The sequence below is a fragment of the Notolabrus celidotus genome, chromosome 7 (genome assembly GCF_009762535.1).
Source record: "Notolabrus celidotus isolate fNotCel1 chromosome 7, fNotCel1.pri, whole genome shotgun sequence".
NCBI classification, from domain to species: domain Eukaryota; kingdom Metazoa; phylum Chordata; class Actinopteri; order Labriformes; family Labridae; genus Notolabrus; species Notolabrus celidotus.
Window position 1 is genome coordinate 17,157,942 of NC_048278.1, and position 261,003 is coordinate 17,418,944.

The following is a 261,003-nucleotide window of genomic DNA, read 5'->3' on the forward strand; positions in this document are numbered from 1 at the left end:
GCCTCTCCATCCTCACTTTATCCCATTTTATTTATTTATTTATTTATTTTTTGTTTAGAGCCTTTCTTAGATCGAAAAACATGGTACGCTTTGAAGGACTGATAGATGCCAGAGATTTGTTGTGTGTGACACATTTGTTAAACATGTAGAGGTGGAAAATATGGTAACCTATGACCTGTATTCTGTTTTTAAAGGGCTGTAAAAAAGGAAAGAAAAAGATATAGGACTTTAAGATGGTGACGAGAGTCAGTTTGATGTTCAGTTCAGCCTCTGATATGTGATGATGTCCATGCAACACCACAGAACAAAGTGTCCTAACAATAGATCGGTGTAAAGGAGGAGGAAATAAATTTTCTCTCCATTTAGATTTTCACAAGTTGTTTTCTTCAGCAATTTAACTCTTAAAGCTGAATTTATAAAATGAAGACAATGCACATTAATCAAAAATTTTGCAATATGCTCCAATGTAGATATGCCTTAATGAGCTCTGTTGCTAAATATCCCTTAGCAGGTTCTTGCACAAAACAGAAATACATTTAGTTCATGTTTTCGGGGATATTCCATTCCATGTTTTTTCTAGTTTGCGAGACGTGAAGCCACTTGATAAAGGTTTTGAATTTGCTTTTTAGAGAATGAACAAAGTAGTAAAAAGAAAAAGAAACATTGATGGAAAAATTAGATATGGATATTTTCTACAAGATACTTGCATTATAACAAGGCACATGCCCCTGACAGTTAAAGCCAAAACAAGACGGACATTTCATTTCTTGAAAAGCATTTAATCAAATGTTATTCTTTAAAATGTTGAAATTTGGAGAGTGGAGTTACTGCACATATAACTCCAACATAAGTGAATTCTACTGAAACTACAAGCCTATTTTTCATGATTTTTGATATATAGTTTTGAAGCTGAGCTTTCCACTGTGTCATCAGCACAGGGTAGTTAGATATTTTTGCATTCTTATTGCACTCAGGCCGGAAATCCATTATCTTAGTTCCACCAGAGATGAGTTCTTCAGACAAGTTCCACTAAAAATAACCATCCCTTTACTCTGAATGTTGAAGTAGCCTGTACAGAGTCAGTAATTTGGTTCAAGTACCTTTTTTTGAGCAAGTAAGACTTCACAGGGCCACAGCTCAGCACCAAGGAATACAAAGTCCTGCCCTGACCCTAACCTCTAATGCTAAAAGCATTGCTATTACTTCACTAGTTTTGGAAGCAAAAGTATGCAGAGGAAAATCAAGTAGCCTAGCAAAAAGAACATAGACCCCTAAAGTAAAGGTCCCTTTTCCAGTCAATCCTTGGTCCCCCTTGCTATAAGGAAACAGTGCTGCTCTAACATTTTGGTTCTCTCAACCAAATCACCCTGTAGGGCTGTATGTAATAACATAAAACATTGTGTCTTTAAGTTTTGATGAAAGATGCTTGTGATTACTCACATAAAATGTAAGGAAGGACCTCAAGGCCCTGCAGCAAAGCTGTTAGCTGGTGACAAGTGGTGAGCTTCAGTCATTCATATCTGGCTAGCTGTCAAAAACCAAAGCCAGCTCCCCGTACAGATAACAGTTTGCCTGCCTTCTTTCATCCATCTCCCTCTTCTTCTGGACGGATGGACAGCAGATTAGGCCTGCCTCCACAGCAGCATGGTATACCCCATCCTGCGCTAAGTGACCTATGATTAATTGCACATTATTAACTTAACTGAGATTGTTCTCCAGATACGTAGGCGTCGATAATGTCTCAATCCTCTTTAATAGACCACTTCTGACAGTATTCATAATGTGCCATTTGCACAGATACCTCCCTAATGTATCCTCGCTTTGTGAAAATTTCACTAATTTAGGGGTTGGAGGGAATGGGAATGGGCTTATTCTACTATTGGTTAGTTAACCCACAGGCATGAGTGGATGCCTTTGAGGATGGGAGGAAAAATGCAAAGTTTGTCCATGTGGGAAATCCCCACTTTTTGCTTTTTCAAGGGAGAACGTTAACCACGTCTAGTCATCCTTTAAGATGCATTGGACCAGCCTCACCAGGTATTTCAAACAATACATATAGAGATGTGTTCATAAAGTAATGGTATACATATTCACCTGTTCTGCACTGTTTACTTTTCTGAATGAAGGCTTTTATTTCTCAATGACTTTGGGTAAGTATCACGAATCCAGTGGCTACAACAGGAAGCTGTAATTTTAACGGAGCACATCCAGCATGATACCCTCAATTAAAGCAACAATAAACGTTGAGCAGCATTTCTTTTTACTACAGTACATGCTGATGAGCATTTAGTGTGTACTTGTAGGTTTTGTTCTTAATGTCCAATGTTTAATTTGAATCACCCTTGTGTGTAGCTGACACATTTTTCACTTCCTGACTCTTTCAACTTTTCAGTACCCAACTTTTCCCTTTTTCAACTTCTAATCCCTGCAAAAGCCACACAAACCCTTCCGTGCTTTTAATACTCTCTTCCTCTCCACTTTTGTTAATCATCCACTTTCCAGTCTGCTGTGGTCAAAAATCTGTACAATGTTTGTCTCAAAATGAAGTGTCCACAGAAGACTGAGTTCACCTGACGTGTGGTAGAACACCCAAGTCCCTGCATACACCAACAAACCATCAGCTAACCCCCTATGCACTGACACATATTTGCTCTCCCGTCTGTCCACGGGTGGCTCCCTAATCCTTCTTCCCTCTCTGTCAGGTGTGTTTGAGTTTGTGTTTCTCTTTGTGTGTATATGTGTGATGTGAAAAGCAGCAGGGTTTATCGTCTGTCTCTGTGTGATGTGGCACAAACAAAGGCAGCGTCCACACGTCCCCAGCTTGCGCTGCTGCAGCAGGACTGTAAACAGTGTGCCACTACAAAGGGAAAACCCTCGCAGCCTGCCTGCCTGCCTGCCTTGGTAAATCCCTCTACTTTCACCAATTATCACCAGGGAGGGAACTCACTTACTGTCTACCTTCTGCCGGTGTTTACCAATAGAGACAGTTAGAGAGAGAAAGAGAGAGAGGGGAAAACATATTGCCTCCTCATAGAGCAACTGTGGCACAATATGCCTAAGCTGACGTTTATGACTGTTTAGATAGCCATAACCACAGCAGGCGGCCATGATAATAATGCTGTGTAGACATTAGCCCAGGTGGGAATATGTCAGCATTGCGACGCCACCGCACAAATTGCCACGTCTATTGTTGTGTAATTAATGCTTAATTAGCACACTTGCTTCAATCAGCGGTGGGGTCGTTAAGCAAGGTGTCGCACACGCTATAAACAAATGTTACCTTTACGAATGCAAATCATGCTGCTGTGTTTTTTTTTCTGGTGCCCTCTTTTTGTCCTTGTTCCGCCAAGCATATGGAGCCTGCACGCCAAAGCATCCATCTTGAGCTGGATGTGGGTGCAAAAGGACTGAACGAGGACAGGGGTTCTTGTGCTGCTGAGTTGCTATTTTGTCTTTTTGTTTCTCTTTCTTCTTCCTCTCGAAGCATCTCCGATCTGCTTTATTATTTCTCTAGGTTGTTATTTGGAGATGGATCCCCTCTGCTACCAGGCTGTCACACTCCAACCTATAGGAAGGACGCTGGGAGGGGTAAGAAGGGATTGGAAGGGAGGGGGGTTTGGTTATAGGAGAAAGGGGTGTGTGTGTGTGTGTGTATGTGTGTGTGTATGTGTGTGTGTGTGTGTGTGTGTGTGTGTGTGTAAGGAGGTGGTTGGGGGAGGAGAGGCAGAGAGGAGAGGAGGGCATGCAGCGTGCAGCTGGAGGAGGCAAAGATGAGCGGAGGCGTGAAATTGGCACTGCACCGTCCACCACCCACAGCCCCCCTCCCCACCACCTTCCTTCTCCACCCAGCACCCACTTGCCCTGTCTGCTCTGTTCCACTGAGGTAAGGATCCTGTCCACACTATGTGTTTGTGTGTGTGTGTGAGTATCCCGAAATCCTACAACTCTCCTCTGATGTGTTTTGGGTGTTCAAGTGATACATAGTCTCTCACCCTCCCCTTATATGTATCTCTTCGTTAGCACACATACCCACCCACTCACACAAGCACACTTCACCCCACCCTCCCCCCTGTACCCTCCTATGGAGTGGTCATAACTCACCTTAATTGTATTTAGTAGGTGGTGCTCAGACGTAGAGTGCATAGTGAATTGTGGCTGAGACTGTGAGGGAGCAGTAATGGGAGTGAGGGCAAGGTGCTGCAAAGAGGGAAACAGTCGACCTATTGGCCCCTTTAAAACACACATTATGCATTTCAGGTGGACACACACACTTACATAAACATGCTCACCTTCAGCAAGCATGAACACACACTTGTGAATATCATTAATGCAGATATGTGAGTGTCTAAAGTGGCATAAACACTGTATGGAAACAGGAACACAGAAACAGACTTAAAGAGAAGCTGGACATTTAGATGTACACAAATTAAAAGCTGTTCATGAATGCACACAAAAGTGATGCATGAAGAAGTTATCATTTCTCCTTTAACTTTTTCCTGCATTGGGGACCTTGATATATCCTAAAATACAAATGCACAAGGTAAATGGATCAAACATTTCCTCCTTATATGTATTTTTACTGCAAATATATGATTTCAGACACATCCGCAGTCATACTCTCAAACATGTCTGCACACACTCTCACCTTCCCTTCCAGTCTTGCTAATCAGTGTCATAGTAAATCAGAGGCCTGGGGTGTGAGTATGTGAGGTTGGGGGGGGCATAATAAGCTCATCTGGCCAGTGTGAAGGTTTTTTTTTCTGCTGCTGTGTTGATTGCTCTCTGGTAATTAAAGCTGCAGCCTCCACTGTGCTGTCTTGCGCCCTGCAACTCCTCCATTGTCACTCCATTAGAAGCTAACCTGGACAACCTGCATTCGGTCTGACATACACCAAAGAGAGCCAGTATGACACTAATCAACTGTGCTGGGAGTCTATTGGGAGAGCTATTATGTGGCATTTATCTGAGGGAGGAGGATGAAAAGAGACGACATACAACAAGAAATCTCCTCCTTTACATGCAGAGATTGTTAGAGAGAATTTGAAGAACAAAATACTTGAACTTTCTGTCACTCGTTCATGCAAACACTTACACTGCTGTAATTAAATGCAGAAGTGAAAAACACTTTTAGCCATGTTCTCCTTATTTTTTTTGTCCAAACTTTTATTTTAAGTTAGTGTCTTACAATTCTCATAAATCTTACTTGATGGTATTTTTAGAGGACCGAATAGAGTGAAAGGGCAGGAAATGGGGATGCTTTCACTTCTACAACTGTATATGGTGACAATATGTCAGGAATTAATATTTCTGTGTTTTGGAGTTAAGTTCCTCATTAACTTTTTGCCAGTTGAGGATTTTTTAAGCAGACCTTACCTCAGGGGGATAAACTGAAGTTTAAGATGAGGGGTAATATTGCACAGCAACATAAATTCAACGTGACTTTTATTTCAAACTATGACTCCTTGGAGGAGATGGTCTTTGGTGCACATCTCCAGTCAGGTCTTTATCACCATTTCCATCCAATGTTTCTTCAAACCCAAGCAAACTCCAGATTTACTTAATTTGAAAAAAAAATGTCAGCTTTTCTTTTATGAGTCTTCTTTCTGTTGATTTTTTTTTTTGCCCATCAGCCAATAATTTGTTTATACTAATACTATATATATATATATTTTTTAGAAAGTTTGAGACTCTTATAACTTTAGTTCCATACTCACATTAAAAATCACTGGAGATTTCCTCCAATTATGCATTGATAAATTAAATTAAGTTAAATTTCATCCCACCTCAAAACTGTTAATCCCTGTTATATAGGTGTACATCATTGTAAATGTCATCACATGTATAGTACATCATTGTATACATCATGTGCGTGTGCGTCCAGAGGGCAGTTAAAAGGATGAGGAAGAACAAAGTGTTAAGTATGTTGCTATCATACATGGACTGCTCAATAGAAGCCATTTGACTCCCCAATGCAGCCTTCAGAGGACGAATACAATAGGAGCAAACCTCTCCATTGTTATCTCTTCTACCTCCTCTTTTATCCTTCTCTCAGTGGTCAAAAGAAGGAAGCAATTCCAGCCAGGTCCTACTTCACACCTTCAATTTGTCTTTTGCTGCTCCCACTCCTGCCCTCCCTCCTCTCCTCCTCTCCATTCTCCACTGCCTCCCCCTCCTTCCCTCTGCATGTCTCCTTTTCTCCATCCATCTTTCTGTCTGTACGTGTCACTTGCCCTCTCTCTCTCTCTCTCTCTCTCTCTCTCTCTCTCTCTCTCTCTCTCTCTCTCTCTCTCTCTCTCTTTCTCTCTCTCTCTCTCTCTCTCTCCCTCTCTCCTGGTGCAAGGTGATGGAGGCAGGGTGTGTGTGGGTCTCGGAGAGCACGCCTCAGGGATTATACAGCCTGCTCGCATGAAAGATTCATGATGCTCTGTAGAGTGTGTGTGTGTGTGTGTGTGTGTGTGTGTGTGTGTGTGTGTGTGTGTGTGTGTGTGTGTGTGTGTGTGTGTGTGTGTGTGTGTGTGTGTGTGTGTGTTCCTCATGCTCAGGCACTGACTGGAAAAAAGGAACAGAGAGAGACAGAGAAAAAAAGGAAAGGGGGTGGGGGGTGTGGAGGGTACAGAGTGTGAGACAAATTGATGGTGCACAGCACGGCTAACTCTCCAGGCTGCGATTATTACTGACTTCTTTGCACATACTTTCAAACACCATCTTGGTGCAGAATGGCCTCCAGTAATGATCAGAGACAAAAGCTTGAAACTGAGATGTCCCATAACTTTGGTTCCAGATTTTGCAATTTTGAATTTCTGGGGTTTTCTAAAGAGACCCACTGTTTGACTTCAAACAATTGACCGTATGAAGCTGGACTGACCATGTGGGACCTTTTGAATGTGTAGAAAACAGATTGAATTGATTCACTTTATATCCGGACTGATCCTGTCATCATGTGTCGAGATGAACATTATCTGTGAATATACAGTGCTTTGCTTTGTGTGTAAATGCACACTGCACCTGTCTTAATGGGGAGGCGCACTTATCGTTTCTGCTGCAGTGGGATCACTGCAGGTGTCTAATAAACTCAAAAAAAAAACCTGCAGCCTATCCACTTTAATTAGAATTTTAACTAACCAAACATCACAGAGTACCTCCACAGTAGTTGAGGCACTTCAGAGGCTCATGTAACTGTTAGCTAGCAGCTGGCCAACAGTAACTAGTGCTTCTCAATTAACTTTTTGGATGCATCCTGGACAGACGTCCATGAAAGTTTGAAGTTTGCTCTGACTGTTCCTTGATGTTTAGATTTTACATATTCCACACGTTGCTCTGCTCTTGTTGCAATTGTAATAAATAATGTATAAAGCAAAATGCGCGATTTGTCGCACCTCTTCAGGCTTCCTAGCAGGAACTCTTGATGTGCAAGACAGCAAGTGAATGTGCATGCAGGGAAACAAACCTGCTTGCCCTTCTCCAGACTAAATAAAACAGTGTTAACCAATGAATGAGTCAGAGTCCTCCTCTCCAACTTCATACGGCCAAATTCCACCAGATCAGTGTCCAGTCTGTCTCCATTCCAACACGGCACCTGATCTGATTTCGGTTTCTATTCTAGTCAATGTGTTAACATCTACTGGCTCCACTCCATTGCGTTCCAGCTGCATTTCTGGTCTGGCACACTGGAACCCTCCGCAGCTGATACCCAAGACTTCTATTTTAGACGGATGACAGAGTGCAACGTGTAAATCTGCACAAAGCAGATTGAGTGAGACAGGAAATCAGGCACTGACACAAAATTAAAACACTGGTTGATTTTCAGAATAAAACACTCAAGTGTTATCACTAGATCACATTTCACTTAACTACAACAACAAACTGTCATTGTGAGCCTAGCCAGGCCTGGAGTCAACAGGCCAGAGGTTTTCAGTGGCCAATAAAGACAACATGGATGAGAGAGGAGTTGGATAATCTTTGATTCAGTAATTACCGCGGGAAAACCTCAGTCTTGTGACTCTAGCTGTTCGGTGGTCCTGCTACATGCCATGCTTTGAGAAACACTGCCGGTAGGTGATCTGGTGGAAGTCCATCATTAGTTTGAATGCAGTCAATGCATGATTCCAAGTCCAAGGCACCAGCGCTCAGGTCTATGTTGAGTCATGAGTCCTGAAAATTAGGACTTGAGTAGTACTCCTAGACTCAAGTTCCAACACTGTCCTTTAGCTTGTTGAATACTTTTCCTTTGCGCAATGAATATGGTATAAGAAAGGGTAGGTAGATACCTAGACAGATCGACCATTAAAGATCCATTTACCTCCACTTAGGTATTTGATATATTGGATAAACAACCCTGACATACAGTACAGTAAAAAAGATCCAACCTAACTGAATTAGAAATATATCATTCAGACCCAGTATGACTTAGGTCCAGGCCTTGTGTCAGCTCAACAGAACAGGTTAGCCTTATGATTACATGTTTTACGTTGTTTTATGCCAGTCAGCAACGATACAGCTGCCATGGCTACATATATACAAATATGCTGACCTGTGCATATCCAGCCTTGAGTTACTTTTTATAGTACTAAGTGGGTGTTAAGACTGAAAATAGCATTGGATAAAAATTGCAAGAGGTTGTGCTGGTGTGGGCGTATTGCTATGGGCACTGGCGAGAGAAAACACGAAACAGGAGTTCAGTTTGACATCCATGAGTTTCAATAATTATCACACAACCAAAAACTACACAGTGTTTCAGTTCCCTTAAACATAGAGTAATAAGCAGAAAACACCTGCCAGAGCTCTGTGCTTCGATCCCAATACTGTGCCAACTAACTAATGAGGAGGAGCAGGCTGTGTTTTCTGAAGTTGGTCACAATTGGAAACAGCTTCACAACTACATATGCTCTTTGTCTCTCTCCGTAAACGGCCTCTTTGCCTTGTCAATTATTGTTCCTAAACTTGCTTCTATATGGACATTCAATTGTTGGCCATGTGCAGAAGATAGCAGTTGTCAGTGTCATCACATATTGCCAGAAAGTACATCCAGTATGATGACAGAGCCAAGTTAATCTGGTTTTACAGTTTTCTAAAAAGTTTTGTGGTCAAGGAAGGCTATAAAAATCAATACAGAGAGGCTGGCACACTTCATAACAAATCACTTTCTTTTTGTCCTCATTTACTCTCTGTCTCTCTGTCTGTCTATGTGTCTCTCTCTCTTTCTCTCCCTCTGTATTTGACTTCCCTCATGCCAGCTCCATGCCAGGAAAAGACTGGCTGGCACGATAAGTAGCATTTGCCACAAGCTTCTCAGCCAGAGGAAGTGTGTCATTGCCAAGTGTCTCTTGGTGTAGGACAACTCTATTCATGTGCCTTCACCTTGGCAGTGTGTCTGTGAACAGAGGGGGGAGGAGAGGCAGAGTGGTGGCGGTGGTTGCATGCGTGTGTGATGTGTATGTGTTTATCTGAACCTCGCTGGGTGCTCTATAATAGCCCCTTGAAGGCCTGTTCCCCCTTTTCTCTTTTCAGCATCTTCAAACACATTACATTATTGCAGCTTTTGATTGCATTTCAGATTAGAGAGCGCTGGTGGAAAGAGAGCAAAAGTCAGATAGACAGGGATAGAGAGACTGAGAAATGGTGGCAGGGAGAAAGAGATGGATGAGGATGAGGGATAAAGAATGGAGAAAGAGAGGAAGGGCAGATCAAGGGGAGACACAAACAGACAGACAGAGGATGAGAGAGAGTTTAAAGAAAGACAGAAAAAGGGAAAAACAGAAAAATACAGAGAGAAAAAGCCTCTGGGGGAGCATATTATACGGCCGTTACCCCCCTTCGGTGCGGCAGCGAATGGGAGAGGCTGAGTACCCACTATTCCAGTGACCTTGGAGGTCAGTTGGAGGAAAGCAGCATTAATCAAACTGACGCCCAGGCTGAGGTGGATGATAGCAGGCAGCAATGCTCAAAACAACCCCCCTGCTCCCACCAACACACGTCCACCTATCAACACCTCCCCATAACACCCCCTCCTACCCTCCTCACATCTAATCTACCTCCACATTTATATGCATTCTCCTTGCTCTTCTAATTTTTGTCTCTCTATTCTCTTACGTTTCAACTATCACCCCCTCTTTTTCTTTCGGCCCCCACTTCTTTGAATGCCCTTAAACCTCTCTAGATCTCTTGCTACAAACAGTGAATTAACCCATTTTCACCCTGTGTTAATGGACTCCTAAATACCAGCTCTAGCCTGTGGATATGCCACCAACATTTACATTAGATGTGGGATTGAGTTAGTTGCCCTCTGGCCACTTGCAGATGGGTTGACATCGATTTGCTTGTTTTTGCTCTGCGTTGGTGCATACTTTTGTGGAAATGGCTGATGGGGAGTCAGATTTGGATGTTTGTTTGAATGCATGTGCAGAGATACATGATGAATAACATGCAGCGGCAGACCTGCCCTATTCGCATGCCCTTTTCTCAAAATTGCAAAAAAAAATGTAAATGCAGAAGCAATCATTTTTTGACATTATGCAGTTTTACCGTCACTCAGATATAAAAAGCGATTTGTTTTATTTCAAGTCATTTTGAAAGTTTTTTAAACAATCACAAAATATCATGCTATTTTCTGCCCTTTTTCTGCTCACATGCTGCTAAAAAAAAGCTGCTAATTAATCTGTTTCTACAGTTTGGAATCCATGCAGTTATACAGTTAGACTTCCCCACCATGCAATGCCAGCCAGCCAGTGAAAAATAAAGTCAACAAGCAAGTGTGTACATGCGGTACCTCTGTGTGTCAGTCAATAAGAGCCAATCAATACACCCAGGGCCCTCACTGAATAAGATGAGTTTCAGTGTGTGTGTGTGTGTGTGTGTGTGTGTGTGTGTGTGTGTGTGTGTGTGTGTGACAGGGAGAGAGAAAGTGTGTGTGTTTGGGTTGGGGGTTGTTAAAGGAGGCTGGGTTAATCTGTGACCGCTCGTCTGCGCTGATGATAGTATTGATCTGCTGAAGATCATGTGAAGGTCAGGATATGTTGTCTCTGTTTGGACCGCCTTGCTCTTAATACACTGTGTGTCCTCTCACTACTACAACTGAACAGTTTATATTGCTTAATTCATCATAGAAACATCAAATAAAACAGCCAAGAGCCTTTACAAGAGCAAAACAGCTGACAAATAAAAAAAGATCTGACTTTTGTTTGTGAGGAAAGAGTTTAAAGATGAGGTGGAACATGTGTTTTTGCAAGTGTTTAAGTGATATGAAGTAGAACAATCCACATGTGGCATTTTTATAATCAGTTTTTGAATCAAACAGAGCACCAAGGCAGAAAATGCATCCTGTGGTGATGGCATTTCTGATTGACACCTCTACTACCTTCCCTCTCAGTGGGTCACTATAATCATTTCCGAATGATGAAACAGAAACTAGGCTTGTTAGCACTTAATTATTCATTTGAATCCATAAAGGCAATCAATTAAGCTTAAGTGTGCAATAAATCTGATTAACCAGTCAGTTCCCAAAACACCATAAAATCCACGCAGGTCTTATACCCTGGTAATGAGTTTGTGAGTGCAGAGGGGGGAGGGGGGGCTAATAAGTGAGGGTGCTTTCCCACAAACACACACATGCACATATGCACGCTACACAAGCCACTGTTGTGGTTTATTCAGTTTTTTTGGAGGGGTGGGGGATGGGGAGGGGGGGCATAATTTAAGGTATTAGCTATTGGGGATGAAAGATAAGCAGGGCTTAATGTATGCTAATATTAAGGTCTGCAGCGTGTAGCAAAATAAAGCAAGGTCATCAGGAAAAGGCGAGCTTGTAATTAATAGATGAATTCATTACAAAAACAATGACTCCGTTCAGAAACACTCATTTACAAGATAAGGCATTTGAAATGAAAATAGAAACATTAATGTGTTGACAATGAGAGCCACTACCAGTATATTCAATCTTTAGTTGCTGTTAATGCAGTCTGTGTGCATATGTGTTTATTGGACGAATCTGCCGGCCTCTTTTCCACCACCACTGTATCATTCCTCATTATTCTCTGACACACACACTGGCTGCCTCTCTGCCTTCCTCCCAGCCCTACTCTGTCCTTCTCTCCCTCCCTCCCGCCCTCCCTCTCTCGCTGGCCTTTACCTGCTCGCTGGCCTCAGGGGAAATTACCACAGCTCAGAAATGCTGTCCTACTGCAACGCTCCACTCTGCCCTGCCTCTTTCCACACATACAGCACACACACATACACACAGAAGGATGCATGCACACAAAACACCCCCATATACAGACAGAGGCTACATAACCCCTTCCCCATCCCTAACAGTGGCCCTTTACCAGCCTCTGCAAATGCTGTTTCTTCCTGCTAAAGTCTGCCTCTACATAATATATTATGTACCATATAGAGGCACAGCAGAACATGGAGGAAAGAAGCATTATGTGCCCAAGGTCTGCACTGTATTAGTGTCCTAAATAGGCTAATAGTTAATATGCATGTTTGTATGGAAATAATCTCTATAAGTCACTTCCCTCATGTTTGTTATGTGCACCTTTGTGTTTATGTGAAATAGAATGCAAGTGTGCATATATTACCCTACCTAACAGCTTTTATGTGTTGAACCTCCTCCGTTCAGGGTAATTCACCCTTTAGTCTTAATGAAAGTTAATGAAAAGGATCCCTCCTCCTCTTATGGACTACCATGCTTTCAGCTTTGCGGTCTGTCTTATCTTTTCATTGCAAGGCTGCAGACCTTGGAGATGAGCAATTCAGCTGGGTTTTTACCACTCTTCACTGTTATTTAATAGATAAGCTCTTCAATCACATAGCTAATCAGAGTAAGAAAAACTCAAAATGAATGTCTCAACCCAATCGCACAGCTACTACTTGCACATTTTGCCTTGAAGCAGCAGGACTCAGGGACTTGCTGTGTAACATTCGTCTTTTATGTGCAGTTAGAAGATGGTTTCATTTGGCTCCTCTGTCAGAATTATCATCATGAAGGTCCCTTTGCATATGTCAAGTCATGCCTTTGGAAATGTCACTTTGAGCGAAGCAGCAGTAGCTCCCCGTCTGCATTTTGATTACTCACATGCATAAAGTCCAGACTGTGGAGGAGGATTGAGTATTCGTAATCAATACAAAAAAAAAAAGACAGAACCTTACTCATTAGTCATTTCACATCACAGCAAATAATGAATGTCTTATTCTCTATGGTGAGTCTGGGGATTGATGATATAAAATCAAGATCTGCATTTTGCCTCACAGCTGTCATGAAATATCTGGCTTCCCCTCAGATCTTATTTGTTCGGTTGATTCCACATGATTAAATGTTAAGATGATGCACTTGGAGAGGGGCTCTGTGTTTAAGAGTGAGGCAAAACATTGATTTTGAGAAGAAGGAATCATTTGATGATCCTATAAATTCAGCTGGTGTGTCATAAACTGTCGAATATATTATGACTGCAGGATCAAAAATATAGCCTGTTGGGATTTTTTCTGTAATTTGTCTAGTGATGTGTCTGCCTTTTATGAATGTGTGCGATTATTAATGTTTCTGGATGGAGATACATGCTCTCATGGGAACCATGTTTAAACGATAAAATGTAGCCACAGAGCACACGCATAAAATATGCACGTAGCGTTGTAACACAGAACAGTGTGTATTTGTGATGTGAGAGAATGAAGTGAGTGTGTGCATGGTATGAATAAGGATCTGCGGTTCAGTGTATGCATATGCATTCTTGTGTGAATTTGTGCATGCAAGTCTCTGAGCAGACTCCGGCGGCAAGCTTGAAATTAAAACCTTATGCGGAACGCGTCTCATGATTGGACTGGAATTAAAACAAAAGGCAGAAGAGCAGACTGAAAAAATGAAGAGAGGAGGAAAAAGGGGTTGAGAGAACAGGAGAGGGGGAGAACAAGAGGGGAAGGAGAGAGCGATTCCCTCTGCTGCAGTCCTACAGCTTGTGTCTGGGCTGTTTTTTATCAGAATGTCAGGCGGACCTCTCCCATTGGCTCTCCTCTGTCAGCAGTCTGCCGAAAAGTTAAAGCAGTTGGGGAAACTGTTAGTCAAGGAAACATCTCAGAGGCACAGAAGAATAGCTATGATGAGTTGGAGAAGCCTAGATGTGCATAGATTTTGGCTCTCATTGTCGATAGCTTACATGAGTCTGCATTATAAAGAGATTAAAACTACAAGTCATTTGGGCAGTTATGTTTGCATGATGTATAATTCACTCAGTTGATGGTACAAATAGACACTTAAACTCTGAAACACAGGGTTTACACACAACAAAATTTGTTCATGTGGCATGAATGAACAGATTAATAGTCTGTGATCCTTGTTGAACTACATTTCCCTCAAGGCGTTCCTGAAGGCATTCCTCCCTGCTCTCACCTCTCTTAACCCTGAGTGTGGAACATCTGCTTTCTCCATTCAGTTGGAGCTAGCTATTTTAATAGCTCTGGGCATCTTGCCTTGAAAAGGAGAAAAAAAAATTGGCTGGGGCCCCTGGCTTTTTCATCAGCAGTCTCCCCCAGTAATGTATAGGAGGCCAGAGCTTTGCTGAGAGAGTTCTCACTGGTCAGCCTTCCCCTTTGTGGTCTGCAGCCTTGACCTGTTCTCACCTCACAGTGTGTGTGCGTGTGTGTAAGCATTCGTGCTTTTCTGTGCATGCGCAGTCATTTCCATAAGAAAAGAGTGCAGAGAATGGACAGGGGCTGCTCCCTCTTTCTCTGAGACGGCTGCAGACGCAGTTCAGAGGGCACAAGGGCGACCTCATCCATCATGTTGAGAATAGTCTGGAATTATCGCCCCATGTCTCCGGAATCATGTGATCAAGAGATTCTTGACAAAGGTCATCTTGGGTAGAGAAACTTTGGGTGGGCTCTTAAAGTTCATGATGCAAGACTAACAAAAGTATTTTTTTATTGAATTCATCTATGTGCTATTTACCACAGTTTTGGCAATGAGTCACATCAAGCATGGTAGGTCATTTGGTTATATCAGCATAATATTTACTTGTTATAAAGTAGTTTTTCTTCAAGGCAATGTTAACATTGCTTTGTGGTATTCAAAAGCTGTAACAGTCTTTTTTCTGTTTTATGACCAATGGGGGGCAGCGTAGCAAGCTTTAATCACAGCAATATCTGACAGTGATGCTGATGGGAATGACAACAGCATCTTGAAATGTTTGCACCTCTGTACAACTGAATGAAACTTCATAGCTTGGGACCACTAGTTCACACCACCAAAAGTTTGATGCCCCGTGGCACCTTGAGTATTCAAAATGTTACAGGGCATCAAGCTTTGATAAAATACAGAAATACTGGTAGAGAGCAGAGGCTTTACATAAACACACACTATTGCACACACTCACTTGTGGGTTCTATTGAGAGGGATTCTCTTTAAAGAGTCACACATATATTAATGATTAAACATCTCAATGCTTTTCAGGACTAAGAAGAGCATTATACATACTGTATTTTATACTTATGAAAAAACAACAGTGACATTTTGGGTGCTGTACACCTTCTTGTTTGCTGCTGTAACTCCATGAATTTCCCCGTTGTGGGACGAATAAAGGAGTATCTTATCTTATCTTATCTTATCTTATCTTATCTTATCTTATCTTATCTTATCTTATTTCGTGACAATATATCCCTTTCAAAATCTTTGACAGTATAACATCTGTTTCCTTTCTAATCCACAGCATTAGCTGCATGCTTCAGCAATTACCTTAGAAATATGAGCTTTGAGGCTGTGTCCACCCTCTGTCCGCTCGGAGGTCTGGAGTACGGGGGAGTGGAGAAGAGAGGGGCGGGGTGGGGCGACCGGTGGAGGGCGGAGTTGGCAGCTGGTGTTTTGGTTGGTCGGGAGTGACGTATCTGGAGCCACTTCCTGGTCTGGTGTGCTCTCGGGGATGAGGTGAGAGAGACTGCAGTGTTGTTAGTTTGAACAAAATGGCTGCGAGACCACTGTCAACGAGAGCTCACTGAACGCCTACCATGACTGTCTGGATCCTCTCAGAATGTATTTCCCCGGAGTCGTTTCTCTCTCTGCATTCGCGGTGGCCAGCCCGTCGCTAGTCGTCCAGCTGGCGACCTAAACAAACACATTTCTTTTTTGCACTTTAAAACAAGTTGGCTGGCTCCTTGACGGCCGTCGGCTTGCTCCTTGTACGCGAGAAGTCATCGGTGATATTTTTTTTTTTTTAACGAAAACTGCCTGATTTCTCCGGTTCACAAAACCTCCCAGTGGTCGACGACGTGCACCGCCAACCTGCGTGAACGTCACCCAACATATTTCTGCTGCTTTTGAAAGTCGTTTTTATTCGTGTTCGTTTTTGTTTTTGTTGTGCACCCTTCCCCGCCCCCCCAGTACATCGTGACGTTTTAACAAACAGTTTTTCGGCTTGTGCATTTCACGGCATATTTTTCTATTGTTTTTTGCTGAAAGCATTAATAACCGTACATGCTGTGTATATCTGGCTGAGTAGCCGCTGTTTACCTCGGTATCTTGTCACCAAGTCGGCTTATCTGCCAAGTCTGACTTCAACTGCGACTGAATCTTTGCTCCATCTCTTTACGGGTAACTTCAGAAAAGACATAGGAGAATGCGTTTTTGCATATGTTTTTCTGCCATGCACCGACTCTTCTCTGAAAGCTGCCAAAGCTCTGGTTGACGCAAGGTGAGTTTCAAAGGAGCAACGCTTCTCTCATGTGCAAAAATAAATGCCATTGCTGATGCATGATTGGGGAAAGTGGACAGTAGCTGTCTGTGAAAAAAATGGTAAATTAACTAATTATGTCGCAGCAGTATATTAACTCACGTTTCTGTGATGTATCCTAAAAAATCTTCCCTAATTTCAACAAAATATAAACACTACAGTAAGAAATGTGGTGAGGTTAATTGTTGATGCAGATAATGGAAGGTCTTAAATGGTTTGGTTGCTTCATTGTAGATGTTCCTTATTTTATTATTATAAAAAGAAAAAGAAAAGCCTTACTTACTTTTGTGCATTGCCTTTACACTGCTTGGCAGTACCTGCACCCAAATGGACTTGAAGCACTTTGTCACTCTTACTGATCTTGTTTCCTCTTGTCTAGATCTTTGCTTATGTTGTTCTTATTCTATGTAAGTCGTTTTGGATAAAGGCGTCTGCCAAATGACATTGTAACATTGTAAATGTCAAGTGCCACGTTCACCATCATTAGCAATCTGTGATGCTTAATTTTGCTACCACCATGCGCAGTTTCTAACACAGTTTTTTTTGTGTATCTACAAATATTAACTGTGTTTTACATTGAAGTGAAAGAGTCTGTTAAGTGAGCAGCACCAACATTTTTAAGGGCTCCCCCTGCAAAACTGGAATGATTATTTCATGAGACTTGGCACTTGACCTATCAGAGGGATTTGCAGTTATTGTGCATTCATTGAGAGGTTCATTACTAGATGTGTAAGTGAATGGGCTTGACATGAAAATGTTAGGAACTTTTGTGTTATATCATCGCTCTTTCATGATTGGCTGAGTGGACTGGAACACACTCTGTACATGTGAGCGTGTAATGTGATGGTTTCTTTCACAGACTGAGAGGACTTGCTCTGCGTTTTAATGCTGAAGTCTTCTAGTGGTTTAGAAAATGTGTTATTTATGACATAGTACTAGTAAAGGATGATAATTGTAGAGAGCTATGTTTTGAGTGCAGGATGACATATTTTAGACAGATGTTTTTTGTTATGGCTGCTCATTTTAGCTTCGATGTTTTTCAGTATGACCAGGTTCTGTTCGGAGGGTGCCATTGTTGCCCCTTTGGCTCATTCAGTATCTGTATCACATGATGTATCTTGCATACTTTTGTTCATTCCACTACACTAATTCCACGTACATTATTAAACATAGCCGTCCTGTCTCTCTTCCCTCCTTTTCATCCACCCTGGGTGAAAAAAAAAACGGGGATTCTGATTGAACTGTCGCCTTCCATTGCTTCCCCCCTTCCTGCATTCTGTCCCCAGGCACTGGAGTATAGCTTTTAATATCTCCTCCGCGTGTCTTAATTGAAGTACATAATTTCCCGTTCAATTTCAAACCCCCTTTTTCCTTCCCCCCCTCTGACATCTCTGTCACCGCTGTCTTATCTCTATCGTCACACGCCAGTGAGGTGATGAAATGAAAAATGCGCGTGAGCATTGGTGGCACACGTACATGTGTACATTTGCAGTACCATTGGTGTGTATTCATAAACATTTGTGTGCATGTCTCTGTCATTCTCGGGAACGTGAGCGTGTTGCTGTTTTTGCAGATGTTTTGTGTTTGGCTCCAAATCAGCCTGTGAATACGCACGTGGAATTCCTGTCCTTTTTGCCGTCGGAGTGTGTGACCATTAATGTCAAACTCAAAGCCCTGGCAGTCCGTTAATGCTCTGCAGTTGTTAATCAGGTCGTGAGCTGCCTCCTGCATGCCTTAGACACCCAGCTGACTCACAGACACACACACAGAGCGCTGTTTTTACCCAGGGTCAAGGGTCTTCCCGTCTGCACGCCCCTCTTTCCAAAAGGCTGAAGGGCACGTACTGTGGGGGTGGTTGTGAGAAGATGTTGCAGGGGCCCTGGTGCATATGTGAAACCAGTGAATAGGGAGAAAAGAAAGACGTAAAGCACAGTAAGAGGAGGTAGGTAGTCTGCTAGATGTGATGAATGCCTAGGTTTTCCCCCTCACAGACAATTGCTTTTTGCGCCGTTGCCTCCACCACAGCCACAGCAGGTGGCTCATCTGCTGGGCACACGGGTGCATTGTGAATACATATAGGCAGTAAGTCTGCACTGGGGTTCCCTGACAGACAAGTGAGACTTTTCCTCAGCTTTGTTATTTTGGGTGCTAAGGGAATGCATAATTTAGCATTTGGGAGCACTAGAAGTCAATTAAGAAGCTGATAGCCAATGAATGAACGCCAACATCTACAAATCTAGACCCAAGACTTACGGACTTGTATCAAAAGTATCTCAATCTTACTGAATAATTGGTTCTTTCTCGGTCTCAAAAGAACGTGTGAAATTCAGTCCTTCATCTCTCTCTGGGACCCAGACTCAATAAATGATATTGCTACGTTTTCCATTTTGACTGCAAACCAGCAGGAAGCCCATAACTTATTTTTACTCTGGATCCTACCAGGCTAGGCTGTTGGCTTCTAGACATTTTTTTGATTGGTGTCAATTACAAAGCTACAAGCAGTTTGTCCATCTGTAGCGTTTTATCACTTAAGGGGCAGGGTAATTTGTTTAAAAGGAAACCCAAAGCTGGCTTCCCCTTGTCTGACCCTCCACAGACAAAACATGAACATTAGTCTTGTCCTCTGGTGGCTATCGTTTGCATGGTTTCTGCTTCAAGGCCAAATGGAACAGGATTGATGTTGTATTTTAGTATCTTTTCAGTTTGGCGGTCTAGGAAATTGAAAACAAAAAAAAGTCATTTCCATCTCTTGTCAGTCATCTTGTCCTTTTCCTTTGTTCACATTTGATAGCCAAACTTTGGAAAAGTGGCTCGTTTTGTTCCTCCTTTTTCGGACTGTCATTGACCATAGTCGAGGCCTGAATCTGGTTGTCACTGAGCCTATGATTATGAGGCTTTCGAAACAACTAGCATTATCCTGATAGATAACATGCTTAACACTGCCACAGGGTGCTGCCCCAGTAGGGAGGCATCATCAGAAGAAACAGCTGGATTCAGTGGGAGGCTGCCAAAAAGAATTAGCCTCTTCTCCTTGTTTATCAGAGTCTGTTCTAAAGTTAAAGGGTCAGTATATCTAGTGCTAGGGTTTTGCGTTTGGTGTGGCCATTACACTAAATGAAGCATGTTGGTGTTGTATTTTTTTTGGATGGAAATCAGCATAAAAAGAAACTCTTGATCGCACCAAGAATGACTTAACCATTGAAGGTTTTCTGTGAGGAGTTAATGCAAACTGGGTCAAAGTGGTCTCGCTCAGAGTTCACTGCACGTCTGAAACTGATCTGCTTTGGTATGAGTATGATCCTATGTTATGATTAGTCATAATCCTTTTCAGGGGTAGGTTCAATTTCAGTCTTGACAGGCATGTGGTGTTTGCATATGACAGTCCGTCTTATATACAATGAAAATGAGCTGTTTAAACTCTTGTCCACTACCATAGATACCTAGGGGTTTTTGTGATAGAGGTGAACCGTGGAGTCCTGTAGGTGCTGGGGGAGGTTGGGAGTTGGGGTTATGTGTAACCCCCCCCTCCTTTTTGTCCAACTTATGTGCCAGTGGTTGTGGCAGGGGCTTAGGGGGCCCACCAGGGGTAAGCCAGGCCGGGATGGAAGCAGGGGGGATGTGGGGGAGGCGAAGCTGAAACCTGCGAGCTGCTTGCCTGTGAGTCTTGGCAGGGGTCCAGGGGAATGTTCAATGTGCCGAGCCTTGGTGGGGGCCTCCTCCTCCCCCCCCCCCCCCTTGTGCTCCATGTCGGCTAATTGGGGAGACGTGGAGAGAGGGAGAGGCATCACATGGTAGCTGACAGGGAATATGTAGGAACCTACAGTGTTCCCTTTCTTTCCTGCTCTGAGACAACATTAGACAGCATTACTCATTATGTAAAAGGACTTAGGCCCTGCAGCACTTCCAAAGCCCTCAGTTAAAGCTATGTAAATAGCACTAGCATGTGCCGCCTACCCCTGTACTGGGGCCATGGCTTAGGCTGGTAAGCTCCGATCATTTGTTTGCAGTCTGGACGGTTTTATCTTCTTCAGGTGTTACTTTGCATACTTTTGATTGTTAGAACACATTTTGAAGATGTTGATTTGATTAATCGGAAGTTCTGGATATCATCACCAAAAAAAATCTTGGGATGTTTGAATTGTGACCCAGTTGAATTACAAACTAGAATTTCTTGTGCACAGATTAAGTTATAATATCAGCCTATTTCCTATTCATTAAGGATCTGGGTATCTGAGGATACTGAAGAAATGGAGCAAGACAGCTTTTAGCCCTGCACATCCTTTCGTAGCGTCTTTACTACTGTTATTAAACTTGGAGACTGCATTAATTTGTACTGTTCTCAGTGATATGAACTGTAGAGCTGTCATGAACTGTAATGCATATCTGCAGGATATGACTGAACGAGGAGAAAAGTGAAGATCTTAGGAAGATACGTGCTCATTCTTAATAGTTCAATGAAACAAAACCAACATATATCTATCTAAGACAGGAAGTTGTCGGGTCTATCTTTTAAGTTTTTACTTCACTCTTGTTAGAGACAGTCGGTGTTTCTATATCTCCACGATCATCCCTACAGCTTTACAGGGGGGCTGTCACTTTAATCTCTCTGTTGCTTGGCTTTTTTTTGTCTTTCTCTCTTCTTACATCAGTACAGGCTTTTCCTCATAACTGAGCACGGCAATTATTTTTCTCTTTCTTTTCGGGGTCTATGTTATTGCTTACACTGATGACAGCAAGGGAGAAGTTGTCTGACATCTTTTGTGTGGGTGTGTGTGAATGTATAGGGAGGACAATGTGACAATGTAACCTTAAGGCATGAGGAGAGTATAGCCCAGTCGATTAGCCAATTTGTCTTAACATGCATTCAAGCATGTGTGTAAGTGTGTTCCTGTATTTAGTCTGGCTGTTCTGGTTCCAACAGCAGTAAAGACAGGCTGTGCAGCATGTGTGTAAGAGTAATATAAGTGCATGTAAAAATGGCTTGCTGGCTCTTATTACTTGGACTCAAAATAGGGAATTGTATTGTCTCATCCTCACTTTCCTGGAAAATGTCATGAGTATTTTTCAACTCTGTTTAATAACTATTAGGGATGCACCGAAAATTCGGCCACCGAAAAAAGCCAAAAAGTGCATTTTTGGTTTTCAGCCGAAATACTTTAATCACCGAAACAACACAGCTATTCGGATCCTCTGAACTTAATCGCAACTGTACTTGATCCGCGTTATAGAGATCATTACTTGGATGTGGGAATAAAGCAGCGCGCACGAGAAATGATCCAGACCGCGATGGATGCGGAGAACCCGCTTGAAGACGGAGAAGTGCACAGCGCAGGAGAAGGAGAACAGAGTGCAGAAAAAAGGACTCGTCTCTATGAACCAGTTGAGGGGCATGCACCTTCGTTGTCTGATATGTTCAATGAGATCCTTGATTTTAGTGAGGTTAGTACACAGTCATAGCCATAAATTCAATGGTAGGGGAGACTGGGGACAGTTGTAACATTTTTGAAATTTCTGTCTACAACTTTGATCTCTTTAAACCAAGTGTGTTCAAACTGCTATACAAACTAGCTTCAAGTGTATGCTAATAAATGGCCTAGAACATTACTGTGCAACACAAACAGAAAGTGCATGGCTTAATCTCAAATCCAAGGAGTGAAATGTTACAATTTACCCCGGTCTCCCAACTAGTAATTGGCATAATCATTTTTTCTTTCTGTTCCTCATTTTCGGTTTTTGGCCTTGGTTTCCTCATTTTCGGTTTTCGGTTTCAGCCAAGAATTTTCATTTTGGTGCATTCCTAATAACTATGAGTAAACCTAAAAAGTAACATAAATTTAAGCATAAGTGTTCAACATTTTACTGATGATACCATTCTCTATTGGAGATGTTGCACTGGTAAAAGTTTCTCCTGCTGAAGGTTAATCCAGAGAGGTCAGTGGGGTTTGGCCATAAAATGGTGATGATGTAACACCACAAACCTTTTCCATCGTTTGAAACAATATAACCCATTAGAATACACGAAATAACCTAAACTCTCATATAATGACTAAAAAATGAAGAGACACAAGGACATAATACTGACTGAATAATGAGTGACATGAAAAAATGTGTCGTGATAACATTTTTGGCCATATTGCCCAGCACAGAGGTCAACCTCTGTATTAATGTTAATAGCAGCTTAAATTATCCAGCCCTTCAGACAAGGACTCACCTCACATCCTCTAAGCTACCAGCTATGTACACTGATAAAAAACTAACATGCAAAATATGCAGACAATGCACAACCACAAATTGTCATAAACACAAAGCAGTCCCAAGCAAAGACATACACCAACACACTCAGCCTGACAGCTTCTTCTCGAATTCAATAAACTTTAGCTGTGGTGCTGGCAGGGATCAGGCCTGCTTGGTCTTGTGCATTGTGCTGTTTTCCTTTTTAATGAGCTGCCATCGTGTTAAAGTTTCATATCGACTTGGCAGAGGAAGCCGCCAAGACACTGCAAGCTAATTTTCTGGAGGCAAACCTCAAAGCTGTTATTTATAGCACAGGTTTGAGTCTCTCACTATCTGATTCTTTGACTTCCTTTCTCCAGCTTGCATCCTCCTTTCTCATCGCTCTCCACCCAGCCGTTAACCCTCAGTCAGTCCCCTGTCTACAACCCAAAATATTTCTGCCACAACTCATTGAACAAGTCCCGTCCAGTAGCAGTTAAGTGTATTTTCACAAGGCACTCTCTCCACCTGCTGAAAGCAAATCAGGTATGCACAGAATGCTCGCAAACCAACCAGCCAGTTTGTGTCTTAGTGTGACTGAGGGATGGAAACACCAACCAACAACATTGTTGTTATCAATTCTGGCATTTACAGGCTTGTTTTCCCCGAGCCATTCAGGTCGAGTGAACACAAATGCACACCCACATGGGTTTGTGGAGAATGGTTGAGGGTCTGTAGAAACAGAGGCAGGTTTTGAGGAATTGTATCCCCAGGTAAGGGCTGTCCATGATAATGTTCGTGTAATAAGGCTCAGGAGAGCCCTGTGGCTTCTCTGCTGCCACAGGAATGGATGTTTGGCTGAATGGTAATGCTGGTGGAGAGTTGATTTGCCACGTTATTTTTTTTACCACAACATGACCATATTACTTGTTTTTGCTGAGAGTATAGTTTTTCCTACCCTTCCTTTTTCTCCTACCATCTCTCCATCTCTCGTGATTGGTGCAGAAAGCCGTTCGGAACACGCTTTCTTTGCAGCTCTTTCCCCTTTCATGTTTTCCTTGATCTCGCCCCCTTTGTCTTTACCTTCTTTCTTAATTTCCTTTCTTCTAAGTCTCGCTTCTCCTCATTCTCCTCCCTCCATCTCTTAATTCTTGCAGTCAAGGTGCATGGGTATTTTAGTTCCTCTCCCCTCCCCATCTTGTCTCCCTGTCTCCCCACGTCTGCCTGCCTCAATAGAGCCCCGTTCATTTTTTTTTCGACTCCTCTATATCTCCAGTGAGGATTCTTTCTCTCTTTTCCCTCTTCCAGCGTAGTCTCTCTTCTTTCACTCCGTGCCCCTGTCTGCATCTGCGGCGGCTGTCGTTCTTAATTGGTGTTGCTCCGCTTCTGCTTTCATCCTCTGCCTGTTTTTTTTCCCTTTCCTCTCATCCCCTCTCCGAAACCTCATCGCTCCTTCTCCTCCCACCTCCCTCTCCTCTGCATCCCTGGCAGAAAAAGACAGGCATCAAACAGACTGCCTCCCGCCTGTGTACATCAAGCTTCCCTGTGTGTGTCTGTGTGTTTTTAGTGTGCCATAGTCTGTGTGTTGGGAGTTTTTTCATCCCCTTCATTCCCGTACAGTGTGTTCCTGTCGTCATGCCTCCTTCTATAGCACTATTTTCCATGGATGTGGGGCTGTTTATCACTGCACAGGAAGAGAGGATATGCAACTCACTATGCAACTCTTTACAGTTCTCCAGCAGCCCCAGTTTGCTGAGATTTTCAACTCAAACTTTGTATTTTTAAGAAAAGCTACTAAGTCAATGTTCAATCCCTGGATAGGAGGGCTTAAGATGTAGGCTTGACACAAAGTCAGGTCCTCTTATGTCGAATTGCTGGGATGAATGGTGGCCTGACTTTGTGCAAAACCCTAGCATCAGATCCCTTTGGTATTTGCATCAATATTGTACAACAAAGAATATAAATGTATTGGGGTTTTTTGTTCAAATGAGGCCATTACACACAATGCTTTGTTTCAAAGCAAAAACGTAGCCTGGCCCATTCAGCAGCTCAAATAAATGTTCAGTAAAGACTGACATGTGGAAGCATCTGGCAGCACAGCACATATTTGTAACTTTGGACGGTACACGGCTAACTCTTGAACATGCGGTTAAACAGTGTGCTAGCTTCCACAAAACAATATGCTAATCAAACAGTTTTGAAGGAGCTGGGAAACACTTAATTTAATCTTTTCTTTGGGAGTAGCTGTTGGCTTGCTTTTAGTGTTTGTCCTCATTTCACAGAGCTACATTTTGAATGAATATTAAACCTACAAGGTAACGAAGAAGGGCTGTCATTTATTTTAATTGAGCCTTTAATGTATTATTTTTAAAGGTGAGGAACAAGGAATTAATGGTTTAGTCACTCGCTACGTTTTTTTTAATGAGGGAGTCTAAACCCCATTCAATGTAAGAGAAGCCTGTATTAGTCAGGTTACCTCAAAACAAGACATGATTTGCCTAATTGCAGTGTCATTCTGTCAGCAAAGGGTAAACTTGATAGCTGAAAGGCAGCGCAGTGACACCCCAGGGTCAGTTCTGAGGATGTGCTGGTGTCAGCAGTACTGAGTGCAAGGGAAAGAGATGGGGAGAGGCAGGTAAGAATATATGTCAGGGCAGCGGAGGTCAGGAGGGAAGCTAATTTTGGCAGTGACTATGTCAGCTCAAAACACAACTGTCTGCTCTCACATTTCTCCCAAAAACTGTTCTTTTACCAGGCTACCTCCATCATCACAGTTAATTGAAAACCAGCCATTCTACTGAAAGCTTTGGTAGTGCATTGAAACACTTCCAAAAATATAAAAGATGTACTGCATAACAAAAGATTAATATGCAGGTGTGGTGTTCTAGTATTTCCACCATCTGTCTGGGTTACCCTAACATTAATTTGCCGTTGTCATAGAAGAATCTGACAGGGTATATCCTGGCTCTGATTACCAAAATGGCACAATAAGCTTTTCTAGGGAGGCTGTTAGCAGCAACTTTCAGTGAAAGAACATTATAGCGTGCAAATTTGGTGGCAAAAGCCATTTTTCCTCTCATAAGAATCTATTGTGGTGAATAGATTTGTGCAAGGGATTGTTGCGTTTAGTGGCCATGTGATACTATCATGCTGGATGGCTTAGCAGGGCTTGATTAGCTCAAATACTGGAAGAGATTGACCTTAATAAACTACTGCGTATGTTGTATATAACTATCTGAACACACACACATAATTTGAGCACCTATTTATTACCTTAGGGCTGCTTTCTCCTAGCTGCTGAGGTAGCACAATGACACACACAGACTCCTCTGTATGAAAAATTGCACTATGTATATGTATGTGTGAATGTAGAAGAGAGAGCAAGCAAATTCAGATGTGGAGGAGAGTAAAATTAATGTCAAGGTATCATTTTTGTTTTATTTTACTCCGCTGTCAATGCCATTCGTCTGGCAGCTTCTCTGCCCATCCGTATGCCTGTGGAACCTTTGTCTACCTCCTCTCTTTTCCTTTACTGCCACCGAGATATTAACAAACCATCAGACATTCACCGTGAGGCCTCTCCTGTCTCTGTGATTGACAGCTCCCTCCTCCTGCCAGTGGGAGGCATAGTGGGAGGTAGTCCTTTCATTAATCTTCGGTTATGAGCATTATGATTCATTCACACATTCAGATTTTGATTCATATCTGGCTCAGTGTAACCACATTTATTATTGTATCTTTAGTGTTCGTGTCAAGGACAGTACAAGTTAATCTACATTAGGGCTCGAATTGATGATCTTTATTATCCATCTGTCAATGAATCGTATTAAACATGTTCATATGTCAGAAAATAGTGAAGAATGACGATGACATCTCAGAGCCAAAAGTGTTGCTTGCTTTATCTGATCAATATAATGTAGAATCCAAGTTTTTCTATCGACTCTCAGATTTGTAAAACTTTAACAAGCAAAGTTTTGATGTTTCAGCTCAAATAACTTATGAAGGCTTATTTTAGAGTGCTTCAGTCATTTAGCCATTAACACAACCCAGCATCATGCGGCAAGAAAAGCTAACTAACAACTGGTTAGCAAGCTGAAACTAGAAAAGTAGTGCATGAAATCAAATAACATTTTCATATTTTTGATTGTACCTTTTGCTGTGAGATAAAACTGAAGTTTATTTTGTTAAACTTCTGTAAAGTTTGTAGCAAATTCAGCATTTGACTGTGAGAGTCATACCACTCTATTTCACCAGCGTAGAGCACAATGGCTTATTGTTGAAGGCAGGCGCGTGTGTCTGTGTGTGCTCTTGTACATGTTCTCTCCTTGGATGATAGCCAACAAATGGGAAGAGACCATTACTTCAGACTGACATGGACATGATTGATTGTATTTGCACATATTAGAGAGTTGTATCATTGATTTGATATGACACCGAGCTGCATTATAGATTGGTATCCATTGCACTTAGTGAAGACTAAACACACATTTAGCCCCTATGGTCGGGCTCATGCTTCTAATAGTTTCCAGGAGCCGTCACTAAAGCTGAGCCAAAAGAAATACAGGGTGAAATCAAGCACTTGCTTTTCCTGGCCCTGGGGCCAGCTATCTTGCTAGTTTGACTCCCGCCCACTAGAACCCGATCTTTGTTAAAAGGCCTTGTGTCTTGTTCTATAACTCTTTTTGGTCTTTATGTTGTCTTCCTTTTAGTTCTTTTAATCCCTCGCCATTTCCTGTTGGCTACTTTGAACCGGCTCTTCTACACTGGCCTTCACTCTTTCTGCTCACACTCTTCCTTTGTCTTCTCAAATACGTGCCTCTTTTCCTCTGCATTTTCTTTCTTTTTCTTTTTGTCCCCTTTTCTCTTACCTTTCTTATCCTCTCCTTTTTCAGTTTTGTCCATCAATTTAACGGCTTCCCTCAAAAGTGCCAAACTTGATTTTTGCAGATGGTGACTATAGTTGATGGAGATGTTTTTCTGCACACCAAGTGCACATTAGTTTAGACAGACACTGATGAAAAGGAGGAGGCTTAAAGTGTATATTCATAGTTTTGCTTGTGTGTTTGTGAAAGTAATTCAACATCAAACAAGGACAATGTGTTTGGGCCTGAATCCCATACATGTGCAAAGAGTCTTAAGCGCATGTTACATTTGTATGTAAAGGATACTGAGCATGTATGTCAGCTTTTGTCCATATTGTTTCACTCATAGCTCTTTCTTTCTCTGTTCAACAGCTGAGAAAAAACTAGCAACAGAAGGAAGAGAACCATTTGATGGAAGAAAAGAAAAAGAAAAAACAAGAAGAAAAGACTAAGACGGAAATCGCTCAGAAAAAGGTAAAGACGGGAATCATGCACATGCTTGCACAACAAACCTATTCAAGTTAGCAATGCTTATTCATTTTGCCTCATATAGCAGCCATTTCATCTCCCTTGAGTTTGAATAGAACAGAAAGGTCTTTTTCAAACCTCTTGTTTTTTAAAATGCCAAAGAAACCAATCCATTTCGGTGATTTTTAAGCAGCCAACTTCTTCTGACTTGTTTAGCTGAGTGGAAAACGTGATGAGTGGTTTGTGTTGGTGAATCATCCTACTCAGTCACACTATCCCATCCTCATTAAATGAAGATCTAGGTTTTGTCATAACACTCTTGATTTATCTGCAGTTATAAATGACTGTTGAATGTCACCTTCAGTGTATTAAAATCATCCCTCTCTTTTGCCTGCAGGCTGCTGATCAGAAACCCAAAGGTGAGTGTCATGTTCAAGTAAAAGACAACCACACTTTCACCTAATTATTTAAAACCACATTCCAGCTGCTGATGTACATGTATAAGCTCTGATTAAAACAATCTGACCCATTTAAGGACCAACTCACACACATACACATTACACATGCATTATACACACCCAGAATCAAGCGTTTATGTCCACAGATGGACACACAGTTTGCACATGCATGCACAATTGTGCCATTTGACTCTCTGCTTCACAGACACAGACACACACATGCACACACACGCACACACATGCGCACACACACACACACACACACACACACACACACACACACACACACACACACACACACACACACACACACACACACACACACACACACACACACACACACACACACACACACACAGACAGAGCAGAGCAAATACAGTGGAGTCTAATACAGGGTGATGCAAAGTGACGCCTAGTATGCCCGCAGCAGCAGGCAGTGAAGCGTGAGGGCACCCAGACAGCGCAGTGAGTGTGTGGAGGGTGGGGGGAGGGGAGATTGGGGTAAAGAAGGCAGGGAGATGAGGAGTGAAATAAAAGGAAGGCATGAACTTCAGTTGTAATGCAGGGAGAGTGCGACTGAAAGAATATTGTCCTCATGTGCCCTTGGTGTTCTTCTTGCTGGATGATAAAATAGTCTTTATCTGTGTAAAGCCTCAACATTACCTTTAGATTAATTACAAGTGTTTGCAGAATCCCTAGTGCTGCCTCTGTTGCTCCCAGTGACTGCTTGTGCTAGAAATTCTTTGGTTTGTGTGCTAATGATGCAAGACATGCAAGCTGGCCAGTGCTAATTATCAAGCCTTGCATCCTGCTTTGCTGTCTTTTCAGTGAGGGCAGCTCAGGATCTGCTCTGTTGTTTACATTTTGAGATGATGAAATCAATGCAAAATGTTTGAAATAGGTGTTTCATATGTACTGAATGCTGTAGGTGGCTTCTTCTAAACCCTCAGCGCCTGTGTCTGTGCCCTCCCCCCAGTTTGAGCAGCCGCTTGACCATCTGGGTGTTACTGTTAGGCTTTAACAAAGGTCACCACAGCTTGCCTTGAACTCTAACCTGTCTATTTAATTACCCTGCCTGTTCCTCGCTGTTCCACAACCCTCACTGGGAGCTTGGCCTATTAACTAGGTTTCAAAGCCTCTGCACAAGCTAGCTGCTTCTGATTTAAATAATTGTTTGTGTGCCTTAGATGGGCACACCTCCCCAGACTTATTACTCTTCATTCAAAGTTTGTATACATCTTAAGTCCTTTTTACAAATAGACATTCACACATGGAGGGTGTCTTTACAACCACAGACTAATGATGCAGGTGCTGAACAGTTTAATATGAGAATTTGAGAATAATTTTTTGCTCAACAGTGTGTCAGTGTTAAGTAAGATGCAGGAGTTACTGATGCTCTGTATTTGTCAAAAGTAGAATTTAATCTAATAGACTGTAACATATCAAATCCAATGTGGTAGATTACAGGCAAAACAATGGAAAGTGTATCACAGAACACAGTGCTTAATGTCTGTGTTGGCTGTACCTACTGTTATTGGCAAGAAAATATCATGAAAAATGACAGTCAGACTGAAAATGGAAAACTCTTCATGTAAAAGAGGCCCGTGGGCAGGGGCCCAACTAAGAAGGAAAAGGAGGGGTAGAAGGAGGAAATGGAACAGGGCGTTTGCAGGCCAGATTACAGCAAAAATGAAGACAGGAATAGGAGAAAAAAAAAGTAATGAAGCAGCGGGTTCTGGTAGACGAGTGCCAAAAATGATCGTGGAAGTCAATGAAGGTGCTAATATAAAAGAGGACTAATGACATGGACATTTATTTTATGGTATGTTTAATGAGAGATAGAGATAGAAAGACACATAGAACGAGGTTCTGATTGTGTAAGTAGTGGGTTGTCATGCAGAAAGAAAGTATGGAGAAAGCGGTCTGTTGGAAGACTAATCGTTCAGTGAGCCATCCGGACCTCTGTGAGTTTGCTCATAACCTCCCATCTGCAATATCGTTTAAAAGGAAGGTGGCACCCACTGGAATGAGCTGGGTTTTAATGTGTGACACTAAATAATAGAGGTCTGTGTATATGCGCGAGGGAGAAAATCAGTATGCAGTAGTGATTTGTGTCTTTCCATCCATATCAGTGAATTCTGCCTTCCTTATACACTATCAGAAATTGGTAGACACATACACATTCACACCACCTCCCCCATCCTCATCGTCTTTTCCCTCTCTGCATCTCTGCAGGCCTCCTAGGTCCCAGGCATTTCAATTTGTTTGTGGTAATCGATCTCGGCCTGGCGCGTTCATATGTATGAAAATGAGATAAAGCTGCGGTGCAGTAGAATTAACTTCTCTGCCCCCCATTAGGCATGGAGCTTCAATGAACGCAGGGTTCCAGGAGGCATTGTCCCTCTGCCCCCCTCCCCCCACACAAACATACAGGCTGGACCTCTGATGCAGGGCCCTCCCTCCCTGCCTCCTGGTCCCCATTACCTCAGAGGGATGCTGATTATTCACCCGAGCACACATGCAGCTTCATCACAATCTCTGCCACCACTGCAATCACAATCAGTCAGCAGGACAAGTTCACATACATAGCTACCTCTACAAAAGCATGCACATGCCAAGATACACACATACACACACACACACACACATGGACCAGTGCACAGCTAGTGAACATATCTGTTACCTGCAGTGTTTCAAGATGAAGTAAAAGACGAACACATTCCTCACAGATAGTCATACCTGGAGATACTCAATGTATTCTCTGTGAGTAGATTAAAAGCCTACTTTGTGAAATTGTAAAACAATAAAGACAATACTATACTCAGCTTAGCATGGACACACAAACACACACTCAAACACAAGTTATGAGAAAACAATGCCTGAGCAATTCATGAAACAGGTGATGGCACACAGACACAGAGAGCCATAAGTAATACAACATTGCTCCCGCCGTGTTCTGACACCCCAGGAATAAAAAAATAATCTACTATCTCCAGTTTTGCTGCTTTTGCACTTTTTACCGCTGAGAGGTTTGAGAATAAATGTACGCCTGTCACTGCCCCGTCCCTCACTCTCCTCCTCACCCACGCATTTTCTCCTGCCTTATTTCATTTCACCCTAGATACGCTCATCACCGCCGACCACATCTGAGGATAAAACATATTAACACGGAGTCACCACGCTTATAACAGCATTATATTTTTCAAAGTGGCAAGCAACGAACATAAACATAAGTGCGTCGTATAATTCTGTATTGGATTAATTTGCAATTTCACATGCTATTAATTGCGTCAACACTTTTGAAAGGGAATTTCATGAATCACAATCTAATTAGTGGCTAATTTACTTTAGCATTCAGGCTGCTTTTCTCTTCTCTGAACCACGTTTATAAACACTCAGTGAATTAATAGTGAATAGCTTGTGAATTACGTACTGTGGATTTATGACTGCCAAGCATAATTGTTTTCCCTCTACCCCTCCATGTGCTCACCCCACATGCATATCAAGTATTGGAGCAGGGGGAGACGGGCAGAGAGAAAGGAAACATGGGGTGCACAAACTCAAACAATGCTTTCCTCTCTGTGTATTCTTGTTGCAAGATCACTCGCAAGCTGCTGACAAGCGAGCCTGTTCTGTGCCTTTTGCCCCTCCCCCATCATCTCCTCCCCCTCCAACAGCGAGCTGCTTCATGTCACATATCAGGCAGATTAATAGGATGTAGCTGAACTGATATGAATGACAGCTCAGCCTGTGCTTTGAGGACACGGTGTTCACATATATACGTGTGTCTGTAAGGTTCAAAGGCTGTCTTTATGCACGCATGAGGGGCTCCTTTCGCTCTCCCTTCAGGCCATTATCAAATCAAGCAGATAGACCACAGTAGACTTTTCAAGATTAGCATAGCAGTCTGTTTGTTAAATATGGCTTGATGAGATTATTTTTCTCTTATTTTTTTTTAAAGTTCAAGGACACGCAAAACCTCGGCAAGAGAACGTCACATTGAGGTTGTGACTCCTTTTCCTATTTCATAGTATGGACGTTTTTCAACCGCAGGAACTTTACCCCAGAACTAGGGACTTTACCCCTGAACTACATTCATTTGGACCGGAGGAACCAGGGTCTAAATTTTGTTCAGGGGTAGTTAATCTCCCCCTGAAAAGCCCATACTGGGGGTAGTACTTTTCAAAGGTCCTGGGACTTTCAGCTGAACGTAACGGTATTTGTGGAGTTTACACAGTTGTTGAAACACAAAGGGAGTTCCTGGGAATGCATGCTAGTTTAGTTATTTATTAAGATTTCAAAATATTATTTAATATAATTTTTTCCTTCATATGTCACTGGCCTGATTTGCACAATCTACCTGGGACTTCAGCCCGCAGTCGAAACGCAGACAACAATGGGGGCAGAGGAACCTTTTTGTTCAGGGTAAAGTAGTTCTGGGAGCTAAAAGACACCGGAACTCTTGGATTGAAATGCAACTTATGTCCTTTGCTCCAATGACCCAGCAGCTTTGAGTAGGATGAGACTACTTTTCTTATTTGGATTCAATCCAAAAAAGTTTAGATACCCTCAACCAAGCTGTGCATCCATCAGATTTGAAATATATTAGTCCTCAGGTGTTTGCCACCCTCAGGCACTGACCTCAGTTGTGGTTGGGGTGATCCTGTGAATTATCTGCTTCAAGGGCTAAAACGCCAAGAGGGGTTTCTCTGAAGGACTCTGTCATAACCCTGACTGCCAGGAGAGACACAGCTAAGCCTGCAGAGTGAGAGAAAGGAGCCCTGGCATTGAGAGGGGGTGAGGGGCACTGATTTAGGAGAGAGAGGTTAGAGGAGGCGTGGTATGGGAAGAGGTCACAAGAGGCACAGGGGTCACAAGAGGCAAAAGGTGGTGCATTAGGCAACTGTCGGTCTCTATAGTAACAGTCCATATAGGAAGGGTGAGGGGTGAGAATTTCTGCCTTTATATTGTGAACGTGTGAGGGGTTTTCTGTGTTTCTCCACTTATACTGGCAGATGGGACCTTTACGAGACACACCCACTTGACCTTCCCTTTTGTGCATAAACATATGCACATACATCTGCCTTCTGTGACGTTAAGGTCCTCTTGGTGTGTAACACAACTAGTTCTTATTTATCTGTGCCCATGCTGATCCAGCATCAGGAATATAACATGTTTAGCACAATTGCAAAATACCTCGCTAGCATTTTTTATTTAAAGGCTTAATATCAAGAATTATTTTACTAAATGTATTAAGCCTCTATTAATATCACTATCTCCCTTCACAGTAAACTTATATTTAGAATATCTAGCCACAAGGATTTCCTGTAATTTCAACAGGTGAAAGAGTTCTTTTCACCTGTTCTGATGTTGGTTTTGTGGAATGTAGATCAAAAGTGTCGAGCAGTGTAGTGACTAACTTCTCCCACGAAAAGGGAAGCAGTCTGAGTGCTCATTGAATGAGTAAGGAGCCAAAATCTGCTAAGGCAGGGAGTTTGCGGAAGGAACTGAGAGATGTGAAACAGAAGAGGTCATGAACTCAGTTCACACTCTTATTTTCAGCATGTGCACTTCATCCATCCATCTAACCACTCGATTTCATATTGTTTTCATAAGGGAAAAAAAAAGATACACACCATAGTACCCCTATTAACAAAAGCACAAGGAGCATGTGTTAAATTGCTTAACACAGATGTAACTCACTTAAACACAAGCTTTATTCCTTACCTTACGTACCTCTCTGCTCTTATTGGATTAAGACGTGCAGCATTGTGTTTAGCAGATGCCCGTGTGTTGTGTCTGTCCCTCCCCCTTCTGTAGACACATGCATAATAAAGTGGCTCTGCAGACAATATACAGAAGGGATGCGGGAACCTGCTCTGCCTGGCATTAAGCTCAGGGAACCAATCACAGTTCTTTACAATGATCCCCTACCCTTTGCCTATTTTATGGCTTTCTTACTCCATATCTGATTCCTTTGTGTATTCCCCTTTGCCATCCTTTTTTTCCCCTTTATCTATGCTGACTTGCTGCCTTTTCTTAAGCAGTCGCTCAGTCTCTCGCTCTCTTTCATTGTGTGTGTAATTAACCATTTAGTGTGTAGAAGTGCTGTAATTAAAAGTTTGGTGCGAGGTTACAGAGCGCGCCTCAGCTGGAGGGTTTAATGGAATTTACAGTGCACTTGATACAAATGCTTATTTAATTGGCTATCCCTTTCAGCATCAATTACAGGCACTAAGGTCACCAACACATGACACAACTCTCACTTGTACTGGTGTTTCTGTAGTATTTGCTACCAAATGTAGATGATTATACATGTTGATTTTTAAATGTCTCACTTTCCTATCTTTTTCCCGTCTGTGTTATGTTTTAGTTTCTCCTTATTTCTAGAAAGTTATGTCAAATGCAGTTGGTCATCTTCTCTGGTGCTTAGGGTACAAAATATCCCTCCTGATTCATCCATTTAAAAAGCAGCTGTATCAGGTCATCAAGAAATACAGTCAGTAATCTACTTTAAAAAATCATGGCCTACAGATTTGACAGCATATGATACATTTCTCAAGCTGCCAATTAGAAGTCATATACCAAAATATCATCTGCTTAATAAGCATCTAAACCCTGTTTCTGCAAAGCTGCTATTCATTCCGTTTAGTTCAATAAACTTGAAACCTCACTGATTTAATGAGTGGAGTTCATTGCCTTTCACTGGAAGAAAGTGTAACCAGCATGCTTTTCACTTTCCTCATTTAATCTTTTACAGACACACTCGCATCATAGGGATTTCCCCACTTTTTTTCCTTTTTCCCCTCAGAGTCTTCTCTATTAAGCTCACCCCCCACCTCTCCTAAATCTCTTACTCATTCACCATGGATTAAGGAAAGATTGCTCCTCCCCCAAATAAAAGATATGTCTCAGTGAAAGTATTTAATTTTTCTCAGATCAGAGGGGAGCTGTGTCTCTTACACATGCTGTTCTTTTCGCCTTTTGGTGCTCTTGCTGTCTCATGTGTGCGGTTACGTCTGTGTGTACACATCCCTTCTTTCTAAGGAGAACATAAATTCTCACTATAATACTCAGATTACACTGTAGATGGTTGCATTCCCAGCTGGAGGGTGTTATAAAAGCATTCTCATAAGAAATAACTCAACACTACCTCCTTCGCAACCATAGCATGATGTTATTGGAACAGGTGTGTGACAAAGTGATTTGAATTTGCCATGGTTATTTAAGACAGATATGTCATTGTTAGTGTGGAAGAAATAAGACATGTTCATCTGCAACAAAAAGGAGTTGCAGCTTGTATACACCCTTGTTACTACAGCAACACAAACACAGGCTGTACAAGGCAGGGTGTGTATCAGGCATGAGCTAAGGGACTCATGTGTCTGTCTCCTGGGCTCATCTGCTCCCTGTGCCAGACTGACAGCAGATATAAACAGTGAGCTGGCTGAGTAACATCCATATGTGTCTTTTGATCAAATTTTTCTGGGAACTAAGATGTCCCAGAAACTCAGGAAGTTCCTTCAGCGCGTGCGTGTATGTGTGTGTGAGATGCCAGTCTAGATGAGTAACACATAATAAAAATGTCTTTGTAGAAAACTTTTGTGCAACTGTGATGGTTGTCAGAATCACAGAAGTGGGGGAGATTAAAAGAGGCAGAAGGCCAGAAACCCTGGAATAAGCAGGTCCACTGCTAAATATTTCCTCCCTATGGGTGTTATTGCAGGAAAATGGTTAGGTAATACAGCCAACTTTCTCTTCTGTTTTCCAAGACATGGCTGCATAAGCCATCATTTAAGCCCCCCCCCAAAAAAAGAAGTTGCTCGGGGTCCAGCAACTGTTAGCATGTGCTTATAGCTGAATAAATTCTGCACACAAATATTCCTGCTTGCAAAAAAATTGCTCTCTGGTACATACCTTTAGTTTTAAAAGGTTACAGGGTGTCTTAATAAATTATTTCATAACAGTCTTTAGGTAAACCATATAGCAGGTGGAAAGTATAGTAGATAGGAGCCAAAAACTATATGCATCAGCTAAGACTGGTTGCAGTTGAAAGATGTGGAAGAAATGAAAGCATATGTAGGTTGGTTGATGGCAGGGATTTGGAGTGGGGAGATGAAGGGCTAAGAACAGGGAAATAAAAACAAGGGAGGGTAGAAATGAGTCAAAAACACAAGATGAGTAAAGGCCTTGGGGGTGAATAACATGTTGAGTACCAGGCTAAGAGACAGGTAGACACAGAATAAGAGAGTGAGCAAAAGAGAAAGGAAGAGAGAGAGTAGTGGGGTTTGGGAGCAACCCACTGATGGGGAGCCTGGAGAAGAAAGGGGGCAGGGCAGCATGTTTTCGCCATCCTGCTGTCTGATTGGTCAGGACAGTGTGAAGCGGGCTGAGCTGAATTTAATCAGAAATGTGCGTCACCAGCTGCAGTTCAAAGCCAACAGCCAGCCAGATACTGCTGGAGGGGGCAGGCCCACTCTCTCTCTCTCTTTCTCCATCTCCCTCCATCGGTCTCCCTCTCTGCATAAGTTTTGGGGCGAAATTTAATTTGTGAAAGGGAATCAAACAACTATAAAAGGTTTTTTTTTATCTTGTACATGAGTATTGTATTAATTATGTTTCTTAGAAACTTGTCAATCTTTTGTGTGATGGACATAGTTAGATATACAGAAACTATGAATTCAATTTTTCCTTCATGCTACTGCTGTGTCTTTGTGTCAGCAGGTAGGCAGTCATCTAGATTAGTGTTGGGCTCACTGAGAGAGCCTCTGTTTTTAGCTGTGCTTTCAGACCAGCTCTTGGCAGGCACAGTGAATACCTCTGTGCTCTGAATTTACTTTAACCTCCGGTGCAGCAGCTTTGCCCCCCCATGTATGTGTGTTTGTGTGTGAGAAAGTGTGTGTCACTGTGTGTTTGATTTCCAGCACTGCAGTCCAGGAAAAGTTCAGATTCTCACACTGGTCAGTTGGAAGCTTTAAGATCCAATTACTTCTGTGCCATCTTTTACCCATTAATTCTCTCTCTCTCTCTCTCTCTCTCTCTCTCTCTCTCTCTCTCTCTCTCTCTCTCTCTCTCTCTCTCTCTCTCTCTCTCTCTCTCTCTCTCTCCCTCTCTCCCTCTCTCCCTCTCTCCCTCTCTCTCAGTCTCAGTCTCAGCTGTTGTGTAGTTTGGCCATATGCATCAAGGGACTGTAAAGAAAAACAACATCAACTCTGTTCATCGTGTTTTTCCCGTGCCACAAGAAACTGTCATTTATGGCAGCTCTGAGGCCATTAGCTATTGGCAACCAGTATGTGAGCAGCTATTTTTGTGCACCAGGTTGAGTATTACTATACCAGTGAGGTTTGGCTCCAATCTCTACTGAATTCACAGCCATAAGTGCATACAGCTACACAATCACACCAGCAGCCTATTTACCTTCCCGAAGAGTATTATTCAGTGTTTTGGGTCAGTATTTTTTTATTACCGGCTTTGAGCACCCTGGAGAGAAAACTTTAGCCAAGCCAATCTGTCGGGTCGCTAGCTGTCCAGGTCCTGCTAATAAACCTTTCAGGCTAACACTCAATTAGACGGCTGGCTGGTCACTGCAACCATAGGGAAAGGGTCAGGCTGAGGCCAAAAACAGCAGGGAAAGGTGTTTGTGCATGTGCGTGCGTGCGTGCGTGCGTGCGTGCGTGCGTGCGTGCGTGCGTGCGTGCGTACGTGCGTGTGTGTGTGGATGCGTTTGTGGAATGGAGTGTAATGAAGAGGAAAGGAGTTGTCTCCATGTGTTTGTGTGTGTCCATGTTCAGTCAGCAGAAAAAAATATGACCTTTTCGTAGAGTACATCTGGGCCAGTAACATATGTTCAACAAAAGGTTGCATGAGGCAATTAAGTTAAAGGGATACCACACTGCGACATACTATGCAGACGGATAGACATGCAATTATTAACACCTTCTGAGAACTGCTCATACAATAAAGTACATCAATTTAAATGGACGGGGGCTGCATGATGGTGTTTACTGCTCATTCTTTAAAGATTTCTGCCCCAGTTATTTGAGTTTTTATTTCATTTACTATTCTCCTGTTGATTCCAAAGCGTTTTTTTAATGTGCCGTTACACACAATAGTTATATTATAACAATCAGAAAGGGGTTTAACTACACCAATGCTTCTCTAAACCTTTCGTTTAGAGGCTTCTCGACCCACATCCCAGAAGAAATTCTGCTATATGAAGGACGAATAATAAGCTAACCCAGTCATTAATACCTTGCTCCCTGCATGTGTCTTTCTATGTGGGTGTGCCTGTGTGTCCATCCAGTGCCAGAGCCTGCTCCCACTAAGCCCAGTCTCGGCCCACCCCACCACCTTCACCCCGCCAGCCCTACGCTGCCCCTATACTCCTCCTCCTCCTCCTCCTTCTCCTCTTCTTCTGGCAATGGCAAGCGTGCCTCCTCCAGTAGCCAACTCCCGACTCAGACTCCCCCTCAGCAGCAGTGCCAGTTGTCCTCTGCCAGTGCTCGCTACCCGCCCAGAGAGGTGCCCCCGCGCTTCCGCCAGCAGGAGCACAAGCAGCTACTGAAGAGAGGCCAGCCACTGCCTGCAGGAGCCCTCTGCGCTCTCACCCTCTCCTCCTCCACCTCTTCCTTCTCCTCCTCGCCCTCATCATCTTCCTCTTCTTCTTCTTCTACAACTACCAGAACCTCCCCAAATTCTGCTGCGTCCACTGCAGGCAAACGCCACCAAGGTTTGTTTCCAAACAGTTGAAAAATTAATTCTTTTTGGTGGCTACGTGCAAAAAATTTCATCCTTACTCTTTTTATTTTGCATGTTGGCTGTATTTTGGCTGCATGTTCTGCAGTTTGCTTGATTAGCTGAGAAACTTAATCCTTCAATTCTAGTCTACTGATATTCCAAAATTTGTGAGTGACTTGTAACATGCTTAGAATTCTAAATAGGTTCCTCAGGACTTCATTTAGTTTCATGTTTGGTTTGTATTCAGATGGCTTGGCACTGATAGAGTGGTATGCAAAGAGGCATTGACAGATTCACTGCTTTGTGGATGCCCTAAATTACAGTGATTAAAATTGTAGTTCAACAGCACACCTTCTATTCCTGTCAGTGTAAAAATGATGAGTTACAGCTTCAAAACTATGCGGATGGGCAAATTAGCAACAACAATGAAACAATTAAAATTTTAGACGTGTTTCCAAACTGCTGGGAGATGGCTTCCCCGTGGCTTTCCCCTCTTTTGCTCTGGCTTTCCAAAAGCCTTCTGATTGCTAAAAGCTGGTTTCCAAAGTAAGCTTATGTCGCATTTAACGCTGGCAATATTAACCCAAAAAATCCTCCTCAACCTTGGAAATATCTTGTGTTGTTCTTTTAGCTTAAGCTAGAAGAACATTGTGCAGTTGTTGAAGAGTCTCTATGCTCTTTACTCAGCTCACAGGACCTCACACATGTACTCACACATGTACTCATGTACTCACACACACACACTCTCTCAGACCACTGTAGCCAGAGGTAGCTTTTTAATGAACTCACTGGTGGCCCTCAAGATCACTTATACAGAAAATGCCTCGGGGTACTCATTGCACAGCAGCTTCTATTTGTATTTCTATGCAAGGAATCTGTTGATTAATATAGCCGTATTTCTTGGTTCATGGATATTTATTCTCTTCACATGTGTACTCAACATATTATAGTTTAGCAGTATTTCCGCTTTGTGCTTCCCTAAACAATTCGTTTTGCTTATCCTTTGGTATTTGTCTTTTTCCTGCACATAGAACAATCAGAACCACAGAAACAGATCTTGTTAAAAATACTATAGTTGGAAGAAATACTGTATGAGATGCAGGATATTCTCTCTGCAACATAGGACACGATATTAAGCAGAACTAGCACAAGTGTGTTTTCATCTTTGTTTGGTTCCTCTCCGCTGTCTCTCTCTTCTTCCTTCACATTTCATCATCGCTCTGTTGCTGCTCAGTGCTGCCTTTTATTACCAACTCAACATTAGCTTGGAGAGCACCGGGCATGCAGTAAACAAATTTGCAGCAGTTGAGGTGTATGGCTAGCTAGGCAGCAAAGTTAAAGACCTGCATCACAGTGGCAACTGGTCCTAGTCTGTCTGTACTTGAGCCACATCGACCCATCAGAACATCAAACAAAAATGCAAAGCCATCACAGCCTGTCAGTAAGATCATATCTTTTGTGATTTTTGCTCATTTACCAATCATAGGCTTGCACTGTATTTTTTTGGGGCTGTTCAAGACGCACCCCTGAGCATTTTGTAAATAATATTTGCAGATAATTAATCAAATCAAGAATGATATCACTTCCACTTTCTTATGTGTAATTTCCTCTGTGAGCAGCTGTTTGGTGCAGAGTTTCTTCAGCTGTGGGATGATATCTAAATTTGGCTGCAGGCTTAACTCACCCAAGAGAAGCAATACCTCTAAGCTGTTAGGTTTAAAAGAATATATTTCTTCTTTTGGCTTGAGACATGATAAGCTCCTCGGGTTGAGTGTATTAACCTATAATGTCCTTATTATTGTCCCAGTGCTGCATTGGTTTTCATGTTTGGCCTTTTACCCCTCCTGGTTTTCCCAGGGGCCTCCTGGTACAACACAGCCTGTGGCAAAGTTAGCTGTTGGCTGGCTTTCTATCCCCTTCTCCTCTCATTCTTTTTCAGAGGACTTCCCTTTCACAACCTGTTTTTTCCTCACTGCTCAGCCAGTTGCCTCAAGCTAGTAGCCCTGTGTTTGCAATGACTGTGGAATACATAATTTGGAGTGTGGGCATTAAAGGTAAATTAACTCTGACAGACATATGCTTTATTTATATAAAAACTCACATTTTTTTCTAGTGGAAGACCTTGAGAAGAACTAATTTTTAAATTTACTCAGATCACTATTGAACCATATTCTTCTTCAGTGGTCTTATTTTTTTTAAGAACACCTCGGTTATGCATTATTTATATATTTGGCAGACGGCACATCTGTAGCTCAAGCAAGTTTTGTAGTGAACTCAACCACATAAAAACAGTACATGCATTTATGTTTGTAATCCAGGAAGGAACTAAACATCATTATCATAGGCAGAAATATTTTATAGCTTATTTTACTTTGTCTGTGTGTTTTGTTTCCTTCTTGCAAGTACAAAGCAAAGTATTATTCCTCCTAGTAACTGTAAGTAAGAGATGAACTCTGTTTTGAGGACACATTCCTGACCTCACTGGTAAGGTTATGGTGGCCTAGAGGGATGTGATGATGTGATTGTTCCTTCGGTTAGATACTGAAACACTTTAGTGCACATGCAAACATATGCACATAGATGTGCTGTGCAGCAGTAAAAACACACAAGTCTGACCTAGTTGTGTCCCCTCAGATCTGTGTCTGCCTTGCAGGCCATCTGGCTCAGAGTTTAAAGGGGAAAAAAAAACCCACGCGCGCACACACACATTTTAGTTTATAAGCCAGCAGTGCTGGGTAGATTTCCTCATGAGGTTAAATGCAAATTACATACTTTTTTGCTTTCCATTGCACACATTTGGCTCAAAAATGAATGCTGATTTCATTTAGAGGCCATATTAAAAATTCCAACAGACCGTCTACACTCACGCAACCCTAAAGTCTGAAAGGCAACCCCCTCTTAGTTCAAGTGCATTCACACCACTCCTATGTAGCCTCTGCTCACAAGACCCCATTACATTGTCCCCAAAACCAGACAGAGACCCCCCCGTATCCCCCTCCCTCCCTCTGTTGCACCCACCATCCACGTCTTTCCAGCTGACTGGGGACCATTAAGTGGTCCAGAGCAGCCAGCAGCCCTCCAGACAATCTTCCCAGTAGCAGGTGCTGAAGTAAGGGTCTCTTAAGACTGTGGGAACTGCAGCCCAACAGCTGTTTGCTAGACACCCAGACAGAGCATGTAGCCAGAAGGCACTCTGCTGGGTGCTGTCCGAACACTTGGCCCTTTCATTTAGGCTCGTTTGATATGCAGGTATGGCAATCACATCTTTAAAGTGGATCTCACTAAAGTTAAATGCTTAGTTTGTAAAGGAAACAGAGATTAATTATTTAAAATAAATAGAGCAAAAACTGTTGTGTTTAAGATCTGTTTCTAAATAAGCATTGCATGGAAGTCTATAAAAACAGTATGAAGAACGTGAAAATAAATACTACTTAGATCATAGGAATTTGTGTTATTTAAACCATATTATCACAGCACTTCTTGGTTTTAATGAAGCCAAGAAGGTGTAGATTGCCCCATGTGTTCAGGCTGTGTCACACTCATACACACAGAAGTGAGAGAACCCCCTAGTGGCTTCATTAATCCGGTCTCTGTCAGGGAAACTGAAGAAGTCACCATGGCCTCGCTCTTCTATTTTCTCTCCTCTCAGCAGAGGTAAACAGACATGAATGATGAGCTTTTTAAAACCTCCTGTGACCATTCCCGTAGACTTTCTTTTCTTCTGTGCTTCCGGAAAAACAAGTACATGCCATCTTTGATCCGAGTGGGCTTAAAGCCCCCCTCAAAGAGAGATGGAGAGGCTCTATTTGGGGACAAAAGACTACTAAATGCTCCCTCCTGCTCTGGTTCTGGTCTTATGTCGCCCTACAGTGAGCTGTGAAAACTACGCACAGTCTTCAGCTCGCTGTCAAACCAAAGAGTCCATTTATTGCTATGCCATCTTTCTTAGTCTGGCAATGCTCCCTCTTTCACCATCTCCCTTTCTCTTCCCTAGACACTGCAAGTACCAACCCCTCCCCCAAGTCTTTCCTCCACTCTCCCTCCCTCTCCCTTTCGATCACCCTGCCTTTCATTCAGAGGGGAGGTGTCGCATTTAATTCTTGGCTACCTGCCCATTTCTATGATGGCAGTTAGTCTTATTATCAAAAGCTCATCTCTTGCTTATTTCTGCTTCAACTCTAGCAAGCTGGCATCACAGTCTCAGGTTGTTGGTGCTGTTGTTTAATGTTATTATGTGTAGCTCAGGCACTATTGGTGTGCACATCAATAGAGAATCTTCTGTTATGTTTTCCTGTACTCCAGCTTTATTTCCTCTCAAAGACTTGCACATACATGCAATCAAAAGGCAGCCTTGCCCCCGGTTGGAGGCATGAGGAGCCAAAGAGGGGCCTCATATTTTTTTATTTTTTTGACCCTTTTCATTCACAGAGCGTAATCAGTGACTGCCCTCCTAATTGCTACCAGAATGAAAGCAGCCCCACATTACTGACACATGATTGCAAATGGTGGATAGAAATAATTGTCCCCTTTTCATTGTTTTGCATATTCAGCTTGCCTCCGTCTCCCTCCTGCCAAATCTTGTCTTTGCCAAGAACCAGTGAGACCTTTCTGTTGGAATGCCTGGTGGGGGAGTTGAAAGGGGAACAATGGGTACATGTCGAGGTGAAAGAAAAGAAGAGGCTGTTTGGCACTCGTCTACAAATTCACACACAAACATTATATAGAAGTGGACAAAACAGAATAAGACCTATGCTGTATAACCCCATCTAGTCAATTAAAACTCTTATTGTTGAGCTCATTATGTTACATTTTGGCCCACTCTTGTTTTTTCAAATGTGCACAGTAAGACAAACTAAGGGACATATTGCATTAACAGAAGGTCCAAAATGTGACTTAATTTCCCTGTAGATTCAGTGAATTGGTGGTGTGAAGATTGTATGATATGATTGGGCAGCTGGCCATATAATATGTGCAGCATCTTATCCCTGCATGGATGTTTAGACACTCTGGTGCACCTCAAGTCAGGTCATTTTGTTTTAATGTTCTTATTATAATGTACCCTACTTCTCGTCTCACCAGCATTTTGCTACTTAGTTCTCTGAAAGCAGTAGACTGATACAAGAAGCATGTTCTCAACAACATGCCTTGACAACAGTCTGTTTACTCATACATGGCATACAGATTGTGAAGCTGGCGGTTATTTAAAATAACAAAAAATAAAAAAAAAAAAGTCTCTGTTTTTTGGATAAAGTGGCTCCTCCTTGGTCTGGCAACTAACTTAGCAGATGCGTGCTGTTTGGTTAGGTGCTTTTTTGGGATTAGAATTACTAGTCCTAGCAGTGGACAAAGACCACAGCTCACTATCATTCTTGTCTTTTACCTTGAGGAGTAAAAGATAGTCCTTGTATTTACAGTAGGGGAGGCTATAGCCCTGATGATCAGCTATTGTGTGTGATGACATTACTGCAAGCAATATCCTCTCTCACAGGATGCTACTGTGCTGACGCAGGTGCAACCACTGAGCTAACGAGTTGCAGGATCTCATGTGGTTGTCAACTATTTGACCCACAGTAACAAGTAACAAGTCATTTTAGATACCTGTAACTAGATACTCTACTAGTTACAGCAAATAGTAGTGACACATTACCAATAAATCTGGTTGTAAGTGATCTCTTTACTATGCAGTTGTTATATTTGTATTTATTTTTCTAATTCAACTGATTGCAAAAAGAATTGTGTGTGTGTCTGTGTGTGTCTGTGTGTGTGAGTGTGTCATCAGTCTGTCGACCCTGTGTGATAAGAGTGCCTGGAGAGTTGAGATAAGTGTGTTTAGGCGAAAATTGCATCCACAGCCACTCTGTGGTGTGTTGCAAAGTATCTTGAAGCCACATATCATTCAGTATTTGTGCCTGTGGGTTTGTATCTACACACTTAAGAAAAATTGACTTTTCCCCCATCTTTATGGGATTGTTTTGACCACTTGATGTCTATCTTGTAATTGATTACTAATATCGGTCTCTGAAACAATCTAATCGAAACTAAAGGCAGAGTAATAGAGGGTAAGTAGCTCAATTAACAAACAAATTAAATATTTTACTAATACAGCCTGAGTGTTAGAATTAGAGGTCATTGAGCCATATTTACAGCAGCTGAGTAGGTTTGACAGAATATTATTTTCATCTTGGGCATCTAATGTGTATAGAAAATGACTGCCTAATCTGCTATTGATATTTAATGCACTAAATCCACTTTTCAAAGTTATCCAGCATGTGTTTTCATTAAAAATGCCATGTACCCATTAAAATACATAGTACTGCACCTGCTTTAACATTATTTCCTCTTTTGTCATTTTAACATCAACTTTTACTGAATGTTAGAGAAATTCAGATTTCTGTCTTTAATTTACACATTTAGCTGTTTCAAAATGGCAATTTCTTTTTGTAATCTCTTCCACAAGTTACTTGATTTATTTCTCACACATTCTCCTTCCCCCTTGTGAGATCAGATGCAGTTCCCATTGGCTTTTAGCCTATTACATGAGGCTGGGCTAGTGGTTAGGATGTTTGCATGCTGGATCGATAGCCTCCCTGCATTCACCCACTAGCATTAATAAGATCATCGATTAGCTGCCTCCCACTGATTGATTACCCCTTTACAGCATCAAATCAGTCTATTATTAGTTCCCCCTCTGAAGGGATGCTTTTGCGACTAATGAAATTGCTTGTCTGCAGTACACTGCTGATTAGAGAGTTGTTGGGGATGGACTTTTTTTTGTAATGTGGTGCTGAATTTTTAGATTACGTTTATAGGCCCGTAAATAGCAAGAAAAGGGTAACATTCAGTCCTTTATACACAGATTTTTATAAAAATAGATCTGGATGAACAATCAAATGCATACTCAGGTGTCCAGAATTAAATATATGCAGGTAGGGAAAAGTCAGCGCACACACATTACCACAAGCCAGGAGGAAGTGTTTTGTGGTTCTTAGTGCAGTGCAGTTGGAGGAGGAGTAAGGCTGGCGGAGCGTAGGGAGTGATGGATGAGAAGCAGTCCTGGTTTCATTCCAATAAATGAGCGGCGTTCCACTTGGGTTTCCCTTCACAGCCCCGGCTAGTGAAGCCACGATGGAGACTGATGGGCCTCTCACTGCTGGGTATTAGAGGAGAGCAGAGGGAAGAGAGGGAGGAATTACAGGGTGTGAGGGAATGAGGAGAGGGGCAGAAAGGGAGAGATGGGACATGGGCAAAAGAGAAAGGGGCAAGAGGAGGGGTTATAAATAATGGTAGATGGAGAGCAAGAAGGAACTAAGTGCCAGGACAAGACAACAAAGTAAGAGGAACAAGTCTTAAAAAAAGTGAGAAAAGGAAGTCAAGGAAAAAAGTGAGGAAAAAAAGCGGATGAAAGTAAAGTGGATAAAGGAAGGGAAGCAAGGGCTCCATCTCCCCATGTCTGTTTGGCTGACTGCACCAGGGCAAGAATGTATGGATGTGCAATAGCTGATATGACATGTAGCACGCTTGACTGTGCATTCTGATTATGTGTTGGACTGTGGTACATGCAAGTGTGTGACCGGCTCATCCTTCCAAGTCTGATAGCTAGCATTAACCAACCAAGAAGATAGAATGGGTCCAGGGGACTAACAAGGGTTTTTATACATGATGTCTTTTAGTCTAACCTAATAGGGTTCTTTTCTCTCCACCCCATCCCTTGTTTCCTCCCATTAATCAAGATGTGAATCATGTGTTCCTACGTTCCCCTTTGTCTCAACTTTTCTTTTCTCTCTCTATTTTTCTCTTTAGACATATCCCTCCAGAGTGGCCCTATTGCCCAGTATGAAACCTCTCTTTGGAGCACCTCTTTGCCAGTTGACAGCCCCTCCAGTGCCAATAGCTGGGACAAAGTGATTATTGACGGAAGTGACACAGAATCTTGGCCTTCAATCAGTCGCAGTAGTGACCCCAGCCACCCTGCAGCACCAGAATGCCCCTTGGGCTCAGCTCTCTCTAACCAAGACACCAGTGCTGTCACTACCACCAGTTGTAGTAGTTATATGAGTATGGCCACAGGTGCAGCAGGCCAGCAGGCCCACTATCCCTCCCTCAAAGCTAACAATAATATGATGACGGGACCTGGGTCAGTCAACGCATTAGCTGGTAATAGAGGCTGGGGCACAGATGGGAAACAAGATGGTGTAAATGGCGGCCGAGTTGGAGGGTCCAATAGTTGGGGCTCTCCCAATTTTAACTTGAACCTCAATCCCAATGCCAATCCATCAGCTTGGCCTGTCCTGGGCCATGAGGGTGGTGGTGGTGTTGGATCCAATGGGATGTCAAACTCCCAATCCCTCCCACCAGGTATTAATGGCAATGGAAACATGAGCCTTGGAAGTGCAGATAATGGGGGGGGGCGGTTGGGTCAGTATGATAAGTGCTAATGAAAATGATCAACAGCACCCTTCTACCAATACAAGCTTGTCCTTCAATATGGAACCTGCTAACCTTAACACTGATGGGCCAAACCACACTAAACAACAGCAGCAAGCTCAGGAGCCTATGAGCCCTATCCATGGGATGACTGGCTGGGGAGGCCAATCACCCACTGAAACATCCCAGCTTAATGGGGACACAACAGGCAGCTCTGTATGGGGAAGTGGAGAAACTAAGGCAGCTGACTCCCCCAAGGACTCAGGCTGGGAGTCAACCCCCTCTGGAGGCCATTCAGCCTGGGGCCGCCAAGGCAGTGGTGGTGGGAGTAGTGGAAGCGGTGGCTGGGGTGATTGGGGGAAATCCTCTGCTGGCGGAGATACATCCAAAGGCTGGGACTCAGTTGATGCTGGTAGTTCTGGGTCAGGCCAAGAGCAGCAGCATAGCTCTTGGGGCATGCAGACTGGAACAGCCCCCGCAAGTGAGGGTAGTGGGGACAGCAGTGAAGGTCAATCTCACCACAAAGATAGGTCCTCCAGCATGGATTATTCCCCTGTTGTACCACGGCAAGACTTGGATCCTAAGGTGCTAAGTAATTCAGGTTGGGGACAAACCCCCATCCGCCAGCACACTGTATGGGAGATGGAAGAAGCCAAGTCTAATAATGGAAAGAGCAACAGCAGTTCAGACACCTTAGGAGGCTCCAGCTCTAATGGTGGGCCCGTATCTACCAATGGAGGCAGCATCAATCCTAACATTGGTCCCAATCAAAGGCCGGGGTCTGGAGGAAGAAATGACAGTGAAGGATCATCATCTTCCAACTGGGGACCCCCTCCCCCTCAGCAAGTCCAGTCTGGATCAGGGTGGGCCCCCCCCCAATCTGTCAGCAAAGCCCAGAATGGCACTGGGAGTGGATGGGGAGATGCTATGCCTGCCAATGGTTCTAGAGGTGGAGGCACACCAAACTGGGGTTCTGAGGATAAATCCCCCAACTGGGATGATGGCCAGACAAAAAGTCAGCCTACTAACTGGGGAGAGGCCCCCAAAAGTTCCCATGGTTGGGGCAACAGTAAAGGTGGATCCAATGGTTCTAGCACAGGGGAGTGGGGAGAGGCAGAGGTCAAGAACAATGGGTCCTCCAGCAGCATGTGGGAAGGAGAAGGAGGGAATGGAGGAAATAGCAGAGGGAATGGAGGAAATAGCGGATGGAAGGATAGCCCCAGAGAAGGAAATAGAAGTGGCACCTGGGGTAAACCTTCTCCTACGGTGAATAATTGCAGCTGGGGGGAAAGCACACGTGCCAACGGCCCAGTACAAGGAGGCTGGGGCTCTAACAAGCCTCAAGAAAGCAGCAGCAGCAGTACTGGCAGTGGAGGAGGTGGCAGCATTGGTTCATGGGGTGGTCCTGGTTCTGTAAAGCAGAGCACATCTAGCTGGGGCAATAACAGTAAAGCGGACCAGAGCATGGAGCCCACTGGCTGGGAAGAGCCCTCCCCTCCCTCCATCCGTAGAAAGATGGAGATTGACGATGGAACATCCACCTGGGGTGATCCCAATGCCGGCAAGTCTGTCAACATGTGGGATCGCAACAATCCTAACAATAACCCAGGCAATGGCGGCCCACCTGCCACTAAGAATGGTGGAGTGATTATCCCTAACAATAACAACAACAATCACTCAGTCGGCCCTGGCAACAACAATCACCATCACACTCACCACATGCACCACCATCCCCATCATGGTCAACCTCCAACTCACTTGCAACACCATGGAAACAACAATGGGTCACCAAACAATGGCACCTCACATCCAGGTGTGGGTCCCCAGGCAAGACCTCCCCACGCCAACCCAGGTAACACATTAACAAAAATCTTTATTTATAAAGTGCCAAATCACAACAAATGTTATCTGAAGATACATTATACTTGTTCAGTTGTGTTGAAAACACCAAATTCTATTTTTCACTAAAATGTTGTAAAATTTGAGTAAAGCATAAGTATGTTTTTTTTTAAATAGTTTTAAGCATAGGAGCCACTCATAATAATGATTATGGTGATAGAAAATGCTCCTTTTTTTCTCACTCATACACACACAAAAATACCTCATCTATTGAAATATGCTTTGCAGGAAACTAATACTTCATTCCAAAATTGATCACTTAAAAACTTTCGTTACTTTAATTATCAGGAAGATAGTCTCAGAGATATTGAGGGTCTCCTCTTAGTCATGCATTAAAAAAAGCCCTACACAGTAAGCCAAAAGTAGTTCAACAGTCAGTTCAAATAAGTCTTAGTGGAGACAAAGGCCAGCCATATATACATAGTGTGCAGTGTTAATACCTAACATTCTACTCTCCCTTCGATTGTAAATGAGAACATTGCCCCCTGCTGTTGTCCATTTGCATTTTGCTGACCACAAAGCATGACTACCGTTTTACAGTGACATGTCTTTTCGTCAAATTCTTCATAGCTTGAAGTATTTCTCTATTGTTAAGTACTACAAATAACTAAAGTAACCAGTGGGTGAACATTTTACTGCTGTGCACTTTTTTATTTTTCCACTTCACCTCTTTCTTCAAGGTTGGGGAGAGCTTCCTAGTGTTCAACCCAAGTCAGAGCCTGCTTGGGGAGAGCCAGCAGCTCCAACATCAGCTGTAGACAATGGTACCTCTGCCTGGGGCAAGCCCTCTGGAGGAATGGGAGGATGGGCAGAGGGTGGCCATGAGCCCTCTGGACCCTATGGAAGGCACAATGGACCACCAGGTTCTGCACCCTGCAAGCCAGGTAACACCCAGACATGATTGATATTTGTATGGCTGCATGATCATAACAACGGGGAAACACTATGCAAAGTCAGGTCAATTTTTACTAATGTAGCTTGATATCACAAATTTGCCTTAAGGGGCATTAGCAAGGTGCTGGACAATGGTTATCTTTTGTTGATCACATACACTCATGCACCCACTTTGACTGCCTTGCAACCACAGCAAACTGACAAAGTGTTGGTAGGTAGTCTCTGTGTGCAGGACAAGTCCATACAATACCAAATACTATACAATCTCCTGGAATCTCAGTTTCCTGATGCTGATTAGTGGTCTTTTGTGAGATAAGTGCCCTGTAAATCCACTTCCCCACCTAACCCTGTGAGCACCATTATCACCTTGACCTTTAACGCATTTGAGATTCTGGTGTCCAGTGGGACTGCACCTACTGTAAAACACTGATTGTTAGCAACTCCCTATATTTGTGCTTAACCTCACTTAAGTTAGGGAAAGAGAAAAAGGAAGTTTCTTTCTGAATTCTGCAGGGTTTTTTGTGCTTCTGGAGTATAGCCCAGATTAAAGCAATTCCACGCCTCAGTACTCCTTGGTTATTTGGGCTGTTGGTTTGAAATATCGAAAATGATAGAGGGAGGTTTAGGTGAAATGCAGCAAATGGCAACAGTGGCACCAAGTGGTCAGATCAGGAATTACCCATGCTCATCCTCTTAAATGGCTTGTCTTGTGTATTCTCATTGTGCATGTAAACTATTGAACTGATACTAAAATACAGTGACAGGAACACAACCAAAAATGTGTCTTGTTGTCATGATCTTTCAGCATTTTACTTATTTTCAATTTTTGTTTCTCAGGCCCCAAACCTATGCAAGATGGCTGGGGAAATGGCGGCGAGGATATGGGAATGTCTACTAGCCAGTGGGACCCTGAGGATGGTGACATGTGGAACAGCCCCACCTCCCAGGAAAGCAGCTCTTCTTGCAACTCCTGGGGCAATGGACCCAAGAAGGCCCCAATCAAGGTCAGAAAACAAACTCAACTTTCATGTTAATATACAAGCAGAAGTCAATGGAGTGATCATTTTAATTAAAAATAAAATCAAATGTTTTTTTTTTTATTTTGCTTTTTCTTCAGCAGGGGAAAATTGTCAACAAGCCAGATGAGATGTGGATCATGAATCGACTCATCAAACAGCTCACCGACATGGGCTTTCCGGTATGGAGGCATTATATTTAGAGAATAGTTGTGACAGTGACACGTAGCACTAACAAACTGTCTATCTGGTAAATCTTTTAATTAAAACTTTGGAATCTAGGGTGTTTATATACCTCTCTTTCAATATTTTTAATTAGAAAAGAAAAATGAGTGTAAAATCTCCTGCGCAGTGTTCTACACATGAAAATGTACATCGTATCATGTCTTATCATTGGAGAAATGACATTAACCATCTAATAATTAATACAGCCCCTTAAAAAGGTTTGAAAGAGAGTAATTTGGCCTTTGTCTGCAATAATATTTAACTTAATGGTCACTGATTGGCTTGTGTTATCCTCATGTTACAGAGAGACCCTGCTGAGGAGGCCTTGAAGAGCAACAACATGAATCTCGACCAAGCCATGAGTAAGTAAACTACTAACATTTGTGTACAAAATATGTCATTGTGTTTGTGTTGTCTCTTTTTAGTCCAAAGTGAGATAAAATACTGTAAACATGTTAAACCATTTAAAGGAATTAACCTCACTCATCTCTGCTCACAGGTGCACTGTTGGAGAAGAAGACAGACCTGGACAAGAGGGGTATGGGCATGACTGATTACAGCAACGGCATGAACAAGCCCCTGTTGTGCCGTCCCTCAGCACTCTCCAAAGACCCCTCCGACCGCAACACGTTCCTTGACAAGGTAAGACAGAATGAAACCAACTCACCTTCTGGGCCTTTTCCAAACATCTGTCGTGCCGCAAAGGTTATACAACAGTCAGAATTTTTATGGTTCAGTACTTCCTGCTCTGCTGTCTATACAGATTTACAGATACAGATTTTGACTTAGGTGTGTTTTGTTATAAATACTGGATAATGATTTTTTTTTTTTTTTTTTTTATTTCTTTGTCAACCATTTATTTTTGTTCCCATCCAGGATGGTGTTATGTCAGATGATGCCCCCCCATCACCATTTCTGCCTTCCCCCGGCCTGAAGCTCCCAATGACCAACAGTAGCCTTTCTGGGCAAGGTCTGGGACAAGGCAACCCGGGGCTGGCCATGCAAAACTTGAACAACAGACAGGTAACACACACACTCTCTCAACATTGACCTTAATTATTATTAAAGACTTCCAGAAACACTTTTTACATTTCGCTCTCAGCTAGGACAAAAAATGTGATTAGTTCAAGACTTGGGTAGATTTGAACTGCTGAGGTGCTCTAAGATTTGATCCACATTATCAACAACAAAGTACCCAGTAAGATTTTCAAACAAACCTCAGAGTGAATTGTATTTTGTATCAACAGTATCTGTTTATCATACAGAAAATTCAAAACCATCATTTTAAAACTGAACAGGTCAAATGGGATTTAAGCGTATGATGTGATAGTAACAATAGATAAAATAAATTTGTTTTGCACACGCCTCTTTACCCACATGCTGTCTCAAAAATCCACTTTTCTATTGTGTGCTTATGTGTGTGTGACCTTGCCAAAGTGCCCATTGAAATCAGATAGTTATGCTCTATCAAATATCACCCCCTGAGGCAGACCTGGCCCAGAAAAATCTGCAGTATGTCCTTGAATCCCCAAACAAAGGCACTGGGAGTTGGTCTTTTTTTGCGCTAAATGAAACACCTCTCTAAAAACATTAGATAGAGATGTGGATGAATCCGCTTTTGTTTTTGGCCATTTGCTAAATCAAAGCCATTCAAATTTCGCTATGTAACAGCCAGCTCCTTTCGGTGCTGTAGTTCAGTATGTGCACAGGGTTTAGTGTGAAGTTAGACGTTGAGAGTAAACGCTTTCAAAAATGTTTTTAGAAATTCCTTTGTGGGTTGGAAGGGAGATATTATGTGCACTTACAAGGCTTTTGAAAGCTTTTAAAGTGTTCCTCCTCATTCAATTCAAGTGCACTTATTCAAGTATTGATTGAGCCAGTCAAATAGATAAAAGACTTCACATTTCGAGTTTTAACTCGTAGCTTTAAATTTGAAATGTTTGCATTCTCTACCACAAGAGTAAATAATTGTCACTTTTTTTTTGATCCAACGGGTCAGCTCTTTAGTATTTAAATGCTCTAAATGGCTTCAGTAAATTTTGTGATTCCTGCTTATAGATACCCAGTGGAATGTTTGGCAGTAGTGGAGTAGCACAAACCCGGGCCATGCAGCAGCAGCCTCCTCAGCCACCAGTGCCACCTCTCAGCTCCTCCCAGCCTAGTCTACGTGCTCAAGTGCCTCAGTTTCTCTCCCCTCAGGTAGATATGCTCACATTATGATGTACTAATAATTTGGATTTATAACATATAGCGAAGGTAAAACCTAGTTTCCAAATTGTAGGAACACTATATGACATCCAATATTTGTAAATATTTGGATTTCTCTTCCATTTTTATCAGTACTATAGTCTATAAAAAGCTGTGCTCCACCCTTGTGAATGAGAAGGTAATTTAATTTATTTTTGCAGCAAGTAGTGAGGATTATGTTTCACAAAATGTTTAACGAAAATTATAATTTTAATCTATCGAAAAATCTCAAATTCTAAAAGAAAAACAGAAATGTATCTTCTGAAGCTGTAACTGGAATTGTATTGTTCCCAGAAAGTATCCAAACTCCTTTGTTAGACCCTTTTCCTCTTTGCACATATGAGTAGTGACTTATTTTACCTTGCCAGAAGCTGCTCTTGCGCAGTTGTTGTGATTTGCAGTGACTAACTTGTCATCTCTCCGCTCTGCCTCCCCATTCTCCCCTAACCCCCTCAGGTCCAAGCACAGCTCTTGCAGTTTGCAGCAAAAAACATTGGTCTGAATCCTGCACTTTTAACCTCACCAATAAACCCTCAACAAATGACTCTCTTGTACCAACTTCAGCAGCTGCAAATGGTGAGTCCAAGCACACAATCCACACACAAGGCTGCCTTTTGAAATTGTCTTTATGTAGGTTTTTAATTTAGTCTTGAATATTGACTGACAATATTAATGGTTCATAATAACAAGAATGTATCACATATGCACAATGTACCCATCTATCCTAATCTCTTGTCTCAGCTTCTATGCATTTGACATAACTGTGCTATTCTCACTGTTTTTTTTTTCTTTCAGGCGTACCAGCGTTTACAAATCCAGCAGCAGATGATGCAGGCGCAACGCAATGTTTCCGGCCCCATTAGACAACAAGAGCAGCAAGTGAGTCAACAAATTTATCAATAAAACCACAAAATGTGTGACCATAGAGGGCGTCTTTTTAGACTTGTGACCCCATGTGAGCACTGACTCAAATCACTAACACAAATATCTTGTGTTCCACATAATGTCATGTGTACCATAACAACAAAAATGGGGACAATATATGCATGGTTATGACAGGACTCACTCACACTTGAATAATTCAACCTTGGAACAGGTTACTTCATGTCTGACATGAGCCAATAACTTCTGTTATTGCGAAAAGAGTTTGTTCTGCTTTTTAAAAGAAATGTGGTTCCTTATTGATATCAGTGTCCTGCTGTAATGTATGGGCCAGCTGCAGAGGGGGATGTTTTCACAAAGAAGTGCTTGCTTCTCTCAGATGTATTTCCTTACCTTTATTTCCACACTACATATTTTTGTCCTCTTTTTCTCATCTGTTTCTGACTGTAACAGTTTTTCTGCTTTGAATTCTTCTCTCTCTTCCAAAAAGCCCTAATGATATTAATGATATATCGTTGTGACACTGCTTCCCTTCTCTCCCAGGTTGCACGTACAATCACCAACATGCAGCAGCAGATCCAGCAGCACCAGCGTCAGCTGTACCAGGCGCTGCTGATGAAGCAGCAGCAACTTCCCTCTCATTCCTCCTCCTCTTCCTCCTCCGCTGGTCTACATCCCCCCGGTGGCCCCACCGGAGGCCCTGGCTCCGGCAAATCAACCCTGGACCCCTTCACAGGCCCACACCAGGCCCAGGGCCTTACCGACACACTGCACACCAAAGAGCCGCCGTCTTCGCCCAACGCCTACAGCACCTACCCTCTCTGTGAGTCTAGGACAGGAACTAAACAAAGTTTTGAATAATACGATACAAATAGTGCTTCTGCTTGACAGGACAGCTGTAGATAGACAGGAAATGTAGGGAAAGACAAGCAGCAAATGGTCGCGGCCGGGAATCGAACAGGCAACCTCTGCGACGAGGACTATAGCCTCTGTATGTGGGGCGCTTAGACTGTTAGGCCACTAGCGCCCCCTTCCCAGCAATTTTAACTAGATTTATTTTACAAAGTTGAAAAAGAGAAATCCTTCAAAGTGTATTAATTAGCACTTGTGCGTTTGTCCCCCTAACAGCCGGACTAAATCCAAACATGAATGTAAACTGCATGGAGGTTGGGGGTCTGTCCCTGAAGGAGCACCCTCAACCCCAATCCCGCCTGTCCCAGTGGACACACTCCAACTCCATGGACAGCCTCTCTGGCAACTCCTCAAACATGGAGAACCTCAATAAGCACGGTACGTTGAACACAAACACAGGTATACATACATTAAGTAGATACACACAATTTCTCAGTTAAAGAAACATCCCACTTGAAGAAGCCTGATGAAAAACATAATGGATTCCACCCTTTCACTTTGGAGCTTCTGGGAAACTCAGTTGAAACCAGCCGGTGGTCAGCTGCAACTTAAATTGCAACACTTAAGGTGTCAACAGCCATTTCTCAGTGCAACTTTTTTTTTCACCATCTGACTGCACACTCATTCACAGCCAAGAATCTCACTGCTGACAAGAAACTTATTCGGAGGTGTTAGGAAACTAAGACTCAGTAATATGTCTGTCAGAATTCAGTCTTACTCTGTTAGTTTATAGTCACCTAGCTTAAGTACACAACCTGATTAATCTCATACCTGGAAGCAAGCCCTGACATTACATTTGTTTGTTAGCAGCAAGGAAATGTACTAGTGTCTAGCCTATTTTCACACTTGAGATATCATCAGTCCAGGTTGGAGGCCTTTGTTCTGCACATTCTGTCATCAAACTGAAACTAGGATAAGAATCTAACAGCCAGAAACATTCATTTTCACTTCCATGTAGTGTGAAAAGATGCAGTGATGTCTTTATGAACAATGAGCATCAGTTGTTTAACTCATAATAGATGATCAAGAGTCTGTTTCTGTAGTTTGTATGTTGTTTTCAAATGTTTTTAATACGTATTGTTCCCTCATCATAAATTCACCTGAATAACTTCTCTCCCTTTGTGTACACTAGGTGCCATATCTGCTGCCTCTACCCTGGGCCCGCCTGGGAAGCCCCCCCAGATGGAGGACTCCTACAGCCCTTACAATCTAATGTCCAGCTCTGAATCCCCGACCAGTCCCCTGGTGCCTCCTGACAGCTGGGGCCAGGGCAAGAGCCCCAATGAAAAGATTACCAATGGGACCAACATTAACTGGCCCCCAGGTGAAAAAAAAAATGCAAAAATAGAGCTGCATTACACATCCTTCATCACAACCTTGTTTCACCAAATAAGATTATTTCAGTGGTTGCATTAATCTTAGAGTAGAAATGAAGAAATGTGTGGCTCTATGTTCCTTGAGCTCTGGTCTTGTCATTTTAAAACCCTTTCATCAAGTGCTTTTTTGTGGCCACACAGAGTTCTGCCCAGGGGTGCCATGGAAGGGCCTTCAGAACATTGACCCTGAGAACGACCCCAACATGACCCCTGGCAGTGTCCCCAGCGGTCCCACCATAAACACCAACATCCACGACGTCAACCGCTACCTGCTGAGGGACAGGAACGGAGGTAAGAGGAAGGTCCCACCTATCACTTAAACACAGCTCGTACCTTTAATCCAGGGGTGTCCAAACTTTTTTCACTGAGGGCCACATAAAGAAAAATATAAGGAAGGCTGGGCCACTGTAGGTATTGTACTTGAATAAACATAAAGAAAAAACAGCATACGTCACGGCTTTCCAGCTGTATTTTTCATTTATTTTTTACAAAAAGGGAACATCTTAGAAAGACAAAAGTAAAAGACACAGGTTAGTTTGGTGGTCCATGGCTTCAAAATTATAGCCTCAAGTTGTAACTTGAACCCCTTTGTAGTATTCTGGCAGCTCATTCTTATAACAGCAGTCATCAGAATACTTCTTTATCAGAATAGAACCATGCTGATCCCCTTTTACAGCACTGTATAGAGGGGGGAAATAAAGAAAGGGGGGAGGGGTGTGTTACAAGCCTGTAATGCAGTCTATGCAAATAAAAACAGCTGATTCATAATTTAAATTGGCTCTTAATATTTTTCAGAAAATGTTAACAAGTTTAATTGATTTAATTTACTATATTCAATATTCAGCCTTATTAACACATAAATACTGTGTCACAATTTTTTAACTCACCGATGATGGGAGTATTATTGCACTTAGTGGGAGCAGTGATGTTGTGCTTTGGACTGTAGGATGGCTGGCAGGTCTGGAGTAAGATTGGTGGTTGAGATGCGAAGCACATCACCGAGATGGCTGTTTGTCATCTTCATTCTCAGTCTGCTTTGATTCAGCGTTACCAGAGAAAATGTTTGCTCACATATGTACGTTGAGCCAAACAGACTCATCATTCTTTTTACGTGGCGCCTCATCAGAGGAAACTTTGCCTTTTCCAAGCTGCGGTAGAAGTCGGTTACAGAGAGAAGCTGATGTTGATTCTTCAGAGAATCTTCACGCTATCAGTTCTAATTGCAGACTTTCCTCCACTTCTTCTGCATCCACCAAGAAGGGGGCTGAGAACAGTTTGATATCTTTCTCAATAGCAGAAAAATCTTGAAAGCGCTGGCTGAATTCTGTCTGAAGAGATGTGATAACAGACGCATGTTTTACCTTTTCAGCAGACAGGTTGGCTTTGGGAAAAGCAGAATTGACTTTGGACAGCGTGGGGAAGTGCGCAACATTGAAGTTACGTAGCTGTGTCTCAAAGAGACGGAGTTTCACACAGAATGCTTTCATGTGCGCGTAAAGCTGTGGCACAAGCTGGTCCTTGCAGGCTCTTGTTCAGTGCGTTAAGATGACCAGTAATATCAACCAAAAAGGCCAGGTCTGCCAACCAGAGAGGGTCACTCAGTTCATGCAGAGGTCAGTCCTTATCTTTCAAAAACTGATCAATTTCTGACCGCAGGGGAAAAAAGCGCTGCAATACGGAGCCGCGGCTCACCCAGCGCACATCAGAGTGGTAGAGGAGGTCCCCATATTCTGCATCAGTTTCAGATAGGAAAGCCTGAAATTCTCTGTGATACAGCCCTTGTGCTCGAATTACATTAACCGTTTTTACAACAGTGTTCATCACATCGCCAAGCTGGACTGCTTTGGCACAGAGGGCTTCTTGGTGGATGATACAGTGCATTTTAGCAGCCTGACCTCCACTCGCCTGCACCTTTGCGCACACCAGTGACGCCATTCCTTTGCGCTCACCTTTCATTGCTGGTGCCCCGTCTGTTTTAACACCACACAGCTTGTCCCATGGAAGTTTCATCTTGTCGATCGCAGCTGATACTGCTTCAAAAATATCATTTCCTGTCGTTGTGCCTGTTAGACTCCTAAGGTCGAGCAGCTCCTCCGTAATGCAAAAGTTGTCGTCAACTCCCCGCAAAAAAATTAACAGCTGTGCGGTGTCTGTGGCATCTGTGCTTTCATCACATGCAATCGAGTAAAAATCAAAAGTACAAGCCTTATCTGATAGTTGATTTTTTAAGTTAGCTGATAGGTCCTCGATTTGCCGGGCAACTGTATTTCTAGACATGCTTAGATTGTTGAAGTCCTGTATTTTCTCCGGGCACATAATACCTGCAAGTAGATATCATGTGCTTGAACTGATGCATACATGATTTTTTTTTTCTCTCTGTCTCTGGTCAACACACTGTCATGTTAGCTACCTCCCCAGCTCCACCACTTCAGAATGTTTCTCTACCTCCAACCAGCAGCGACTGGCCAGTCAGTGGCTACTCTAGCTCTTTCAGTCTGTCGTCCTCTGATGGAGACAGCTCAGGTACACATCCATAGACCTCCCCTTTATGTGTGGACCTGCTCAACATCCCCTCCTCCAAATAAGATAAGATAAGAGATAAGATAAGATATTACTTTATTGAGCCCTGATAAACACTGTCTTTTCTCCTTACTTATCCTAAACCTTATCCTAAACCTTACCTGACCCCCTGACCTATGTTTATCACCCTTCTTCCCACAAGTCACGTGTCCCCTAAGTGCCTTTTAGACAACACCTCTAATACTTCAAAGACAGTAACCCCACCTAAATGTGATTTTTTTTTCTATCTTCTGTGACATTTAAATCAAACCACTGAAAAATGCCCCACCCAGCTGCTTATGACATTGAGTGAGTGTGTATGTGCGTACTGTAAAATAACAGCTTGCAAGAATTCAGTTTACTTTGTGATATGTAGTTTGACATATATATATATATGTAGTTTGACATATATATATATATATATATATATATATATATATATATATATATATATATATATATATATATATATATATATATATAGTTTGTGGACACTTTTTTTCTTGCTTTTTCACAGCAATGACAAGTTAATCCAGAACAGTGGAATCTAAACAGTTAACATTTAAATAATAGTGATTGTCGATCTCATAAGAAGACTTCACATGGTTTACTGCTAGTATCTGTGTTTTTTTTTACCTTTCATTAGGATTCTCATTTAAGCCACTTTTAGACCTGAAAAGTTTCATGGTAACATTTCAGTCCACTGAAGCAATAATGACTTTTGTGAGCCAGGACTAAAAGAGGAATTCCTTGTTTTGAGTCAACAACTGTTATTAAAAAAACATCATTCTGAATTTGTCAATTTTCTCTCTCCCAACCCCTCTCTCCTTGAAAAGGTAAACTTTCTGACATGAAGTCCACCTGGTCCCAAGGGCCTATCTCACAGAGCCAAGCTTCTCTGTCCCATGAGCTGTGGAAAGTCCCTCAGGGTCCCCGCAGCTCAGCAGCCCCATCCCGACCCCCACCAGGCCTCACCAACAGCAAGCCTGCATCCACCTGGGGCGGGAACTCGCTGGGTCTGGGTCAAGGCTGGAGCGGCTCTTATTCCTCTGGTGAGCATTCTGCTCTGTACCACAATGTACTCTGCTATTGTCTGTCAGCTTCTAATTACACTGACCTGAATTTATCTCAGTGAAATTCATGCTCTTTTCTTAAGAAGTGAAAGATAAAAACTACAAACAACAACACTAACAAGACAATTGCACATCTTTTAATTTTGGTTATCTTTGCTGAGTGTATGGACACTGATGACTCTCCGGGTTCACTCTCAGGTGGTCCTTAGGAGGACTAGAACTCTTAAACTAAAACAACATCATTACATCATTACATGAGGAGGAATAATCATTTGTACTTCTAAAAATATGCCTCAAGCGATGAAAAGGTTAAATGTACAACTCTTGATACTTATAATCAGAGTTCCTAAAGACATTTCACATTGCCTGGAGTTGCAGACAACTTTCACGAAAATAAGAACAATCGATATTATAATGTAATCATCTCAAAATCAGGCACTTCACACCAAGCAAACACAGACCTGACTAAAGATGCATAGGTGTGATGGAGTTCACAGCTGTGACTGTGTGCTCAGCCCTCGTAGTGTGTATGATGAGTGAACACATCCTGCCTAACTGACATCCTGAGGTTTACCAGTTCAGAGCCTCATTTAAACGCTGTACATATAACCTTGTTTTCACAAGTTTGAGTTAAAGCCACAACTCTGCTTATTAAGGTACACGCAGAAATCTTTGTGTGAAAATAGATTGCAGTTGGTGTATACTTCCATCCAGAGCTGATGCAGGGGAGGGCTGAGAGGAAACTGAAAATATCCAATTTTTCTTTGAGTATTTTATGACAAAGGCACTTGCTTTTACACATTTTCTCCAGACATATTTTCAGACATAAAGGGCTTAAAACTTAAAAAATATAATATATTTGACGATGTCCATATTTCTGTTACAGAGGGAACCACCTGGAGTACTGACTCCAACAGGACCAGCAGCTGGCTGGTGCTGAGGAATCTGACCCCACAAGTATGTACTCTGTACTGCTAATTTGTGATTGATTGATTAATGTTGCAGGTTATTATGGTTAGAGTAGTGTCAGATGCTTTTTCCCCAAGCTTTTGGGTTTTCTGTCACTTAGTGTGGACAGGACACATGTTCATTCATTTACTTAGAAAGAGGAGGAATTTAATTGAAATGTAAAAGTAAAAAAAGAAAAGAAAAGCTTTAGAAAAATTAGATATTAGCATTAGTTATAAAGGCAATTTTTTTTCTCTCCTTCCTATAGATCGATGGCTCAACTCTGCGGACTCTGTGCTTGCAACACGGCCCCCTGATCACATTCCACCTCAACCTGACCCAGGGGAACGCTGTGGTGCGCTACAGCTCCAGGGACGAGGCCGCAAAGGCCCAAAAGTCTCTGCACATGTAAGCCTCAGAAAATCTGTTATCAGCCAAAATAAAGATGCAAAAATGAAAATGTTTCCTGTTATGTAAAAAAAAATGTATAATTCAGGAAATGGGTAAAACTTTGGGGAAACACAGTTTCTTACAATGTAATCGTTGTTTTCCCATGCTGAAAACAGTTCAGCTTTTAGCCGGAGTGCAGTTGATGTTATTTTTGTATTTGGGAAGTCACATGGGAGAGGAGGTGGGGGGTCATGCTGAAGTCAGCTGCATTCTTATTTTTCCGTTGTTGTAATAATCAAAATGAAACGGGAGGAAAACAAAGAGTTTGGGGCATCCTGGGGGCTCATCGGCTGTTTATCTTTGAGTGTTTTAGATTTGTCCTAAATTTTGTTTTACTAATAGTGGCAGCCCCTGCAGCTGGTTGTCATGGAAACTAAATACAAGATGTGTGACCTACTTTTCATTTTCACAGACTGTGGTTATGGCAGTGCACAAAGAGGGAAATTAGCGCGATAGAGCCATGTAAAACAGTCTTCTTTGTTAAGCATGTGTCAGATGTCCACTGCTTTTTCTGCTTAAAAACCAAAACAAGTATCAGTTCCTCATTCCTGATTAAATCCTCACTGATTTCTTCTTTTGCCTTCTGAAAGGTGTGTGCTTGGAAACACCACCATCCTGGCAGAGTTTGCTGGCGAGGAGGAGGTGAACCGCTTCTTTGCACAAGGCCAGTCACTAGGGGCAAACACCACTAGCTGGCAGGCCAACCAGGGAACCAATCAGAACCGGATGGTCGGGACAGCGCAGACCCACTCTATGGGCCAGTGGAGCAGTGGTGGCGGTGGAAGCAAAGCCAGCGGAGGCGACCTGCTGTGGGGCGGAGTGCCCCAGTACTCCAGCTTGTGGGGACCACCCAACGGAGAAGACGCCCGCGTGATTGGTAGCCCCACCTCCATTAACACCCTGCTGCCTGGAGACCTGCTGAGTGGGGAGTCAATGTAGGGCGATGCCACAATACACTAACCATCCAAACCACCACCACCACCATGTCATGTAAGCCATTGGTGGAGGTTGGGGGTCGGAAAAATACAAAATAAAAAACAGTTCAATATGAACAGGAGCAAAACCCAAGCAAATCATGTGGCGATAATCAGTATCAATTTAAACTTTTTTGAACTGTGAATTGTAAATCAGAAAGTGGAGGTCAAACCCACACAGACTACAGACCTCCTCTCCTTCTGATTTACATTTGTCTCTTTTTGATTAGTTTACTTTTTTTGGAAAAATACAAAAACAAAAAAAACTTTTTCCTTTGGTATTTTTGAAAATGCATCATATAGAACTGAAACTGAAACGAGATACAACACAAAGAAACCTTTTAAGTGTTTTTAGTTTTTCCATGAGTATACATGACATCCTGTGTGAAGTGTTTTTAGGAGAAGCAATCAAAGCTGCCATCTGAGACTTTCCTTTTCCCTCCAAAAAAAAAGAAGAAAGAAAATCATCCTAAAATAAGACTCAAAACAACCATTCCCAGCATGTCCATGACGTGGTTCAAAGACCTTTACTAGTTCTTTTAATGTTTGTTTCTCAGCACTAATATTAGCCTTAAGTGCTCTCTGGCCCAGGTCCTTCCCAAGCCGCCTTTTTTAGTTTGTTTTGTAACTGAAGAAATAGCTGAAATCTTGCACAGTTTCACCTCTGAGCCAGCAAGTGGTACAGGACATGACTGGTGACCCACTCTGTCACCGAGCAGTAAGAAGGCCTTGCCACCTGCCTGGCCCACCAATCATCAGCTTGATTATTTTATCTCGTCTTCTCAAAGGGATCGACACAGCTCTCAAACGCCCTTTTTTTGTAGGTCTAGAACCAAGCGCTTTTTTTAATATCTATCGCAACATATAAGCTGAGAGAAGATTATTTGTCAACCTCTGTGTGTCTCCGCACATGGCAACGTATGTTCGGTGGCACCTAATCATTGACGTCTGCAAGCCTACATCCTTATGGTCACCTTCAATTGGAACCCAGTCGCTAACTGGTGCTTTGTTGATTTTTTTTATTGTCTTATTTGTTGTGAAGCCCAGCGGGCAGCCAGTTTTCGGTGGAAAATAAAACGGAACACAATTTCACCTTCATGTGACAGTAACATTGTGCAATATACACCATAGACCTTTCTTCCGTCCATACTCTGTGTCCTGGAGCTGGTTTCTCTTATGTGTTTTGATTGTTGCTGAATGCAGCAAAAGACTTTGGAACTTAAAAAAAAACCTTCACCCCTTTTTTCAAAAACTTGGATTCCCCCCAGGCCGCTGATCCCTCTGAAGCTGTTGGGGAAAACTCTGCAAAGAGGAAGCAGCAGCTGTTGAACTGTGCATGCAGCAAGCTGTACTTAAGAGTGACACTGGGTACACAATAATGCACACTTCCTCTCTGCATGCCACAGCCACACCCAACAGAGACTGAATCCACAGCGGGGTTGGAAGGTTCTGGGTATCTGGCACAATACCAAATAAGAGGGGTTTCCTCCTAATGCAGTAGACCTACGAGTGTTCCTTGCGTTTGGTACTGTACAAACAGAAGAGACTAAGACTTTTATAAATTCAAAGGGTTTTATCATAGCACTTATGAAGAGCAAATTGCTTCACCTGCAATCCAATAAATCAAGAAAAGAGCAGCAGAAACCTTGAAAACAACAAAAAATATATACTGCTCTTTTATGTACTATATCTTTTCCTTGGAAATGTGTCTGACATTGTTCCTCTGGTAGCAGGATGAAGGGAAAAAAAACTGAAATGCACCATTGGACTTTTGGGAAAAAACTGCAGTCTCTGATTTTTTTTTGAACAATATCAAAGTGAATATCACTGTTACTCCAAATGTTTCGCCTTGTTCTGTTCAGAGGCACTTGACTTGCAATGTCGGCTGTCTCTGACATCACTGGCCAGCCAGTGGGATTGGGGCGGGGGAGGGGGAGTGTCCACTGAGTGCCTCTCTGCTGTGGTCCTCTGGGTGTCAAGTGGTAGCCTCCCCACAGCGCAGCACTTCCTCCCGGGCTCCACTTGACCCCTCCCTCAGTCTCACGCGAAAAAAAAAAAAGCGGCACCTCTAAGACTGGCCAATCACGGCTCTTCGCCACAGGAAGCATCTCCAATGGAGAGGGGGGCTGCCACCGCTCGACTCTGCTGTCGATCCCCGACCTCCTCCCCATCTCTCAGTTCTTTGACACAAAGATCACTTTAGCTGGAAGATGTTATAGTCATATTTCTGGAATTTTTGCCAGTTTACTTTTTATTTTTTTGAAAAGATCATTTGACTTTATTTTTTCGATGTGTTATTTGTTATTTTGTCTACATGCAGTGGTCTATAAAATACTGGCTGCTGAACTAGCCCTTCACTGTTCATATGCAGAAACACTTTGGTCGAGGTGCCTCTGTATGTTCATCCTGTGTATTGAATGCAAAACGAAGATCAATACTACAGAGAGAAATTGATTGTCTATTTGTTTTGAACTGATCATGCTTTTGTGTTTGACAGTATTCTGTAGTACTTCCAGGTTGTATCTTGAGATGTGTAAAAAAATAGGGTGTCTCAGACAGGGGGGTGTGGGTGTTTGCTGTCCAAGCTGCTCCGCCTGCCTGCAGGCTGTCCCCCCTAACCCTTTGCCTAGCTGCTAAGCTATGCTACGTCCTCCCCTACTACTCCTCATCCTCTTCCTCCTCCACCTCAAACTAGACCCAGTAGCCCTCCCCTGACCAGGCACCAACAGGCCCTCCTATCTGTTTCTATGCAAAAGACTAGAGGCTGGGGCCCTTTGCAGCATGCCAAACCTGACCTGGGAACAAGCACTTCCTCTCAGAGCATGGCGAGCCCAAACACTTGTCCCCTGTGCTCCTCTGTCAGCACTTCAGAACGGCTGCCATGTTTGTCTCACTGGGCTAAGCCGGCAGAACACTGTCATATATACTCAAGTTTAACACTTTACCTGAAGTCAGCCTCTCTGCGCTGAAGAAGCTTCTGTCCAGCTCGATCTCAGGGTAGGAGAGTTGATGATACCTAGTACAAGATGCAGCTCTCCGTATCTGTCCTTTTACTGTGAGAGCAAAGTCTTAAATTAAAAGGCAACAATATGTTCAGACCTCACGCCTCCAACTGAATCCTAATTGGACAGGAAACGGCTTGTATTGATTCCCTTTTGAAAGGTGGCCTGTCGTAACTGTTTGGGGGCCTCTTAACGTGTAAAAGACGCCATCGTGTTGTGCCAATATAAATTCACTGAGTCATACTGTATCTTTATAGAGAGTACTTCTGTTCCCTGATTGGAGGAGCTTTGATAACCTTTGCAGAGGGTGCACCGGGGGACAGGAGGGATCAAACACATGGGCAGCAGCATCACACCCTTCAATTGCTGAGGGTTTTTTTATGCTTTTGTGGGGAGTGCCCCATGCTAAGGAGAAAATCTTTACTCAGTTGGGGGTTCCAGTTTGCTACAGTGCACAGTTGATGATGGGTAATCCCGGGTACATATTTTTTTAAAACCAAAAATGAAATCGCATTTTAACATCATTTTTATGAAGTTTGACATAAAAATCTTGAAAATGCTTAAAAAATCTAAATGGAAAAAAAATCTATAATATGTTAAAGCTCTGCACTTCTAGCTGAAACGTCTCCGGTCATCAGCTTCTACTACCACCATCTGAAGGAGTAGACTGGTGGCCGGGGTGCCTTTTTGTGGATGCTGTATTTATCTTTATGTTGTTTGTGTCCTGCTCAAAGCGGGCCCACTGAACTGTACATTTCCACAGACCCAGATGGCTTGGGCCCACTGTATCAGCCTCGCTCTCCTCGCTCTGCATCAGCAGGAGGGGAGGGGCACATTTCAAGAGGTACAAAGTCTTAAAACATTTTACAAAAAGATTTAAAAATTAAAAAAAAAAAAAAAAAAGAACAAGAAAACGGGAAAAGGCTACCTTTCAGGACTCGCAGTCCTGCAGCACACAAGCAAAAATCACTATTGCCTGTTTCTGTAACTGCCTTGATCCAAGCTCAGACAGACCCAATAGCCGAGGACCTCCCAGCATCCTGTACTAACTGGAGAACCCTGACAGTGAAGGGGGTTTCCCATGCTGCACCAGCATCGAGAGGCTCTCCTCTCTACAGCTCTGTTCTAGATAGCAGTATATATGTATTCACTACATATGTATATACTGTGAGTATGGTGTGTGGTATCACCTCTTCAGACTTCTTGGATCGTAACCTCCGACACTTTTCATTTTTGTTTGAAAGTTCATTCAACTGAAAAATGAGCAATATGTATTTTCCCCGCAAATAAGTGATAGGAAGGAAAGAATTGGGGTCGGGTGTAAACTGATACTTGATTGACTGAAAGCGTCGTCTTTCTTATACGGAGATGGATATGCACGTTCTGGTTTTGATGACATATTACAGTACTTTGAAGTGCTTGTACTGTGCATATGTGTATTTGTTTGTTGATTAGCCTGTCTAAAAGCCCAACCCAAGCAGTTGACAAAAAGAATCACAAACATATCAAAACAAAACTAAATATTGAACACAAATACTTGAATCATGGAACGCCAATAACATAATGTGAAGTCAGATATTTTTTTTTTTTTATCTCTCTCCATCTGACAGGTACATTTAGGGGCTTTTAGAGAATATTAAGAATTAAAGATTAAGTTACAAAAACAAAATCTTAGAGAAAATATTAGGAAAAAAATGCAAAAGTCATCTTAGATGTGTGCTTGAAAGTCAGATGTTTGTATGAATGTGTGTGCAAGAAACTGTTTGTGAAGCGGGCACATGGCCTGCTCTTGTGTTCCACTCGGTATGTTGTTTTTTATTGTTTTTTATCTTTTATTATTTTTGTTGTTGTTCTGTCAAAAACTATTCTGATAGACATTGTTATTATTTTCTAACGTTGCACTGAGTGTCTTCTACCCCTCGCTCAGCTAATCGTAAAGAAACGAGTCTAAGTACGGAGGGGAGATGGTGACAATTCATGTGTACATGTTTACTCAAGGACTTAATGGATTTTGTTTTCATTCTATCTGTAAAAAGTTTATCTACCTTATAGTGGCTTTTATTGTGGAATAATCCAATACAAGGATTATCATTGAGTATTGCACCATTTTGTTCCAATGATAGAAAAAATGAAGAAAAAAAACTAAAAATGAAGAAAAAAAAAGAACAAAAAAAGAAAAAAAGAAAAAATGGCTAAAAAAACAAACAAAGAACTGTGGCCATAGCTAGCTGTAGAAGGACTAGTAATCCCTCTGTTAACTTCATGGACAAATGGAAAGGGATAAAGTGTGGGAGGTGAGTTTGTTACAGGACTCATTCCAGAGGTGCCTATCTTTTCTGTTTTTGTTCTTTTGCGAAAAGCCACCTGTCGTTTACAAGCATTTAATTTGTCTGAAGTTCAAGGAAATAGGATAGAAATTTATAACAGGAATGTTGTAAAAAGAAAAGAAAGGACAAATTTCATCTTCCATCAACTATGGACATGAAAATCTTCCAAATGAAGATTTATGCTACTTAAAGAACTCTGGGATTGATCAGTGTTGTGTCATATTTCCAATTTTGATTTCTCTTTCAGTGTCGACAGACTATCTCTGTATGTGTTTAGTCGTGATTTTGTGTTTTCTGTAAGCGACGCAGTTTGCTCACAATCTTGCACACTGATAAAAAGATGTGGATTTTGTCTCAGGAAGGCCAGGGTTCCAGATACCAACTCCATCATTTCTAGACTTAATGTTTTTGTGAATAAATAAAAGCTGAAAACAATTAAACTCCAAGCAAGCACTGAAGGTTCTGAGTTTAACAGAATATAGAGTACCTTTGTTTCTTTAAAACAACTACAAAAATGTTCGTAGCAAGTTATATATTTACCAAATAAGACTGAGAATCAACTTTGAAAGAAGTGGAGTGCTTTACATGTGAAATCTAAGTAGAAATTGCTTTACATTTAAACAACCATCAATGGTTTTGATTGTCGAGAAGACAGTGACATTAAATGCATTTGTATGTTTTGACTGTGTGTCTTTAAGTTTCCATCCTGAAGTCCAGGAGCATTGTGCAACAAGTTTGTTTTTAATCCTCTCTTCTGTCTGTGAACGCGTCTGTTCCCCTGAACAGGTTTTCAAACGTTGAGAGATTTGTTTATTAACATGTAACAGATGGTTTTCAGAGGCAGGTTGAAGAGGAGGAATAAAGCTGGTTTTTAAAAGGATCATGATCTATGCACAAGTGGGAGGGAAGAGTCCAAACCCAGCTGCTGTACTGCAGGCGTTTGTTGACTCACACTCTGGGGTTCAGGGTTCGATGTAGGGTTGTTCTTTTGTCTCTTGCTCAATTTTTCTCCACTCTCTTACTTCCCTCTCCCCCAATCCACCCAACCCCTCCCTATTTTCAGCATTATCTAATGTTTTAGCAAAACTTTACATTGCATCGCCATGCTGTGTAATCCTTAACCAATGAGCGCTTATCCTTATGCTAAAACACTGTGGGTTGTACTGAAGAAAAAAAAAGCCCATGACTTTTATGGCTGTCTGTTTTTTAAAGGGAGGAGGGTGGGTGGGGGAATGGGGGTACTTTGCCTTTGCCTTTCTCTTTACTTTGAAAAAAACATAAAGGAAAAATGTCTGTAACTGAATACAAAGTTGTGGCTTTTAATGTTGTTCTTTTTTTCTCCTCATAGAATGTGATTGTTAAGGACATGCACCGTAAAAAATGTTTCCATTAATTATGGAGCTTCTTTCGGACTATATTAATAAATTACAAATTTTCTTGGCTGTTGCTTTGTGTCCTGTCTCTTTTGTGTTTTGTTCATCATTCATTTCAGTAAAAACTCAAAAAGATTTGAGTCTTTTCATTATTTCAACTGTCTATTTTATTTTAGTAAGGCGTGCTGAAATAGGAACAATAGAGAGGCAAAAGTAAACACTTAACATACACCCTTCATAATGCAGGGCCACTTCAATGCCTTAATACAGCTCCTCTGCCTTTGGTGAAATACTGGTGACTCAGTGTGTCATATAACCTTGCGGAATGCTGTTGCAGAAGCACGAGAAGTAACAGCAAGAGCTACACACAAACGCACACAGTGTAGTACCGCCCTTCCTGCACTGCTGGAGCATACTGATCACCTCTCACTTCTGTAACACCTGTGTAACAGCCACTTAGTCCCACCATCACGCCTCAAAGACATTCATATTGAAGGTGAGACATTTATATGGGTGCAAATATCACACCTCTAACTGACTGTGGAAAAGGCTAGAAAGTATATTAACCCTCCTGTTATGTTGCAGGTCAAATTGACCCATCACAAGTACAAAAATCTAAAAAATTCGCATTTCTAATGTCACAGTGGATGAAAGGCCAGTGGCATTCAGAGGTTCCTTTCATCTTTGGTAATATTTGCCTTCGAAAACAGCTAAATACAGCATAAAAATCTGGGCTGCATGTGACAGAAGAGGTGTCTCTTTGTTAATTCATCAACATCACTACTTGTCCTCACTGAACCATGATCTGTGAGAATTAAAAAAACCACCATTGCACTAAATATTGATTTAAATGGTTAATAATGGAGTTAATGAGAAAAAAAAAAGATTTAAGAAATGTTTATTGAGATTTTTTGGGGTTCGGACACTTTTGGATCATTAAATATGCCCCGGGTCAAGCTGACCCAGGAACATTATTGCTGTCCCTAAGAAACGAACATGACAGGAGGGTTAAGGTTGGTTTTACATTTCTCAATTTGAAATGTTTGAAATAAAAAACTGGAAGGCTCTTTATACAAATATATGATATACTTGTATGATTCAGTGGGATGCAAGATTTATCAGATTTTGAAGAGACAGTATAGAGCATTTACGCACCATTAGCACGCTGCAACACCTTTAAGAGTGGGTTCCTGTTTTAGTAGAATTTTGTGACCAAATATGCTTTTGACAGGAGTTTTATCTTTTACTGAATCACATCAATAAGTGACAGTCAAGTAATCTGCAATAGTTACATAATCATTAACAATGTTGATTTTAACTCTACAAAAATGTGCATTGGAGACGTTTTATAAGAAAATAATATTTTCAAAAATAGTTCAGAGTAAGTAAAGCTAAGACTTCAAGTGATGAGAAATTATGTACCAACCTAAACTTTCTAAAGAAGCAACCTTTCTTTCTAATCAACTTTAACTGTTTCACAAATAACCTTAAAAATATACATAACACCTTTATATACAGCACTGTGATAAACATTCTAAATACCATGAATGAATGTTTTTTTTCACCCAATTCACTTGCTCACATTTGTTTAAGGTTTCAAAGGAGTTGCTTAAATGTAAACTATCTTTCTAAATATCTGCTATCCATTAATGAGAGCTTCAAAGACACATTTGAAGATGCACTACAGCTCGGCCAGAAGTCCAGTCAATTTTTGACAGCTTAGTTGATCTTTCTTTTGTGTTGGTGAGGAGGTCTAATATTTCATTATGGTGACCCACTCCTGGGGTAGAGGCTTCCACTGGGGCGTTCATAGTGGTTTTCAGGGCAGGATTTCTTCACGTGACAGTTTTTGTACTCAGAAGAATCCATTTCCTCCAGATGACAAGGGGCCAGCTTTCGGCTTTCAGTCTTCACTCCGGACATCTCCTCGTAGATGGGGGCATGAGGGCGTGCCTTGACATTGCGGCGTGCTTTACCCTGAAAGTCACAGAGACAGGATGACATGAAATCAGTAAAGGAAATACACTATATTTCCTGTGCTAAAATCAAAGTGTGTCCTTTTTCGAGCCACATCCTGAACAGGAAGTGCTCACCATATAATCCTAATCAAATTTTGGCTTTGGCTTTTAAAAAAATAGTACGTCAGTGTTTGCATAAACTTCTTGAACATAAATGTTACAAAATTTTCACTGTTTGCCTCATTGGTCTTCAAGAAAAGCATGCTGACAGCTGACAGTTGTGAAACTGGTGTGGTTTTTGTGGTGAGCTGAAGAAGATATATCAGCACGCTCTCAAAGTAGGAGGTGCTTGTGGTAATACACCAGTTTAATTTCCCCTAAACTGTAGTAGAGCCAGAGCAGCATATTATCAACCTACTCACTTTATGAAACAGCAAACATCCGATGAAGAGGAAGAGGACGAGGATGGTCACAGCTGCAGACAGCGTGTAAAGTAGAGAGGAGTAGCCAGAGCAGCCGCACTGACCTGCAGATGAGCAGAAAGAGAAACACCAAATATGAAACACCGAGCTGCCATAATGCTCTGAATTCCTGTCCCTGATGTCTTAAAACAATGCTCGGAAATACAGAAGTATAAATAACTGAACTTGAAAACAAAAGTAACACCTCAGGTGATGTTTTAAGAGGAATTAGCGTCAGAAATCACTGAGGCAAAGTTCCTTCCTTGATCAGGCCTGCTGTTTGATCTTATTATTTAGAGGGAAAAAATGAGTCATTATGTGATGATTATAGATCATCAGACATACAGTCAAAAGTGATCATAAATAGGTAGATCATAAATGTCTGCTAACATCAAACTCTGAGGTCTGATAATATCCGGAGGTTCAGTCTGGTTTGCTCAGTGAAAGCTAAAAATAAATTAATCAACCGCTTTCAGAAATTATGTACATGTTTTCGTTTCAATGGTTATACATCGTTCCTTTTTTTTTTCAAAGTCTAATTCCAAAAACCAATGCCTGATTTTGTTTGATGATCAGTGACTTTCACCGAAAAACAAACAGCAGATTTAGTTATCTACTAGTTTTGGCCTAATGTATTTTCAAGTTCAAACACATTTGATGGAATTTGTTGACAATACAGAGTCGTCAGAAAAGCACCAGTCACATATGTATGACTGCAAATGGAAGTTCTGCATCTGTAACTTGAGGTTTATTAAGTTATTTTTCTAATCAAAAAATGTTTGTTTTTCTGACTTTGTATGTCCAATAATATAGTTACAATTGTTTGACATTGATTTGGTATCAATAAGCCTACATCACACAACACTGTGTAGTCCTTTTTAAGACTGCACTACATCTATCAGAAATCAGAGTGATTACAGAAAAAGCTAACTGAAGATATACATTTCATTTTTTATTGATATCTCTTCTTGTCTACTATCTTTAGTGCACAAACTCACAGACACACAAGACAAAGGGGAAACATGTTAGTGTTAAACTGACAGAAGTCATTACAAAACATGTTTTGCACAGGTTACAGATAAGAACAATATATTTCATTAGTAGTGATTGTCACAGAAGAACTTCTGAAGAAATTAGAGCTGAAATAAGAGATCATGATAAAACACAGGAGAAAACAGAAGGAGGAGAAACACAATTAATAAACTGAACATCGGTTAGTATAAAAGGACAAATGTGTTTGGAATCCAAAGCCAGAAAATATGAGTTAGTCTGATTCTCCCGGCCCTGCAGTGAGGTGACCCACCTTGCACAGACACAAAGAACACGTTTCTGCCTAGGTCGGTGCTTCTGTCAGGCGAGCCACGCAGGAGCAGTGTGCAGCTGTATAGGCCGCTGTCCTCTGGCTGCAGCTGCAGCAGGGTCAGATTGTAGGTGATGCCTCCGGGGCTGGGGGCCAATGACAACTGGAACCTCTCATCAGGGAACCGGGAGGAAGAGGATGAAGGCATGTTGCTGCTGTGACGCTTTGAGTGATACAATAGCTCCACTGGTGCCCAGCGATTCCTCTGTCGCTTCAGACACACTCCCTCCACGGCCAGGGCCTCCCCTTGAGGGGGGAGACAGGGGAGTACAGCAGAGCCCCCTGCACAGGTTTCTACTGAACCTATGTCCATGGACCCAGGGGCGTCTCCAGTGGGGAGAGGGAGTGACACTTAGAATATCACCTATGTCATGTTGTTATGTTTGAGCTTTAGCAGTCACAGTTAGGACACAATCTCATTAGGACTTTTGTTTTATGAATCTCTAAATCTGATTTCCTCTCATTGATACAGTATTTTCAGGGGTGAGCTGCTCTAAATTGATTAAGGAGAAATTTCCTTGTAGATGAGTGCATCTTTGAGTGTGTACCATAACATACAGTGGATAGCAAAAGTCTTCACACCCCTGTTAAAATGCCAGGTTTTCTGATGTTAAGAAATGAGACCAAGATAAATCATGGCGGAACTTTTTCCCACCTTTAATGTGACCTATAACATGAAACAGTTCAATTGAAAAAAAATGTTGAGGGGGAAGAATAAAAATAAGAAAATAAAACAATTTGGTTGCATAAGTGTACACACCCCCTTATAACTGGGGATGTGGCTGTGTTTAGAATAAACAATCACATTCAAACTCATGACAAATAGTTGTCAGTATACACCTGTCATAATTTAAAGTGACTTTGATTAATCCCAATAAAGATCAGCTGTTCTTGGAGGATTTTCCTGACATTTCCTCAGTTGCATCTTATAACAAAAGCCATGGTCCACAGAGAGCTTCCAAAGCGGCAGAGGGATCTCATTGTTTAAAGGTATCAGTCAGGAGAATGGAACAAAACAAACACTTCCAAAGCATTAGATATACCATGGACTACAGTGAAGACAGTCATCATCAAGTGGAGAAAATATGGAACAACAGTGACATTACCAAGAACTGGACATCCCTCCAAAACTGATGACAAGACGAGAAGAAAACTGGTCAGGGAAGCTTCCAAGAGGTCTACAGCAACATTAAAGGAGCTGCAGGGATATCTGACTAGTACTGGCTGTGTACTACATGTGACAACATCTCTCCTATTCTTCATATGTTTCTGCTATGGGTAGGGTGGCAAGACGAAACCGTTTCTTATGAAGAAAAACATCCAAGCCCTGCAAAATGTTTCAAAAACATACATGAAGTCTCCCAAAAGCATGTGGCAAATGTTTTATAGTCTGATGAAACCAAGGTTGAACTTTTTGGGCATAATTCCAAAAGATATGTTCGGCATAAAAACAACACTGCACATAAAGAACACCATACCCACAGAGAAGCATGGTGGGGGCAGGGTCGTGGAACCAGGGCCTTAGTCAAGGTGAAGGGAAGTATGAATGGTTACAAAAAACAGTCAATTTTAACACAAAACCTCCAGGCCTCCGTTAGAAAGCTGAAGATGAAGAGGAAAAAAAAAAGGAGTGCTGCAATAAAATCAAAAGGTGCTTCAAACAGTTATTAGTAAAAGGGTGTGCACACTTATGCAACCACAATATTTTAGTTTCTTACTTCTTATTCTTCCCCCTAAAAAAATCTTTTTTTTTTCAATTGAATTGTTCATGTTATAGGTCACATTAAAGGTGGGAAAAGTTCCGCCATGATTTATCTTGGTCTCATTTTTTTACATCACAAAACCTGGCATTTTAACAGGGGTGTTCATATAAATGAACAGTATCCTGAAATATAATAATTGTATTATTTACTAATAACTCATCCACCTCTAAAAGCATATTCAGAGTGCTGTTTGGAATTTGTATTTCAGGGGTATAATGTAGTATATAAATTCTATATGACTCATTTGTTTTATGATGCACTGGAAGCATTATTTTTTAGGTCTTTTAAAATTTAAACCAGTTTACTCATGGCCGGGAAGTTCTGAAAGTCTGCAGTGCTTAAAAACAAAACTACAGAAAAGAGTGAGTCATGCTGTAAAAAAAGCTGAATGTGTCTGAAATCAGGAAAGGAGAAAAATGCAAATATTTGTAGATCAGGTGATTAGAGCAGTGTTTCCCTTAAATAAGGTTTCAGAAACTGCTAAAAGGCCAAGTTTGATGCTACACCACAGAAGCAATGATTCTGATAAAAACAGGTTCTTTATATAGGCTGTCAAATTTTGTGTTAATTGTTTTATTAGATTTATTTGTATATAAGTATAGTTATGTGAGCATTTTTTAGGTTTATAAAAAAATCCAATAATAAGGAAACTTTGGGTAGCCAAGTTTTAAAAAATCCTTCATGCTGGCCATCCTCATACATTGTAACAATGTTTTAATTTTGATTTAGCACTTTAATTCAAAAGGACGACCCCCTGATAAAACCTCACAATTATCTCAATAACTTCCGCATGTATTGTCTCTTGGGTCTTCTGGGCACCTTAGGAAGTGGTAGGTAGTGGTGCTCGAAGCAAACAAACTGTAAATGTTCACCTCACACTCCTCCCCCACCTTTGCTTTGATATGTGGCATTTTTTAGACTACTTTCTGTGGTGGTGTGGGTCGTAGTGTTGGAAATTTTAAGTGGAAAAACACCTGCAAAATGTTTGGGTTAAGATAGAGAAAAACTTTAACTCACCAGAAGTAACCAGGAGGAAGAACTCAGTGTTTCCCTGCAGTCTCAGGTCTTCAGAGACAGGATTATCCACAACAAACTCACAGAAATAACGATCCGTGTCACTGGCTCTCAGCTGAGAGATGGTCACATTCAGAGAGTGGCTGCTCGGGTCTCCACTGACACTGGTGCGGTTCTTATCATCGTCGCCCACGGTGGGCATAGTCTTGGTGTACATAAATAGCATCTCCCCAGGATGCAGCCACTTGCGCATCAAGTAGACACCGTAGGGTGGGGGGTCTCTTTGATTCAACACACAGGGGAGAACCACTGACCCCCCCTCATTCCTCTCCAAGAACTGAATTTCACAGCCGACTTCAGAAAAACAAAGACAGAAAGGATTGAAATGTAATGGAATAATACTTGTTGGTCATATTTTTGGGCATTCATATAAAAACATAAAAGTAACTGCAATGACCTATTTACATTATTAGGTAGAGGGTAACAAATACTTTAAAAGACATTATGTAAGTTTTGCTATTATCTTCATTATTGAGAAAATTACAAACACACTATACTAAAAAAAAGAAATATAAAACAGACAGATGTGTATTCATCCTTTGATTATCCTATTTAGTATTTATGAGAGCAAACATTTATCACACATATGCTTGATCAAATAACAGCAGAGTTTAATCTAGCGTGATACCACTAAAAGAAGCAGTCTAAATAATCAAAAATTGGATTCATCCCAGATCCTAAAGTTAATGATTTCTAAAAAGTGACTTCAAAAAATGGAATGGTTCAACCTGACCAACAGAACTAAACTCACCCCATCCAGTCTGCATGAAGAACAGAGTCCACAGAGAGGCAAGGTACCTGATCCCAGTCATCTTAAACACTCAGCAGACACAAGATCTAGAGATAAGTCAGAGATGTGCTCTATGACAGCTCAGACACAAACTTCTCCAAACTGATCAACACAAGTTTGGTTAACAGTAAATGAAACTAAGAGGAACCCCATGAAGCTCCACCTTCAAACCTCAAGATATGCTCAAGAGGAAGCAAACACTAACTAACATAGTCTGAAAAAATGGCTCCCACAGAGCCAACATGCTGATGAAATAATGTATCAGTAGAAATTAAAAGACCAGATAATGAAGTAATGATCAGTAGAATTGTAATAACCCAGAAACACCCAAGCCCTTTTTTCAACAGACTAGCTTGACTGTCAAAGTTTCTTTTTAATCACACTTGCATGAACTGTCTTTCTCCCCGTTTGAGCCCCCCAAACTTATTTTACTCATCCAAGAGGAAGTTACATTGACTGCCTTGTTGTTAACAGGATGTGTCTGCTTCTTGATGATAAGTTTTGTCAGTTGACAGACAACTCAGGCAACTCTTAAAGTGTGCAGACTGGGTATGAAAGACAGAGCTGTACACCTGAGACTCTGGTCTGAAATATTCCCCCCCAAAAAAAGGCTTGACCGTCCAAAGTCCAATCCTTGAAACTTGAAAATGTTAGATTATTATGGATCTGGGAGAAAACAATGTCTAGTTCCTATTCAACAAATGGACAAGATAAATGATTGTTCTCATGTGTGAACGATATCAGCCAACTACTATTTGAGAGCCGGTTTTCTTTTTTTCTTTTTTTCCTTTTTGTGATTACAATTGATATTTTTTTTGCACTTTTGCTGCTTAACTCCTATTTCATTGCAAAGGTAGCTGTGTACCAAGTGGCAACCTCCAATCCTGAGGCAAGGCAAGGCAACTTTATTTGTATCGCGCAATTCAACTCAATGTGCTTTACATTAAAACATTAAAAGCATTGGAAACATTCAGACAAGCATAAAAGAGCACAATTAAAATGACAAATATAATAAAGCAGAAAAGAAAAGTATAATTAGAAATATATTAAAAGTAAATTTAAAATTTGCATTTAAAGCAAGTTAAAATAAGCTAAAATTGGAAGGTAAAAAAGTCTTAATCTTTGATTTAAAAGAGCTGAAAGTTGGAGTGGACCTACAGCTTTAAGGGAGTTTGATCCATATATGTGGTGCATAATGACTAAACGCTGCTTCACCATGTTTTTGACTCTTGGGACTGAAAGCAGACCAGTACCTGATGACTCAGAGGTCTCTGACAGACAGGAAGCCAGTATACGGATCTAAGAACTGGAGTTATGTGATCTACTTTTTTGGTCATGTTAGGACTCCAGCATGTATGAGCTGCAGGACTCCAGCATGTATGAGCTGCAGGACTCCAGCATGTATGAGCTGCAGGACTCCAGCATGTATGAGCTGCAGGACTCCAGCATGTATGAGCTGCAGGACTCCAGCATGTATGAGCTGCAGTCATCTGATGGACTTTTAAGGGAGTCCTGTAAAGACACCGTTACAGTAGTCTAGTCTGCTTAAGATAAATGCATGGATGAGTTTTTCTACATCCTTACTTACTCTTAAGGTGATAGTATGCTGACTTTGTAATTGTCTTAATCTGGCTGCTGAAATTAAGGTATGAGTCTATGGCTACACCACTGTTTCTGGGTTGGTTTGAACATTTCATCATTGAAGATTGGAGCTGAGCAGTAACCTTTAACCTTTCTTTCTTGGATCCAAAAACAATCATTTCAGTTTTTTCTTTGTTTAACTGAAGACAATTCAGGCTTGTCCAGTCATTGATTTGTTCAGTGCATTTACTCAGTGTTTGTATGGGACTGTAATCCCCTGGTGATATGGTGATGTAAATGTGTGTGTCATCTGCAGAGCTATGGTATTTTATTTTGTTGTTTCTTATTATCTGACCTTAGGGGAGCATGTAGATGTTGAGTAGCAGAGGCCCCAGAATGAATCCCTGAGATACTCCACAGGGAGAAATTAAGCCACATTGGAATGGTTTGGGCCAGTGTTTCTTTGTAGATGGAGCATTTGAGAGCATTGGAGACAGTGAAGTTAGCGAAAACTGGACAATCACACGTCTGGGGTTTCCACAATGCTCGTCGTTCATTATTAACTACACGTCGACCTTTCAAAGCCCGGTTGTACGACCACTATTTTATCATACATGAACAAACAGCAGTTACACAGACCTTGACGTTACTGTTGAGTTGAGCGGCAAAAGTAACAGGAGCTTGGATATACTGTAGGTATACATCCACAGCATAAGTGCAACTCAAACTGACTTCACCTACATGAGCTGTCTCTGATAGGCTTCAAAACTCAGCTTCAGAAACCAATGGGTGATGTCACTGAGACTATGTCCATGTTGTATCCAGTCTATGCTACATACCAGCAGGAGGTAAACCTACAGTCAACCAGTGTGCACATGTAGCTAAAGACATGGCAGAGCAGCCAGTGTTTCATTCATGGAAATATTACCATGATTTTGAGTTTTTGAGGCAAAAAGAGTGATATCCCAAACTAAATGTAAGCTGTGCCTCGAACAGGAGCTTGTCAGCTGCTAGGACCTCAAATCTGAAGAAGCGTCTGCAAGCATAACATAGCTCGACAATGCTTGTGGCAAGGCCCAATAGGGAGGAGATGCCAGTAGTGCTACACTCTGAAACATGAGTGAGTAGCTTTTAGTTCAACTTTAACTGTCACTCAAAAGGACATTCATGACCTTATAATACATTGTGTTATGGAAGAGATGCTACAGATATCAATGGTAGAGCCTCTATCTTTCACACCATCTGGACAATAAAACTCAGCAATATGAAAGGAGTAGGAGGTTGAAGGGTTTTCATTTTTGGAAAGGTACAATTTATAGAAATGGAAATATTTCGTGGTTAAAGTCTTGATTGAAACGCTCCTTGGCTCATCCTTTCCATCTGTGACAGTGGCCTTTGAAGACAAGATTCTCTTGTGATGCATGATAATTACGATCCACTATTAGTCAAGTATTATTATCAAAATATCTATCAATACAAATTATTTTGTGCGTTTGTGCTTCTTCGTCTTCCAACCACTGCATTGCTGATGGCCACTCACTAAATATAAAACCAAGTATGTTACTAGTTTGTACATTCAAACACAAATTAATAGGGGAATGCATCGATAAATAGAGTTTGAGCAGGTTATTTGTTGAAGGTTACATTTCTCCTACTTTCCCATGCTCTAAAGATAAACTCTGAAAGAGCAAACACGTTATCAAAGAGATATTAAATTAAATGACAAGGGACACTTTCCGTATGAATCAAATCTAAGTCAGGTGCATTCACTTTTTTAACCAGACTGTCTCATAAATCGTGATAAAGTATAAAATCAAAGGATTTGCATTTTCCACTTCATTAAACTCTTCAAGTCTACCTTCTTGTAATAAATCAAATATTTCTGATGTCCATTCACAAGTCCCTAATGTAATATCTTACTGGCACCCCTGCTGGGTGTTAACCCCTGGAGCATTGCACCCCATTTCTCCATGATATCTTTTGTAACCCCATATTCCTGACACATAGCCTAAAATCGGACATAGGCATGATTGATATAGTTTGAAATAAGTGAAGTAGCCCAGATCTCTAAGTATTCTATAGTTTTTCCTATAACACCACCTAATGCTGTACTTGCTAAATAAGCTAAAACTGAAGTGCCATGTAGGAAGGACACATTTTCCCCTACATAAACAGAAAAATATTCCTTTCTCAAACAGGGTTACAAACATCTATAATTTGCGTTGTCCCCTCCTACATGTCGAGTACAAGATGCTGCCATCTGGTCGCAGATATAGCCTACCCAGGTGTAGAACTAGCAGAATAAAAAACTAATTTGTCCATGGTTCCTTTTTCTGCACCATTCAGCAACAGATGTCAGCATTGTTTGTAAATCTCCATTTTCTGAAAGCAGAACAATATCATCTGTGTAAAAAATGATGCTTACAAGTAAACCACCACATATAACTCCTTTATCTAACTGCTTTACCTCTCCTGATAAATCACCAATTAAGACCGCAAACAATGTCAGTGATAAAATATCACCTTGCTTAACATCTGAGGGGGTGGGAAACCATTCTGTAAAATAGCCACTCACTTTTTAAATGTTCTCCTTGTGGAAATCAATAACATTAGAGAATGTGGGGATATTCTCTTCCAGTCTGTTGGCTCTTACTCTAGCCATTTTGTTCCTCTCCTAAGAAGCTGTTTCGCTCTAAAATGGTGGCCCCTGTGGAAGGGCACCCACTCCTTAAGTAGACATAAACGGTGCACTCTAAGTTAACAAAAACAAAATGATTTTGAGGTTCAGGTGATTATAAACTCACATGCTTATAAAAAATTGTAATTTCTATGAAGAGACTTGATCATCTATGCTGTACCTTAAAGTTCGTTTGTCCAGTGGTTTGCTATCTAGCAGGATCAATCTACAGAAGTGTTATGACACACACTTTAGAGAGACCTTTGTGTTGTTCTGTTCACCAGGCAGGAAACCACAAGCACATTTGAATTCTGAGCAAAACTGTTTATGGACGGCTGTAGTCTGAGAGGCTAAAGCTCAACAGTAGTCTTTATTTATCAATCGATCTTTTGTAGCCACTTCTTGCCCCTTATTTCTAAAACATGTGTACATATGAAAACTGGATGTACAGTAATTTCCATGCAAAGAGCAGTGTTTCTCAATCTGGTCTTGGGCAGAGGGTATGCTGAAATCCACACCAGGTCTCAGCTTGTGTGCAAGTTTTCAAGTTAGCGTAGAGCTTGGTGCAGCAAAGTAAATTTGTCTGTGCAGGAAAATTAGATCGTACTAGTGCAATACATTTTCAGACTGACATAGAGGTTCAAGGATTGATATTTAAATAGTTAAATTAGATATGACATCTAAATTGTATTTTACATTTCACTCTACATCTACCAATCACTGTAAAATACATTGCTTTTGGAATAATGTTGAAACGCACAAGCTTTCAGCTTTCAGACACAAGTAAAAAATGTATGTCTGAAAACCTCAACATTTTGCTAATGACACTAAAAACATAAACAAGTAAATTTTGCTTCTTTCAATGATGTTTGCATATATTCTTGAGAAACACTTTCTGTAATTTGATTTGTGTATATCCAAGATGAAATGATACGTACTGCCCTCTGTGTCTGCCTATCTTCATGATAATTTGCTTCAGTAGATAAAGTTTGCTCTTGAAAGGGTGCAGACTTCTCAAGTTTTTACTAAACTCTTTGCAACAAAACAATCAAAGGAGGAAAAATATCAGGTAAGTTTAGTCTCTAAGCCTGAATATTGGATTGAGGCCTCAGAAAGAAACTCCTAAAGTAAGTTTAACTCCTTTAGGGAGTTTTCTGTTACAATTTTTGCAGAAAGAATGGATAATGGAATACGCAGCGACTGAAATATTTTCTTTTGTAATGTGTGGACATGATTTCAGTTATCCAATTTGAGATTGGATCTGAATATAATCCCTTTCAGACATGCGCAAAGGGTTAGGTGAGCTCCATGTGAGTACGAAGCATTTTAATTAAATATGAGGATTAAATTATTTACAAATCATCAGATTTGTTTACAATTTAAACGGCATCCCAACTTTCTTGAGACAAGACTGAATCAATGAAATCCACATTTTGATTAATGCAGTAATCTCAAGGTCATTTCTATTTCTAATCGTCTTTCTTCAACTGATGACCATTTATGTGAACACCTAATTTAGGACCCTTAATACTATTTTCTCAATGGTTGCCATGGTGGCTCCTGCACTGAAGCACAACTTCTTATAGAGACCAATAGTTATTTTTGGTTAATTTATAATGTGGGTGCTCTATTGAGATGTCATGCTCTCATTTTACAGTTTACACTAAGATAAACGTATCGGTCTAGAACACAGGTTTCTCTGCCTATATCATTGGAAGTGGTGGGTCTAATGTGGATCAGTTAAGGGGGTTGTAATGCCCCCATACGACACAAGGTGGTGCACTGGTTCTTCAATGTTGTTAGAGCCTCAGAAAAAATGACTTAATTTAAAATGTCATTACATTGAACAGATGAAAACACGGGTGTCATCTGAGTAAATTCATTTTATTAACAGACAAAAGCTTTTTCAATGAAAGCCCCCCCACCCCCCAAAAATAATGAATTAATTAATTAATAATGAAAAATAAAACTTTCGGGAAAAGTTGTGGCAGTTTATCATTTCAAAATTTCAAAAGAGATCAGCACAAAAGACAGGTTACAGAGGAGGTTACTGATGACATTTTGGTAAGACCATGTCTCAAGGACTACTTAATGTTTCGAAAACTGATGGAAAATGTATGATGAAAGATACAAATAACACCTGATGAAGATTACTGGGCTGGAATGTGGGGATTCTTAAACTTATGCAACACTTGTAACTTGTCTTGCGGTTTTATTGCCCTTAATTGACATGACATGCATATAACAACCATCCTACATTTGAAAACATGGGTGAACTAACAAGTCATCATCTTTTAGCATTACTTGATAAACTCACCAAGTCTGGAGTCCGATGTATTTCACAAGATAAAATGTTGACCTTTTTACCACATAACTTTTTCAACTAGCTCTATATCGTCATGTGGAATGCCCATTTAAAGGGTCAGATGGCCCATAAGTTGAGAACTACCATACTAGATACAACAAGAGAACAAGGATTTTTATTTTACAATACAAATATTTCTAAAAAATCACGACACTTTATAAAATGTTAAAACATTTGGTGTTTTGCAAATCATTTAAATCCTATGTTTAATTGAAAATAGCACAAGAACAACATATTGCATTGAAACTGAAAAAAAAAGTTTTGATTTAACTTTAAATTTGATGTCAGCTACATTTCTTAAATGGGACAGGGACAATACAACACGGAAAAGGCAGTGAAATGCTAGGGATAAAAAAGACAAAAAACAAAACAACAGGTGGTACCTCTTCCAACTAATCAGGTTATTTTGCAACAGGTTAGTAACATGAGTGGAAAAGAAGGGCATCCTAGAGAGGCCAGTCCTCTCAGAAGTAAAGATGAGAAGATGGTTGCCTTTTTGTGATATTGCATGAGCAAAGATTTCAATTTCTCAATAACATTCCAAATTCTTAGCAACACAGTATTCAGTTTGCCGCTGTATCCACAAATGCAGGTAAAAACTGTACCATACAGAAAACCATAAAATAAACATGATCCAGAGGTGCCTGCAATTTGGGGACGAGGCCCATTTAAGATAGACTGTGTTGAAGTGGAAAATTGTACTGTCTGAAAAATTAAAATGTGACACTCTGCTCTGCATGTCCTCTGCTCTGCTCATCAGTGGATGGGTAGCTTACACATCTCAGAAGGCAATATTCATTATTATGGCAAGACAATGCCAAACTTTGATTTTGCACGTAATACAACTTCTACTTTGTAGTAGCAGAGCATTCTAGAATTAGCCCATCATATCATGAAAAATACATTTACAGTGTTGTTACAAGAGGTAATGCTACACAGTGGTAAACCTGCCTGTGTCCCAACTCCAATGTTTTGCTGGCATCCAATTTTAAATTAGCATCTCTTTCATAAAACAATACAAATATTATTTTCAACATTTTAAGTTGTCTTAGTGCTAATTTAAAAGGAATAGTTTTTAAATGATTTGCAAACCAGCAAAATTAGTTTTCATTAAAAATTGTCATGGTGTCCCAACTTCTTTTGGATCGGGGTTGTAGGCTGAGGTGACCTTCAACTTATACACAAACTCCAAGGCGGTCTCTGATTTCTTATCATCTGAGCTTACTTGCAACCAAAACACACCCCATATATTTTAATATTCACATTTTGATTCCTTTTAACATACATTCTTTTAATACCTCTCAGTGACAATCAATTATCTTTTTCAATTCAAAATACAGTAAAATAACACATCATGTAAAACAAGGCCTTACATCCAGTTCTACAGGACAGACCCACACTAAAATAAACATTGGGTACTTACTGGGTTTAACTGACCTGTCATGCCAGCTGAGGGGGTTTTAAGGCTGATATGGATGGGGCTACAGACAACAAAAACAAATACAAAGCAGTAAGTGCAATGGATCAGAGGAAAAAATGTGCCACACTCAATATTTCTAAATATGTGTGTTCCATGTAGGCACAAAAGATTCAATTAATCAAACCAGTTGTCTTTTCTGGCATTATCCATCATGTTCATTTTCTCAGGTCAGTTTGTTAATCTACATCTCAGACTCTGATGGCAATGACATATTCAAATTTTAAGAATAAAAAGTGTGAATAGAATTCAGAACCAGTCAGCAAAACAAACTAGCACTGCAGTAAGCACCAACTGAGTAAAGCATTTAATTTGAATCTTTGTGTATGTTGATTTTCTGACATTTTTTGCATGTTCAAAAAAAGTTGGTGTTTTACACCAGCAATAAATTGCTTCTGTCCTTAATGTTCTTACAATGAGAAGCAAAAATCGTCTGCATACTGTGTAATTTTGCAACATTACTTTTGTGTTATATGAAATGACTAGCAATATAGAGAAGTCTACATTTAAATCAGAAATAACTACATTTTCTAAAAGTAATTTACCATTTCAACGTATCTGTAAACTTCTTACAAAAATCAATTAATTTAATCAACAATAAACTGTTAAGTCCTAAAGGGACAATGCTCAAATAAAATATCAATATTCTCCTTTCAAGAAGGATAAGTAACATTTTAAATCCAAACCTGAGGAAAGAGCTTTACTTGGCTGGACTTTAACACAAAGCTAATGTATTGCTGAGGCTCTTAATACTTGTCCCCTAATAATATAAGATATAACAGTATCACATTCATGCATGTCTCAGTGTGTTCACAAGAAAAGTCAAAGTTAATGAATCAGGGTACAATTTAGATTACCGTTTACTGTTATGCAAGTATTCCAGTATTGTTTAATCTCCAGATATTTCCATCATTATTATGAGGTAACATGCAGTACTTGAACTACAAGTTGGCCACATCTTTGATTTGGGATGGTGGTAGTTAATTTCAGCACACTACATTATAATTCTGAAGTGATGTAAAGCATCTTTTGATTCATTTAATATGTTTTTTTTTTTTTTTAACACCATGGACGGTGGACCAAAAAAAATCGATGATGGCAAACTTGTTTTATAAATACCTGATGAGATAATCCTGTAATTACGCAGAGAACACCTGTACAAACCTTCATCACTCACCTCAACGTAGGTCAGGACAAACCAGCATTGGATTTCAAGATGAATTTTATTACAACAGATTCATAAAACATTACAAAGGATTCATACAGGTACCCCTTTTGAGCAGGAAATATTAAAAACAAACCTGAAATAAGAATAAAGCTAGAGACTGTTGAAGCATAAATTTGTTAACACTACTTAGTTGGAATCATATTCATCACTGAGACCCTCACCAACCAAGGTTGGGGACGCAAGTCCAACAGCACCCTAAGCATGCTGTGAGGGCCTCAATCAAACTACAAAAATAAACAAAATAAAATTACTCAAATGTTCACAAGAGAAACTTGCCTTTGTGAGGGGTTGGTACGTTCATGTTACTCCAGCAGCTTCAAAAGAAATATGAATCATTTTAACACACTTCACTTATATAACCTGAGTGAAACCTATGGGGAAAAGAATATATCCTCAAATGTAATCAAATACAACAAAATAGCTTTCAGGAACTTGTGTGGTGTTTTCCAATAAAGATGTTACATTAAATGTCCACGAGTTCTAACAAATAATGTTTGTCTTCACCACCACTGGTCTCATAGCTTTTTGCTTGCAGCTAGGTTTGAAAAAGCACAAGGATGAGAGAAAGGTGTTAACCTCAAACCTAATGTGGTGGCTGCTTTGCTGCTTCAGTAGCGTCCAGCCGGAGACATGACAGGCGGCCTCATGCCCATGGGAGGGCCTCCCTGGTAGGGCACCATAGGAGGACCCTGCCCATATGGAGGCATCCCTCCCGGCATGTAGGTTGGCATGCCCTGAGGGGGGGCACCATACTGACCTACAGAGAGCACAGAGAGAGGACAATGCATTAAAACTGGTAAATAAATTAAACTTTTATAGCTTGTATAAACTCATTCCAATGTGCGGGTTAGTCTTTCAAATCAAATATATTTATATATTTTTAAAAAAGCAGTTTTAACTTAACAAACATTCACATTAGCAAGTAATTATGTCATTTAATAAATATGTCAGAGTTGAGATGAACAGTAAATATTAAGTTAACCCCAATAAGTATGCAGTTTTTTTAAAGCTAACACAACGGCTCACTATCACTGGATGTCATTATCCAATTTTCAACAGGCTTTTGGCTTCGTCTTCAAAGGATTGTCAGACTCCAAGCCAAATTCCACCAGATCCGTGTCTGGTCCATCTCCGATCAGTCACGGTACCGGGTCTGATAGGATTCTATTCTAGTAAATTTGTTAACCCCCCACTGAATCCGCTCCGTTGCGTTCCGGCTGCGTCTCTGATCCGGCATGTCGGAACGCAACGGATCAGATACCAAGACTTCTATTTTTACCGCACGACGCATCAATTCAGCACAGAGCAGATTGAGCGGGACAGGAAGTCAGGCACCAAAACAAAATAAAACCCTGGTTAATTTTCAGAATAAAACCACTCTGTTATCATTAGATCGTTTTTAACTTAACTATGACAAAAAAATGTCATTTAGAGCGGAGGCAGGCCTGGAATCATCAAGTCAGAGGTTTTCAGAGGCTGATAAAGACAACATGGGCGAGGAGAGGAGGAGGAGATTGCCACGGGAAAACCTTGGTCAAATGACTTCAGATGTCCAGCAATCCTGCTCTGTGCTGCGTTCTGAAAACGCAATCGGTGGGTCTTGACGGACGATAGAGCACGGAGCTGTACCGGACACGGATCTGGTGGAGGTCCCGTGTAAACTGTCTTTTACTCTACCTTGGCTATCAGCTTTAAAAACTCATGATAGGGATCACATTATATAAGTAAAAGTGATAAACAAATGGCTGTAAATACATCTGCAACTTTGCTTCAAGCATATTTTGCATAGAACTTCTCTCACCATGCATGGGATGCCTCATGCCAGGCTGCTGTGGTGGCATGCCTTGCTGTGGCTGCATTATGCTGCCTACAGCTGCCACAGGGGGAGCAGCCACATGGGCCTGACCCGGCCGCGGTGTGAGGCGCTGGTAACGAGGCAACTGGGCCTTCATCTCCTCCTGTTGGCAGGGACAACAGAAGAGGCAAATGTTCAGGCTAAAGAAACACTGTCATGCCCCGCAGACACTCACAAAAATTGTTGATGAATTGGGTACCAATGTTGGCGTGCCCTGACTTCACACTGAGAAAATTCAAGTTTAATATCATACTTCAATGTTACCACAACAGGGAAACTACTAAGAAAGAGGAAGGATATGATGTCTGTATGCTTCCTTTGACATTATGCAACTATTCTGTTTATGTTAGAGTAAAATCAAATGTTGCTCATATCCATTTATCTTAAAACATTCTATTGTATATATCAGTCATTACTTACTGTGAAAAGGGCAACATAGAAAGCTCAAGCAACTTACCAGTGAAATATCCTCATCAGGGTGGATCAACTTACTAGTTGCACTCGTGGTGGTGAGGGTAGCGGGCTTAGTGGGCACTGTGGCAGGGGGTTTGGCCACAGAGCTGCTAGAGGGGTTAGAAGAAGGAAAAGCGGAAGAGGAAGAGACAGAGGGTTGGGTGTAGGCAGGGAATGTTGCTTTCGGGGGCTCGATGGAGGCGGATGTACTGTGCGAGTTTGAAGCTGCAGCTCCTGAGGTGCTCTGCTGGGCCTGTGCAAAGACATGATACAGGTAACTTAGAGGTAGAGTCAAAACTGCTGTCAGGTGCAAACGCAAAAATCTTTGGACAAACTTAATGTATCATTTAGTTATGTAGTTATTTAAGAATAAGAAATCATCAACATCAGTTTATCAACACTTTAAGTTGCATTTTTGTTCAGGATTTCATTTTGTATTACCACCATTCAACTTTATCCCAATGTTTTCATATTGCACCTCTGTCATATAATAAACAAAACAACTTCACACTTACTACTAGAATGCGTTTGTTTGCTTGAAATGACTTCAATTCTTATATTCAGAGCAACAGATTAATTTACAATGAAACTCTAATCCTCAGAAGTGTACTGTGTGTTACGTAACGCTTCAATGAACAAAGTCATTTCAAAGCATGATGAGTAGTCATTGCAGAATTCATGCTTCAGAGGTTGGGGAGGTGGGGTGGGGTGGAGGATGCAAAATAATAGCCATGTTAACTAATTTGTATGCCTCGTTGTTAATTAATTAAAGCACATGCACCGTAAGACAGCTCACAGAGAAAAGTATGTCAGTCATCATCAGGCATCATGTTATCCTCCGACACTGACATTTAAGTTCACTGTGCCGAGTTTGACGCACAGGACACAAGGCTTCCAAGGCAAATGGAGTTAGTAATCAGCCCATGTAGGAATTTTGAGGCAGAGGTTAAAGATAAGCAACATGCAGCTGCCACAGCCCAAGTCAAAGTCCTGTCTGTGAGCATACTTGTGGCGTGTTAGGAAAGGGAGGCTGGGAGGAGACAGACTGTAGGTCTGAAGGTGGAGAGGAAACAGCTGCTGTGTTGCTATGAACACCAGAGCCCATCTGCAGCATGGTGGAAAGGAGATCACAGCATTGGCATTGAACATGTCCACATAATCTAGCCAAATCTGTTTATAAGAACAAAATGTACTACATCATTGTGACACTGTTTTAAGAAATGAAATGGTGGTGAGAAAGACAGAAAACAGGAAAAGAGAGATCAGAAGTGTTGGGAACTGTACATTATCCCTTGTGAGTAATATACAACACCAATAAGAAGGTTTAATGACCCCAAAAGAGACGATGTATACCTTTAATGAGACAGGTTTATAGAAACATCTGATTCATCCAAATGGCAGTTTGTGTATAAGAGTGTGATTTTAAGGAGATAACACGGTGCTGACCTGTGCTGCACTGGGAAAGAGAGGTTTGGTGACTGCTGGCTGGGCTGTTGGAGCTGTGGGTCGACCAGGCATCTCTCCTGCAGTAGGGACTGGGGCCATGAGAGGCATCCCCGGCCTTGGAGCCATGTGAGGGGGCATTCCTGAAAAATCAACCAGAATTATCAAAGCATTGAAGAAATATGAAGTTCAGAATCAGAACATGCAGTCCAGAAGAATGACTGCTTCTCTAGACTGCCTTGCTGCAAATCTAATATCATTCATTGAAAAGTACGGTGACCCTGAAGGACAAAACAAATTTACAAAAAGATGAAACACTTTTACCATTTCTGAAGCAAATTAACATTTCATTTTTACGGAAAGGGAATGTACCAAATACCGGAGGTGATCAGGAAGTGAATAAGTGAGGGGTCTGTCATATCTCCGCAAAACCTTCATCATGTGTTAGAATTCAGAGGAAACGGCCTCAGACCACATAGCCTTAGGCTAAACAGAGTCAGGCTAAAAGGAGCTAGACTTAACGGTAAAAGTGTTCCGTCGTTTGTAAAATTGTCTCCAACTTTGTAAAAGTGTTTCACCTTTTTAAATTTGTTTCCTTAAATGTAAATTTGTTTTGGCCTTGGTAAAAGTATTTTTCTGATGTAATTTTGTTTTATAAAATGTAAAAATGTTTTCCAAAATGTAAAAATGTTTTCCAAAATGTAAATTTATCTCCAACTTTGTAAAAGTGTTTCATCTTTTGTAAAAAAAATTTGTCCTTTAGGGCCACCATAGAAAAGAAATACTATTATGTATCAAGCTACACAATTGTATGAAAAGCAGGGACGCACTGATCAAATCCTAGTATAGGTCATAAACTGACTCAAGAAGCTACATTTTGTATCGGTGACAAAGCACTGTTGATTGGGCCAACCCACAAGTTGGATCTATTTAACTAAGTTCTTGCCATTCAGTGTTGTGTGTATAACAAACATGAGCATGTACTACGCAAGCAGCAACCTCCGGTCTCAAAATATGAAGCCCATGCGGAAGTGTTATACACTGCAGTTCATTTAGCGCCTGCTTGAGGCTGGCTGCAGAGAGACTGGAAACCACATACACACCCATTAAAAAATGACAATCTTTGCAGCAATAATAAACATTTTTGCAGCCTGGTTGAAAAAACGCCTTTGGTCTGAATAGCTAATTTCTCTAATCGGCACACACTGTACAGGGTGTGAATTTCAGTTCAGCAGATATTAAGGTTATGAGTTTTGCCCATTTAAGGACATGACTGACTTGACTGACAGGCGAGAACACATGGCTGTTAGCTAGGAGGCTCAGAGCCAGCCTCTTCACCTCACACTAGCTCAACAGAAGTTAGGCTCAGTTCAGCATTTCCAACATGGCTCCCGCCTACGATTGGCTTCAAAACAGGGCTTCAGAAAGAGATGGGTGGTGTCACGGATACTTCGTACATTAATTATATAGTCTGTGGTACTACTTCATCAGTGCCTATAAGTCCAAAAACAGAGGCCAAAACAAAACAGTCAATGTGGTCAGATGCAGAGGCAAGAAACTTCACAGGGAAGGTTGAACAGTGTGAAAAATAACAGATGTTTTTTGGATAATTGTTGAGAATGAGAAAAGCCTGCAACTTGTTGGGATTCCATCACCTTGTTGAACACTTGGAACCCAGGAACAGTTTCCCATTACATTACTATTTTTCCAACACCTCTCTGCTGAACCTTACAAGAAAGTGTGCAGACACTTGTAAGCCAAGTTAAACAATTTTACAGCACTGAGCTTCACCACAGATATCTAAAGCCCTGATATTTGCCTGCTGTCATTCTTACTATTAACAGTACACTGGTTGCACGCCACACAGTGCAGTGATATAAGCTAAAAACTTCCACAGATCACACACTGATTCAATTTCAACTGCTATCAAGTAAATGCTTGACCAGCAGAATATTCCATTAAATAAAGTGCATGTCAGTTTGTTTGACATTTCTTTGCTATAATTTTGATTTTTTAATATTAATGTTTTCATGTCACTAATATTGTTTTGGGGGAAAAATGACGTTTTAATATCAGTAAACTATTTATTTAAAAAATATGTGGAAATTACTTAAAATCGCTCTTGTAACCTAATAAAACCATAACTCACCGTGGGGGATACCAGGCATCCCTGGCATCATGGGTGGCATCATTCCACCCATTTGCATCATGCTGCAAAAGGAAATTTACATATTTTAAAACGAAATCAAATTGAAACAGCATGGTTAAACTTAAATCATAACATTGCTCTTACCCTGGTGGCATTCCATGCATTGCAGGAGGCATGCCATGCATCATGGGAGGAACCCCTTGCATAATTGGAGGCATTCCTGTAATATTGAGTCAGAGAGCATCTCTGTTTAAAATGTACTCAGTAGTCACCCCACACAGTTAAGATACACTACCTCTTTGACTTGTACTACATTTGTATTTTAATGTTTATATGCAGTGATGGAGTTTAAAAATGTATTTCAGGTCACACATAAGGGCTCTGTCTGTAAAACTATAAATAGACTGCTTAATAAAAAATCATGTAAAACACATTGTATGTAGTACACGGAATAGTGGGTGAGGTATAACACTGACATCTTGGAAAAAATATGAATTCCATCACAGGCTACATTTTGTGTCATCTCCAATAAATAGGCATGAATACAACTCTTTCAGGTCACAAGGTCCACATGAGTTAACTTACACTTAACTTCAGAAAAAAGCATAATTTAAAAAATAATGACTATTTTTATTGTCCACATCCTGCTGTTTAAAGTGAGGTCCTTGCCTTGATATCCTCCAGGGTGCATTCCAGGTGCACCTGCCACAGGGGGCATGCCAAGCTGAGCCATTGGAGCTGTGTAGCCTGGCTGGGGCTGGACGACAGCAACCTGCTGCACTGATGGTCCTGCTTCATCATCATCGTCATCATCGTCATCAGAGTCATCCTGGTTGTTTGACTTTTTCTTTTGGCTCTCTGAAAGAAGACAGGTGTGGGTCATTCTAAAACTTTGATTACAATTACCAAAATGTATTAACAAATTACCAAACACTGTGCTAATAGTGCTGAATACCAGAAATCACATTCAACTTACACAAATCCAAATACACCACACCATTTCAAAACATTTCCATCAGTCATTGAGGCTTGGTGTACAAAGATGCATTCAATATATCAATAAGCTCTTTAATAATGGTGATAAAAGTTAATGTAAGAGTACCAACCTTGGGATTTCTGTTCAAGCGTGCGTCTTCTTTCCTGCATGTCTTTCTCTGGAATGCCCTCCATACCATAGATCTCCAGTTCGATGTCAGTTCTTCCAGGGATTGCATTTGGTACACTGTCTATCGTCTCCTTGTGAACCTAAAACACATGCAGAGTGAGCCAGTGCACACACTGCCACAACCAGCAAAGCACAGGTAAACAAAAATGACCAATGAAAGCAACCCACCTGCATGCAATGAATTGCCAATCCTGGGCCTGTGTACAACTTCTTATGACATATGTGGCATTTGAAATGCTTTGCCTTCTGATGCTGAATAAGGATCTTTTCGTCATCAAAATCTCGATTACAGTACCTTCAATGGGGAGTTAAGGATTGCTCGTGAAACCAGACACACAAGTAAATCAGTAAATATGATAACACACCTTCAAAACAAAGCTCAGTTGATTAAGGAATCCCGTAACAAAAGACGTTAAATTGATATAAAAGCAGTTAAATTATGAACCCTTTTTAACGTAGCTGTAATGTTACACATACATGTGGAAACAAATGAAATGCATTGAAGCTGGAAGTATTAGTAGTAGCTCAAACAATCGTATACTGTAGCTAACATAGGAAGTGCGCTAACGATACATTAGCATCCTGGCTGCGTTAATCCATCCCAACGCAGTGTACTCGTAAGGAACCAAACAGATCGTAAACATATGTAACATTATTTAAGTTAAGACTACATTCAACCAGGTTGCACAGCTATTAACTATCTTCCGACAATCCAAGAAGGCGTTTGACAATCCTACTGAACCGAAAATCCACTAATAGGCTCACTACAGGCCTTCCTTTTGTTGAGCTAACATTTAGCCTTCAGCATTCCCGGGGAAGCACATTGCAATCCACACAAAAGGATACCAGCACCATGGCTTCATCTGCTTCTTCTTTTTTCTTCCCATGTTTAAGGATACTTGAAAAGTGGTATGATAACGTTAAATACTTGTCTGATTATCTGTTTGACAACAGCATGCTGTAGTCCCGTGACAACGCCGAAAATGGCGCTGAGCTTGAGGGGAGGAAGTTAAGAGGGACACTCGCCAGGACGACATGTTACGTCACTACTTGGTTTATCGGATGATGATGGTGAGAAATCATCATCTTCATCATAATTCAACCAGGCCCAGCAAAAGTTATTATTTGGTATGTTAGAATAATGTTCCTGTGATTTTACGGGGCTCTGTTACTCTGTTAAACTGTGCAAGCATTTTAAAAACAGTTTATTTCACGACTTTAAAGCAACCAGCATCACAATAGTGGTAATAAAAAAACATATGCAAGTTCAGCGTGCATTTAGCGGATTACTTCTCGTAATTGCTCTTTGATACCTTTTAAATATTATTAAGACAATTATATAATATATTAGATGATTAAATTAATGAGCAGTGTTGTTGTGGTTCAACATAACTCAAAACATGTTAAGAAGTAGCTGGTCTCTGGGAACCGGTTGAGACTACTTAACCCACCATCTGACAGGATGGTGGGTATTTATCTCAAATTGTTGTTCTTATTTGCTCAAGATGTAAATGTAAATGTAAATGTAAATCAACGTTTCATTTTACAATTTGTAATGTCCTCTGTGACCGCATGATGGAGACATTGCTGCAGAAACATTGTCCCTCATTAGAAAGAAAGGTACTTTATTGATCCCCAGGGGGGAAATTCAATTTTTTCACTCATGCTATTTTTGGACATGCTACACATACAGTTTTATTTTTGGTATATACATACAAATGCACACATATGCAGTGAACATGCTTAGGGAGAGATGTCAGAGTGAGGATACTGCCGTCAACTAGTGCACCCAGAGCAGTTGGGGGTTCGGTGCCTTGCTCAAGGGCACCTCAGCAGTGCCCAGGCAAGTGAACCAGCACCTCTCCAGCCACCAGTTCACTTGCCAAACTTCGTCCATACTGGGACTCAAACCGGTGACCCTTCGGTTCCCAAGCCAAGTCCCTATGGACTGAGCTACTGCCGCCCCAGTGGCATTATTATTATGGCATTATGGATGAAAAGTGTTGATCATCTGTTCTGTGAGGGACCTTAAAAGATCTTTTTTTCCTCTTTTACATCAGATTAGTCTTACTGGTTTATTTATTTTGAGGCAGCCTCATTTCCAGTGAAGGGACTTCCTGTATGTCACAGTATAGCAGGGCAGAAATTAATCAAAAGTTAGGAAATGAAACATTTCAATGGCCTGACAATATAACATGACTGCCATGTAGCCAACTGGAGTCCACATTGTACCACATAATATTGGCCATAAGGAACCGTGATTTGATTTGCCAAAACACTGTCTGCTGTACTTTTTTCACATATATAATACATTAGAATTAATTGTGTAATAAGAACACTGATTCCACATGTGTTATTACCAAGAAACTCATGGTATACCTCCAAGAGGGGCTAACACTCACAAAGTAGAGTGATAAATGGATAAGTACAGCCAATAATCTGACTGTTACACCAAGTTAAGTGTCATTGTTTAAGCCCCTTTTATTCATGTATTTTAGAATATGTAAAATGCATATTGTAACAAGTTGTTTTCTCAGCAGGCAGCATTGGAGTGCAGAGACACCACAAACACATTCAGACAGATTTCCCTTCCCTGCAGCCACACTTGTCTGTCCTATTCCACCAAGGTGAATGATTACCTCTGAAATTGGAGATTTATGAAGGGGAGACACAACTGAGGCAGCTTTCCTTGGATGCCTAATGAATTTTTCATTGTACACTTTCAAAGCCGCTACTCTCCATATGGTTGTGCCGACTAGACGGGGAAGACGTTTAGTGACAGCTTAAGGGGTCCCTTCTCTGAATGAATTATGGCTGGTTCTTGTAAACTTGCACATTTCATTGATCACTTTGACATGTGCTTTGGGTTCAGAGTTTGAAGCTAATGTAGTTGCAAGGCTGCAGATTTGCCTGGTTTAAGCACTTTTCTTTGCAGGGTGGGGGGTAAATTCTGTCCAAGACTATCAAATAAACCTTCAATGTGGGTGTGCTAGCATGAGTGAGAGATTACTGTGGGGTTTTTTTTGGATAAAACAATCAGATTTAAGTGCTTGAACCTGTTCACACACAGAGATGTGCAGCTGTGTCCACTCATACTGACAAGAGAAAGATCAAGCACATTGCACCCTCCTCTAGTTTTTCCACCAATTTCTTCGAGTTTAACAGAAAATCACATGTAAGTACAACAATAATGAATGCAAAGATTAAATTTTTTTCTGTATAAAACTTTTTAATGTACTCCAGTATGTACATATCAAATCTACAAAATATGCACAATGTTAAAATATTATCAGCAATTTACCCCTCACTCAGTTTTGTGTCATAGCCCTTATTATATACAATCCCAGACCATCTTTTAGCTGTTTTTTTTAAATAGGATACATACAGAATATAGCTAACAAATCACAAAGCAGACTGACAAATCAATTTACATAACATACTTGTATCACTGAGTAAAAAAAATACACAGCCAATGCATGTCAAAATATTAATCTGTATATAATTACATTATAGTAATGTTTGTGCGAAGCAGTTACCAGTGTAACATGAGGTTAAAGTACAGTACAGTTAGAGACTCACAGCTTCGGGCTGGGGTTGTTCTTTTCTCTCCCAAATTCAATCAATTAGCAATCCAAGCTGTGACGAGAACTAACAAGGAGCATTGATTTGTTTCTCTGCCCTGTTGCTGACCAATATGAGAATGAATTGACCCCAGCCCGCATGTAGTCGAGGTCAGTCGTGTGTGCTCTTCTGCTTTTGGTAATGAGAAAAATACTTATCCAAATACTTGTTCCCATAGTTGAATCCCACTTCTCTTAATTCATCAACTCATTAACTAACAGATAACTGACACTTCATCAAGATTTTCCACTGCTGAAAAAAAATGTCAAAAGTCCAAAAGGGGACTTCTTGGTTGACTCAAGAGCATCAGTGAAATATTCTACAGAGATCATGAACACCTTTTGTTACATTCAACTCAATCATTACAGGGAAAATTAGATTATTTTTTCTTAGACAAAGCAATTTTTCTCAGGGGATGTGCTCTTCCCCATGTGTTTTGGCATCTTTTTTTTTCAAAGCTTAAAGACTGAATGGCACTTCTGCTTCTTTTCTGTACACACAATGGTACAACTGTTGCACAAAAGACAAAAAAGACAAAGACAAAAGTTAAATGTTCAAATTAATCCTTCTCTAGGGAAGTGCAAAATCCTGAAGGCAACACTGAATACATAACCCACACTTTTCCCCTCAAAGGTAAATTCCTAATCACCTTTGACAGTTGTTGTAGCTCATATGATCTATTCTCTCTGTCTTGTGGACCTTAGAGATTTTTAACTCGCCTTCTTTCTGTTTAATCTACCTTCTTATGTTCATGAGCTGCTTGTAATGATGACAAAAGAGTAAGCCACGACCTTATTCTTAATTTACTGATTATGGAGATGTAGGCAAATTACAGGATTTTCAGGAACTTCTGTGACACAACTTAAAATGGTTTATACTGCAGGGTTTCACTACTGTCAGAGAAAGAGGCAACTGTGCAGAAATACTTTCATCAGGCTGACGTCTCCATATGAAGGCACCGTTGGATTAAAGAGGAGGAGGCAGAGAAGGTTAAGCCATGAAGAGAGGAGTGTGTCAGATCCGCGGCTTCTCATTTGTCAATACAGTGATGTCAACATATACCCCTCTGGCTGATACTCATGGGAGAAACGTTCAACAGAGATCCAGACAAGGAGCAGGTGGAGATTAGCTTGCAGGTTAGTGGTAGAAAGGTAGCAGGTGGGCTGAGAAAGTTAGAATGAGACTAACCACAGAACCACAGAAGCTGCTGCATGTCAGGAGCCAGTCAGTCGGCTCTGATCCCCCACTATGAGGCTCAGTTCATGAAGGCTGAGTCAACGCATCCAACCCTGAAGTCAGGAATCTACCCCTGGAGGAATAAAATCAGGTCATGGTGGCGGAGGCAGTCGCACATCTAGTAAGCTATACGCAAATATGTTCCAGAAGACAGCACAGAGCACAAATAAGGTGTAGACACAGAAAAAAATCCAAAACAAGGACTGCTCCTGGAGTCTCTGCTCATAGTTCTGTAGGACCACCACACCCAGAGTCAGACCAACAACCACCCCTCCAAGGTGAGCTACAAAGCTGGGGTTAGGGCACGGAGGAAAGGCCGGAGGGTAGAAGCGGAGCCACACCGCCCGACCAAACTCTACACTCACTGTAAGCAGACAAAGAAAGAGAGAAAAGACAGTATTAACAAAGTTCCTGACAACAAACTTTACAATGTAATAAAATAAGCTCCTCTATTAAGCGCAACAGTAATGGTTGTCTTTTTTAGTTTGTTTTAAACAACAATACAAGGCCATTGAGCATGATAAGAAATACGATTTTACAGAATAGGGATCTCTTAGAGGCCAGGAAAAGAACAAGATAACTCTATACTAATTCAAACTGCTGAAGCCTAGTATTGGCCTCAGATAATCCTTGGAATTCGCTCTTGAGCACATTAAGCACTATGCGATCTAGCCCATATCACTTGAATTTCTTGCAATCACATTTGAAAAGGATCCAACAATCACTCAGAAAGAGTTACATGAGCATCCAATCATTGGGTCAAAATCAGATCAAGACATGAAAAATTGTGATCTCACACTTCAACCCAATGGAGACAAAATTCCAATTAAAAAGATCTGTTAACATAAAACTCTATCGGTAACTTTCTAGCCCATGTAAGGGCAAGGTCGCTTGATAAAAAGCTTTTTACATTTTTTAATTTTTCTTTAAATATCTTGAATTTAAAGCTCAAAGGCGCATCTCTACTGAACAAATTGAGCAAGAGCAAACACATCTTGTGGTTGAGACAAACCACAGACCGACCTACTAACAGCTTAATGTTTGAAATAAAACTCATTTTTCAGCAGACCTTTTGGATCTCTTTTAAACACTCTTTGAGAGTGGAGACTCGCTGAAAATGAACAAGTTGCACAACACTTCTTATGCAGTATCTCACTCTTTGTTTTAGGCATGCCAAAGGTCAGAAGCTTTATTAAGTAGTTTGCTGAATATCAAACATTGTAGAAATGTACTGGCTGTGTTGTCAAGTAGAATTTCATTTTTTTTTGTTTAATTTTCTTTCTAAAATGAGAAGTATGCCAAAAAAAAGGCATCTCAGAAACAACAGTAACAAATATGTTCCTCCACAAATACATATTTACTCAGCTCTCTAACCCACCATTGCAGTACTTTTTATCGTGTGCTAAAGCTGTACAGCCAAAATATTGTCACTGGTGTGCCTTGGGTAAAATTATAATTCTCCAATGAGGAGCCTCAGCTGTAAAAATAATTTGGTAGAATAACATAAAAGCAGACTTAATGTACACATTTTCTGTTAATAATAATAAACAGAGGAGAAAAGAGTGTGCTATCTTTATTCAGACTTACTGCAAACCAGAGCCATGGCCATCCGAAATAACTTGAACTGACACTTCATTCCCGACCAATTCTACACAGGAAGAAGAAAGATGGAAGAGGAAGAAAAGATGGAGCATTTATAAAAATATTTTCAAGTTCTCATAATGAAGACAGAATGAACTTTGCTGGAAGGTCAAGTTCTCCTTGCAGACAAAAAATAACATGAGATCTTGCCCTCTGTCTCAATTTACGTCAATTTTAAAATCCCCAGACACACTCTGACCCCAAATCTGTTCTTGCTGTGTTAGATAATAAGATTTCATCTGAGAGGAGGAGGACACTCTTCCATCTGACCCCAAGGATGTTGCCGCGGACCTTGCATTAGACTTAATAGAGGTCCACCTGAGTGCTTTTGTTGCCTTATGTTTGTGTGATGACCCACAGGACAGAGAGATTGAACACAGCAGACACAGATGTCATAGTGTGCAGGGTGGGATTTCAGATGTGCAACACCCTTTGTAATCTTTGGAAAAAGGAGAAACTGACAGAGATGTGAGGAATGTATGGCATGTGTAGATAAACTGCACCTGCTGGGCCCCCAAAAACAGACTGCTTTGATGATGAGGCAATGCTCTGTGTAGTGACGGGACAACTGAGTGATGTGATAACAATCTACACACACACGCACACGCACACACACACACACACACATACACACACACACACACACACACACACACACACACACACACACACACACACACACACACACACACACACACACACACGTACACATAAAACTTACCATTACAACATTGGCCAAATGTGCAGAAACCAGAGCGTACACTCCACCTGATGATCCGACCACTGGAGCCGTCATATCAGTGACTGACACAGCCAGAGACCCTGTGTTATGGTGATAAATAACATGTGCTGGGTAAATAAACAGGAATACATTTTTGAAACCTAACATTTACCATATGCATAGAAAGAGCTCTGAATTATTACATTATAACACAAGTTATAATATAAAGGTTATAGGGGGAAAGCCCTAGCTGTGCATGTGCACATAAAATGAGCATAATAGTGAAAGTAGTAGAGAATGGCCTAGCTCTAGAAAAGTTACACATTTTAGATTAGACACAGAAATATAGAGTACACAAATGGTAGCCCCTCTCAACTATTGAGAGGCCACTTTGATGCAGTACAAACAAGTTTCATCTCAAAACGAACATACACCTTGTACTACAAGTTGATATGATAGATTGTATATAAGAAGGACAATGTGACAGCTCCCTCTTTGTTGTTTTATCTGTCATTTAAAGTGTGTTTTGGTAAGTGGGTTGTCAGTTTTTGGCTTTAATTGAAATGTGGCTCATACTTTAGTCCAGAGTTTGAGTTTTTACTGTATAGCAGGAAATGTGCGATTTCTTCTATCAGGGGATCACACTGACAGACACTGTGGCATACTTTAAATTTATACAGTTTCTTTGTAAACACTGGGACCATTTGTGCACAGAAAACATCCATTTTGAATGGTATAAAGACAGCTTTGCTACTTGCTGTTTAATCAGAGTATAGTATTATAAAAAAAAGAGGCTTGCACTAACAATTACTCACAATGGTTGATATGTAAAATGAATGCATCCACACAATTTGTGTTACAAATAGGGACTTGCTCTCCTTTTGCACTTTGGTACCTATTCAATTCATGCACAAAAGATTTAATCAAGCATTTCTATGTAGTTCTATTCAAGCATACAAACGTTTAAACATGGGAGCATTCATAGACAGAGGCCCAAAGAGAAATGTGTCCTCACTGCAGTGTATGTAAAACAGACAACAAAGCACAAAAAAATTACATAGAGATGTTCCTGGACTGATTAGTGAATTATAAAAACAAACTTAATCGCTTTATTTAACCTTTTTTTTTTTTTGACCAGTGCACATTATTAGTCTTAACTTTATGAGACAAAAAGGTGATTAGGATATGTGCACACTACAGTAAGTCTACTGAATCACCATTGGCACTGACTGAATCTGTGGCTTTTAGCATTGGAGCTTCAACCACTGCTGGTTGGGGATGCTATATCACATTACAGCTAACAATAAAAACACTTAGAGAAATTATGGAACCAATCACAACCTGATCAGTCTGTTTTTCCACTTATTGTATGTACATACTGTAGTGCCCAAAACAGTGAGGCAGTTGCTAAACTTGATGGTGAAACTTATGGAACTATTTGTAATTTCCCCCTGAAAAATCAGAAAAAAGATAAATTATTTTTCGGTGCCTTTTCAGTCAGACTATGTGGGGCTAGCCTAAGACAAACTTTGAGGGTCAAGATAGTGTAGGCGTAGTTGATGGAGTGTGAACATTTTTCTCATTGTAGTATTTCTAAAGCGAGGATTTGCAGTGTTTTCTGCATGATAAATTCAAATTATAGAATAAAAAATAAATCACCTTACTGGGATTAAACCCAGATACATTTAAGCCTGTGTGCTCTCTGGTAAAAAAATACAGCAAAACCAAGAGTCTGATTTTAAATCACCTTTAGCTAACCCTGTAACTTTCTTTATTAATGTTGCATGGCTTAAATGATGCCCACTTTACTTTTGGCTAAATTTTACAAAGCTACATTTAACACATACACAACACACTCGCAAACACAGATGGTACTACACTAAAGCCATGCTGGAGGGATGATAGGATAAGTCATGGCATCTCAAGCACAGTGCTATTAAAAGGGAGTGGGCACAGCATGAGGTGAAAGAGAAACATAGCTGCTCCATTGGCACAAGCATAAAAAAATATGTAAGCACATATGTAATACAACATACTGATGTGCAAACAAAACCAAAAAAGTGCATTTTACTGCAAACAAATACTCCATCCAAACACGACACAAAAACAAACTAAAAATGAATTCCCCTGATGCCTGCGTCCTTACAGCAGCCTCATTCTGTCAATGTTTGCTTTCATACTATACATTCACTGTGGTATTACTTTGGATTTATTGGAGGAATAAGAAGCTAAGGAAAATGAGAATTTAAGTGTGAAGGCATCAGTATCTACATTTGGATGTACTGCACCTAAATACCAACAGTGGAAATAGACAATGGGATAAAACCATGAACCAAACTGCATACCTAGACTGCATATTTTCAGTGGAAAATTTTTAATGAAAAACACCTCATAAAGTAATTTGCAAAACATTTGGAAACCAAAAGTAAAGACTCATCACATTAGTTTTGCCACTTTGTTTTGAAGATGAGGAGGAAGTATACAAAGCAACTCCAGGGGACTAAGCAGCACCTTTGTGTTTTCGATTATTCACAATAAATGAAACTATTTCATCCTGGAATGAGTACTAATAATGAATAGTTGGCTTATATATTATCTCTTGAAATACCAGTTGTATTGTATTTTTCTTCATTAAGCTATAAAAACAGTGTACTGATGTTCAAAGAATATGTGGCTAAGAGTGAAACAAAATGATTTTTTCAAAAGCAAAAGCCTGCAGTTAATACCATATAGGAATGTCTTTTGTGCCTGATGTTTGGCCTTCTCAGGTGTGTGAACCATGAGCATGCAGCAGAGCGAGCTGTTGTAATAACAGTATCCAACTTACCAGGTCATTAAACTCAGCTAGGCGATCTCACACACACACAATTTCTCTTTTCTGCAACTGGCACTGAAACCACAGTTGAAAATTGTTTTACTTCACCCTTTCTAAATCAATTCCAGTTTTAATATGTGCGTATAATGCAAATTAATATCAAAATAACACCAAGCACGTTGCCCCTTTAATTATATTTCAATCTATTTGGAACATGGAATCATTTCAAACCTTCCCATACCCTCGATAATCAAAGTATGGGGCGTCACCTAGTTACCCCCCTTTGTAGCCCTCTAAATTACTTCCTTTTCTCTTAAACACATACACACACACTCTCTCTCTCTCTCTCACACACACTCTCTCGCGCACAGACACACGTGCGCACACAAACAGGAACACAAACAGGAACACCTGGCTCAGGACACCACCACCTCTGAAGTTTTGGAAGACAGTGTAGGCAAAGAGTTGACCTCCATCCCTGTAATCAACTTGGTTCAATAACATTATTCTAGTGTGGACACACACACACCTACATAGACATACACACACAAGCACAAGGACACAGTCTCGTGCAGTCCCTCAGGAGGCTTGTATTTTTTTAGAGTTGAGGGTGGCATCTCATTTATCTTAGCTACTCTGCCAAACTGCAGAGAAGGAAGTGAGGACATGAGGGGGAATGATAAAGCTCATCAGCACTGCTGATGAAGAAAGTCATCAGTAAGTCAACATCTGCGACTGAACTGGATCAACATTAGATTTTAAACCGTGAGTGTCAATAAAGAGTGTGTTCTCTGTGAGTGACATCTCTTTATTGTTTGTTTGATTGTCAACACGTCTGTGTTTTGTCCCTGATCCTTTGCTGTTGCGCACTTGTTCCTATCTCACCTATCTCATCCTCTTTGTGCAGTAAGAATTATGATTACATCGCCCCCTGTCTGCCAACGAGTACTTTTGTGTTTACATTTAAGTCCATTGTGTCCATTTAAGTGTCAGTGTGTGTGTTGGCCCCAAAGGATCATCAACCTCTCTCTGAGTCATTACTTGACCTTTGACCTCTGGTTCTACCCCTTGTGTGTGCCAGCTGAGCCCCTCTCTGTTGGCTACTGCTTTTTTTCTACATAATCTAGCAACGTATCTGTTAAGCAAATGTAACCCCATTGTGTGTATGTCTTGCAAAAATGCCCAAAGACTCTTTTTGAAGTCCCAAGGTATTTTTTTAGAGCTGTTACTGCCTTAATTGAGATAAAGGATGATGGATAGAGAAGAGAGAGTGGGGGACGAAATGCAGTAAAAAGCTGGATTGGTGGGTCAGTTTGAACCCAGGCCACTGGCTTAAAGGATTACATCCCTTGTGCAGGAGGCACAGAATTTAATAACCAACAAAATTGCACACTCATACACACAAAAATGAATGTATGGTTTTTTTTATACTTGTAAGGAACCTCACCTACATTTAACATTCCTGAGTTTGCAAACCTTGTCATTCTTTCTATTTTATAAGGGGTCTACTCAGTAGTCCTATCAATCAACTTTTGAAATATGGTTGTCCAGCCATAAATGTCCCAACAGTGCTAAAAAATTTCCCATTACAGTGGTTTAAATGCAGAATTAGTTATATATAGTGATATTAGAGAGTAAGGATATGTATTTATTTTTTTTATTTAGGGAAGAAGTATGAGGATAGTTTAAAGTGCTATCCACTGTCCTATCTCTAAATAAAGCCATAAGAGCCCCCTCCAAAACATCAGTGATATGTAACTCTTCAGCCTATTTAACTTTAATGCATATATGATATATGTATAACAATAAGAGCATACCAGCTTTTCACATCCACCCACATGTTGTTAAAAGTTGAACATTCTAAGAAACGTGACTTAAGCTTCAGTCCTTCCAATGCCTAAATATAACAAGTCAAGTCAGACACAAAAACACAAACACCAAAACTAACACAACCAGATTATGCTTCCCCTCTTCTACTAGGGGTCGATATTTAATTAAAACAGCAGACATGTGTGTGTTCACCAGTGTGTGTGTCTATATAAGTGTGTGTGATTTATGGTGTTTTTCCTTCTCATGTGGCTGTAAGGTCAATGCTACGGGCCACTGCAGCTGGTATCCCCAGGGTGTGTGTCACTGAACACACACACACACACACACACACACACACACACACACACACACACACACACACACACATAACATGCATAACTACATTGCACTTGCTGCAACTCATATCTCACAGGCCTCACTGATTTTTTCTGCCATCAGCAAACAATGCACAATGCACACACACACACGCACACACAAACACACAGCACACTCCCTGTCACAAGGTTTTTAGTTTCCAAGCCCCAAAAATACTAACCCTCACCTAAAAAGCAGCCAAACAATTCTATTTCCTCAAAGCCAGAAGTTACATTCCTCAATTGTTTTGTTTTTTAGAAGTTAAAGCAACACTAGCAGTTGAAGACCTTGTGTAATTCATGTTATTTTGTGAAGAAAAACATGCACACATACACAGTAAAATCAAGTCTTTCTTTCTCAGCTGAACAGAACTCAACAGTGAAATTGCGACAGAGTCTGAGGTTGATTGGGGAAGTAGGACAAGAGCAGTGACATTTTATTCAAAGCTGCATGTCTGATTTTTCTTTCTCATTTGCAGTGGTCCGCTCCTAAATCTCACCCACCTCTTCTCCTCTTCCATCTCCAGGTTCTCCTCTTGAAACACTCTCCGCCTTATTAACACTTATGAATTCATCTTCCCCCACCTCATACACTACCTCTTCCAATCTCATTATAACTGTGTGTGTGTGTGTGTGGGTAGGTCTGATTGAGCTCCATTTGAGATGACTCTCCCTGCTCTGCCCTTTTGTACGTGACCGCAGGGGGATGAGGGGGCTTTGATGGGGGGCTGACAACCCCCAACATCCCACCATGTCTGGTAGGAAGACAGAAACACAAGGCCATCTGTCCTGGACATACGCTAAACTTTCTCATTGACCAGTATCCACCAACACTAAATGGAACCTGATAGGCTGTTGAATGCATGAAAAACACACAACAAGCAGATGGAACAACGGTAGAGCTGAAAGGAAAAACCCAAAAGTGTGTGTGAAGGAGGGAAATGTATACACTGAAAGGAGAAGAACTGGGATATAACTGCTGCATGTGTGTGTGTGTAGGACCACACACCCACCTGCCAGCACACCACACACATAGACGAGTCCGATCCTCAGGGCTCCATGGACCATTTCCAGGGGGACTCCCACCAGCAGCTGCATGGCCATGTTCAGGCTCAGGTGTTCAATCCTGCAAAATACACAAAAAAACAAACACACATCATCATCATCATCATCACTCCAGAGTTTGCCACATCTATAGCAGACATTTGATGATAAAATAAATATGATTGTTGTAGTTTTGGTTGTTTGTTGGTTGTTGCTCCGAAATTATTGTTTCAAGTTGGTGGCAAAAATATCAGGTATTTCAAAAGAACCTGGATGATTCTGTAAAGTTGAAACTTATATTTTAAGTTTCTAATATTTAAATCAATCCCGCGTTGCTCAATAATGAACGAGACACAAAGTAACAAAACATCCTTTTGTTGAGAAGTGATGGATATTTCCCATCCATGCTTGATTACTAATAAAACAATGTCAATGCTTTGGCGCCATTGTTTAAAAATGATTGCCAGGCAGTGATTTGCCCTAGTGGTTAAGTTGCATGCCCCGTATACCAAGCTAGTGGCTCAGATTTGATTCCAACCTGTGGCTCATTCCCCACCATAGACTGTATATAATATGGACGTAGTATCCGTGACATCACCCATCTGTTCCTGAGAGCTGTTTTGAAGCAAATCGACAGCAGCAGCCATATTGGTAATGCGGAACTCAACTAGGCAGAGTGTGACGTAGTGTGAGCCTCTTAGCCAATGGCTGTGTGTTCCCGACTGGGCAAAACCCGTAATCTTAATATCTTCCTCAACCGTCATGTCAGAAAAAAATTCACCCCCCGTACAGTGTGTGCCATTAGAGAGATTAGCTTTGTAGGACCAAGCCGTTTTTTGAACCAGGCTGTAAACATGTTTATTAATGCTGCAAAGATCGCCATTTTCCCATTCATATCTATGTGGTTTCCGGTGTTTCTGCAGCCAGCCTCAAGCGGATTTTCGATGTATTGCAGTTTATAGCACTTCCGCATTGGCTTCATCGTTTGAGACCGGAGGTTGCCGCTTGTTCCCCACATGTCACTTCCAACACTCTCTCTACCAGTTTCTGCTCTATCCACTGTCCTGTCCTCTCAGGTTTAAGGCATACAAGCCCTAAAAGATTACTTAAAAAAATAAGATTGTCTAGAGGAACCCTCACATTGATTTTACGTCATGTCCACATGGCGTACCCGTGCTTGTGCTCATGCATGAGTAACTGAACAGCCCTGAAGCCCACTTCCTATAATCATGCAAGAGCCAAGAAAGTGTACAATGCTGGAGCACAGTGCAGAGCAATCACACCTGTCATACAAACTGGACTTCATAGGTGAAACTTGCTTGGGCAAGGTACCTAGTATTTCCTAGCGTGAGTGCGCCCTTTAACTGTTCTGGTCTGCAGCACAGAGGCGTATCAGCCTTGCTGAGCTGTTGGCAGGATCTGTTGGTTCATATTTGTGTACACAACTAATGAGTGCAACTTGTCTCAAAAATTACAATTAAACTGCTAAAATTCCCTTTGGGAGCAGTTTAATGAGACTTCATGTCTTATTTGGGCTCATAAGTACTGCAATACGAATGAAAACATCAATGTTTTCATTTTCTGTAACAAAAACTTGACATTTCTCTAATATTTTTGAAGGTTCAGATTTGTATGCAAACTTGAGATAACAAGCAGCTTGAAAATAATAAAATGCTTCCAATGCAAAGATGTGATAATAAACTCTGTACGAGTGACATTTTCTCCCATGGGTAAAATGTGGATGATTGACAGGAAACATACTCAAAGCTGGCACCATACAATGATAAAACAGAAACTATGACAAAATCAGATTCTGGGGTTTATGTTTACTGGGATGTTTTTTCTCCACTGTGCAAAAGTGAATGATGGCTGATGTCTTTGCAAGGAGGAAAACAAGATATCTCTAAGTATAATGATGGTTCACAGACAGGACCATAAATAAAGAGAAAGAGGAAATCACAGATGACAAGTAAGACAAAAGGTCTTTACCAAAAGCAACAACAGGGGGAATTCTAAAGCAAACAGTCTGTTAGGATCAGATACAGTTAATGCCTTTTATTCCTGAACAAAATAATAACATGTAAGAGACTTTAAAAGTGATGACACTCAGATTAATCACTGAGTAAAATGTGTGAAGCTTGTGTTTCTAATACATTATCACCTGCCTCTTTCCTTTGAGACCACATTACTATGCTAAATCATGTTCACACACACACACACACACACACACACACACGCACGCACGCACGCACACACACACACACACACATACAGAACATCTGCTCCTTCATCAAAACACACTGCCACGGCTATCAACAGATTATTATCAACACACTCCAGTGCACTCGGACATTACAAATGAACACAGACAGAGGCACACCCACACACTTGGATACATGCATACACAATTTGACATGATCGCACATAATCATGGGCACATTAAGAAAAGAAAAAGGAGTATTGCTTTTGCAAATTTGTCCAAATCCACACATGGCGTAGTGTGTTTAAGAGTGAGGAACACAGAAAGTGAAACCTTGTTCACACACAAACACACACAAACACACACAAACACACACGCACGCACGCACACGCGCACGCACACACACACACACACACACACACACACACACACACACACACACACACACTGTACCCTTCATGGTTATGAAATCTGATCAGCCAAACTGCAAACACTGCCACACACACACACACACACACACACACACACACACACACACAATCGGGTGTCACAGTAGAGTCCAAAAGGACAGCGGCTAGCATAATCCAGCTTCTCTGCCCTCATTTTCTCTCTCTCTCAATTTCTCTCTCTCTCTCTCTCTCTCTCTCTCTCTCTCAATTTCTTTCTCATTTTCTCTCTGTCTCTCTCTCTCTCTCTCTCTTTCTCTATCCCTCATGGTTCTCATCATTGTCTCTCTATCATTTCAATCACTCCTCATTTCCTGTTTTCTGTCCGTCTAAATTATCTTGCCATTGTCTGTTTGAGATTGGATGATGGTAAAAAATAGGACGACTCTGATTTTTCAGCTCCTGGAAATGAAAACAAACAATCTACAAACAAACAAAGACACACATCATCACAGGCACACACATACACACACAGACATACAGATTATTTCCCTACCACAGACAGGGAAAACAAGACAAGGCCAATAATCTATTTAATTTGAAACAGTCAAGCAGTCTCCACAACAATGCCGACGAAGAGGATCGTTCCAGTGATCAGAGACACAATGGAGGGTTATCGATTAGCAGGAAGAGGCCTGTCGTAATGCAGAAGGACAACTCCACTCCAGATAACAACGGCTATCTATTTCGATGCTGCTAATGAGGCTGCGAGGTTCAGTCTGCACCGTCAGGCAGATCGGCGGATACCCATGAGAGGTCCTATTGTGTCCAGATGACCTCAGTTTTTTTCAGGGTGCTCAACAAAAGCCCGGTTGAATCTTTTTATAATTTTTTTCCAGTGTTTTTTCAAACTGCAGCTGAGCTTGACAATGAGCTCTGTTTAACGTGCATTGAAAGCTCTAAACACTGTGGAAGTCGGAGGTCTGTGATGAAGATGCATGAGGCGTACAATCTTGACAACCAATAAAGAAAACCATGGGCTAAACATATATACATGACTGTAACAGTGACAGTTACATGCATCATTTTTGAATACACTTCTCATGCTAATGGGATGTGGACAAAAGCAGGGCAAAATAATGCAACCGGGAAAGAAACCTTCTGCCGCATTAGAGTCATTAGAGTCGGGGTTTAATCTTGCAGGAAGCTAATCTTCCTGAAGTTTTCACAGCTGCTGCAGACACAGTTTTTGTGTGTGTGAATCAAAGAATGAAAGAGAGAGATGGAAAGAAAGTACAAAGAGAGAGAGAGAGAGAGAGAGAGAGAGAGAGAGAGAGAGAGAGAGAGAGAGAGAGAGAGAGAGAGTGACAGAGTGTATATAAATGCTCTACTGAGAGATGTTTTGGGGCCAATATTTACACTCTGTTTTAGTGTTGAGAATTGGGAGGGATCCGTTTAACTGAGCTTTTGATGGGATTACATGGTTTATAGATGTGTATAATAGAGTCTGTGCGTGTGTTTGTGAGAAAGCGATACTGTGTGTGTGTGTGTGTGTGTGTGTGTGTGTGTGTGTGTGTGTGTGTGTGTGTGTGTGTGTGTGTGTGTGGGCACAGTGTTGTTTGTGGTGGATCAGTGTGCACACAGGATTTTGCTCTTCATTCTTTGCCTTGACTTTTGTTTAAGGGCATAATGCTTCAATCAGTAAATAACTTCTGATGTCTAACTTCATTTCCCTTCAGTCACCAAACAAGAACTCATTTAGAAAATATGTTACAGGTAAGATTTAAGAAGTCAGGATGTTTTAATTATATTAGTCATATGACCTACAAGATTGCACACTCACATTTCCACTCCACTTTAAACATATCAAAAGTGTCCTTACATGTCTTCTAAAGGCCTCATTCAGTGGTCTTTAAGATATCAGCATTAGAAAATGAGCTGAACCAGTCAGACAAGCTAGGATGTAATGACTGATGATCCTCTGTGCCATTGTACCAAATGATTCATTATGAGCCAGCCATCAAACTTTTACACTTCCTGAATTACTTAAAATAACTTTTTTGATCAGCCCTGCAGTCTTCTAAAAAAGACTGTCAACTTGTTTGCATTGCAAACCCTTTGATGTAAACATTAGTTGTAACAAATTAAATGAAGGTCACAAACTACACTGAATAAGGACTTACTAAAACAGCAAAATGCCATTTAGAGAACCGTAACCACGGAGGCTGAATCTGCATCAACTTGTTGCAGGTACTGAGTGATAGAAGCAGCGGCATTATGACTGAGATTTTACTCATGACTGACTCTACTCTAATTTCAGCAACAATCAGAGATGATGAGTCACATGAGAACACAATATTAGAGCACTGACAGCACCAAATAACCGGGGAGATGCATGACTGGATTATAGATGCTAATGTTCAAAGACAGATATGGATGTTACATGGTTGCACATTTTACACTTGTAATCGTTTATGCATCAAGCAAAAATGGAGAGTAAGATATTCTTCCAGCAGTAGAGGAAGCTAAACTCCAAATTTTTTGTTAATCTTCCAAACATTCTATTTTTGAAAACAAGATGTGTTTGTATTATTTTATGGTCCAAGACAGGTATCAAAACATGCAATCAATTCCTCTCTTGGATTGGATTAATTACCACAGTCACTTTCCTTGGAGGACTTTGGTCACTGAGTATGTTCCTGTGCAGTCAGTGAATGTTAAACATCACTCTCCCCTCCTCCTGTCTGTCCATATGTTCCTTCCAGTTCATCTTTTATCCTCACACTGTCATCACTCTCTCCCCCAATAGCCCCGCACCTCAAGGTTCTCCTAATTAAATTACCATTTTATTACTCCTCACTATTGCCTGAGACTACATTTACCCAGGAGGATAATTAAACCAGAATGACCTGGCGTGAGCTGATAATAAAAGGCTCTGACAGGAGAGGAGAGGAGAGGAGAGGAGAGGAGAGGAGAGGAGAGGAGAGGAGAGGAGAGGAGAGGAGAGGAGAGGAGAAGAGAGAGGAAAACATGTTGAAGAGGTATGTAGGTCTTATTAAATTTTCTGTGATCTATTCTGAGGTTTTTTTAGTGAACAAGAGCAATTAAACAGAAAAACGTGCCCTCACTCAGATATGACAGCAGCTCAAACACATTACACTAATAATCCAATAATAATTGCTTGTTTTAAACCCAGTTATTCTGGGTTGCCCAAGTTATTATTTGTTAATGGCTTATTTGTTTTCTAACTTTACGCAAAGTGAATGAACTAAGAATTATCAACTACATCCAAAGACTCATTAGCAGATCACAGTCCCTCCACAATACCAATTCAGCTTATCTGCTTTTTCCGTTTATGACTAAGAAGGGTGTAATCGCCTTCAGCTAGAGTGTTTCACTGAAAATTAATTAAGCAGTGAATTTTTCTTTAATTGAACTTTTTAAATACCATAAACACAAACAACCCAAGACATCACAAGCATTCAGCACCTGTACTTTGTTTTTATCAATACGTAACTGCCTCAATCACAAGACTGATGTCACTAAACCGCAGTGGAAGAATGCAGGTCATGCAAAAGTGTCATTGAGGCATTTCCAGCATCCAAAATATAGTTGCTGACAGGGAACAAACACCCAACTGTGTCCTCAGAAAGTGCAGCACAGCCTAATGCTCATAATTAGAAACTAGTGGTGTGATGTGAACTTACCCAGTGTGCATGAAAATGTAGCTGAGGTACCTCCAGGCCTGGGCCCGCAGCTGGGGGTGGTAGGGTAAGGGGCTCTTTAGGAAAGAAGGGCTGGACACCTGCAGGACCAGACGGTCCAGCTGGAACCCATAATACATGAACACAGCAACCTGGAGGAGCGCAGACAGACAAATACAGACAAGAGATTTCAGGGACTATGTATATAACATAAATTAAATATGGACAAATGTATCTGTTACTTGGTTCAATGCTCAACACAAACGCTGATAACAAAGAAAATTATTCTTAGAGCAGATTTATTTTCTACATTTTTAAGGTGTGACTGAACTAAGTGGAGCAGAAGGATGTCACGTCATGATTTGACCTAGTCGGCCTCCTTTCTTTCTCTTTTTTTAATCACAATAGAATATTAATCTTACTAATTGTGCTGCATGGCTTGCATGCATGGTATTCTGTTATTGCACTGTTGCCTTCAGCACTAGGATGGAGATATGCTTTTGCAGCTTGCAAAACATTCAGAAGTTCTGTAGCGCTACAAGTAGTTCTACATATTTACCTCAGCAATAGTGATAACCAGGATTAGCCAGGGAGGCGGGCAGTAGGTGTAGCTGTCAAAGTACCACTTGCGATCAACCTCGCGGGGCAGCGTCTCATAAGCGACATGACGGACGAGCCGCTGGGGCAGCCCCAAGCCCACCTCATCTCTGAGACTGCAGCCTTTCAACTGCCTGCTGCCCTGCAGGATGGCCCTCCGGAAACTGTTGGAGCGTTTGTTACTCATCTGGAAAACAGAGGCAGGATGGTGTTTTTTAAAAGGGAGAGGAGACAGGGAATGTGGAAGGAGGAGAATAGGAGGGAAGAGGAGAGACAATTTAGAAATTTCCTATTAGCTGTTTAGCAGGTTTTAACATATTGTCCACCCTGTTTTTCTGAAGAGAGTCCTTTCATTCAACACTCCAAGATACCTTATTTCTTAATTTATATTCATGAATCTCTCCATGTACAACTGGAGTCTCTTCACATGGGTACCCTGGGTAAACACCACTCGCAAACACAAACACATCGCATTCCTGCAGGCCAGGCCCCTCCCACCTCTCTCATGGAAACAGGATGCCTGTATCATCACCTAGCAACCTCCAAACCCTTTTTTACATCATTCTATGAAGACTTTATCTTCAGACATTTATTAGTCTTGTTGTTCTGGGTGCCGACATAATTAATCATTAACAGCCTCACAGTGATGGTGGATATTGTCAGGCACTATAGATACATTTAAACATGAAGACATTATTTCAATTTTAAATGATCTGTAATGAATAAGTTAGTATTTTCTATAGAAAAGTTTTCATATTTTTAAATGGTTGGCTTCTTATTTTATCACCCTCATTTAATACAAAGCGTTTTATAGTTGTAAATATATGCATATTCACACATTTTCAGTGTCAGTTCTTTCTGAAGCTGGCGTGATATTTGTTCATTGACTGAGCCGGTTAAGTAATTTTGAGTTCAGGCAGAGATTCTTTAAATGAAACATGTCCTTGACTTTTAAACATAGTAATATTGAGAGAAAACGCATTTATTATTCCTGCAAAAGTTGAAAAGGCAAGAGAGGAGCTGGACTAATGTGAAGGTATTTTAGCTTCTGGTTTGGGTAGAACATGATATTTTATGATCAGACATTTTTGACCAATTAAGCATTACCGTTAGTCAATTTAAATCCCTCTTCATATTTGATAATACACAGACAAAATGCATGAACATGAGAAGATGCACCTTGTGAATATGAGAAGAAAAATATTTAATGTATGAGGGAGCAATAAAAAATTAAAGAATGTTAAAAAATATTATAATATTCTAAAAAAACTAGGGATGTTTGAGCCATTTAAAGTATCACAATAAGATAAAAGATAAATGGTGTTGGATGTTGAAGTATCTTTAAGAGTAGTTGAAACAAAATAAGGTTGCCAATACTTTGAATAGATTAAAAAACATATTTCAGGTTTTATTTTTCATAGCAGCCCCAACTTTGAGTCCAGATCATTGCTACTCTAAGATTTACACTGTTTCTTGTTTTTAAAGATCTAACTTGATGATTCTTCCCCACAGGGTTTGCAGTCCTGTCTCTCTGTTCCCCTCTTTTTTCCAATCTCTTTTTTATACCCTGCTCTGTTTGTGTCACACTTCATAACTCAACTCTCTTATTGTGCTTGTGTCTTCAGGATCACTGGAAGCCCAGATGTGTTGGATTGAGGATGTTATTTTAAGGCAAGAAGGGTGAATGGGATTGTTCATAGCACAGGTAAATAAGGTAAAAAGATAATTTAATGATTTAATGTGGTTTTCGGCAATGGGATAATAATAAAGGATGACAAATTGAACAACTTCAACTTCAAATTTTACATGTGTACCCATCTTTACAGCAAAAATAAACATGTTGGAAAATGATGCTGAGGTAGTCAATGTGTAATGTTTACAAGATGGCAGGCAAAGCTGAGTCGAGCTCTACTTTGCCTTTGAATTAATGTGTAATTGGACATATTCACACCATCAAGGGTGGAAAAGAACACAGCGGTGAGCAGAAAAGAGTATTAAGCAGCCTAATATGCATAACGATTAAATGTCACACATTATATAAATGTCATCAGCCCTGCCACCTTGTCTGTGGTGAATTTTTCTGACTTTCAATTGCTGAATTTCGTGTTGGAATTTTACCAGTGTGCTGGTCGGTATGAGTCCCGGTGAAATGGAAGTGAAAAAATTGGCCAGTGTTTGTTCACATATGCAGCCATCCCCAAAAATGTCATGGAGTATTCAAGAGTTAAGTGCATGTGTGAACAACTTATGTCTACATGTTACCAGATCCTTAATGGACAATAAAAGGTTTGTTAGCATGCAGCCAGTGAAATAGTGTCTTTAGTTGTCTGTGTGATTTATTGATAAAAGTTAATCAGATTGGTTGGTCTGAACTATCTGTTGTATGTTAAGGCTTAGATAAGCACTGACTTACTAGGGGAAATAAGATACATTTTTATTTGAAGAAAAACCTCAGAAAAAAATTTTTTTCTTCTTTGAGTTAGGAAGTCAAAGCAAGAAACACAAGAAGGAGAAAAAAGTGATGTGAAAAGAGATATGAAAGAGAATATCAATAAAATCTATGTATGAACAGCGCGCTGATGGTTCCTCTGGCTCTGCTTAATGAGACTTTTGGTGACTCTGCATGTATCACTGTTTGGAGATAAACTTCGGAAAAAGCCAATTATTTCAGCCTTCATGTCAAAGCTGTGGGAAAGTGATTACGGGTTACCATGGCCACTTCCAGACACCAGCAAGAGTGAAAATGCACACACACACACACACACACACGCACACACGCACACACGCACACACACACGCACACACGCACACACACACGCACACACAGACAGACCTCCCGCGGGCAGCTGTGCTCCATAAAGACAGTCAATTCTTCGTGTGAAGTGACTGCAATTCCTCTGCTCTTTGTACAACACAAAAGACAGAATGACGTTCTGTCTGTTTACCCACTGGCAAAAAGAGGAGAGAGAGAGAGAGAGAGGAGAAGAGGTGAAAGGGACAAATGGGTGTCCAGCCAGCAAGAGACAATTTCACAGTTTGACCAAAGGAAAAAAAACAGCCTAAAGAGAGAGACAGAGAGAAGCAGAAACTTAGAGAAAGACACAGACAGAAGGAAGAAGTAGAAAAGGAGTAATGAAGACGGCTGAAAAAGGTGTATAAATGCAAAAGAAACGGGAGTCTACTGACTTTATCACAAACATACACTACATAGTAAAACTGTGGACACCTGAGTTATGTAACCATTTGTCAAATCTCTCATAAATGCTTAAGACATGGCATTCACGCTTTCATGTAATCCAATCAGATTTGTCTTTTCAAAAAGGAACCTGAATTAACACCTGGACTTCTTGTACTAGACTACATTAGCCTCATATTTGTACTGTTAGGGCCTGTGTCAAACAAATGCTTTTTTTGCACTGGCAGCGCCCACCACCTGACTTTTAAGTGGCACTTACTGTTGCTATAGGTTAGGAATGTTTAGAACTTCTGTTTCCCTTGGTGGTGACCGTCAAGTCTGATTTGAATTCATCTTCTTAATATTTGCTATAAGCAGCAGCTCTAGACCTGTAAATGGTAAATGGACTTGTACTTCTATAGCACTTTTCTAGTCCTTCTGACCACTCAAAGCGCTTTTACACTACTATTTACATTCCTCCATTCACACCACATTCACTCACTGACGGGTTGAGGCTGTTATATACAGGTGCATCTCAAAAAATTAGAATATCGTGAAAAAGTTCAACACTTTTTGTCACCCAAGTCAGAAAGTGAAACTTATATAATATATTGATTCATTACACATAGAGTGACATATTTTAAGCATTTATTCCTTGTTATTTTGAAGATTATGGCTTACAGATAATGAAAACCAAAATTCAGTGTCTCAGAAAATTAAAATATTACATATGATCAATAAAAAAGGGCATTTTAAACAGAAATGTCAGGCTTCTGACAAGTATTTTCATTTCTATGCACTCAATACTTAGTTGGGCTTCCTTTTGCATGAGTTACTGCATCAATGTGGTGTAGCATGGAGGTGATCAGCCTGTGAGACTGATGAGGTGTAATGGAAGCCCAGGTTGCTTTGATAGCGGCCTTTAGGTCACCTGCATTGTTGGGTCTGGTGTCTCTCATCTTCCTCTTGACAATAGATTCTCTATGGGGTTCAGGTCAGGTGAGTTTGCTTGCCAATCAAGCACAGTAATACCATTGGTCACTGAACCAGCTTTTGGTACTGTTGGCAGTGTGGCAGGTGCCAAGTCCTACTGGAAAATGAAATCAGCATCTCCATAAAGCTTGTCAGCAGAAGGAAGCATGAAGTGCTCTTAAATTTCCTGGTAGATGGCTGTGTTGAATGTGAACTTCAGCAAACACAGTGGACCAACACCAGCAGATAACATGGCACCCAAAACAATCACTGACTGTGGAAACTTCATACTGGACTTCAAGCAACGTGGATTCTGTGCCTCTCCCCTCTTCCTCCAGACTCTGAGACCTTGATTTCCAAATGAAATGCTGATTTTCATGTGAAAAGAGGACTTTGGACCACTGAGCAACAGTCCATTCCTTTTTCTCCTTAGCCCAGGTAAGACGCTTCTGACGTTTTCTCTGGTTCAGGAGAGGCTTTACACGAGGAATGTGACATTTGTAGCCCATGTCCTGAATTTGTCTGTGCGTGGTGGCTCTTGATGCGCTGACTCCAGCGTCCACTCCTTGTGAAGCTCTCCCACATTCTTGAATGGATTCTGCCTGACAATCCTCTCCAGGCTGCGGTTATCCCTGTTGCTTGTGCACATTTTTATACCACACTTTTTCCTTCCATTCAACGTTCTATGAATATGCTCGAATGCAGCTCTCTGTGAACGACCAGCTTCTTTAGCAATGACCTTTTGTGGCTTACCCTCCTTGTGGAGAGTGTCAGTGACGATCTTCTGCATATCTGTCAAGTCAGCAGTCTTCTCCATGATAGTGTCCCTACTGAACCAGACTGAGAGACCATGTAGAGTCTCAGGAAACCTTTGCAGGTGTTTTGAGTTCATTAGCTGATTCGGGTGTGACACCATGAGTTTCCAACATTAAACTTTGTCACAATATTCAAATTTTCTGAGACACTGAATTTTGGGTTTTCATTATCTGTAAGCCATAATCTTCAAAATTACAAGAATAAAGGCTTGAAATATGTCGCTCTATGTGTAATGAATCTATATAATAAATGAGTTTCACTTTTTGACTTGAGTGACAAAAAATATTGAACTTTTTCACGATATTCTAATTTTTGAGCTGCACCTGTAGTGACCATCAATATTAGATAATTTCATTAGTACACATTCACACACAGCTGAACAACAACAGGGTTTTTTTTTTGAGTGGGTGGGGGTTGGTGGGGGGGGGGGGGGGGGGGGGGGTTCAGTGTCTTGCCTAAGGACACTTCGGCATGTGACTGCCAGAACTGGGATCAAACTGCCAACCTTCCAATTGACCGACCGACTCTACCAACTGAGCCACAGCCGCTGTAAATTGCACTCCTGACAAAATAGGTCTGGGTGCATGAATGAAGCCTATTGCACTGTTGTAGTGTGTAGTCCACTGCTTGGTAGGTGAGAGAAAAAGTGACATTGGTGAGCGTAGCAGTATCTCAAAGGTCAAACTAAACAAACAAACGCTGAGCATCGAAAACATTGAATTGCATTGGTTTCATGTAGGAAACATGCACTGCCAGTGCAAAAAATTCTACTAGTGGACAGTTGGGCCCTAAAGGAGCACGTTCATTAGGGGTTATTATTGGAGCTTGCTGTTGGTAAGACATTAAAACATTCCCAGCCAACTAATTTGTTGGTGTAAAAAACACATTATTGTTACCTTTAGCTGATCATTATTTCAATCAATAAATACATTTAGTTGTCTAATGAGATTTATATAAAAAAGCAGCAGCTCAGCTAACCACCTCAGAACCCCAGCTGAAGAGTATTGGAGAAACATCAAATCTTAATTGCTTAAATCAGTGTTTTTCTTTACCATTTAAAGTCAGTTCTGTTCAGGAAGAATGACCTTGATGGAAATCTTGGCAATGGGCAAAAACCTCCGGTTTACAGAGTACTGAAATAATCCATGCCAAAAAAAACCAATCTAAGTAACGTAGAAACAAGCTAGAGGCATTTCAACTTCAACTCTCTCCTGACTTGTATCTACAAAGTAGTGTTGAAGAAACACTCATGTCAGCAAAAATAGTTTCCTATAAGTTTTAATCACCGGGTCCAACTGTTTTGGAGAGGAAAAGACCTCTGTGAATTGTCTTGCCTTTATAAACCTTCGGATCAAGAGCTGAAGGGTCATTTGAGTCTGGGTTTATCAAGCCTTTTACTAGCTGGCTGACAGAGGAAAGTTGACAGAAAATGAGGGGAAGGCATCAACATGCAAAAAAGGTCTTCAGTCAGACTTTAACCACAGATGTTTTTGTTCTTGATCCCTTTTTTTACCCAGAGCGTTGTACATTTTTTACCAGCCCTACTGCTTCAACAGTGTGTTCACATTCAAATAAAGGGGGGGGCTGCATTATTCTATACAGTGTTGTTGTCTGTCTGAACACACCTTTGGTGATGTTGGACACTGATGGTTCTGCTCAGACTGCAGTCATAATCCTCCACACAAATCTCAAGTGCTTCATCATGTATGCTACTTTTTGTTGAAACAGAAAATGGTCTCCATGGCATTGTTGTCACAAAAAGTTGGAAACGAACTATGGTCCACCATATCAGTGTTGCTGACAAACGAGCCGAGTCCAAATGCACAAGGAAAGAGGGATCTAAATAATTTTATAACATAAGAATATCAACCCAGGAGATCATACAAAACCCCAAAACTGGACATACACAGGTACTTATGTGGGCATCGTCACTCATCCTTCAGGACCATCCCTCCACTTTGTACCACCGAGGGGTAAAAAAACAGATTGTACAGTCAGTAGAGTCTGTGGATATTTTGGGCACTATAAACTGATCTCAGAGCCATTTTCTACCCAGGACGGTCGCAGTTTGATCTATGAGAGACAGTCAGACAGAGGAAGATGGATGGGCAGAGAGAAAGTAGAAAGGCACAGATAAGAAAGGAGCAGAGGTAGAAAAAACTTAGCCGTTTTATGAAGGGAAGAGAGAGGTAAAAGAGCGAGAGAAGATGGAGGGAGGAAGGGTAAGAGAGGGAGTGAGCGCTGATTTGAACGCTGACTGTGACTGAGCTGCAAGAAGGCAATTACTGACAATCACACTGATGGAAGAGCCTCAGTGCAAAGAAGAGATGGTGCGACAAATAAAGCCCTTACAGTTTGTCTCTGTCTGTCCTAGTCCTCTCTTCTTCTTCCATTCCTCAAATTTCTATTTTTCTCTGCGTCCATGAGGGCAGAGAGAGGAAAAAGGACAAGAATTAAGCTGGGCGCTGAACTTGTCAGAGGAATTATAACTCTTATGTTCTCAGATCAACTATGACCCTCTTATCTTTATCTGTAGAGGGGGAAACTGCCTGCCTTTAAAAAGTCAACTTTATGTGTTTACATACCTCACATTCCTTTCAATATTAGCATCAAGTTTACAAGCTTTTCATAGAACTCCAGGGTCACATGTGCCAAAGTCTTAACAGAAAACTCTGCACATTTAGTCTTGAATGAGACTCCTGTATGTCGAATCAGATGTCTTCACTGAACTTGCAGAGCCTGAACAGAAGTATTGTGTCTTCTTTTTTCGTAATTTGTAGCTTTTAACCTTTAATCCTTGGCCTCAAACAGTGTCAGTTTTATATATTATATTTCTAGGTTGGGAAATGTAAAGGTCCAAAAAAAAAGCTAAAAATATGCCAAAATAAAGCTCAAGATGATATCTTCAAACTTCTGCTTCTTCTGACCTTGTCCTAAAGAATGAAAGATATTATGATTAAATGTATTGAAAATTTGTTTTTAATTGCCTGACCAAGTAAAAAAGTAGACCAGCAGATGTTAACTTACTTTCTGAGTCATCCACAGAAAGTTAATGATTTATTGATAAGTCTTTCCAGCTCATCATCATGATTTACACCCTTAGATTTCAAGTATGTGACTACTAGGTTTGTAGAAAAGTAAAAAATGAACTCCTTTGCAGTCAGAGCCATGTATTCAAGACTGCTTGCGTTGTCCAACTAGATACTCAAAATTCAAACTATTTTGTACAAGAAAAAGAAAAGTGGAGAATCACCCCATTTTGCTGAAATATTCCTCATTAACCTTTTATTTAATGTAGTCTGCGCCAAACAAAGTACAGCATCTTCAGGTATTAATTCATTGGACAGCATATTAGCATAATCATGAATGCATAGCTCCCCCACCCAACCCCCCCACTCCCCCAACCCCCTGCTGTCAGTGTTAAGCCACTGTTGTTTTGTTTCTGCCTTTTTGAATCTATAACCCACTGAGGGGGGTGGACACAATAGCCCCTAAGTAAAATAACTAAGTGTACATATACATGCCTGCTACTCATTCCCCATTGTCCCACTTCTAGTGCACGCCACAGCCTGTCACATGACCCAAATGCACCAATAGCAAAGTTAATGAGCAAAAAAAAGCCCTTTTGACATTTTTCTAAGCTCCCTACAGACCTCATTCCTTGCCCACTGTACCAGACAATAAACAGCTCTGAAGAACAAGAGTGAAGGGGGAGTGAGGTGGGATGAACATGTTCACACTTACAGACAACAATGAATTCCTTACACACACACACACACACACACACACCCTTCTACATCCCTCTGCCACCCAGTAGTTATTGTGCACCAAACTCCCACTCAGAGACCCCTCCACACTGTCCCAGGTCAGCAGTTCAGCCTCCCAAGAGGAACAGCAGTGAGACAGCAGAAAAGAGAAAATGAGAAGGTTATGTGGCGCAGCTGGAGACACTCGAATGAGACCTCGGACGATCAGCGCCAGGCTGCAGTCTGAAGGTGAAAGTGAAAGTGGAGCAAGGTGAGCGTTAAGAGGGGAATTTATCACCAGTCTGAGAGTTGTTCTCTACCAGGGCGACTCTTCACTTTGTAGCTGCAGTGATACTTGACTGTGGCTTTTTGGAGAGGATGTGAAAAAGAAATTGTGTGTAACTGAAGTTTTTCAGGTAAGATTATTCCAAAAGTCAGAAGTAAGTCCCAAGTATGGGCTGGATGGTCTGACACAAACTTGTGTCAGACTCATAAAGACAAAGTGACACCTCTATGATTCCCCCGCACCATTATCACCTCAGCATGAAGCTCATATTGGATATTTATACTGATATTAAAGGGAGAATTGAGCTATGTAGTATTTCTCAAGGTTTTTTTCAAGCCTAGAAAAAGGTTACAATATCTTACCAGGTTTACAAAGTCTTGGTAACATATCTTTCCATCAGCGTTTCCATCAGCGAGAGCCAGCAGGACTTCCAGTTTGTGTGGGTCAAGCTCAGAGCCGTGCGTCGCCAGCAGGTCCCTGAACCTTTCAGTACTGATGAAGCCTGAGTTGTCTGGGTCATACTGCAGATAAACACACAAAGAAAAGGCAAAAATGATTAGAATAATATGGATGTTTAAACAGAACAAAGACAAACACCAAGAGAAATGAGATCTACAAGTAAGAAGGTCAACATCCCTCTGTGTTTTGTGCAGCCAAACATCAAAACCACAAAAACCTAACAGTAGTTTTCACATCTTGTAAAAGAGCACTAATTGCCTCAAAAAAAAGCCCAACTAGTGAGAAGCAGCAGCAACTTTTAACAGCTTGGATTTTCCCTTCAAAATGATACTGGGTGCAGCATTTAACAACAGGCTGTTTTTTTTCTTAATATTCACAGCCTGAACAGAGGAGGAATTCAAAATAAACCAAATAAAAGCAGATCTTCTGACAAAACAAGGATATTTTAAAAAAACAGGACCATTCAAAGGACCTTCAGTGCTGTGATTACTTAAGCACTTGACTTTGATAAAAGCTCTGCACTCCTCACACTCAGTTTCAACATCTTGGTCTCACACACTCTTTGTAAGTATTACACTTAATAGTTCAGTGCCCAAATTCTTGAGAGGTTGATAAAAAGTTATGCAGCCACTTGAAATACCTAAAAAAAACGATGCTTTGTGTTTTTTCCTGAGTTTTCATGTTTAGAGAATTGCTTTAGAGGGCTTCAAATGACGGAAGAGGCCAGCTGATGGCTGAGAGGTGAGCAAAGACAATCATAGCATTATTTCTTCCTAATGGGAAAAAAGCTGCTTTAGTTTTGCCCAAATTCTGAAAAATCAAGCTGCACTTTATCCCTCAACAAAAGACTTATAAAGACTGCAGCCTGGCAACAGTATTTTTCTGTACAACCGAAGACAAACAAGCCGCAATATGACAATGCAGGACTTTCTTATGAGCTTTGAATGTCAGGTTGTTTGTGAATGCGGGCTGTTTTGTGTGTCGTTATATCTGCATATTTGGAAGAGTGAGTGTAACCGTGTCTGTGTGTGTAAATACAGCACATTCATGCATAAAGATGTGACATTCAAACATTATGAGCTGCCTGCCAGTTTCCAGCGACCCTGAACCAGAAATAGAGACTGTGTACATGCGTGTGTGCCTGCTTGTGTTTGTGTGTTTGCCATATGCTGGTGTTGGCAGAGGCTGAGTAAAGCGAGGCTGGCAGCAGGTGCTCTGTACTAAACCAAACGATGACAGGCAAGAAAGATTTTGGCTAGTCCTCCTGTTTTTTTTGTCATATAACTTAACAGTTTAAGGGGGAAAGATGCTGTTAAATCTGAAGTTTCTGCAACACTTTTCCTTCAATGTTATCTTTCTATTTTGGATGTAATAGTCATACATATTCACACTTGGACTGAACATTCCTTTAGCTGCTCTTTCAATTAAGTTATACCTTCATTATGTCTAGGGCATTGACAATCTTTTTCAATATATGATAAAAGGTCGTCCTTTGATATCTGGCATCATGCGGAGAGCTCTGTGGGGTAACAAAGCTATAGTAGGTATACTTGAGGTAAAGTAAAAATATGGCATTGAATACATCTTCAGAAAGGGCATACTGTGAAAAATAATGCTGTTTAAATTATACACACATAAAGTTCCCTTTGATAGTGTCTTCTGTGTGTGGCTTGTGTTATGATGAAGGTAGTTAAAAAGGTCCTTCAAAGGTAAGTCTATAAATCTTTTGATTATCTTAGTTTAGCAAAGTAAACATTTGGATGCATATTTACAATTAGCAGTTGCAGATGGACATTATGTCTTGGTATAAAAGTATAAGTTAACGAAAACTGTCATCATTTGAATTAAAAATAACAAATGTAAAAATATAAGACAAATATAAGTCAATGTAATGTAAAACCCTCTGCTTTTCATCAGTGTCCTGCTCACCCTGTCAGGGTTCTAATCTACATAGCCACCTGCTCACTTTAGATTAAACCTCTTGCTACTCAGCTGCCAACCAAACCTTTGAGTAAGTCGACACAAAATAATGACTCATCAATGAATTGATTTAGTCATGATTTATGTATGCAGCTTAGAAATAGTCTTTCTGATTCAACAGTCAGTAACGCTTCTATTGCAAAGGATTCTTAACAGCTTACTTGCAGGATGAAGAGTGAACTGAATATTTCAGTAGTGTTATAGTAGTAATAATAATACATTTTATTTATAATGCACTTTTCATTTCAAGAAATCTCAAAGTGCTACAAGCACACAGCAAAACAAACTTGAACTTTTCTTAAAAGGAGTACTTAAAATAAGTTAATCACCTCTTTAAAGAGGAAGGTCTTTAAGTGTATTATTACTATCAGCCATGGTTTTGCACTCACACGCTTTGCTGCCATTGCACAAATTGCTGGATTGGATCCACTTTTAAAATATCCTCCATGTTTTTCAGCCTACTGATTTAGAATGTTGCCACAATGTTTACTACTTTTTTACTCTTTTTATTTCCTAAATTGAGCTCTTACTATTATTTTATTGTTTTTATTTATTGTTATACTTGTGTATGATTATATTGTATTTTAATAACTGTACAGCACTTTGGTCAACTCAGGTTTTTTTTTTTAATGTGCTTTATAAATAAAGTTTGACTTGACTTGACTTGACTTGACTTGACTTGATTTGACTCAACTCGACTTTCACCCTAACTAGAGCAAATTATTTTGCCTTAGTAAAAATAAATGATGGAGTTCTTTACCCGGGCTTATTAGATATGATGTGTAATCAGGTTGTCCATGGCATTGCTTTGGTTGTTAAGAGTTAATCACCATTGTTGTTGGGTTTTGACCAATCAGAATTGAGCATTTAACACACCCGGTTAATTAGTAAGACAGCCTGGCAGTAATTGCATAAACAATGCTGTTGTTATTAAACTGCAAGACTTTTTAAAACTGTACATGAACTTAAGGTTATCTTATCTAAATAGCAACTTTCACTTCATCTTAACTAAACTGACTGAAGTGTTACAATGTTAGAATGTCATTTAGCAGACGCTTTTATCCAAAGCGACGTACATACGAGAACAAGAACAACACAAGCAAAGATCTAGACAAGAGGACACAAGATCAGTACGAGTAACAAAGTGCTTCAAGTCAATTTGGGTGCAGGTACTGCCAAGCAGTGTAAAGGCTATGCACAAAAGTAAGTAAGGATTTTTTAATTTTTTTTTCAAAATAAGGAACATCTACAATGAAGCAACCAAACAATTTAAGACCTTCCATTATCATCGTCAACAATTAACATCACCACAATAATGACCAAAGTACCAATTGCTTGGTCACTCAAGAGCTGAACACAGATTCCCAGAGTAGAGACGGACAGTGCGAGTCAATTGTAGCTGGAAGACATGATCTGCCACTAGGGACAACAGTGGAGAACAGTCTAGCTAAGTTCATAGTGCTTCTTAAAGAGCTGGGTCTTTAGCTGTCTTTTGAAAGTAGAGAGGGACTCTGCAGATCAAATGGAGTTGGCCAATTCATTCCACCATTTAGGGGCAACAGAAGAGAAGAGTTGAGCTTGTGATTTTGATTTTGAGGCCTTGTGTGCTGGAAGCACTAGGCGCTTTTCAGAGGCTGAGCGCAGCGGGCGAGAAGGGCAGTAGACCTGGGTGAGGGGTTCCAGGTAAACTGGAGAGGTTTTGGTGACTGCTTTGTAAGTCATGATTAGAGTTTTGTATCTGATGCGAGCTGCTGCGTTCTGGATCATTTGCAGAGGTTTAACTGTGAATGCAGGGAGGCCTGCCAGTGTGAGTAAAATCCTATTTCAGGGCAACAAGATGCATCATGTTATGCTTCCCTTGAGTTTTGTTGGGGGAATAAAACAAACTGAAATGACAAGCAGTTATCACAACCGGTCTAAATGTGTCAGCTGCCACATGGCATCCAAGAGCAGAAGAGGAGGAGGATGAAAGAGGTGAGACAGAAGTATTTTCAATTTTCCTGCAAAACTAGAGAGCAGTTTTGTGGTGACAATGCAAAATACTGTTGTGTTTATTCAAATGCAAACAAACTAGAGGTAAGTCAGAATAAAATTAAACTTGCACTGCTGAGCATACAACATTTTTTCTAACAAAACATTTTCCTCTCTCTCTCTCTCTCTCTCTCTCTCGCTCTCTCTCTCGCTCTCTCTCTCACACACACACACACACACACACACACACACACACACACACACACACACACACACACACATATACATATACAAACACAGACATACTTCATATAAATGTAACTTCTACTCTACTTTATAGAAAGAACCAACCTTTTGGTGCAGTGAATCAGGGAGTTTCCACTGAGGACATTTTGTCATGATGAAAAGTAACGTCAGCCAAAGCCAGTCTCAACGCTCAGTGTAAGAGCCTAGAAAACTGGTGTGTGTGTCTCTGTGTGTGTGGGTGGCTGTCATATTGTTTGTCCCAGACTGCGCAGGGGTATTTCTAACCAGGACTAAAGGATTACAGTCCAATCCAAGACCCACAATACACACCTCCCCCTTCTTTCCCTCTCAAACACACACCAAACACACACACACACACACACACACACACACACACACACACACACACACACACACACACACACACACACACACACACACACACACATGCACACACACCCTTATCCCTACCCCCAGACTTCTCCCACCCACCTCACCCCGCTCCACACACATAACAACCCCTCATTCTACTTTCGTACCCCTCTCTCTCTCTCACTCTCTCCCATCACATCCTCCCTCTAACGCATACATGTGCGCTCCGTCAGAAGAGAAAATAAACAGCTCGATAAATTTGCCTGTTATCTCTTTTACTGTCAGTCCCAGATGCAGACTAGCACATATTACTTTCATCAAACACACACACACATACACCCAAAATCACTTACTCATTCTCCCCCCTTTTTTTGACACTGCAGGTTTTTATAGTTAAGTGAGCTGTGTCTGAAGTCAACAGGCTGCCTGGGTGGAGCAGCAGAGGGGACATACACTTAACAATGGGCCCATAATGGTAATTTCATGCTAGGGTTATCAGATCTCTACCCTCCAATTTGTGGTAATTTTCCTTTTGATGCACTCAACAGTCCATGCAGAGATGGACACTTCATGAGACAAGAATAACTCTGTACCTATGACTCTTAAAGTTTCATAACAAACTGGAATCTGAAATTGGCACTAGTAGAAAAAACTTGAATGATTTATATTATCAGTCGATGTGCCAATTTCTCTCTTTATTAATGTATAAGATTTTTCATTCATTTTTTGTCTGTACTAAGAAATTGAAGGAAAATAACCTTGAGGAACGACAATTAGAAAATTGTGTCCAACAATTTTTTTTTTGCATATAAACAAAAATACCCAAAAATCTATTTTCTATACATGAATTGTGTCAACCTCATTTGCCTCTGACCTATTTTTAGACATTTAGCTTTAGCTTTACTGAACCTGAAATGCACACACACGCAGTAGACACACAGACACACAGACACACAGAAACACACGCACACAGACACACAGAAACACAGACACACAGAAACACAGACACACAGAAACACAGACACACACGCGCACACACACACACACACACACACACACACACACACACACACACACACACACACACACACACACGCACACACACACACAAATCTGGGATACTTATTTCCTGCAGCTTTACTACTCCATGTACATTTGGATAAAGAAAGGGTTATGGGTAATGCAGTACTTACATTTCTGCATGTAGTTACGCTTGTGCATGTAAGTACGTTAACCAGATTTTTGGAAGCTCCTTTAACCCTGCACATAGTTCATTTTCATAACTCTAACGTGTGCTGCTGTGCAGGCTCCATTAGGCTTGTTTTGCAAACAGCAATGGCAGCGTGATGCAAATCCCTCAGATTAAAATAGGCATGCACACACGCACATGCACACAAATACACAAATCTGTGTTCAGACATAATACCACAAAACATTCACAGCCAATGAGATTTCATATTGAGGGCTTCTTAGCAGCATAGTGACAGTGCAGAGGAGAAAAACAGGGAGGGAGGGAGGTTGGGTAGAGGGGAGCAGGGAGCAAAGGGGGGCAGTTTTTTGGCTGTGGAGAGAACGGGGTGCAGATTGAACACAATGTAAGGCTTTTTGTCTTCAGGCTCATTTTCATAAAGCTGAATATTAAGGATAGTAGAGGATGTTTGTAAGGTCAGGGATCCTTTTCAAGGTTTGTACAAAAAGCCTGAAATATGACAGGCACACAAGATTAGCAGTCTTACACAGCTTAAATTTGATAATATCTTGAGACAGACCGAGCCAGTCAAAAGATCTTTGGAAAAATAAGATGGAAAGCTTATTGAAACATAATCATTATCACAAGCTAGTATATTTCAGAAGTTAAAACAGCTTATTTAATCCCTTAATAGTTAAAACGAAACAAAAGCTTAGGAAGTCTCTTAAACACCTTCACTTCTCAATCTCAGCCCTTACTGACCTCTAGCACTTCCAGTGACCTTTGATCTTTGACCCAGAGTAGTTCGGTTCACTGTCCCTGTGCTTTGAGCTGCTGTCTGGAACAGTAAACAAAAGCCAACCTAATGAAGCTAAGCATGAGGCGTGAAGAAGTGAGTCAAAAGTTAATTAGGGGAGACAGTGAGTAACTCAATCCTATCCTGGTCTACCACCTTTATATCCTCTTATAGCTTACACACACACTCTGAAGCTGTCAGGTGTTTAACCGCTTATGTAGTGAATGTTGCATAGAGTTGATTAAAAGGCAGGTGAAAATACTGCAGGAAAACATTTCATTCTCATGTTAGTAAGTGCTTTTTAAGAATATTTTCTCCTTTGTAAACGACTACAGCTCTAATATAATCTTTCCTTGGAAGCCAGGGAGAGAAGAAAAAATCTGAAGCTGACTAATTCATGCTGCATAAGCAGCAAATGAATTAAATAAAACCTTTGTAAACAACAACATCAACGTTTTAGACAGGATGCACCCTTGGAGCTCTGCAGGAAACAGCCCACACAGCGACACTCAACCAAAAAATGTTGGCCTTGAATTTACTGAAAATATTCATTGTGAGTCATTTTTTCACTCGTGGCTGTCAAACAGGTAAGAAACGAACTGACAAGGCAGGAATTGTTTTACAGTTTGTAGGCATTCAGCAGCATAACAAGTGATCTGTTGCAGTGGGATACAAAGACACATAAGACATCAGCAGGTGGGGATTTTTTTCCGTTATTAGTGTCAGTCTGCGCTAACTGAAATGCTATTTCATTTCTATTACTGTGACAGCAAAAACTTGAGGTGTCCAGTATCTGAAACAACAGCACAAGCTATTGGTTATTGAAGCAGTACACCTGCTGCAAAAGAGCTATACATGACCATCAGTAAAGACTTCTGACTGTCATTTCTTACAATTATAACGTCCTCCCAGCGAAGACAGGCATGACCATGGGTAATCTGCATGGCAACATGCGTAACCATGAGACCTAGAATAGCCCTTGAGCTATTACAAATATCTGTGGATGTGTGTGCAAGAAAGTACTGTAAATGTGCCGAGGGGAGGGCACTGAAAAAATAAATACAGTCTTAAAGATGTAGAAGATTAAGTCTTAGCAGCCACTCTCAGAGAAAATCTCTAACTTACAGTGTGTCACTGTAGAGGCAAAAAAACATCCCTTTATTTTTTATGCGAATAGCTTGTCTGGAAAACACAGTCAAAGTACATTGTAAAAGCATACAAAAATACAGTCCTATATTAAAAGATAACTGTATATGCCAAGCTAAATAACTGTTTTGACCAAGCAGTCAGCATCCAGCCTGTCCAGCAGTATAATTACTTACAATCCCTAAAACAGTGTTCATCACTGAAGTGTTGCAATTATGCAGAGGACTACGCAGAAAAAAACAACCAGCCTCCACCTGCCCAATCTGCTGACCCACAGACAAAACAAGCAGTTTAATCATCCAGTCATTGAGGCTTGTTTGGACCTTTGTGAGCCTTTTATCCAAAGGTTTCAACTGTAGGAGAAATAGTGTAATGCACTACATATAAAATCAATTATATTGCATGAAAGCAGACAGACCAAAGCAAACTAATTACCAGCATCTGACATTAAAACAGCCCATTAAATGAGCTGGCAGGTTATTACTCTCCTAATGGCTTCCTTTTGTTCTGTCTTGGTTTTGAAACTGGAGTGCTGATGGGCTTAAAATGTAAGGAGACTTTTTTGAATCACAAAGTGTAGCCAGAGAAGACTTGAGTTTTTGTGTCTTTTTTTTAAAAAAAGTAGTCTCATACAACGTATTTTAATCTTTAAATGTCCTAGAGTGATGAATCCCTTTACATCTCATCAAGGTGGGACCTATTACTTTCTCATGTCAGGAAATGGGCAGGGATTGTTTTAGGCAATTAGGAGCATGCTGGGTAATCAAATGATCAATCAATCAATCAACACTGATTAAAGAGCTTTGTGCAGGTAGCATACAGCTTAATCAGGAATGTCCACACACACACACACACACACACACACACACACACACACACACACACACACACACACACACACACACACACACAATGTCATGACTTGGTAATTCATTAAACTGAGCTATTATTAATTGAACTGGGTTCACCTGTTATTTTCCTGCCATGGCAAATAAACAAAAAAGCAGCTCTTCTGCACTTTCTGTGTGCATCCACAGGTGTTTTCCCTTAGTTGTATGCCACTGTCCACATGACCCAGTTACATACAGTAAGTATATGTTTGTTTTATATACAGTGTTATAACTATGGATAAGCAGAAGCCAACAGAGCAGGAGTCTAGACTTTAGACATTCATTCACTGGATTTGTATTTCCTGGTACTTCCTGAGCATTAAGCTTCAGTATTCCCTCGATACCAAGCAATTAGCAGGTCTAATAAAAAGCCAACCTTCTTAGGGTGGGAGAAGCTCATTAGTCCCTGTTATAATTACGCAGAAGCACTAGGAAGGACAGGCAAGACCAGGGGCACCTAATTCACAGCTAACATACACACTGTAACATAGAAGGTACAATGAAAAACACAGGCACGCTGTGTAAATCAGGCTTTTCAGACCATGCCCCTGACACCAAGGGGTTTTACCTGTGATAACTTTCTTTTCTCCACACACACACACACACACACACACACACACACACACACACACACACACACACACACACACACACACACACACACACACACACACACACACACACACACACACACACACACTCTTTGTCACATAATATGACACAGATAAAAGAGTATTTTATCAGTGCTATTGGCCACCATAAGATGATAGACGCTCTGTGGTTCTGGGGGTTTATCACTGGTCTCAAAGGCAGGGCCCAGACTCAGTCTCATTCAGGAGACTAGTTCAGCTTGAGTAGAGTCTACAGCTTGTCAGCGGGTGGAGGTTGTGAATGGGAGGGGCTGGGCATTGGTAGTGGGGTGAAAAGTCAGACACTCAGACCGGCAGCTGACGGCAGCCAGAAGACAAAAGATTGAGGGGTAAGCAGACACTGTAGAAGAAAGTCTCTGAGCCAGTGAGGGGATGGCTGCTAATGCCAGCCAAACTTGGCAAAGAAATTTGACATTGTTTACCCAAAAGGCTCTGTGATCAAGTCAAATAGTAATGCTCAATGATCAATCAAATTAAATGCTCAATTTGTTGTTGACCATTGTCTGAGTGTTTTAGTACCTTCGGATTGTTGGAAATTGAGTTTCTGCTTAAGTAACAGGGAAATTAGTAACTTTGAAACATCCCTAGCCTAAATATGGCATCACAAAGCAGCTGAAATGGCAGTATAGGCAGTCTTGTTTACCATCAACAACTGAATGTCAAATGTCTGCTGTTATTCTATTTGCCTTAACATGAAAAAACATGGATGTCAATGTGAACAAAAATACTTGTTACTTACAGAAAATAAGTCGGTCATCAAAGGTTTAACATGATGGGAAAACCAAAAATGATAACCAAAGAAATGGACTCCGTATTTCCACTCTTTCACAGACAGTAGTTAAAATTCAAAATGTTGTTTTTGCAATTGACGAGCGGAAGAGAAGATAAGATTTCTCCCCATTTTGTTTGGGCAATTAAAGAGGGACTGAGCACATTTAAAACCAAAAAACATAATAAAGTGAATGCAACTCAGATATTTCTCCCAAGAAGGTACTGGACATGCTTAGCACTCTAACAGGCATCTTTTTAATGACACAGATAATAATTCTTATTTAAAGCAACTTGTATAAAAGTGAGGGATAGGGCGCCTCTGGACACACACAAATGCACACATAAGCCTATACCGCAGTCGGTTGAGTTTGTAAGAATAAAGCAGCACTCTCACGGAGGTCGTTCTGACATGAGCAGGTCTAATCTGTACCACAGCCTGGGTCTGACCTGACAGCTCCCAGCTCGGGCAGGCACTGATGCCTACAGGGTATCAGTCAGCAGCCAGTGGGTCGTTTCATTGTTCTCTGACAGAGGGAGAATTCAGAGTTACAGGGACAAAAGCAGCACTGTTAGAGGAGAGGAGGGAGAAGATGCAGGAATGCTGCAGTTAGCATCTATTAATACAATCTCAAGAAAATAACTGTTCTTATAATTGTGCTCTGCGTGCCTGTGTGGTTGTGTCCATTTAAATCTCAGAGGATAACACCTTTTTCTGCACTGATGGGAAACTATGAGCTAAAGTTAAATTGTGTGACACTGACACTTGATGACTCACTTAAGCGAGTCTGTCCTGGCTGTCACTCAGATTCTCACTTCTCTTTTCATTTTCATTCTCATCAAAATGCTTGAATTGGACTTTGCCTTCATTTCAGTTAGTCCTTGATTTCCACCTGGGACAAACACGAACGGGCAGATCCAATCCTCTCCCTACTCGCCCAAGAACAACCCCCCTGCTGGTGTCACTTGACAGCTGAGTGACACAGTGACAGCAGAGAGCAGCTGGACACAGGAGATAGAGATGTGATGAGCCGCAAAAGTTCACACCATTAATTACCCAGACATCACCTCTCCCGTCATGGAGGATTCTGTAGGAAAAGGTCAGCCGTCTGCCTTGCATGAAGACCAGCTCACCATGCATGTCACGGCCCCCGCCGGCCCAGCCTGCACTCTGCCCACGTTACACTTGGGAGACATGACTAATGCCTCAACAAGACTTCTAATAGCCCTTAAAATGCCACAGCAGAGCCTGTTAATACAACCATGAACACCTACACTCAGTGGCTGAGGCTAAAGCTAAATCTACCAACATAAGAAAAAAAGTGGCGTAACAACGGAGAAAGGATAGTGAAACAGAAACTAATGTGGAATCAACTGAAAAAAATACAAACTTAGAAGAAAAGAAAGCAGGATTTAAGATAATTATCAAGGAGAGGAGTTATAGATAGACAAAAGCTGAGTGTGATAAAGTATGCACAAACCTGGCTGGACTGATTTCTACTTTGCCACTTGTGGCAATGTTGTGTTAAAGCTATCTTACAGAGGTCATGCTGTTGTACTTGATATCAGCACGATTCAGTCATAGGATTAAGGGTCCGCCGGAGCCAAAGATATAGATATAGATAATCACAGGTTTTGTTTAATATTCTTTTTAGTTACCTAACATTTTGGTGGCTCCAGTGCGTTCTATAAACTACTCAGACTATACTTCTTATAGAAATAAACCAGCAAAGCTTGCGAGAAAGTTGCTGGCAGGTGGCAGCAGGAATTACTGCCTTTAATGGATAACCTTCAGCTGGGCACAAACTGAGTCAATTAAGCCACAATCTGACACAGCAAAAATCAGCCAGATCAACAAGCAGAGAGAAGACCTCACTTTTCCCAGCACAGCACTCTGTTGTAACCCGCTTTCATTAAAACAGCAGCTCCTCCACAGTTTCTCACCCCTCTCTTCATTCTCTCCCCTTGTTACTTGTGTTTGAATACAAGCTGTGTTTTCCCCCAGGGGATCTCTTCTTAACAACAGAGCGGGGCAAGTGTTGTGCAGACTGCACACTTGAACTTGTTATTTCCCTGGCCTATTGTGTGAGTGGATGATTACTACAGGACAGGGAGCAGGCGGATCTCTGCTTAGAAGTGAGAGAGACAGGAAGAGGAAGAGACACAAAAGGTGGGAACTAACATGTGATACATTTAGAGTGTTTGTACTTTTTATAAAAAAAAAAAAAAAGGTGGGAATGAAATAGAGGCATGGAAAAAATAATAGCTGATCCTCAAAATACAATACCCCAAACTTAAATCAAATAAACCAAGTGTTGCAGGTATAAAGGCGATAGATCCCTTCATGTTACTGTTGTTTCCGAAATTAGTTGCACCCACTTTATGGGCTTATTGAAGTAAGAAAGCAGGAATCACATTTCTATCACGCCTTGAACAGGACTGTTGAAACACAAACAGTCTCCTGCTCTCTTACTACTCTGTTTGTGTCCATGGTTACCACAGTACAGCTACTTTGTAATATGTTAAGTTATCTGTAGGTTTTTTTTCAAGCAAACAGTGAAAATCACAGTCTGTCAAGGGTTAAGAAAAACACCTGGTAACTTGATGAACTGCCCCATAGAGGTCTTCCAGAGATTTAAACTTTTATTAACGTATTTCTGGTGATGTGGAGCTTTACTCATTTTCTAACAGAAACAAAAAAATAACTTTTTTTTATAAATAAGAAAACTCCCTTATATGTCAAACCTCCTATGAGCGATCAAGGATAACTCCCCCCTCCCTCCTGTAGTGAGAATAAAGTTTGAGCTCCTACCTCACCTGCAAGTGATACAGAGTCAAAGTCTGAAATATCAGACCAAAAGTGGAATTTTCAAGTGCATGACATTACATTGGGAGCTATATTCACTCAGATTAGTCTTATCTGCAGGTACAGAGAGAGCTGACTGACAGGCGCTGCTGGCCACAGTATCTCCACTCTTTTCAACTTTCTTTTCCTCATCCTCCCTTTCACTCTTTTCCCTTTTTTAGACTCCCATTCTCTCCTCTCTGCTGCTCTCCTGTCCTGTGTGCACGCAGTCTGCCACAGGTAATTGCTTTCTCTCGCATCGGTCCAATGTTCTTTCTTTGCTCTCATTCTTTCGCCCCCTTCTACTTTACCATAAAACATTTAATTCTGACTACACGCAGCCCACATTCAGAGACCAAAATCAATCTTTAGATCTGTTGCACTTTTGTGCTCATCTATATGCAAAACAAACCTACTTTCAATTCAGTCTTGTAGTGCATAAAAACACACAATAGCAAAAAAGAAGACCCTTCCAACTCTGCAGGGCTGACTGAAATAAGTCTATTCCCTGCTTTAAAACAAACATTGCATGATAGAAAAACAAACATGTTTTCCCATATTGCTACTACCTATGGTCTAAATTGAAACCACTTTGGTTTTGAAATGAAATGTTACAGGTAAGTTACCTGCAATTCTCATTCAGCCAATAAAACAGACAAAGATTTCAGAGAGTTTTCAGACAGAGTTGAATTTTCTATCACACAACAGTGTGTTTCCCGGTGGCTGCAGGGATGACTGACGCTGTGTCTGTCTAGGCTAATCAACAGAGCGCTGGGTCACCTGTCTCACTTGACAAATTTAAAAGCCTCATTCATTTCTCACACACACACGGAGCTACACACATGCACAAACACATATACGCACAGTCATCTGAGGCCATCACAAATTATGGGCCGTCACAGTTTCCTTGCCAACTGGCCTGTAACCAAGCAACGTTGGTCGGAGTGAAGATGTCTTCAGTGGGTATATGTGAATGTACACACAAACACACACTTAGGATGGGGTTTGATATAGGTGACAGACAGGGTCTCAAGGCATCTAAGCATTTTCTGTGACGGACATGAAGCACATAAATGCCACAAATGAACATGCACAATTCACAAGGCCACTTACACTTCATACCATAATAACCAGCTTTACAGTTTTACCTGCAAACACAACACCAAAAGGTACATTACATCCAAATTTAAAGGAGCCAGTTCTGGTAACGACTTATGTCTGCCTTCAGGTACATTCAAAAGCATGTGACCTTGATTATTCTGCGTTCCTCCTTTTCTTACGACTGAAGAAGGAAATCCTTTCTGAGTGCTTTAAGCATTATTAATCCTTCAAGGTACAATGGTATCAAAAATCCACTTTAGATCATACAAATGAAACCTTGGATTAGCTGGATGTCAGAAAATGATATCTCAGAGTCATCATTATACTACATCTGTGCATGAGGGCAATTTAACTGAGATAGTGATCAGGGTCTCTTTCTCTCAAAGCTGCTATCTAACTGTATGAGCACTGTCTACTTTACTTTAAAGCCATACCCTTCTTGCCTCTGTTATGGATATTTTAAGATTGCATTCATGTCTGTAGAGCTGGTATGCAGTGAAACTGGTTCAGTCATTTTTTTCAAATTTTGTGTAATATGAGTTTCTGCTTTAGGTGTGAAATGTGAACAGGTGGCAACTGATTAAGGTTATTACTGTTTACAACTCATAAAGGTTTCAAATACTAATCCATAGAGTGCATTAGAAACTCTTCTCCTTGACACAGTAAAGACCTGAGGACTAAACGTCTCAGGGCAATGCAATATCAATCCCTTTGATAGACCAGCAACACTTTCCCATCATTATCTATTTATTCATAACACATCACTGAAGCTCCCATCACAGGCAGCCACAGAGATGTATTACCTTTAACACAAAACACACAATCGCACACATTTTACTGCTCTGTTATTACACAGACCCATTTTTCCCCTGTACAAACTCAGTCTCTTAAGTTTAAAACCATATTCCCCCACAGGTTTAAACCAATCCAAGAGAGGATCCGAGGATCTTAGAAAAGATGCAATCAGAATATCATCAGGGCTTTTATTTGACGGATGATGCAATATTAAACACAGCAAGATTGTTCACCATGCAGGCTCTGGATGCTACAACCAAAAAAAGGAGCAATATCTGGCTGAAACTTTCTCCATAAAGGCTTAAGGCGACTGTTGCTGTGACTTAAAAGTCCTCAGTAAGAATATGATAGGACCAACACTGCTTATTTTAGTTACTAAAGGTGGCTTAAGTGGACTATCATGCTATAACTGGAGAACAGTAACCCAGCAATGTGTCTAGCCCTCACTACAATAAACTCTGACAATAAAACAGATAAGAAATCCTACAGATGTTCCAAACTTTCTATCAGGAGTCTTGGGATATCAATGTATGAGTTAGGACCCAAACCAAAAAGAGGAGTGGAAAGAAACTATGCCAATTATTATCATTTGCATGAAGCATGTCACTGCCTCTGCCTGCTACAGTATCAGCATGCAAGCCAAATACACTTAAACCTACATGACGCCAAACACAAATGATTGTCAGCTATTAAAGGCACCCTGGCTAGCATAAACAGACCTTTGTGTACTTCAAGAGATGTTCTGAATCCACTAATTCCCTTGTTGGTTAAAGGGAATGTAAATTTTAGAATAATTGAATGAACACAGCTAAACGCTGTATTACAGAGTCTGTGGTGGAAATGCCAATGTGAAATTGGTTAGTTTTGGCTAACTTTAGCAGAGCTAGCTCCATTCTTTCTTGCAGGTTAACATCCCTATGTCGGTGCTGGTTTCAGATCGCTCTGGTCAGGGAAAGCTGACACAGCTCACATATAACTTTATCTTTATTTTTTAGATCAAAATACTGCCAAACTGCAATGCTGCATGCTACAAGAAGCCATTGTCAGCTGTGCTTGTTTACATTATAGACTGTATATATAATGGACAGTGTCGCTCCCCCTATTCCCATTGAACAGTTTTGAAGCCAAAATATCCCGTTCCAGAAAGCTGCCATCTTGTAAATTTTCTGCAGCCAGTCTGTGCAGTAGGGAATTGGCGTGTTTCCATGGTAATGAGCTCCGCCCTACAGCGTACTGTCACGAGGTCCTTCGGAGTTTCTCTCTACGGCAGCGGTCAATCAAAGTAAATACGGAAGTAAAACCCAGTTTTTTAACTTCTAATGACCAATGAAAAATAAACTTTTCAGTAAAAAGAGGTCTTGAACACAAAACAGTCAAATAATAACTACCTATCACCACAGCATACCGATGTGAGAAACATTTGTACAATATTTGTATTTGTGTATTTATTTTTTAAAGTTTGACCGCAGCCCCATTCAAGTGAATGGTGGAGATGGAATTTCTGACCTATACTGCAGCCAGCCACCAGGGGGAGCAGCTCTTTGCAGCCTTTGCGGTGGCCTCACTTCAAGCCAAGCAAGATGACGTCCATTTTTTTTTTACAGTCTATGGTTTACATCCACATGGTAGAGTATTACATCATTATGGCAGTTGTCATTTATCGCAGCTAGGGTGATAACATTTAACCATTAAAAAGACTAAGCAAGCACATCCCTTACCTGTACATGTTCAAGTAGTGCTTTGTCAACGAAGGAAACTCAAACGGCTGTCTAAACACTGTCAAATGCATCAATTATGGAGAATCTTTGTTAAAGAACATGGAAAAACAAGTTGTTTCTACAGCGTGCTGTTGATCATATTGTCTGTCACCTATAACACCAAATCAAATCAATGTTCTTGTTAGCTTTTTTTAGGTAATAAAGAGGCTCCAGTGTGAATTTATCTCACACATCATAACCTCAGCTGTGTCCATATGAGAATGACCTAAATGAATTGGAAGGCTTTGTTTTAAGTGAGTCTTTGTGGGGACCTGTGACTCCAGCAAAAAAGAAATCATTAACAAGGTATGTAGTTTGATAGGTTTTTTAAACATCTTATTCAATGAGATATGACATTAAATTTGAGGTTTCTTCATCCCTGTTTTCTGGCATTTAATGTGGGCTTCAGACAATCGCCTTTAAAAAAAAATAGATAACGTCTGCGACTGCATAATTGTGAAAGATTGGCAACAACTGAAAGTTAAAGAACTCAATTTTGGAACCAAATTTCTGTAAGTGAATGAAAGGGCTAAACAGATAGAAAAACTTGTTTTTGAGATTGTAAGCATTAACATAGACATGGCTTGATTTTGTATGACAGAAGGCGAGATAGAAGAAGACAGACTGGCTGATGGTTTAAAGGAGGAGAGAGGGAGAAAGGGAGAGAGCGGAACTGCCCCGGGTTGTCTCTAGAAGCAGAGGGGATTGCAGAAGACAGCCAAACGGCCCACAGCAGGCTGTCTAAACATGTGTTCAAATAAACACTTTACCCCCTGTCGCTGCTTGTGAAAGCTTTCACTCTAGAGACAAACATGTATGAAGACACAATGAACACACATAAACTCAAACGCCCAAAAAGACTCAGATTTAAGATTTACAAACAGCTACCAGAGAGTGGCAGCTTTAACACTGCAGCTATTATTATCACTCTCAATGAGACACAAACATGAACCCTCTTTTCTAGGAGACATAAGTCAGAATCCTTGTCACACACACGCGCACACACACACACAAAGCTGTGATGGAGTAGCTGTGTCACTCAAATATAGGGCACTAGAAGGTCAGCGCAGTGACAAAGATGGAGATTTGTGACCTTTTCCCCCCAAAGCTCACATTTACATCGAGGTGAGAACCCCTCCTTACAGCTGGGCCGAACCCTCTATCAAACACCCCGTCCCTGCTCTGCGCATTCAGCACCTCTTCACAGAAAAGAAAAAGGGAACAAAAAGGAGGGAGAAACATTTGTTTAACGAGCCGTCCCCTGCCCCTGGCTGTCTTTCTGTTCCATTCAGACCCTCCTCCTGCTGCAGGCCTGCCCTGAGGTCAAACCCCCCCAGAACACTATCAAAACCCTGCACCATCAATGGCAGCCGTTCCATTCACAACAGAGATTTATGATCTCTAATAGCTGGCAAATGGACCCAAGGCTGGGGCTGCCCCCATGGGAGGCTGTCCCAGACTTATTTTCTCCAAATCTTAAGAAGAAAAGGGATGAAAAAGGTGGGGAGCCATGGGAGACTATGGAAGAGGATGGGAGAGCAATAGCCAGCCTGTCGGAAACATTTTCAAGGTTTCCATGTGGGTTGGGTGGGACCCTTCAGGCTGTCTGTCAATCTCAAACAAGACCCCAGACCCTAACAGAAGGACACATCAGCAGGAAGAATGAGAAAATAGCACTGTGCAACAATCCTTGTCTGCCATCACTGACATTTTAAATCCTGGCCTGTTTTGGGGCAATTCTGCTTCCAATGATTGCCAACAATGTGGCAGTCAGCCGGTCAGCTGTCTCTTACTCCTTGGTGATGGTGGTGGTGGTAGTGGGGGAAATCACCCTCTACTCAATAATCCTATTCTCATAATCCTCAGAGGTCAGCAAGCAAGAAACAGTCCCTTCTCTCTCTCTCTCTCTCTCTCTCTCTCTCTCTCTCTCTCTCTCTCTCTCTCTCTCTCTCTCTCTCTCTCTCTCTCTCTCTCCCCTCTGACCAGCTCCCATTTCCTTCTAAGGCAAGAGAGTTCCTTCATAGACTAGAGGAAAAAAGCTTTGATTGAAAGCAGTTCAGGGTGCTAAAGAACAAAAGCATATACAAAGCATTTATACAGCTGACAGAGAAGTCACATCTTCATGAAATCTTCATGAATGCCAAAAACAACAATTTGAAAAAAAAAAAGAGAAAGCTAATTGGTTTTTTCGTTTAGAGTGAGATCAGACATGGAATACAATTTGAGGGAGAGAAAAATGCATAGTGAGAAGGTGGCTATGTGAAACTGAATACCAACAGGGCAATAAAGGACTAGAACTATGTGTAGATTCCAGTTGTGATTATTCCTCTTTGGCTTTTGTTGAAAATTTACAATTATTTTTGTGGCAACTGAGACATTCGGCTCTTACGTTTACAAGACAAGATAAGATAAGATGAGATAAGATAAGATAAGATGAGATAAGATAAGATAAGATAAGATAAGATAAGATAAGATAAGATAAGATGAGATAAGATAAGATAAGATAAGATAAGATAAGATAAGATGAGATAAGATGAGATAAGACAGTGGCTGTGCTAGCAGCGGTTGTGCTATTATAAGTTAGGGATGGGCAATGATTATTGAATATTCAAATATTTGTTCACTTTGTAAAAAACGAAGAGTTACTTCGAATATTTTCTCATTTTAAAAGTACATTTTTACCGTTATCTGGTTGTAATACTGTATTCCCACCAGATGGTGGCAATAGAGCGTCCTAAAGCTGTTTGCTAACCGCATTAGCAAACAGAAGATGGAGAATTAAATAGCAAAAGTAGAAGAAAACATTAGCGATAGTCGCAGCGATTTTCTCCATTTCTGAATCTCACACCCCTACACATGTATTTCCCAAGCGGCAACCTCCGGTCTAAAGATATGATTCCAAGGCGGAAGTGCTAAAAACTACAGTTCATCGATGTTCCACTTGAGGCTGGCTCCGGAAGTACTGGGAACCACATACACACCAATTCAAAAAGCCAATCTTTACAGCAGAAATAAACATGTTCACAGCCTGGTACAAAAGGAGAGTGTAGTCTGAATAGCTCATTTCTTGATTGGCACACACTGTACAGGGGGGGGGATTTTTTTTCTAACGCAGCAATTTTTAAGATATTGAGATTACGAGTCTTCCAATGAGAGGCACAGCTGACTTGATTGTCAGGCGGTAACACTGAACACTGCCAATCGTCGGCTCCTGCCGACGATTGGCCTCAAAACAGCGCTTCAGAAACAGATGGGTGACGTCACGGATACTACATCCATTATCTATACAGTCTATTTCCACTGAGCATGGCTGTAAAATATAATCACACCACCACGCCGCATCACAGAAACACAGACCTAAAGATCGAGACAGATGCTGACAGTGCCCGCTACTATCAGCACCTCGTCCCGCTGCTGCTTAACGGGACTGCCACACAAACGGGGCATTAATGGGACAGGTGTGTGTGTGTGTGGGGGGGGGAATTATTCGAATAATCGTTGGATAGATGCCAATCACTATCGATTTGTATTTTGGCTTGAAATGCCCATCCCTATTATAAGGTTATTATTGTGCTAAAGGCAGACATGCAAACATTGATCCAGCACTTGTATGAGCTCCCCGGACTACCATCCATGTTTACAATCTACCTACTGAAAGTTGGCACTGTTCACATCATTAAACTTCAAAATTAACATGAGTCAGCACAAAAATATACTATACCCATATGTTATTTGTGATATTCCTTTTTTTCCCTAAATAACAGGCAACCAAAAGATTAAATCAAGATTATTTAACACCAGTTTGATGACCAAGTTGAACTAAATACACAGATATTAACGTGGAGTGCCAAATTTCAAGCATAATGCTCATGATTTATTTTTTACACACGAGAAAGTCTTCCACTTAAGCAAAATTGCTCAAAGAGTTGTTAGGTTTAAGGCCTGTATCACTTGGACATCATCTTTAAGCAGTGTAAAGCACTTTTTAATGGACTTCCATGTCTGGTTGATGAAGTTTGTTGGAAAGTCAGTTTCAGAGGCAGAGGAAGTGAAATTGCTTGACACTGCTGACTTACTTCTCCTTTTGATTAATGGAGGTTAAGTCTCATAGCCAATATCTTTACAACTCACAGCTCCTGTTGAGGCAGAAGAGAGACTCAAAATAATGAGCTCTGTGGTGACAGTCGAGATAATCAGTGTGAACTCTGGACCCTGACGACATTTAGACAGAAAATACCACAACAATAAACAGAAATGCATGGAGCTGTTTCATTAGAGTACTCAGAATAAAAAAAATATACACCCTACTTACTGCAACAGACCTTTACAAAATATCACAGAGCCAAATAATATAGTAAGTGTACCCACTCAAACACATACACAAACTCCATGAAAGAAGTTACTTTGGTAAAGCTCTGGTGTGAACGTGACAAATGAAAATGCATCCTGATTCCACCTGTAACAGGACTGCTAGCTATCACTACCTCAGCAGCTGTTTTCCCTTGAAGGAGATAATTCTCATCATAATGACATCCTCAGTGGCGGACCCTGACAGCCACCCTGCCTGAGGTAAACCCAGAAACAAGGATAACAATTTCCTCTGTCTCACTCTAAAACTCTGAGTAGATTTATATTAAATGCATTGACATTCAGTTTGATAATACTGTCAGAGGACAAGACTGCTTTAAAGCTTTCCTTGGCCCTGTTTTCAAAACCACCACATACGTGCCCTTTGCATAGCCAAACACCAAGCTGATATCTGTACATTTTAAGTGCCACGGCTACAAAATTCATGAAGGACACACTGATATTTATTCACTAAAGCTACATTTGGAGGCGACTTGACCACTGACGGGTTAAAAACATACATTTTCTGTCATAAACATATTTAGGAAGGACTCACATTCAAAGTATACAAGTATAAAAGGAGAATAGCCGACCATTTATCCTAAAAAAGTTCATATTCTACATGTTAATACGGTTTTTAAGTCAATGTCTTGTTGACAGGTTCTTGAAACCCTCCAAACTGATGCAGAAACACAGTTATTAGCTGCCCTGTAGCACAGACAGAGAAAGTAACAGATCTTCAACGTGCTGGGCAGAGATACAGTACAACCTAGAGTTGCAGTTATAGTTTTGAGGACGATAAACAAGGCTAAATTTATTAGTTAGTTATTAGTTTTCAAGCAATGATGAGCGCAGTGACAGTTGCAAATCTTCTCCCAAGGTCTAAGCATAAAGCTAGTAAAACCATTCAATTCTGTCCAAAAGTAAAGCTTTCAACTACAATATGATTAGCCAAGCAGGTCCATGGAAACCATATTATATTCCTGAGGAAGCTTCAGCATCAGGAAACATCAAGTAATTGCAAGTTAGTAAATGTTAAGTGCTGTGTCTGCAGAAAGACAGGCTGGCTAACAATCAGCACTCATTTGGTCCTTATTTGGCTGACAGACTATGATGCTACCCTCTCCTTTATATACAATATCTTTGAACATTTAGTTGTTATATTCTGGCTCAACACAGACAGCCAACAAAGCAATCCTTTGCAAAGTTTTTTTTTTTCTGCAAATGAATACAAATGAGTTGCCAGAAATTAGCTTAACAGTTTTTGACCAGGATTTACCAAACTGCAACTGGATTAGTACTACTCTGTGCTGGCAGTAACAGAGGCTTCTTAATGCAACACATTTAAGATGAGGTATTGAAAGGGATAATGGGAGAGAAAAAGTCAGATCAGAGCATCCTTACCTCCAAGGTGAGCTTTCTTTCCTTCAGCATTCGTTTCAAAGATTTCTACCAACTGAACCGTGAAATGAGCAAGTATTCCCAGATATTCGGGGGACAGCCCAAAGGCCTGTGACAATTTACTGCACAGTGACTTTTTATCTCCTCACTAGAAAAAGTTTGCACATAAGACAGTCTCTATTGTGAAAAATAAGCTTATAGTGTCGAGTCTTTTTCAAAGACAAAAAAACAATGTCTGTAGAGAGTCGTGCTTGATGTGAGACAAGAGAAAGCGATCTCAGAATATTAGACCTTCATGTTGTATTCAACAAAGCTTTTACTTACTGAGTAATGCCATGTTGCCTCTAAGCTCTTGGCCTCTGCTAAAGACAAAATATCAAATGAAGAAGTGAGGAGTCAAAATGTCCGTATTTTCTGTAGGTCTGTTTTTTTAGTGTTGTGTTATGTGGTTTCTTCTTGTCACAGTTTGCGTCTGCAGCACTTTTCACCCTGCTGGCAGGCTTTGGCAGCGGTGCCCTGTAAGACGACACGGAGGGGACAGGATAGGACCGGAGATCCAGGTGAAAGCTAAGCACTGTCCCTCACCTTGGGCGTCTGCTGAGCCTGCTAGGCAGGGCCAGGGCAGGTTACCATGACAACAACAAAAAAGTGAGGACATCCAGAATAGCTGAACATTTTTAATTTGCAAACCAAAATTGAGATACACTATCAAAAAAGGAAAACTTAGCAGATCGGGTGGAGAATAGTTCTAACGCTGCAGCTAATGTTTACAGCACACACAGTCATTTTATGCTAACCTGGTAAGCTCAACACTCATTGTTTTGTTGACCCTAACCCATTTGATTCAAAATGTGTTGCTGGCATCAAACTTAAATGAGCATATATTTTTCATAAAACAATACAATTTTTCAGTTTCAGCATTTTATGTTGTTTTTTCATTATTTTCAATTACATTTGATTTAAAGGATTTTCAAACCATCAGGATCTGTTTCTTTCAACATTTTACACAGTCCCATTTCTCTTTACATTTAGGTTGTACTTCTCTGCACAAACAAACCAAAATAACAATTTCAACCTTAGCAGAAAAAAAACTATGTACCTCCAAGACGTGAATCATTTTGAGCTGTTTATCCACACTAAATGTAAGCAACATTTTCCCTACTGCCTTTATTTAGGCACGCTGATCTCAAAACTGGGACAACTCAGAGAGACTGGAGGAAGCAGTGCTTATATCTCTTGTCATACAGAAGGATTTCATAAAGGGTTACACAAATTGAATGACTGCTGTAGGAGAGGTTAAAGTGGTAATCATAGTTTATCACAGGCCCCAGGCTGACTAGGACTCCACCTTTCTGAAAGAAAATTGTCCCAATTGCTGTAAATGAAATGTCAGGTAATGACACACTATTTTTTGTGGATTGAAAGGAAACTTCAGGCTTCTGGAGAGTTGTCATGTCAATAAAAGCCAGAGAAGTGCAACAGAGGAAACACAGACGAGAGAACAAGCACAAGGTTGTACTGATGTCTTCAGAAGGTAATCCTCCACAATTTTTTTATAAGAAGGCAGACAACGAATACTCCCAAGCAAAGGAAGACATTGAAACCAGTGAGAGCAGCAGGTGTGAAATACGTCTTTAGCTACAAGTTTAGCGTGGGCATCTATAAAGCCACGAAAAAAGGCCTTTACCTTTGAATTATGAGCGTCTCACATTATCTTGTCTACACCACAGTCTGCCTTGACTTCAGTTCACACTCTCATGGGAGCAAGGCAGGAATAAGCAGCGAGGAGCTGGTGAGGCAGTTTGATTGAACAGTGCTTCACGCACAGCTGAGCACAGAGAAAGACAAAGTGATCTGCAAGCAAGGAAACAATTTAGAGTTCAAATCCAAGAGGTGTTGCTAGCATCATAAATCCAGCACACAGGCATAAACATCTGAGCTGGTCGATGTCAGATTTAATTTGGGTCGTCAACACTGCCATCTGTCTCTGGGTAAGGACTCTACTTTCTTCCAGATGGAGAACAGAGAGAAATTAAAGAGTTGAATGAGTTTTACACTTGGTGAAAAACATTTCAAAAAGTGGCAGAAATCAGTTAGCACATGCTAACAGGTGTGGCCATCAAACACAGGGTCATTGTACCTGTGTCAGCAGTGCACCTGCCAGGCTTCACTGTGAGCTTGTTCAGCCTATGACACAGGAATGTGTCCTAAAATGTGTACCTGTATGTTTTTACCCCTGTGGCGCCTAAAAGCTCTGCAACAAAAAATAGACGCTGTCCATTTTCCTCCAAAAGCGGTCGCCATAAAGAACAGACGGACAACAAGTCTCTCACACACAAGCCCCCAGGTGTTGGTGTAATGGGTCACTGCAGCACATCATTCTGTCAGCAGCTCTGTAACATTAGCCTTTGGGAAGGTATTACAGTTTTCAGCCATAAGGAATGAATGGGCCTGCACTGTTTCTTTGATCCCCAGAGGATCATACTGACAGACTGAAATGGGAAGCTGGAAGCTGTTCAACATTTATAGTTGATTGGCAAGTTGAAGGTATGGAAGACATTTTCAATTCATCCATGGGAGACCTCACTTTTCTTTCATTTGTTCGCTTACAATAAACAACTCAATGGTACAATCTGACTGCGCATCTACAATGAAGGTGTCACCACGCTTGAACTAATTTGCTTGTTCTATAGTTGAAAAACCTCAGTAACCCCCTACCCTTACACTTTTTTTGTTTGTTTCAATTTCAGGGTGGGGTTTGAAACCAGCAAGCCAGCGCTCACTTCCATTTCATGCAGTGATCCATCAGGCATAAGTAAGCAGGGCTGGGATTTTCCTCTCAAACTTTTTTCATTCTTTGGATAACTAAAAATTACGTTTTGTTTGTAAAACAAACTGAAAATGTCTTCAAGGAAAGACTTTGGACGAGGTTATCTTGATTCATTTATCCACATGGCAGTATAGTCTTTGAACCCCACCTGAAAGTTTGGACATTTTAACATCTTTAAAAACTTACACTTCAGATGTTGTTGGTAAAAACTCTGGACCAATTTAATTATATTGAGAGTTCTTAGACCTGACTATACCTGAAAAAATCCTTTGTCCACATTAAGTGTGTTTTTAAAGCCCCCAAAACTCATACCTTTTGTATAGTTAGCCCTTTCAACTCAAATATCCTGCAAAAGCACCAAAACTATGCTTTGCTATTACACTGCCTTTATACTTTACTTAATCAAACCGCACTGTCTCAAATGTGCCCCAGCATATGATTTTTTTACAAGGGTGAGACAAGTGGCATGTTAATCAACAGCATGAACTTGCAGTGCATCAGCCCTTGAAAAACAGTATTGGTCGTCTTGCTCTATTTGGTGAGTACAGAATATCAAGTGATACTTTCCTAACTCAATCATAACCTTTCTTACGTTCACGTGTGTATGACGTACACATTCTAATTAACAAAACTGTTAAAAACAAATATTTGTCATCAGCAGCAGGTTTTTTTCAGTTATGGGTATCATCTCAAATTGTAAATGGCAAATGGACTCACATTCCCCTATATTCACTCACAGATACCGCTATATAGCAGGGACCATCAGCATTAGCTAATCTCATTCATACACATTCACACACCGCTGAACAACAGCTGGAGCAATTTGGGGTTCAGTGTCTTGCTACAGGACACTTTGGCATCTGACTACAGGAGCTGGGATTGAATCAGAAGGTCTATCAACCTCCTGATTGATAGATGACCAACTCTACCCACTGAGCCCCAGCCGTCTTGAAAAACAAAACAAAAAATTATGCATGCATGCATCCCTCATTTGACTCAATAAATGGTTCTTTGGAGCTCTTGTGAGGAACTCTAACATACCAAAGTATAGTCTTGGCTAGTGGTGCAACGGATCATCGTTGATCTGTGATCCGTACGGATGCCTCTCCACGGTTCGGCACAGACGTGGTCTGCGGATCGGTTGATGAAATAAAAAAAGTTGCGCGTGTTCACGTGATGACGGCATGTTCAATCCACACTCACTCGTCAAGCGCAGCAGTAGTCATGGCAAGTGAAGGAGCAGAGGAACTTGAAAAACCTCCTGCATCTTGTAAGTCACATGTATGGGAGCATTTTGGTTTCCCTGTGAAATACAGTGAATGCTGAATGTGCTTGAGACACGTTATGAAATTCCGTCGTGCACTCACTAGACCAGAGGCCGTCAATAGGCGGGCTGCATCCGGCCGCCTATTTGTGGCCCCCAAACTGTTATTCCTTCACTGTGTTTTGGTCGGGTCACCTCTTGTTTACCGGGACTCGTCTCCATGTCAACGATACGCAGACAGCCTGTTACTGGGTCACTTAGAGTCCAATGCTGCGAGTGCAATTTTTAACTTTCACTTTCGTTTATGGAGCAGTTGGCATATCTAGGACCCTAGAATGCACGAAAACGGTGTGTTCCAAGTTTGCTGCTCAAAGAAAAGTGGACGGTGAAAATCAGCAAATGAAAGAAGAATGAAGTGAAACTGTTGAAGTTCCTCTGCTCCTTCACTTGCCATGCCATGAAATGCAGTGAATGAGGCAGGACTGGGCCCACAGATAGGGTGCTTTGCACATGCAGTAAATTTTGAGTTGAATGTTGTTTTTATTTAATGGGCAAAAGTTTACAAGTGTTACAAAATAAATGGAGGTCAAAGTTACATTTGTCTTCTTTCTTTATTTCTTTTTTTTTGCTGATCTGAAAAATGATCCGATCCGTCACTCAAATCCGTGATACGATCCGAACCGTGGTTTTTTTTGATCCGTTGCACTCCTAGTCTTGGCTATCCTTTAACATTCAAAAACATCACTCAATGTTTGCCACAGTAAAAGTAAATCAAGGCTGTATCAGCTCTATCTGACTGACTTATAGACAAGGTCAGTTTTGTCATTGATGGTCTCGCTTGCTTTTGTAGGTCTTAAAGAGGCATCAGTATTACTTCCAGGCAGTTCAACAAACCAGCAACTCTTAACTGGAGTTAACTGGTTGAGATGAAAAAAAAGATCAAAACAATAAAACTTGTTAAACTGCAATGACCAAAAAATGTTAATGATGTAACCTAATGATGAAAAATGTAAGCTCCTTGATAAAACTCTAAACCCCCCCCCCTCCCCCGAGTCCTTTGCTTTTTCAGCCGTCATACTGAAACAAATGAAAAGTGTGTAGTGATGGTCGTCAACTGTGCAAAAAGCCAATGAAAGGACTGAGATGAAAGCACTGATGAGCAGACAGAGACTGAATCCTCCTCACATCTGAACTGTCATCCATTAACTCTGTTGGGGAATCAGACTTAAGAACAAAAAGGATGAGAGACAGAGACAGAAAGAGAGATGGCACACAAAAGAGAAGCTAAAGCAGACAAATCAGGTATAATATGTCTTGGTGCTCCATTTATATTCACACTGACACTGGTCCTAAAAAGCAGCAGGCATACCCAGCCTCCATCACACATACACACTCAAATGCTTGCTCAGCAGGGGGTTGTGGGCTGTCACTTCCACTGCCCTCCTCTGACCTTCAGCAATGGATTTATATTTTAGGCCAAACATTCAATATGCACACACATAAGAGCAAACATACTGAGGTTTTGGATCAGTTTAGCCTCCAAAAAAAACATGCTTTGATTTCATGACACTGCTGCTGTGAGTTTTTACACCACTGCCAATCACAGGTAAAGTGGCATGTCTTATTTCTACCATTTACAGATCGACAGGCACGGCAGCTATTTTTACCTCTGCATAAAAGTGGCAACTGTTTTCACACTCTGCCAACTGGAACTGTGCCTTTCATTAAGGAAATCTATTTAGAGACGAGCAGAGGGGAGAGGCAGAAGAGCGGAGAAAGATGAGCTCCGATTACATCTTTCAATGAAGATTGTTTGAGGCTTTGTCTGTTATTTCATCACCACAAAACCTGGAACATTTTTTGGCCGAGGGGGTGCCGCTTGAATCAAGACAAAGTAGTCTGATATCTGCACAAACTGTTCGTGGGTGAGCTATCTCCATGACTCAGCTGGTGTCAATCACTGCTGTAGTTAGATGAGCAGGTCAGCAGACTGTGACCCTGCCATCTGTGAATGTGTCAATGGCAATTAGGCTGATGAGCACATCAGAGTGTGGATAAAGGAGAAAAAGAGCAAGGTTTCCACACACTTTAAAGGAAAGAAACCATCGATGAGGCCAACTTGTGCAAAAATATTAGTTTCTTAGGAACAAACAATGGTACAATCAACTGACTATCTGCAATGACTGATACTAACCCTGTTGGCAGATATCAGCCTATACGCACATAATTTGGCATTTTATGAAAAAAAAAAAAACAGAAGCTGAATGATTAAGTTTGTAATTTTTCATTATTTAGATATGTTTAATGTTTTACTGCTTTTATAATAATTTGTTCATTTACTTACTTACATTATTTATGTTATTTTCAAAGAAGCATTTTTTTTGGTCAGAGTAAGTGCTAAACAGTTCCTTCTTTTAGAGTATAGCAGTGAGTAAAGCAGTTAAGGAGGTTTTAAATTCATTCCATTTTCAAATACTTTTTATGTGAAACAAGGATTAACTACAGTTTTTTTTTGAGTGATTGCATTTTGTGCTGTACTAAAGCCCTGGATGACTTGAACAATCTTCACTAATGCTTTAACAGTGTAGATAAATCAGTTTACCTGGCTCAGATGTAGAAATAAGTTACAACAAAGATGAAAAAGCAATGCCAATTAATGAAGAGAAACTTCAGAATAAGGATCACCTGTCAGTTGAATTTTTATTTTTGTCATTTTAATCAGACCTGCTTTTCTCAGTGGTGGCATCCCTCATTAAAAGCCTTTACAGAAGATGTTTAGGTCACAGGATCATCATGAGACCTGTGTTTTAGATAAAGTATCCTTTTTAAATGAGTTATCCTTTTCTCGATTTTCTTCACTTAAGTCTTTGAAGACTCATCCTAACCCCTTCGAAAAGACCTAACAGCTGCATGTCATCATCAGCTCTGTTGCTATCAGTAATTGCAATGACTATTATGATCTCATTGTCTAAACCTCCTGCTGCTTCAACTGTAGCAAAACTGACAGGGCGTGGCAGGACATGCTGATGCTATCCAAGCCATGCACCAGTAAACACAGCTGAGGGTTCCCTGTTGGCCCATCCATTAAGTGTCAGTTACCTGGGTGGTGGACCATTCATTTGAAGAGGACTTAAAAAAAAATCAGTGATGCTGAAAAGAAGGTGCCAGCTGTGCCTTGCAATGAGGTGAGGCGGCTCTGCCAGATAGAGAGACTTTAAAAAATGACCTCCCTTTACTCTCAGGCATGGTCACTGAATGTCTTACTAATAAGCTCATTGAAACGCACGACAGAAACTGAGGGAAACACAAGTCCCACCGGGAACAGGTGGCAACTGCACAATTTAATTTCTGTTTGTTTGAGTTAATGACACTAGCTGGGCTTTTCTAACAACTATTACCGTAAACTTCAGTTACAAATATAGGAAACCTAAATCAGGAATTGTCCTCTAGATGTATAGTTAATGGTTTATGTAAAGGAAAGTAAGAATTAAAAAATAATCATAATCATTAGTTTCAATCCATGACTGCAATACTGTCATTTCAGTTTCAGTTAATATCCCCTGGTACTAGGTTTGATTTTGGCAGGTAACAGTTTGGTATTTGCAACAAAAATTATGCCACCAATTCCATTAACCAAAGGAACAGTCTGGCGGAGCGAGACTTTGTGATTGGGGTTGCCAAACTGAGGCATTAACATTTGTACAGTAGGTGTGTACAGGTGTGGTAACCATTAGGGGTTTACCCCAACCCTAGGAGGGTTATCTCCACTAATCACATCTACATTAATAGCTTCTGATAAAAAGACTCCAACAAATGTCTATTCTGTGAAGAAGCTCCAAATAGCCTGTTGAAAAGAACCTAAACAGCTGATTTCAATGTAATTGCCAATTCTGACAAGAAATCGGCCAATCACAGTTTAAGGTTTCACTGGGGTGGTAACACAGATTTCATGGCTGGCCACCCCTGCTCTGCCCCTGATCACACAGCAGCTAATAATAGTTTGCACCCAGCGGTAGCTTTTCTTCAGTGGGCTAAGTATTGACTTCTAGGGTTGTTAGTCCACGAGTTCAGTACAGGTCTTAGATGATCCATCAGAGGTGGCAGGTGTTATGCGAGAAATAGGGGTTTAGTTCTGTATCAAAATAGGGTTAGGGTTGGGGTAAGCTACAGAGCTATCATTTAGCATTGCAGCCATAGTTTCACAACATATAGGCACATTGGTTAATGGCATGTGTAAGCTAAATGCTAACCATGAAAGTTGACAGTTTTGAGAAATGGTCCAAACAGCAAAATTATCCATTTTTGAATACAGTTTTCTTACATGTAAAACGTTTATTATCACTAAGTTAGATTCATCCTTAGTGGGACTCACTACTTTGATATCGTGCACACTTTTTACCATTTCAAACCAGATCTAGAGTCTTTCAGAAGCAATGGTTTGATTACATAACATATCCAACATGGCTAAAGCAGCATGCTCAGTACAGTGGTATACACTAAGTCCCTCCAGCCATAAAACATTCCTAAGAGATCAAAAGACTTTTATATGTGTGGTTACAGTGAGAGGTTGGGGATCATAACTTGCATTCATAGGCTTTTCTCTGCCACCAAGCAAGAAATGAAGGGGCAAACACTTTCGTGGAAAGTATGCAGCCATGTGAAAGTGTTTAATCTCTAAGCTCCTGCAGGCGCGTGCTTGGGGCATTTTAACATGCCTTTGGGAGCAGGCTGTCAACACAAAGGCGAGTGTGGACACACATACAGTTCTCTAAAACACACACACGGACACACAATTGCAGAATCAAAGAAATGGTGCTGTCTACTGAAATGTTCATGCTTTTAGTCTTCTATCACAACATGAGACAAATTGTGCAGAGCCCAGCAATCTCAGGAAAATAGAAACTTGTTTCTATTAAACACATACAGGGCCTGATCTACTAATATCCTAAATAACAAGCACTAAATTGCATGTGCAAACAAAACTATTGCACGTAAGCTATAAGTGGGCGTGTCACGGGTGATCTACTATGATTGTGTGCGCAATTGATAACAGGTGCAAAAGTGGTGCGGACCGCCCATAAATGAGGATTTTGCGTGTGCTTCCGGCTGTAACTATGGATAGTTTGGGAGAGCAGAGTGGCCGTAAACGAAAAATGAAGTTTGAAGTCATGGAGTTGGAGACACACTGGTGAACTCCAGCAGAGACATCTCAGCGTTGCCAGAAGAAACACAATTTGGGAGAATGGAAAAAAAGTGATTTCATCATTTGAAAAGTGTTTTAGTAAGTTGTCCGTCATGACCGTAAAAAAATTAAAATCTAATTTTTCTTAAATGTAGAATCTTCATCAGGTGTATGACAATCACTCCTCAAATCAGCTCAGACCAGAAAACACCTCAGCAGAGCCCCGCAGGTGTGCTCCCGGTTAGTACATCAGCTTTGCACATGCTATCAAGTTGCACTTGTTTTAATACACGCTAACCTTTAGTAGATAGGGCCCACAGTGTCTAGTCTGTATACATCTTGTCTCTACAAGTTTGCCAAAAACTTTGAGATGAGCCAGGTTTCAGTCTGTTCACCTGGGGAGTTCCATTTTCAGGTGTTACAAGCACTTGTTATCTAAGGGGGCATCCCCAGTTCCCTTAGATGACAGAGTGTTGCAAAGTGCTTAAGAGCAAGCACTTCATAGTTTCCAATCATTTTACAAATAACCATTAGAGGCAAAGTAATGAGGAAAAGAAAATGATTCTTGTAAAACTGACAACTTAGGTCTTTGAGACACAAGTAAATCCATTTGATTATGCTGCCCCAGCTTCAAAACAAGTATGTTTGGTTCATTTTGGGATGCAATCTAAAAATGCTTCATACGGTTTATCAGATAAATCTGGGACATAAACTGTAACCAGTCCTCAAATCCTTAGAAATCTTTAAAAAATACATCGTCCAGGGGCGCTTAAGTTAGTGAGTATATCAGTCAGCACAGAATGTAGACTCCAAATCAGGCCCTACTTTTTTAGTTTTGGGTTGTACAGATATTCTCTGTAATCAGTCTTCCCTGATATAGGTGTGTGTGTGTGTGTGTGTGTGTGTGTGTGTGTGTGTGTGTGTGTGTGTGTGTGTGTGTGTGTGTGTGTGTGTGTGTGTGTGTGTGTGTGTTTGTGTGTGTTGTTTGTTTGTTTGTTTGTTAGAGGACAAACAGAGGCTGAGACACTTTGATTATGAGGTAGAGCAGGCAGAGCAGCTGTCATCCTCCTAAAATCATCTCTTCTGCTTCATTAGACGTTGAATCTGACTGTGTTCAGTCCTCATGTTTGTTTCAGGCGATGGGCAACACGAATCAAAGCATACTGAGGTCTCTTACTTCCTGCATACAGCGGAGGAAAGCACTTATACAGCAACAAAATCCTCTCCGGGGACAGGAGAGAGGAGTGAAGGGAAAGGCAAACAGAGCGACACAGCACTTTGATTCCTGCCCCCAACGCTCTGAGACCCAGAAATTGATAGCTGTATGTGCAAAGTTCACAGGGGAGCAGGTTAAAATGATATCATGGGGAAGGTTTTGTACACAGTCCAAACTGCTTTCAAGAAAATGAAAGAAGGCAACATAAAAAAAGGACAAGGGGGACAAGATGATCCTGTCTTTTCTCAGCTGTGTTAACACCTCTGATGGGAGGAATTGACATGATTGTGCTTTGCATTTGACAAGTAATGGATGCTAGAACTCACAAACACAAGAGATGCATCGTTGTTTCACATTTGGACATCTCATTCTGCCAATTGAACATTTTGTTTGAATTAATACGTGACAAACATTGGCCAGAAGGTCAAATTGTAGCTATTAATGAGGCATTATTTGAATGGCAAATACTTAAAAAAAACTAGTTTGCACAAAGAGTTGTCTGACCATATCTAAAGCCTGCAGAAATACAACACTTTAAGTGTTTGCACAGTAACACTCAGAGGCATAATAAGTTGCCGACCACATTATTAGACCGTCTTTTCTCAAAGATATTGATGGCGATGCAAAAACAAAGACAACATAGAAGTCAACATCTTGAGCTCCTCACTCTTGGACAATTGCCACATGAAGTAACAAGTTCATGTGTCAGTTCAACAAATAAATGTTGGGTGCCTACATTATAAGACTGAAAATTATGTAAAGCATTCCTAAACCTAGTTTGTGGAACAGTTCGTGTTGCCATAATCATTAGGATCAAACTCCACTCTATTTATTAAAAGAGTCGAAATAAGTGTCTAGATTAAGTGAGTTATCTGTTAATGTCATGTTTGTCAGTTTAATCACTGCCTTCACCAACACGTCCAACATGTCAGCTCTCAACATGTTAAAGTGTCTTTAAACAAAAGACCCTGAGCTGAGCCCATGGTTGGACTGTGCCTAGTCCAGCCATCAGTGCATCACAAGTGTGTGTGTGTGTGTGTGTGTGTGTGTGTGTGTGTGTGTGTGTGTGTGTGTGTGTGTGTGTGTGAGTGTGTGTGTGTGTGTGTGTGTGTGTGTGTGTGTGTTTGTGTGTTTGTGTGTGTGTGTGTGTGTGTGTGTGACTGAAAAGGTCAATGAGTCAAAATTTCAAAGTGCAGTGACTTTTGGTATTGCTGTCTATAGATGTGTTATAATATTTGTTGGTGTGTTATCTTGCATCTGCGCTCTCAAAATGCTGCCAAATAGAAATGACTTCAAACACACTGGACCTACACAGATGCACTTCCTAACTTTTATTTCTGCCATATACAGCAATATACAAATATAAGCCCAGACTTTGGTTGCCAGACTGGTTTAAAATCCTCCTTTTCCTTGTCTTTAGTTGCCCGTCATTTCTTCTCCTTAGACTCATCACAAAAGCAAGGGGTCCCCAAGGTCACTCCCTTGACAAATGGACCAACTCATTGTGAGGAGGATGAAGGGGAGGAGAATAAAAGAGTGAAAGGACATTTGTAGCTGCCAGACCGGGCAGCGACCTCGCCTTTTGGAAAAAACAACGTTTTTGTAGACTGACGTCCACTTGAGGAAATTCAAAGCTGCACCGCATGCATAAGACAGCAGGAATGAGAGGCCCACTTAATGCTTGTCTATATAATATGCTCCATCACTCACACACACACTCTAGTATTTCCAATCATCCCATTGGACATCAGTTTCCTTCTGAAAAAGAAGTGAGCCTGACACGAGCCTCTGACACATCGCCACTCACCCCTTGCACACACACACACACACACACACACACACACACACACACACACACACACACACACACACACACACACAAACAATCCCCCCAGTGAAACTAGGGGGCCCCAGGGTGGGCAGGTGCGACGGCAGCCCCAGAGTGTTTTCTGTGTATGTTGTGTGTACGTTGTGTGGGTTTGTGTGTGTGTAATAATGAGGGGCCCGTTTGCCGTCTGTCAGTCTAACATGCTGCTTGCATGATCAGCCAGACTGTGTCTTTCTTCTCCTGGGGTTTCTTGGCTGCAACAATGTGTTTATGTGTGAGTGTATGTATGTGTGTGTCCCTGCATGTGTGTCGTACAAGACCTGCCTGACCATTAGCATCTGGGATTATGTATCGTTCTAATTGTGTTATCAGGGTCAATGCAAGTGGCCAACACATCCACAGCCTCCAGTGTTCTCCTGGGCCGGTGATGCTCCAGTCTCTGCAGGAGGCCCTGGCTGCATATTTTGCTGTGTTTGGTACCCAGCAGGCAAAGGATTTAAAGCTGCGCTCGGCAAGATTTTGATCTAAAAATACATTTGTCTAATCAGCCTAAATCACAAACCGAGACTGGAGATGAGAAACTTTGCCATCTCCACCAGCTGAGCCTGGTTGCTTCACCTCATTCAGCCAAATTAAATTATGTGGCCAGGTTTTTCTTTTTCCCCAAAGAAAGAACAGTTTAAAGTTGACGGTTTATAGAAAAACTAGAAAAACGCCAAAATAAAATGGCTGTAGCAGGAGATCTGTCAGGATTCTTTAAGCAGGACAGATCGGCAGGAAAGGCAGTTATAAATGAGCTTGGAGAAGTACAACAACATGGAATGTGATTTTCAAAGCGCAAAACTTCAGGGTTTTTTTTAACATTTCCTTTTGGATTTAACATGCAAGATTCCCTATAGCAGCTTTAAGTCTGTTTAATTAGTGATAAAGCCTGTGTTACATCACAATTAAAATGTAAGGGTCATGAAACATGAACAACGTATGTGTATTCACACCTTAAACACATCATATCGGCAAGTATGGAGCAAACTTTTACGTAAAAAAGTTAATTGTTTCTTGTTTTACTATTTCCACTCACAGGCTATAAATGCATTTCAGATCATCCTAATGTTCCCCATGTTTCATGATCTTCTAGCAGAACAGCTCAGTGAATCAGCTATTCTGACTAATGACAGAGATTATGTCACACACAGATGAGTACCTTGAAAGATAACACTGCTTCACAATGAGTGAAACATGCACATGGTGAGAGATTTTAAGCCACTGGAGCTTGCACTACATACCTTGTCAAACAGAGACTTCCATTGCTGAGAGAGGGAAAGAGAGAAAAACAGAGTAGAAGTGAGGTGAAAGCAAGAGGTGAAGGGGAAAAAACAATCTCAGAAACAGGTGCCTGAGCAGAGAGGAGCACCTGTTTAGACATGATGTATCCTGGTAAAAGGGACTCTCCTCTCAATATGTGCCTTAATTGTAGTATTGCAATCACACACTGTCATTAACTGATCATTGTGTCCAGTGAGCCACAGGAAAAGATAATAAGGCACTAGAGTGTGGATCATTATGTGTAAAGGGTTGCTTTATAGTAGGCTGGGACATTTAATGGAGCAAGAGTAGAGTGTTTTAAGTGTGTGAATCATAATACTCCTGGAAAAGATGTGCTGTGGGTTTTTAAATCCCCTCTGGTATAACTGTAAAACTCAACTCAAGTATTTCATGTCAGCTATAGGCCTAGGGAAATAAGTCACTCTAGGATATGCACAGTGCAAGGAAAAGAGCAGGACCAACAGTAGAAATGTGAAAATGTGGCAGTGGTCACATTTAGACTTGATGAACCTCTGTATGTGTGTTTAGACTTACATCCTCTGGAGCCACGGGCAAGACGTCGGTGCTTTCCAAAACCTCGATTTCCTCGCCCTCAGCGTTGGCCGCCACCGCCGGGGAGGAGTTCACCGGTGTCTCCCGGGTTCCGCTCGTCATCCTCGGGCTGCTCTGCTCCATACACCGAGGGAAGCGACTCAGGAATGACTCCACATAGTTTACAATCCCATTTCGCTCGCTTTGTGCGTCAGCCCAGACAGAAGGTGAGGTCGCTGCGCATCATGCTCGCTTCTCTTTGCCTTCAAGTTAGTTTTGTCTTGGATTTTGGACGATCAGACAACTCCAGGTGAGATAAAATACTGATAAAAGAAAGAAGTTTGAACTCCAGTTAATCCCAGTCCATTTACTTCCACACAGACAGCACGGCAAACAATCTTTATCCGCAGAAAAAAAAAAGTTGATTTTGTATAAGTTGTGGTTTAGTTCTGGGCTGTAAAATGCCTTTTACGAGCTCGTTTGTCAGCAGAGAAAGAGCTTTGGAGGGCTGGAGAGGAGCCTGGATGTTTCTCGCCACGAAAAGAGGCAATGGTCCAAGTTTGAGAAGCAGGGGACACACATTGGCAGGGAGAGTCTTCTCACTTGGAGAGATCCGACGCAGCAGAGCGCGGGTCCATCTGAAAGAAATAATGACATCATCAAACGCTGACAACAACATGAAACAGGACGGAGATGCCAAACCGCTAAAGTCTCAAGCGGCTGCCCCATCCAAGGGGTAAGTGGTCAGAAACTCGAGTTAAACAGCGTCGGAACAGTCACATGGCAGTCCAAGAGAGAGAAAGTCCAGACAAGTGCCAATTTTTTTGGTGCGTCATGATACCTGGCACGCGGCTCCCTTGTCGGCGGCGAGAGCGCGGTGACAGCCAGCCGTCTGCTCTCTCCGCCGCGTGCCGATAGGAAGCTTCAGTGGGGAGGGAGGAACACACCGGCCGCCTCCGCCGGGATGGTTGGTTCAGCTCCAGGAGAAACCGGCCGTGACTCTGCTCCAGTCGCATGCGTCTTCACAAGCACCGAGAGAGAGGGAGAGAGATGGAGAGAGCAGGAGGGGCGGAGAGAGTGAGAGGGAGGGGAGGTGAAGGGGAGAGAATTGGCCGGCGGTGAGGAGGGATCACCAGACACTCCCACTCAGGGGGTTTCGAGGAACTCCGGCTCTGAACAGCTGGCTGTCACTGTCTCACCGGCACAAAGGCAGGAGGTGGTTGGATGTTGATAAATAGAAATTATGTACGACATTACACCGGAGTCATGTCACATAACGTTACCCATCAAAAACATCATCATCTCATATCATTTTCAGGTCAGGCACAGGCTCCATCCAAAAAGGTTGGGGAAGAAATTGACAAGTGTTAGCCTACTACTTGTTTTATGTGATTTTTATCGTTCTATCTGCCAGACACCTGAATTTCCCTTCGGGGATAAATGAAGTACATTCTATTCTATTCTATGCTATTCTATTCTATTCTATTCTACCACTTCATTTGACAGGCTTTTTTTTAAAATGGTGGTAGTTCATTGATAAAAGGACATTTCAATATTACCACAAGTTTTTAAGTTTGCAAAGCTGTAAATACTTTAGAAAGACTGTGATAAAGTTGGGCTATATTATATAATAAACTCTGGCTATAGGGTAATAACTTGTGGTTTAACTGTTGTCCTTTAAATTACTGTGAAAACAGCAGACTATCTCCACTTGAGGTCAACTTGCTCTCTTGTACCTTGCTCCTCCAGTTGTGAAACCCCAAACAAGCTGATACATGTGTGCTAAGTATTATGTTGAAAAAAGCTACAGTACAGAATAAGAAAGTAAATGAATCTCGAGTTGAAGCTGTTATAGGGCTACAGGTCAAAGATGGAGAGTTATTAAACTGCCACAATTCATTTATGTAGTTGCTGTGTCGAAATGAAAAATCAATACATGTGTATTGTCCTGTAAGTAGGACTGTGGTACTTAGAAATGGATTAAAACATGCTGTTTTTTCATGTAGTAACCACAAAGTAACACACTGCTGGAGAAGAGTGCTCCAATCAATAATAACATAATTTGAGGATGTGCATATTTTCCAGTTAGTGATCAATTCTGAACAAGTGCATCGGAAATGCGATTAACATCTACATCCTGCACCATCCAAGATTTACATGCAGCCAGAGGTCACACTGTCAGAGGAGTAGGCTACGACCCAGGGGTGCTTCTCACCCAGGCCCGAAGTGTACAGTTATTTCAACAAGTGATCTCCAGTCTGGTCCTTCACCCTGTTTTAGCCCTAGACTTAAGCCCTTTATGTGGATCGATGATTGTTAAATAGTTTATTCAACACTCATAGGAATGAAGAAAATAGTTTTTTCCTATGTCTCTGTTAAAATTCTTTACTCATGTATGTATGTATGTATGTATGTATGTATGTATGTATGTATGTATGTATGTATTTATGTATGTATGTATGTATGTATGTATGTATGTATGTATGTATGTATGTATGTATGTATGTGTGTGTGTGTGTGTGTGTGTGTGTGTGTGTGTGTGTGTGTGTGTGTGTGTGTGTGTGTGTGTGTGTGTGTGTGTATGGATGGATGGATGGATGGATGGATGTGAGTTCATTTGCAAAAACAGATAACTCTGTTTTTACAAATTTTCAAAAAACATATTTCTTTTTGATATAGATTCCTAATAAAGTTACATTTTCGGGGTAGCTCTGTATGTATGTAGGTATGTATGTATGTATGTATGTATGTCTGTATGTATGTATGTATTTATGTATGTGTGTGTGTGTGTGTGTGTGTGTGTGTGTGTGTGTGTGTGTGTGTGTGTGTGTGTGTGTGTGTGTGTGTGTGTGTGTGTATGTATGTATGTATGTATGTATGTATGTATGTATGTATGTATCTGAGAGGTGCTATAAGTCTGTTTTGCAGTTTAAGTAGAGTCTTGCTTTTTCCTGCAGTTTCTGAGTCTGTAGTTAATCCCTTGAATTTCCAAGGACTTCCACCTGTAAGATAGGTTTCCTTCAGGCAAAGCCTCCATACTTTTCCTTTTATGGAGTCAGTAGTGGTTCCTCAGAGATTCCTTGGGTTTCCATCAAAAGAAGAATAAGAGGAAGAGTGAGCTAGATAGTGATCTCATGACTGGTTTGCCTTGTGCCATGATTTAAGATTTGTTTTTAAAACACTGAAGCTTGTGTAGTCTCTGATATTGGTCAGAATATGATATTGGTCAGCATATGATGTTGATGAGGACAAGATAGTCTTGTCTTTCTCACATGTCAGGGAGATATGTGTACATATGAACATTGTCTCAAGTTGAACCAAAGTTCATTATTGATGAGTTGTCCAAAGTTGACCAAAGCTGATAAAGTTCAGGACAGATGTTGTTGCAGGTAGTTCTCTGAGGCCTCCTCTGGAATGCCTCTTAGGAACTCAGTGTCCTAAGGTGCTAAGACAATCATTTGACTGTCATTTGACATCTGTATTTATGGAGTAGTCGTTGTTGGTGCTTCCTCCCTTTTCTTTCCTTGCTGAGTGTCTTAATTCTTATCTGCAGCAGTCACTGATGTGAATGTTGACAGTCTCTGACAAGTCCCCAGACTTCCAACACACACACACTGCTGATATATATTGTAATTCTAGTAATTACATGCCTTACTGTAATTTATGCTGCCACCATGATTTTTGATTGTCCCTGTTCTTTTAAAACTGTTCAAATTTCTCTCTGTGTATCTGTCAATATTTGCTGCTGCAATGACCCAAATTTCTCAGAGGGATTCATGCACATTTAATCGCATCTTGTGCCATAAATACTAATTAATCATATAGGCCTACCTCAAACAGCATGCAGACACTCTGAAATGGCTGGCTCAAGGCTCGCAAAGGAGGGAGTGTCCAAGGTTGTAAATTCCAGGTTGTTTCAGGGAGTATAAACTGTCCCCTCCAGGTCTGCTGCTACAATCTCTCAAATGATGGGGCCCCATTTCAGACAAACACCCACCTATTACGCGAAGAGACTTCAAACAACCCTAATAGATGGGTGGGAGCAATATAAAAGGAGGAACTATGTGATGCCGTTGGTGTGGTCTGCAGTGTGGAGGTTGATCAGTATCCATAGTGAAAATCCCCCTGGTACAGTATGATAGCATTGCCATGGAAACAATAGGCCAGTTGATATTTTTAACCCTTGGGGTGTATTCCTGACTCCTACGCAGCTGTGGTGGGTTAAAGTTGAAGTCTATAATACTGGCAAGAACAGGACCCAGGAGCCAGAGATTAGTAAACCTTGGCCAAGTATCAATATTCTGTATTCTTGTGTGGATGGGAAACAAGTCTAATGGAATTTTGTTAACTTATTAATGCTTACACATACAAATGATACCAGCCTTACAGTTATTCAGTTTTACCTTGAATTTCTTTTTAAAAGCTGAACTTCTCTGAAAACCCAGTACATGCTGAAACCTCAGGAACTGAACTGCTGATCAGTGGCATAATCATTAATAGAATATAAAGGCTTCAGGCTCTACAGCTGTTGGCATTTACATAATGTATACTGTATGTATTATATACTTCGTCTAACTTTTACTTTTTTAGCATCCACTGATAACATTTTCAACTGGTACTGGAAACCCAGTGTACACAAAGTACACAAAATCATGGGGCTGTAAAACAGGTGTGACTTAAGAAAGCAAAGAATGTTCTAGTACACTGTTTTATTTGGGTCCCAAAAGGAAAAGACAAAGAAACTAATACATCAATTACTTGATAAACTGAACTGTGCTCACAGTGTCTGTGGTGCTGATCCCTTATTGTTCATTTCCCGGTGCAAAAGTTATCATCTGCTAATCTGCAAGTTATAAATGGGAATTTCCATTACACCCTGCTAATTGGACAGAAGCAGCTTTGACGTGCTCTCACTAGTCATGTGTGAACACCAGCAGAGGAGCTGTTACATGAGAGGCGGATGATAGAGGGAGACCGGGGGAAACGAGAGAAAACAGTGTGAACAAGACGAGGAGAGAGAGGGAGACAAGATACACCAAGAAGAACACCTGCTCAGTGGGAGAATTTCACTCTTGTATAAACTAACAGCTGGGGAACACTGATTACTTTTGGCATGAGGCTCTTTCAAAGCTGTTTGCAGGCACTAAATGTTCTGTATGACAAATCAGCATACAGTTCCTCATCCATAGGACATATCAAGTTTGAAATGTGTTCAAGTATTAATTTTTCTTCTTGCAATTGAACTGTCAATTTTTTGCTCAAGCTTACAGTCATACCTCTACAGAATCAGAATTAGCATGACTCTCATTTGAATTCATTTTTTGAATCTGTTTCAGCAATTCAGTAGTGTCCTTAACTTTGCTTAAAGTGATTGCTTCATTTTCACCTTATATCCATGAGCTAACTTCAAAATTCATTCCATAGACTGTGCAGGCCTATAGGAAGTGGGCGTGACTGCAGAGATGTCAACCATTTGTTTGTAAACTATTGTTTTGGAGCCATATTAAAGGAGTCTTGAAATTATAAAATGAGACCCTGAAACCATTAGGAAAACGTTTACCGCAGTAATTAAGTGAAAGTTAGGCCATTTTTATCAGCTGGCTTCATCAATTTTTATTAAATTTGCAACCAGGGGTCTCCCCCTGCTGACGATCAGACAGAATGTAGGTTTAAAGCACTTGCACATTTTCCTCAATTTTAACAAACTGGCTCAAACGACTTCTAATATGCATTTTATATTCAGACAAAACATCTTGGCAACGTTTTTTCATCACTTTTATTACATTGTTTGGTAAATCTACTAACTTTTTTGTTACTGTTTTGCCAAAGGTACCGACTGCTCTGCCAGCTTGCATGTTGACTTTTCCCAATCTCTTGTCGTTCTCCCACTAGAAACAACAAAATAAATCCTGTCATGGCAGCATTACTGAGAGTCGAAGCTGTAAAGGGTAACTCTTAACAATACAAGTCAACATTTTAAACTTGATCAAAACTTAAGTAACGCATGAGTCCTAATTATGTAGTGTATTATTTAATTTTGGAACGCATAAACTCATGTTGCTCACCTTTAACTAAAGATGACTAATGACTGTGTTCACCTTTAATATGTCATCAGCAAAGGAACCTTAATTCACTTACTTCACATATTAGTTAGCATGGATCGCATTAGTTGGACATTTATTGTATTTTTTATTATATATATAATTATTTTGTTAAGAAGTTAGAGAAATAGGCTATAGTCTTAAAGAGAGAAAGATTTAAAGTTAAGATAGAAATACTGTTCGTATCACGTATCTGACAGTAACTATTTTGTTCCATTAAAGCTTATTTAACATATTTTGAATAAAATGACAAGCAACCCAAATTCAGTATTTGAACTGAAATTATAACCTGATGCATATCTTTTATACATCAAATGATTTAAAAATATAAATAGCCAATATCAAATAAACACCCACTGTGAAGACCCTTAAGTGCTTGAAGTTATGGAGACATCAGCTTAATGTCTGCTGTTTAAAATGTGTTTTAGTTGACTTGATATAAAGCTAACATACATGATACATACAGACAGGTTTCACAATAGTATCCCTATGCTATTTAGGACTATACAAGGACAATAATACAAGACTAATGTCATACTCGAGAGCCTCAAACTGAACAATATAACTCATCACTTGAACATGATCCTTCTGTGGTTTATCATACCCCACAGACTTGGTCATTGTGGAAGGTTTTGAACTGATCTAAACACATGAACAGGCTAAAGTCGGTTCCATACTGTATCTTTAGCAGTGGTGGACTAAGTACACAGCTTCATTACTTAAGTCAAAGTATAGATACTCCATGTAAAAAAATTACTCCAATATAAGCGAAAGTTGCTCTGTCAGATTATTACTTGAGTTAAAGTACTGGAGTACTTCATTTTAAAAATACTTAAGTATTCAAAGTACTTTTTAAAATATCTCAAAACATTGTATTTTCACAATACATAAATGCAGACAAGACTATATAACAGTACATTTGTTACATTGTTTATTTAGAAAACATTTCTTGACATCTCTAAAAAACTATACCATGTAATGAAAACAGCAACTAAGTTACTCCAAGCACAGACAACTTAGTTTGAAACGTTCACCTGGAATGAAACAAATGTTACGTAGCTCAACACACCTTCTCATGTTGGACAGTGAATTTTTGGGCATAGTGGGAAACAGGAAGAACATTTCAAATAATACGTATCATTGTTCACTTCAAAAACCTCTAACACAGGCTGAAGAAATGACCATGGGTGCTCAGGTGGAGAATTATAGCCATCATCACCACCTCGACATGAACTGCCTGATCTGAGTGAAATTTGCTCTGTGTTTGCTCCACGTTCAACCTTGGAGACGCACGATACACAGTTACTGCTAAACCATTGAGACAAACAGAACCACACAAACACATTTTACTATAGGGATCAGATTTCAGAGAAGGGAAGGAAATTCATGAGCTGACGTCAAAGTAAAAGTAGTGAGTAACTAGAGCATTGATAGAAATGTAGTGGAATAAAAAAGTACAATAATTGTCTTCTGAATGTAGTGGAGTAAAAGGAACAAGTTCCCCCAAAAAATAATACACAGGGAAGTACAGATACTCAAAAAGTGTACTTAAGTACATTTACTCTGTTACTGTCCACTGATCTTTAGCCACAAAGTATCCACTTGTTTCGGTGACAGGTCTAGTTTCTGATTTCTTATTAAATCAATGCTGCCCTCTTGTGGGTGAGTGAATCCTCTTCACATATCCAACATTTTGGTTCCAAACACCACTCACTACTGTCAGAAAGTCTTCCCGTTAGAGAAACAATAATCTAAGGCGTAACATGCGTTGAAAATCTGAAATATAATGAAAGGTTATATTAAAGAAGCAAAAACTGATTATTTTAACAATGGTAACAAAGCAAACTGAAGCATGTTCATGTATTATAACATAATCGTTCATTACTGCAGTCATTCCAACAAATATGTAATATAATCTAATAAGCTTAATTTGTTCACTGAAAAGAAAAACATTTGTTTGGTAATCTTCAAAAGAATAAACCCAATCACTCATTCACACAATTGTTTTACACGTTTTATTGTAAACTTTTGGAAAGGCAGGGATGAATAGATACATAAAACTGAAACTTGTGGCAAGTAGTGGTATTTGTGTTGAAATGAACATCTGGGGCCACATCATTTCATCTTCTGGGATCAGGAGAGGCTGACAGGAGGATCACAACCACAGTCAAATGATCATAAAACTTCTCCATGGCTCAAGACCAATTCATGTTTTAGTCAGTTAACTTTACTATATTCCTTAGTCACTGGGGGCTTGCAATGTGGAGAAGATGGGGAGGTATTCTTTTGTATAGTAATCCTTAAAGCACTAGAATGTGGTTGAAAATCTAAAGCATGCAAACAGAAAATGTGCAGAATAGCTGTAAATTGTAGATTTTCAAGTTCTGAGTAGACAAACATACACCACCACACACACATACACACACGCAGGATCTGACATTGACACAGGAAGACATGGTAAAGAGCAGCAGACCCTTCTGCACATTCACAAAACATGTGCATCCAAACATTTGACCTTAGAGGGTAAACCAGATCCTGTCAGAGGGAGTAACCAATGCTAACATTTGTGAAAACTACTGAGTGGGCTTTTGCATTCAATGCTTTGAGTGTGAAACAGGCATGGCCCTTTGGGACAAACACAAACAAATGTTAAGTATCTATATTATTTACACTATGTACATATTTTCAGGCTAATAATAGCATTAATGCTACTGTATACAGCACACCTTAGAATTCCTATTACATCTAACAGCGCATTGGACATTTTAATTAGCAAGCAAAGAAAAAAATAGCTATATACAATATGTAACGCTTCACATGTCACGCATCACAGCTTGTCAGCAGCTCACCCTTTTTTATATAAATATAGATATATTTTTGCAAATACTTGCAAACAAATAGGTTAAGCAAATTATCAGTTTCAGTAGAAAATTAAATATATTTCTCTTTTCTTCCCAAGAAGAGAAATCTACAGGGTTAACTGCATAAAAATGCTAAATAAAGAGATCATTTGTTAATGTAAGCTTTCACATATTTTTCCCTCTGAAAAAAAATTATTGGAACCCTTTAAATCGCAAAGCAGGAGATATTTTATATTTTAAACATATTATCATTTACTGAATGCAAGTTAGAAAGCTTAATGTTGTGACTGGTGACGGTGGATCATCGTGGTTTGAGCAGCACTCTGTACATGGCAAAGCCCAGAACTGCAAACACGGTAGCCCCAACACTCGCTTTCAGCCAGAAGGTGGAGCTCCTTAGGTCGGCTTGGCTCACATGCCTGTTAAAGAGAAAGAGGCGGGCCACAAGTGACATTTTTTAGAATTTCTGCATCAAAAATACTCATAACTTTGTCAGATTTGACTGACACACACCTATGTATGAATTGAAGCAAAACTTAATGCGTGATCTGAATCAGGTTGATACGATAAAATACATTTTTAATCTATATCTTCAAAGTTTTGAAGCAAAACTGAGAGGTGGAAGTCTCCTTTTTCAGATGTGCTTATAAAATATGAAAATAAACATGAATGTATCATAAATATGGATAAACTGAGAGCAAATCAGGAATGGAGCCTTGACAAAAGTGAGATGCTGAAGCAAAATAAAGTCAAACAGAAAAATATAATGCAGATTGTAGGTGCCATGAGACAACAAGAAACAAGGTGTGACTGCTTTGTTTTGATGAAAAGGCCACGGCACAGTGACACGGACAAAGGGGATGGGAAAAAGAGCAAGTTGATGGCAGAGAATTACAGCAGGACAGATTAAAATTGAAAAGTGCATGCTTTCGATTCCAGTACAGAGAACTGGATGTAAAGAAAGTAGGAAGAAAATGATGATATCAAAGATTTTTAGAGGAAACTCAAAAGACTCTGACAACATGAAACAAGAAAGGAAAAATGACAGGAAATTATGATGCAGATAACTAGAAAATTATAATGTGGACATCTTTCTGATATCTTTTCACAATATTTTCAAACCTCTGCCAGTCTTGAACTGTTCTCTGTTGTCACATTATGATTTTTTTTGTTAGCATGTGACTTTTTTTTGTTGGCAGGTGTTAGACTAAGGTATATTTACATGCCACCATAAAATACTGTCTGAGGAGTGTCTCTTCTTTCCCATCATCATTTCTATTTTTAGAAAATGATGCCTAAAATTAAAATAACTGTGCAAAAAATAAAAAGACATGAGACAAATGAAAAGAAATGAAAGGTGAGGTAAAGATAAAAATAAATCTCAAAGTTGATCAAAAGGTACAGTGAGGGTTGTAAAAAGGTTTGAAAAAAGACCTTCGGAGTACAACAGCGTAGAGTTTGGCCCTGACCGTCTGCAGCAGCTCAGAGTTGAGGAAGTTCTGACACAAGCAGAAGGTGCACCGGTTACAAGTGCACATGCAGCGCAGCCGGGCGTGGCTGAAAAGAGATACGAGGAAGACAAACACCAACACACAGTTCACATATTGAACACACAAGAAAAAGAAAGGTAAGATAAGATTTTAAAGATGCCACCACCATGAAGTGAGTTGTTTGTGGGTCATCAGCTGAGAGCCAGGACCCAAGCTGTGGATTAAATGAAGGCTGGTGTGCTGTGTGTAATGGAACTGTGTGATTTGCACAGAGGAAGTGTGTGTTGACAGTGTACTTTGAACTGACAGACAGCTGGAGTGAGAGCCTGAGGGAGAGATCAATGTTTCAGCTCAGCAGGGAACCCTTTTACCCACAATGCAAAACAGTGTAGTATCAGACCATCAGAGTGCATCACAGCCTGGGGGCAGTGAAGTGCATTAATGTAGACTGAAGTGCATCATGTCTGATACTGACACCGGCGTAGAGTAGGAACATCCCCGCAGGGACACAGTTTATCCTCAGGCAGGGAGGAAAGTAATAGCAATTATACACAGTATAGTATATAGAAGGGGATTTAACCTGCAGACTAAAAGAAATGAAAATATAGCAGCATAAAGGAGATGCCTATTTAACTTGACATCAAACAACAAACTAAAAAGAAGACTGAGTGAGCAACTTCCTCACTTCTGGCCAAAACAAGACAGAAGTGAGATGATGCTACATGAGATTTACAAGACTAGCTGGCTAATTCCAGATATACAAAAGACAGAAACACATATTTGACTTGTGTTCAAATTTTCACTCTTAAATTTTTTTCTGGTAGGTGACAATTTAGATCAACCATGTCACTATAATCACAAGTGATAAAAAGGCATGTAAGCTTTATACCTACAGCTGCAAGTTTAATAGGTAATCGTTGCTAAAAAGAATTGCATCTAATACAATAGTCAAGCAAACAATCCCGACTTTGAGAGGGTGTAGAGGATCAGTTTCTATTGACAGGTTAGGCTAAATACAAGACCCATCCCTGCATACTACAGCTTAAAATAGAATAAAAAGGACTGTTATTGTAGAAGAGAGGCAAAACATAACAGTTTTATATGTCCAAACAGCAATAAATCAACCATCCCATCAATTTAATCCGACTGTGATCAGGTTAAATGATGTCAGATTTCAGACTCTTAGAAGTAAAATTACTTGGTTTACTTGAAACAAATTATGTTTTAAAGAGTGAACCAGAGCCGGGTAGCTATGATGTCATGTAAGCTCAAATACACATTGCTTCATTGAGGTTAAGGTGACTCTTATGACCCTTTATTTATAAAAATGACCAGTGCAAGTTCATTGAATGTAGATTAAGTGTTTCTGTACTTACGGGTACATGGCCATAGTGGTGAGCTTGGTGTAGATGTCTCTGCTGGGTGCTGCTGTAGTGTTACAGGTGAAGTATTGAGGAGGTGGCATCTTGTGCCTCCTGCAGAACTCTAGAGGAGTGCAGTTGTACATCTGTTTGGCCTCCTGCAGATCTGACTTTGCTGCGATCATCATACATGGAGTCTTACTGTCCATGAAGTATTGCTGATGAGGGAAAGAAAAGGGCAATGAATGATGATAGAGAGATTTAAATTTATACTTTCTTTGATTGTTTGACAGATTTACCTTGAAGACTTTAGCGCAGTATTCAAAGGAATAAGGGTTGCTGACATCATAGACCAGGCAGACAATGTCACAGGCCAGATCAGCATCAGACAGGTAGTCGAAGTCAGGGAAAACTTCATGAAGCTGAGAGAGGAGACACAGAAACGAGAGGAGAAGAGAGTGTGTTACATGACTAAAAAGATTTAAATGTTTGCAAAGAAGATAGGCATAGCCGCTGTGTTAATGACTTGGCAAGATGAGTCCTGGTGGTAACATAAATTAAACACTACTGAGGCATTTGCAGTAAACTTGTCCAGTTATCTATTCATGAGTGCAGACAGAAACAGAGCCACAGTACTGCTAAGTGTTTCATTGCTGATATGAAACAATAATCGAGAATGCCTGTATATGAAAGACAAGCAAGTGGCAGCAATAAAGAGGGCAAAGTGTAGTGTGTTTGAGTAAACAAACACAGTATTTAAATAGGATAGGGAATGTAACTAGTGCGGTTCAATTGCTCAATGTGGCTATCCCAAAGTAGCCTTTAAGATGAGCTAATACAAAGATTGTCTGCGATTCAAATGAGCCAAAACACATACTAATTTAGAAACATCTACATCCGCCTGACAGCATATAGTGAGAGTAAATGCTGCAAGGCTTCTCAACCACACACAGCTAGCAGCGCTTCAGTTAAGTATACCTTCTGTTTCCAGGTGGTGATTTCTAATCCTATTGTCAACTAAGTGGAAATGCTTGCTTAACAATAGCAGTAAGGTGAACTTGATAAGACGCTTATATAAACAGCCAGGCAAGCATAGCCAACCTGAGGCTGAGCAGGTCTGACAGCTGACAACCTCACACTCTATATGCAGAGCTAAATACACAAAGTATATGCTGTGTAGAAATAGATATGGAACCAAAGGCGATGTATTTGTATCATTGTAAACATTAAATTTGCTTTTATCCCTTAAAAGCTGGCTTTTGACTCTTTCAAATACATCCACGTAAATCCTAATAACAGCAGAAATTCTGGTACTCACAAGAAGGTATTTCTCCTGGCCATAAACATATGTTGTGCTGATAGCATAGTAGGATTTGTGCTCCTCTTTAATCGTTTTTTGACGCTGAGAAAAGAGAGAAATTATATGTTAAAATGGATCATGACATGAAACTTGGGAGAATATATTCCTGCAAACTTGTACATGGTAAATCCTACATCTGCAAGACCCAAACGACCAGAAATGTTCAACAACTTCAATCAGACAAGAATTCAGTTATTGTGCTAAAACACAGAAGAAGCACATTTTCTAATAATGACATAACTGCCCGGGATGGCATCAGCTGGACATTTCAGACCACCGCTAGGAATATGGAAGCTCTGTTAGACCGGGATATGTCCTTAAACATCCTGTCTCAAAATAATGCAGAAAAACAAGGGCATGCATTTGTTTAGTCTAGATTGGATTATTACACTTCCCTATTAAGGCTGCTCTAAGAAGTCTCTAAAGACTCTTTAGCTTGTCTAGGATTCTGCCGCACATGTACGGTTAAGAACAGAATAAAAAGAGATCCTGCATCTCCCATAAAAGACTCTTTGCACTTAATTCCTTATGAAATTTATAACAGAATATGAAACCCCTCTTCTTGTTTTCAAAGCACTCAATGGTCAGACATCATTGCATCTAAAAAAGAACAAAGTGTCCTATCGACCCTCTAGAACATTGCACTCCCAGGTTACAGGCCTAATCTTTTAGTAGGGATGACTCCGGCTTATAGCAGGCCCTAGTTATGCTACTATAGGCTTAGACTTCCAGGGGGCTTCACTCACTGAGCTCCTGTCTCTCCTTATCTTCCTTAATCAGCTTGTATTGCTCAATGAACGCATGTTACTTACGCCATGATTTCCCAGTGGTTTTAATACTTCAATGTTCCGCAGACTCCTGGATTATTGGATCATTGTTGCTGATCAGTTTGATAATAACAACTGTAGCATTTGGAGTCATCCATACTAATATTATCATTACTGTACTGTTGTTACTGCCAATATTCCATGGGTTTACATTATCATTATTATTGGCACTGTAACCATAACACTATATTATGTGTTGTTGCTTTTGTTTCTGACTTGCAGACTGGCTATTTGTTGGTCTCTATCCATCTCTCTAATGTTAAGTTTGCTTTCTGTAGTGTCTGTGGGCTTAAAGGATTGTGACCAAGTAACATGGTTTCATTTATATACAGGACACCGTAAAATGTCAGTGTGGGGAGCCTATACATGAAAATGTACTGTATATGTTCAACGCTTGTGATTATTTTTCATACCATGAGGTTGCTTCCAATGAATGCTTGGAGGAAGCCACTCTTTCCGCTGCCAATATCTCCAAAGACGTTGCAACGGAATACGCTGCGCTGGGTCTGCTTCTTCTGCAGGTCAATCTTCTTAGCTCTGGTAACTGCAGGTGGCAAAACACACACATGGGGTTCAGTGTACACAACACATGGCCACTGTCAGTAAACAACAATGCTCTTACTGAACTGTTATGTCACCAATGTAATGAGAGGATGGATCCACTGATGTAATTACTGATGGTACGACTGCTGAGTACAACAGCTTATGATACTGAATGATCATAGCTGTAACATTATAATGAATGAATCTACAGGACAACTGGATCATACGTTATAATACATCACAGCCTTGATGTGGTATAACAATGAATGATAATATTTCACTTTGTCTTGAGCTCATGATTTGTTTGCAGTATGGACAAGCCATTGTGATATGTGGTATGAATCACCTGTAATTCCTGCTGCTTGGGACTCCTGCTCAGCAACTATCGAGTAACCAAGGTAACCCAAATACTCCAGACAGCGTTGGACATCCAGATACGTGGTTAACCTGAAAAGAAATTATATAAAGCGATACACCCCATACATGAAATTAGGACTGTGACAAAGTGTTTCTTTTAATATCTTCACAGATAAGTTGTTTTGATTTTACCCCTTTCAATATAATGGTTCAATGTTTTGCTTTTGACACCCATGATTGTGACTGTAGCCACTTTCATTCTTTATAACGGTGACAGCTGAGTATTTCTGGCTGTAAAAAAAAAATGCTAAAATGATACCTGTGTTTAACCTCTAACAAGAAAACAAACCATTCCTGAAAAAGCAGAGTTGTCTTCAAAAACCCTTTTTATGTTTAATTAAATAAGCTATATGTATCAACATTTTGGCCAAACACAACCAGTAAGACTTTTCCTGAATTTAATTAAATACTAGAATAAAGCAAAAATGTGTTTTATCAGGACAAATCTATGGCAAGTGTAGAAGGTTCAGTGTTCAAGATTTAGGGGAAGTATAGTGGCAGAAGTAGTTGATTTTCATTACCTAAGATATAAGGAAGGTCCCTCCTCCACTGAGTCCTCAATTTTTCTCTGCTATGTCTCTATAAAAGCCATCCTACAGCCATTGTAAGTTATCCTACATTAATGGTTTCACAAAGTGGAGTGTGAAGTGATTTTTCTTATATTGCAGTGAACTTCATGCTAGATGCCACTAAATGTTACTCACAGAGCCTTTACGTAAACAAAAAAATCACAGCAAAGAGGAAAAGGGAACTCTTGGCTTTTGACATCCGTTGTGATTTGGAACTAGGGCAAGATGGGGGTGTAGCTGATGCAGAAATATAATACAGCAGGAGGGTGAAAATGCCAGGAAAGTTCTACAGATATTGCCTCAAATTTACTTAATATTATTTTTTTGGGTTGTTGGTTGGCTGAGTGGTTTAAGCGAATGCCTTATGTAAAAAAGGCTCGTCTTTGTTGCTAGTCAATCAATAAATGTTGTGATCTATTATTTTTCTACAATTAATCGCCACTTACGTCCACTGGGAGAGATATCCCTGGTAGGTGATACAGCCCTGTTCATTAGTGCAAACTGTGTTGCTGACATCTGGACCCCAGGGCATGTAGGGAAAAACATCAAACAGGTCGCTCAGCTCCTCTGGTGACAAGGCACAGTCACGGTCCTGTGGTACACAATTTTATGATTAGTTTACAGAATAATGAACCAAAGCTATGGACAAATGCTATCTTAGAACCCATAATTTCAATGGTCTGACAACAACATGGCCTCTGAGAATAACGGCCATCTTTCCAGGGCCTCTAGGCCAGCGGCAAACCGTAAAGGGTTTTTGGTCCTGACTACTTTTTCAGTATGATGCTATTGTTTACTGTCTGACTCACAACTTGAGAAGCAATAATGGAGTTGGAGTTGAGAGAAAGAGAAAGAGAAGATTGTTAAATAAAATTACGAGAGGAGATCGACTTTAAGACTTTAAATAAAAGCTATATTGTAATTTTACAGCCAGTGAGTTGTTCCAAGATTGCATTACAGCATATTAAGTTCCAGCTCCTTTGCAGCGTCTACAGATTCTGCCGTTTTGCTTTTTGTATCAGGTGCTCAAGGCAGGCAAGACTTCAGATTGGATTTTAAAGATTAGTGGTAACCGAAACTGCTTCCTGTAATTTCCAGCTGAGAAAGTGATCATGATACTGTGAAGCATACATTCACAGTTGGACTCCAATCACTCGCACAGAAAGCAGATCTTGGCACTAGCCCGCCACTTTGGCTTTGTGACTTTCATTCCAACCTCGCAGCTAATTCTCCCGTCAATCCCTCCTCACTGACAAGAAGTTAAATCAGGTCTTAGCAGGCAGTCAGTGCTGCCTGTGCCAGTGTATTTTGGTTTTGTGCTGTGCTGGGTAACTGATTAGCTTTTTGTAAGTGCCTCTGCAGGTCAGGGGATGAAGTAAAAACAGAGGCAGGTGTGCAGGATTATACCTTGTCATGTTTGTCAAAGACGCTCTGGAGGAAGAGGTAGGCATTGTGGTTGAGCTCTGTGGTGCAGTCTGGAGGAATTTTCAACCTAGAAGAGAAATATTGCAAAGCAAATATTTTTATCAAGTCCCATGAGTGAACACTAGGTAAACATTGCGACAAAAATCAAACACAGTTGAAAGGATCTGTAAACACTGAAACCGGTTTGAGTAGGAAGGAGATGGAGACTCACGAAGGGAAGAGGTAGTCCTGATTTAACTCCAGGTCATCATCGTATCCAAACCTCCTAAGCACTGTCCATGTTGTTTCATGGCGTCCTCGCTGAATAAACAGGGTGTGGAGGAACAAGAAGCCTGAAGAGAAATTCCACAAAGAGTAATCAGTGAAAGAGAGGGTGTTTGTATACACAAGATGGAGTAGGCTTGTCAATCTACCCCCACCTTTCAGAGTGAGACCGTTGTCGCACACCCCATCACTCATGTTCTTCCTCACCACATTTTTTACATCCTCCAACGCCTGAGGTTCAAGCGGGGTGTTGAAGCACGTCCGCTGTGAGAGGTCAGACAGAAACACCTTTGATATGGTAGCACTAAATGACACGAACAGGTTTGTGCAAATTCCTTTCCTTTTTTAGACTAAGTGGCAAAATGGAAGAATCACCTGGAAGAAGTTCAGCTCATGATCGTTCAGAATCCCATCGTTGTCTAGATCAGAAATTTTGAAGATTCGGGTCAGAGCTTTGACACAAAGTGACTTCATCTGGAAACCACAGAGGGAGAAGAAAAGTCAAAAATGCATAATTATAAATGATGATGTAATTCAACATTTGCTAAAATTCTGGCTTAAGGGTGTCAGTTTTCTCACATATAGCTAAAAATTATATAAAACAAAACAGATGTAAATTTATGAAGATTTCAAATATAGGTAGAACAGAGGTGCAGAATTCACATGGTCTAATTTCTACTCTTACATTTTTCTTCTCGGGACAGTAGAGAGGACCCGTGGGATGCAGAACTGCTTTTTGGGCATAGTAGAACAGCTCTGAGATGTTCTTCAGGTTCTTTGCAGAACACTAAAAAAGAACAAGAAAAAGGAAGACAGGAGTTGATTCACACAAACATGCAGTGTAGCACAACCCTGCAGACCTTTGTACACTGGCACAACTTGACACGTGATGCAGAGCAGTGCAAATCTTTGTTTACCAACCTGTTTGTGTGAGTTGGTGTGTGCATTAATCTGTATATACCGCACAGGTGTGTAAGTGTGTGTGTGAGCTAAGTCACGGCCAGACAGGGTATTAACACACAGGATCTGTCTCAGGGACAATCCCAGTCTCATTAACCAGTCTGAAAAATCACAGGTACAGAGCTGTAAGGAGATATAGATTATCTATAAGCTTCAGACCTCAGAGTTCACAAGTTCAACATCCCATTGCTTACAGATGAGGATTAAGTCCCTTTAACATATGCACTCCTGAAATCGTCTAGAAAGTTTGTAAAAGCCTGCCCCTGCAATTTTCCAAATTGTCTTATTCACACTTCCTCCTCACATTGTTAACCTTAAGTTTTTACGGCATTGAAAAACAACTATTCAGCTTAGTTGAAAGTGATGATCATAAAGACTGATGACACTGTGGATTATCTTCTGATTATTTTTAGGTTCACAGTTCAAAGTGTCATCTTCAGAAAAATCAATTTTTTCAGTCATTCATTCATCAGCTAAAAATCCAGAGACTCTCGATTTGTTGTCATGAACGAAGAAAGGGAAGCAAATCCCAAAAAAGGTAAGAAGCTGGAGCAAACAAATTCCCAATATTTTATCTTTAAAAAAATGCTGAAAAATGTTATCAATATTTAAAAAAAAAGGTATCAGTTAGTTACATTTACTTTTATGGTGATCAATGAATTAACTGTTAAATAGATACAGCTACATTGCAGCTATAAAAATATAGGCCATATCCTATCTGGAAACATCTTTCATTATTGTCATTATGTGATAACATGGGCTCAACTTATTGAGATCGTCATGTTTTTAACTTCTCTGCAAACACACTGCATTACCTAGAAAAATATTGTTTCCCTCTGCTCCTACAGATAATGTTTCTTCCTCTCTTTATGTTCTGTTTAATCAGTGACAATAGAAGAAGATATTGATTTCCATTTGTGTTTACTTCCCCTCTGAGCCTGAGCAACACACCTGAGTATATCTGTTGTCTGACTCAAAAGTAATGGTGCTGCATTGATTGAATATTAATGTACTTCTGGGGCAAATCAACACTCAATAATGTTATTTCTTCCACTCTAATAGTATTCACTGTCATTGAAGGGTCAGTTTTTCTCACCTCGACACAAGTCTCTATCTCACTGTACTGGTTCATAATGGGCAGAATGGTCTCCATGCTGCTGTGTTCCACCAGGTCCGACTTGTTTCCCACCAGGATTAGAGGAACCCTGGAAACAAACACACAAACCACAAACCACTGTATCAACACTAATATATGAAAAACAGTCACCATGTGCTACTTACAGTGACTCTTTTCACATTTTAAAAGGATGAACCAAGCTGCAACCTCCGGTCTAAAAATATGAGTCCAAATGCGGAAGTGCTAAAAACTGCAGTTCATCGAGGATCCGCTTGGGGCTGGCTCCAGAAGTACCGGAAACCACATACACACCAATTTAAAAAAAAGCCGATCTTTACAGCAGAAATAAACATGTTTGCAGCCTGGTACAAAAGACAAGTGTAGTCTGGATATCTCATTTCTCAATCGGCACACACTGTACAGGGGTGAATTTGTTTCTAATGCAGCAATTGCGAAGATATTTAGATTATGAGTCTTTCAATGAAAGGCACAGCTGACTTGACAGACAGGTGGGAACAATGTAGCTGTTGGCTAGGAGGCTCAAAGCCCGCCTCTTTACGTCACAATCGCTCAACAGCAGCAATATGGCTCCCACCAACGATTGGCCGCAAAACAGCGCTTCAGAAACAGATGGGTAACGTCACAGATACTACGTACATATTTTATACAGTCTATGGGAGGAACCTGCCGGTGTGATGTCATCACTTCAAATACACATTTTAAAATTCCACGAATGACTTCTGGTGACAGAAAAGGTCTTTTACATATTTTCCTAGGCTGAGCTTGAACTGACACCATTTTTGCTGTGACATGCAGGTAAACAAAGAGGGATGGTCTTGCCATTCCTCTTCCTTCTTAGCTCCTGACCATTTTTACACAGTTTCATACCTGCTGTCCTTGTCTGTGTTCTCAATAATGAGGGGGATCCAATGGCTCGTCACCTTTGGAAAACAAAGGTACCAAAGATGAAAATGTCGAAGATCATCCACATTTTGAGAGATAGCTTCTTATTCAGAAGCATCGTACAAGTGATAATATTTAACTGCTAGACAAACATAATATGGAAATGATACAATCAGGAGTAGCTCACCTTCTCGATGGACTTCTTGCTGTTGACTGAGTAGACAATGCAAATCACATTTGCCTAGACGAACACAGATAGTCCATCAGGCTTTTACCTGAACTCAGTATGTCTTTTAATATTAACAGAAAAGCTCAAAATAATGACTGACCTTGGAGATCTCCTGAAACAGCTGCTCATCTGTCTGCTCTGCATCTGTACAGAAAAAACAAGTGTGCAACAGTTGAAACCAAGAATCCTGGTTGTATACCTATCATTTAACAACAAGATTACTAAATGTAGTTAAATCTAAAACCATCAGAAACAGTCATCAAACAAAGAAATGATCATGGCCTTAAAGTACCTGAATAATCCACGATGTGTGTAGGAACTCTCTCTGGTGTGACGTCCGCAGGTATGGTGATTTCCTCAGCACGGTAAGGAACCTAGGAGCAACACAACATGACTATGAAATATGTCTGCAGCAGATACAGATACTTGTTATGTGTTAAATACTTGATTCTGATTGTTCAAAACTCCTCTGCCTCAGGGTCCTGTTCACCCTATCAGGATTCTAAGTTGCATTACTGCCCGTTCACTGTGCATTATCTCATAAAATCAATAGAGTTAAACAACAAACAGAAAGCATCCATTGACTTAAAGGTGAAGGGGAGTATCAAGATTTCTAAAATGAAATCATCAAAATGTACCCGTACCACTTCTGGGAACTCCTCGCTGACCAGGGACATGATGAGAGACGTCTTGCCCACTTTGGCTGTTGAGTGACAGAGACAAGAAAAGGGAGAGGTGAGTACAAAATGAGATTACTCTGTAGATTGAAGCGTGCACTCATTACAATCTGTATTAACATTTAAGCTGTGAGATAATAATTTATTTAACATTGTTAGACTAATATTGTGATGGAGATTTAGCTGTTTAGGCCACGTGACAGCAACACAGACTCCACATTATAATAAAGACATCACAGGGTATTATTAATGGGTGGTTTAACAGTTTATAAATTGTTGCATTCATCCAGCTTGATTTTTAAATCCCAGACTTTCAACCAATAAGCCTGAGACCTACAAAATATGTCCCAGTGTTATGACATTCTCTATCTTTTTGAAATATGTCTTCATGAATTCAATGACAATCTGATGAACAGGTATTTGCTTTGCTTTTCCTCAGACTACCATCTAACATCTAAATTAACCTTGATATCTTAATGCGAAAACGTAAAAATAGCAGCTTGCAACGCGGTATGTTTCTTTCCAAAGAATACCTCAAGATCAATTCACATTTTGCAACACTTTTTGTAATCCGATGAAATGGCCACGGTTGGTTTTAATAGGGTCGGAGGGAAACATCAAAGGGGAAGGCAGATTTAAGGTTTTCTATTCATGCGTTTCTTTCGTTACACTAGCCAAGTAATGCACCACAACAATAAGGTCATCGAGACATTTAACAGCGCAAATCATGTTACTTCAGAGGTTAAACGAGCACAAATAAAGAATTGAAGTGAGGTAGTCACAGTCAACTATCACCCTGGTCTGGCTGTCAGCAGCATCACATGCTCAGCTGGTAGCATCAATGACAATAGAAGCTTCAGACTATCACAGTGTAAATGACAGCTTTACTTACGCTCTCCCACCAATAATATCCTCACGTCCTTGCGCATCTTCTCCAGCATCGACAATCCACAGTTGTGTGTGAAACATTTATGCTCCTGTCTGTATGGAGGATACAGCAGCCAGCTCTCCACGGCCTGGCTTGCTCGCTAACAGCTACGTTCGCATTTCAGCTTCGGTTCACACCGGTCCAGAAAAGACACAGTGAACGGGATACTGCGAGACCTTTAATTAGATAGCTGAAGAACAATACGCTGTTTTCAGTATATTCCGTCTGCAAGGTCTAGCCAGGCTGTCGTTGAGTGCTTCTGAAGATGTGTCAATCAGCTAATCTACACCATAGACTGTGATCTGCACATATACTTCACTGATAACAGCATTATCGGCCTCCTCTACGCTAGCAAGCGTGTCTCCGCCACGCCCCTCAGACTCAGCTGACTTTGAGAGCGAGCAAAGATCGTGTATAACGCGAAGATGAACGTGTTGGACCCGCCTATGGTTGGACCTGGTTGAACCATGGGGTCCGGGTCTGACCCATAGACTGTATGAATAAGGTTAGACCGCCAAAAGCTTGTAGTCGAAGTCATGAGATGATAAATAGATAACATTTCCCTCTTTTTAAAACTTAGCTTGGTTTGTTGGTTATTTTAAAAACAACAGAGGGTGGTGGTAGTAGTGGAGGAAGCCGGGCCCACAGAGAGTCAAATTTGTCCCCTAAATAAAGAAAATAAATTTAAAAATAAAGAAATATTAGGAAAATATAGATGAATAAATACAGGCATTTTTATTATTAAAAAAAAGGTTATAATTTAGTTTATTTGAAGTTGTAAAAAACACATGTATATAACTAATTCTTCATAATCAGTTTTCCTATGTTAGAAGAAGAAGAAAGATACTTTATTAATTACATTTTTTCACTCTTGCTATTTTTGGACATGCTACACATACAGTATATACATACAATCATGCACACACATGCAGTGAACATGCTTAGGCAGAGATGTCAGAGTGAGGATGCTGCCAACAACCAGGGCACCCCAAGCTGTTGGGGGTTTGGTGCCTTGCTCAAGGGCACCTCAGCAGTGCCCAGGCAAGTGAACCAGCACCTCTCCAGCCCCCAGTCCACTTGCCAAACTTTGTCCATGCTGGGACTCGAGCCGGCGGCCCTTCGGTTCCCAAGCCAAGTCCCTATGGACTGAGCTACTGCTGCCCCTATCATAGTTTATAAATAAATGTATTATTATAGTCACATCTAATTTACATGTTCATTTTTTAAATCCACGACTTTTAGCTTATCCCTTATTTCCTTGTTTCATTCTCAAATGCGTCAAGTATTGCTCTGAAAAACTTTAAATTATAAAATGTTCTTGTTTCTTCCATTCATGTTATTAATCTGTATCTGCTACTGGACACTCAAGGTCAAACATAAATAGTGGAGTAAAAAATGGTCCAATCCCTTAAAAACTGAGTGGACTTTTGGTACAATGAAGCAGCAGAAAATGTACACAATCTAGACACAACTACCTCAGTATTACTCTTTAATGCAGCACCTGAGTGTAATTACATACTTTTTATTTTGTTCTGGGATGAGGGGTGATAATTAACTTTCAATCAAATCATCAGGATTGGATCAATTGCACCTTTGCAAAAATGTCAAGTGTAAGTATTGATGATTAATTAATCTAAAGAAATACACTTGTAAATGGAAGGCCTAAGAAAGGGCACGGCTAGACTAAGCCCAAGACTACGTATCACATGTGATGCCTTGTGAGCCTTTTATGTTTCAGTCTATGATGTCATTTCCAGCCTTAAAACTTCCCAATAAGCCAATGACCACAAACATATACATAGATAAATGCACTTCCACTGTCACCTGTGACATATTGTGGCCACAGGATACTGTATCTTTGTCGCCAAAGAGGAATAAATGATACACCACTAAAATCTTTATGTATATTCTTAAAGCAGGCACTCTTTTTGTTTCAAATTTATTGAAATGATGTATAACTTACAGCGCTACTGATTCATATTAACAGCCAATTGTGACAGAGACAAACTCAATCTTATTAAAATGTGCAAATTGTGTAAAATTGTTCATAATCACAAAGAACCCCCCCCCCCCCCAAAAAAACATTCTATATATTCATCCTTTTTTTCTAATAAATAAAAAGAAATGCAAGGAAAAACTATTTGTGGCATCTAGTTTGCATGAAATACAAGAGACATAGTGTTTCAGATTCATGTAGAGATATTATAAAGCAACAATTTCTTAACTTCTCCAAGGTGTCACATTGTTTTCACAGATGCTGTCAACCAAGTGAAGTGTTTGAGGTGAACATCTGTTGGGCGTGTCAGGAAATACTAGCGGTACAAGTAAATCCTATCCACACTAAAGCATCCAATGATAATGTCCTGAGAGGATACTTAGTGGTTCCTGAACTCCTGCAACCAGCAGGTAGAGCCATCTCAGTCATTTCCCCCTCCTCATGTTGGCTTCATCTATATCAAAGACAATAAAGAATTTCAGAGTGACGATTCACATACAGATTCATTTCAGTTATAGTTGTTTTCATCACTGTCTTACTAGCATAGTCCTCTGGGGTCATAGGCTGTGTGATGATCTTTGTGAAAGCCTCCAGCCATTCCCTGCGTTCTTGCTCCACCTCACACATGAACACAAACTGTCTGCCTGGAGTCTGCAGTGTGATGCCACAGTGCCAGCGGCCCCCCCTGGAGCTCCGGCAGCTGCTCTCTGAGACAGAGTAACTGTGGCTCTCTGTGCCGATGAAGACAGCACCCAGTTCTGTGGCATCCTGACAGTAACAACGGCACAGAGGAACAATAAAAAGAGGAAGAAGTATGAGGTATTGATTGACAATTATGTACATTTTGAGTCACTTTAACTATCTGTGAATTACCAGAGGAGTTTTGAAATAGAGAAGCTTTCTGTTCATGGAACACAGTGTGAACCACCTCCTCTTGAATGGCTCCCGGTGCTAGAACAAGAAAAAGACAGATGAAACAATACACTATTTTAATTATTCAGATATACAAGGATACATGAATCTGAAAATGTGTTCATCTTTAATTTAGTTGACAGACCGTTGGGCCAGTTTTCTCCATGTAGCCCTCCTTCAAACAGTGTCTTGTTATTTTAGGTAATAACTGTGCAAAGAAACACAAATAACATCATTGAGTTTTTGAAATTTGAAGATAATTCAACAGCTTCTCTTTGATTGAATCTTTTCTCACTTCACTGGTTCGAAGGGTTGGATGTTTCTTCTGGAGGTATGCCAAGCGGGTTGCCCGGATTGCATTGAACAAGGACACAATTACCTGGAAAGCATCAAATATTGGAGTACATTAGCTGCATCCCTAAAACTGTACTCTCTGAACAGTTTTTTACACTTCAAGTTGAAAGGGAGAGATTAAGACAGAGCTATTTAAACAAAGCCATGTTGAAATGCTCCTGAATTACCTGCTCTAAAGGCAGCATTGAACCTCTAGCACTCACCTGTCCGTTCTCATGATACACAAATAGATTCCTGGTACGTTCCTCCTGCAGGTATGAGATCTGCAGCCCGTGAGCATGAGCGATTTTCTCAGGCTGGAAAACTGCATTTAGATCCTTCATGGAGATTACAGCTTTGGGAACCTTGGACTTTGATTGAAAGATAAATAAACAAAAAAAAGTAAGTTCATAAAAAAATTGCAGACAAAACAATGATATTGCAAAAGAGCTCCTCACATCCTCTTTGGTGAAGTATTTTAGGGTGAAGTCTTTTCGAGACAGCTGGAAGATCCTCTTCAGGAACTGCTTGTTGTCTTTGCCCTTCTTCCACAGTGTTGCCTCAAACATATCTGGTTTGACATCATATTTATAAAAGATATGTAAAGTGAGCAGAACTGTAAAACAAATGCTTATGATTCTAGGAGGATTACCTAAGCTGTAAGCATGCTGATAGATGGTGCTTTCTCCAGTGAATTCTCTTCTTTCATACTTTGCTCTGATCCACTGATCCTTGAGAACACTGAAATTCAAAACCAAACACCCATTATCACTTCTCCTTCATGGATGAAACATAAGAGCTGAGTAAATACCATTAACATACACATATCACAGATGAGTGAGTCTATATAATGTCTATGCTATCTGCTCCACTATATTGTCCAGCTCTAAGCCTTTGTTCCTCTTTCTTTACTTTTCCACTCCCATTCAGTAAATACAGCATTTGTGAAATTTTCACCCTTTACTTCCCTGCACCAACCATGTGAATGGATGGTAAACATGCAAATAACCACTCACACACAGTCCTTTTGTTGTGGCCGGTAGTAGAAGTCAGGAATACACTTCTCAAAAATGGCTTTGGCTTCAGAATTCCCCCTCTCTTTCATGAACTGCAAACATAGGATTTAAGATTGTAAAAAGTAAGAGACTGTAGATTAATATTCAGTTACATTTGACCTGATATCAAGTGACCAGCACAGTTTTTTACATGTCTGACAATGTGAATGAAAAATAATGCGGTGCTCACAAGACATGTAAAAATCATTAAAAACTACAAACCAATACCTCAACTACTGAATCTTCCCACAGATCCAGACGGATAGATTTCATTCTGCTGACTGCTGGCAAATTTCGGTGCAACCCTGAACAGTTCAGGCACACAAAAATACCAAGGGTGCATGAGGCCCAGCCAGGCTCTGTGAGCAAAAAAAAAAAAAATCAAACAACAGGTTTTCTTCAAGACAGAACTACATTCAGTACTAGCTCTCTGAGCAACAAATACAGTTCACAACACAATAAACGTGATGATAAGAGTTGCCTTTGAAGGCTAATGTGCTCTACAAATCACTTGGCTGAATTTAATTTACATCTATAAGGATTTATTTCCCTTTGTCTCCCATCTCTCTCTCACACCCACACATACACTGTTAACTATCGCTGTCAGTGACTGTGTCAAGCTGTTTAGAGTCATAAGAGGAACAGTAAGGTCATAACAGAGAAGACACAGTTGCTGCCACTTCCCTTTATTAAAGTGCATTAATATTATTTTGATATCATATATAATATACTACTTTAGAGATTGTCCTGTTACTAAACATCATGTGGCCCAATGTGCAGGTTACTCACTGACATTCATAAAAGTTCATAAATTGTGTTATTTGACATGAAAATCTGATCTTTTTTGACAAAACATGTTTTAAAACAGTCAGATAAATCACATAAAATTGAATCAGTAGCAGTTATGAATCTTCGTCAGTGTACTCACCAGGAACTCCACAGTCAGCGCACACGTTGTTACCTGGCTGCTGCACCAAATCAAGCAGGATTCTGTTATTTCTTTCCAGACTGGCCATAGGTGAGGGTATTTTACTTTCGTCAGACTGACAACGGAGACCCAACAAAAGAGCTACAAAGTATTAAATCCATCTTGATTCCACACACTGATTTATACAACGCTTCTCTGCTCTGTGGCAAGTGAAAAACACAGGTTCTTCTCAGCAGCCAGTGGTAAAGCATTTCCTCTCAACAGCGCAGTATCATGAAGTTTATTGTTCTGCACACAAATGCAGAGGTCCAGAAATAAAAGAGAAAGGAAGTGAAACAGACGTCAGTATGACACAGCCTGATTGACTTACAGAATAAAGCTTACAGACTTCTTTTAGTGCATACTAACCTCAGAGTGAGAATTGTACCCTGTGACTGAAATAACATAACTTGTTACATTACATTATTACAAATGTTGGAATTGATTTGTTCGGATTTGTCGTAGCCTTCAAGTAAATCGTACTTTAAACAGTAACAAGTTACAAGATTACCCTTCCCTTAAAGAATAACACTCAAGTTAAGTACAATTACTTTAAAATTCAACAAACAACAATAAGGCAGTGTTGCTTGAGGTCATGGCTGACAATTGTTAATACAAGTTACCCAGAGGTCTTAACTTGTATTTGAGCCCAATAATCAGATTGCACCTCTGCCTAATATTCTCTTGAATAAACAAAACAATCTTGTTAAAAACTGAATAAACATGTTCTTTTAACTTATGTGAAGTTGTAGCAGTCATTTTTGTGTTGATAAATCCCGATGTTTCAATAAAGTATGAGTAAATGTATAGTGTTTCATAACATGTATCTTAGATGTATGAAGCAGAACATTTTATTTGTCAATATTGTGATCTTCAGTTAAGATTTAAATATTGTTTCTGTGAAAACTGAAGGTGCACAAGTGATTAAGAATCAGCACTAGATTCTGATTCTGATCATTTGACACAAACCTGGACACTGCACAGCTGATTTTCATTTGACGAAGAAGCACCCCGGAACCAATCGAGCGGTCCTATAGTTTGACGTCGGACAGTTAAGTCTGTCGGGCAACAGCGGAAGGGCGAAGTTGTTGAGGCTCAATAATGATATTGTTATATGTGGTTGTTTATGTAATTTAATTAAGGAATATGTGGGTTGCCAGGCGATTCCTCTCGTCAGTCGCTCAAAGAAGTATGTATTTGTTGCATTGTTACATTGTTTTTCTTTTACTTTCTTTTTTCATTAATTGTAATTCTCAAACTAGCAATGCCTGGATATTTTACCTGAGCTAGTTTTAAATGAACTGCTGAACTGTTTCGGAGTTATTTAAGTATTAAGTTTTAATAGAGTTTTTTTTTTTTTTTTATCAGTGAGCTTGGCATTGTTTCGTTCACATTCACTTGTTTGAATGTTCTTTTTCCCGTGTTGTGGACTTGTCTTGTCACACCATGATGCTGCTGTATTTCTGCAGGTCGTTATGCAGGACGGTCCAGTTTGTTCTGTCGCCCTCAGCACGCCTCCCTTCCTGAGCTGGAGCTGCGGTACCTCCAGTGCACGTGCTGCTGGCGTAGCAGGGTCCCCGTGGCAGGCTTTGAGACCCTGGAAACCACTTTCTCCTCCTCCAGCTCAGATCCCTGCAAAGAAGACAGCAGACCTCTGGATGCGTGCTACACCTCCGAGCAACGAGAAACCATCCTCCACCTGCTTAACAACGCCTCGCTGGCAGAGCTGGCCGTCGTCAAGCTGCTTAGAGGCCGCAAGTCGCTCAACATTGTGGAGTACAGAACTCAAAACGGACCCTTTAAAACTCTGGAGAGTGTGGTGAATGTACCTTTGCTGAAGCACAAAAGCGCAGTCACTGTGTTCAACTCCATCCTCAGCCCGGTGAAGAAGGAGAAGAAAGTCAGGATTCAGCTGGCCAAGTTTATCAGGCCAGAGGTTGACAGGTCCTGGTTGGAGGTGAGGTTCGTTTGTGTGTGTATTGGATCAAGAAGCACACTTTATTGCCATTGTGCCATGCAACAGTTCTACAGAGCAAAACTGTACTTACAAATCAGAATCAGAATCAGAAATACTTTATTTATCCCACGGGGGAATTCAGTTGTTACAGAATGCTCATACACAGTATGAAAAAGTCAAAATATTTATAGAAAGAAGGAATAAAAAAGAAGATATAAATACGAATGAAATAATATGAATTTGATTAATAGTAAGTATATACGGAAATGCAGAATAGTTACAGTTCACTATGTACAAAAGCACTGGGAATGAAGGTATTATATACAGGATGTTGAAGTTACAATGTTACAATGTCATTTAGCAGACGCTTTTATCCAAAGCGATGTACATACGAGAACGAGAACAACACAAGCAAAGATCTAGACAAGAGGAAACAAGATCAGCAAGAGTAACAAAATGCTTCAAGTCAATTTGGGTGCAGGTACTGCCAAGCAGTGTGAAGGCAATGCACAAAAGTAAATAAGTATTTTTGTTCTTTTTTTTTCTTTTTCTTAAGAAAATAAGGAACATCTACAATGAAGCAACCAAACAATTTAAGATGTTTCATTATCATCAACTATTAACTTGTCATCACCACAATAACTACCAAAGTACCAAGTGCTGGGTCACTCAAGAGCTGAACACAGATTCCCAGAGTAGAGCAGGACAGTGTGAGTCAACTGTAGCTGGAAGACATGATCTGCCACTGGGGACAACAGTGGAGAAAAGTCTAGCTCCACTGTTGTGGCAGGGATATTGCACAGTGTATTGCACATTATTGTACAGAGTACAGAATATAGTTCAGTCATCAGAGGGAGGAGTTGTACTTTCTGATGGCCACACGCAGGAATGACTTCCTGTGGTGCATTTAGGGGGGATCATTTTTGCGCTGAATGGGCTTCTGTGATTCAGAACTGTCAAGAGAGTCAAGCTCCACCCGACAACATCACTGGCCTTACGGATCGGGTTTACAAGCATCCACAGTGCTCGGGAATGCCTGATCATTTTCATGTAGCGGTCTCTATTGTTATGGTAAATGGACTGGTACCCTTATATAGCGCTTTTCTAGTCTTTCTGACCACTCAAAGCGCTTTTACACTACCTGTCACATTCACCCGTATTCACTCACTGATGGAAGAGGCTGCTTTATAGTAGGGACCAACAGTATTAGCTGGAACGAACCGCCAACCTAATGTTATGCTATGCATGGCTTAGAATGGAGGTTCGGATGTGCATTGGATGCTAACAGCTGGCTTTTCTTTTTATTATCCTAAAATACAGGGGGAACAACCCTGAGACAGAGCCTCCCCTGAAAGAAAGAAAAAACAGCTGTGCCCACACCCCCAAACTAAAGAGGAGTTCCTACAGTAATTGTCCCCTTAATTGTAACATTAACACCTTCATTCTATATCTTTTCTCCGCTTTTAAACACCGCTTTTAAGATTTCAAGCCTCCTCCATCTTCATTTTTTAATATTAATTTAACATTGAGTCTTTTTGAAGATCTTTATTACACTCAGCCCAACTTTGTCTCACATTCATTCAAAGGCTCCTCCCACACTTTTAACAATGAATCCTCCTCGAGCCAATGACTTAACTCACATCTGTTCAGGCCCTCTTTTCCCGGTGAAACCACTTTAAACTTTCATCCATTTGAAAAAACATTGAATTTGGGGAAATGTATTGTCTCAAGGTCAAGGCAAGATTAATTAGTGACATCACTTGAATTAACATTCTTGACAAAGCCCACCCCTGACAGCCCTACCCAGACCCTGACTTTTGACTTTCCTACAAAAGGTCTGGTGTATCAGTTATCTCATTTCAGATGTTCAAAAAAAAATCTTGCCCATTAAAAAGAGAAGTATTTGCAGTTAACTCATACCATGATAATGTATTTGTTTTTTCCAGGATGCCAATGCAGTTGTGTCTATAGTATGTGGCACTAATAAAATTGCCTGGGCTCATGTTGACCGAGGAATGACTGTACTGGACTGGCAGCAGCTTGGGTGTCCAAATTTCTTAAGGGGGACATACATGGCCTCTGCTTACTTGAATGACGTGAGTATGACTTCAAGAGTCATGTTGTTACTGGCATTTTATAATGTAATAAACTTAAATAATTGTGTTTTTATAGGGATTTTGTTTTAACTCAACATTTGGGTTAAGTCTTGTTAAGGAATCTAGATACATATACAGCTGTACATATTTGTTATTTCCCTTTCTGCCACTAGGTTTCTTCAGTTGTGACACTCCTCCCATCAGCAGACTTCTACATAATAGAGAAATCCTCCCTCTCAGTCCAGAATACTGCACTGTTCCCCATCATGGCCCACATGAGGACTGTCGAGGCCATGTTGTTTACTCTGCTGGAGCCCAGAAACACACCACAAGACTCCAACATTCCTCCCAGGTGGGGTTAAGAGACACATTTATTTTGAAATGAGCTTGACTTTGGATTTTGGCACCTCAAACTAACACTACATTACACCTCGTATTATAGTTAATCTGATAGCCACTATCACAGTTTACGTCATCCTGGTGTTAGTCTCCTGCTATTTATCATGTTATACATAGACTGTATATATAATGGAAAGCGTTGCTCCGCCTTTTCCCATTGAACGGGTTTGAAGCCAAAATATCCCGTTCCAGAACGCAGACATCTTGTACATTTTCTGCAGCCAGAGTCTGCACAGTAAGGAATTTGTGTTTCCACGGTAATAAGCTCCGCCCTACAGCGTACCGTCAAATGGTCCTACGGAGTTTCTCTCTACGGCAGCTGTCAATCAAAGCAAACCCCGTTTTTTAACCTCTGATAACTAACGAAAAAGAAACTCGTTAGAAAAAAGAGGCCTTGAACACAAAACAGTCAAATAATAACAACAGCATACGGATGCGAGAAACGTTCATACGACGTGTATTTATTTTTTAAAGTTTGACCGCAGCCCCATTCAAATGAATGGGGGAGACAGAGTTGATGACCTATACTGCAGCCAGCCACTAGGAGGAGCAGCTCTTTCCGGCAGCCTCACTTCGAGCTGAGCAAGATGATGTCCATTTTCTTTTACAGTCTATGGTTATAGACTTTATCCCATAACAGTCACTTTTAGCACCTGGACTCTTCTACTTATGTTGTAATATATGCTGAATGTGGTTTGGCATTGTCTTACTGAAGTATGCAAGGTCTTCCCTCAAAAAGGCATCATCTTGATGGCAGCGTAGGTTGCCCCAAAACCTAGTGTTCAGCATTGATGGTGCCTTCTCAGATGTGTGAGCTACCCATGCTATGGCCACTTCTGTACTGTAGATGATGAAATCCCGATTTATTGCACTTTTACGCAAAAGAAACTGTTGCACTATTTGCTCACAGTCTCCCAAAGTGATGAACCTCTTCCCATCTTTACTACACAGAAACTCCGCCTCTCTTGAATGCCTTTTTTTTTTTACTTAGTCATGCTACTAACCTTTTGCAATTGTACCTATTTTTTTGGGAGGTGTTCTCTTTAGGTGTTTCATTTTAGCATTACAGAACTTTTTCAGTGTGTTGTTGTCCCTGTCCCAACTTTTATGAAACACGTTGCTGGCATCAAATTTAAAATGAGCATATATTGTTCATGAAACAATAACGTTTTCAGTTTCAACATGATTTGTTGTTTTTGCACTACTTCCAATTAAAAATGATATGACAATTTGCAAATCATCACAATCTGTTTTTATCCTATTTTTTTGTGTATTTACTTACCTTCTTACTTTGTCAATGTGTTGCTACAATTTAACTTCCCCTCTGGTGATCAATTTAGTTTGACTTTTTCTTATCTTGTTGTTTTAAGTAGCGTGGAGCATGAACCTTTTACTCCTTCTTCCTCTGCAGAGTTTTGAACATGATGCGTACCGCTGTCGGGCGTCACTTTGGACTCATGGTGGGCGAGTCGAGGACCAGCGGGGCACAGATGGTGAGTCAGCTGATGACTGAGTCAGTGACACAGAAGCTTCCCAGGATAAACATCCCCTCTGAGCTGCTGATGAAGTACAGGAATGCCTTCCAGTTGGGCAGCAGGAGGGGAGGGGAGGAACTCTGTGACGCCCTACTGCAGGCTGTGGCTTTCTACGAGCTGCTCAGTCAATCATCCAGCTAGCCCCCCACATCGACCGATCTGCACCTCGACAAACCTCTTGAATGGAACTCTGAGCCCATTTGGATTTTTACCCCCTTGAACAGATTTGGTGGTGGTGGTGGTTCATTGAATTTGTACTGTTACAAAACAACCTCATACCTGTTTTAATTTGGGATGCTGTGTACGGGTCTTTATGTCTGCTGTAACAAATATTCACTACAGGCAGTTGTATAAAGCAGTAACTTGTGTTTGTGATAAAAAGAACCCTCTTGGCCCTTTTTAAAGGATCCTGAAAAATGCAAATACTTAAATTAAAAAGTGCAAAAAAATACTCTGGTGGTCATTAACATCCTTATGTTATAAAAATATGACTAATTAAAATATTTTTCAGGGTGCTGGTGGCCTAGTGGTCTAAGCGCCCCACATACAGAGGCTACAGTCCTCGTTGCAGGGGTTGCCATTTCGATCCCTGGCCGGACGACCATTTCCTGCATGTCTTCACCCACTCTCTACTCCCCACATTTTCCTGTCATTTTTCAGCTGTGCTATAAAATGAAGGCAAAAAGGCCTAAAAATGTATATATGTGTATATAAAAAAAATGAAATGATCAACACAATTTTAAAAAATACATTTTTTATTTCATTTTCATGGTTGCACATGCACATAAAAACACTTCTACATCTCAGCTTCATAGAATTTAAGTATTTGGGCAAAGACAGTTTTCAGATTAAATGAATACTGAATAAATTAATATTGTGTACATTGAGGTAGTGAGGCTGTACTGACTTTTTACAGACTTTTCTCTAAGAGAAATCCTCAGCCAGGAGTTCAGTGGTCGACTTTGAAAGGCTCAGACGGTTTCTGTTGAGGTACTTCCGGCACCTAATGTGGGAGATAAATCATGAAAATGTAATCTGTACATATTACATTTTATTTGCATGTACAGATCTATTTTGTCAAGTTTGGGTTTCATACTTTGTGTTGACATTTCCTCACAAAATGATTTAAACAGAAGACTTTCTGACATTCTTCTGGATCTGACACAAGTTGATGGTAATTCGGTGATTTCCATTTTACTCTGACTTCCTTTTTTATGATGGTAGTCAAACTGGATTTTATTCTTTAGAAACCATGCTTTCATTGTAAATTAATTTGTATTTGATCATACTCATGGGTGTCTCTCTCACCTGACCGGCTCCTCTGTGTGTTGCTGCGCTCTCTGATAACGACAGATGCAGCGGAGGACTGGCATGTAGTCAACACTGACGGCTCTTCTGTTCCCCAACAGGCTGAAGGGTTTGGTGCACAGGATCTTTTTGCTCAGCTTGTACCTCTTTTGGTAAACACTAGAGGGGACAGGCATGATTATAACATGGTGAAACATATTCCCAAATTAGTGTTTGACAGATTAAAAAGCCACTTTTCATCTATGTTAGGAAGTTAAGAAAAGAATAGACCCACCATGGTTCACACAGAGGTTGAAGACTAAAGGTCAGGTTCTGTCTTTTCAGTGACGCAGGTGGTGTTAGTTTCTCAACCAGCTTCCCCCACTCTGTGTCTTCCAGTTCCTGCCTGTATTTCTGGGCTTTGTTCCACCCTTCAGACACTCGCCAACAACACCTGCAACACCCCAAGCCTTCAACAGCAGCCCGGATGTCTAACAGCCTCTCCTGGCTCCAACTCCTGCTGCCCTCTTCCTCTTCCCTCATCTCGTCCAACAAGCCGTCCTTTATTTCAGCTCCTGTCCAGACAAACTCCTCAGGTTTGCTTGAGTCTAAGGCAACAGGTGTGGCAGCAGGAAGGGTGGCATCAACATATGACATGATGTCAAAGAAGTCTGCCAAGGCATCCAAAAAGTTGGTTATCACTTCAGATTTAAGGTTTTCTGTTTTGTCTCTTGAGCTGTGTGCACTGGCACGAGCTCCCTTTGGTGAAGACGATGACCTGGGGGGAGTTGTGATCAAACTGGCAGACGATACGGTGTCAAATATTGGTGTTATATATTTCTTCCTGCTCAGCCTGGAGGTGGATCGATTTGATTTACTTTCTGTGGCTGACTCCTTTGGTCTGTCACCTTTGTCCAGCTGCTGGGTGTGAGGATGAATGCTAGAAGGTGCCAGCTCAGTTCCCTTCTCCAGGAGCTGGATTGAAGTTCCCTTGTCCCCAGTGGGGAGAAGAAGCATTAGGTTGGAGTACAGAAGAGGCACAGCTCTTCTCCAGCTCTCAGCTTGAAGCCTCAGGATGTTGTTCATGTCAATCTCAGACCAGAACTGGCACTGAAGAATCAAACAGGAAAATATTGACACAGAAATTCAATCTATCTTTGGAACTCATATAGAGTGGGTGATATAAAAACGTACCTGTAAAAGGCTTTGCAGTTTTTCACGGGTCACTGGAAGACCTAGCATGCTAGCGGTGCAGCCAGTTTCCCTATGAGGAAGTTGGGAGTCTACATTGTTCCCTCTTTCAACACTTGAGTCTAGAGAAGGAAATTGAAAAATACTAAACATTATCTGTAACACAATCATAGTCTATAAGGGGTTCTATGGCAGGGGCTCCCAAAGTGAGGGTCGGTCCCGAGTCACAAATGGGGGTTTGTGAGAGGTCTTCCAGAATGTTTTTTTTTTTTTTAAGTTATCTAAAAATATGTATTATTATTATTTATTTTAGTTTATTTACTTTGTTTTCTTATGTTTATCTTCCTTTTTGTTTGTACTTTTAATTCTGATTATTTTATTTTAAATGTATTTTATTCATGTTTTGATTATTCTGTTGTTTTGTATGATGTTTTATCCTTTGTGCAGCGTCTTTAAGTTTTTACAAAAAAGCTTTATAAATAAAATGTATTATTATTATTATTATTCCTTTATTATCACTATTATGTTTGTATTTTTTGTATTTATTTATTTTTCTTCTTTTTGTTGGTTTTGTATTACTTAAACAAAAATTGTTAACTTGTGGTGAACAAAGAAACACTGAAAAAATGCAAAAAAAAGTTTAAGTTATCTAAAAAAGTAAATTCTACCCATTATGATAAAAAATGCCAAAAATAGTAGCTAAACTTGAAATAAAACCTTGAAAATAGAAAATGTAATGAGTTTTCTGCCTTTCTTTTTGCAAGATGGCTCCAATGTTTAGGGTTAGTGAACCCCTGTTCTATGGGAACAACTTACAATGCTTATGAACAGGCTCCTTGGGAAGGCCTTCACCCTGAGATACTCGTCCTCCACCACTGTGCCCCCACAGCTGCAGCTGCAGCAGGCAGCGTCTGACATCTCCTCTGCAAAGTCTGAGGAGGCTGCAAACATCATCCAACTGCAGCTGCACATTCTCTGCTAAAGCCACCAGCTGCAGGTAGCTGCACACATCCACCTTGTAAAACACATAAATAGTTTATCACTAACAGGGTCATTATACACATATTTGACATCATACATTTGCATTTGTGGGGTCAAAGAGTTTTTCTTCTCTAAATAAGACAAGTGTGAGCTACTTACTCTTGCTGTTTTGAACAAAACTGTAGTTAACCAAAACTCAACTTACCTCTCAACTCATTTTTATTTATAAAGCACCTTTCATACATTCAAGCATGCAGCCCAAAGCGCTTCACAAAAGAACAGAGACAGAAAAGAACAGCAACAGATAAAATGATACAAGACTAAAACAAGATAGAAGAATGTGATGTGAAGTACTTTAGAAATAAAAATGAAATAAAATCAATTAAAATAAAATCAATCAATTAAATAAAATCAAATAAATACCAGAATAATAAAATAATTATAAATGAAGAAGATAGAATAAGATAGAATAAAAAATAGCAAAAATAACATACATCCAGAAAGCCAAACATGCATTTGAAAAAAATTGAAACTCTTCAGTGATTATGTTAAAAAAAACAATCCAACACTGCAGTCCCAAAATCCATGTAGAAATGAAGATTCTTTCACTTTGTCTTAATATATGCCAACTGACCTTCGTTTTATTGTACTTCTTTCAAATTGAATAGCCTTGTTTGATTTAGAGAAGCTCTGTTCATTTTATTTATTATTATTTTTATTATTATTATTTATTTATCTTTTCTTTCATTTTCATTTGGTTGTTATTGTGTTGTTTGTCCATTTGTTAAACCTTGAGATACAGCCATGCAGCTGTGAAAGTGAAAAATAATTAATGATAAAGCTGTGTTTTTGTTGTTATAAACTTCAATAAAAATACTATGGCAAAAAAAAGATAGAATAAAAAATAACATAAATAAAAATTATGCTAAAACAATGGTCATAAAAGTAATTAATGTAAGTCCAGGGCTAAAAGGAAATTATTCCAAGTTAAAAGCCAAATTAAAAAGGTGAGTCTTAAGTTTACTTTTAAAAACACCAAAACTTGACTTACCTCTGATGGGGCTTTGAAAATGATTTCCTCCATGCTGCAGTTGAATCTGTCTCTGAATAAAGGATCTGCGGAAGACATTTTTGGAATCACATTTTGTCCTATAATCTACTCCATTCAAAATCCCACAGTGTTTGTTTGTGTTTACCGTTTGTTGTCAGAATCACTGGTCTTTTAGTGGTTGTCATGAAAGTCTTAATGGCTGCAAGGAAACCAGCATCATCATCAAATATGACATCAACCTGTGTGAGCGGACAATTCAAACTTTTAAACCCAGACAAAACAAAGTTCATGTGCAGTCTCATACTGCATCATTAAATGTCACATCTTACAGTGTGGGCTTTACCTCTTCAAACAGAATGAGTGATGTGGCTGTTTTTTTGTTCTGTGGCCCTCTTTGATCAGAGCCCGTCGATGGATGATCAGAATTCTTGCAGTGTGGTTTTTCAGATGGCGCCAGGCCACCAGAGTGTAAGAGATCTGCTTTGTTCTTCATTTTAAAGTAGTTGGGTAAAGTGACAACAGCCGGATGACATTTTCCTTTGCGACCAGAGCGGCCGAGGCTCTGTGCAGCTTTCTTCTTGAAGGCAGTGGTGCCGTTTTTTGGAGTCACTGTTTTTCCTGTTAAAAAACAATAGAGTTAGAAGGCTTGTAGAGTCTTGATATGTCACTGAGGGAACCATATCACACATCGTTAATATTCAGGAGGGAAGAAAATGTCAGACTAATGTGGATTTTAAAGAGAACAGTGTCTTTGTCTTATTCTTACCAGGTAAAGTGTCAGGTTTAGGAGTGCAGCTGTAGTTGTTGAAATAGGTTGGCTTCAGCGGGTCCTTCCCTGTTGTCTCCACTAGGTGGGACTGAGTAGCCTCCTTCAACTGGGACAGAACACGGTGCCCACTCCGCTGTGAGGAGCAGTTCACTTCGAATACCTTTGATAAAAAAGGAAAAAGAGGAAAGATGATTCCTATTATAAAAAAGTTAAATCCTGATAATTCTTCCATGTGAAGTTGTGTGAACACGCCAAAAATGTTAATATACACTGTGTTCAAAATTATTATGCAAGTTGCATTTTTTTGAATATTTTAAAAACTATGTTAACCCTCATTTTCAAATTTATTAGGAAGACAGATCTAAGCCCTGAGATGCCATCCTGTCCTGGGAGTAACGTGAGGCATGTTACAGTGCATTGTGCTCATGCATGAACACAGCGTCTTCTTCACTTTAAAAATACAAAAGAGGATCGCCTCATGAACTGGCCTGCCTGCTTACCCAATCTCAACCCGACTGAGAACTTGTGGTCAATAATAAAGGAGATAATTTACAGTAATGGCAAGAAATACAGCTCAAAATAGCAGCTTTGGAAAGCCATACAAGGTGCAGCACAGTGTCAGCAGAGAAGACATCAGAAACCTCACTAAATCAGTTTACCAGCAACCTCTGACCCTCACTGATTTGTATACAAATCTAAAGAAAACTGTTTTTTTTGTTAAAGTTTGAATACAGTTGTAGTAAATATTATTGTTTTCAATCAATAGAATGTTTAAAATGGTGCCTAGTTTTTAATTTTCACAAGTTATATGCTCTTATCACCAACTTGCATAATAATTTAGCACGCTCATTTCTGCAGATTCTGCATTAATTTAAAAATACAGCCGACAAGCATTATTTTAACCACACAGTTGAAGAAATATATTCACTATCTAACTTCTTGACTAATTTGAAAACGACTGTTAACATAGTTTTTTAAAAGTATTCACAAAAGTTCAACTTGCATAATAATTTGGAACACGGTGTAATCCTCAGAAGAGGAGCACAATATATCAACATTTGCAATGTTATCAATTTTTTAAAGAAATGTATTCCCTTTAGACTTGCCAATTTTACATTTTTGATCATGTTTTCGTAAGAGCCGGTTTTGTTCTCAACGGTGAGCTTGTACTAAAATGTTTCACTGCCAAAAGCTCATGTCTAAAGACATGAAAACAGATGTAAATGACCGGCATTTGGTAGCAAAGGCTCAAAGATATTATTTTGGTCAGATTCATTCATTCATTCATTCATTTTAATTTGATGCTCAGACCATGATCACATGGTATGGAGCCACAGAACATAAATTACAAATAACAAAACAATATAATGATGGCACACGGCATGGTTGAAGTACAACAGATCTTACTTAAACACTGGAAGGACATTTTTCAGAAAAGCTCCTAATTTACAGATAAATTTTGGCTTATCTGATTGCAAGAGCAGAATTAATTTAAACACAGAGGGATGTTGAAACCTGGGTATGAACCTCTCTCTGTTATTCAGAATGCTTGTGTTCCTACATTCAAACATAATATGGTACTCATCCCCTACACGATCAGCATCAGACCTTGAAGCCGAGCTCCTGAGAGCAGGCGTACACAGAGGCCGTCTTGCCCACACCTGGAGGTCCTGTAATCAGCATGGTGTTACACAGCGACTCGTCCTCTGTCCCAGCCTCACCTAGGAAGTCTCCACAGTCCCATGAGTCTGCACAAGAACACAGTTGTTACTTTTACAAACAGAAACTACACACTTGGAAAATGCTTAGAAATCTGGCTCATACCATTGCTGTTTTCCTCTCGTCTCTTTTCCTCCATCTTTCTCCTCTCCTCATGGTCTGCCCTAAGTTTCCATTTTTGCAACCAACTAAAAACCAAAAAGGCTACAGTAAAACGTCTTTCTCACTTATCTGTGGAAGGGAAATGTAAATCAGACTAACCTTTGCAGTTTATTCACAGATCCAGAATTGCCAATGACTTCACTTGAATGCTGAGGACTGTATTTGTCCGTCCAGAGAACATCCTCGCAAATAAAATCTAGACAAAGGAAAAGAAAATGTTACATTCTTGCAATCATGATGGTACAAAACATTCCATAAGCAGAACAGGTTACCTGTTGGGGGATTGTCAGGGATTTTGTGTGACTGACCGGCAGCCCCAGTGTGATTTGTGAGACCAGAGTTCAGCTCACAGTTGTTCACCCGGGCTGCTGGACTCCCACTTTGCTGCCTCTGTCTGTGGGTGCGACTCAGCTTGCTACTCTTGGGCGGCTTCTTGACCATAAAGACAGCACTTTCCATCATACGGGGAACTGGTGTGTGACAGTGACCCATACCAGCAGCACCTTCTGCAGCGTGACTTGTCCGCAGGCGCTTTGGCACTCTCTCTGAAGTGTCAGTTCCCCGTTTTCTCTTCACTTTAAGTTGGCTCTGAAGCAAGATGAGATTCAGGGAGTTATCTGCTGATAGGAGAAAGAAATGCATGACTGGTCACAGCAGCATAAGTTCAGCGAGGTGTTAATGTTAAATTAAATCATGGTTATTCCAGATTTATAAAGGACCATCTCTAGATCTCACCGTTGGATCCTGCAGCCTGCAGCCCTTCACTAGCTTTCTTTTGTAAAGTGTTGAACACTGCTCGGGCTGGAAATGCAGGGTTAGATGTTTGGATGTCTTCCAGACAGCTGTGCAGAACGGAGGCTGACAGCTTTTCTCTACAGGACAACCTTCTCTTTGTCAGATGGGAAGTTGTTGACAAATGCTGCTGCTGGATTTCCTCTTGTTGCAAATCTTCACCCCGAGGAGTAAGCACAGATTTTTGCAGCCTCTCTCCAGACCTATCCGGCTTCCCATTTCTGCTCCGTTTGCTCCTGTTGTGCTGTGTTGTGTGCAAGAAAATCGGTGCTATCTTAATGTCTTTTACACTGAAAGTCTCCCTCTGCTTCACAAGTGGTTTGTCTTGTCTAGTAGATTTGCCAGCAACAGTATCTTTTGATTCATATTCGTCCTTTACTGCCAGCGAGGCTGATTCTTCTTCTGGTAATATTTCATCGTTTGAGCCGCTCGGGTGCGATAACATTATCACTTCGTCTATCCGCGGCTGGCCTCTGTGTGGGAATTTCTTTAACTCTTTGAGTTTATTTCGCATTGTTAAATTCATCGGCTGAAACGCTGTCTGGTTGCACTTTGGCTTACACATCATGTAGAGACGTAAGCGTTAGACGGAAGGGCTGGTATTTCACAGCGAACCAGCCTTCTCATTACGCACTATAGATGAATAAGTTGAAATATAAAAATATAAACACTACTATTGAAAACAGCAAACTCCTACACACTTACAGTTGTGGTGTCGCATCGGAAGAGTCCAAACCTCTGTGCAATGACGTTCAAATGAAGCGCGAGACGCTTAAAGGACGAGCCAAAGATCGTCTATGAAAAGACAAGACACATCAACCAACAATCAGTGGTGGTCCAATACAAGTGAAAGTCGCTCCGTTAAATTATACCTTGTACTCAACTAAATTTAATTTACTTTGTTACTGTCCACCACTGCCAACAATCCACACACTTTTATACAGTCTATGGTCCACACACTGTCCACACACTCCCAGCATTAATTATATTTCAGATGTCCACGCGCTTCATTTGGCAAAATTGTATTCTCACTGGTAATTAAAGACACTGATAATACGTTTATACCAGCTAGCAGAAATTACATATCATGGTATCTGCAACTTCCGTTTTCCTTTTCAAAATTATAAGGACCTTTCTACAGGGGCGTCATAGTGGGGGGAAAAGTGGGACTGACTACCTAGGGCCCAAGTGGGGGCCTTAATGGGCCTGAAATAAAATATGTTTTCTACTATGCATTTCTTTTGTTTTGTTATAACTACAATAAGATAACTAAAATTGTCTGAATAAATAAACACACATTCAGAATTTCTCTGTGAGATGCGCAGCTCATAGCTAAAGTGAGGAATTGTCATATTTTCATAGCATCAAGTGTGGCTGAATTTGATTGAAAGTAAACTGTAGGTTTTTCTTTCTACTAATCACAAAGCTGTGGTAAAACGTTTTAACATTTAATAGCCAGATTGGATGTTAATTGTAGATATCTGTGATCTAATCCTAAAATTATAATTTCAGATATTTTCAGCATCATTCTTCCCAAGTCAAATGTCATATCCAGAATGAACATTTAGGTTATCCATCATTATTCCTAGGGAAATTCTAAATTTCGGATAACCCAGATACAGTATGTTATCCATGTATTGTGGAATCTGAAACACGAATTCAGGGATAATTTAATGCACCTATCTGGAAAAAAATATCTAGTTTAACTAAGAAATGTCTTTTCATATATTGTGATAAGTAAAAATGCTAATTATTTTAAATGAATAGAATGATTTGGATATCTTAATTAGATAGCCCAATACACATGAATAGCAAAAGTGACATCATGTTAAATATGTAATTTTGGATATTTGAGATAATCATTTCAGGATAAAATAAATATATGTTTCGTGGAACTACTAAATATTGTACTAAAATGGTTGCTTAAACTATTAAAGGATTTTAAGATATGTTACTGAATTCAGAAGTTGAAAAATTAAGTCTTTGTTATCTTGAAATATGGCACTAAGAGCAGACCAGGAGGAGAGACATTTGATGTAACCAGGCAATTTGTAATGTCTGCATTGTGCATGTCTGGAATGAACACTGTAGATACATCACACAATGGATAAATTAAAGTTAATCTTAAGAAAATTAATTGTAACTAAAGAAAATAAAGTTCTTATGCGCTATTAAAAAACACTTTTTTCCCTCAACTTGAAAAATAGTCTCAACTCGGTGGTGCACGCACTTGATTGTTCTCTGGTACTGATTGATAAAACTTAGTCTTATTTTTTTTTCCTTTTCACATCCAAAAAGAATCATAAGATCATATACAGATTCTTATATTTCTTCAGAGATAAAGTGTCAACATAGAAATCATTCCTGAATTTTTGCAGCATGATTTTGTTTTATATTATGAGACATACTTTTTAATCATAAGAAGTTTTAGCTTGGTGGGAATGGCATTTAAAAAGAGCTATGAAACAGACAAATGTTTATTGGGTCACTTAGGAACATTACGTTACCAAAATTAAGAAAAACATTACAGACAGAGATAAGGTCAAATTTATTTTATTTCTTTAAATATAAAAATCCCCATAGCCAGAGTGTACAGTTCACAAATTTGAAACAGGGTGTTTTGACAATAATAGTGAATAGGTCTCCCTTTTTCCGGATGAATACAGAAAACCCTCCGTGAATGCCAGAGAGAGGAAAAATATATTGGTAATTTGGTTTTCAACAAGAGAAGTCTGATGAAATAATGAATCATGACAATAACCCAATTCTTGTGCAGACTACAAAAACACAAGTGTCACTTTTTAAAACTTCTCAAGGAATGAACAATAAAAAAAAAGACTAATAAAATATACAGAACTAAGAGGCTGATGAAAATATAACCCTTTGGCATAAACTGCACCTAAAAGGACAGACAATGAACTTTGACCTGAAAACCAAACATCCAATAAACAGTATATTGCTTTGAGAAAAGAAACACAATTTGTTAAGTAGTGGAGTCGTTCGGGGCACATCTAAACATTTTGATATAATTACATGTATACACATTTCTGTCAGTCAGCTACTGGTACTTATACTGACACTCCAACATGTTCAAACCTTGACGTGAAGAGAAACTACAGGTGCCAGCAGCTTCAGAAAACCGCTGGCTTTTATATCTCGCTCCTATGCACACTACATGATACATGGGGTGATGTTCTGCTGGTTGTTTCAGTAAATCTTAGGGAAAATATTCAGAAAAGTTCCCTGGCTTTCCTTGACATTTTTTCGATACAGGTCAAAAGGCTCAGGGGTGATGAAGTAGTTTATTCTCGTCAAAGGCTTACAGTATAACACTATATTCATGGCAACCTACCAGCAAAACCAACAGTCCATAGAGACTCCTCACACAAGCTCTGAAGGCTTCATATATTCCACACATTCATGACAATGCGGAGTTGGACTGACTTCCCTCAAATTTAATGTCATTCACAACAGCGAAATCAAACCCACTAAAGTTTCTCCACTGATAACAGTGGAAAAGCTGCATTGAACATTTGGCGCAGCATGATTTAAAAAAAAAAAAAAAAGACAAATTCAAGGTAAGCTTTCTAAATACAAACACCAAGTGCTAACATAATCAGCTAAAAGGATAAGTTTTCAACATTACTGTGTATGTGTACAAATAATCAACATTGACAATGTCACCAGTCCAGCTTTAACTGTAGTCTCCGTACAGTTGTCTAAAACAAGGACATACCAAAGACAGTTGAGTGAGCCACATCAGAAGACTCTTAGTTTGTTCACACTCACACCCAAACACAGATACTTCAGTGGCACCTACAAATGCATACAAGTAGGTTCCACTTGCATCCTTCAGTCCGCCGATTCCTGGTTTGTGTTGATGTGGGCGATTCACTTTGTTATTGTTCATATTTGGTTCAATTCGCAAGTTTCAAAAACTTGTTTACCTTGTATACTGGTCTGCTTCAGGTTAGATCCTCCAGAGACCAGTTCTCCCCCACCTATCTAAGCACCATAGGGTCGGTTATGTCCAATAAAGAAAAAGAAAAGAAATTTAAACAAAAAATGGAAACCTTCGACAATAACTGTTCCACCCGTTCAGCCTGCATCAGTCCGTTAGCCCACTTTTTGTCCTCTTGCCCTGTTTTCCTCCAGAGGAGGTGACAGCGTTTCCGTTGCAGGCACCGACTGAGACCAGAATTCTATCCTGTGGCACCTCTTCTGTGTCCGGCAGCTCCTCCTGGATCTGTCGCAGACGGTCCATGGCGCGGTCGATGGTGGCCGTGCTCACCAGGTTGAAGTCGTGCATGCTGACCAGATGCAAGAGGAAATTGCGGCAGAGGTTGCGGCGGATGATGTAAGCACCACTGTTCTCGGTGAAAAGCATGATGGCCTGATTCATCTGGTTATCTGCTATGAAACTGCAGACAGAACAAATAACATATACTTGTATTTTGGGGCATTTTCACCTTTATTGGATAGAACAGCTGAAGAGAGACAGAAAATGTGGGGAGTAGAAAGTGGGGGAAGACGTGCAACAAATGGTCGTGGCTGGTAGTGGAACCAGCGACTGCTGCAACCAGGACTATAGCCCCTGCAAATGGGGCGCACACTCAAACCACCGCGCCAACAGTGCAACAATAAATATTTTTTAAAGCATGCACAAACAAGCAGACCATTATGCTAATTTACTATTTCTATAAGGGGAGAAAGTGTCTTCTCCCTTCACATGCATATTTAGCCTAATTTACAATACTGCTGTATCAACATACCCGTACTTCATGACATGAAGGTTCCACAGCTTCATCACCTCCTTCTCTCCCTCGTTTACATCTGTGAACTCATCCAGTTGCTGCAAGAAATTGAAAAAAACAAAGCACATTTATGATGCGGTCATATTAAGCACACTGTGATCGGAGTTGGTAAAACAACAAAGCAAGCAGAAAGGGGAGGGAAAGTATGGATGGATGATGACAATTTGATTCATTTACTTTAGTAAGGCTGTAACAGTGATAATGCAAGTCCTACTCATGCTACTCCGGTACTTGTCAATTCATTTGATGTTAGCAGATTCAATAGATCAGTTCTGAAGTGATAAAAATGTAGTGTACTTGTGGAATAAGTGCTTCATATTGTGAAAAGTTTATGCTCTGGAAATCTTTATCTCATTAATTTGAAGGTGTGCTGACTCAAAATCGTTCACTATTTCTTACCATGGTAATGAAACACCTTTCTTTAGTTTTCCACACATAAAGCTAATCTGTTTCAGATCTCTAGTATGCATCTCTGCAGAACACTCAAGTATAGTATGCATCTCTGCAGAACACTCAAGTATAAGCTTAAGTGTACACTGTGTTACAAGGTTGACTATGTTATTGATCAAAGTAACACTCTGGGTCTCTCCACAAGTTGCTGGACATTTTAACTCAACTAAAGGACACCATGAGTAATAGCTTTTCACCGTGGCTGTCTTTTCTCTGAGCCACTCTGGATCTCGCTCGTCCTCGCTGTCCACATCCATCTCCTGGGGCCTAAGGGGCATGCAACTGTCACTGTGGAAGTACAGTCGGTTGTGCCCACTGACGTAAGTCCTCTGCTGCTCCAACTCTCCATCCTCAGTCTCCAGGAACTCTGACAGACTTGGTTTGGTCCTCTTTGGTCTAGAGGAAAGGAAAGAGAGAACAAATAGTAACTATATACATCATATATTTTGCAATTCAAGCTTCCTGTCCTTATTCATTTAATATGAAAGTATGCAACAGAATGAAACACTCCAAATCACTTATGGACTCCATAAGCAGCTACATTTGGGTGAAAATTGGAGACACAGGACCAAGAAGTTGTTGGGCACATCCTGAGCGACTGACGGAGGTCTGATAATTTGTAATAGAGTCATAGCAAAGAAAATAGGCTAATTTTGCCAAGAGCAGTGTGCCACACAGTCAGAAAGCAATTTCTCATTTCAGCCAGCACGGACCATCACTTTAACTGCCCATTATGTACACCAGAGGCATGTGTTATCAGCTACAACTAATTAATGTTGAGGCAAATAAAATTAGTTTGGTTAAAATTCTGAGGTGCTCTCTGGATGTTGATTTTGTAATGTTCCTGTGTAGGGTAAGAGACACCACTTGAATTGTAAGTTGTTTTACAGAGTGGACACAGTTTCACTGAAGTCAAACAAAACAAAAAAGCTGGTTACACTCCTGTAGAGCCTTGCATCTTATCTTGCATACTTTTTTTTTTAAATCCACCTTATGAAGCCTTCCTGCAGCAGAGAGCTAATGTATTTGGGTCTGTGTAAGCGCTACAAATTTTTCTTCTGAGTCGTTTATTTAAGTAAAGTCAAATGATTAGCAATTCCTTATTCAACCAAATTAAGTAAAGAGCGAATCACAGTGGCCACTGGAAACAAGTTCATGATTTTAGTATATTCAAAGTTTACAGAGGTCACAAGTCTATGTTTAAAGTCTAAAAAAAGTCTGTTTGTAAAAGCGTCCTGAGATAACGTTTGTTGTGATTTGGCGCTATACAAATAAAGATTGATTGATTGATTGAATGAAATTTACCTGCAGACCAGTATGTGAGTAACAGCGGTCCTCTTAACAGGCCCATTGCGGCTGAAAGCAAAGCCCGGCTGGCTGTGGATGTCCTGAGGGTTGCCAACATACGAGCCATCATAGCACTCATTGATGGACACATCTATCCGTGCTCCTTTGGGGTGAGGCTGAAGATTAAAACAAAGAGACAGAGAAGAAAAACAAAGGTGAATTCAAAAAGAAATGTATTCTGCAAAAGGTGGGGGATAGATTTGTTTGGATTAGGGATGTTCACATAGGCTTCATATTTTGGGACAGGAGGTTGCCCCTTGGGAAAAACGCATTTGGCAATGTTTTTGACATGGAAAACGTCTAATTTTTTTTAATGATTAATCGGTAATTGAATGCTAACATTTCCAAAGATCGTTCACGGAGAGAACACTTGAAATTGACATCCCTGGTTAGTTGCCCTTGTGGTTTGACAGTTGATCAGCACTGCAACTTCATGAAGTATAACAATTTTCCTTTAGTGCCATGTGCAGAAAAAAACAAACAGTCACATTGTTTGGCTCCCCAACAGGTCTTAAAAGCTACAAGTATCTTTCTTCCATTAAAATACAACTCTAGTGAATTAAATGATTATGTTTATTGTTAGCCATCAGAATTATTGAGTCAATGTATCTTTTTATGTTTTTAGAATTATTTACATACATTGTAATTTAAAGCCTTATATACATTTATTTTCCTGATGTGTTAGGGCCTCTATCCTGACCTCAGTCATGTCATACATTGCTCCTGATGCAGCATTTTCTATCATGATGTAGATTACCCGTCACCCATGCAAGTTTTACATCTCAACTGATCATACTAGCAAAGGAGGAACCATAAGCAGGAGTATTAGACCAATAACGATCACCAAGCTGAGTATCTTACCACATAGTTGAAGATGAAGCGAGAGTGAGAGAGTTTGAGGTGCTTGAGCAGGCTGTAGAGTTTGCTGCAGTTCAGGGTACACCAGGGGCAGTGAAGATCGTCTCTTGCTTCTGTTTGCTGCCGTGTGTTGTTGTTGTACAAGAACTGGACAAGCAAAGAACTAATGAGTTCCAAAGAAGACTTAGAAAGGATCAACTTTCAGAAGATACAGTTGGATGAATATAAATGATACTATACATCAGAGTTACTGTCACATTTTGGCACACAAACCCAATGGATTTACTTGATAAAAAGTGGTCATAGCTAGAGTCTAGTTGAACAGTTACATTCCAGTGAGTTATTTCTAAGGTTTCAAAATATGACAGCAATTCCAAATTTTAAAATGTCTTCAGCAATATAAACCACAGATCAATTGTAAATATTCAGCCACCTTACTGTAACAGTGTTGTAAATCAGTTCTGCAGGCCCACATGTATACCTTACTGTGTTGTTGTATACCTGATAAAAAATACGTAGCTTCTGCCGCGGCTCACACGGGACCTGCTCTTTCCTCGTCTGAATGTCTGTGCTCACTGACTCTTTCACTGCTGCCGGGAACAAATGGAGAAGTTATTTCTTGGAGCATCGACAAATCATAGATTTGACTTCAACATGGTTTTGCGGAAACGTAGCAATTGGAATGTGTCACAATTACAGCAAGCTCTGTAATGGCAGCACACACGTCTGTCAAAACCTGTTTCGGAGATAAAATGTGTAAATATGTCAGTCTGCTGGCTTCAGTTGTTAGTATTGCCATTCAAATACAGGTCTCTATTGTTAATTGTTCCATACAAAAAATGAAAGAAAATTGTTTGTGGCATTTAATACACATTAACTACCAAAACCTTCCTAGGTCAAGGCACATTTCAAAACTTATTCTGCAGGTGAACAGGGTCCATTTCAGTTTCAATACAGACCATCAACTGCAGATATTCAAAAGCTAGTTTTCCATTACTGATACAGGTTCCAATCTATATATACTCATACTATTAGTCGAATACACCATAAAAACTAGTGCAGGAAAAAATAAAAGGCATATTACTGATGTAAAAATTGTCATTGCTAGCTGTAACTATCATTAAACTCTCAGTTAGCACTGTACTATTGTTAATTTCACATGACACCTGAAAGCCGGTGCTTAAAATGTTTAGTATTGGATCACTACGTTGACTAAAGTTCTCACCAATACTAGATACTAGATTTTAGGAAGTATGGGGACATATTTTTGAGCAACCTTGTACCGAGTTGAATAAAGTTTCTAAAGGTATCACATTTTCTTTGATAAGTTATGACACAAAGTCCCCTGCTCTCTTATTCATACAGCCCATATAGGGTTTACGATAACATGCTCATATATGCTCCATTCACTGATATGATGCAAAGAAACATCTTGCCATAAATACATGGACTTTATGCCTTCAACACAAAAATTATTGGGAATTTCATTGAAGAGTGAAATTTTTACTGCCAGCACATTCATAATTGCTGAGTCACTTTAAGCGAGGCACTCAGTGGTTATGACTCACAGCATGCCCTCTCCCAGATTCAGTTACAAATAGACCATCCCACAACAATACCACAGTGGGCAAACAACACAAAACTCTCCAGCTTTAAAAGTCTCACAAGAAAAGACAGAAATGATGTTCAGGTTGTCCTTCAAAAAATACCTTTACAGAATTTTAATAGAGAAGAAACAGTTCAGCTGTTTGTGAGCCACCGCATCCATCCTTGCATCCTCCATCCGCTGTGGATGTTTTTTGCCTCCTGCTCTTGAATGTATCACCGGTTTAAAAAGTAATTAAAGCTGTAATGCACAACACTGCATGATCTTGGATTTTAACAAACAAGACTGTTGATGAATTTCCATAAATCACAGCACATTTTTAAATGAACTTTGTATGACAAAAAGTTTGGACTAGCCTTGGCTGTTCTTGCACTTACTCATGAGGGCAGCTCGGTGGTTGCTGGTCCGTGTCTCCATGGGGCTGTAGCTCTCTGAATTGCGGGTGGCAAGGGGTTTTGCCACCGGGGCAGTGGACTTTCCGCTGGAATCACCTGTCCAACGCAGCATGAACTGCAATGTGGGTCCCTGAGAAAACGTCTCGAATGGTGGCAGTCTCTGCAACACAGTCGGTCATTAGAAGTCAATGATGAGATGAGATGATGTGAAGGAGGAAAGATGTGAAGGAGGAGATCTCAATGGCACATCTAATTCAACACATGTGCAAGCCCCTTACCTTTCCATCAAGAATGGTTTCCCATGTTGCTCTCTTCTTGCTAACAGGGCTGTCTTCCATCCCCTGCATGGACACCTCGTACTCCCCATCCAGCAGCTGCAATCTCCTGCAGAGAGCAAATGTATAGCAATGATTTTATGGTATAGGAAAAGGAACACAAAAAGTAGATTGACAATATAGATCACACCACCTTACCTATTCTTATCAAAAACAGTCATTTGTGCAACATAAGTCTCTGTGGCTTCTCCCTCCTCTCTATGGGCTGAACTCCTCTTCTTTCTACTGGGAGTATCTGTTACATCTTTGGAAAAACAAACACACTGTGAGGAATTTCATATCCAACCAGAGGCCATCTCAAATCCCATAGCATAGCCCATCTTATCTTATAGCATATGTGCCAAGAGAGAGAATGTCTCATTGCAAACAGTAGCATTCTGTAGTCCTGTTCTTCACAATTTTAAACATTAATCCAAAAAAAATGCACATGGACAAATAAATAAAAATACTTTGACATGAATTGCCTACCAATGTTTTCATTGGCCTCTCCGTTAACCAGGCCGTTAGTATCCCTCCTTCCTGTGCGCGACACCCTGAACAGGAGCGAATAGGACTTGACCATGTGGCTGTTGCTAGGCTCAAACTCATTGCTGGACACCAGTAAGGAAGGGTAGGAGCCAGGCTTGGTTTGGTTACTGTCAGGGTTCAAAGGCACCTGCTTTTTACCTGTAGGCACTTGCTTTATTGGGCAGCTGACATCCTGAAATGCAAAAAAACCCACAACCAACAAAAAAAAAAGTGAATTTAAGAAACAGTAAGGCAAAATATTACTTCAGTTAAGAGAGAGACTATCTCAATAATAGTTACTTTACCTTGCGTTTCTTATGGCAGACTTTGACAAGTAGCACCTCTAAAGATACAGAATTTTGTTCATTTTCTGAATTTTGTGATGGCTTTTCTGCGTAACGACAAAGAAGAATCAACTGTTAACACTTTTTAGCATTTGTGATTTAAAGCAAAATCCATATAGCACAAAAAAACAAGCACACGATCACCATTGATATCTCTATGTCATAATCAAAAAGCTGTTCTACTGATATAAAAACATCTCCCATGTTGCTCCTGAGGAACTGGGTCCACTAATTCTTGTCCTAGAATATGAGGGTTGGTTTGCAATTACACAGCTTTCAATACCTAATAGAATGCTAGTAGGTATTGAATGTAGTTGGGTAGTACAGATGGTGCACAACTCCTACAGTGAAGATATATAAATCCTTACAAATATTCTTACTTGACCTTACTTAGTCTTATGTTTGTTTTGTGTAGTTGGTCGCCTGTTTCATGTCAATAAAACGCATGTATTTCATAAAGAGTAAAACCTGCTTACCATCCTTATGGAAGAACCCAGTGAAAGTTAACTGTAGATGTGAAGACAAGCTAAATAAACAGAAAAACAAAACAGATTAAAACAGATCATATAAAATGCTAAAAAACTATCCATCAGCTCTTATAGAGCTAATCTTACCTTGGAGAATCCTGCTCCCCCTTCATCTTCTCAACTGTCTGCAACATATCGTCCACTTTGAATGTTTTCCTGGTTAGAAAGATTTAAAGTCACAGGTTTTAGTTGAGTTATCAATCATGTGACTGATCAGAAATAGCAATATAAAGTTCTAGTTTTGTTTTGTCATCTAGCTTATATTAATGCATCTTTAGTAGTTTAAAATGAGTTCTTTCAAAACACTATATCATAACATGAGACTACAAACCTTCTGGCATTTGTTCGACCATTTCTGTGAGACATGAAGGTAAGCGTCCTGTGCAAAAAAATTGGCTAAAGGGAGGAGGGGGTCACAAGTATTATTTTCAAGATTAAGTAAGTTTAGTGGTTGATAAATTAAACTAAAACAAATGGTAAAAAACTTACTGCAATCAAGTTTCTTGTGCGAAGAAATCTGTATATCTGAGTCGGTTCTGGAGGCAAGCAAAAGTATTATTGTGATGTTCAGACAAAATCAAGCTGCCATTTTACAATGACTTCTAAAGAACTTCTGAACATTCAATCCAGTGAAAGATTTCAAACTTTAAGATTATCAAACTGAGCAAGAGCCGTTCTGGGTTTTACACAGTGCAGATGCCCTGCTGTATGACAGAATGAGTCTGCTGCCTTTCAATTCACAACGGAAGCATCCAGGAAAGTAATCCGTGTTATTCCTTTCATAACAACAGAGGTGGTGTTAACAGGTGGTGGTTGGTTTGACATCGGACTGAAAAAACACAACATGTTTCTTTCTTTTTTTACCCCCCTAAGGTAATTGCTACGCATATACAATTATATATAATGACAGTTTTGGACACAACAATCTGTTATTTCTTGGACTCCCTACAGACTGCTTGTCAAACTATGTAGGCCTGCCAGCTAAAAGCAAGATGTTGAAAACAATAACAATTAAGTTAAACGGGACTTTTAATGCTTATTGAAAGTATGGGGGAGTAATTTTAATGTAACCAAAACCGAAAAGCTGCATTACAGGGCGTAAACTCTTACTTTCAAAGGCCTGTAGAAACAGCTCATGGTCGGCCTGTATCTGCTCCATCTTCGGCTTCTTCACAGAGTTCATCATTGCCGATGAGGCAGGGTACACGGCACCGTTAGCTTTGCAACTCGCCCCACTCATAATATGACCGGAGTTCTGCGAGTAAATCCATAGAACAAGTTAATAAAGACGGGAGTAAAGGGATCAACACAACATGTTAGCTAATGGGCAAAAACTCGCGTTAGCAGTGAACAGACGAGCTAGCTAGCTCAATGCTAACATGTTAGTTAGCTTACTGTGTTAGCGTGGTATCCACTCGTTTATTCTGTTTTTCATCAACAAAAAGTCCAACATCGGTATGTGGATGGTGTTGGGCAAACATAAAGGTAACCCACCCTGGCAGATGGCATTAATTTGTTGCCCAGCTGCCTGTAGCAAAAGCCTGGCAGACTCCACAGCAGAAACCCATGAAGATGAAGAGGAGGCGACGAGACGCTGGCTAGTTAGCTAACAATGTTAGCATGGTTTATAAGAATATAAACTTCCTTACGTCCGAGCTTCTGCCGCATTCGACTGTCAAACACGGAGTTTAATATCCAAAATGAGATTACTATTTTGGCTCAAGATATTGATTTCTTTCTCTTATTTATTGTCGGTGTGGTTTCCTTCAATTTGTACTGAACAACAGAGTATAAGTCAGCTGGCAGCCAATAGCAGACGACCTGAGAGAATGCAGCCCTATGATTGGCTGATGGTCTCCGGAGATGACATACAACCCGCTCTCGCTTTCTGTGATTTTGCGGGAAATCGAGTTTATCATCATTCACATCAAAAGGACCCTTCATCTCAAACTTTCTCCGGTCAGATGAGACGTGACAGTGAGCAGAACAACTCATAAAACTTGTTAATATTTGTTTATTGGTCTGCAATAAATTAATCTGCCACCTAATATTGAAATATAAAGTAATACTGTTTGGTATTTAGCCTTATTGACCCTATATCCATGATAGATCGATTAATAACATATTTGTTTATTGCGCGAAAATCCTACTGATTATTCTTAACTTTATAGTTGCCCGTCATTGATCAAAGGTCAAGACATGTATATGACATTAGAGAGGTCGTGTTAGAAACCGGGAAAAACTATAAAAACACAGTTTACCTCAAGCCAACACATCAACACATCAACACGTCACATAACAACACAAAAACAAGACCCACTAGCATGTACCACAAAACACAGAAGAAAAAATAATCTATGTATGAGGAGATTTTACATTTGAATTGAATTTCGTCATTTTCATAGTAATTTTATCAATATCCTTAAACACGTGTCAGTTCCCTCGTTTATTTTTTTAATTCAATTTAAACGGGTCACGTCAATCATTTTTTTCATTGTATTAATAGCATTGAGAGGGGGTAGAAATAATCATCAAACTTACTGTATGTAGAATGTGTTGTCACAAGTTTTACATACTTGGCCGTGTTTCTCGTCGGAAATATTTGAAGACTGGACCGGAAGCGCAGCAGATCACAACTTTCCCACATGTGTGGGGTTGAGAGTGTCAGCCTCATAGCTTAGAGATATACCGTATTTGAATTACACGTTTTCGTAGATAACTAGAATATCACAGATAACGATCGATACTGAATCTGTAACACTTGCGTTGGCAAGATGGCGGAGATCGTTCAGCAGAGGATTGAGGAGAGAATCCCTGAATTGGAGCAGCTGGAGAGAGTGGGACTGTTCACCAAGAAAGAAGTCAGGTAAGAAAAAGTGTAACGTAGAACAACGCGTCGCTGTATCGGGGACATCCGTTTCGATTCAGCAATAACATTTTGTCACAAGGGTGGCCACTCAGCAGAGAAATGTTAAGTTGATGCCATTATAGAAAAGCTTAAACGATGGACGTCATAGAAGGGCTCCTGGACCCCAGAGGTCACTGATGGTTTTCAGTACAGCCCAAGAAACTTGATGTCACTATTTTGTATTAATAAGTAACAATGAACTTTTAACAGAAAAAACTAATGTTTCTGACCTACTACTTGTACCCATATAACATATATATTACTCATAGATGCTGCAAAACAGTGAAGTCAGTAATTCAGGCAAGTTTTCACTCAGATTGTGTTTTTTAAAATCCCTATTTTAGATCCATAATAAAGAAAGCAACAGCTCTGGAATACAAGCTCCACAGGTTGATCCTAAATAAAGAAGACTTCATCGCATACATTCAGGTGAAGGATATTAACATGTTTTTTTGATAACGAAATAATGAGTGTATGCACAAATGTACACATGTGATGTATTGCACAAACTAACTTGTATTTATTTGTGTATCTACAGTATGAAATCAACGTTTTAGAGCTGATTAAAAAAAGGCGAGGGGTAAGTTACATGTAAATGTGGGAAGGGAAACATTACATAGCATTGTCGAATATCTGTCTAGTTTAGCTTGAATTCAAGCATGTAGAAATAAACTTCAAAAATGACGTTGAGACGCTCTAAACACTACTGGCATCCTGTTCATTATGACCTTTATTTAATTTCACACTGTGTAACTGGGGCTGACTTGTCCTTTTGCAGCACATCCATTACCAGTTCAAAAGAGAGGAGATCGAGTTTCCCATCATACACAGAATAAACAGTGTCTTCAGTAGAGCAACAAAAAAGTGGAAGGTACTGTGTACAAACATTTTCCAATATAAATTGAAACTGGTGTGTAACATGTAATAAGAAATCAGCTACATTGACTTTAAATGAGATAATTATTGTTAGAATAAACGATTTAACTTAAAAAAAAATCTACTTTTCCTGCAGAATGATGTGCAGCTCTGGCTTTCACATGTTGCTTTCTGTAAGAAATGGGTATGTATTGGTCTAATCATTTGTTTAAAGCACAACTCAACCCAAACACAGTCTGTCTTCTCCCAATAATAATGAGATTATTTGGCTTTAACTCACCAGGCTACCAAAAGCCAGATCAGTAAGGTGTTCTCGACCATGCTTGCCATACACCCTGACAAGCCAGGTACAAAACATGTTGCTTTTAAATCCATTCCAACTTACATTTATATCTTCCATTGTTGCATTGTAGTGCTGTTATCTCTCTTATTAATATCACTATCTTATGTCTTTGTGCTCCCTCCTCTGCAGCCATGTGGATCATGGCAGCCAAGAGTGAGCTAGAGGATAGAGATTCATCTGAAAGTGCAAGACACCTTTTTTTGAGGGCTCTGCGCTTCCATCCAAACAGTAAAAAAGTATATCAGGAGGTAAAAGAAGTTTATTTTGTGTTTTGTTTACATTTTTATCCAATTTATGAACAATTTAACCAATGTAGTAAAACCATTTCACTTTGACAAAATCCAGTGACAAGAGATGGAGGCTGTTGAAAAAGATTGTGATTATGTATGCATCAAAAATTATTTTCTAATTTTCTATAACGACTCTGCCTTAGTATTTCCGTATGGAGCTGCTTCACTGTGAGAAACTGAGGAAGCAGAAGGAAGAGCTGGAGAAGGCTGAGATGGACCTGGTGAGTGTGTCACAGTGATAGCTTAAACTGAGGAAAATGTTCATAGATCATTTATAAGGTACACAAGAGCTTGAACGTTGTATTTACTTTCTGTATATTTGCTTTTAAATCCTTCAAGGGTGAATATGAGTTTTCTCCAGAGATCCTGAATGCTAAACTGGCTGAGGTTGTGTACAGAGAGTCAACAGGGAAAATCAAAGGTGGGCTTTTTTTTTTTTAAAGTTAGTTTGTTTCCAAGTCTGAAAACACACAAAAATCCTTAAAACCTAAAATCATTAGAAAGAGTTAGATGCTGTTAATTGGTTACATTGCTTGGACTTTAGCTATTTTAACATAAGTACTGAGATGACACAATGCTGCCTACATAATGGTGTCTGTGTTATTGAGTATTTCAAACAAGAGATTTATATATGAGAAAATGTATGCTTTATATGCCTTTTTGTGTTTAATTTGGGGTATTATGCTCATTCCACGGTTTTCTGTTGCCCCTCAGGTAGCTTTGTAGTAGCTTTACATGGCTAACAGCTCAAAAATGTCTTAATTTATCACAGCTCTAATTTCGGCCCAGGTCTGAAACGCTTAATTTAAGCTCCCAACCCCCCCAGCATTGCAGAACCCAGCATTCTTAAAGCCTCTTTCACTATTGCCATACATAAAAGTTGTGTTTTTCCTTTTGAAAATTACAAATTGGTCTTATTAAGGAGATTCGCCAACAGGGGATGTTGTGATTTGAGCAAATCTTGTGTAGATTTCACTAAAATCTTGTGTAACCTTTTGAACAAGCTGTTTAGAGCTGTCTGTAGTCTCATCCAGGGATTTCTTACCCCGCAGCTTGAAACTTTGCCCAAGTTTTGTATTCACATCCAACATTTTAACTTCATGTTTGTTTTTAAATATCGTAAAAGCATGATACCACCTCTTTAATAATTCTATGACAGGATATTACTGATTTTAACAGGAAGTTTTGTCAGTGTCTGAAATCTACAACCCCAATTCCAAAAAAGTTGGGACACTGTGTAAAGTCTAAACATAGACAGATTTTGGTGATTTAAAATTATTTTTATCTTTTCAAAATCTGGTCACTTTTAACTGTGTGTCACTGATTATTTTTTGCCCAATAGAAGCCGAGTTTGTCCTCTCTCTCCTGAACATAGCAGCCATCTTTGATTTCACCAAAGAACTTCAGGACTCAATCCTTCAAGAGTAAGATAACAGAGTTTATTTCCATCTACACTTGCATTTCAGAGTACAGAACTTTTATTTCTAAGCAAACGTATACCTTCTTTTTCTCCCTTGTTTGCAGCTTACAGTCTAACTACACAGAAGACAGCTTGACGTGGGATTTCATGGCCAAAAGGGAACTGGAGGCTCCGGGGGCAGGAGAGGAACTGCAGACGGCTAAAGGCAGAGCTTCCGACATCAACCGTAGGGAGGAGCGCTGCTGCCAGGTCTATGAAGAGGGAGTGAAGGGTCTTAATACAGGTACGTCCTCAAACATACACAGAGCAGATAGACATGGATGTTTATGTCTGGTTGTGTCTTTGTTTTTCAAAATATCTGCTCTACTATTTTTTCCTTGAAAGCTATAAAACATCAAAGCATCTTTAATTTGTTTCTCTACAGTCTATGAGAAGCCCTGTAATAATGCATTGCCGACTTATGTGTCATTATATTAAGCTGTTGCCGTGCTTGTCTTCTTTGCACTCCAGAGCCCATGTGGACATGCTATGCTGCTTTCTGTTTGGAAAGGCTGAAGAGGAAGACCAACGTGCAAGAGCTACAGGAACAGGTTTGCTGAATAATCTTCCTCTGGGATTAAAATGAAAGATAGCACCAAGAAATATTGGTAGCTTAATTGTTTTTGGAACTGGATGTGTAAAGCGTAAATCCTGACACTGGTGTTTGTGTTTTTGTGTGTAACAGAGGCAGAAGAGGCTGCTGGGAGTTCTGCAGCGTGCCCATGACTCCTCACTGCTAAAGGAGGATTACTATAAGAACTGGGTAAAATTCTTTACTGAATGTTTAATAGGACTCAGAGGCACTTAGACCTCAAGGTTTGGTCTGTCTTTGTTTGAAGAATGACCTGTCAAATTGCTGTTTCACACAAAGCTTTACTTTCGTCCAATGAGACTAAAAACAGTGCTAAAAGGGATGATAATTATACAACATATTTCAGTGCTTGACAGTCTCAGCCATCTCCTACCTGCATGAGGAGTGACTACTAAACTGTACACCCCAAAAGAAAACAAAAAACTGTGTATATACTGTATTTCGAGCTGGTAGTCGGTAATTCTAATACTTCAAAGTGACAAAAATTAAACCAAACAGAGGTCTCTGGTGCTGCTCAACATGCGTAAAAAGATCACCATGCACCTATCTTGGTTTCCCTTTGCCTCTTACAGCTTACCATCTTGTTAAGATAAGTCCGAAGGCAAATGGCCTTTACACAGACTGATCCAAAAAGTTATTTGTTTTGAAACCAGTCATTTCCCCATTCATGAAACCAGAACTTTTTCGGAATTTTTATGCAAGTTGGAATAATACAAATGCTTTGAGCTCCTCATATCTAAAGCCCAGCCCAGGGGCAGCTGTGGCTCAGTGGGTAGAGTCGGTCGTCTATCAATCGGAAGGTTGGCCAGCTCCGGCAGTCACATGCCGAAGTGTCCTTGAGCAAGACACTGAACCCCGAATTGCTCCCTCCCGAATGTGAACGAATGAGATTAGCTAATACTGATGGTCCCTCACTAGCCTCTACCATCAGTGAGTGAATGGGTGAATGGGTGAATGTGACGAGTAGTGTAAAAGCGCTTTGAGTGGTCAGAAAGACTAGAAAAGCGCTATATAAGTACAAGTCCATTTAAATGTATTACCATTTAAATGTATTGCCATGATAAGTGAAAGGTGGGGGCTTCCAACTATCTGCTCCATGGCACCTTGTGAAATAGAAGTTACAGATCATGCCTGTTTAGTGTCCATCCTCTGTTCCCTGTTGTCTGATGACATGTTGTCACCAAAAAAAAGCTGAGATGCTGGTTGCTCCCTCACACTGCTAGTTCAAGGCAGGATATTTATGCCCCTGTTATGCAATGTCTGCAATGTGCAATGCACAGAGGCTGAATGTGGGGCAAAGTCACTCAGCCTCTGATCCTTCTTTGGAGGTAGTAAGGTGGGGATGTGTAGAGTGTGTGTATGTGTGTGGAGCACCAGCTGTGTGTTTACAAGCCGTGCCTCGTGCGTTTCCACAATGCTGTAAATGCATGTGAAATCACACAGTGGGACACTAATATCAAGACATTGCAGGGTTCAGCATGTCATTAAAGGGGCATGGCTGATCTTCATTCCAGCACTGCTACGGAATTGTTTTATTGAAGAGGCTATAATCTGGTTTGTAATGATAAGCCCTTTTTTAACTTTTCAATCAGCAGTGTAAACCTACCCAATGAAATAATAAGTGTACTCATCTTTTTAAACCATCAACCTAGTCCACATTGTGCGCATTTATTGCAGGCTACGATGGAATTTCACGTGTTGCTAGATAGTGCTGCAATTTAATTTCCTTGACCTGCTGAGGTTGGGCTCTGATGACCAAAAAGAAGACAGACACAGGAGAAATCCTGACTTATTTTTCTTGAACATGCTGTCTTTGATTTTCATATAAGTTGCAGATCCTTCTCTCATCTGGAGATGCTGAGGGAGCAGCCAGAGTTGCCATGGCAGCCACACAGCACTACAGCCAATCGGTGACAGTGTGGAGTCTGAGTCTGCAGACGCTTATACGGCTGGGAAGTGGTGATGTGAGCCGACTATTCCAGGATGCTCTCACACATGTTAATCCCAAGGTACAAACGCACGCACGCACGCACGCACGCACGCACGCACGCACGCACACACACAATTTGTTCTCAATCACATTAATTTTGGTGATTTTTCACAGTTTAAACTACGCACACACACACACCACAACAGACTAAAGCAGACACGATCACACACGTTAATCCCAAAGTAAAAAGAGCTCTCTTTCTATCCCTCTCATTCTTTCACACACACATTCATACACTTGTGTACCTATATCAGCCACTAGCACTGCCGTGGAAGTGGGCCATCTCCTTGGCCCAATTACTCTATTCCATTATATTAAGGTCCTGAAATGGCCTCCTCCGCCTCCTGATGTTCTAGTGGAAGCTGAAGATGTGTAAAAAATAATCCAGGCCTTCATTTATAAAAGCACATGGATAATGTGTTAAACTATGACAAAGTTCAAGTGAAACCAAAATAAGTAAGATTACTTTTACAACCTGTTCTCCTGACAGAAGCTTTGGATAGAGAGCAAACTAACACTCAATTCTCTCACACACCTCAGGTATTTATGGGTAGTTATAATATTTTCTTGGATAACTTTGAGCTGTGAAGACTCGTGTTCAACATGACTTTTTGAAATACTGCTGTTAAGACATAACACTTTCTCAACACTCTTACCCTTCACACTGATGCACAGAACAATACATCCCAGTATAGCACTTTGTGATTGTGCTTTCTCTCAGCCACAGGCCTTTTGTCATCATGAGCAGAATGGCTGCTTGTTATTGTGGCGGTGGGGGTAAAACGGGCTCTGCTCTGAGAAGTAGCTGTGTGAGGAGGATTACTACATGCTGCTTATTAGTGAAGTCTTTTCTTTCAAGATAAACACGCTCTCTAAGTGTTGGGAAATAGTATAAACCCCTGGGGGGTTTTATCTGGTGTGTTAAACAATAAACTGTTTCCTTGTTGCACAGCACAGAACTAAAGATAAAATAATGAAGTAAATGTGGAAGTAAGATGACCTTTCTTGAGATATATCAAGCTGTTTGGGAAACTGCTAACTGAGAGCAAATAAACAAGAAATAAATATAAGCTGGTTAGTCACTGAGACTCTCCACTGGAAGACTGAGAAACTTGCCATGCTTTGTATTTGTATGCTCGTTCAAGATATTTTACTCAAGTAACAGCATTTCCCTCTGCTTGGTGCCGCAGGAGAGTAATTGGACTTCCCTCTGAGCCAAACACTGGTTAGAAGCCAACTAATAGCTGAATCTTTGCTGTCTGTTTTTGACAGGAGAGCCTTCCTCTTTGGCAGCTGCAGATCCAGTGGAGCATGGCCAACCAGAGTCCTGAGGAGACAGAGGCTACCTTCAAGGTATTCCACCCAAATCCATCCTCTGAGAGTACTGCACAGGGTACCATCACTGCAACACATATCTGTGGATAGCACTTACTATTATATCTTTCTCTAATTTTACACCTTTCCATATGTGTAATTTACTATAAATGTTTTATCATCTTCCTCTTTTTTTAGTCTCTACAAATCGTAATGCTCTTACAAAAGCACATTGCACAAATGAAGCTACAATATAAAAATCTGTGTTAAGTCACGTTACCTCTCTGCTCAGTAATCTGTAAAGATAGACTTAAATGAGAGACGGCAGATAAATACTTCAAGATACAGCAGCAAAGATCTATCGCTCTTCATGCCTGCTCAGTGTTGTTGCCTCTGGAATGAGACTGTGTCTCAGACAGTTTGTTCTCCTGTTTGTTCCCAGAGAGGTCTGCTGTCTACTGTGGCAGCCGTTGCCATGGAGATGAAAGAGAGCTACCTTGATTGGTCGTTCTCCACCGGTGGCTACAAAAAAGCCAGGAAGACTTTTATAAGGTTAAAACAAATGTTTGTCTGCTCATGTTGCTTTTTAATTAAGCAATAAATAACACAAACAACTAAGTGATTTTAATGAATGCTAGATCACTGTGGTAAAAATGCAGAACAAAGTCAGGGGTTTATGTTTGTCTCTTTCATGCAGTTGTGGGTGTTAAGTTTTTATTTTCTTCTAATGTAGCTTACAGGAAATCCGTCCATTGTCCAAGGCCTTTTTTACCCAAATGATCCAGATTGAGAAGGAGCAAGTAAGTACAGAAACTCTCTGCATATAACACAATTCAATATTAACTACAACCTGATCTGAAACCTAAAGACTTAACAGATAAAAGGAGCCATTAGTGGACTTTGATATGTTTGCATAGCTGATAAGCCAAGACATTCAATAATTATGTTGTTTGCTCTTTAAGGAGACACCAAAGATCAACAGTCTGAGAGATTACTACGAGAGAGCCCTGCAGGAGTTTGGCACTTCAGATGATGGTGAGCAGAATTTAAACACATTAAAGGAACAAGAGTCAAAAGGAAAAGTAGCATTAATTCAAAATATTTATTCACAATTTGTTGTTAACCAAGTATAAAGGACTACATTCAATGTGAGAACAGCTTAACCAAAAGATGTGTTAAAGCCAAATACTTTTCAGGTTATTCAACCAGATGTTGTTTGAATCTATTCTGTAGAAAATAGTCAAAATACATTATTGGACAAATACTGGATCCCACTTAAACTACTAGTCTGGTTTCAAAGAAAAAGCTATCAAATGGGTGTGGGATGATTTCAAATGCTTTTATTTCCCTGTAGATCTGTGGCTGCAGTACATCCAGGAGGAGCTAGGGCCTCTTGGACAGCCAGAGAACTGTGGGAAGATCCACTGGAGAGCAATGAAGTTTCTAGAGGGGGAGAGTTTGGAGAGGTTCACTTCCAAATACACTCTCTTTCAGACTGGACACTTATGAACAGCCTCCCTAGAGGGCTTATCAAGCCCTGTCAGTTCAGATGATGACAGTAAATGTTCCAATAACTGTGCGCAAGTGTATCAGCCTTAAGGAGCAGTAGATTTCAGAGCAGGTGTTCCTCTTAGTTCTGTGGAAAGCTGCTGCCATGACTATACATGAACTGTTTCAACTGGAAGGACAATGCAGCAGTTTCAAGGAATTCAGCTTGCAGCTAAAAGTTGTAATATTTAAGTTTTAAATTCCAACTTGAACCCATTTTCCAGTTTCATTTATAACCGTTTGTGCTGACTGTGATACTAGTCTGATATGGGATACATATTGTGTTGTACAGATCCCCAGTTAAATTGAATTCCACATCTATTTGATAAGAAAAACTCTGTTAATAAAAGAGTGTTAAAAGCTGTCTCTAACTCAGGGTTTGTTCTTTTTATGGTCCCTCTGAGACACTGAAAACAGATGTGCACAAACACACAACTTCTTCCTTTGTTTTGATCTTTGAAGTGAATGTGAGTCACTTTAATAAAAAAAATCTTTATCCACTAAATTATTTTTCCACACAATAGTCCAATGTCTGCAGTCAGTAACAACAATTACTAGGACTCCCATCCTCCATGGCACACATTGTTATCCTTTAAAAACAAAACCATACATAGCAGCAATAGCACTACATGCTAATTGCAGCAACAACGTTTTCAGTGGCCAGCAATAAACTGCCCACAAATACTGTACCTATTTACACATTTTAAGGACACTTTGTTCAAGTTCTTGTGTTTTGTTTAAGCAGCGGCTACTACAGTAATGTAACAGTTATGAGGTACCAAAAACACTACACTGAAACTAAACATTAAATAGATAATCAACATCTATACTGACCAAATGCTATCGCATGATTTTACAATCTTTTCTCTTTTCTGACAAATGTCCATTTATGAAACTTGTGGTCTCTTGAAGGAAGTTTAGTAAAAAGAACCTTATGGACAATTTAAGAAATATAATAGGAATGGCATTTACAGTATCTATCAAAGACCTTTGAATTGTTAATGTTGCACCCTCAGCACCCTCAAATCATCACCTTCACAAACACGTCTAGTGTCAGGGGAAAGAGCTACGTATCTTTAAGAAAATGAGCGCAACATGACAACTACAAAAAAGTGGCAGGCAGAAGTTGCTGTGGCCAATAATTACTGTCAATAATGATCCCTTTCAAAAATAGGTGAATGAAGACTAAAAAATCCTTCCAGCTGAAGTCTGCATGGATGAAGCTGGTATTAGCAGTCCTCCTACTACCATGTGTACTTGGGGTTTATGATGGGGTTGGCAGAAGTACAAGTTTATATTGAGCTTCTTTTGGCTATTCATGGAATAGCAAATTGGCCAGCAGACAGATACTGCTGATATAATGGACTTTTAATGCAGGCACTGGGTATTTTAGTGTCAGATAGCTGATCAGAGGAAATGTTTTAACACATTCTAGTCAAAATCTTCAGGTTGCAAATTTTTCAATGCGATACTGAGTCACAATTTCTCATTAAAGTCTTAATGCTCAGACATTTCGATCCTGTCAGGCATTACATTTTAGGTAGATCAATTAACTATCTTGGTAGTAAAGCAATTATAATTTGTCTGAAATTTAAATGCAAAATTTAAGATACCAAACACTAGGGAAAGGATCAACATTGATAAAGAATCTATAATGGCCTTTACACACTGCCAGACACAGCAACTCCAAATAGTTCTCGTGTCTTTTCTCAAAAACAAAAATATTTAAAAAATCTTATTCACTCAGCTATTTATGGTCTTATTTTTACATGATGTATGTCAGTGCATGTACTAAGTCCCATCACCTCTCAATAATGTGTACTATACCATAAGGAAACCAGTGTCTGACCCTATTTCGTCCACCTCCCCCATGTCCACACATCCTCAGAACCTCTTGAAGAGGATGTAGGTGAAGAGCACCACAATGCCAGTGGACAGCAGTCCTATCACACACTGATGGATGGAGATGACGTTCTCCAGGGCGTGGATGCGCTCCTCCATGGCGTTGGTGTGGATGTAGTCATAGATGGAGGCCCCGATGCTCCACACAGCCCATAGAGCATCCACCAACGCTTTCATGGTGGGAGAGACCATTGAGAGGGCTGCTTGCAGCCGGGAACCGACCGCATCCGCTGCTTGTTGGCCCCCCTGCACTGCAGAGAGAGGAGAGGGTGATGTAGTGAGGAGGAAGCTTTGTGTGGGCATAGTGTTGGCCTACAAACACCAACAACACAGTAACATCTCTAAAACATGAACACAACATCTAATTCTGACAAAACTAAAACAAATTAGCAAATGTTTACAGGAGGAGTGAAACTCCTCATTAAAGCAGCAGGTAGTTCTTATGCTTCAATCTTTCTCGTACTTAATTCAATTCAGTGTGCTTTAGAAGCATGAAAGATTGATAGATAGAAAACAATGCAGCTACCTGTTGAGATGTTTAGAAATTTAGATACACATGTATTCAACTTTGTAATGCTTTGGCTAAATTATTAAACCATAGTAATTGATAAAACTCAATTAATTGACTAAATCAATTGAATAACATATGTATCTTTATATGTATATGTATATTTATAATCCGAGGTTGTGGTGGATAAAAGTAAGGCCCAGAAGTACTAACACACCTAACTTGCAAGCAATTTTAAAGGTGTTGGTTCTTAGCATAAGTGATTTTGGTAACATGTACTTGTACTTGTACTTGTACTTCACTTCATCCTCATACTTTTTACTCAGCTTGACAGTGTACTCTCTCTCTGCAGATTGGGAGTTAACTTCAACAACGCATATTCTGCTAATAAAATATGTTGCACTGTTAGTGTTAGAATAAACCCCCTATGAAGCAAAGTAGGTAAGCTCCTCCTGGCCCTGCTGCTGACTGAGGAGAAAATACAAAGGCATGACACAGTGTTGTGTTGTCAGAGTGAGTGATTGCTTGTGTTACTTGCCTGATTTAGCAACATCTACAATCTAACTTTCAAACATAAGCCTAATTTTGCCTCTCTGTATGCCTTCTTAAGTTTCTTCACATTCCTCCCTCTCTCTCTCTCTCTCTCTCTCTCTCTCTCTCTCTCTCTCTCTCTCTCTCTCTCTCTCTCTCTCTCTCTCTCTCTCTCTCTCTCTCTCTCTCTCTCTCTGCTCCAACAGTGGACTCCCACGGCATATGATGACGTCATCACAGTATTAATAAACTGAAGTAGCTCAACATGATCCTCCATTTGTTTCCAGTAAGATCACAAAACTCCAAATCTGGAGTGCAACAGGAACCTGAGTTTCTGAGCTAAAAGAGGAACAGGACGGGTTGTACTGTGAGATTAAAACGAACAGGTTTTATAGTAGGCTAAACAAGACATTTGTTGACGGACTTAAAACTCACCCACGGGTGTCAGATGTTAATGTGACGACACAGATAAAGCTGAACATCCGCCCTGCTGATGCTGCAGTGTCAAAGTATCTTGGTTTGGAGAAGCCGGGCTGTTCCTGTCAGGTGCAAAGTCGGACATAGCTCCTTGGTGTCAAATCAGTCTTAATAAACGCGTCGTTTCCGGTCAAAGTCCTGAAAATAAATCGATTTTTGAAGGCATGAACAACCTACTAAGTGTTTTAATAATAACAAGTGCACAAGCAGATAGAATTGACCGCAGGAAATAGTTAATATGACGCCGAAATGCAACATGTAAAAGGGTACAGTTGCTATTTAAATCAAGCATGAGTACTTCAGGAGCTTTTACATTAATTTATTTTGATAAGAACATGTGTTCTGGTTCCTGTTGTTTTTGTTAGCAGCTTGTCTACATGAGACAGCTGACTGGAGCCTTATAAGAGCGTCACTAGGCACTCAAAGTGGAGCATGACCTCGAGAAAGAATAGAATAGAAAACAATAGAATAGAATGGAAACTTTTAAAGCTAAAATAGGTGAAAGAATCCCAAATCAATGAAAAGAATGAGATGAAGTTTGGAGTAGTAAGATATAAAAGTTATCAGAGTTACATGAAATACCATAAATTGAAATTGTAGGAAAATGAGCAGAATACAAAAGTACATTATAGTTTAATGCTATATATGCTGTATAGCAATTCAAATCTATTCAAATGTGTTATTACAGCACAGTATCACACAAACATAATACAGAATGTACAAATAAAGAGAAACATCCATAAACACAAACACATCAACTTATTCATATGCAGGGATATACGGAAAAATAAAAGTACAATTTAAATATACAATATCAAAGTCTCATAAACATCAACGTTGAAATTTCATTATTGATCTACTTTATTTTTTATAAAGCAAGTGGGAAAAAGTGAATGGTGCGAAGAATATGAAAGATTAATTCATAGCACGGCAGTTTAGTCAAACTGCACAGGATTTTATTTGACTGGTTCAAATTCAAAAATCATATATTAACTTCAACTCATTTGTTTCGGATAGAGAACACCCCAAAGTCAAATAATAAAGAAAAATAGAAAGAAAAGAAACCCAAGTATGAGGAACAGGGAAAGTTGTATCTTTTAGCATTGCCAGACAATGCAATGGATGACAGATGGGTTAGTCACGCCGCACCTAACCTCACCTAATTTGACCTCACCTCACCTAATCATTACCTAACCTAACATAACATAACCTAATATTACATTAGATAATATTACATGACATAAGACAGACTTTGTTTATTAGCTTATACTTATCAAACTGTATGAACCACATCTTAACCATGTCTGTCACGCCCGAATTTCTCCTGCTTAGCAGCTCCACGTGACCACACTAATTGATCTATGGGAAACAAAAAAGGTATGGTTAAGGTTGTTTGTTTGCCATATGGTTGTAATGAAGTGTCGTGGCGCATCACCGCCACCAGAGGTCGCAGTGCACTAACGTGTCACATGCGAAGTGTGATGAACCTGGGCTGTATCTCGCCTCCTAAACAGCATCGATAAAAAGAGGGGAACACCTTGAGAGAGCCGCAGACGAGCCGCCCCGGAGCTGCGCGCTGAACGGGCGCGTGTGGCGCATGTGGGGAGGCTGAGACAGCACACCGCAGGAATGTGTGCAGTTATAGGCAAACAAACATTGCTTGGACAGTAGTTTGAACAGTGCTCTTGGTCGTCTTCTAAAGTCCTCTTCCAGAATAATTGGAAATACGGGGCCACAGCGCTGCGCCCCCGACGGAAACCTATAACTGGAGACGAGCCAGTGACGCGCTGAAAATAACCAGTTTACCACTTAGCACCGGTCCATTTTGGGGAGGGCCCAACACGAGGGCGCAGCACCATATATCAGCTCCTTCCAGCTGTTTGGGAATACCCTGTTCATTATATCGAGGCTGCTGCATGGTGGTAGCAACAGCAGACTCCCTTTCCTCTCCTTCTCCAATGCTGTCTCCTTCCAGAGTGGATACTGGGTGACTGGCAAGGTGCTGGGAGCGCACCGGTGTTCTCTTGGTGGGAAATGCAGAAGCTTTTTTGAGGGGAAGGAGGGTGGGAGCGGGGAGACTGGCTTGCACAAGGCGCGACACTGTTGCGTCTGTAATGGTTTTTTTTTTCTCCTAGGACAGAGGGGAAGAGATAGGCCGGGGGGCACCGGACGACTTCTTCTTAAGAGACAATTCGTTCCCCCCACCCTCCAAAGGATAATGTTGCTTAGTCTGGGATGCATGCAACACCAAGTGATCAGTATTGCTGGGGCGGCGGGGCTGCTGGATGGACGATGAAGTTGAACTTCGCTTGCAGACGCGATCTCCTACAGGCAGCCAGACACGCAGCCAGACAGTCTGCGCTCTCTTTCTTTTTACAAGAAGTCCCCACATGGCTGCGGGATGCAGACACCTGCTCTATACACAGGTAACAACAGCCAGGCAGCATCACATCTCCTCCACATAGGCTACTGACAGGAAGCAGCTCAGTGGGTATGTATCGGCGTGATCGTAGATTGAAGCTATCTTTATGTCTGGAAGGAAATTGTCGAAAAAAAGTGTAGAAATGCAGATGTTAATGTAGAATTCAGAGGCGAATGTCTAGAGTTTCCTCCAGGTAGCGTCCCCGGTGATGGGACTGATGATGGTGGTGGTGATGATGATGATGATGTGTGTGTCAGAGGCTGGGTCTTTGCGGGCAAGGTGAGTCCTCAATTTGTTCAACTGGCCTACAAAGTCCCAGTTTCCGGCTCATATGACCCCCAAGATACAGATATGACGATTCTATAACCTATTCTCTTTTGAAGGAAAGTGATGCGAATGCATGGAAGTCTCAGAGTACAAACAGACTATCGCAGTCAAATTCCTGTATATAACAGGCATAGTGAAATCCTACAAGTTAAGCTGTCACTATTGTGCTCGACAAGGTCAACAAAACCACAACTTAATTTACATAGAGTATGATATATTCATAGTATAATCATAGGAATACTTACACATACTTAAAGCAATATCAACGACATAAACGCTCAAAGTAGGCTACTTTACATTAAGGTGAAGTTACTTAATATCATAGGCCAATTACTTGCTACAGGTATTATTATAGACATATTCTTAGTTTGATTAAATTGAAAACTTAACAGACTTCAGGCATGGTACTTGAGATATTTAAAGTAATTAAAGTAAATGCAAAGGTGTGGTAACTATTCAAAAACCATCAAATTATAACCTTACTGCCTTGTAAAAGAGTGTGACAGAAAACCAGAGGTAGTTTCATTCTAATGCAACCAATACACATTTATCTCTAAAACGTGTCTGTGTGTTTCTCAGCTGGCCTCATTCTGCTGTTCACCTCCTGATTAATAGTTTTCAAAGCAAATCTTTTTTTTTTTTTGTCAGGCTTTAATTTTAAGCCCAATCAAAAATAAGCCAGAATTAAAAAGGGAATTTTATAGGAAAAATTTAGCAAATTGAATTATCTCTCTTCAAAGAGCACACATGATGAAAATTTAATCAGTAACATTACAAGCAAATGATTCACATCCTTGAATTTTCAAAAAGGAAAAAGAGCGATTCAATCCAAATTCAGCCGCATATTGTGAGCCCAAACTCTCCATTAACTAGCTGAAGTGAATAAAAACACAGTCATAAGTGCCCTTACTTTACTATGTGGAACAACTGTGTCAGGTTAAGAAGAAGTTGTTTTTAAGGCCTGTTTCTATATCTGTCCTGACCCTGCCAGACCCAACATACCTCACTAATGAATTTAGCATCCTGACACAAGATGCTTTATGTAATTAATAGAGCCAAAGGGACGTGGTGGCATCTCCATGCTGCAAGTGACACATAGGTAAGACATTCGCTGAAGCATGGGATTTTTATTTAAAAATGTAACATCACAGAAGATTGTGAGTATTATATCTTTTTAAGGTTATTAAAAGTAAAACCTAATCTTAAGTTATTTGTAGATTCTTAAAAAGAGATCAGTGTGAGGCCATTCGTTTTTATAAGCTTGTTATTTATATGTACATCTGTAATAAGTTGTTCTTAAGGAAAGATGACACTTTATCAAACATATTTAAGCTCTGATTGAATCGCTCATAAGTGCAGAGGAGAAGCTATTGCTAATTAAAACATGCTTATAGTTAAACAATTTTAATTAGGTAAAAGAGATTAGGTAAAAGTGTTCCTTGTGCACATAGAGAGGCACTCAACTATCATTACAGATTCCCTCCGTCGAAGCCCACTAAAACACAATAATACATCACAGAAAGCAGATAAAAACCACTCTGTCCAAAACCTCTCCATATATGCTGCAGGAGAGCACGAGCCAGCACGGCTATGAGAGCTGAGGGCCTAGTAAGGGAGGCTTGGTGGAATGAGCCTGGTTTGAATAAGCAGCATGGCTACGGGGAGCTCTGGGAGAGTCACCAAGTGTGCTGATTAAAGTTGTGATATTAAACAGTGCTGGCTGCTCCCGCCTGCCAAGCCTCTTTCTCTCAGTGGCATTTCACATTGTTTAAAAGGCCCGATCGGACTCATCTCGCCACTTGCTGCACAGTGTTGCTTACATCTTTTTACCCAACCCCCCCACGTGTCTCGTATTCTCTGTTTGCAGGCTTGTAGGTGTACTTTAAATAGGCTTTCACTGCATTTCCCAGGTGGATTTCTGCTCTGGGTCACTGGGTTTACTTAGTCCCAGACTTGACCGTAGCACTGACTGCATGTGTATGCAATTGTGTGCATCATATAGAAAATTCTGCTGAGGTAGAAAGCTTCACATTGTGTTTACCTCTTCTGTGAAAGCTGAACTCCTAACGAACACACGGAGCGCTCCTTCTCGGAAATTCTGCTCTGAACTCATTCAACCCCTTTTAAAAGCGTCACTGTGAAACCTAATAAAACTCTGCCATTATAAATATACAATTCATAAATACTGGAAAGCATGCACCATTTCTGTGAAATATATGACCCAGGCCCTTTTAAAAGGTCAAAATTTAAAGACACTTTGGTCACTCTTAACTTGTTGGATTTCTTTGAGCGCTACTGAACAGATACCAAAAGTTGTGCACCGAATTGTACTCGAGGAGCCAGTGAATGTTGTAGTTTGATCTCAAAAGTCTGGAATGAGACATTGAAAGATTAAGCTAGTGAGGGAGGGAAGGAGGGAGGGAAAGAGAGAGAGAGAGAGAAAGAAAGAAAAGGCAGCAAGAAAAGTGAGGGACTTTTAGGGGCAGCTGTGTTTTATTAACCCAGTCATAATGCCCCTAAAAATCCTTATTGCTCTTGCAATGGTCAACAAATCTACTGTTACAACATGCTGAAGATTTCAGAGCAGCATGGAGAGATTCATATAAAAAAACCTGACACACTACGCGGTCAGGCCACTGAAAAAATTGTGTTTATTGTTTGAAAGTTTACATTTAGAGATCTTAACCTTAGGTTATGTATGTCATGGCACTTGCTGAGTTGAATGAATGGAGGTGTGCAATCTCATGACAGCTGTCAAAGAGTAAAGTCAAAGAGTAACCTAAATCAAAAATTTCCCAACACGTTTACTGATGTAGATAAGCAAAAAGTTGTATGAGTTGACTGGGACTCTACTTGGAAACTGCCCAGACAGAATAATACCAATGTTTTCCTTCAGGAGATTTATCAACTATCATTCTATTGCTGCCTAGTGTAACATGCAGACAGAGGAGTGGATTCTCTGTGTCCTTTGGTATTTTGACTTTGCATCGGGTGCCAAGGGAGGGTGTGTAAAACACAGACTGAAAGGCAGGTAGGCAGGTAGACTGATGAATAAGATGAGCTGGCAAGCAGCAAAGACAGACAAAAACAAATTCAGAGAGTGGTAAGAAACATAGTACAGGCTGGTAGAAACACAGAGGCAGATGGGAGCATAAGACGGGTAAATAATGAGACATCTTGACAAGACAGCAGCTGTACATTGAGATATAGAAAATGGCAACCAGACCAAGGAGGAGACAGAGAGAGATGAAGGAAAAAGAGAGACATCAGTGCAGACTGATAGAAAGGGAGACATTAAGGAAAGCAGGCCGTAAAGGGCTGGGATCCAGGCCTGGGTGTGGTGAGGTGGGCTGTCGTGGCTGGAGAACGGGTGGTGTGGAGTGGAGTTCTCAATGTTGGTGAGTGAGTCATAGGAGGGAGGCTATTCTGTCGACTCTCCCTGTGGGACGGCTCCTTCTGTTGAAGGAAGGAAGGAAGATTCGTCTTCACGTTGAGAGAGAGAGAGAGAGAGAGAGAGAGAGAGAGAGAGAGAGAGAGAGAGAGAGAGAGAGAGAGAGAGAGAGACAAGGGGAGAGGGAAAGTGTGGACGATGACTCAGGGCCACGAACCACATGGTGACGGAGGAGGGAGGGAGGAATTACTCATCAGAGCATGTGGAATCTCATACGGCTATCACAGGACTGACAGCGTGCTTCCCCCATGGCTGCTGCTCAGCCGCCATGCAGCCGCCGTCACTCCCTCAGGCTCTAACCGAACACTGATCGTCCTCGCTTTCGCCAACCGAAAAACGAACAAAGCGAAGATGGAGATCAGGGTGAGCCAGGGGTCAAACTCACACAGGAGTCCTTTTTTTTCTTTTTTAATAAAATTATTTTATCAAAGCCAGGTCCCTGCCAGCCAGGGCACCTTGGGGCGTCACGAGGCACAAAAGTGAGAGAAAATTAGTTCTTTTTTTTCCTTTTAACTCTTTTTATCAAAGCTGAATCCAATCCAAAAGTGCTGAGTCACTTGGTTTCCTCCCCCAAACATCACAAACTTCAGTCACCTGGCTGTCTGCTGTTTCTTTATAACAAATGCATGTTGAAATGTTGCACCATGATCTTACAAAGCAGTTTGAATTTCAACAGATACTTGGATATGCACCCTAATAAGCATGTCTCATCTTTGTGCTCCAAGTGTCAATTGCAGAGTTTTATTTTCCCCAAATGTAGTTTGTAGAAACACCTGAGTGTTTGATGCCAGACTGGCTCAGGTACTGGTTTTATTGAGAATGAGTGGTATAATTGAGTGTAAACATTGAGGTATTTTGAAACAGGAGTTTCATCTCAGCTCTGTCGGCTCACATTTGAGTTTTAAATTACAGCAAGTCAGTACAGGTCCCATGCTCTTGCTCCGAATTCAGCAATACTGTCAAAATATTTTATTAGAGGAAAAAAAGAGATACTGAAAATAAGCTTTATGAATATGTTTCCACTGTACACAGTGAACAGAGGGTGACATTTTAAGTCCAGTAGTTTCTTTTCTCCTCTGTTGCTCGGATTACAAAACGGCCCTTTCATGGCTGCGTAGATCCGTCTTTATAGTGATGAATGTGCCACTACAGTGAGGCCCTGGATGACAAAGTTATATTGAGTGATGACAAGACAGAGAATAGAAGCGGGGGAAAGGGCCACAGGCATGACATGCACCATAGCTTTTCTTTATCTGCTGGAGACTCCGCTGCATGAACCTGCATATGTCCTTGTATTTGAGTGGTGTTGAGATGGGTGTCAACACATAGCTCAATGGTTGAGGAAGAAGCTGTTAGAATATTTCTTTGTCAGTGAACCCATTGCCCTGATCTACTTTGTATTTCTGTGTTGGTCCTATAAACTTGTGGCTAATATTATTGTAAGCCAGCAACTTTTAATGCTATTCTATAAAGAAAACAAAGGATGATGAGTCTACCATGGTGGCATGACTCAACAGGTGAAAGGGGAACGCCCATAGGCCCCCCCATCAGTGGCGGCGCAGTCCCAGATCTGTCTGTAACTGAGGTTGCCATTAGGGTGTGGGCTGACGGTGCTCCAACACCAGAAGAACCACTCAAATCCAGAGCAAACACTGCACACAAAAGCGAGAGGGTAAAAAAAAACTGGAGCAGACCTTCCCTGTGAGGATCAGCACTGCAGCCCTGTTTGAAAATCAGAATGAACCATCCTGACCTGCTTTTAGCCAATCAGCCTTTGAGTCCCAGCTTTGGTACAATGAGAGTTAACAGACAGGAGGATGATTTACCTCAAGGTAAATTAATGTGATGCTGTTGTGGATCCTCCGGAGCTGGTTTCACTGGCTATTTTAAGTTCAGGATAAGTGGAATCATAAAGTGTTAGATAATTTGAGATGTATATCTCCCTAAATTGAAACCAGTTGAACCACACAAGCTGGTTCTTATAGAGATTAGACATTATTTAATATCTACACCCAAGAATTGCAACATGTAATGTAAGTGAAGCCAACTTACTGAACCATAAAAGCTGGCATTAGCTTGCTAGTTGAAAATATATTTCTATTGAAAATGAGCTAGACTCATAGGAATGCTATTAATGATCTAAATGTTCTATCCTCTGAAGATTCCCAAACAATTTTATGCCAGTGATTAAGCTTTTGGTTGTGTTTACAGTCAAGTCAGCAAAAATAGCATGTGGTAAAGCAGCAGATTCCATTAATAATCTTGTAAAAAAAAAAGAGCAATTTATCTGCTGTGAAAAAGTTTGATGGATTAAAATATTAATGTAAATGTTCTATCAGACACAAAGAAAAAAAGCAACGTAACTTTCCTGCATAAACAGGCTATAAACTTAAGCTAGCATAATCTAACGATTTCCATGTTTTCGTATTAAGTGTGTATCCGCACAAACTGTGCCATATAGAAGGTAAAGAAAAGAGGGTGGTTGTAGAATTTGTATTGATAGATGATAAATGTTTTTGATGGTAAAAAAAAAACATATTCATGATGCATCACAGGAGCTTTTTGTCCTCAAAGGCCACTGTAGTTTCACAGGAGAAAACCTAGCAGAGCCAACTAGTTTAGTAGATCACTAGCTTAAATTATCTAGCAGTTAATATGGACTTAGTACAATTTTCATTTAGCTGTTAAAACACAGGCCTGATTCTGTCAGACTAATTGATTTGGGAAATTTGTTTACATATTCCATCTTCAAAAAATGAAACCTGGACAACTAAAATTCTTATTCAAGTTCATGAGAAGACCTAACAGTAGTATGTTACAATAGCAAACAAAATATCAAGTCTGTGTTGCCCACAATGATAATTTTACATAAACAATAGGTTGTTTGCAAGGTAAAAACTAATTCCATAGGACCCCACAGATTCAGGTAGAGGTGTAGAAGTCTCGCGCTGTTGAATAAATGAGGTCTTTAGACTCAAGGGTCAGCACTGTGTACACACACAAGTAGACTAGCCACACACTCACACAGACGCAGATCTTAAGTCCAACTTTTCACCTCTCCTTTATGCACTGTTTGCTTTCAAAAAGGAATGTCAAACTGCTCTCAGGTATTCAACTTGCCTGGGCTGCCTGCATTCAGTTCAGCTCAGTCGGCAGCTGGGTCTCATCTTCCACTGTTTGTTTTTGCGATTATGTTTGAATATACATAAGCGGAGAGCTGTTTCATACAACACTGCCATGTTGATGTTTGTATTCTGTGAAACAATTTGCAATAGTGTGAGGAGAGATGCAGAGAGGTGCCCCAGTGCCCTAGCTTGGGTTAGCCTAAATATTTGAAAAGTCATTCTTCTCCTCTCCTCTCCTCCAGCCTTTGCCAAACACAGACAGGGGCACGTTGCTCTCCAGTTATTTTCTGGCTGTTTGGGGTCAACAACGCATGCTGGCAGACCTTCCAGGCACTTTCTCTTTGCATTGCAAAATTTGTTGGAGGCTGAACTCGGCTCAGCGTTTGTGTGCCCCAGTGTTGAGTAACAATGAGCTCCGCAGGGCGATTGGCACATGTCTGTTTGATGCTGCAGATACAGTCATGCCATTGTGTGGAGTCAGCAAGTGAAATGTGTGCGTGCTCACGTGTATGTGAGGCAAACTGAGTGATTGTTTTGGCAGAGAAATCATTTGCCAAAGAACTGGATTCACTGCCAAAAAATCACCAAAGAAAACCTGCAGCAGTGAGTGTTTTATCCGCCCAACCTCTCCAGCAGTAATATAATGAAAAGGTGGCCATTTTACTCTCTCCCTACCTCTTCACTGCTCTTTTGTGCGCTAAGAGGGCCAATGGTGGGCTGTGGTAGGCCCATTTTAGTGTGGTGTTTAAAATGAAAAGACAGCAGCAGAGGTAAGCTGCTCTTTCTCCAGTCGTCTGTTACAATTGTAGTTAACACGAGGATGGAGAACATTGTAAGTTCATCTGGGGCATGGCAGAGCCGCGTGGTTACTTTCTTTTCTTCTACTAGCCGTTGTTCACTTTAAGTTCCATTGTCTGGCTCAAGCTAACATCCTCCCCTCTAGAGGACCCGGGTGCCAAGCTTGGCTCTAAGGATATCACAAAAAAAGGAAAGCCATCTTCTCCCAGAACCTTCTTCCATTACAGAAAAGAGGTTTTTGGCTTCTATCAAAGCTTTCAATGGAAGTTATTCAAGCCACTTGGAAAACATCAATTGCTGCTTCTTCTGGTCTTCATGTTGGGCAAATCATCAGTAATGGGGACAGCGTGATCCCTCCATAGTTGTTTTGTTTTTTGTTTTCAGAAGAAAGGGAGATTGTGTTGTGTATGCAACTGTTTTTATATCCTTGATACTCTAGTGTTTTATTCATCTTTCGTTGATCTGCAGAGCATATGTGCAGCTGACAGCTCTGTAAAATATCAGCATCTGTGGTGTTTTTCTAACTGTAACCTTTGCAGCTGATGTGTACATGAATAAAACGCCTGTGTGTTGAGCTTACCTTGTAATGTGCTGAAATGAAGAGCTGTTTCTTGTTGGCACCAGAGCAATAGGAGCCACATTGTGTCAGGCAGCCCCTGAGGCGACTTCAAGCTCAGCAATGTGCCTTCTTGGACCTCCCTTCCCATTCCTGGGCATCAGAACAGTTGCATAGCACCCAGTCTGACTCCAAAACCAACAGTTTAAGAAATATGTTTTACTTCTGCATCCAAACTATTCAGATGCACTTTCATGTGACTCTCATTTGGGTTGACAGTGTTTTATGTCTCTTCCTTAATGCCTCTTGTGTTTTCTTGTTATACCTGGCTGTTTTTGACTTGACTCATCTCCCTGGCATGTTCGATGGGCTATTTTGGGCAGTGTGGATGTGTGAATGTAACCAATATGCATACAATAGGACTACATGCATGAAAGGGGAAAGAATGTTTTATGTCAGATTTTAAGTCATCACTACTGCTGCAGTGAGTGATGACTTTAGTCCCCCCCCCCGATAATACTTAATCTTTATTTTTTGGCAAATACACTGATTCACTTCCTTGTAGAGCTAAAATATTTACAACTCTGGAACAATATGCAACTTCTGCAAGCAGCCTGATCACTTAGCTTGGCATAAAGACTGCAAAAGCAAAGTGCCAAGGGGTTGGACATTTACATGTCCTAAGTCTGATCTGTGAGGCTGAAATTCTGAAGAATAAAGAATGCAAGTTCTTAATTTCCAAGATTCATTTTCATTTCATGTTTTAATCCATATAGTTGATCACCCCTATATTCCATCTGCTTACACTTCCTAACTGCTAATTTTAAAAGGTAATCACATGAAAACATGCATATATATTTCTAAACATATTCCTTATATCCTACTTTTTTCTACTGTGGAGAAGGCCAAATTGAGATACCATGTGATACTACTGACAGAATACAATGAGTAATTAGTGATAGTCTAAACTGTGTTCATTACTGACATTATTGCAATCTGGTGATAGCTCTGTATGGCTTCTTTGACATTTGTAATAGCATCTTTGTTGAATGAAAACATTAAAACCTATTATTAAGCAGTTTTAAGGACTGGTTCACAGGCCAGACTAAGGTCTGTAGAATCTGATTTGGTTCAGAAGCCACCAATTGAGATTAGGTCTGGTCTAGAAAACTAAATCTGCCAACCAGCACCTCTGAACCACACTAATTAACACTGTTTAACTTGTTACAAGTATACTGACACCTTTAAGAGGGAACGCAACACTGTGATTTGTACTAATGTTTGTCTGTTCAGCTTCTGACGACCTGCTTCTCTGTGTGATCTCTCATTCTGTCAGTTTGTCTGGTGACTCCCTAAACTCTCTGTGTATTTAATTGTCAAATAGCCTCTTTTATGAATCAAGGAGAATGAAGACGTCTCAAGGCAATAATTAGGAGACAGCTGAAGAGAGAGAGAAGCAACATTTTAATGTTTCAGAGTCTTTCACCTGCTGGCAGAGCTCTCACAACACTTTCAGTCGTTTTATAAATCAATTCATTTTTTAGGGCACCAGCATAGATAACAAAAGCCGAACTTCTCTCAAGGCTGTGCTTTAGAGTGGAGCAGGGAAGGTTCAGGTCAGAGGGTGATAGAGATGTTATAGTAGACTATACATTTAGAGAACCTTAGTGATTATTATTTACATTTTCATAACCCTTAATAAGCACCAGTTTATACAACAAACCGCTCCTCCAGGAGTAATTGGCACAAATTCAACCATTTTTCATTTGTGAGTTTTCTGCTTTCTCTGAGAGATTCAGCAGCGACTGCATTTTCTCACTAATGCAGAAGTACTGATACAAGCACAGATTGCATTAAATCAAAGCCAAAATTCAACAAACTTAATTTAAAACTGTTAATTCACAGAGGATTATCAGTTCCCCTGTGCTGTGTTGGCTGCCCGAGCAGTGCATACTTTCAGACTGTGCATCACACTCAACAAGCTCTGTAACTGAAAAGTAAGCAAGCCATTTGTAACGTTACACCTAAACTCCAGCATCAACTGAAAGTCACCTCTTGATTAATGGAGCCTGTTGGCGTGGCACCTGATTTAATTTTAGTGCAGAATGCACTTTATGTTATTGTATTTGATAGCATCGAACATTTCATAGAAGGTGTCAGACAAGGAAAGATGACACCAAACACTTCTGACAAGCGGGTCTGTTTTTTGGAGTCAATGAGCCGTCCCAGATGCTGCCTTAGTTTTCTTGTACTATGACACACTATGTGGGAAAAAAATAGTATTTTGTTTGAAACGTATTTCCCCTCCCTGCGCCCAACGTCTGTCATGTTGTGCCTTTAATGTGCTGATACTGTTTCCTTAAGTTTGAAAACCATATAACCCTTTAAAATGACCCATGTGCAAACATATTGTCAGTTTTTGGCATTTTTTAAAATGTTCTTGTTCTTTTGCAAAATAAATGTAGAAGCCCAATCATGTATTCACTATACTCATTATGGGTTGAAAAAGTCCCAAACTGTCCAAATCTAGCAAGTTCTAAGAAGAACCAGCTCTAGGATGATTTATTTGAAATATAAGAAAACAAAAAAAATGTTTTCCCATGTTGTGGTGTTGCCGTCAGCCCTACAGAGTTCAAATTACTGACTGTCATCAGTGGGCATATACAGTATAGGAAGATTTTTGATGTAGCTTTGGGCATGTTCTTTGTTAGGATCTGAGGAGCAGTTTTATGATGAGCAGTGCGTATATTTCCAGCTTTTACCAAAAGCCAGGGCACTGTATTCAAGATCTTAGATCATAGTTGTGAGAATAAATAATATATTATTCCCATGGAATTTATGGTCAAATATAATATTATAGTCAATTAAATTATGCAAACCCAACAGATGCAGTCCTGCAACTCCAGCAGTGTCCTGGGATAGCCTTTAAAATTTTGATAAGACAAGTTAGACACAAATAAACCAAATGAAGTCTTAAATAAATCGGCAACTTATTACGGTTGGGGATCTCAGTTCTAAGCTCATGTTGCAAGCAATTTAGTAGACAATGACTGAATTTGAATTTTGGCAGCAAATTCTAAACCAACAGAATTTTATCTTGGTTAAGTTAAACATTAAAAAGACACATTCAGGCCGACTTGTTTAAGGCTCTGCAACACTCTGTCAGATACTTTTATCCTCAGTGTCATTTTGGGAGTCATTGCAACTTCAACCCGATCCAGCCTTGGTTGTGGAAACCTGTTGGGAGCTGTATGGAAAACTCTGGCTGGCCTCAACCAAATTAGCTTGTAACCGGCATGCTAACTGTCTTGTTCTTTGTGTGATCAGCCTGGCTCTGACTCAGAGGGATGAGCTCTAGTGTGTTGTGTTGCAGGCATCAAGATAATTAAGTGGTCACAGTCTCGGTTTCCTGGAAGTTGACTGTATTAGCTGGATTCCTCTCTGTTCTCACCTCTTCTATTAATTTCTTTCTTGTATTTCTCTTCCTGGCAACTGTCACGCAGAAAGCTTTGGAGTGGGAGTAAATAAGGGAGACATGCATGCTTAATGAGGAGGAATAAAAATGGCTTAACTTTTGTTTCTTTCTCAATGTAGCTGTGCTTAGAATGTGAAGGCAGTGGGATAACTTATTTAAGTTGTCTTTGCAGTTGAAGAAAGCAACTATGACTTTTGTGGTTATACCAGCCAGATTGTACCTGTTTAATTTCTACGAAGAAGTTGAAAACATCTGCTGACCTTTCACCTCCTGAAGTCACCTGTCACACACTAACATCTGACTATAGTTGCCAAGAGCATCAAATGAGTGCAAATGCAATACTGACAGTAATTCCTTGTCAGTGATATGCGCAGTGTCAGGAAGTATAAGGCAGAAAACTGAGAAAGACGATTAAAGAGTGGTCTTCAACTCTCAGATTTACAGCTGTGGGGTCAGCAATGGAGCTGGAGCAGAGTGGTGCAGAGCTCTCCTCCTCCTCCCTCCTGGCCTCCTTCGCCTTCCATGGTCCCACCCAATTTTTTTTTTGCTCTCTGTTACTGTATATGGGTCATACTGCGATTTCATGTACACGCTGGTAAATGTGTTCTCTGTTACAGTGAGCATATGGAAATAAGTGCTTAAACCCTTACCTTTAAGTTAATGTAGCCACACAGTAGAACAATGCAGCTTTTGAAGCAAAGGTCGGGCTTTAAACTTACTCACCCTGCAATGTAAATGAATTTAGTGTAAATAAACGTATGTGACTGAGGCCACTCTTGAAGAATCAAATCATTGGTCAGAAATCAGGTAATGTGTTTTTCCTAATGTTATAGCTTGGCTTTAATACTGTATTAAATTGAAACAGTACATCATGTCTCATGAGCTTGTTTTATGTAAAGCCTGCAAAACGTTTTTTACATCAAACCTCAAACTAAAAACTCATGTTGTAAGTAAAAAGTTCAGACAATACTGACATACTCTAAACTGCCTAGGAACCTGCGAAAGTGTACTTTGTTATGCTCCGCTTCTGCTCTTTTGACATTTGTTATCAGTGAGGATGTATGTGTGTGAACATGTGTGTGTTGATGCATGAAAAGCCTAAGTCTTAAGCAATCATTTACAGTATAGAATCCATACAGTGCACTTTGTTTCAGGGGTTTACCCATGTGCTTTAGTTCCTATACCTGATGTTAATACTTTATAAAATGAGGGAAATAATGTGTAATTATCACATCGTTGCCACAACAAACTCAATGACAGTGCTAGGTAATATTTATTCTGCTGGTATGTGATATCACTTTGCTGAAAATAAACTGTGAAAGCGAAGCAACCTGTGTGGTTTTTTTTTAGAAAAGCTGTAGAACCATCTTTGTGTTTCCCAGTCAATGCAGATCCTGCTGAATTATTTTGCATGTCGAGTTAAGTGTTTGTGTTGCCGATAGTTTACCTGCGCCTCCTCCGTGAGAAAAGTCACCACAATCCAGGCCCGAGCAGGAAGGCAGGATGTTTTTGATGAAGCAGTGGGCTTAATTTAGGTCCAAGCATTCTCAGTATCTGTCACCTAACTCCCAACGTTCTCAACACACAGCGCGGGAGGCATGTGTGAGTTGGTGCTCATGTTTATCCAGGCAGGCGGGTAATAAATTCAAGAAATGTACACCAACACTTTGCCATGCTAAGAAGACAGGAATACTTGTTAAAAAACATTCTCGTCCTCTTTTTTTTTTTTTTACTATGGGTATAAAAATAATGGCATATTTACAACCAACTATTGGAAAATGGTTTCTCTTTAAAAGTTGCTTAATATAAATTATTAATACTGGATATCAAAAATACCCCATTAACCCTGCCAAACAACCAAATCTTGTTGTTTTTTTTTCATTTTCAAAGAGTTGGCTCAGTTGTAGCTCCTGCCTGGCCACAAAAGAACCAAACAGGCGTTTGTAAAGCCAGCAAACCAGCTAAACTATAAAGCGAATGCCAACAACCTCTGCCAAAGACTTCAGCTTGCACCCACTGTTCTCTTACTGGTACTGAGACGTTTTATGCCTTCTTATTTCAATTACAGAATTGTTACGCTGGTGTGATTCTTTATTCATAAGAATGAGCAAACTATGCTGTAAATTGGCAACATACTGTTTAATGTAATTGCATGAACCTGTCCCATCTCTGTAGTATAATCTGTGTTTGATGAACACATGCACACTCTGAAAGCTGCAATGTGTTTTTTTTAAAAACCCGTAAGGGAATCTGGTGTCACTCTGACCTCGGAGCTCGTCGTCATTGGACTGTTGCATTAAATGAACGTGCTCTGACTAGTCAAGTGACTGCACTGGGATGCCGAGAGGGGAGGCGTGTGGTCGTCATGCATCCGTAACGAGTGGAAAGAAAGGAAGACCACACAGCAGCACGGTTAGATCAGGTTGTCAGAGACCATATTTAAAATCTGGGTCAGAGTCCAAAACCATAACCTCTCTCACTCACTGTGGCTCTACATTCCCTCCTCTGCACCCCATTTCTCCTTCATCTCATCCCACTCTCTGTGTTCTCCTCTTCTTCATGCAGCTTTATCTCAACCTCACACACTTTACTCATTCACACATTTTTTTTCATTCACTCCTTCTGTCTTTCTCATCTGTTCAATCATAATATGTGGCACCTGGCATGTGGTGTCCACTGAGGCAGCAGTTTGTGTTTGTAACAGAGAAAGAAACTTGGGACAATGAATATTATCACTACTTTGATAAGACAAAAAAAAGCTCTTATTAAAAAAATCCCATTATGTCCCTCAAACCTTGCGCCGTTATAAGTATATTGGTAGATTTTGAACCATTTGCTCCTCTCCCTCCACAGGACTCAAGAAAATTGGAAGCGCGTGTAAGAACCAGCCGTTTGATGCAGTGGGCGGCAGATGAATTTTAAATGTTACAATAAGTCTATTCAATTCCACTTCTTAACATTTGAGGAAAAAACAGGCACAGCTGTGGCCACCACACTTTAAAAGGATTTAAAAACAGGTACTTCTATTATATAGTGGACAAGTCAAGACAAAACGGGGCTAATGAGTTGTATCGTTAAGACATACTCAAACAGAAGGGGAATCAGGCTTGAAAGCTCATGTCTCCTTCATCATATTCATTTGGTCTAGGATCTCTTTGGCCCATCTCAGCACATCAAATGCAGTACGGTATGGAGGGAGCTTAATTTATAAAATTATTTATAAAATAAATTCAGTAAGTTCTTTAAGGATTTTTCAGTTGCCACCCTTGCTCCAATGCATAAATTAGCAGCTGTCGTAACCTCATTGCCTTTCTTTATGTGTGAATTTGCATGAATTAATCTTTCACGAAAACTGGCTAGCTGCTAACTCTTGCTTTTATACATTGAAAAATATAGGCTACATGTTAATATCTGTACTAAACATAGATTCTTGTAGTTTGTTCAAATGCCAAACATGTACTTTGACTTGAAGTTTGTCTATTTTTTCCAAGATGTATGGTAAATTAACTTATTCCCTCAAACAGACTGCATGCTTCAGGGAAGTTAAATGTTTTACAGCTTAGAAACTATTAAAGATAGAGTTTGATTTAAGGTTGAAGAGGTGCCAACCTGATGCTCATTCTCTTAGACAGACCTGGAAGCCCTGCAGCGACTATAACAGCGCTCTTGCCACCATTCATCATGGGAAGCTGGCAAAAGCTGTGCAAATCAACTGGCATAAATGTCTGAGCTTGGTTTCAGCTGGGTGGCTCCGGGAGCTAATGTGGAGCTAATGTGGCTGCCAACAATAAGACACGATGACATTGTCCTGTTTTCAAGCTGGAGGTCTCCCAGTTAGGAGCTTTCTTGAATGCCTCTTCAGTGTGACATGGAGACGGGCCCGCCAACCAGCAGCGGAGCCGAGCTGAGCTGCAGAGCTGCTTTAGAGCCCTTCTGAGACCTGCCAGAACCACAGCTTTCCCTGCCAGGGGCCTCCGCTTGCAGTCAGCGTGAGTTACAGCCCATGCTCCTGTCACACACATGCTAACACAGAACACACATACACAGAGTTTAAACATGCACTGTATGAAGGCATGTAGGCGCATGCATAAGTGGAACACATAGTTGAACAAATGTGCTCAACCATAAACTGATACACACACATGGATAGAAATAAAATCTACCGTATAGCATGCAGACAAATGTAAATGTATGCACACACATGCAAGAACACCCACATAATGGTACCCCACTAACAGGAAGTGTAGCCCCATTGGACAATTTAGTATATGAGGAAGGCTACTGTGTGCACCACACACACAAAGATATGCAAACTTAACAAGTGTGTGCCATGCCTTTGAAAATGCAGTAACTTCAGCATGTCGTCTTACAGCAGCTCAGAGTTCATTTAAGGTCAACGTACAACAGCTGCAGGATCAGCTGGATTGATTTGTCTGGGTAAACATGTAAAGTGAAGATGAGCATGTTTGCGATTAAGGGCTTAGCAGACGGTGTGTGTCAATGTGATGGGATGAGGAAGCATCAATATGTGACCCACACTGTCTAGAACAGAGTGATGGGCAGATACATGAGCCACATGTTTGTGTCTGGATGTGCGTCAGATTGCCCTTTTTTTCCATCATGGATTGTGTAGTTTATGAGGGGAAATTGATTCCTAGGGCCCTGGAAAAATATTCTGCATTGAGGACAATGAACTGTTCTTAGTGATGAGAAGTATTGGGATGATTTAAAGACGTATTTTGTACATACATATATTTCTTGAAAACTCAGTTATGGGAATTTTAATGCTTATATTGTGCAGTTAATTTTTAAAAAACCTATGATGTCATGTCTTTTCACATAAATTGAATGTAAAAATGAATTAGTAAAGGGGCAATACACAGTTTTTCTTTGTATGAGGTAAATGTTTCTGTGGCTTCATTCATACAGTGAGTTTTGGTGACTGACAACGCTGTTAACTAAGAAGAATGAATTGTATTGTATTCTATGGAACCGCAGGGCACAGGGAAAGGACCATGGTTCATGAGAGGAGATGATCACATGGATGAACGACAGTAAACCATGTGTCAGCAAATCTTCCCACAGGCATTGCAGTAGGGTCTTTGAACACTGCTAAGAACATGACTAAAGTCATTTACTGGACCTCAAGGGTCTTTAACCACTCACTGCTTCCTTTTTTTTTTTTTTTTTTTTGCTGCTACAACCTTAAATGGAAATTTAATGCAAATATTTTTTAAAAATTGTATTATTCTAAAGTCTACTGTGTTTAGGTGCTGTCTAGTTGATGTATGTTAAAATGTAGTGGCTAAATGTTTTGGAGAAGGATAGTAGCTTTGCTCAATATTAAATGTTACCAAGGTATGTTCAATTAAGGAGACAAAAAACAGTTGATTTCAACCAAGTTATCAAACTTACTTACGCATAAGTGAAGGTGTTGTATCAAGCCTTTTAATTGCAAATCATAGAAACAGCTCTTTGTGAGGTCACTTCAGTAAGCAACAGATCAAGCGTGAATTTAATCTGGGTTATGGACTCACTGAAAGCGAACTGATAAGCAAGAAAATTGGCCTCCATCTGTTGACTATTGCAAACAGCTGATTGGCATTCTGGAATACATAGCAATGCAAACCAGGCTAGGATGCGGGTGCAAAGCCACCATGTGGCTCATGATAGGATACACAACACATGGTTAGTGATAACAATAATGTCCTGATTCAGCAATACTGTGATTATCTAGGTATTGCAGGACAATCAAATAAAGATTCATCACGATATCTGATAAACTAGAAATACAAAATGTCGCTACAAGGCAAAGACCAGGATTAATGTATATGTATATTCACTGTACTTTGGTTTGATATCCCAGAAAGGAAACAATGTTAATGTTTTTAGTCAATGAATTAGATTTAAATAAATGCTTATTTAAATATTTGCTTAATGTATGCTTATTGTCTGCTTCTGCTATTTAGTGCCTGTCAACTTCTCTGGCCAATTCACTGCTCTACATTCATGTCATTAACACCACCGCAAGGTGTTAGAAAGTAGTGATGTGGTGGGTCACACTGGCAGGGAAATCTGTATAGAATGATTGTTTTAATTATGATATCAATCTTTAGAGCCAGGCTATCTATAATTATCAGCGATTGGACAGCGATACATTGATATTGAAGTTGTTTAGATTGATGAGATTCCTCAATTCATGTCAACAAGTTACCAGCATGGCTGGGCTGATGCAAGTTTATGCGATTTGTTTCCATGCAGTGGGTCAACCTCATAAAAAGTAGGCTTGCAAGATTAGCAACATTAGCTGTTAATCTCGTATTAAACTGTCAACAGATGAGTTGCATTGTGTGATGCCAGTTTTATCTCTTTGCTTTGTTTAGACTGTTGGAGTACAAAAATACATCCTTACTGGTTTGACTGCATTGCATTATGTATCAATTTAGATCCTTTCCTAATAATGTCAGTGAGTGTGATTGTAACTCCTAAGATCAGGGGAAGTTTCTGTCCATGTTTGCAAATAACTGATATTAAGAAGCCAAGACACAACATGTGTTATGTTTGGAGGAGCTCAAATTTAATAGCTTGTCTTGTTCTTTAGGCAACAAAACTAGACAATGTTCAAGTCAGACATCACATCAGCTATAAAACTTGGCCTTTCACAATGGAGCTGTTTGTGAACATGACCAGATTTTAGCACTCTCATGAGGGCTAACAACCTATGTTTTGCTGTCTTTATGATACAGCAGTGGTACATTGTTTGAGTGCATCAGAAGCTATAGAGATTGTGTCTACATTAATCCCAGAAATGTTGATGTGGTCCAGAGTTTTTAAACGAGACGTGGGCGTGGAGTAAGAGTCCCCTGGAGCAGTGTTAAGGTCTTAAAGCACTAAAAAGCCCTGACCCAGACTGACGCACCCACTCACTGAGACACAGCACCTCTTTCCAGCCAGGCATATGCTTTTCATACTTAGGCTATGCAAAGAAATGCACACTCAGAAACACACCACAAACATACCAAGAAAGATCAGGAGGATGTTACCTTGCAACAACAAACACACTTTTCTTAGATGAAGATGAGCACAAAATGTACCCAGCCATAGAAGTCGAACAAACACAGACACACAAGCGAACACATCCCCGTTGTTTTGTGTTGCTCGTCATGCAATGAGGAACACATGACTTAAATCGGGTGTGGTGCATGACCTCTTATCGGACAAAAGCGTCCCACAGAGAGAGCTGATGGGGGAGACTCATCTCCCCGCCTCTTGGCAGTCATGAGGTCTTCATCCCGTTCTCCACGCTGAGTCTCGTGGTTCAAAGACCATAAAAATGTTGGCGCCATCTTGTCAATAAATCATCTGTTTAGCCTGGAGAGAGTGGCATTAACAGGGGGGAAGGAAGTGCAAAAGACTTCTTTTCGAGGCAAGTTTAGCAAGAGAGAAGCCTCTGAATTTCATTTTGTGTTCTATAAATGTCTCACCTAGAGGGCTGAATGTGTGGTTTGCATGTCACATAGACCCATAAATTTCTACATGCTTGTGGAGAGAGGGAGAGAGAAATGCAAGTAGTACATTTGTAGCATAGGTTGTATCATGTTTTATTTCACTGTGTACTTGATTTCCTGTCGGTTGCATTAATTCAAGTCATTACACTGTCATTATAGCATCATAATCAATGTGTTAAAGTAAAAAAGCTATGTCCCCTATGGAATCAATTATAAACAGTCTCCTCATTATTGCTAAAACTACTTCATCATAAGTGAGTTTCACGGACAGTTGAAGTGAAAAACTCTGCCACTGTTGTGTAACCCAAAAAGGCTATTACCATATATTTTTATGTTGCAGGGTAAGTTTCACAGGCAGGTAGTTAAAATACTTCTGGGGTGTTAAAACAGCCAATAAAGCAAATTGTTCCACAACCAGGTCAAGGTACTTTTTTTCTTCTTTTTTTTTAAAGAAATCGTTAAAACCAAGGTCAGCAGAAAGAAATGGAAAGGAGATGAAGGTTATAACAGTTCACCACTGAACATCGTCTCAGAAACCTCCCTCTCTGATTTGTTTGATAGCTGGGAAAGTCGTGAAAAGTGTAAGCAGAGGGACGAAATCAAATTGAGTAGAAATGTGTGAGGATGTGTGTGTGCGTGTGTGTGTGTGTGTGTCTGTGTGTGTGTTTGTGTGTGTGTGTGTGTGTGTGTGTGTGTGTGTGTGTGTGTGTGTGTGTGTATAAGCAGCAGTCTCGTCACAAGGTGCCATCACTGAGAGGCGATGCCCCCAGGCAGTAGGCTGCTGCACTTCAAATCAGAGCTGTGTTCATCGGGTTCATCTGCTGTAGTGATCTGAAAAGAGCCATTTGTCTGGTTCAGTGCTGATGGCTGCATAAAAATCAAGAGACAAAAAAGGCTTTAGATGGCAGGCTCATATGTAGCATGGCTAATAGTCGGGTGAATGGAGGAACCGAAGGACAGAATGTTAAAAAATGTCTCTGTATTCCAGTGGATGCAACCCTCTTTAGTTTTTCACTCTGTGTGGAATACTCAGTGTTATACGGAAAATTAAGTAAGGTTTCAACAAAAGGTCATTCTTGGATTATGTATCATATAATTATGTGTAACAAGCTGAATAATAAAGATGCTGTTCCAAAAAATAGTAACTGTGATGTCTCTGTTTTGCTTAATATTGTTTTCACTGCACATGAAGACATAAAAGAATGTCTTGATAAAGACTGCCTACCAGAATTATAGTTATTAAAGAACAAAACTGATGTGTTTGTTTTAAACTGTCTTATTTTATGTTGGGATTATTTAGATGTCATTAAATTGACACCAGTTTCTGTTGCTGTTTTGAAACTTACTTCTGTTGTTTCCTAGTCTCTAGATCATCACTTTGTGTTGCACTTACTCTCATATTTAGGTAAATATGAAACAAAAGCATCTGCTGAATGAAGTTGTAACATTGTAAAAGTTACACGATAAGATAGCCCCAAACCTCCTGGGACTCTTGGCTAAGGTCCTTAGATACTTACAATATCTGGGTAATGTAGTTTTAAGTAAACATTACTCTAACAGTTGTATATAACATATTTATTGGGGACTACTTTCAGCTGCGGAATAATACACATTTCTTAAAGTTGGTTATTTCTTGAGTTTATGGCAGCAGGATGGAGAATTGGGAACAAACTTATATAATCAATTACAGCATTTATGTTCATGGCAGCAGAGGAACAAGTCACACACATTCATGTGTGTGTTTGAAATAGTTTTGGACAAAGACAATTCTTATTTGTAGACTCCATCTTCTGTTACTTTTTTCATACAATGCCTGTACAATGCAACCTGCTCTCAATAAATGCAGGAGGTCAACAAGTTTGATTCATCTACGTGAGTCACACCAAGCTTTAAGTTTTCCGTTTGCCATGAACAGTCACAAAACATTTCCTTTTTATATTATTCCAACCATCTGCCTTTGTTGAAAACATTGATGGAACAACTCAGGAATCGTTTACAGTATAACACACACACACACACACACACACACACACACACACACACACACACACACACACACACACACACACACACCCACACACACACCACAAATATACATATATTTGAGGCAGGACCAGGAAGCTTGTCAAGTACTTCAAGAGAGAAAGGAAGTTATCAGGCTTTAGGTGTAGTTCTATAAAACAGAGTGATTAGGTCTCCATCCTCTATGCAAAGTGACAGCTTCAGAGAAAAAAAAAGGCTGTCAACGACCTAAACTCATTTAACTCAGCCTGTCTGATGATGTGACAGCCTCACCCTCTCTCTCCCACTCTCTCTCTGTCTCACAAACACACACTCAGACAAACACACACAATCAATGAGTCAGAAATTCCACACATATAAATACTTTCTCACACAAATGTTTGATAAGCTACATCATTGTATTGGAGTTTCAGCGGTATGTAACATGCTGCGGTGTGCCAGAAAAACACTTTCACCTAAACACAAAACAAGTTTAGAGTTTTCTCAAAGACAAAGGAATGACAGAAATACTGAAATAGCAGTTTTTAATAGCAGCAGTTTTCAGTACCTTATCTGGTTTGAGTTAATGCTATGCACATTAGAAGAATCTGTGGTGTTTGTGTGAGTTCTTGAGGCACATTTTGGCAAACTACAAAATTCCTTCAAATCCTTCAACCAAGTTATTAGCTGATCGGAACAAAGAAAATTGAAAACTGCTCAGAAAACGTCACATGAAGTGTAGTTTATGGAAAACAAAGCTAATGGACCCAAGAAAGACCTCTTTGTCATGACAGGGAGAAGTGTCGCTTTGGTTTAATGTCTGTCCTTGCTACTTTGAAATTTCATTCCACAACTGAACTGTGGGAAGTCCCTTCTAATGAATGAAAAAAGGGGAAGACAAAATATTCTTTAGTCTCTTTTAAAAAACAGATAGAGTTTATTTAAACCCAAGAGATCTGAAAGCAGTTAAACTGCTTAATCACATAGCCCATTCATAAAGACTATGAGCCCAGCCCTGGAGCTGCATCTCAAGGCCTACCCACACTGCCTATGAGCCTCATCAAGGAGCTGCATCAGAAGGCCCACTTGGACAGCCTACGTTCCACACCCTGGAGCTGCATCGGAGGAACTGCTTACATGGTCCAGCGAGACCAGTCCAGGATTTGAAAACATGCAGACACGCCTTATCTGAACAGCTTTTCAGTCCGACACTGAACAGACACTCTGAGATAAAAACAGCAAAGGCAAAAAGCCAGACGAAACTCACACCTATGAACTTTAAATACAACCCCCTACTATATTCAACACACCTGCTGTTAACAATAACTAAATGTTAATACAAGGCCAAAATATCAGCAGTTACTTGTGTGTTGATGATAAATACACACAGCTGTTATCGTCTAGCGTAGCTAGTGAACAATGCTGGCAGCTCCACATGTCCAGCACAAGGGACACATTAAGAGGGATGGTAGGAGGAACTGGCCCACTTACTCTGCAGGCCAGTCCCTAGAGCATGTGTATGCATGTGTGCGTGTACTTTATGTAAAATGAACTCATCCTTTGAGTGGGATGAAAACCTTTCTGCAAGACACGAGGATTGCAACATGCCTGAAATAAAAAAAAGTGCTATATTTAATATAAATCAACACAGGGGTGGAATAGGATCCATTTTGAAGCCATTAAGCTGAAATTACATTTACTTTTCAAATACTGGATTTAATCTGTAATAAACTGCAGAAACTGAGAATAAACTTTGACATGCTCTAACAGTGTTTAAAGTAACTCAATACAATGTGGTTTCTTTCTTTTCTTATGCTAAGCACTTACATTTCACTGCAGTTCCAGCGTGATGTACGTGTGCAGAGATTTATGCTTACATTAACATACCTGTATACATGTATTTTATTGTTAATCCTAATGGATTTGAGTCAAGATAGATGCATAGTTTTCTTTATTTGCACAACAACTTATAAGAGCAGTTATCATTTTGATTACGTTGAAACTCCAATAAGGAAAAGTTTAAAAAGTCACACTATTAATTTAAAATGGCTTTAAGTTCAAACTCAGTGTGAACTTAAAGCCATTTTATAGCAATCCTGATGCTTAATAAGCTTTCAGTGCACACGTCTAGTGTTTCAGCTAGCTAAGCTACCTTAAAAGTGTCAAGCACGATGATGACTCATGCCTTTGACCAACAAATGTTTTCTTACTCACTCCCCAGCATTAGTCAAGCCCCAAAGAGGGATATGATGTTTCAGAAGCGACCAGGAAGAGATGCCACGCTTGCTCGCTGGCATGTTCCATTGCCCAACCTGTTGATCAAGCTCTCTCCCAAAGGGCCTCAATGCAAACTTCTCTGTGGGCTGTTTCTGTTAAAAGCAGCACCAAGCACAGGTGGTGTGACTGCCAACTGCCCCGAGCTGAACAGAAACAGGAATATAAAAATTTTCCAAAGCTTGGCATACTTTTGATTAAAACATGTGCAAGCTACATGAGCAAGTTGGTACACATGTAGTTGATGAAAAAATGGATGAAAGGTTGAACAAGCCATTGCCAGAGAGCAAACTTCAGCATCCATCTTGGTTTTAGCAAGAGTATGAAATCTCTGATTTCAACAGCAATCCCCATGGCCTTCAGCGACACATGACCCCAAACGCCACGCTCAGTCACTGGTATGGTTGGCTGCAAACACACACACATGCACGCACATGAACGTGTAAGCACACACAAATACAGGAGGACCCCCTGAGCACTCCCTCTTAGCAATCCCTCTCTTTTTCTGAGCAGCAGCAGACGGTTTTGCCATCTCGCTCCCAAAATAGCCACCAGTTAGCACAGCCAGGTCAGATGGTTTTGAAACATCCATGGCAAATGGCGTTAGAGTGGAGGGTCGAAGGGTGGAAACAAGTGCATGACCACCTCTTGCAGAGCTCAAGAGAAGTGGTCATGGGTGAGCCTCAAGGGGAGGTTCCTTTCACATGTGGGTGACAATGAGTGTGAGAGGAACAAAGAAGGGGTGTTAAAAAAAAAAGGTGTGTATGTACGTACGTGTAAATTTGCAAGCAAGAGCCTTTGATTCACAGCATGTTTTTATGTGGATACATTTACTTTGGATCTTGTGAAAAACAATATAACTTTCATAGTTTAAAAAAAGAGGGCTTCAGAAGACTATTGTAGAGCATAACAATTTACAAGTACAATAGAACTCAAATTTACCTCAAGTTTACTTGGTTTCCTGCATTTACATAATATTCATAAATACCCATTCTAAGTGACCTGCTTTGTATATTTTGTTCAGCTTGCATTATCACAAATGTTTCCAACACAGTTTCCTTACTTTTTATTCATCGTGTTTGTTTGTTTGTCCTCTGGGGGAACTTGGTGAACACAAATAATACATTAGAAAGAGCAAAAAAGTGAGTGAACCGGTAATTTAAGCTCACATAAGTTTATTTATTTAATTGGAAAAACAAATAAAAAAAAGAACATGACATAAATAATCCATGAACAATACATCATCCATGGACTTATTTGAAGAATCACCATTGATTGTTTTCCATCAGCAATAGCAGTGATTTAATGATGGAGACAACATCCCTCATAGTCCCCTACTACTTTCCCACAGATTACTAAATCTTATTCAGCTGCTTTTGATTGAGAGACAACTAGCTGTTGAATACACTAGAGGTGCCCAGATAAACTGGCTGGTGATCAGAATCAGTCATGATTGGTGACCAGCCAGTTCTCTCAAATATATCCGGTGCTGTGTCAATACTGTGTAAATTAGCTGCACGTTTAATTCTATGCACACAGCAACGCATATACCAACGCCACTAAATGTCCCAACTAACAGTTTTATCCAAGACCTGATTTACTGAAACACTCTGAACAATGTGCAAAACAGACTCATATGAGATAGCGATCACTCTGTGTGTGACTGTGAACAGACTCCAGTCTGCAATGAGTTTCTTACACTGCAGTGAAAGCAGAGAGTTAATAAGAGCTACACCAGGATTCAGTTACATGTTTTTTTCTCACATCTGCACTGTCAAAATGTGCACTCTCTCTCTGTTTCTTCCACTCCAACAATTCGTTAAATATTATATAACAAATTTTTGTTGAGTTATGTTGATCAACTAGGGATAAAGATATTATTAATAACGGCTGTTCAAGTATTTTTAGAACTTTACATATAAAGACACTTATAAATTATAGTATATGAATACATGAGAATACAGGAAAAAGTGGTTTCAGTCTCTGTTTGAGTGAGATTGATTTAACCTTTTGTTTTGTTTTTAAATAAAAGGATAATTAACACTTGATGTAACATAATTAAAATAAAACTCAATTTATTTTGTTCAGACATCGGAAACTATAGAACATTTTATTTGTCCTTATTCTTTTGTAAAAATTGACCATCCTTATAGGGTCAGATGGAGTGAGCAATGTGACATACTACTGTAAAGTTCTGTTCCAATTCTTGCTTTTTGGCAATGAGGGCTAAACCTAAGAGGTTGTTATTTCTAGTTAAATTATGTTCGAGGGATCTCGAGGGCTCGGATTTTGGCTGTCTCCACAGTCAGAGCTCCTGATTGGACACATTTGTCCGTGGGATTTTCTGTTATATAGACTGCAGTAATTGTAATTAATTGCAACATAAGGGTATAACTGCATATGTAAGGAACATGTAGGGTTTTACTGCTGAATGAAGCCTGATATTCTATCTGTTAATGCATCAACAGTTATAAACAAAGTTTCTAAGAAACGTAACTAAGACAACCTCCTCGTTGAAATCACTTGTGCTTTCGCAGACTAATCAGAACCATGGCACAAGTCATTAAGAACATCAACTCAGTGAAATTTCGCTGACAAATTTATAGGCAGTAGTGAGCAATCACACGCACCATCTGGTTTGACTGATGTCGTATCGAGAGTACTCTTAGCAGTGCTAGCGCTTACAATCTGTAGAAGAGTTGGCTAAAAGTTTAAACGATTGGAAACCTGGCAAAACCAGAAGACAGATCTGATCTCACCCTCCGTTTGTCTCTTTCTCGGGCAGAAATTTGGTTCATTGATTCATCAGAGAAGTAGGCCTAACATTGACAGAGCAGCCGAACATACAGTCTCCTAATGACTTAACCACATCATCTCTTTTTTTACTCTCTGCTGTTCACCCTCCTTCCATCTCTCCCTTCAGGCACCAACCGTGGCAAGAGCACGGTGAGTCACGTTGAAACAAAAAGCCCTATTGAAAACTCACATACACACACACACGTACACACAAACTCCTGATCAACTCTAACAGGCCTGCCTCTCAATGAAAACTCCTTCTCTTCTTCAGTCTCCCCCCCCCACACACACACACACACATATACACACACATACACACACACATACACACACACACACACACACACACACACACACACACACACACACACACACACACACATACACACACACATACACACACACACACACACACACACACACACACACACACACACACACACACACACACACACTCAATCTCCAGGCAGAACCAGATTACCATGGCTGCGGGGAGACCAGATCAAGCCAAACTAGTTGCTTAGCGTGGATCAAGTCACCATGCTGGTGCTGCTCCCAGAAACCATCAGGAGCCAGAGCTGCAGAGGTCTTCCCACCACACCACACAGCCTGCTGCCGGTGTGTGTGTGTGTGTGTGTGTGTGTGTGTGTGTGTGTGTGTGTGTGTGTGTGTGTGTGTGTGTGTGTGTGTGTGTGTGTATAAGAGAGCGAGAGCATGGCAGCATTAAAAAGATAAAAACCATACAGGAAAACCAAATCTATTTTGATAAGTTCCTTCCTAAAACGAGTCCTCGTTTGCCTTTTTTTTCTTTTCCACATGACACAACATCACAGTCACTGACTGGCCTTTCACAAGGCTAAATGTGCCTAGAGTTTTCAAAGTGTTTAGAAATATTGAGATAATACATTTGATATATCAAAGTTAGGCCAAAAATAAAAAGGCTGGCGAGCTGAGTGTTAAAAAAAAATCCTTTGGCATCGTTACCTTGGAAATTTTGGTTTGGGTTTTGTTCCTCTTCCTTTTTTTATATTTAGTGGTATCTGAAACAAACTGCTTTGCCCTTAAACCACCTGATATTTATGAATTTCAAAGAACATTCAGATTACCATTCACCTACTGTCATGCCAATGCTGGAGGAAATTCTCAGAAACAAGGAAAAAATCTGAACTTCAAATTTGAATTATTGTTAACAAAGAGATAACTGCAAAACATACCTAGTCCCTGGAATATTAAAAATGTCCCTTTCATTGTTATTTTTAATAGTGGTACTGAATTCTTATATTGTGAGCAGCGTTGTCATGTTAAAGCTGCTTGAGGTGAAGCCTTGTAAAGACGTACATTTTGATTATGTTTAAAGTGGGACGGGATGAAAATGCTTATGTAAAATGTAAAACCTGTACATGTCTCGATTCTTAAAGAACAAACTATGTCAGTAATTTATCTCCGGTTGTTGATTAGACCCTGCCAAACTGATGTGCTACTCAACAGGGATTTTCTGGATCCGTCTTGTAACCTGAACTGGTTTATCATGACAGCAGTATAAAACATGTTTTCTCTAGGCACTGTGCCAGTATTCACACCAGCAGTCAACATAGGAGGAATCTCACTGCAGGTCACAGAGTTTGAGTCACACTCTTCTGTGTGTGCCATGTATAGACTGTGATTATGTTTCACAAAAGGACTATTAACTGTCAGTTCTATGGCCTAATAATCTCATGATCAACTATCCCTTCACCTTTTTAAACAGTTTTCAAAGAATCCTGGTAAAAAAATTTAACAGCAACCATGGTGGGAAAAAAAACTGCGCACATGTGAGTTGGTAAGAATGTTTTCCTAACATGCAATGCATTTATGGTTTCTTGGTTTTAGACTAAACCAAAAGAAAGAGTGAGGGGTCTCTTAAAGAAATGCCTTTAGTTTGAGATCAGCTGTGCTAAATTGCCTGGAAAAGCTCCTCACTGTGCATGATTGGACATGGGGGTCATGTTCTCAGTGGAAAAGCCGGTAGATTATTCAGCACATTTGCTTTTATATTGCAAGGGGGAGGGCCGGGGGGCAGGAGTGATCCCCGAAAGAAATAGTCAACCTGTGAGATATTAAAAAATCATTCAGACACTCAACTTCCTCTCCTGACACCCATTCAAAAAGGGTGACCGTCTGTGCATGTTCTCCTGCTACCTGCTGTCTACAAAACCTACATACCAATAAAAAGCCTCTGAATTTTGACACATATACAGCAAGTATTTAAACAAGTGTTGTACATGTAAGAGCATTTTGATAGCTCACTTCTGCATTCGAAGCATGTTTGTAGTCCAGCAGTAAGTTTGCATATCATTACAAAAAGTTGAAAATATGCTGCAGATATAGTTCCTATCAGATATTGCAGTGATAGAGTTATGAGTTATTTCAGATATTTCACTCAGCTGTGGCGACACAGCCAAACTATATTTATACTGGCTGAGCCCCAGTGTATGCATAGCTTTATTCATGATCTATGTTATAAAGTTATGGACATACATAGCATACCAGTACATTTTACCTCAGAATACTTTCTTGCCTGGAGCGACAAACTTTTACTGTGTACAGTTCTTTCTTAAGAATGAAATATATATTCTCAGGAAGTGTGATTCAAGAGAATATTGGCCTAAACATGTAGTGGGAATCAAAATGTGTGTGCCAAGAGTATATTCTGATGTGATAGAGACCAGATGTTACTACAGGTTTTTTTGTCAAATAAGTTTGAAAGTCCAGGGCAGTGCTCGTGGCTCTGAATCAGATGGGTGCTGTGATCTGAAATCTAGCTGTAGAATCACAGCAGCAAACACCATCATGCCCTTGTTTTGTAGGTTAATGTTTTCAGCCTTGGGTGTCTGCAAACCAACATTTGCTTTGCTTTGTCAACTAAAGAATTTAAGACATTTATAACTGGTGCAAATTAGGTGTTGGAACTGGCTACCTAGCCTTGCAGCCAAACCCTATGTCATACGTGTTGTTGCTCTTATTGGTAACGGCCACCAGATGTATTTTGAGAACCAAATGATTTTACCTCTCGGATAATCAAATACATGCTGAGAATTCCCTTGGAAAAGTTGAATTTGCAGATCTGTGAGGCACATGCCAGGCAAGCACTCGATGAAAAGTCAGGGGATTACCAAGTTTATTATAGTGCACACGTATCAGATTACATTTTATCCATCCAATTGTTGCTGAGATGTTTTCTTCAAAACCCAAAACATGAACCTTGTTGTTGATGCCAGGAGAGAAGTCAGATGATCATCATAGTCACAAGCAATCATTGTTTTAGCGCCATTAATTTCCATACAAAATTTAATAGCACTCCATGTAACAGTTGTTGATACATTTTTGTTTGCAGACACCATGCAGGCGGACTGACACAGGCACACAGCCATCCCGAGAGCCATATCATGTGTCTCACTAAAAACACAACACAGTTTCTATCTTTCTGTGCACTGAATGAATAAACAGCATTAGCACTGCTGGAGGTCACATCCACACACAGTAATATGGCAGCACAGTGCTGTTTGAGTAGAACTGACTGTAGCGGTAAGAGAGCCTGTATGGTTGAGTACATATTCCCAACATATTTTTTAAGGCTATTGTGTTTGCTTATCTGCAGCATGAGTTGCATCATTTGGAGAACCGAACTGTACAAATGATGCAACTCCCTCCGTTTGCATGAAAAATGACGCGTCTACAGCGTCTCTTACCCTTACACACCAGGGCTGCAGGAAGGCTTTAGGTCTCTGTTAAAAAGCAAAGGCAACTGTTTTACATGCTAATGTTCTCTGAATATTTGAGGCACATTTTAATCTTTCCCTTAACTCTCAACTGGGTCCTGACCCAGATTGAGAAAAAAAAGCCTTCGGGGGACTGTGTAGACCTACAGCACGCTGCTCAGTGTGTTCAACACTGCGAGGATAGGGTGTGGTAAGAACAGGGGCCATGATGGAGAATACTAATAAGAAAGAGGAGAGCTTAGAAAGCACAGATGACTCAGTGTCATCACCCAGACTGTATCTCACATTTAAAGGGCAGGGGTGAAAACCTGTCTCCTCACACCCACTCCATCCCACCCATTCATTCATCCATCCACCCAACCATCATCCCCAGACACGGTGAGGAATAGACCAGAGGGTGGCGGACGTCACAAAACCCTATGCCAACCCAGATTCAGTACAAACCGGCACCAGCTCTCTGTGTGAGTCACAAAGGAATTTCCCTGTCACATTTCAACCAAAGACAGTTTTTGTTTTTTACTTTAACCATCAACTTCCTATTAGACATGTGTGGCCTCAAGTAATCTAGGTCAAGTGCACCAAAGCCACAAGTTTTATCTTCATCTTCAAGACACTCTTTAACCAACATTAGCAACCACCTAAATATGCATCTGCTTTCCCTGATTTTTTATGACAATGTGGTGTTTCAGTCAACAGTTCTTAACAAGGAAAATAAAAGTGTCTGTCTGAGATGATAACTTAATGGAAGTTCTTTCTACTCAAAGCTTTCGCTTCACTTCCATCTTTTCCGCAAGTCCTGTCAGACTCTAACCTCAAAGTGGATCATTAATGCCCAAGTTTTAAGACAAACCAATATTTGATTGACAAGACCTCCTTTGTTAATGTATATGTATTCTGGTATGTCTGGCGGATGGGCGAAACAGATAACCAGACGGATTCTTTTAAAGGTTTGGGCCTTTTTTTTATAATATGAGGAAGAGATCAGAGGAGAAGAGGAAGAGAGCCAAAGATGTATCACATTGTGAAACTGTGTGTATGTGTGTGTGTGTGTGTGTGTGTGTGTGTGTGTGTGTGTGTGTGTGTGTGTGTGTGTGTGTGTGTGTGTGTGTGTGTGTGTACAGGCTGAAGGGCAAAGAGTTGAGGTGTTGTTTGATGCTAGTCTCAGTGGCAGGCTTCAAACAATCTGTCACTCTGCTTCTGTCTTAGACATGCAAACACACAAACACAGATCCACCCATAGACACATACACATATGTAGCATTTGTGCACAAACACACGAACACATGCAAGCACGCACGCATGCATTACGCACACACAAACTAGGATGCAATCTTACTCTGCTTCTCCAGCTCACACAGGGAACTCTACTAGCAACCAGACCAACCCTGTGAAACCCCCTGAGCCTGCAGCATTGTGCGGCACACAAACATGCACACAATGAGGAACTCATAAGCATGCATACACAGCAGTGTCACTCCATACAAAGCATGCAACAGACAA

The 261,003-nt window shown here is 40.4% G+C and overlaps 10 protein-coding genes and 2 long non-coding RNA genes across 20 annotated transcripts; 4 read left to right on the top strand and 8 right to left on the bottom strand.

Moving 5' to 3' along the window:
- Positions 1 to 12,145: 12,145 nt before the first annotated feature.
- On the bottom strand, positions 12,146 to 16,224 carry LOC117816223. Its single transcript, XR_004631914.1, has 3 exons — positions 15,987 to 16,224; positions 15,719 to 15,917; positions 12,146 to 14,013 (listed from the first exon to the last, which is right to left on the bottom strand). It is a non-coding gene; the product is annotated as an uncharacterized LOC117816223 (long non-coding RNA).
- tnrc6c2 (trinucleotide repeat containing adaptor 6C2) lies at positions 15,890 to 70,102 on the top strand. The gene is given in 23 exon segments (XM_034688400.1): positions 15,890 to 16,670; positions 28,157 to 28,258; positions 28,650 to 28,671; positions 39,014 to 39,439; positions 47,248 to 47,846; positions 47,848 to 49,723; positions 50,451 to 50,654; positions 51,502 to 51,668; positions 51,785 to 51,862; positions 52,210 to 52,267; positions 52,405 to 52,547; positions 52,782 to 52,928; positions 53,964 to 54,104; positions 54,609 to 54,728; positions 54,948 to 55,031; positions 55,578 to 55,857; positions 56,163 to 56,324; positions 57,079 to 57,270; positions 57,464 to 57,613; positions 60,718 to 60,933; positions 61,841 to 61,911; positions 62,171 to 62,310; positions 62,943 to 70,102. Coding segments are annotated over 22 exon segments (5,688 nt in total). The 5' UTR covers positions 15,890 to 16,670; positions 28,157 to 28,195; the 3' UTR covers positions 63,292 to 70,102.
- Positions 70,103 to 71,125: 1,023 nt separating this feature from the next.
- On the bottom strand, positions 71,126 to 77,531 carry cd7al (cd7 antigen-like). The gene is made up of 5 exons (XM_034686994.1): positions 77,396 to 77,531; positions 76,588 to 76,938; positions 73,751 to 74,134; positions 72,409 to 72,512; positions 71,126 to 72,005 (listed from the first exon to the last, which is right to left on the bottom strand). The coding sequence occupies exons 1-5, from the start codon at positions 77,454 to 77,456 to the stop codon at positions 71,793 to 71,795; spliced, it is 1,113 nt and encodes a 370-aa protein (XP_034542885.1). The 5' UTR covers positions 77,457 to 77,531; the 3' UTR covers positions 71,126 to 71,792.
- Positions 77,532 to 86,738: 9,207 nt separating this feature from the next.
- Positions 86,739 to 94,856, bottom strand: znf207b (zinc finger protein 207, b). Its single transcript, XM_034687669.1, has 10 exons — positions 94,674 to 94,856; positions 93,996 to 94,122; positions 93,769 to 93,907; positions 93,332 to 93,520; positions 92,807 to 92,882; positions 92,663 to 92,724; positions 90,517 to 90,656; positions 89,075 to 89,323; positions 88,564 to 88,720; positions 86,739 to 87,519 (listed from the first exon to the last, which is right to left on the bottom strand). Exons 1-10 carry the CDS (start codon positions 94,712 to 94,714, stop codon positions 87,371 to 87,373), a joined length of 1,329 nt encoding a protein of 442 aa, XP_034543560.1. The 5' UTR covers positions 94,715 to 94,856; the 3' UTR covers positions 86,739 to 87,370.
- A 2,047-nt stretch (positions 94,857 to 96,903) lies between these two features.
- On the top strand, positions 96,904 to 99,146 carry LOC117815766. Its single transcript, XR_004631847.1, has 2 exons — positions 96,904 to 97,002; positions 98,332 to 99,146. It is a non-coding gene; the product is annotated as an uncharacterized LOC117815766 (long non-coding RNA).
- On the bottom strand, positions 97,043 to 163,955 carry rhbdl3 (rhomboid, veinlet-like 3 (Drosophila)). Its single transcript, XM_034687670.1, has 11 exons — positions 163,689 to 163,955; positions 160,699 to 160,877; positions 159,861 to 160,495; positions 159,287 to 159,310; positions 123,333 to 123,491; positions 113,938 to 114,162; positions 113,382 to 113,530; positions 107,058 to 107,170; positions 101,047 to 101,147; positions 100,272 to 100,332; positions 97,043 to 99,048 (listed from the first exon to the last, which is right to left on the bottom strand). Exons 3-11 carry the CDS (start codon positions 159,999 to 160,001, stop codon positions 98,777 to 98,779), a joined length of 1,245 nt encoding a protein of 414 aa, XP_034543561.1. The 5' UTR covers positions 160,002 to 160,495; positions 160,699 to 160,877; positions 163,689 to 163,955; the 3' UTR covers positions 97,043 to 98,776.
- A 4,003-nt stretch (positions 163,956 to 167,958) lies between these two features.
- Positions 167,959 to 182,271, bottom strand: rhot1b (ras homolog family member T1). Of its 2 annotated transcripts, XM_034688757.1 has the most exons (20): positions 181,854 to 182,271; positions 180,929 to 180,987; positions 180,577 to 180,658; positions 180,385 to 180,428; positions 180,243 to 180,296; positions 180,041 to 180,093; positions 179,132 to 179,240; positions 177,761 to 177,862; positions 177,451 to 177,549; positions 177,231 to 177,339; positions 177,023 to 177,143; positions 176,794 to 176,878; positions 175,833 to 175,978; positions 174,747 to 174,847; positions 174,271 to 174,401; positions 172,989 to 173,072; positions 171,970 to 172,092; positions 171,686 to 171,888; positions 170,254 to 170,376; positions 167,959 to 169,238 (listed from the first exon to the last, which is right to left on the bottom strand). In XM_034688757.1, exons 1-20 carry the CDS (start codon positions 181,900 to 181,902, stop codon positions 169,121 to 169,123), a joined length of 1,995 nt encoding a protein of 664 aa, XP_034544648.1. In that variant the 5' UTR covers positions 181,903 to 182,271; the 3' UTR covers positions 167,959 to 169,120. The 2 variants fall into 2 exon arrangements, with proteins under 2 accessions (XP_034544648.1, XP_034544649.1); XM_034688758.1 differs by lacking the exon at positions 170,254 to 170,376.
- Positions 182,272 to 183,811: 1,540 nt separating this feature from the next.
- On the bottom strand, positions 183,812 to 188,280 carry LOC117815989 (arf-GAP with dual PH domain-containing protein 2-like). Of its 3 annotated transcripts, none has more exons than XM_034688038.1 (12): positions 188,122 to 188,280; positions 187,114 to 187,228; positions 186,414 to 186,544; positions 186,147 to 186,238; positions 185,783 to 185,871; positions 185,589 to 185,701; positions 185,355 to 185,501; positions 185,093 to 185,176; positions 184,943 to 185,005; positions 184,759 to 184,836; positions 184,425 to 184,653; positions 183,812 to 184,339 (listed from the first exon to the last, which is right to left on the bottom strand). In XM_034688038.1, exons 2-12 carry the CDS (start codon positions 187,199 to 187,201, stop codon positions 184,311 to 184,313), a joined length of 1,143 nt encoding a protein of 380 aa, XP_034543929.1. In that variant the 5' UTR covers positions 187,202 to 187,228; positions 188,122 to 188,280; the 3' UTR covers positions 183,812 to 184,310. The 3 variants fall into 3 exon arrangements, with proteins under 3 accessions (XP_034543929.1, XP_034543928.1, XP_034543930.1); XM_034688037.1 differs by having other exon boundaries at positions 187,114 to 187,401; XM_034688039.1 differs by lacking the exon at positions 188,122 to 188,280 and having other exon boundaries at positions 186,414 to 186,490; positions 187,114 to 188,106.
- On the top strand, positions 188,185 to 193,590 carry tefm (transcription elongation factor, mitochondrial). Its single transcript, XM_034688040.1, has 5 exons — positions 188,185 to 188,341; positions 188,622 to 189,109; positions 191,056 to 191,205; positions 191,379 to 191,557; positions 193,016 to 193,590. Exons 1-5 carry the CDS (start codon positions 188,299 to 188,301, stop codon positions 193,278 to 193,280), a joined length of 1,125 nt encoding a protein of 374 aa, XP_034543931.1. The 5' UTR covers positions 188,185 to 188,298; the 3' UTR covers positions 193,281 to 193,590.
- Positions 193,591 to 193,876: 286 nt separating this feature from the next.
- Positions 193,877 to 201,906, bottom strand: atad5b (ATPase family AAA domain containing 5b). Of its 2 annotated transcripts, none has more exons than XM_034688183.1 (14): positions 201,035 to 201,906; positions 200,572 to 200,916; positions 200,399 to 200,495; positions 200,243 to 200,325; positions 200,027 to 200,166; positions 198,416 to 198,578; positions 197,993 to 198,267; positions 197,795 to 197,888; positions 197,650 to 197,714; positions 196,434 to 196,632; positions 195,621 to 195,739; positions 194,722 to 195,536; positions 194,448 to 194,606; positions 193,877 to 194,142 (listed from the first exon to the last, which is right to left on the bottom strand). In XM_034688183.1, exons 1-14 carry the CDS (start codon positions 201,657 to 201,659, stop codon positions 194,064 to 194,066), a joined length of 3,258 nt encoding a protein of 1,085 aa, XP_034544074.1. In that variant the 5' UTR covers positions 201,660 to 201,906; the 3' UTR covers positions 193,877 to 194,063. The 2 variants fall into 2 exon arrangements, with proteins under 2 accessions (XP_034544074.1, XP_034544073.1); XM_034688182.1 differs by having other exon boundaries at positions 200,572 to 200,919.
- Positions 201,907 to 203,628: 1,722 nt separating this feature from the next.
- On the bottom strand, positions 203,629 to 214,087 carry suz12b (SUZ12 polycomb repressive complex 2 subunit b). 5 transcript variants are annotated; one of them, XM_034688185.1, is made up of 17 exons: positions 213,769 to 214,087; positions 213,385 to 213,529; positions 212,764 to 212,810; positions 212,606 to 212,670; positions 212,362 to 212,430; positions 212,224 to 212,273; positions 211,709 to 211,794; positions 211,365 to 211,596; positions 211,035 to 211,140; positions 210,840 to 210,945; positions 210,544 to 210,721; positions 209,062 to 209,147; positions 208,564 to 208,707; positions 207,661 to 207,818; positions 206,553 to 206,751; positions 205,864 to 205,943; positions 203,629 to 205,512 (listed from the first exon to the last, which is right to left on the bottom strand). In XM_034688185.1, the coding sequence occupies exons 1-17, from the start codon at positions 213,781 to 213,783 to the stop codon at positions 205,200 to 205,202; spliced, it is 2,079 nt and encodes a 692-aa protein (XP_034544076.1). In that variant the 5' UTR covers positions 213,784 to 214,087; the 3' UTR covers positions 203,629 to 205,199. The 5 variants fall into 5 exon arrangements, with proteins under 5 accessions (XP_034544076.1, XP_034544077.1, XP_034544079.1 ...); XM_034688186.1 differs by having other exon boundaries at positions 205,870 to 205,943; positions 209,062 to 209,150; XM_034688188.1 differs by having other exon boundaries at positions 205,870 to 205,943; positions 209,062 to 209,150; positions 213,670 to 214,087.
- A 69-nt stretch (positions 214,088 to 214,156) lies between these two features.
- Positions 214,157 to 223,965, top strand: utp6 (UTP6 small subunit processome component). Its single transcript, XM_034688189.1, has 19 exons — positions 214,157 to 215,140; positions 215,527 to 215,611; positions 215,721 to 215,762; positions 215,961 to 216,053; positions 216,195 to 216,242; positions 216,342 to 216,405; positions 216,531 to 216,649; positions 216,835 to 216,912; positions 217,031 to 217,112; positions 218,034 to 218,115; positions 218,216 to 218,394; positions 218,622 to 218,701; positions 218,836 to 218,913; positions 220,572 to 220,751; positions 222,005 to 222,085; positions 222,489 to 222,598; positions 222,780 to 222,846; positions 223,009 to 223,081; positions 223,401 to 223,965. The coding sequence occupies exons 1-19, from the start codon at positions 215,049 to 215,051 to the stop codon at positions 223,553 to 223,555; spliced, it is 1,788 nt and encodes a 595-aa protein (XP_034544080.1). The 5' UTR covers positions 214,157 to 215,048; the 3' UTR covers positions 223,556 to 223,965.
- The last annotated feature ends 37,038 nt before the right edge of the window (positions 223,966 to 261,003 follow it).

Coding starts and splice junctions, on each gene's coding strand:
- znf207b (XM_034687669.1), bottom strand. CDS start 94,714: ATGGGAAGAAAAAAGAAGAAGCAGATGAAGCCATGGTGCTG. Junction 94,123..94,673: donor CAGATGAAGCCATGGTGCTG/GTATCCTTTTGT, acceptor TCCCCATTGAAG/GTACTGTAATCGAGATTTTG. Junction 92,725..92,806: donor ATGCATGGAATGCCACCAGG/GTAAGAGCAATG, acceptor TTCCTTTTGCAG/CATGATGCAAATGGGTGGAA.
- atad5b (XM_034688182.1), bottom strand. CDS start 201,659: ATGATGTGTAAGCCAAAGTGCAACCAGACAGCGTTTCAGCCGATGAAT. Junction 200,920..201,034: donor GCAGGCTGCAGGATCCAACG/GTGAGATCTAGA, acceptor TTCTCCTATCAG/CAGATAACTCCCTGAATCTC. Junction 197,889..197,992: donor CACTCATTCTGTTTGAAGAG/GTAAAGCCCACA, acceptor CCGCTCACACAG/GTTGATGTCATATTTGATGA.
- rhbdl3 (XM_034687670.1), bottom strand. CDS start 160,001: ATGGAGCAGAGCAGCCCGAGGATGACGAGCGGAACCCGGGAGACACCG. Junction 107,171..113,381: donor TACATTTTCATGCACACTGG/GTAAGTTCACAT, acceptor TGTATTTTGCAG/GATTGAACACCTGAGCCTGA. Junction 101,148..107,057: donor TGTGTGTGGTGTGCTGGCAG/GTGGGTGTGTGG, acceptor ACCATAACACAG/GGTCTCTGGCTGTGTCAGTC.
- LOC117815989 (XM_034688038.1), bottom strand. CDS start 187,201: ATGGCCAGTCTGGAAAGAAATAACAGAATCCTGCTTGATTTGGTGCAG. Junction 185,502..185,588: donor AATACTTCACCAAAGAGGAT/GTGAGGAGCTCT, acceptor TTTCAATCAAAG/TCCAAGGTTCCCAAAGCTGT. Junction 185,177..185,354: donor TGTATCATGAGAACGGACAG/GTGAGTGCTAGA, acceptor GATGCTTTCCAG/GTAATTGTGTCCTTGTTCAA.
- rhot1b (XM_034688757.1), bottom strand. CDS start 181,902: ATGCTGGAGAAGATGCGCAAGGACGTGAGGATATTATTGGTGGGAGAG. Junction 180,297..180,384: donor TGTTTCAGGAGATCTCCAAG/GTCAGTCATTAT, acceptor GTGTTCGTCTAG/GCAAATGTGATTTGCATTGT. Junction 172,093..172,988: donor GCCAGGAGAAATACCTTCTT/GTGAGTACCAGA, acceptor CTCCTCTCTCAG/CTTCATGAAGTTTTCCCTGA.
- suz12b (XM_034688184.1), bottom strand. Junction 212,274..212,361: donor GGGGAGCAGGATTCTCCAAG/GTAAGATTAGCT, acceptor CTGTTTATTTAG/CTTGTCTTCACATCTACAGT. Junction 208,708..209,061: donor AGCTACGTATTTTTTATCAG/GTATACAACAAC, acceptor TTGCTTGTCCAG/TTCTTGTACAACAACAACAC.
- cd7al (XM_034686994.1), bottom strand. CDS start 77,456: ATGACTGGGATCAGGTACCTTGCCTCTCTGTGGACTCTGTTCTTCATG. Junction 74,135..76,587: donor CTTCCTCCTGGTTACTTCTG/GTGAGTTAAAGT, acceptor TCCCCACTGGAG/ACGCCCCTGGGTCCATGGAC. Junction 72,513..73,750: donor GTTCTTTGTGTCTGTGCAAG/GTGGGTCACCTC, acceptor GCTCATCTGCAG/GTCAGTGCGGCTGCTCTGGC.
- utp6 (XM_034688189.1), top strand. CDS start 215,049: ATGGCGGAGATCGTTCAGCAGAGGATTGAGGAGAGAATCCCTGAATTG. Junction 218,702..218,835: donor TGCAAGAGCTACAGGAACAG/GTTTGCTGAATA, acceptor TGTGTGTAACAG/AGGCAGAAGAGGCTGCTGGG. Junction 222,847..223,008: donor TCCAGATTGAGAAGGAGCAA/GTAAGTACAGAA, acceptor TTGCTCTTTAAG/GAGACACCAAAGATCAACAG.
- tefm (XM_034688040.1), top strand. CDS start 188,299: ATGTGGGTTGCCAGGCGATTCCTCTCGTCAGTCGCTCAAAGAA. Junction 189,110..191,055: donor TTGACAGGTCCTGGTTGGAG/GTGAGGTTCGTT, acceptor TGTTTTTTCCAG/GATGCCAATGCAGTTGTGTC. Junction 191,558..193,015: donor GACTCCAACATTCCTCCCAG/GTGGGGTTAAGA, acceptor CTTCCTCTGCAG/AGTTTTGAACATGATGCGTA.